Source organism: Macaca mulatta, chromosome 4, assembly GCF_049350105.2.
Source record: "Macaca mulatta isolate MMU2019108-1 chromosome 4, T2T-MMU8v2.0, whole genome shotgun sequence".
Classification (NCBI taxonomy): domain Eukaryota; kingdom Metazoa; phylum Chordata; class Mammalia; order Primates; family Cercopithecidae; genus Macaca; species Macaca mulatta.
The window spans coordinates 12114553-12402227 of NC_133409.1; the positions used below are offsets into that span (position 1 = coordinate 12114553).

At 43.7% G+C, this 287675-nt stretch overlaps 7 protein-coding genes, 2 long non-coding RNA genes, 3 other non-coding genes and 2 pseudogenes across 24 annotated transcripts; 9 read left to right on the forward strand and 5 right to left on the reverse strand.

The window, feature by feature from the left end:
* The first annotated feature begins 1550 nt into the window (after positions 1–1550).
* On the forward strand, positions 1551–42026 carry LOC144340600 (mas-related G-protein coupled receptor member H-like). The gene is given in 8 exon segments (XM_078001028.1): positions 1551–1555; positions 8259–8349; positions 20854–21151; positions 21521–21661; positions 40995–41445; positions 41447–41797; positions 41799–41911; positions 41914–42026. Coding segments are annotated over 8 exon segments (1563 nt in total).
* Positions 42027–74823: 32797 nt separating this feature from the next.
* Positions 74824–101462, reverse strand: PNLDC1 (PARN like ribonuclease domain containing exonuclease 1). Of its 4 annotated transcripts, XR_003728740.2 has the most exons (21): positions 101320–101462; positions 100859–100916; positions 100509–100582; positions 98294–98333; positions 97514–97637; positions 96964–97052; positions 95518–95618; positions 92801–92877; positions 92464–92607; positions 91514–91583; positions 89477–89562; positions 87486–87541; positions 85139–85203; positions 84620–84673; positions 84110–84152; positions 83279–83392; positions 82483–82582; positions 82016–82191; positions 81785–81883; positions 80588–80702; positions 74824–74957 (listed from the first exon to the last, which is right to left on the reverse strand). XR_003728740.2 is itself a non-coding variant. In XM_015137628.3 (20 exons), the coding sequence occupies exons 1-20, from the start codon at positions 101393–101395 to the stop codon at positions 80639–80641; spliced, it is 1710 nt and encodes a 569-aa protein (XP_014993114.1). In that variant the 5' UTR covers positions 101396–101462; the 3' UTR covers positions 80452–80638. The 4 variants fall into 4 exon arrangements, 3 of the variants coding, with proteins under 3 accessions (XP_014993114.1, XP_077855351.1, XP_014993115.1); XM_015137628.3 differs by lacking the exon at positions 74824–74957 and having other exon boundaries at positions 80452–80702; XM_077999225.1 differs by lacking the exon at positions 74824–74957 and having other exon boundaries at positions 80452–80702; positions 101315–101441.
* Positions 74887–77411, forward strand: LOC702859 (protein FAM136A pseudogene; annotated as a pseudogene). The gene has a single exon (XR_001444562.3). The product of XR_001444562.3 is annotated as a protein FAM136A pseudogene (transcript).
* Positions 101463–103267: 1805 nt separating the features above from the next.
* Positions 103268–108432, reverse strand: MRPL18 (mitochondrial ribosomal protein L18). Of its 2 annotated transcripts, none has more exons than XM_015137274.3 (4): positions 108289–108432; positions 107801–107987; positions 104160–104422; positions 103268–103653 (listed from the first exon to the last, which is right to left on the reverse strand). In XM_015137274.3, exons 1-3 carry the CDS (start codon positions 108335–108337, stop codon positions 104164–104166), a joined length of 495 nt encoding a protein of 164 aa, XP_014992760.1. In that variant the 5' UTR covers positions 108338–108432; the 3' UTR covers positions 103268–103653; positions 104160–104163. The 2 variants fall into 2 exon arrangements, with proteins under 2 accessions (XP_014992760.1, NP_001252787.1); NM_001265858.1 differs by having other exon boundaries at positions 103324–103653; positions 104191–104422; positions 108289–108340.
* Positions 108433–109267: 835 nt separating this feature from the next.
* On the forward strand, positions 109268–134037 carry TCP1 (t-complex 1). Of its 2 annotated transcripts, NM_001257728.1 has the most exon segments (20): positions 109268–109514; positions 110760–110845; positions 111033–111161; positions 112914–113011; positions 113413–113523; positions 114046–114227; positions 114815–114941; positions 117843–118018; positions 118391–118514; positions 118864–119056; positions 119159–119322; positions 119713–120311; positions 120679–120789; positions 121512–121667; positions 122732–122852; positions 123690–123836; positions 127964–128080; positions 129326–129507; positions 132960–133093; positions 133870–134037. In NM_001257728.1, coding segments are annotated over 12 exon segments (1671 nt in total). In that variant the 5' UTR covers positions 109268–109450; the 3' UTR covers positions 119930–120311; positions 120679–120789; positions 121512–121667; positions 122732–122852; positions 123690–123836; positions 127964–128080; positions 129326–129507; positions 132960–133093; positions 133870–134037.
* Positions 113179–113318, forward strand: LOC114677883 (small nucleolar RNA SNORA29). Its single transcript, XR_003729311.1, has one exon. It is a non-coding gene; the product is annotated as a small nucleolar RNA SNORA29 (small nucleolar RNA).
* LOC114677878 (small nucleolar RNA SNORA20) lies at positions 118576–118707 on the forward strand. Its single transcript, XR_003729306.1, has one exon. It is a non-coding gene; the product is annotated as a small nucleolar RNA SNORA20 (small nucleolar RNA).
* On the reverse strand, positions 119923–134028 carry ACAT2 (acetyl-CoA acetyltransferase 2). The gene is made up of 9 exons (XM_015137627.3): positions 133872–134028; positions 132961–133095; positions 129327–129508; positions 127964–128081; positions 123693–123836; positions 122733–122855; positions 121514–121668; positions 120681–120791; positions 119923–120313 (listed from the first exon to the last, which is right to left on the reverse strand). Exons 1-9 carry the CDS (start codon positions 133924–133926, stop codon positions 120143–120145), a joined length of 1194 nt encoding a protein of 397 aa, XP_014993113.2. The 5' UTR covers positions 133927–134028; the 3' UTR covers positions 119923–120142.
* A 5448-nt stretch (positions 134038–139485) lies between the features above and the next one.
* WTAP (WT1 associated protein) lies at positions 139486–169508 on the reverse strand. Of its 6 annotated transcripts, none has more exons than XM_015137269.3 (8): positions 168936–169133; positions 160418–160455; positions 157987–158042; positions 154932–154990; positions 153282–153409; positions 148041–148219; positions 142836–142990; positions 139486–140779 (listed from the first exon to the last, which is right to left on the reverse strand). In XM_015137269.3, the coding sequence occupies exons 2-8, from the start codon at positions 160445–160447 to the stop codon at positions 140196–140198; spliced, it is 1191 nt and encodes a 396-aa protein (XP_014992755.2). In that variant the 5' UTR covers positions 160448–160455; positions 168936–169133; the 3' UTR covers positions 139486–140195.
* Positions 169509–169675: 167 nt separating this feature from the next.
* Positions 169676–193837, forward strand: LOC144340253 (uncharacterized). 2 transcript variants are annotated; one of them, XR_013416148.1, is made up of 3 exons: positions 169676–169774; positions 180713–180896; positions 190316–193837. It is a non-coding gene; the product is annotated as an uncharacterized LOC144340253 (long non-coding RNA). The 2 variants fall into 2 exon arrangements; XR_013416149.1 differs by lacking the exon at positions 180713–180896.
* LOC114677893 (U4atac minor spliceosomal RNA) lies at positions 176493–176616 on the forward strand. The gene has a single exon (XR_003729319.1). It is a non-coding gene; the product is annotated as a U4atac minor spliceosomal RNA (small nuclear RNA).
* On the forward strand, positions 182943–185305 carry LOC144340252 (heterogeneous nuclear ribonucleoprotein H2-like; annotated as a pseudogene).
* LOC144340255 (uncharacterized) lies at positions 191400–198247 on the reverse strand. Its single transcript, XR_013416151.1, has 2 exons — positions 198109–198247; positions 191400–191449 (listed from the first exon to the last, which is right to left on the reverse strand). It is a non-coding gene; the product is annotated as an uncharacterized LOC144340255 (long non-coding RNA).
* A 1035-nt stretch (positions 198248–199282) lies between these two features.
* Positions 199283–212598, forward strand: SOD2 (superoxide dismutase 2). The gene is given in 6 exon segments (NM_001032805.2): positions 199283–199383; positions 199665–199867; positions 204299–204415; positions 207471–207650; positions 209084–209248; positions 212418–212598. Coding segments are annotated over 5 exon segments (669 nt in total). The 5' UTR covers positions 199283–199360; the 3' UTR covers positions 209230–209248; positions 212418–212598.
* The last annotated feature ends 75077 nt before the right edge of the window (positions 212599–287675 follow it).

Below are 287675 nucleotides of genomic sequence, written 5' to 3' on the forward strand. Positions count from 1 at the left end.
CTTATGGGAGCAGGGAAGAAGGAAGCTTATTTACCCACGGCCACGCAGTGGACCCATAAGTGGCAGTACACACAAGTGGCAGGTCCCTAAGTAGTAGAACCACTAAGTAGGATACAGTGGTAGAATCCCTAAGTAGACCATAAGTGGGAGAGCTCATAGACACACCAGTAGGTGGTAGAATTCCTTTCTTCCATCAGTGCTTTACCCTAAAGCTCCAAACCCTCTCCATGCCATGGGGTCTTCACTCAGCACTAAATCCAGGGAAGTCGAGAGAATTCAAGTCACATCCTAAGATGTGTTCCTCATCTGTACGGAACTCTTCTATGCCCTCAATGCCAAGCCTATATTCTGGGGAGATAACCATTAAGTGCCTCACAAAATCCCAGCACTCCCCTGCGTGTTAGAAAGATGGAGAGTCAGGAGGGCAGGGGGCTGGGCTGCACCAACAGAGGGAACGGTCAGTGCCTGAGTGCTCACTTTCACAGAAGAGGGCTCGAGTAAGAAGTGGAAACACATGGAAGGTCCACAGATGGCAGGCAACTAGCTTAGGACACATGGTCTCAGTTCACTATGCAGGAGCAGAACAACTTCAGGTAAGCTAGAAAGTTAGACTTGCAAACTTGACGGGAGGGACGAGTGATTATCCCATCCGTTTGATTGACAGAGTCTCAGCGTAGAACTGGTCTGCCCTCTGTCCCCTGGAGCTGCAAAAGAGGCTTCAGATCTCATTGGCCAGATGAAAGTCCAAGATAAAACCCTGACAACAGAACTCTCCCAGGCTGATCGGATCCCCATCAGTCTTAGGGAATCTTCTCCAGGCTTCTGCTAGCCAACTCTGACCTGAATTGGTTGGGTCTGTTCCCAGTAATATTCTTTACACTCAGCATACATTTCTTAAACATCAGATCTGAAAGAGAAAAGACATCTTCTCCCCCGTGTGCTTGGTTTCTTCCAACTAGTCAGGTCCACAACGGGGAGCACAGTGAGAGCACTACAAAGGGCAGAAACTATACAGGTATGAAGACGGGGAAGCAAACCCGCCGGACACAGTGCAAGTAGCCCTCCAAGACGCACCCTGGGAAGGGCCCAGAGCATGGCTGCAGACAAGAACTCATCATGTGGGAGGCTTTGCTTCCAGCCCCCAGCCGCCCCACCCCCAACCTCCCCTCAATCACAGGAATCTGCCCAAAAGGAGACTTCTCATCTGGCACAAGTGCCTTTGCAGAACGATGAGGAGGATGTGAAGTGGCCCAGAAAGAGTCGGGCATCCCTAATCCAGGACAGCCCTTCCACTGAGGGGCGGGGCGAGGCTCAGAGAGCTGCTTCCCTCCTGCAGGAGAGCATGGGATGGTGCCCGCCGCCCCAGTGATCATCACAGTGGACAAACTAGACCTCACTAGTTCCAAAAGGAGAACTCCCAACTAATATAGCTCATATAAATAAGAAAATAAATGAATGCCTCTCTAAGTCCCCCAGAATCACCAGATATCACATCTACAGGGCTGGCTAAAGTTTGCAGCAGGAGAAAATAATTAGAAAATAAACCGAGCATGGTGTGAGGCAGCCTGGGGCAACATAATAAAGATAGGGAGGAGGCAGGGGTGGCACCGGGTGCCTGGGCAGGGTGGGGAAGGAGGGAAGAGGAGAGGAGCACACTCCACCCCCAGGGGGAGATCCGGTCTGCCTGAAGAGGCTCACACGCTCTGACGGTTTGGGAAAATACCTTTACCCCAACTAATTTTCCTCCCTTCCTCTCCTCTATTTCCCTGGGAATCTTTGTAAAAAGGGCCCCTGAGGAAAACCAGTGCCAGAACCCTTTGCCCAGGACAGATGATCTTGCTCATAGGGACATCCCTAGAGAAAGTTCGCATTGAGTCACAGGTGAAAATGTACGAGCACTTTGTGGATGACTCGCTCGAAATGATCTGAGAGCTCATCTGCGCTTCGGGTGTGTGTATTCCCGTCTGTCCCTCCTCCCGTCCAGCACCATCTGGGTTAATATAGCTATAGAGGAAAGCCTCAAAATTCCTTTGTGTGTTTTTTTTTTTTTTTTGTCTCCGGGAGTCACAAGGACATTTCTTAAGTGCTCAATATTTTATCCCCATTTTACAGATAAGGAAAGTGAGGCTTGCAGAGTTTAAGTAACTTGCCCTAACTCTTGTCAGAGCAAGGAGAGACTGACTCCAGAGTGCGCAATCCCCACCTATACCTAGGGCGTAAAAACTGTAAAGTATAAACTCATTTTCATTCTCCTCTTCTTTTTTTAATCTCATTTTTCTCCTTTTTCTAAATCCAGAACACCATACTAGAAAGTTTTTTCTTGAAACAAGTTTGGAGATAATTGTGGAGTGGGAGATGTTCAAAAGTATGTGCTCGTACTAAATTCACAGCAAAAGGGACTTCATGACGTTCACGGCGCTCACAGCTCAATATGAGAATAAATGACTGGTGGTGCACACCCATAGATACTTTAATGGTATCTCTGATTTGGGAAGTAGGATAGATGTCTGAAGCTTTATAGTTTATTAAAGGAAGATTTCAAGTTAAAGTATGATACTCCACTTGACTTCAAGATGTATTACAAAGCTACAGTAATTAAGACAGTGTAGGCAGGGCGCAGTGGCTCATGCCTGTAATCCCAGCATTTTGGGAGGCCGAGGCAGGCTGGTGTTGGCAAAAGAATAGGCAAATAGATTAATGAAATAGAATAATGAGCACAGTTATGACACACACATTTGACAAGATGACTTTCAAAAAGGGTGACAAAAGAATTCAACGAGGAAAGGCAAGTCTTTATAGAGCAGAGGGATATTCACAGTGAAATAAGTGAACCTCAGCTGCTACCTCACACCGTACGCAAGAGTGACTTTGACAGGGATCACAGATGGGAGTGTAAAAGCTAAATTACAAAGTTTCTAGAGTGAGCAAGAGAATATCTTCCCAATACTGAGACAGACAAAGATTTCTTAGGACACAGAAAGCATTAACTGTTTAAAAAAAAAAAAAAATCTGATTAAATGGGCTTTATTAAAAGTAAAAATGCCTGTTCATCAAAGGCACAAAATTTCTAGGCAAGCCACAATCTTGGGGAAAATTCTTCCAAAACGTGTATCAGACAAAGGACTTGTATCGAGAATATATAAAGACTTCCTACAACTTAGAAAAGACAATACAGTTTTTTTTGTGTGTGTGTGTGAAATGGACAAAAGTCTTAAACAAATACTTTATAAGTGAAGATACGCAAATGGCCAAGAAGCTCATGAAGAAGTATTCAATATCGGCCAGGCGCAGTGGCTCACGCCTGTAATCCCAGCACTGTGGGAGGCCAAGGCAGGCAGATCACCAGGTCAGGAGATCAAGACCATCCTGGCTAACACGGTGAAACTCCCTCTCTACTAAAAATTACAAAAATTAGCTGGGTGTGGTGGCAGGCACCTGTAATCCCAGCTACTCGGGAGGCTGAGGCAGGAGAATCGCTTGAACCTGGGAGGCAGAGGTTGCAGAGAGCTGAGATAGCGCCACTGTACTCCAGCCTGGGTGACAGAGCAAGACTCCATCTCAAAAAAAAAAATAATAATAAGTATTCAATATCATTAATCATCAGAGGAAGGTCAATTAAAACTGTAATGAGATACCATTTCATACCTACCAAAATGTGGGTACGAAGGTTGTTCACACCAAATGTTGGTGAAAATATAGACTAATTAGAACTCTAACGTAGCTCTGGAGGGAGTATAAATAGCACAGCCACTTCGGGAAACCGTGGAAGTTTCCTCAACATTAAACGCATGTCTATCCTACAACCCAGAAATTTCACTCTTAGGTATTTATCCATCAGAAATTAAAGCCTATAGCCACAAAATGCCTTGTGTAAGAATGCTCCTGACCATTTTATTTACAAAAATAAAAATTAGGGCTGAGCGCAGTGGCTCACGCCCATAATTTCAGCACTTTAGGAGGCCAAGGTGGGTAGATCATCTGAGGTCAGGAGTTGGAGACTAGCCTGGCCAAAATGGCAAAACGTTGTCTCTACTAAAAATACAAAAGCTGGCCAGTCATGGTGGTGCGTGCCTGTAATCCCAGCTACTCAGGAGGCTGAGACATGAGAATCACTTGAACCAGGGAGGGAGAGGTTGCAGTGAGCTGAGATCGCACCACTGCACTCCAGCCTGGGCGACAGACCGAGACTCCATCTCAAAAAATAATAATAATAAAATAAAATAAAAAATAAAAAAAATAAAAATTAGACGCAGCTCAGATGTCCATCAGCTGGAAGCTGGATCAACAAAGTGAAGATCATTCATACAATGGAATGATGGATTATTATTTGCCAACAGAAGGGAACAACCCACAGATACGGTTGCATACAACAACATGGGTAAGTCTCAGAAGCATAAGGCTGAGTGACAGGAGCCAGACACTAAAGAGTACATATATATTATCTGAATCCATATGCGTATATGAAGTTCTGAAAGAGGCAAACTTGTCTATGGCGATGGAAATCTGATCATTTTTTACTAGAAGTGGAAGATTGACTAGGAAAGGGCACCAGGGAACTTTCTGAGGTGAAGATAACGTCCTATATCTTGGAGGTATAGCCAATGTAGATGTATGCATTTATCAAAACTCGCCAAACTCAATAACAAAGATTTGTGCATTTCACTATATGTAAATTTTATACCTCACTATTTCTTAATTTAAGAAAAGTATTATAGCTGAGCTTAGTCATTGAAATCTTCACACTTTTTTTTCCCCTAGTGGCTAAGGAAAGTGATTTGTTACAAAACTACAAAATACACATAGACACACGCATACAGAAGCATATACTTACATAATGTCAAACTGAAATGTCTTCTTTGCAAACTATGATAGGAAATGGAATTCTGAATTCATTTTTTCAACAATTTCAAATTATGTGCTAAAGTTACATGTTGTTTTGTGGCCCCCATTTCTTCTCCCCTACTGCCTCACACCAAAATTATTACTAAAGCAGCTTATATTGTCTGCTGCTAGTTTTTTGGGGAGTAAGGATAGGTTTAAAAATGAATTACAAGTAAAAGGTTTTGATACTAGCCTAAAGCATCATAGCATTATGGTACTTCTTACTTTTTTTTTTTTTTTTTTTTTTTTTTTTTAATACAGAATCTTGCTCTGTTGCCCAGGCTGGAGAGCAGTGGCATGACCTCAGCTCACTGCAACCTCCGCCTCCCGGGTTCAAGCGATTCTCCTGCCTCAGCCTCAGCCTCCTGAGTAGCTGGGACTACAAGCATGTACCACCAAACCCAGCTAATTTTTGTATTTTTAGTAGAGACAGGGTTTCACCATACTGGCCAAGCTGGTCTCGAACTCCTGGCCTCAGGTGATCTGCCAACCTCAGCCTTCCAAAGTGCTGGGATTACAGGTGTGAGCCACTGCGCCTGGCCACATTACGGTACTTTAAACCAACTAGACCCACCACACTTTCCAAAACTGGTCCTGGATACTGCTGGCTGCTTTATATTTCCACTAAGGAGTGATTCAAGATCCAGGTTAATAGGAATGAACAGGCTTAATATATAGAGAGCCCATGCAAATTGATAAGAAAAAAACAGTAAGACTCCAAATAGAAAAATGGTCAAAGCACATGGAAAATATCCAACCTTCTTATTAGCTAAAGAAACGCACACTTAAAAAACATATTTCCCTTTTTCACCCACTGGGATGGCAAACATTTAAAAATTAAAACACTCAGTGCTGGTAAAGGTGCTAAGAGGCAGGCATTCATATTGCTACTACAGATATTGCTAACACTAGCTGGTATGCAAGGTGGCAGAATTCCCTGGAGTCTTCCTGGGCCACAGTCAGGTGACCATCCAGGCAGACATGAGCACTGTGATGGTGATGCGATTTTTAAAATAAATGAAACGTTTTCTTGTCCCCCGAATCGGCACCTAATCTGCTCTACAGACACTTTGTCTTCTAATTCCTTACCTAGATTATAATCACGTGCTCTTTCTTACCCAAACATCTTGAAAAAAAAAAAAATCCAATTGTGAGAAAGAGAATTTTTGGAGTATTGCCTTGGGTCATGGAACCTATCCATTCCTCTAGCTGTTCTAAATATTACCCCGGGTTCAGCCCTGCATACCTGGCCCTTCATGGAACTGTACCGTCTTAATTCTCCTTTGGAGATACTCATCAGCCAGCATTTCAGGGCTCTACAGAAGAGACACAAAAAGATCAAAATTGTGTTCATAAAGGTTGGCTAACACCCTTCCCACAGTACCTACGAAGTTTCCTTTTTGAGATTTCTACATCTGGAGTAGCTGAGTTTCTTCTGAGTAGTAGCCAATCTGTTTGTATTGACAGAAAACTATAAATTGGGTAGGTGGAATGTTTGTTCTCTTTTCCTGCTAAGAAACCTGAAGATACATATTTGACCTGTCTTTGCAAATGTACCATATGGCTACCTAAAATAAAAATACTTGAAATTATCTAGTCAGAGGTCAAATCTGGGCACCGTAAATTTGTATCATCCTTTTTCTGTCAGTAACTATAGATTTTGGCAATGGTTTTTCACCTGTAATATACTTAAAGATGCTGAAAAAAAAATAAGTCACCTCCAAATGATAATAACTTGTATATTGGGAATACTACAAATAGCTGACAAAATAGCGGTGACTCTGAATTCCTGAAGAAAGGAGCCCTCCAAATTCTCAATAGTACTCGCTAAATTCTATTAGAGTTACTTCATTATGTGTCTGTTTACCTGATTAAAATTAGCTCTTTGAGGCAAGAGTCATGCCTAACTCATCTAGTATTGGCTGAGCCTAACAATAAGTTGAAAAAATCAATTATGTTTAGAGTTGTTACCACACTTTTAAATACTGGTTATCATTATTTCTTGAATGTTAGTCTAATTCCTTCAGTTAGACTGTATGTAAGTCATATGGGAAATGAACGACATCAGTCCTTCCTTGTGTGCCCGAGAACACAGTAGGGGCTGAACACTGTTCTGCATTGTTGCTGTTGTTTGGAGACAGGTCTAACTCTGTCGCCCAAGCTGGAGTGCAGTGGAATGAACATGGCTCACCAAAGCCTCGATTTCCTGGGTTCAAGTGATCCTCCCACCTCAGCCTCCTGAGTAGCTGGGACTACAAGCCTGCCACCATGCCCGGTTAATATACATATATATATAATATACATATACATATATATATATATATATAGAGAGAGAGAGAGAGAGAGAGAGAGAGAGATGGGGGTCTCACTATGTTGCTCAGGATGGTCTCAAGCAATCTTCCTGCCTCAACCTCCCAAAGTGGTGGGATTACACATGTGAGCCACCACGCCTGCCACTGCTAAGTGGTTTGACAAACATCTGTAACTGTCAGTAAACTGACTAGAGTCCTTCGCTGGTATTTTGCTGAACCGATCTGTCTCTGTTGATCATAACTAGCATTTAGCAAACCCTCTCCCTGAATATAGCATGGTATAATACTAATAACTTACATATGTTTAGGGGATGCTTGGGACATCTTTGTCATTACTGCTTGTCATATTTTAGAGGGTAAGAACTTGCTAATTCTTTTGTAAAGCCAGAATACCTTATTATGGTATTCTGTGCATCATAAAATGTACTTACTAAATGATTTTGGTGGCAGATTACAAAGGTAAAAATGTATCTAACTAGCCTTGCTTCATTTATCTGAAAACAACCTGCACATCACCCAAATTCCACACCATCTGCTGGACTCATTATTGGTAAGTCAGTGTCCATACATTGCTCTAATGAGGTGCACTCGGCATCTGCAATGAGGAAAATCATAGCTTAATGATTTCTGGCAACTGTTAGCTGCTTAAGAGCTATTCAGCTACCCAATGTTTATAATAAAAATTATAGGAGCCACGTATAGGGACTTATGCTTGTACTCCCGGGGACTCAGGAAGCTGAGATGGGAAGCTTTCTTAAGCCCAGGAGGTCAATGTCGCAGTGAGCCATGATTGTACCACTGCACTCTAGCCTGGGAGACAGAGGGAGATGCTGTTTCTAAAATAAAATAAAATTATAGTAGACAAAAATAAAAATGTGTCCAGCCCACACAATACAGCAAAATAAATAAAATAGACCTTCTTAATTTTGTCCCAACTTTAAACATTGTTCAGGGGAAAGAAGAAAATACAGTCACCTTCCCACGGCTCAGGCTCACCCACACAGTGTGCGGCTCTCCGCACGGAAGACCTGTTCCTCCCATGCTTCTCTTTCTTCATTTCCGCAGACCTACCGCCACGGAGAGGGAACGAGAGGACCAGCATGGGGCAAGCTCACCATACTCGTGTTCTTATGAGAATGTGCTGGAGAAGGAGCCTGTACCACTGGCCAAAATGAGACTAAGGGATTTTCAGTGTTCTCCACTGTGCTCTGCTGACAAGGAAAATTAACAGTTGACTATGGGCATCTGGTAGCCACTTCAGGCCACTAACCCTGAGCCAGAAGACACCAGCCCTTATATGGCCTTCTATGGTCTGGATCTGTGTCCCTGCCCTAATCTCCTGGCTAGTTATAATCCCCAATGTTGGAAGTGGGGCCTGGTGGGAGGCGATTAGCTCATAGGGATGGTTTCTCATGCTTTCACACCATCCCCCTTGGTTCTGTCGTCACAATAGTGAGTTCTTGTGAGATCCCGTTGTTTAAACATGTGTGGCACCTTCCCCGCCACTCTTTTCCTCCTGCTCTGGCTGTGTGAGACACCTGCTCCCCCTTTGCCTTCTGCCATGACTGTAAGTTTCCTGAGGCCTCCCCAGAAGCTGACGCTGCCAGCTTCCTGTACAGCCTGCAGAACCATGAGCCAATTAAACCTCTTTTCTTGTAAATTACCCATTCTCAGATATTTCTTTATAGCAGTGTGAGAACAGACTAATACATGGCATCTCTTCCATAGTGAAGTGGAGGTGAGGATTGGGTTCCTAAGTGCTGATGGGAAAGGAATGGATAATGGGGATAATGGGGAAAGCAGAAGGCTCCCATGCACAGGGCAAAAAATGAGTGGCTCCTGGGAAGTACACCTCCCCCATCAGGGAATCCCTGGGGAGAGATCAGGGTCAGAGGGCATAGACCTGTTGATATAGGTGAAGTCACGCTAACCAAGGTTCACAGCACAATTCATCCAAGTTACATTCAAATCCCTTAAATAGTTCTGATACCCTGAGATTGTAAAAGGCATAAGCTGAGCTGAATATTCTAGAAAACTCTAGAATAGGAAAGTTCTAAGATTGGAGACCTTTCCCAAGCGATTCTACAGGGATAAACCCTGCAACACAGTGTGCTTCTGCCTTGGGTGTGCAGTCTCAACACGATACCATGCCACCACACTCTCTGCTTCCCGGGGCAGGTGGGCCCTCCCTGGGAGCTGCTTTACCAGAGGCCAGACTTGAGGTTTTCTCTTCCTTGCCACAACAAGGAGCCTTGGAGCCAGAAGGACCTACTGCCTGCCTTTACCAGGAGGTAGGGCTTTAAGCACCACACTCAGGAAATGGACTTGCTCATTCTTGTTCTACCCCAAGATGCAGCAAGGTTGCCCGTTCCCCATATCCACCTCCGACAGGACCTTCACACCTTGAGTTGCTGTGAAGGAGGCTCATCCACACTTGCACAGTGATTCTTGGTGGAGCTGGGGGGAAATCAGCTCACCTCACACCACATGTGGCACTGTGTGTCCGTACGGCAAAACCACTTCACCGCCGTTGACCTTGAGCAAGTTACTTCACTTCCCAAAGCCTCAGCTTCTTTGTAAAATGGAGACGATGACGTATCCACCTAATAAAGGCTGTTGGGATCATTAAAGGGGATGATGCAAGAAGGACTCCTAGTAAGTGCTGATAAATCTTAGCCATCATTGCATTGTTGTTTCTACAGCTATCATGGGACATACCAGTGTGGCCCATAGGATATGTAATTTGAAATTCTATCTAAATATTTGATAAGTCAGTCAGTTGTTTTCATAATACAAACTTTAAAGAGTAGGACTCAATAAAGTCACCTTGGCGGCATGGGATGGAGAAAATGGAGTGTGAGACATTGTAGCTGTGTGGTGCTCAGTGCACAGCATGCTGCTGTACCAGATCACCTGGGGCTGCGGCAACAGGGCCCCACACCCTGGGTGGTTTAAACAACAGAAATGTATTCTCTCATTGTTGCAGAGGCTGGAAGTCCCAAATCCAGGTGTCACCAGAACCTAGGTCCTTCTGAGACTAGGTGGAGCCCTTCCTTGCTTCTTCCCAGTTTCTGGGGTGGCTGGCGGTCCATCCTTGGCACTCTTCAGTTTGCACAGTCTCTGCCTTTGTGGTCATGTCATTGTCCTCACATGACTGTCTTCTTATAAGGACATCAGTCACACTGGATTCATTCAATATGAGTTCATTCTACTCCAATATAACCTCATCTTAACTAATTACACCTGCAACAACTTCCAAATAAAGCCATATTCTGAGGTACAGGGGTTTGGGACTTCAGCGTACCTTTTTGGGAGGACACAGTTCAACCTGTAACAGGTACTTTATGAAGTTGAATTGTGTTGCCCTGCTGCACACTGGGATGGCATTGGAACCTGTTCTTCAGACCGTGCTCAGGCAGCTCTGGGGAATGAGCTCCAGGCAATAATGGGTGTCCTGTGAGCCCTGAGTGGTCTCCCTGACCACCAGTACCCTTCCAGACCCCAAACCAGCCCACTGCTGGCGTGTGTCCAAGGCAACCAGAAGCATTCCAACATTATTCAAAAATCTCTCATGTATGTTGAGGGATGGTGACTAGGGGGAAGAAACGATTTGCAAAGAAAGAAAAGAAACAGTTCTCTGTTGTCATCCTTTTAAAAATGTCTGCTCCTGTTATCTTGAGTAAGGTGGTAGTTATACAGGTATATACTTATATCAGCAGTCATTGACCTGTACACTTGAAGTTTGTTAATATTTCTGTATAAAAATTTTATGTCCATAAAAAAATGTCCAGAAAAGAGTATGAGAGTGGAAAACATAGGCATAACATTATTAGCCACTGGGTGTTTTTAGTGGATGGCTTTGCTAGATCAAAAACATGTAATCAGTATATAAATGGAGGGTGGGAGGGGATGAGCATTGGAAAATTACCTATTGGGTACAATGTTCACTGATTGGGCGATAGGTATACTACAAGCCCAAACCTCACCATTATGCAATATATGTATGTAACCAACCTGCACATGTATCCCCTGAATCTACGATTTTAAAAAATTAATAATTTTTAAAGCATATACATTGAGTAATAACAGAGTTGCTCTATTTTGTGCCCTTCCAGCAGGAATCAGGGTTTCCCTGTGTGCCTCATTAGTCCAAAGATGTGCAAGTTTCCTGCTGTATTCTAGAGGATCGTGCAGTAGAGAGTTGTCCACTCCACAAGGTGGGCGGTAGAGCTGGGTGGGGTCTGCGGCACAGAGGACTGCCTCACTGCACTGTGGACAACAAGCTGACCTTAGGGACAGTCAGAAGCATGAGGGACAGCTTGAGGCTGAGTCTTGCTGGGCAGCCTCTAATTCTTTGAAGGGTAGAAGGATGACCAGAGTACATGCCCCACCCAGTTCCCATCCACACGGTCTTCTCCTTCTCCCAGCCTGTGGTTATTTATCGAGTCACTGTCAGTGGAAAAAATTGCTCTGGGAATATGCGGCTGATCTTTCCATTCTGGGTGAATTGCAGCCTCATTTTCCCCTGTAACTGCAGTGGATGATTGTATTGAGCAATGCAGGCTGGGGCAGCGGGGAGCCTTCGGGGTCCAATGGTGAGAATATGGAAGAACTTGGAACATCTTTGCGTCCTCACAAAGACTTTCTTTCTTCCAGGTTTCCCTCAACTGGAGAGGTGCTAGGACTCTGTCCTCCATCTGTTCCTCCAGAACGGTTTGTTCCCCACTCCCCTTACCAGTCAGCAATGGGCTGTGTGTGTGACACTGTCCACTTGTCTCCCACTGTGACACACAGCAAAGCCACAGAGCAGAAGGGATTTCTTGCTTTGCCCAACGTGGAGTTGCTTCTCCTGCTCCTGTGCCTGCCCCTGTGCTGAAGGCCTCAGCCCTGCCACTCAGCCACGCATGCTCTGATGCAAGGGTTAGACCCACCTAGCCGAGCTTTCTCCGCCAAGACAGGCCACTGCCCCATCCCCAGCTTAGATCCTCTAAGGGGGTATTTTAGTTTATTTTGTGTTGCTATAAAAGAACACTTGAGACTGGGTGATGTATAAAGAAAATATGTTTAGCTCACAACTTTCAGGGTGGGAAGTTCAAGGGCATGGCCCTGGCTTCCAGAGAGGGTTATCACAACTGCATCATAACATGGTGGAGAATATCAAAGGGCAAGTGAACATATTGGAAGAGGAGAAAGTCCCAGAGGAATCCTGGCTCTATTAACAACCCTCTCTCAAAGGAGCTAATCTAGTCCCAAGAGAACTCATCGAGTCTCCCCAGGGCGAGCACTTACTGATTTCCTTGAGAATAGCACGAACCTATGCATGAAGGATCCGCACCAATAACCAAACACCTCTCACTAGGCCCCACCGCCCAACACTGCCATATAAGAGATCAAGTTTCAACACCAGTTTTGGTGGAAACAAATAAACCACATCCAATCAATAGCAGAGGGGCAGTGGTTCTGACCTTCCTAGAGAACTGGCAGGACCTTCTGTCTGGCCAACCCTGTGTACACAGGGAAAGCTCACCACTGGGCAGATGTTTCCTCTGGGTTACTCTATCTTGTCCTATCTCGTTCTCCTCCCCTACTTTATGCCTGGGTGTATTCACATGCTATAGGGCCGTCAGAACAAAGTGCCACAGATTGGGAGGCTGAAATAGTAGAAATGTATTTTCTGGTAATTCCAGAGGCTGGAAGTCCAAGATCAAGGTGCTGGGAGAGCAGCCTCTCTCCTTGGCTTGCAGATGGCCATTTTCTCCCTGCATCCTCACATGATCTTTTCTCCGTATGTGTATGACTCTGTCCTAATTTCCTCTTCTTATAAAGACCCTCAGCCATACTGGTTTAGGGCCCACCCTAATCACCTCATTTTAACTTAATGACCTCTTTAAAGGCTGTATCTCCAAATACAGTCACATTCTGAGGTGCCAGATGTTAGGACTTCGGCATAGGAATTGGGGTGCAGTCAGACACTATTCAGTCATAACAGTGGGTAAGGTCCTAAACAGTTGTAGCACAAGACACAGAGAGGCTTCAGCGGTTGATCATTTTGCTTCCTGTCCTGCAGCCCCTGGTTCCCAGCAACACTCTTGTCTGCCAAAAGCTCCCACATCCTTAGGCTGGCAACCAGCCACTGCTTGATCCAGTCTGAGTTGTTCCAAGATGTGTTGGTGGCTGCTTGTTACAGTTCCTGTGTTTTGTTCCTGAAATTAGTTGCACTCAACTCCTTCCAGAGGCGGATGGGCAGTCTAGGTCTCCTCTCAAGTTCCCCAGCAAAAGGAGGAAGTCTTCTGGCCTCACTCCTAGAGACATATGGACATCCTAAGGCCCAGCATCTTTAGACAGCTCAGTGACATCTCTCCAGCTCAGGCCTCCAGTTGAGAGAGTGACTGATAGACAGTTCTGGATTTCTGTCCTTCTCAGAGCTGAGGTATGTCCTGTGTATATGACTCAACATGGGACGGTTCTAGCAGGCAGCCCACATGCTGAAATTCCATGTTGGAATTCCAGAGGTGGGCTGTGCCTTCTGTTCCGGGGTGGACTCCACGTGTGTGCTGAGGGTGGTCTGGCAGGCACACCAGTGTGCTCCCAAGACTCACACTCTCAAGGTCCAAGGACATGCTGTTGAGAGACATTAACACCCATGGCTTGCTGCTTTTGAAGAGTCCATAGCTAAGCTGTCCCTGACATCAGTCACCTTCATCTGGATACAGCAGGCCCAAGGCTCTCAAATAGAATTGCCATATTCTGCCAACTGGGACCCTAAATGTGCCCTCCCCAGAAGTCCATTGTTCACTGGAATCATTGTTTAATGCCTTTAGAACCAGTGAACACGTCTCAAGAGGAAAGATCCGTTGTTTGCCACTAGTCTGGGACATGACTTTGAAATACTCAGGACAACACCTCATTTTATTTTAGTTCCACAGTAAAAGTATGAGGCCCTTGGGAACGAAAGATTTGTTCCTGTTTATAACTCACTCAGCTCAGGGCCACCCTACTGCCTCTTCCTCCATTCCCTCCCTCAACTGCAGTGGCACAGAGCTGCCTGCCTGGTGCCATGGAGTTTGACACTTTGGATAGTGGAGGCCGTGAATCTCTAGGCAGACCTCCACCAGGAATATCTCCTGACCTCCTTAAGTCCAGATTTCCTCAAGCCCTTCCTGGGGAAGACTTTCAGTGATCCATATATGGGATCTGCAGGAATGGGCATCCACATCTTCGCTGCTGCAGCTTGGTCCATGATGAACCCTGAGATCATAGTTATGGACACCCACCTGAGACCTCAGCACCTGTGTTGGCTCCAATGAGGGGTTACCTAAAGAGAACATTGTCAGACCTCACCACAAAGGTGACTCCATACCATATGCCTGAAGCCAGTTTATAAGGGCCAATCTGAGGGCTAGGAAATCTAATTTGATGTGGGGCTCAAGTCTCACTTGCAGACTCTGACACACAAAACCTTCTCTGTGGAGGATCTCTCTCTCTCTCTCTCTCTCTCTCTCTCTCTCTCTCTCTCTCTCTCTCTCATAATTGATTTAATTTTTTGAGACAGGGTCTCATTCTGTTGCCCAGGCTGGAGCACAGTGACACCATCTCCACTCACTGCGGGCTTGACCTCCCAGGCTCAAGTGACCTCCCACCTCAGCCTTCCAAGTAGCTGGGACTACAGGTGCACACCATGCCCGGCTAATTTTTGTATTTTTTATAGAGACAGGGTTTCACCATGTTGCCCAGGCTGGTCTTGAACTCCTAGGCTCAAGCGATCTACCCACCTCGGCCTCCCAAAGTGCTAGGACTACAGGTGTGAGCCACCATGCCCGGCCTGTAATTGATTTTACTGTGGTAAAATATACATAACATAAAATGTACCAGTTTAAGCACATTTAAATGTACAGTTCAGTGGCATTAAGTATGTTGTGCAGCCATTACCACCATCCATCTCCACAACTGTTTCATCCTCCTAAACTGAAACTCCGGACCCATTAAACAATACCTCCCTATTCCCCCTCCACCCAGCCCCTGGCAATCCCCATTCTGTATTCTCTTGAAGAATCTGACCACTCTAGGGACCTCATGTAAGTGGAATCACACAGTATGTGTCTTTTTGGGTCTGGCTTATTTTACTTAGCATGATTTATCATGGTTTATCCATGATATCAATGTTTATTCATGTCATAGCATGTGTCAGAATTTCCTTCCTTTTTAAAGTTGAATAATATTCTGCTGTATGCATAACTGTATTTTGTTTATCCATTCATGTGTAAATGGGCACTTGGGTTGCTAGAGGGCATCTTTTTAAAGAGTGTTGCATTGGAGGACATGCTTCTAGATCACTTCCCAAATACCCTTTGTTCTATCTAGCTCTCAGGAGCCCTCTTGCAATCAATAGGCTGGTATGCTTCACCTAAAGCTAAATGGAAGGTACTTTGCAGGTACTTCTGACCCCAAACTACACATGTGACAAGGAACCTGTATCAGTCAGGGCTCTTAAGTGCAAGCAACAGAAACAGACACCAACTAAGCTGAGTAGAAAGAGGATTTATTAAAAGGATATTATCTAGCTCACAGAATCTCCAGGAAGACAAAAAAAATCCAGGCTAAGTTAGAATTCCAAAAACAACTGCATGAGCTAAAATCATGCAGCATAATTAGCTCCATCAAGACACTGCTGCTACCTCCCGCAAGCCACGATGACTCAGATGCACCTCCTATTACCACTGATACCCTTCACCGACACGCTGTTAGTGCTGCTCCTGCTATCCTGCAGCCTATCTTCCTGCCATCATCACCCCCACCACGGAAAGCATTCTCTGTGGCCTGCCCCTTTTTGGCAGCAGCAGATAAGGCAAAGTCAGGACCAGAAACATCTGATTGGCTGCACCAAGGTCAAAGCCCATGGCCCACAGGAAGGGAAGCTGGGAAAGTAAGATTCCAAGAGGTGGAGAATTCCCCCAACATGGAAAGGATGTCAGACTCTGGGTGGCCAAAAGGATTCGCTTCAGGCGTTAATGACCTCTCCAGCCCCATTTCAGTCCATCCCAGGTAGTAAGCATCCCAAACTATTTAATCCTGCCTTAGGCCTGATGACGTGGGGCCCCTTCCTGAGCCCGCACTTTATGGGCCCACAGTGGCCTCCTCGATCATAGGGTCAAAGTCTGTGGGACCCAGGCCATGTGCCTGCCTGCAGCCTATGGCCCTCCCGTCTTGGTTGCACTCTACATATCCAGGACTCTGGTATTTGGGGCCAAACAGCTCTGAGCCTGCTTCCAGGGCCTTCGCAGGCCTTGTCCCTGGGTCTGTCCTCCTGAAGGCAATGCATGCTGCCAGTGGGTATTCTCCTGGGCCAAGGGATGGCCAAGTTGGGGCTGTTTTCAAAAGATGTGCCTGGAACTTGGATATGTTCCCAGGGGTAGCCACTCATTTGCAAGTAACGCTCCTCACAGTGAGGAACGGAGCCAAACTCAGGAAGAGAAGACGGCTGGGCTATAGGCCGGGGCATACTCTGTGGCTATGTTCTGTCAAGGAACTCCAAGGAGTCTAAGAATTCTAAACTTGAACCTGGCCTTCCAATTGTTTCAAATGCATATTTGTCAAAAAATGAAATACCTAGGAATAAATTTAACCAAGGGGGTGAAAGATTTCTAAAAGGAAAATTACGAAACACTGCTAAAAAAATAAAATTGAAGAGGACACAAAAAACAGATCATGTTCATGGATTGGATTTAATATTGTAAAAATGACCACACTACCGCAAATAATCAAAGATTTAATACAATTGCTATCAAAATACCAATGACATTCTTCACAGAAACAGAAAAAGTAATCCTAAAATTTGTATGGAATCACAAAAATCCTTGAGTAGCCAAAGCAATCCTGAGATCCTGGCTAACATGGTGAAACCCCATCTCTACTAAAAATTACAAAAAAAAAAATAAATAAATAACAAAGCTGGAGGTATCACACTACTGGACTTCAAAATATACTACAGTAACCAAAACAGCCTGGTATTGGCATAAAAACAGACACATGAACCAATAGAACAGAATAGAGAAACCGGAAATATGTCCACATGTTTACAGCCAACCAATATTCAAGAAGAACATCAAAAACATTCGTTGGAAAAAGAACAGTCTCTTCAACAGTTACTTCAATAAATAAGTGCAGAAAAATAAAACTAGAACTCTTATCTCTCACCATATCCAAAAACCAACTCAAAGTGGGTGGATTGAAGACTTAAATGTAAGACCCCAAAATATTTTCTTTACTAGAAGAAAATATATGGAAAACACTTCAGAACATTGGTCTGGAAAAGGACTTTATGGAGAATACCTCAGAAGCATAGGCAACAAAAGCAAAAATAGACAAATGAGATTACATCAAACGAAAAATCTTCTGCATAGCAAAGAAAATAGTCAACACAGTGAAGAGACAACGTGCAGAATGGGAGAAAACATTTGCAAACTATTCATCTGATAAGGGATTAATATCCAGAATATACAAGGAACTCAAAAACAACTCAACAGCAAAGCAAAACAAACAGAATGTATTTGTTTTGCTCATTAAAACAAATTAAAACATTAAAAATGAGCAAATGAGCTGAATTAATGTCTCTTAAAAGACATACAAATGATCAAAAAGTATCTGAAAAATTGCTCAATATCACTGATCATCAGGGAAATCCAAAGCAAAACCACAATGAACTATTCATCTTATTCCAGTTAGAATGGCTGGCATGAAAAGATTTTCAGAATAACAAATGTCGGTGAGGATGAAGAGAAAAAGGACCTCTTATACATTGTTGGTAGGAATGCAAATTAGTACAGTCATTATGGAAAACAGTATTGAGTGTTCTCAAGAAACTAAAACCAGAACCACCGTATGACCCAGCAATCCCACTGCTGGGCATATATCCGAAGGGAAGGAAGTAAGTTTGTTGAAGAGATGGCTTCATTCCCATGTGTATTGCAGCACTATTCATACTAGTGAATATGTGGCATCAATCTAAGTGTCCATCAATGGATGAATAGATTTTTTAATGTGATATGCTATGTACATATATTACGCATCCAAGAAAATTTGAAAAAAGAAAATGTGGTATATATATCTATATATACACAATGGAATACTATTTGGCCATAAAAAAGGACAAAAATCTGTGTCATTTGCAACAACATGAATGAGTTTGGAGGACATTATGTTAAGTGAAATAAGACAGGCACAGAAAGATAAAACATGTTCTCATATGTGAAAGCTAAAAAAGTTAATCTCACAGAAGTAGAGCATAGAAGAGTGGTTACTAGACACGGGGAAGGGTGAGGAGGCAAAGCCAGAGGTTAATGAAGGGACACAACCACACAGCTAGACAGGAGGAATAAGTGCTAGTGTTCTATAGGATTATGGGGCAACTATAATTAATAATTCATTGTCTATTTTCAAATAGCTAGAAGAGGAAATTTTGAATATTCCCAACACAAAGAAACAAAATATGTTTGGGGTAATAGATACGCTAACTACACAGATTTATTACATATTGTATATGTGTATGGAAAATCACAATGCACCCCATATATATCTACAATTATTATGTGTCAATTAAAAATAATAATAAACGGGGCCAGGTGCGGTGGCTCACATCTATAATCCCATCACTTTGGGAGGCTGAGGCAGGTGGATTACTTGAGGCCAGGAGTTTGAGACCAGCAAGAGCAACATGACGAAATCCCATTTCTATTGAAAATACAAAAAAATTAGTTGGGTATGGTGGCATATGCTTGCAATCTCAGCTACTTGGGTGGCTGAGGCACGAGAATTGCTTGAACTCGGGATTCAGAGGTTGCAGTGAGCAGAGATTGTGCCACTGCCCTCCAGCCTGGGCAACAATGCAAGGCTCTGTCTCAAAATAAGTAAATAAATAAATAAAAATAATTATAAAGGAAAAATGTATATTTGTCAAGGTAAAGAATAGAACATTTTATTTAACAGTTGAGTAGCTTGTTTTAATTTTTTTTATTGTGGTAAAATATACATAAAATGCAATATACCATTTTAACCATTTTTAAGAGTACAATTCAGGGGCATTAAGTACAATCACAATGTTGTACAACCATCACCACTATCCATTTCCAGAACTTTTCATCATTCCAAACAGAAACTCAGTGCCCATTAAACAATAACTCCCCATTCTTCTCTCCCCAGCCCCTGATAACCACCATTGTATTTTCTCTCTCTGTGAATTTGCCTATTCTAGGTACCTCATGTAAGTGGAATCATATTTATTTTTCCTTTTCTATCTGGCTTATTTCACTCAGCATAACGGTTTCAAGGTTCATCCATATTATAGCATGTATCAATTTGTCAGAATTTCCTTCCTTTCTATGGCTGAATAATGTCCCACTGTAGCTATACACCACGTTTTGTGTATCCATTCCTCCATCATGGGCAATTGGGTTATTTCCACCTATCAGCTAGTATGAATCAGGGCTGCTGTGATCCTTGGTGTACAAGTATCTGTTCAAGTTCCTGCCTTCAGTTCTTTTGGGTACATACCCAAAGTGTAACTAGGGAATCCAATGGTAATCTATGCTTAACTATTTGGGGAACTGTTTTCTACAGTGGTTGTACCATTTTACAATCCCACCAGCAATTCAGAAGATTTCCAGTTTCTCCACATACTCACCAACACCTGTTATTTTGTGTTTGTGGGGGTTCTTTTAAATAATAGCCCTCCTAATGGGTATGAAGAGCAGTGTGTTTTATAATTTTTAAATATTTAGACATGGGGGATGTGTACTCTTATACCAGACCCCACATTGTTAGGGTTGGGTCAATTCTTATAACCATAATTGTGTATTTGCTCTGTAGGGCTGCCATAAGAATTACCTCAAAATGGGTGGCTCAAAATAACATAAATTTATTTTCATAGTTCTGGAGGCCAGCAGCCCAACACTAAGCTATCAGCAGTGCCATGGTCCCACTGAAGTCTCTAGGGAAGGGTCCTTCCTCACCCTTCCCACTTCTGGTGGCTTCCAGCATTCCTTGGCTTGTGGCAGCATCACTCCAGTCTCTGCCTTATCTCCCTGGTCTCTTTCCTCTTGTCACTGTGTGTCCTTTTTTGGGCTCTCTCCTTGGATTTATTGTCTGCCCTCATCCAGGATAACCTCATTTGGAGCCTTAATCACATCTGCAAGGAACTTATTTCCAAACAAACTCACATTCTGAGGTTCTGGGTGGATGTGAATTTTGGAGGGACAGCGGATTCCTTTCCCACCTGCTCCACTGCACAGCAGCACAGAGCCCACCTGAGCAGTGCTGAAGGGTGAGAAGTCGCTCACGGGGCATCAGATTCATGAGGCAAGAGCAGCCCAGGGGGTCTTTAATGTGCAGTGAAGCCGGCAGAGGTTCCTTCGCTCTGGCACCAATATGCAGAAATATGCCCGTCTTTAATTTTCTAGAGTGTAGCTATTTGCGCTCAAATTCCCATACCCACTTTGTTGGGGAAACATACTTCATCTTGGCACCTCAATATCACTCCGTCTCTTCTGTTTGAGCAGCTCCTTTCTGGTAAGCCAGCAACTCTGGTTCTAAATTCAGTCATTCCAAGGTTCCGACTCCATGCAGGGCTGTTCTCTCTGAAGTCTTTCCTCTCCTTTTCCCTTTGCAGAGCAGAGGCCTGCATGCCGGCAGCTGGGGGGCTTGTGGCATCAGGGGCAGTGGGGACCTGGTCCTTGGGGTGCTTACACAGAGGCGGCTGAACGCACAGGACCCAGAGAGCCGGGGAGGCCGGCCAGGGGCAGGGGCAGGAAGCGTTAGGGTTGGTGATGGGGGCCTGGCTTGCCTGTGGGCCATGGAAGGCTCTGAGAGGCCACGGAAGGCTCCGAGAGGCCACAAGGTGTCCCTGAGCCCGGGCTGGCCGTCAGCGGCATCCCAGGAACCCTCCCCTGGAGGGAGCCCCCAGGAAGGTGGGCAGAGGTGGACCCCAGGCACCGCCAGGCCCTGGGCAGCGTGGCCCCTGCAGTTGAGGTAACAGGCAGGGCTAAGGCGCCCCCGTTTCCAGAGCTTGCTTTCCCTCTGCTGTCCTCCTGGCTTTGAGCCCACCCCTGCCCCACCCGACATCTCTCCAAGACAGTCATACAAGCACTTCAATCCCGGCCACCTCCGGAGCCCCTGCACAGTGACACAGGGGACCTCATGTGAATCTTCTCTGTGAACTGTGGCAGATCCAGCCTCCCAGGACACTGTTGCAGGCTCCTGCCAACACACACTCCAACAGCCTCACCCTGCGGCCCCCAGGGACTCAAGGCTCCTCAGGCCCTCCACTGGCCTTCCAGGCAGGAAGCAGAACACTGCTGCGTCACTTCCAGACTCTAGAAGTTTCCAGGCCGACTGCCTGGTATCTGAGCATGGGGAGGGTCTGCACCCAGTCCCCCTCGGCCACGGCCTCCTTTCTCCAGGGCCTACTGGCAGCACTGGTGATACTGTGGGATCATAACAAATACGAGATCAGGAGTTCAAGATCAGGCTGGCCAACATGGTGAAACCCCGTCTCTACTAAAAATACAAAAATTAGCCAGGCATGGTGTTGGGCACCTGTAATCCCAGCTATTCAGGAGGCTGAGGCAGGAGAATTGCTTGAACCCAGGAGACAGAGGTTGCAGTGAGCCAAGATCGCACCACTGCACTCCAGTCTGGGTGACAGAGCAAGACTCTGTCTTGAAAAAAAAAAAAAAAATTGCTGGTTCAAGCAATTCTCCTGCCTCAGCCTCCTGAGTAGCTGGGACTACAGGCGCGCACCACCATGCTCAGCTAATTTTTGTATTTTTAGTAGAAATGGGGTTTCACCATGTTGGCCAGGCACTGTGGTAATGTCCCTGGCTCCCAGTCACAGCTCCTAAAACTCTTGTACTTTTCTGAGTGATAAGAATGACAGGTGCAGCTTTTGTTACAATACTTGGGTTTTGTCTCCAGTTCCTGAACAGCTCTGGAGCTACAAAGGTGAAAAAGGAGCGTCTCTTGTTGCTCACAAGGAGCCCATTCCTGCTTCATGAGTTTGTGTGAGTGAAGTGACTTTTAGAAAGGCCTAAGGTTGAGGCTGATTACCTGAGAAGCCAACCAGGTGAGGAGGAGACTGGAACTTTCAGCCCCACTCCCCAGCCTCTGAGGGGGCAATGATGGAGTCAATCATGTTTATGTAATGAGGCCTCTGTAAAAACCCAAAAGGACGTAGTTCTCAGAGTTTCTGGGCTGATGAACACGTGGAGGTGCTGGGCCTTCGTGCCCCTTTCCTCCTCTTGCCCGGTGCAGTTTGGCTGTTCCTAAGTTGTATTCTCCATAATAAATGGGCAAACAAAAGTAAAGTGTTTCCCTGAGTTCTGTGAGCCATTCTAGCAAATGATCGAATTCAAGGAGAGGGCCATGGGAATCCACAGTTCATAGCCGGCCAGTCAGGAGTCAGAAGGGAGGCCCGGACCTGCGGTTGGCATCTGAAGCGGGGCAGCCTGGTGGGGCTGAGCCCTCCACCTGTGGGATCTGATGCTGACTCCAGGCAGATGGTGTCAGAACTGGATTAAATCGTAGGACATCCAGCTGGCATCCACAGAAAAATGGAGAATTGGTTGGTGTTGGAAAACCCTACCCATTTGGCGTCTGATGTGGCGTGTGTGACAGTAGAACGAAGCACAGATGGTTTTCCTTTTCTAGGACCTCGTCCCCTCCTCACCCCGCATCCCCACAGTCTGTCTGAAAATTAACACTCCATGCTTTAGTCCTTCAGGCCAGATAATCTGATATTTACAGCCCGGCCTCAGAAGTTCCCAGAACTCCTGTCCTTCAATGGTCTCTGCAACGACATTTTTTTTTTTTTTTTTTTGAGATGGTGTCTCACTCTGTTGCCAGGCTGGAGCGCAGTGGCATGACCTCACTGCAACCTTCTCCTCCCTGGTTCAAGCAATTCTCCTGCCTCAGCTTCCTGAGTAACTGGGACTACAGGCGCGCACCACCACGCTCAGCTAATTTTTGTGTTTTTAGTAGAGATGGGGTTTCCCCATGTTGGCCAGGATGGTCTTGATCTCTGTTTATTATTTTATTTATTTATTTATTTTTTGAGACGGAGTCTCGCTCTGTCACCCAGGCTGGAGTGCAGTGGCCGGATCTCAGCTCACTGCAAGCTCCGCCTTCCGGGTTCACGCCATTCTCCTGCCTCAGCCTCCCGGGTAGCTGGGACTACATTAGCTGGGACTACAGGCGCCCGCCACCTCGCCTGGCTAGTTTTTTGTGTTTTTTAGTAGAGATGGGGTTTCACCGTGTTAGCCAGGATGGTCTTGATCTCCTGACCTCGTGATCCGCCCTTCTCGGCCTCCCAAAGTGCTGGGATTACAGGCTTGAGCCACCGCGCCCGGCTATCTCTGTTTATTATTATTATTATTATACTTTAAGTTCTGGGCTAAATGTGCAGAATGTGCAGTTTTGTTACATAGGTATACATGTGCCATGGTGGTTTTCTGCACGCATCAACCCGTCACCTACATTAGGTATTTCTCCTAATGTCATCCCTCCCCAACCCCCCCCCCCAGCCCCCCCAGCCCCCAACAGGCCCCGGTGTGTGATGTTCCCCTCCCTGTGTCCATGTGTTCTCTTGTTCAGCTCCCACTTATGAGTGAGAACATGAGGTGTTTGGTTTTCTGTTCTTGTCATAGTTTGCTGAGAATGATGGTTTCCAGCTTCATCCATGTCCTGGTCTTCATCTCTTGACCTTGTGATCCACCTGCCTTGGCCTCCCAAAGTGCTGGAATTACAGGTGTGAGCCACTGCACCCAGCTGCAATGAACTTTTTAAAAACCCTGTGTGAGACTCCAGCCTGGCAATTATGTCTGTCCCAGGTGGTGAGATCTGCTTCTCAGGGGAGGGAGCCTCAGCCTCAGGGTAAAGAGCACAGTAACAAGCTCTTCTAACAGAAGCGCATCAACACATTATCTCAAGGAATAGCATCCACAGCCAGGGACCGTGCTCAGGCCTGTAATCCCAGCATTTTCGGAGGCTGAAATGGGAGGTTCACTTGAGCCCACGAGTTAGACACCAGCATTATAGTGAGGCTGTGTCTCTACAAAAAAATAGAAAAAATTAGGCAGACATGGTTGTGCGTGCCTATAGTCCCAACTACTCAGGAGGCTGACGTGGGAGGATTGCTTGAGCCCAGGAAGTTGAGGCTGCAGTGGGCTGTGATTGCACCACTGCACTCCAGCCAAGGCAACAGAGCCAGACCCTGTCTCTAAATAAATAAATAAATAAATAAATAAATAAATAAATAGCATTTCTCCCTCACATTTGGGAAAACAAAGTTCTATGTGACTCGCCAGCAGGCAGAGAAGCCCCTTTAAATTCCTTGTTTTTTGGTGCCATCAAGTGGTGACTTGAATTTTTTTTCCTCGGGTAGGTTTTTTTCTAAAAGTAGGCTGTTCAGCGATAAATTCTCAGACAAGAGTGTGTTGCATTGAAACACTCTGCATTACTCATTAAGAAAAAATCACACCTTTAAAAGTTTAACTGCTCAAGGACTTTGAGTTAAACATTGTAAACAGACCACATTCATGTCCCCTCCTCCCACCCCATGCAAAAAAAAAAAAAAAAAACAAAAACCCCACTAAGATGAAGTGAAAGACAGAAAGGATAGGAGAGATAAAGTTGGCAGACAAGAACTAGGAACAAAATTTGGGGAGTGATAACAAAAGTCTATAATCAGAGATGCATGAGAAGAGCACATGAGGGTGCTGTAGGCTGAAGGATCCTAAGGTAGCCTCCGATTCTCGCTCCCTGGTGTACACACCTTATAGCATTCCCTCCCCTGGAGTGTGGCCCCTCATCAGTTGACTTTGAGTTGATGAAAAGGGATGTTGTCCTGGTGTGTCTAGAGGTAAGACACAGGAAACACAGCAGATACTCTCCTTCTCCTGCTGGCCTTGAAGAAATAAATTACCCAGGTAGACAGGGCCACCTGCCAGGAAATGGGGGGCACCCCTTAGGAGGTGGGAATCTCAGCCCTATAACTGCAAAAACCCAAGTTCTGCCAACAACCTGAATGGATCCTGGGCCTCAGAGGAGACCCCAGCCTCAGCCAATGCCTTGACGTCAGCCTGGGGAGACTTGAGTAGACAGCCCAGAGACCCCGTAACTGGACTCCAACTGGTGGAAACTGAGATAATAAACATGTGCTGTTTTCAACTGTTGACTTTAGGGGGATTTATTAGGCCAACAACAGAAAACTCATACATGGGCCAGTTCATCCTGAGACCCCTCTAGGAAGAAAATAAGGAACCAGGATGAGGAGGGACAGAACAGAGGTGGAGGCGATGTCAGACACAGGAAAGAACAAAGTGGCAAAGATGGGAACCAGAAAACAGAAGATAAAGTCATCAGAGGAGCAATCCAGGGAGCTCAGCACCAAAACACGGTTCAAAGAAGAAATAGAGAAGACAGAGGGCAGGAAATTGTCAAATACATAATACCATAAATTTTCCAGGACCCCAAAGCCACAAGCCTCCAGACTCAGAATGTTCAGAGCAATGAATGAAAAAAGACCACATCAAGGGATGCCATTATTACATTTCAGAACATCAGGACTAAGGAGAAGATGCTGGAGGCTTCCACAGAGAAAAATCAGGTTACATTAAAAAGAGAAAAGGACTCACCATGGCATTGACTTTCCAACAATGATACTGAACATAAAGCATTGGAACCCACGTCACCTTCCTGGTATGATATTTAACTATAGTTATGTAGGATGTAACCACTGGGGGAAACTGGGGAGGGTACATGGAACCTCTCTGTACTAATTTTACAACTTACTGTTAATCTATTTTGAAATAGAAGTATTTTTTAAAGCAAGCATTGGACCAGTGGTACCAGAATTTTAAGGAAAAAAATATTTTCAACCTAAAATTCTATACCCACGTCTATCCATGAGGATGTTTCCACTGCAGATAACAGCAGCCACCATTTGAACAGGTTTTTTAAAATGACAGTTATATTGTCTTGCTACACCAATAAGCACAAAGACAGACCAGGTCTAGGAGTGGCTAAGCCAAGTTCTCTCCTTCTTTCTGCTTTGGCATCTTCAGGGTCAGGCTAACCCTGAGATGGGTCCTGAGGTGAGAGGTGCAGTTCCAGCGTCTCATCCAGACCTGATGATGCCCAGAAGAGAAACATCTCTGAGTGTCTCTCTTTTAGAATAAAGGACATTTTGGGCCGGGTGCAGTGGCTCACGCCTGTAATCCCAGGACTTTGGGAGGCTGAGGCGGGCAGATCACTTGAGGTCAAGAGTTCGAGACCAGCCTGGCCAACATGGTGAAACTCCATCTCTACTAAAAATACAAAAATTAGCCAGGCGTTTTGACTGACGCCTGTAATCCCAGCTACTTGGGAGGCTGAGGCAGGAGAATTGCTTGAACCCGGGAGGCAGAGGTTGCAGTGAGCCGTGATCACACCACTGCACTCCAGCGTGGGCGACAGAACGAGACTGTCTCAAAACAAAAAACTATATATATATATATATATATATATATATATATATATATATATCCCCTCAGGTTTTAGAGCCAAGAATCGCATGCTCATGGTTAAACCAATCTGTCCAGATGGGTGAAATACGCATATACTACCCATGCTCTCCTTGAGAATGAGCCTGTCTTGAGGCATGTGGCTGAAGAGGGAGGAGTGGACATCCAAGTAAGATCAGGATTTCATCAGGAAGGGGGAAGTTTAAATGAATCCTAGGGAGGCAGCCACAGTGTACACGATGAGTCAAATAAGAGGGTAGAAGAAAAATATTACAGACACATAAGTGCTTACACAGACACCTCCACTGCTTTAGGTTAGAAAGTTCTTAAGACAGAACCACCAAATGCAACATGTGGAATTTTTTGAATCCTAATTTTGAAAAATAAAATGAAAAGGGAAAATGCTGTGGTTCAGCATTCGTAAATTTGTACATTTGTAGTTCAGATCTACTGAGGTAAATTTGAATATGGATACCAAGATTATTGTTAATTTTGTTAGGTGTGATAAAAGCATTATGTCTATGTAAGAAAATGTCCATATTTTTTCGTATGTGTGGGATTAATAAGATGATGTATGGGATTTGCTTTTAAATGCTTCAACCACAACATAAAAGGGGGAGGGTATAGATGAAGTAAATGTGTCAAAATCCTAATATATGTTGGCCCTGTTCCAGCTAATAAGTAAAGAAGACATAATAGAAGCAGAACATATAGGCCGGGCGCGGTGGCTCAAGCCTGTAATCCCAGCACTTTGGGAGGCCGAGACGGGCGGATCACGAGGTCAGGAGATCGAGACCATCCTGGTTAACACGGTGAAACCCCGTCTCTACTAAAAAAATACAAAAAACTAGCCGGCCGAGGTGGCGGACGCCTGTAGTCCCAGCTACTCGGGAGGCGGAGGCAGGAGAATGGCGTGAACCCGGGAGGCGGAGCTTGCAGTGAGCTGAGATCCGGCCACTGCACTCCAGCCTGGGTGACAGCGCGAGACTCCGTCTCAAAAAAAAAAAAAAGAAGAAGCAGAACATAACCCCCTTTGAAACTCTAAGGAATAAACAGATCTTATAGAACTTTTTGAATCTCAGCACTATTGACAATTTAGATAATTACATTTATGCACTGCAAAATGACATGTCAGTGAATGATGGACTGCATATGTGACAGTGGTCCCATAATGTTTTAATATTGTATTTTTGCTGTGCCTTTTCTATGTCTAGATACACAAATACTTATCATTGTATTACAGTTGCATACAGTATTTAGTATAGTAACATGCTATACAGATTTGTAGCCTAGGAGATTTGTAGGCTATGCCATATAGCCTAGGTGTATACTAGGCTATGACACCTAGGTTTATCTAAATGCCTTCTATGGTGTTTGCACAATGATGAAGTCTCCTAATGACACATTTCTCTGAATGTATCCCTGTTGTTAATCAACACATGATTGTATTTATTGGGGGCTGGGGGACTGTCCTGACTGTTGTAGGATATATAGCAGCATCCCTGTCTTCTACCCACCAGATGCCAGTAGCATCCTTCCTCCCTAATCATGACAATCAAAAATGTCTTCAGACATTATCAAATGTCCCTAGGTGGGGTGGGGGTTGGGGTAAAACTGCTTTTGGTTGATTCAGGTAATCATCAATGGCTGATAGTGCCACAGAAAGAGAGGAGACAATCTGATGGCTGGAAGTACATCCCTGTGAAATAATCTTGCCAAAATAAAATCAGACCTGAAATAGATGGAGGCTCTAGAACACCAAGACAGAGGAACAGGTTAAATGCATGTAGAGACACAGCCAAAAATGACCAAGTTTCTTCAACAAAAATATTGCCAGAAAAAAGGAAGGCAGAAAAACCTATCAGTTAAAAGAGGCTTAGGAGACATAACTAATCACAATCAAACCTTATCTGAATGCTGATTCAAACAAACTAGTTGTAATTTTAAAAAGCCAACACATGTATGATACCAAGTGAATATCTGATGACTTTAGAGAATACTGCTAATTTTTTCAGGTGTGATAACGGCATTGTGGTTAGGTGTTTTTTAATAAGTTTTATTTATTTATTTTAATTTTTTGAGACAAGGTCTCGTTCTGTCACCCAGGCTAGAGTGTAATGGCGTGATCACAGCTCACTGCAGCCTCAACCTCCCAGGCTCAAGTGATCCTCCCACTTGAGCCTCTGGCTGGGACTACAGACACCCACCACCATATCTGGCTAAATTTTTAAGTTTTTGTAGAGGTGGGGGTCTCGTCATGCTGCCCAGGCTGGTCTTGAATTTCTCAGCTCAAGTGATCCACCTTGGCCTCCCAAAGTACTGGGATTATAGGCATGAGCCACCATGCCCAGAGGTCTTTAAATAGAAATGCATAATAAAATATTTACAGATGAAACATATAATATCTGGGATTTGCATTAAAATATCCGTGGGTTAAAGGTAGTGGGAAGGAGTTTAGCTGAAACAATATTGGCCTTATGTTGATGATTGCGGAAACTTGGAAAAGGACAGATAGGAGCTTCTGATGTTCTTTTCTCTACTCTGGTTTTGTTGAAAATTTATCATAATATAAAGTTTTAAAAAAGTCACCTCCCTCATACCTTTAAAGTCCTTCATAGATTGGCTACAGGAAAGAACCCATGGAATCCTCAACACGAAAAGCAGCCAAGAAAAGCCTGAGTAATGGAAGGGACGTGGGCCCACAGAGGGCTAGCTGAGAGGGAGGAAGTCTGACAAGGTTCTCCATGCCAGGAAAAGTCAAAACAGATTACTCTATATGTTTGAGTATTTAAAAAATATGTATTGCTAGGCGCATGACATACTAAATGGAAAAAATGAGCATAGTATAAGCAAAAATAAGAATAAATACATAGGAAACTGTGAAAGTGAAAAATACAAGGCAATATGTAACTAGGGAAAACAAGAATTTGCCCAAGAAAAAGTAAAATAATCACGATAAACCAATTGCCTCTTAGATGAAAATGTTTACATTGTTATCATAAAAATAAAAACCTAACTAACCACCAGCACCAGTGTGTGCCACCCAGGGCCCAAGGGCCAGCCTGCCATCACTACTGCGATTGCCAGTGCCACGAGCACTGTCCAGGCCCTGAGGCCCAGACCTGAGGGCCAGCTTGCCATTAGCACTGCCACCACAAGTGCTGCAAGCACTGCCTAGGGGCCCAATAACTAGTATACCCAGGCCCCCTCCTACTACCACTGATGGCTGCTTATGTTACCCAGGGGACCAAGGGTCAACCTACCTGATGTCCTTGTCCCCAGAAAAGTCTTGCCACAGCCTCCATTAATAACCACAGCCCAAGTCACTGAAGAACTCACAGACCCCACTGACATTGATTAAAGCTGAATAAATCATACAGAGACTACATTATTGTGCCCACCCAGAATCAAAGCCAAAGCACCCTACCCAACCAACACTGTAGATACATTTACAGGAAAGATTATTTCCCTATGAAATCCATTCCATAAAATTTAAAGAAGCAAGTATTACACCAGATGCACACGTATTAACATAAGGACAAAGGAAACAGAAAAAAAGCAAGGAAACATGACACTGACAAAGGAACAAAATAATTCTCCAGTAACAGATTCCAAAGAAAAGGAAATACATGAAATGCCTGAAAAGGAATTTAAAATAGTGTCCAGTTGTCACAAGAGAACACAGATAGACAATACAAGAAAATCAGAAAAATAATTCATAATTTGAATGAGCAATTGAACAAACAGATAGATATAAAAAAGAACCAAACAGAAATCCTGGATCTGAAGTGCTTCAACAATAAATTGAGCAGAAAAAAGAATTTTTGAACTTGAAGATAGGTCTTTTGAAATAATTCAGTCAAACAAAAGAAAGAAAAAAGAAAAAAAGGAAAAAAAAAGAATGAAGAAAGCCTATGTGACATTTGGGATACTGTAAACTAAACACATTTTCATAAAATTTGTTCCACAGGAAAAGAGATGGGAAACAGCATAGAAAACCTATTTAAGGAAATAATCACTAAAAAATTCACAAGTCTCAGAAGAGATAAAGATATCCAGACAGCCAACTCAAGGATTCCCAAATAGATTTAATCCAAAAAGGTTTACTGGAGGCACATTATAGTCAAACTGTCAAAAGTAAAAGACAGAACAGCATGAGAAAACAGTCAAGACATATTTAAGGGAATTTCCATCAGACTAGCAGCAGATTTCTTAGCAGAAACCTTACAGGCTAGCAGAAAGCTTACAGGAAAGAATGGGGTGATATATTCAAGGTGCTAAAAGGAGAAAAAAAAAGGAAAAAAGGAAAAACTTCTCCACACCCACTAAATCTATCCATTAGATATGAAGGAGAAACAGTCTTTCTTAGACAAACAAAAACAGGAAATTCATCACCACTAGACCAGCCCTATAAAAAATGCTTAAGGAATAACATCTAGAAGAGAAAAGACAATATCTACCATAATGAAAATACACAAAAGTATAAAACTCACTGGTGGGGATACACAAATGAGAAATATACAAAAATCAACTCAAAATGGATTAAAGATTTAAACATAAACCTAAAACTATAAAACTACTTGATGAAAGCAGGTGAAATGCTTCAGGGCATTAGTCTAGGCAAAGATTTTATGGCTGAGACTTTAAAAGCACAGATAACAAAAATAAAAATAGATAAATAAGACTATATTAAACTAAAAAGCTTCTGTACAGCAAAGGAACAATCAACAGGGTGAAGAGACTACTTATACAATGACAGAAAATATTTGCTAACTGTTCATCCAACAAGTAATTAATATCTAGAATATACAAGGAACTCAACAGCAAAACAAACAAAAAACCACAAATAATCCAATGAAAAATGGGCAAGTGAGCTGAACAGACATTTCTCAAACAAAAACATACAAATGGCCAACAGGTGTATGAAAAAATACACAATATCACTAATCATCAGGGAATTGCAAACTAATACCACAATGAGATATCATCTTACCCCAGTTAGAAAGGTTACATTGGCTGGGCACGGTGGCTCATGCCTGTAATCCCAGCACTTTGGGAGGCCGAGATGGGTGGATCACCTGAGGTCAGGAGTTCGAGGCCAGCCTGGCCAACATGATGAAATCCTGTATCTACTAAAAATACAAAAAATTAGCTGGGTGTGGTGGCACACACCTGTAATCCCAGCCACTTGGGAGGCTAAAGCAGGAGAATCGCTGGAACCCGAGACATAGAGGTTGCAGTGAGCCAAGATTGCACCACTGCACTCCAGCCTCGGTGATAGAGTGAGACTTGGTCTTGAGAAAAACAAACAAACAAACAAAAAATGAATGGCTACATCGAAAAGACAAAAAATAACAAATGCTGTCAAGGATGTGAAGAAAAGAGAACTTTTAGCAGACTATTAGTGGGAAGGCAAATTATTATAGACATTATAGAAAACAGTGTGGAATTTTTCAGAAAACCAAAAATAGAGCCACCATATGATCCAGCAATCCCACTACTGAGTATTTATCCAAAAGAAAGAATATTGGTATATTAAAGGAATAACTGCATTCCCACATTTACTGCAGCACTATTCCCAATACTAAGATATGGAATCAACATAAATGCATAAATGTCCATTAACAGATGAATGAGTTAAGAAAGATTATGTATCTAAGATAGATAAATAGGGTGTGTGTGTGTGTGTGTGTATGTGTGTGTGTGTGTTTGTGTGTGTAATGGGATACTATTCAGCCATAAAAAGAATGAAATCTTGTCATTCACAGAAACATGGATGAGCCTGGAAGACATTAAATTAGAGCACAACAAGAAGACATTATATTCAAGCAAAATTCTTGTGGCACAAGAATACCACAACACCACATGTCCTCACTCATATGTGGGAGCTCATAAAAGTAGAGGGTAGAATTGTGGGTACCATAGAGGCTAGGAAGGGTAGGGGGCGAGGAGGATAGGGAGAGGTTGGTTAAGGAATACAAAATTTCAGCTAGATGGGAGGAATGAGTTCTGGTGTTCTACAGCACTATAGGGTAAATATAGATAACCAATTTGTTCAATATTTTTAAAAAGCTAGAAGATAATATTTTGAATTTCACAACACAAATGACAAATGTTTGAGGTAATAGATATGTTAATTACCCTGTTTTGATCTCTCTACACATATACATGTATCAAAATATCACTCTGTATCCCATACATATGTATAATTATATTGTGTCAACTAAAAATACAAGGGAAAAATGAAGAAAAATGAACCTAATTAAAAATCAGGTCCATGTATATTGAGAAGATGGTAGCTGGATGGGACAGTGGGGTAGACAGCAAAATGCTCATCCAAACTGGAAGTAGATAATGTTGGACATTTATTGTAAAGAACAGAAATATCTACCAATTATTTTTAGATTGGGGGATGAGCCCGGAAGAAATCTCTAGAAGAATTTACAGTAGCTGTTATTAAGCAGTGGAACCGGAAAATGACAAGGGAAAGGGCTTTTTAATGAAGTGTTGTAAGTACTATTTAATTTCTAACTATATGCACACAGCATATTAGTTTTCTATTGTTATATAACAAGTTGCCACACAAATTTAGCAGCCTAAAGCAGCATGCATTTATTTATCTCACAGTTTCTTTGGGTCAGGAATCTGAGCATGGCGTAACTAGGCCCTCTGCTCCGGGTGTCACAAGGTGGGACAAGAAGTCAACTGCGGTTGGGGTCTCATTAAAGGCTGAGGGACGTCTTTTGAGCTCACATGGCTGCTGCCAGAATTCAGTTCCTGGCAACTGTAGGACTGAGGTCCTTGGTCCTAGAGGCCACATTGCAGATCCCCAGCCCTTGCCATGGACAGTTCCCAGTGAGCAGCTTGCTTCTCCAAGGCCAGCAGGAGCCTCTCGCTCCAGCCTGCCATGACAGTCTCACATAGCATAGTGGAGTCATGTGAGTGGCATCTGTATTAACCATGTCTTTATTTTCTGTCTTCTGATGCTTTGACATTTGAGATCTTGCTCACCATGAGTGACTGTCCTTCCCAGGGTGACCAAATTCAAGACAGAATAAACACACTCACCCCAGAGTGCACCTTTCCAATGCAAACTAACTCATCCAGAGCGCATACCTACGACCTCCTTCTTTATCAGGCTTTCACACCCTAGGCAACTATCCACCTTTCCAAGTCACGCTGGAGCCAGGTACTAGACAACCTGGGACAGCCCCTGTGCTCAAGGCCTGCTGAAATTATTTCAGCTAGCCAGTCCTCAGTCTGCTGTCCCTGCTGTTCCCACTTCTTCCCACAGAAACCACAATAAAGATTCTTGCCACAGTCCCCGCAGCTCTGCCTCCCAACCCACCCTAGTGCTTCCCCTTGTGGCCCTATATGGCATGCCCTGCCTTCTTCTTCCAGGTGACTGTGAGTATGAACTTCTTGCTTTATGACAGTCATGCCCATGTCTGTGTGTCTTACATACTTGATTAAAACAAACCCTTAAAACAGCATTCCATCGGCTTTGCCATAATGTAACCTAACTAAGGGAGTGACATCCCATCACCTAGAATAAACACATGCTATTCATTAGAAGCAAGTCACAGGTTCTCCCTCCACTCAAGGGGAGGGAATTACAAAGGCAGCAATTCTTGCGGCGGGGGGGGATGTCTTCTACATGTGCTTTTTGATTTTTTAAAAAATAATCCCCCATGGAATACTATGCAGCCATAAAAAGATGAGTTCATGTCCTTTGCAGGGACTTGGATGAAGTTGGAAACCATCATTCTCAGCAAACTAACACAAGAAAAGAAAACCAAACCCTGCCTGTTTTCACTCATAGGTGGGAGTTGAACAATGAGAACACATGGACACAGAGAGGGGAACATCACACGCTGGGGCCTGTCAGGGGGTGGGGGGCTAGGGGAGGGATAGCATTAGGAGAAATACCTAACGTAGATGACAGGTTGATGGGTGTAGCAAACCATCATGGCACATGTATGTAACAAAACTGCACAGTCTGCACATGTACCCCAGAACTTAAAGTATAATTTTTAAAAAATAATAAATAAATAAATAAATAAATCCCTCAAAATCAACTGCTATGTATGATTTCAGCAGGAAGTAATGGTTTGTCTGACTTCAGTGGCTTGAATGAGAGGAGTTTTCTTGCATTGCACCAACAGCATTGGAGGTGCCAGCATTGCTCAAGCTGTCCACCAACACCTGCAGGACTTAGTCTCCATCAATCTTCCCGTAATGCCTCTTCTCATCATTCTTATTGGCATCTCAGGACCACAAGACAGCTGGCGTGGCCCCAAAAGAAGACACATGGGAAAGGACAGTGCTGGGAACCCCTTTTCGCCAGTCTCCAGCAAAGATCTTTCCAGAAATACCACCTCCCATTCTGCAACCTGCCTCCCCGTGCTCCCTGTCACAGCCAAGTCCTTTGGCCGTTGCCAGCCATAGGGAGGTGGGGAAGTGAGTATCTGTCTGGAAGTGGCTGGGAAAGGGCCTGGAATGCGGTAGGTCTGGCCAACCCATGGCACCAACCACAGCTAAGTAGCCTCAGGCCTGAAGGTTGGCAAATCCATCTGTGTATAGATGCTAGGAAATGCAAAGTCTTCCAGAGGCAGCAGTATCAACACCAAATACTTGGAATGACCCACATTTGCTTTAGTCTAATAACAGTCTCAAATGATGAAATGTTGTAAGCTCACTGTTAGAGGCTGAACAAGGTGTTTTCTGATGAGCTGAAACTTGAAGCAGACTGCCCTGGGAGGTGAGTGATTCTTTATCCATTTGATCGACAGTCTCAGAGGGGAGCCAGTCCCACCCTCTGGCCTCCAGTGCTGCCAACAAGACTCAGATCTCACTGGCCAGATGAGGCCAAAATAAGACCCTGAGAACAGACTGTTGCCAGACTGACACGAGCTCTTTCAGCTTGCAAGAATCTTTTCCTGGCTCCCCTGATCTGCTAGATAAGAGGTCACGATCTGCAGAAACAACACACCTGAAGGGGAGCACTAAGAATCACTAAGAAGGCTCCACTCAACCAGGACCAAATCACTTGACAGTGAGTATTCCCAAGCACTCCTTCCTGGAAGACCACTGTGACTTGGGTTTGCAGCGAGCTCTCCTCTTCCCCATCCCTCTGCAAAGGGCTGCACTGGGTAGGAAGAAACAGCCTCCTTCAAGGGGATCCCGAATTCCAGAAGCCACCTTGGGGGACCTACACCTTCTGCCATCTGTGTGCTAGAGCAGAGGCATTCTGTTTCAATGGGGAGCATGGACCCTCTCCCAAGAACAGCTTTAAAAGCTGAAGGTTCCCCTTAATGCATTTCCCCTTCCATGTGTGTCCCCTCCTATTCTCGTGTATGTGTGTGTGCCCATGGTGTGTATGCCTGGTACTTGGGCTACACACACAGTGTCAGTGTGCTTCAGAGAAATGACACAGCATCAGTAATAAAATGTGGTATGACTTTATTTAATGTTATCTACTATAATATTGTCATAAAAAATATTAACACATTTAACCCCTGCTGAGCTCCTGTGATTGGATCTGTGGCCATGATGAGAAGCTAAAAGTAATCTTTGGAAAAGCCAATAATTAACATGTTTCACACAACATGATATAAAGCAGAAACAGAGGATACCTCTGGAAAAAGGGTGACTACCCCAACTCCAACAACAGGAACATACCGGAATCTCATCGAAGGTTTTGTAAACTCTACCCCACCTCTCCTTGGAAGTACCCTTCCCCACCACAGGTTCCTGCCTCTTCGCAAGGAGAATCTCTATGGACAGGAAAAGGCTATGTTTATGGGAGAATGGGGTACACGGGAACCATCTGGAGGGAGACATGAGGTTGGAAAACACCTGCATCCAGAAAGGGTGTGACAAGTTGTGGGACCAAGGCAGGTCCCCAAAGCCCCGAGTGGAATGGGGATGACCCCTACCTCACAGCCCTCCTCTGAGAATTATACGGAATGCCTAGCACACGTTGAGCCACATTTTACCTATCAGTTTATTTATACTCTCCAACCTGTGTTTCTTTTAAAACAAGGCTTCCCACAGCCAGGAGTAATAAGACATAAAATTCGAGCCAGCACACTTTTGTTCACAAATGCACTTGAATTCTGCAGAAAGGTCAGTTTGGGAAATACCATGGAAAGAGAGCACAGTTCCCTTATTTGTTCATTCTGCTTTGGAACTGCAGCTGTGAACATGAGCTGGCTTTCCACACCCATCTATAGGCTCCTGTGGTTGGATCTGTAGCCATGATGTAGACAGGCTGCTGTCAGACCCACCGTGGCACAGGGTGCTGCAGGGAGGCCCCCCATGGGTCTGGCCTGGCGGAAAAAAGACACCCCTGTGAGTGCTTTCTCACCATCCTGCTTCTCAGCTTACCCCAGGTCCCTGGGAAGGGCAGTGGAAGGTGACTTAGTGGAGGGGAAGAGGAAGGACAAGAAAGGGAAAGAGAATGGGAGTTTGAGTGAGAAAAGAATCTGCATTCATCTCCTTGCTGGCCCACCCTTCTGAGGCCAAATTGGCTGACCCAGGGGCCTGGGGCTTGCCCTGGAGAGGCAAGAAGAATGCAAACAAGATCAACGAAGTCTTTTACAAGTCAGCAAGGACATTGATTCCCACTAGAATAAGATGAGCAAAGAACACAGAACAATTTACACAACAAGGAATATAAAACGTTAATAGACTCATGAAAAATATACGACCTTACTAATGATTACACATGCAAACCAAAACTTTTAAATACCATGATTTCATCAACAAGGAGGCAAAGTTATCAAGCTGGCACACACACATGCTCAATACTGAAATAGGTTCAACTGTAAAAGCACTCTCCTATGCTGCTTCCAGAACAAACCTTTCTGAAGACAGTTGTACTAGTAATTGACGTTCATTAAACATTCACTCTGTGTCAGGCACTTATGGTTAAAGCCCTTCAAAGGATGAAGTCATTTTGATTTCTAATAATCATTGGAAGTACACTACCATGATCTCCATTTTACAGGCAGAGAAACTGAGGTTTAAAGATAAATAATGTGGGCCAGACACAGTGTCTCATGCCTGTAATCTCAGCACTTTGGGAGGCCAAGGTGGGAGGATGGCTAGGAGTTCAAGACCAGCCTGTACAACACAGCAAGTCACTGTCTGTATAAAAAAAATTAAAAATTATCTGGGTGTGGTGGTGCCTACCTATAGTCCTAGATATTTGGGAGGTTGAGGTAGGAGGATTGCTTGAGCCCAGGAGGTCGAGGGTGCAGGGAGCTATAATTGCACTATTGTACTCCAGCCTGGGTGACAGAGCGAGATCTTGTCTCAAAAGAAAGAAAAAGATAAATAACTTGCTCAAGGTCAGATACTTAGAAACCTGAAACCAAAATTCAAACCCACATCTCTGACCCCAAAGCTCATATTCTGGACCACAGTGTTTTTCTGTCTCAAAGCCTTAAAATCCTTGTAACTGTTCTTGAAATAATCTATCCTAAGGAAATAATCAGAGATACAGGAAAGTTATATACACAAGGATGTCCTCTATATTGCCATTTATGGAAAATTATTAACACCCTAGATATTTAGTAATAGAGAAATTGTAAAATAAAGAATGAACAAGGCCAGGTGCGGTGGCTCATGCCTGTAATCCCAGCACTTTGGGAGGCTGAGGTAGGTGGATCACCTGAGGTCAGGAGTTCAAAACCAGCCTGACCAACATGGATACCCCATCTCTACTAAAAATACAAAATTAGCTGGGCATCATGGCACATGCCTGTAATCTCAGCTACTTGGGAGACTGAAGAAGGAGAATCACTTCTGAAGGCAGAGGTTGCAGTGAGCCAAGATCATGTCATTGCGCTCCAGCCTGGACAACAAGAGCGAAACTCTGTCTCAAAAAAAAAAAAAAAAAAAAAGAATGAACAAAAGATAAAACAAAACATCATATTATGTAGTCATCAATCATATTTTTGAAAAAACTTAAAGACTGTAAAATATTAGTGGCATACTATTAAGTTTAAAGGGTAGGTATTGGGCTGGGCACGGTGGCTCACACCTGTAATCCCAGCACTTTGGGAGGCCAAGTGGGGCGGATCACTTGAGGTCAGCAGTTAGAGATGAGCCTCGCCAACATGATGAAACTCTGTCTCTACTAAAAATACAAAAATTAGCAGGGCATGGTGGTGCATGCCTGTAATCCCAGACACTTGGGAGGCTGAGGCAGGAGAATCACTGGAACCCGGGAGGCAGAGGTTGCAGTGAGCCAAGATTGTCCCACTATACTCCAGCCTGGATGACAGATCAAGACTCCGTCTCAAGAAAGAGAGAAAGAGAGAAAGAGAGAAAGAGAGAAAAGAGAGAAAAGAGAGAAAGAAAGAAGGAAGGAAGGAAAGAAAGAAAGAAGGAAAGAAGGAAAGAAAGAAAGAAAGAAAGAAAGAGAAAGAAAGAAAGAAAGAAAGAAAGAAAAAGAAAGAAAGAAAGAAAAAGAAAGAAAGAAAGAAAGAAAGAAAGAGAAAAAAGGATAGGTGTAAAACCATATACACTATCATTTCTAGGAAATATATCAACACATTAATAGAAATTATCTGGACGGTAAAATAGGAAAACAGGTGGACTTTTTCATCCTTCTGCATTTTCCAAAGTTTTTGAAATTAGTTTGTTACTTTTATCAGCAAGAAAAGCCATGTATTTTATTTTAAAAAACGCAAAAGAAGTCTGAGCAGAGGCCCCTGTACTACAGAGGATTTGGGCCGTCAGAGTGATGCTGGGAATGGGGCAAGGATGACTGAGAGAAGGGCCTGTGCCATGTACTGTGCCTGGGAGCCTGAGACTTCCAGAAACAGTGACTCTCTTGCTTGTTCTCATACCCCATGAAACTCTACAATGTAAACCAAAGGAATTGCCCCAAGGCTCCTGCACCTGCTCCAGAGAGGCGAGGAGCCCAGGGAGGGCTATCCCTCTTCGCAGGGGCTGGGGGTGAAGAGACAGTCCCATCAGCCTCTGGCCCGGTGGCTAAGGAGAGGGAAACCAGAGAGCTATGGCCTGGGCCCAAGTAAGGAGGACAAAAATGGGGCAAGAGCGGAGTCTGCCCAGGACGGGAAGGAGGAGAGAGCAAGGGAAAGAAAGGGCCTGGTTGAGGCTGTTTTTTAATTTCTCTAGCAGCCACTGCAACAGGAATGATTCCACTGTGCACACCAGTGACAACTAAGGTTATGTCAGAGTTCATCGGCCATCCTGGGAAACCTAGCCAATCCTCTAGAAAATGTGTTCTGAGCTCTAAGGGGGCCTGACAAGTGACTTTTAACACTGTGCTCATCTGTACATAGGAGAGGCCCGTCCTGTGCTGCCTAAGCATCCCCAAAGAAAACCCAGGAAGGTCTTGCTCTAGAAGCCCTTCCCGGAACCTAGCTCCCTCCCACCTCAGTTGGTTGGGGTCAGGCCATCACTAAGGCAGCAGAGAACATGGGATAAGGATGAAAAAGTGGTGGGACAATCAAGGCATCACAACACTAGGGTCACCTGGGGACCACGCACTGGCCTGGGCCTGGACATTACAATTCTGCCTGTCCCCAACTCTGAGTAGCCTTTTGCTCCTTGGACCCCAACTCCAAGAGACCCTCTTTGTCTTCCTCTCTCCTGTTCCTTTCCATCCTCCCATCAATGGCTGGATTCTCTTATCAACTAAGCCCAAGGGAATGACCTTCATCTAGGATGGATAAACTTCCGGGGGATGTTACAAAGGCAAAACGAGAATAGTGATGAGAGATAAGACAGACATGATTGGTGGATTTCTAAATGCACTATCTTTATTTTCTTTACTTCTTTTGTGTGTTGGTTTTTGCTCATTGGTGCCTTTTAAATAAGTGTCTCTTTGATCCTTTTCTTGAATCTGTCACCTAGTTCTGGTAAGAAAAGAAATCTCTTTCTGGAAGGCAGAGGACAAGCTGGGGACATAGTGGGCTTTCCTACAGGGCCAGGAGGAAGGGGACCCTGGTCTGAGACAGTAGCCGAGGCTGGAATTAGGAGCCAACCCTTGGGTTCAGGGGAGGAAACATGGAGATCATAATGGAATCTGCCCGTGCGGGAAAATGATGGAAGGAGAGAACAGAGGGAAGGAGATGAAATATAGCAAGAGCCTCTCTGGTCTTACATCCTCCCTCCTACGCCACTGTGTGGAGGAGCGTCCTTCATAAAACTGTGCTCATCTTGAGATGCAGAGCAAATGACACCCATAAACTCCACCTTCCGTTTCTGACAACAGGTCTACAGGAGAAAACCGGTGATTCCCCAAGAATGGCGCTATCGGCAGTGAGCGTGAGCCCTCTGGAATCTGCACTCTGTACCAGAAATGAATACCTGAATCACACAACCTGGTCCTCAGAGCAAGCGACTCAGCCCCCAGTAGAATCACGAGAACAGCACCGTTATATCTACATTTCCCTGCTCATTTGCATACTGGGAGTAATTGGGAATGGACTTTTGATGTTGTTTCTCATCTTCTATGTAAAGAGGAAGCCATTCACTGTCTACAACCTACACCTCGTCATCGCTGACTTCATGGTCCTCTGCACATCTGTCCTCCCGCTGATAATCCTGCTTTGTGATCGCCTCAACGATGACACCTTACTGAAATACATCATCTTCCTGATACTTTTTGGCTACAACACAGGTCTGCACCTTCTCACCATCATCAGTGTGGAGCGGTGTCTCTCTGCTTTACCCAATCTGGTACCAGTGCCAACTCCCAAAGCTCCAATCTGCTGTAGCCTGCACTCTGCTGTGGGCACTTTCTCTTCTTGTGTTTGGATTAGAAAACTTCTTCTGCATCCAGGTAGATGAGTTTAGATTCCCAAAACGTCCATACGTTTATAAATTTTTAGGTATCTTGGCATTCCTTGTCTTTGTTCCTCTCATGATCTTCACCAGTTTGAGGCTCTTCATCCAAGTCTGCTGTAACCTGAAGCCACGCCAACCTGCCAAGCTCTACATAATCATCATAGCTACTGTGGTCTTGTTTCTTGTCTTTGCCATGCCCATAAAGGTCCTGCGCATCATAGCCTTTTTTTAATCCTAGTAACAACTTGGTGTGGAAATTATATCCTTATTTGAATATTTTGTCCACTATCAATTGCAGTGTCAATCCAATTGTCTATTTTGTGGTAGGTCGTATCAGGAGAAAGAAAGTAGAAAGTCCCTAAGAGAAGCACTGCAAAAGGTCTTGGAAGAAAAACCAGTGGCAGACTTGGGTGAGAACGTTGCACAGCCTTCTTCACCCTCAACGGCCTTCAGCTAGGATGTCCTTGGGAGAAGACTATTCTATGTCATCTCAGTGTGGGAAAAGATAACACGGTTCTGATGTCACTTCTCTATTTTCCTTCCTGGTGGCTCATCTAAGATTAAAAAAGAAATTCCTCAGTTCCTCCTAGGAATTAATAATACTAACAATACCCTATGATGCTCATGTGTTCTACTTTGTCATTGCTGGTTTTGCAAGAGCTGACATTTTTGAACACTTACTCTACTGCAGGCACTGAGCTATGTGTTACCTATATTGTCTCGTTTAATCTTCTTGACAATCTTATGAGCCAATATTGTTGTTCTACCATGACATGAAGGAGTGAGGCTTAGAAAGCTTTAGTAAAGTTGCAGAGCATGGATGTGACAGACCCAAGCTGGGACCCAAGGAGTCCAACCCCCAAACCCATGCTTACAACCATAATGCCCAGGACAGTCCATGAGAGGTAGCATTGTAAACTATTTTTCATGCTGCCTTTGACACCACTCCCCACTTTCTTTCACTCATGTCTCTTTTTTAAATCTTGCACTATTCATCAGAGGGAAACCATTTTTTCCCCTTAGGAATAGGAACTATTGTTGGAGCACAAGAGTGCACATTAATACTTGTGGAAGGACTATAGGAACATCCTCCAGAGATGTCCTTATTGTGCACTTGTTAAGAACTCATCCTGGGATGGAGTGGGAAATAGATGAGATGTCCCAAAGTCCTTTAAGAATGTCATCCTTTGAGGTGGAAGGATCACTTGAGCCTGGGAGGTCGAGGCTGCATGAGCCATGATGGCGCTACTACACTTCAGCTTGGGTGACAGAGGAAGACCCCATCTTAAAAAAAAAAAAAAAAAATTCCTCCCATCAGAATGACAAGGAGCTTCAAAAAGAATTATTGTAGTTTGACTTGAACATGGAAATTTTCACTTCTTTTCTTTCTGTTTGGTGTTCTTAATATGGAATATGTATACATCCATGCATAAAATATACAGCACTAATAAACATTTTCTTTGCAAAGTGTATAAAAAACAAAGTCATGTATTTTTCTAGAGTATTTTGGCAAACAGCTATTACACAATCTCTCTAGCCCACCATCTATCATTCCTCAATTTATTACTGAGTAGCAGATTTTGAATGCTGCCAATTCTTTTTGGAATGAGCGCTTGATTTTTTTTTTTTTTTTTTTTTTTAATCACAAAGAAAACATTCTGCCACAGTCCCAAGGCACTACTGATGGACTTCACTATTTTAAGCCAGCTGAGTCCATGGCACTTTCCAGGACTATTTATAGATTTTGCTCATCCTTTCATTTTCCTACTGAGATAATCTTGTGGTCCAACCTGATTGTCACATAATAAAGCCTTCTTCAATTTAATTCTATTTGGCTGAGTGCAGTGGCTCATGCCTGTAATCCCAGAACTTTGGGAGGTCAAGGCAGGCGGATCACCTGAGATCAGGAGTTCAAGACCAGCCTGGCCAATATAGTGAAACCATGTCTGTACTGAAATCACAAAAATAAAAATTAAAAAATTAGCTGGGTGTGATGGTGTGCGCCTATAATCCCAGCTACTTGGGAGGCTGAGGCACGAGAATCGTTTGACCCAGGAGGCAGAGGTTGCAGTGAGCCAAGACTGTGCTACTGCACTCCAGCCTGGATGACACAGTGAGACTCCATCTCAAAAAAAAAAATTAATTCTACTCAACCAGGAATTTTACTGAATGTTCTATGATTTGGTGGTGTTTGGACAGTTCTAACATAAGATGAGAATGTGCATTGTAAGACATAAATTAGAAAATGTACTTTTAATAAATATGACAATAGGTTAATATCCCTTAAAATATAGAATGCTCAATTAAATTAAGAAGAAAAACATTGGGACACCAACAGATTAAATAGGTAAATGGCATGGTAGATTATTGATTGATTCATTGATTCATTGATTTTTTCTTTGAGTTGGAGTCTCACTCTGTCACCCAGGCTGGAGTGCAGTGGTGCAATCTTGGCTCACTGCAACTTCTGCCTCCCAGGTTCAAGTGTTTCTCCTGCCTCAGCATCCTGAGTAGGTGGGATTACAAGTGTGTGCCACCAAAACCAGCTAAGTTTTTAGATTTTTGGTAAAGACGGGGTTTCACCATGTTGACCAGGCTGGTCTGGAACTCCTGACCTTGTGATCCACCTGCCTTGGCCTCCCAAAGTGCTGGTATTACAGGCATGAGTCACCGCACCGGGCCTGGTAATTTATAACCCAAACGTACCACACAAACACACAAGCAAAACAAATGGTCTGTAAACACAAAAAAAAGTTGTAACTCACTAGTAATCAAAAATGTAAAATTAGAGTAACAGAACACAATTTTAACCTATACAAACAGCAAAGCCTAAAATAAACAAAATTGTGATTTTGTAGCTAGCCAGAGGGTGGCAAGAATGGCCTTGACAAAAACTGCTGATAGGAGAATAAACAGCTACTTGGGCTAGTTCCTCTGTGTTGAGAAGAGAACTTTAACCTGACTTTTGCCCATCTGACAGAGTGAAGAGGATGTCTTCACAGCCACACAGAGTATGTCCCCTCCAAACTCCCAACTGCGAATACTACCTTGCACTCTTGGAATCCCGTCCTCATCAGTAAGGCAACGGGAGAAATCATAAACATAAATCCCTGACAGAAGAACAAAGCCTTCATCTCTCTGTGTCTCCAGACACTGGAGATTTTACTCTGAAGGGAAACCAGGCCACTTCAGAGCTGAGTAGTCAGAAAGCACCGTTTCATTCTCTTGAAGTCTGCCTTCACAAAATGGCCCTTTGATGGGGTATATTTGGCTAGCCCTGAGAAACATGGTACGAAATTGCCCTAGTAACTTTCCTGCTCTATTTGTTAGTGAGATGGAGTTGAGAATGTCATTCATCACATCATGTGGCGTGTCCTCTCTAAGAGATCTCAGGATCGGCCGGGTGCGGTGGCTCACGCCTGTAATCCCAGCACTTTGGGAGGCCGAGGCGGGTGGATCACGAGGTCAAGAGATCGACACCATCCTGGCCAACATGGTGAAACTGTCTCTATTAAAAATATAAAAATTAGCTGGACGTGGTGGTGGGCGCCTATAGTCCCAGCTACTCAGGAGGCTGAGGCGGGAGAATTGCTTGAACCCGGGAGGTGGAAGTTGCAGTGAGCTGAGATCATGCCATTGCACTCCAGCCTGGGCAACAGAGCGAGACGCCATCTCAAAAAAAAAAAAAAAAAGAAACCTCAGGATCAGGAAAATTATGCTTCTTCTGAATACCTATGAACCGGTAAGTATGACCCTTAAAGCTAAGCATTTTTCCCTTTTTGCTTTGACTGCCAGGAAGCTCAGAAACAAATTTATGAATTACCTCAAGTGACTTTATGTGACCATATAGTAATTTTGTTGTTTGCTAATATGGGTTTTAATTCCTTGCTATAGTTAAGCTTGCAGTCTGCAGTTATTTATTTCAGCCTTCAGTATTCACCCTATTTTGGTGAACCACAGCAATGATGGAAGGGGTATAAGTAAATGTACGTTCATTAAAACTATCAAAAGAAACTCATAAGCTCCAATTGGATGTCAAAGGAGGCTTTTTGAAAGTTTGGAAATGAATTTTTTAAAAAGTTTGGAAATCCCAGATCATATCTGGAAGCTCTTAACTGAGACTGTTTTTTTCTGACATTCTGTGTCATTTTTAGGGCAAATACTTTATGTCATGTTCAGTACTTTTGGGGGATATAAAAAACTTAGGGCATCTGGCTGGGCGCAGTGGCTCACACCTGTAATCCCAGCACTTTGGGAGGCTGAGGGGGAGGATCACTTGAGGTCAGGAGTTCGACACCAGCCTGGTCAACATGGCGAAACTCTGTCTCTATTAAAAATACAAAAATATTAGCTGGGCATGGTGGCGTGGCCTGTGGTCCCAGCTACTCAGGAGGCTGAGGCAGGAGAATCACTTGAACCTGGGAGGCTGAGGTTGCGGTGAGCCAAGATCACACCACTGCACTACAGCTTGGGTCACAGAATGAGACTCCATCTGAAAAACCAAAAACAAAAACAAAAACAAAAAACAAAAACAAAAAAACCTAAGGCATCTCTAAATGTATATTTTAATTTCTGTTTAGTAATTGCTTATTTAAGTAGCAGCTTCCATCCATAAAATACCTCTATTCCTTCTAGAAAATAATGATAGCAAACACTATATTATTGTTACATTTATGTTTGTACTTATTCAACAAATTTATCTCAAGCACCTACTGTGACAGTGGCTCAAGACTCTGGGAAGATGTCTAATAGCTTTGCAGGAGTCTGGGTCCCTTTGGCCCTGCAGGCTAGTGACCCTTCAGGCTAAGGCTATGTCTTACTCACCTTTGTATTTCCGGCACCAAGCAGTTTTGGGCAGTTCAGAGGCCTTCAATAAATGTTATCTTATAACTCTTGCTTTCTTCTCTAAAATTTTTATTTTTAATTGACAAATAATAATTATAGGCTAGGTACAGTGGCCATGCCTGTAATCCCAAGTGCTTTGAGAGGCTGAGGCAGGTGGATCACTTGAGCCCAGGAGTTTGTGACCAGCCTGGGCTACATGGTAAAACCCTGTCTCTACTAAAAATACAAAAATTATCTGGGCGTGGTAGCACTGGCATGTAGTCCCAGCTACTTGGGAGGCTGAGGTGGAAGGTTGAGTGAGTCTGGGAGGTTCAGGCCGCAGTGAGCCATGATGGTGCCACTGAACTCTAGCCTGGGTGACAGAGTGAGACCCTGTCTCAAAAATAAGTAAATAAATAAACGATTAAAAAATCATATACATTTGTGGGGTATGATGTGATGTTTTCATACATGTATATGCTGTGAAATGATTATGTCAAGCTAATTAACATATCCATCACCTTACCTACTTATAATTTTTTATAGTGAGAATGTTTAAAATCTACTCTATTAACAATTTTGACGTACATAATACATTGTTATTAACTGGTCACCATGCTGTGCAACAGACTTTGAAAACTTATTCCTCCTGTCTAACTGAAACTTTGTACTGTTTGACCAACATCTCCCCAATCCCCCCAGCCCCTATCCAGCCCCTGGAAATGATCATTCTACTCTCAGCTTCTGTAAGTTTGGCATTATTAGATTCCACATATAATAATTTTGTGATTCCTGCCTTGCATTAGTCCGTTTTCACACTGCTGATAAAGACATACCCGAGACTAGGCAATTTACAAAAGAAAGAGGTTTAATTGGACTTACAGCTCCACGTGACTGGGAAAGCCTCACAATCATGGCAAGAAGTCAAGGAGGAGCAAGTTCTGTCTTACATGGATGGCAGCAGGCAAAGAGAGAATGAGGAAGATGAGAAAGTGGAAACCCCTGATAAAACCATCAGATCTCATGAGACTTATTCACTACCATGAGAACAGTTTGGCGGAAACTGCCCCCATGATTCAATTGTCTCCCACCAGGTCCCTCCCACAACACATGGGGATTATGAGAGTACAATTCAAGATGAGATTTGGGTGGGGACACAGAGCCAAACCATATCATTGCACCCCTGGCCTCTGCCAAATCTCATGTCCTCACATTTCAAAACCAACCATGCCTTCCCAACAGTCCCCCAAAGTCTTAACTCATTTCAACATTAACCAAAAAGTCCACAGTCCAAAGTCTCATCTGAGACAAGGCAAGTCCCTTCTGCCTATGGGCCTGTAAAATCAAAAGCAAGCTAGTTATTTCCTAGATACAACAGGGGTACAGACATTGGGTAAATACAACTGTTCCAAACGGGAGAAATTGGCCAAAATGAAGGGACCACAGGTCTCATGCAAGTTGGAAGTCCAACAGGGCAGTCAAATATTTTTTTTTTTTTTTTTTTTTTTTTTTTTTTTTTTTTTTTTTGAGATAGAGTCTCGCTCTGTTCCCCAGGCTGGAGTGCAGTGGTGCAATCTTGGCTCACTGCACGCTCCGCCTCCCAGGTTCACCCCATTCTCCTGCCTCAGCCTCCCGAGTAACTGGGACTACAGGCGCCTGCCACCACGCCCGGCTAAATTTTTTTGTATTTTTTTTTAGTAGAGACAGGGTTTCACCGTGTTAGTCAGGATGGTCTCGATCTCTTGACCTTGTGATCCGCCCACCTCAGCTTCCCAAAGTGCTGGGATTACAGGTGTGACCCACCGCACCCGGCCAGCAGTCAAATCTTAAAGCTCCAAAATGACCTCCTTTGACTCCATGTCTCATATCTAGGTCACACTGATGCAAAAGGTAGGTTACTATGGTCTTGGGCAGCTCTGCCCCTGTGTCTTTACAGGGTACAGCCTCCCTCTCAGCTGCTTTCACAGGCTGGTGTTGAGTGTCTATGGCTTTTCCAGGCACACAGTGCAATCTGTCAGCGGATCTACCATTCTGGGGTCTAGAGTACGGTAGCCCTCTTCTCACAGCTCCACTAAGCAGTGCCCCAGTAGGGACTCTGTGTGGGGACTCTGACCCCACATTTTCTTTGCACACTGCCCTAGCAGAGGTTTTCCCTGAGAGCCCCACCCCTGCAGCAAACTTCTGCCTGGGCATTCAGATGTTTCCATACATCTTCTGAAATCTAGGTGGAGATCCTCAAATTCCCAATTCTTGACCCCTGTGCACCCGCAGGCTCAACATCACATGGAAGTTGCCAAGGCTTGGGGCTTGCACCCTCTGAAGCCATGGCCCAAGCTCTACATTGACTTTTTTTTGTTGTTTTTTTGAAACAGAGTCTCACTCTGTCATCCAGGCTGGAGTGCAATGGTACAATCTTGGCTCACTGTAACCTCTGCCTCCTGGGTTCAAGTGATTCTACTGCCTCAGCCTCCTGAGTAGCTGGGATTACAGGCGCATGCCACTGCGCCCGGCTAATTTTTGTGTTTTTAGTAGAGATGAGGTTTCACCATGTTGGTCAGGCTGGTCTCAAACTCCTGACCTTGTGATCCACCCACCTCAGCCTCCCAAAGTGCTGGGATTACAGGCATGAGTCACCACACCCAGACTACACTGGCTTTTTAAAGCCACAGCTGGAGTGGCTGGGATGCGGGACACAAAGTCCCTAGGCTGCACATGGCTTCGGGACCCTGGGCCTGGCCCACAAAACCACTTTTTCCTCCTAGACCTCTGGGCCTGTGATGGGAGGGGCTGCTGTGAAGACCTCTGACACGCCCTCAAGACATTTTCCCCATTGTCTTGGGGATTAACGTTAAGCTCCTTGTTACTTATGCAAATTTCTGCAGCTGGCTTGAATTTCTCCTCAGAAAATAGGATTTGCTTTTCTATCACATAGTCAGGCTGTAAATTTTCCAAACTTTTATACTGTTTCCCTTTTAAAACTGAATGCCTTTAACAGCACCCGAGTCACCTCTTGAATGCTTAGCTGCTTAGAAGTTTTTTCTGCCAGATACCCTAAAGCATCTCTCTCAAGTTCAAAGTTCCACAAATCTCTAGGGCAGGGGCAAAATGCTGCAAGTCTCTTTGCTAAAACATAACACGAGTCACCTTTGCTCCAGTTCCCAACAAGTTCCACATTTCCATCTGAGACCACCTCAGCCTGGACCTTAATTGTTCATATCACCATCAGCATTTTTGTTAAAGCCATTTAACAATTCTCTAGGAAGTTCCAAACTTTCCCACATTTTCCTGTCTTCTTCTGAGCCCTCCAAACTGTTCCAAACTCTGCCTGTTACCCAGTTCCAAAGTCTCTTCCACGTTTTCAGGTATCTTTTCAGCAACACCCCACTCTACTGGTACCAGTTCACTGTATTAGTCCATTTTCATGCTGCTGATAAAGTCATACCCGAGACTCGGCAATTTAAAAAAGAAAGGGGTTTAATTGGACTTACAGTTCCATGTGACTGGGGAAGCCTCACAATCATGGTGGAAAGCAAGGAGGATCAAGTCCCGTCTTACATGGATGGCAGGAGGCAAAGAAAGAATGAGGAAGATACAAAAGCAGAAACCCCTGTTAAAACCACGAGATTTTGTGAGACTTATTCCCTACCATGAGAACAGTATGGGGGGAACCACCCCCATGATTCAATTATCTCCGATGGGGTCTCTCCCACAACACATGGGAATTATGGGAGTACAATTCAAGATGAGATTTGGGTGGGGACACAGAGCCAAACATATCATGCCTTCTGGCATCTCCCATTACATTGCTGATTGATTTAGTTAGTGCCATATATTCGTTTATTGTTTGCTTGTTGTTTTATGAGTGTTAGCACAGCCTCCTGGGTAGACAATAAGCTATTTGAGGACAGGAATCATATTACATCTACCTAGATACCTATGTTTCTATCCAGCTGTCCAGTGCTAGTATCTGTCTACCTACCTGTCTACCTATATATCTATCACTGTGCTAGCAGGGGCACCGCAAAATGTTACTGAGTGCTTTGTAAATATCTAACTCAGAATTATTAATAAACTTATTAGACTCCATGAATAAATTAATTTCTGCATCCAGTTTGTCACTACTGATGGTCATTAGCTCGTAACACTTCTCTGCTCACATATAATGAAGCAGTCGTAATGTTCTGCATTTTATTCCCTGGAAGTCTCTGTCATTATTGCTTGTCTTATGTAGTAGCTGCAGAGGGCCAGGACCATTTAACTTTCCTTTCTCCTCCCAGTGTGCACTTAATAAATGATTTTGGCAGCAGGTTACAAAGGTAAAGGTGTTTCTAACTAGCCTTGCTTCTGGTGTCTGAAAAATACCCAGCTATAGCACCCAAAAATCACACACCAACTGCAGAGCTCAGTAGAGACCAATGTTCACACAGCGCAGTTAGGAGCTACACTGAGAATCGATGGCCAAGAATTGGATACACGTTCTCAATTCCAAAATTTCTGGAAACTATAGCCATGTAAGAGCTCCCATACAGATAAGGATTAAAATAATTGCATAGCTGTGTGCGGTGGTACACACCTGTAGCCCCAGCTACTCAGGAAACTAAGGCAAGAGGATCCCTTGAGCCCAGGAGTTCAAGGCCAGCCTGGGCAACATAGAAGACCCTGTCTCTAAAAATGAATACATACATACATAAGTTTAACAAAATACCATAGGAGATAAAAATACTGTCAGATACCACAGTGCAAACAAAGCACAGCACGTTAAGTCAGCATTGTGATTTTGTACCAGCCTGAATCACTGCCTTTCTGGATAAACTCACTTATTCCAACTGCCCAACCAGTCCCTGCCCCTCCTCCCATCTTTTTCTTCACTTCCACAATCCTTTGCCCCAGTGGATACATGGTAGATTAGACAGAAAACGTGGCATCAACCCCACCTCTCTTGCTTTTCCCTTTATGAGAATATGCTGGCGGAGAGGTTGAACTACTGACCAACTGTTTAGAGTGTTCAGCACTTTTCAGATGTGCCCTCCTGCCCCCAACCGGCACAGGAAAGGGAAGAGCTGGCCTGGGCCTGTGTGGGTACTCCTCAGGTCCCAGTCCCTGAATCAGGAGACACTGGCTGTTCCGGGAGAGGGCTGCTTCTCCCAGCAGAGGCCCTAAAAACATAGAGTCCTGAGATCGAGGAGGTTTGGGACTAAGCTGCAAGGTGGGCTCCCGAGTGCCCAGAGGAAGCGGGAAGCCCCCATAAGCACCTCTCCCACAGCCATTCGTCCACTCAGCCACAGGTACGCACTGAGGACCGACTGATGACACATGCTGCCCTAAACGCTTGAGACACAACGATAGACAAAGCAGAAATCCCTGCTTGCAGAACGATTAAACTCCAGTGGAAAGACAATTAAACAAACAAAAAAAGGATGTTTCAGGGGACACCTGGGGAATCATGACCGATTCATTGTAGTGCCCCAACTGAAAGCCTAGGGAGTTCCTGTGGACACAGTCGGTGCTCAATAAATTTTTGTTGAATTGGGGGAAAAAAATCTATGGAGGAAGATATAACAAAAAAAAAAAAAAAAGAAATAATTAGATAATGTAGGCAGTGTTGGGCTATGGGGAAAAGCTAAAGAGAAAAAGCAAGGATGTGCATTAGGGGTGCGGGGGTGCAGAGACGGAGGTGCAGTCTCCGAGCAGCCAGAGCGCTCCTGAGCTTCCGGAGCGAGAAGGAGGTGGTGTGAGCTGGGAACACCAGGACACTTAAAACCTAACCTGCAAACTCACTGCCCAGACCAAGGGACCACCCTAGTGACCTCATCTTAACCAATTACATCTGCAAAGACCCTATTTCCAAGTAAGGTCACATTCACCGGGGGGGGTGGTGGCGATCAGGACTTGAACATATCTTTTAGGGGACACAGTTCAGCTCCTAAGAGGGAGCGCATCTGCCAGGAATGCAGGCCGCAATTTCCCTTCCCGAGTAGCCCAGGCAGGGGCACCCACCGGGGAGGGGGAGGAGGACTGAACCAAGTAGGGCACAGCACCCCCAGCTTGCTGTAAAGAATGCTGCCCTTCCTCTCACCCCAGCATAGAAGGGCGCCTCCAAGGGCAGCTGAGCTGGAGCCAGGAGGCTGCGGGCAGGGCCAGGCCATAAGCCCAGGGCTGAGAGTGGCGCCACTGCAGGCCTTGTGCCTCCCAGGAGAGTTGGCAATGGGCCTCTGCCCCTTGGATGGCACCAGAACAGCCTAGGGGACAGGATGGAGGGCTCAAGAGGAAGGTGGGGTGGGGAAAGGGTGAAGCAAACTCCTAAGGATCCCACGGCCTCATAAGAGGGAGAAGCCAAGAGCCCAACCATCCCCCTCCCTTAATCAGAGTGACACAGAGGACCAGTATGTCCCCATCCAAGGCCCTGGAGAGACAAAGCTACCAGAGTCAATGACTGCCTGACACAGAACAACTTTTGATGGCCAGCTCCGGGTAGGGCTGAGCAGGTGAGGGCAGGTAGATAGTGATTCTGAACTCATGAGGTGGCAGGTGTTGGAAATGGCTGTGCCACCCTTTATAGACTGACCGCAGGCTGAACTGGTAACACTGTGACACTTCAAATCTAGCCTGAAGCCTGCTGTCCCCGCGACCTAGTCACAAACAGCTGCACTGAAAATCTAGCCTGAAAGCTTGCTGTCCACATGATCCAGTCACATACAGCTGTGGGACTGAGACACCACGGACTGCCCGCTGGTGAGCCCAGTCTCAAATCTGTCCCATGGCCACACCCCACCTCTCAGCCTGGGGAGGGCAGGCAGAGGAAGCAAAGAGCCCCTCATGCCCTCAGTCTGCCCAAGACCCCTCAGGATCACCACGCAGAGAGGAAAATGCCACCACGCCCTGTCCCCATGCACCAGGGCAGCAGGTCCTGGGTTCAGATCCTTCCCAGCTCCAGACTCACTGGCTCTGTGGCCCTGAGAAACTCACGCGAGTGTGCAACATTTCAGTCCCTCTTCGGTAGAAGGGGACACCGACAGCCCCTGCCTTCCCCCTGCCCCCCAACCCCAGCACAGGGATCACATGTCAGTCCCAGGAAGGCCTTATCACAGCCACTGTCAGCAAAGAGAGCCACTGTTGTTAACAATTTTAAAAGTTTTAATCTAAGAGCCTTATAAGAATCACCAGTGGTGGTTGGTTTTTTTTGTTTTGTTTTGCTTTGTTTTGTTTTGAGATGGAGTCTCACTCTGTCACCCAGGCTGGAGTGCAGTGGCAAGAGTTGGGTGCCAGAGCATCACTCACTGTCCACCCAGGGCCCTTCTAGCACCACTCCAGGCCTTGGCTTTGTACTCAACAGAAAGCAAAACCATTTCAGTAGTAGCAGAAGCATTCTGCATGGGTAGTAATGAAGGAAGGGACAGTGTTAATGGAAATCAAATGTGCCAAGTGCAGTGGCTCACACCTGTAATCCCAGCACTTGGGGAGGCCAAGGTGGGAGGCTTGCTTGAGCTCAGGAGGACGAGATCAGCCTGGGCAACATAGAAAGACTGTGCATAAAAAAATTAAGGTTAGCCAGGCATGGTGGTACATACCTGAAGCCTCAGTTACGCTGGGGGGCCAAGGCAGGAGGATCACTTGAGCCTGGGGAGATCAAGGTTACAGTGAGCTATGGTTGCACCACTGCACTCTAGCCTGGGTGACAGAGTGAGATCCCATCTCAAAAAAAAGAAAAGAAAATAAAAAGAAAATAAAATGCAAAGAAAAGTCAAATGAAAATGATTGAGAAGAAGGAAAGAAAAGAATCCTGTTCTGTTATCTTTCTTGAAGATAATCTGGAAAGAAACCAGGCAGGAAAAATGAAACTTTGGGATATTAATATACTCACTGAATGTTTTTAAGAGGATACTACTACAGAAAAGGTCTATAGAGGCCAGGAGTGGTGGCTCACACCTGTAATCCCAGAACTTTTGGAGGCTGAGATGGGCGGATCACTTGAGGTCAGGAGTTTGAGACCAGCCTGGCCAACATGGCGAAACCCCATCTCTACTAAAAATACAAAAATTAGCCAGGCATGGTGGTGCACATCTGTAATTCCAGCTACTTGGGAGACTGAGGCACAAGAATTGCTTAAATCTGGGAGGTAGAGGCTGCAGTGAGCCAGGGTCATACAACCGCATTCCAGCCCGGGTGACAGAGCAAGACCCTATCTCAAAAAAAAGAAAAAAAAGAAAAAGAAAAAGGCTGGGCACTGTGGCTCACAGCCTGTAATCCCAGCACTTTGGGAGGCTCAGATGGGCGGATCACGAGGTCAGGATATTGAGACCAGCCTGGCCAACATGGTAAAACCCCATCTCTACTAAAAATGCAAAAATTAGCTGGGTGTGGTGGCATGTGCCAGTAATTCCAGCTACTTGGGAGGCTGAGGCAGGAGAATCACTTGAACCAGGGAGTCAGAGGTTGCAGTGAGCCGAGATTGCACCACTGCCCTCCAGCCTGGTGACAGAGTGAGGCTCCGCCTCAAAAAAAAAAAAAAAAAAGGCTGGGCGTGGTGGCTCACGCTTATAATCCCAGCACTTTGGGAGGCCAAGGTGGGCGGATCACAAAGTCAGGAGATCAAGACCAATCTGGCCAACACAGTGAAACCCCGTCTCTACTAAAAATACAAAAATTTAGCTGGGTGTGGTGGTGCGAGTCTGTAATCCCAGCTACTCGGGAGGCTGAGGCAGGAGAATGACACGAACCCGGGAGGCAGAGCTTGCCGTGAGTCAATATCACGCCACTGCACTCTAGCCTGGGCGACAAAGCGAGACTCCATCTCAAAAAAGAGAGAGAGAGACAAAGAAAAAAGTCCTATAGACACACAAAAGAGAAAATAATTGTGTTTACAGCAACTGCAACATTGATCAGTGGAAACTTGCTTTTAGTTCCTTATTTTTGGTGCTATTATGTGTCTTGTTTGTTTTTAATAAATGGTCCTAATGATTATATTCATTACTGTATTTATTGTTACCTTTCTACTCCTTCTGGAAGTTAATGAAATTACCCCTTCCTGAATTTTGATCTTCTTAAAAGTACAGAATTTTTCTAGGAGGTAGCTATTTATTTTAGGAGTAGAGTTGTCAGATGTTTAACGAAAATATTTGGTATACATTATACAACGTTGTCAACCTACTAGATTTTTTAAATGGCATTTCATTATTTGTTTCTTGGTCAAAAGTGCGAACCCCAGAGTGGTGATTCCAAGCCAGACCTACCTGACCATTCAATGTGGAGTGACATCTAATCTCCCTTTCTTTGTGTCCAGAAGGTTCTGGAAACTTCATGCAAATAGGCCACCTGGTGGCTAGTTAAAATAGGTCATCTAGTGGTCACTCCAAAACCAAATGGTGAGAGTGGTTCTTTTCTGTCCAACTGTTGAAGAGGAGTAAGTGTTTCACCTGCCAGGCACATTGTAAGATAATGGGGAAGGTTGAAGGAGGACATTGTCTGTAGGCATCTCTAAGGAATGTCCATAGGTGTGTGTTTGATTCTTTTACTTGCCTTTATTTGGCAAAGGATGTGAAGTGGCTAATACAAATAAATGAAAATGTGGATAGCTATAAAAGCGAAAAGGAGAAAAGCTTAGGTAGAACCGGAGATGAAGGCTGCGGGGGAAATATAGGAGTAAATACGCAGACCATTGCACCAGTCTCTGGGCTCTAAGCTTCCTAGAGTCAAAGCAAAGTGAAAACCACAGCAGTGCTGGTGACCTGCATCTCTATGAGCCCAGTCATTCCTGACCAGGGGACATAGTAGGAACAGGAAGGAGACACACACAACTTCAGTCAGAATAGAATTTCTACAATGGATCTGCCTAGGGATGTAGTGAATGAAGGCTTCAAAATCAACTTTACTGTAAGTGCGACTCTGGAGTCATCAGATAGTATTTCTTTTTCTTTTCTTTTCTTTCTTTTTTTTTTTTTTTTTTTTTTTTTTTTTTTTTTTTTTGAGCAGCAGCAAGATTTGTTGTGAAGAGCGAAAGAACAAAGCTTTCACAGCGTGGAAGAGGACCCAAGTGGGTTGCCTGAGATGGTGTTTCTTATGACTTTTTTTTTTTTTTTGGAGATGGAGTCTCACTCTGTTGCTGAGGCTGTAGTGCGGTGGCGCGATCCCAGCTCACTGCATCTTCCATCTCCTGGGTTCAAGCAATTCTACTGCATCAGCCTCCCAAGTAACTGGGATTACACACAGCACCATGCCCAGCTAATTTTGTATTTTTAGTAGAGACAGGGTTTCATGATGTTAGCCAAGCTGGTCTAGAACTCCCAACCTCAGAGGATCCACCAGCCTTGACCTCCCAAAGTGCTAGGATTTGGGATTACAGGCATGAGCCATTGTACCCAGACAGTTTTTTGTTTTTGTTTTTTTTGAGATGGAGTCTCACTCTGTCACCTAGGCTGGGGTGCATTGGTATGATCTCAGCTCACTGCAACCTCCGTGATTTTCCTGCCTCAAGTTCCCAGGTAGCTGGGATTACAGGTGTGTACCACCATGTCTGGCTAATTTTTGTATTTTCAGTAGAGACAGGGTTTCACTATGTTGACCAGGCTGGTCTCGAACTCCTGACCTCAGGTGATCCACCTGCCTCCACCTCCCAAAGTGCTGGGATTACAGGTGTGAGCCACCACGCCCAGCCTCTTATGACTCTTTTAAACAATTTTGATTGGAATATAATTCACATATCATGAAATTCACCCATTTAACATGTATAATTCAGTGGCTTTTAGCATATTCACAGAATTGTGTAACCATTACCACAACCTAACTTTAGAACATTTCATCACCACTAGGAAAAAGCACGTACCCATTAGCGGTCATTCCCTACTCCCTGACAACCACACACTTCTGTCTCTATAGATTTGTTCATTCTGGAAATTTCATATAAATGGAATCATACCATATGTGGTATTTTGTCACTGGCTTTCACTTAGCACAGTGTTTTCCATCCATGTTTTACCATGTGTATACTTCAATTCTTTTAATTGCCAAATAATATTCTACCATATGGATTGATCTTATGTCTCTTATAAAGTTACACAGAGAATGTAATTCTAGGGTGGTCGGGGTGGGTAGACTTTCTGGTAATCCAGCTGGGTCCCATGGAGTTAACAGAATATCTAAGAGATGAGATGTACAACAAATTCTTCAATTATGTTCCTAAACTTTTCCAGGGGAATAGTCAATCAAAATTGAATGGAGAACAGCCCAAGAGTATACTGACTAAAAAGGCGTGGACAAGCAAGACACATGCTTAGCTAGACTGAAGGTTGACTCACAAATGTCAAAAATTAACTGATCAGATGAGATGAAGAAAGAACCTTTTGTGAAAGTTAAGGACCCTAATGAAGATGTATACTTAGAAAGACAACCATTCCATCTGTGCATGAAGGTAGGTCATGGGAGCCCTGGCAGGTTGAGACAGGGATTTACTTAGAAAACTGTTCTGAGGACTGCGTGTGGTGGCTCACGCCTGTAATCCCAGCGCTTTGGGAGGTGGAGGCAGGCAGATCACGAGGTCAAGAGTTCAAGACCAGTCTTACCAACATGGTGATACCCTGTCTCTACTAAAAATACAAAAAATTAGCCAGGCATGGTGGTGCGCGCCTGTAGTCCCAGCTACTCGGGAGGTTGAAACAGGAGAATCGCTTGAACCCAGGAGGCAGAGGTTGCAGGGAGCAGAGATCATGCCACTGTGCTCCAGCCTGGGTGACAGAGTGAGACTCTGTCTCAAAAAAAAAAACAAAAACAAAAAAACAAAAAACAAAACAAAACCCCCCCCCACACACACACACATACACACAAACAAACTGTTCTGAGTCTTCCACGGCTTGTGAATGAAAAATAAATTTGCACGGCTTAAAGCCCCGCTCAGATGACTTTGATCTTGAAGACTTTCAGAGCAGCAGTTAGCAGTTGCCTACCATTATCATAGAAAAACATTAACGCACCCATGAAAAGCTGGAATTTGAGAATGTAACTTCCAGATCAACCCATTAATATGAATAGGTTGCAAATGAACCTCTCAGTGAATACATTAGTTTACTTACTGGATGTGGACTAATTAAATCTGGGAAATTACCTGCCACAATAAGCCAAGAAAGCTATTCAAAGCAAAATGGGGCCAGCTCACTCCTGTAATCCCATCACTTTGGGAGGCTGAGGCGGGTAGATCACGAGGTCAGGAGATCGAGACCATTCTGGCTAACACGTAACACGGTGAAACCCCGTCTCTACTAAAAATACAAAAAATTAGCTGGGCGTGGTGGCAAGCACCTGTAGTCCCAGTTACTGGGGAGGCTGAGTCAGGAGAATTGCTTGAACCCGGGAGGTGGAGGTTGCAGTGAGCTGAGTTTGTGCCACTGCACTCCAGCCTGGGCAAAAGAGCAAGACTCCATCTCAAAAGAAAAAAAAAAGCAAAATGGGAATTTGGGGACCTTGTCTAGATTATAATACACTTAGACCCTTTCTATGATCTTTCTTTAGAGGGGTACTCCAGACTTTAGAGACTGTTGTCTTATCACCTTAACTCTTATCACAGAAGTCCTAACTATGAGTCATCCCTACCGAAGAGTTGAACTGATGATATAGGGTGATTCAGAAGAATAAGATACTTCGAGGATATCCTAATTTCTTTTAAGAGCTTTATGTTATCCAAGGATCCTGAGAATTTTCATCTGAGCACACAACAGATCTAATAATCATGGCTACTATTAGTAAGTACTTGCGTGTGCTGTGTGGTGCCTTGTGGGATTGTTTCACTCCATCTTCACAGTACCCCTATTCTTCCACTCATTCATTTCTTCTATTCAGCAAATATTAGGCACCCACATTGTGTCAGGCCTGGGCTAGCACTGGGAATAACATGAACAACAAAATCAGCCAGTTTGCCACTCTCATGGGGCTTACAGTGGCAGGACAGGAGGATGGAAGGTAAACGTCAAACAGATTAACACACAAGTCATTTCCAACTGTGACAAACTCGGTGAAAGAAAAGCACAAGGTGCTGTCACACAGAGTAGGGTAATGAGAGTAATGCAGACCTGGGGAGGAGGGCAAGCCCTTCTGGGGAGACGACACTTAGGCTGAGACCTGGAGGTTGAATGGGGCTTTGCATGCACTGACTCTGCCTGGAGAGAAAAGCATCATAGGCTGTATTTGAAATTGAAACAGGTCCAATTTTCCAAACAATCTGGATGCCCATAGAACTGAAGTTTGAGAAACTTACATTTGCACAAGACACACCTGCTGCCTATTGACCAACTCCTCTTCCTTACTACTCCCTAGTTCCTGTTTTCCTACAAGTAGCTACAATGAGAGGCTAGACCCCCACCTCATTCAACCACCTCCTGCCTGTTAACCAACTTATCCTCCTCGCCCTGCCTGTTTTTCTTCCTGGCTGTATAAACCCCTGACGTTTGTTGGGAGGGAGGGATGGATTTGAGGTTTGGCTCTGGATTCTACAGCTGGTATCATCCATAATACATTAGAGCCTTCTTCCCTGGCAACACTTTTTGCCTCAGTATTAGCTTTCTGGGCAGTAAGCAGTGGGACGTAGACTGAACCCCTGGTGTTTAGTAACAAACTCACACATGAAATATATTTTTAGGTGATTAGAAAGGGATGATAACTACCACTCGATGCAACTGTGCTAAGCATGTTTGTTTTTTTAGAGACAGGATCGCGCTCTGTAGCCCAGGCTGGAGTGCAGTGGTACATAGTTCACTGCAGCCTGCTCCAACTCCTGGATTCAAGAGATCCTCCCACCTCAGCATTCCAAGTAGCTAGGACTACAGGCGTGCACCACCACACCCATCTAACTTTTAACATTTTCTGTGGAGATGGAGGTCTCATTGTGTTGTGCCGGCTGGTCTCAGACTCCCTGGCTCAAGCAATCCCCCTGCCTCGGCCTTCCAACGTGAGCCACTGCACCCGGCCACTATAAGCATCTTATCTACACCATCTCACCAAACACGAAAACGACAAGGTTCATATTAACACTACTGGCACTACTTATACAACCACAGACTGGGATGTGAAGAAATGTCCCTTCATAATTTCTCCAGAATTAAAAAGAACTCCATTTCCCAGGTGGTGAGGTGGAAAATATTCAGTCCTACCCATTCAGAACTCAGTTTCTCAGAAGTCCCTTCCTCCGACGCTTCCCCGTCTCCCTGGAGGTGATGGCAGTCCCCTGGGGAGGGCGGGTGGTTTCTACTCCTGCCACAGGGAAGGAGCACCCGGTCCTCTGGCTTCCTCTGCTGGCTTTTATTGAAATCTGTTTCTTGCTGGTCCTCACGGTCATGCATTGGCTCCTTGATGAGATCCTACGTCCTGGCGTGGGCTCCTGCTTGCGGGGCGTTCCCCTCCTGCATCGTTGGTTCCCCAGAGCTGATATGGTTCCCTTGGGGTGAGCTAGTTCTGCGCCCTGAGAGCCACACCTCACTTTTCCCATGCTCTGCCTCCAGGCCGCCCGCCCTGGGTGACTTGCCAGCTACCCTCAGCTGGGTTCAGTCAGTGGGACGCCCTGCGGGAAGGTGGGGGCAGGAGGAATGGGGGAGCCAGCTGATGTCATCCATTCTCACCCGGTCTCTTGGCTTCTCAGGCAACACCTGCAGGACCTCCACAGCCCCCGCAGCACCCTCCTCCCTCCCAGCCCTCCCAAGGGGGCCATCGGGATTTCGGGTATTACTAAGCTCTGGGGCCCATCTCGTTCCCTGTGCAGCCTTTTGGCTCTTCCATCATCTGTAGAACTGAAACAGCGCATCCAATTGCCTCATGTGGATTCGGTTTTCCTGATGCGAAGCTGCCTGATAGAAAGTCGCAGGACACTTGGCCGCTCCTGCCCTCGCACTCCCCCGGCCCCTGCCCCACGCCATGCCTCCCCCTTCCTGTTTGTTGTGGGGTCCCAATCACTCCCTGGGAAGCCCCCAGTAGCCTTTCTGCTCCGGGGTCCGTCCCTCCAGGCTTCTTTTCTACAGCTCCTCGGAGACCCTGGGCCTTCCAGCCCTGGCCTCCCACCAGCCTGGCTGCTTGAGCACGTCTCTCTTCTTGGATGGAAAATGGTTCCTTTATCATCGTGCATTTTTCTACCCATGATTTCCCTCACAAACTGGGCAGCATCCAGGAGGCTCTGCTGGGGATATGCCATTCCAAGTTTTCAGAATTGTGAAAAACATAAACTAAAACCTCTCTCAAGAGTCAGCTTTTGCAAATCAAAAGCACCTTGGCTTTCATACAGCTGCCTCTGCTCTGTCTTCCAAAATCCTGCATAGATTAGGCTCAGAAGCCAAGAATTTGACTTTCTGGTAGAGGCTACAGCCTACCATCCCCTGGGACAGTTAATATTCCTGATTACGGCGGATAAAGAGCTGTGGTAGGAGGAGCAGGAACCTCAGCTTTAAAATCTCTAAAATGTATCCTGTTACCTTATTATTGCCATTTTACAAATAAAGAAATAGAGAAAAGTTTTTCTTCTCTTGCCAACTTACTGGCAAATCAACAATTTTCTTTAATGTTTGAGCAAATTGTATCCCAATTCCTGTCTTGATAAAGACAGTTGGGCATTCAAGAAAATTCCTGGCCAATGGCAATGAAATTGAGAAGAAAACAGTTCGCCTGGGGCCTTCTCAGATACAAATCTCATGTATTAGCGTTATGTGAGGATCCACTGATATATTCCTTCTCTCATGTGCTGTTTACTGTAGGCTCCGCCTACCCCATCTGGGTAGCCAGGCAGGAGGGCAGCCACGGGATAATAAATAGGATTACTCCATATCAAAGGCCTTTTTGGACAATTGTATGGTGGCCTCGATGTGTACTTTCTCGTTTAGACGTGGTGGGCAATGGACGACTAGAGAAACAAAGAAATCAGTTATTGGCTTTTAAGTTAAAAACAAAACAGGAAAGATTTGCAAGGTTGTCCTGTTCAACAAAACTGCTTTCCCTCCTCCTCTCCTCCTGGCCTCTTGGCTTCTCAGGCAGCACCTGCAGCGCCTCCACTTCAGGTGGAGGAAAAAGGAGCCAGGAAAGAGTTCGGAAAACTTACGTTTTTGTCTGTTGCTGGATCCCTGGCATTGGGCAGGGAAGGAGTGAGAATGAAGATAGGCACCTCCAGGCCTCAGAATAATGATGGGAACCAGTTTAAAGGGGAGGTGAGAGACTGAAGTGTGGATTGGTAAGTGAACAAAAACAACAAAGAGAATGCTAGAAGGAAATTGCAAAGCTACATATAGGCTGGTTAGTGTCCTATAGGACAATAAAATCACAGGCTTTGGGGTTATCCTCTCCTACGAGCAAGAGCTATTTTCATTGTTATTGGACAACAATTATTTGCATCTTATCAGTTTTCAAAAAGTGAACATCTAACTTTACAGAATTGTAAAATGTTTGGCCTCTAATCGGTAGAAACTAATAAGCCAATCAAAGTTACATTGGCTTAAAATAAAATGATTCCAGGTGAGCTTGTTAGACAATGATACAGTATGACAATGAAAGTCGTGTGGGTTGGGCGCAGTGGCTCACACCTGCAATCCTAGCACTTTGGGAGGCTGAAGTGCGAGGATGGCTTGAGGCCAGGAGTTTGAGTCCAGGGGTTCAAGGACAGCCTGGGCAACATAGACCTCTTCTCTACAAACAAACAAACACCTAAAAAATTAGATGTGCATTGTAGTGCACACCTGTAGTCCCAGCTACTTGGGAGGCTGAGATGGGAGGATTGCTTGATCCCAAAAGTTTGATGCTGCAGTGAGCTACAATTGTGCCCCACTGCATTTCAGTCTGGGTAACAGAGCAAGAACCTGTCTCAAAAAAAAAAAAAAAAAGAAGTCATGTGGTTTGTTTTTGCCTGACATCCACATTTTGGATAATTTTTTCTTAATAGATCCTCATGCAGAGTGTACCTGTCACCTGGTTGGTCTTTCTAGAACTCAGGTAGTGGACATGGCAGCGTCACCAGGACCCTCATGTGACATTCACAGAGAGGCTGCAAGAGGTATCCAGAGTGAGCTGTAGGGGTGTGGAGGAAGCCAGCCAGGCCTTCCACCTGCCACAGGAAATGGTGGGGAGTGGGGGAGGCAGCAGTGGGAAGAAGGGGAAGAGAGAGAGAGAGAGATAATATGAGGGACCCGAAGCATCTTTGGGGGCCTTTCAGCTGAGATAAGGGCAGCCTATGGCAGAGATTGGGGGACCCATCCCCACAGAGATCACAGAGGAAGCCCCTGCCTCCCAGCCCACATACAGGTGGGAGCACATGAAGGCCACCCAGGTAAGTCACACCCCAAAGGCTGGCTTAGAATCAGGACAGAGAGAAGTCCAAACTGACCTCCCACGCCTCTCCCCCCATCTTATGCTCTTTGCATCTGCCTCTTAGAGCTTAGCCTCTGTCTTAGGGTAGGAAGGAGGGTGGAGACCAAAGGGAAACAGCCCTGAATACGTAGCATTTAGCTGGTATTGCCTATATTATGGGTTCTGCATTGGGCAGAATGGGAGCTTGCAGGAAAGAATTAAATTGAGTTAAAGGAACTTAAATGTGCACATCTGAGCTCATGGTTTGGCTTATTTTGACTGTATTTATAACCTTTTAAATCTCTAGAGTGAAGCTTTGTGGAAGTTCTCAGACTGGCCACTAGAATAAGCAGTGAGGCAAATTTCAGAATGTGCTTCCCATGGTAGAAATCTGGTGAGCAGCATCATGGAAGCTTGGATCCTGACTGGAGTTTGCAGCTTCAATTTTTATAGAACTGGATTTCCTAAGTCCCAGGGCCCTCTCCAATTAGGTCCTCAGATAGAACTGATTGAAATCTTACATTAAATATAAGTATTTTGGCTGGGCATGATGACTTGAGCCCATAATCCCAGCTCCTTGGCAGGCTGAGGCAGGAGGAGTGTTTGAGGCCAGGAGTTTGAGACTAGCCTGGGCAACATAGCAAGATCCCATCTCTAAATTTTTCTCAAAATTAACAGGGAGCAGTGGTGGGTGCCAATAGTCCCGACTACTAAGGAGGCTGAGGCAGGGAGATCACTTGAGCCCAGGAGTTGAGACTGCAGTGAGCTATGATCATGCCCCTGCACTCCAGCCTGGGCAACAGATTGAGACCCTGTCTCTAATAAAATAAATGAATAAATATTTTGAATGGTTTTTTCACGCTAGGACTGTCCAACTCCGCCTTCTGATAGGTTCCACTTGTTTCCCGCCTGCTTACGCTGATTCGGCATGATGAGCGTGCTTTATGCTGCAGAAGGCCTTCCTTCCCTTACTGCCAGCCAAAGAAGAGAGACAACACCTGTGAAGTATGTTTAATTTCACCCGCCAGACAGTTAAACCTCTTTTCTGCTCCACCCAAAAAATAGCTGAGGGGAAGATGACCAGGATTGAGGGTGCCTCTTTCAGGAGGCAGAGTCAGACTTCATCAGATCTTGAAGACATCGCGCCCGTAGGTCTGGGTGTGGCTAGCCATGGACCAGCCTCCAAGGCTTCTCATAACTCCCTGTCAAACTCCTCACATTGACGTTGAACCCAGGGAAATTACTAGAGCAAACAGTCTCCAAACTATTTCAATCCTGTTTGCTTATCACTGAAACAAAGCTGAGGACAAGCCATGCGTGTGCTCATGTAATAAGGTACATACATGTATTCCATGTACTAATATATTGCATATATGATAAAACACACAAAATAAGAAATGTATTATTACATTTTTAGAGATGGAGTCTCCTTATGTTGTCCAGGCTGATCTCGAAGTCCCGGGCTCAAGCAATCCTCCTGCCTTAGCCTCCCAAAGTGTTGGGATTACAGGTGTGAACCACTGTGCCCACAGAATAGGAAATTTAAAGGAGAATAAAAATACATATGGTTCTCATATTTTCTTTCCAAACCCCACTGTTTCCCTTTGGTCTCCACCCTCCTCCCTACCCTAAGACAGACGCTAAGCTCTAAGAGGCAGATACAAAGGACATGAGGTGGGGGAAGGGGGGGGATCAGTTTGGACTTCTCTCTGTCCTGATTCTAAGCCAGCAGCCTTTAGGGTGTGACTTACCTGGGTGGCCTTCATGTGCTCCCATCTGTATGTGGGCTGGGAGGCAGGGGCTTCCCCTGTGATCTCTGTGGGGATGGGTCCCCCAATCTCTGCTACAAGCTTTTGCACAAGCTTCATCTACAGGTTTTTGGCACAAGCTTCATCCACAGGTTAGTAAATCATCACCAATTTGGTGAATTTATAGGAAACACTTAGACGGCCCCATTTTTCCCCAGCTTACTTCCCAAATGTCTGAAATTCTACTAAAAACATCCAGGGTGTGATTAAAGGGTGATCTAGTGATGGCATTTAACCAAGGCTCCCAGGAACACTCAGACACTCCTTGCCTGTGACCCTTCTTCATAGGCTGCCGTGGGAGCCACACAGAGCAGGAAAGGAGCCCTGGATGAGCTGTGCAGAGCTGTCCTCTGCTGGGAAGGCCTTGGTCACAGCCTCCCACAAACTAGACAGTCCTTTGTGTGGATTAGGAAGCGGTTTCTCTTCCTCCAGAGGGATGCAGCCCCACATCGGGGTGCTGGATTCTGGGCCCACTCTTTCCTGCCAGGCAGTCCCGTGCAGAGCACAATATGCAGAGCCTTTCTTGCAAGGACCTGGCCTCAGGAACCTGGACCTAAGTGGCCAGGGAACCTGGCTTTATTTCCAAGCCCAGAGCCCAAGCTGATGTTGATGCTGTGACCAACAGCTATTCCCATGAGTGCCAGAAGAGAAGCAGAGACTGTTCATGTGAAATGGCCTCAGTGCTGTGTGGCTTTGCTGCTCATACCACTCTCCAAAGACATGAAGCCCAGCCAGTGGGCTGCAGTCACACCCATCCAGAGTCTCCTAGAGGCAGGCAGGGCATGAGACATTTCTTCCCCTAAGGACAACAGCCTTTTGCTTTTCTTCCCCTGAAACCCTCTTGAAGCTAAACCATTTCTTGGATGACATGCTAACCACATAATAACCTGTACATGGTGGGAGGAGTGTGCATTGTTAGGGAACCCAGGCACCCTGACCCTCAGCCTGGCCCTGCGGCTCTGGATGAGGCTCTCATCTCCTTCTTCCACCTTTCTGCTTTCCCTAATCCCCAATAAAGGAGAAACAACAGCATTGTGTCATTCACAGGCACAGAGATAAAACAATTTAGACACAACCAGATGGCAACTCTGATGTAGGACAGGTGAAGCCCAAAACTGGGGCTTAGCCCGGGAGGGTTCTTGGCTTCCCCCAGCAAAGAATTCAAGAGCTCCCCAGTGGTGTTCAACAGCAACTTGTATTGAAGCCACAGCGTCCAGGAGCAGCAGAGGCACTGCTCTGTGCGGTACAGGGCACTCTCCAGGAAGTGTGTCCAGAGGAGCAGCTCAGATTTAGGGCTGCACTCATATTTATACCCACTTTTAATTATATGTGAATTAAGGGGCAGTTTATGCAGAAATTTCTAGAATGAGGGTGGTAACTTCCTGATCACTGGGTCATTGCCATGGAAAGGGGCAATAATTTTTGGGTGTCACCATGGCAATGGTAAACTGACATGGCACACTGATGGGTGTGTCTTCTGGAAAACTGCTTCCCCTATAACCTATTTTAGCTAGTCCTCAGTTTGGCCCAGTGTCTGAGCCCTGCCTCCAGAGTTCAGTCCTACCTCCTACCTCAACTTCACACCTTGGTTCAGGCCAAAACTTTATCATTCTTGACCCCTCTTTCTCTTAACTCCACATTCACTCTGTTAGGACATCATAGCGGCTCCACTGTCAAAATACACCCAGATCTAGAGCCCCCGCATGCCTCCCTGCTAGGCCACAGCCACCTCCTCTGCCTTCCTCCTTCCCTAGTCAGCCAGACCCTGTCACTCCGAGCTGGCAGCCCCTCAGTGGCTCATACCTCTGTTGAGAAGTCAAAGCAATCACCAGTGCCTTCTGTGCCCCACCTGACCAGCCCTCCACTTCTTCCCTGGTCTTGGCTCCTGCCTCACCCACCTGAGTTCTCTCAGCCATCCTGGTGGCTGGAACATCTTTGCAGGGCCAGGTGCTCCCACTGGGCCCTGGGCCAGGCAGTGCCGGGAGCTCTGTCCACAGCTGCACAGGTGTCTCTGCCAGGTCTCTGCTCAGGCAGTCCCTTCTCTGTGTGCCCTGCCTGAGCACTGGAAGGCAGCACCCAACCTCTCCTCCAAGTTTCTCCGTAACCAGCACTTGATCACCTCACAGGCACTCTCATCTCATTTCTCGTCTAACGACTCCACACGAATGCAAATTCTTGAATCTTTGCTTTAATTGGCTGCAGCCGGGGCATCCGGAACAGTGCCTGGTGTAGAGCAGGTGCATTTGCATGGAATGAAAGCCTGCTCTCCAGGGTATTCCAGTGTAAAACATATGCAGATTTTAGAGACAGGAACAAGCCCAAATTGATCAATAAGGGAATGAGAGAATGAGTGCTTCCCTTCCTTTTCTGTTTTACACAATACAATATTCCTCTTTTAATCTTTAAAAAACTGTAACCTCTGGCTTCCAAGAGTTCAGAACATCCCATCTAACCACGAGCACAGGTCTCAGCAGGGTCATGCAGGCAGTGGCCACTGCTGCTGCTCCACTGGGCTGAGAACAGGGCGTCGGCAGCCAGGAGCGGTCAGGCAGCTCCCTGGGATAGGAAAGAAAGCATCTTTACAAGTTCACATGTCAAAACCTCCATGCCCTCCACAGGCCAGCCAGAGCCAACTTGAGAACAACTTTATTTGGCTTGTGCTGCCCAGAGAATACTTATTTTTGGATCTCCCCTTTCTCACAATCTTTGGCAGAGCCACAGCACACACTGGAGGAGCTCTTCTGAGGATTGGGACTAAGTCTACACCGGGGATTCTCTCCCAGGGGAGAGTAGGGACATAGTGGGCAGCTGTGTGAGAGAGCTCTCCTACCATCTTGTGCTCAGAGCACACATGGCCTGCGGTTCCCCTCGCAGTATCCTCCTCAGAAATGCTATTGCCAGCAGGCAAATGTTTTAATCTGGTTCTTCTTGTAGGGAAAAGGGATAAAGACAAACAACAGCAAGAGCTGGGGCAGGGATGGGGAAGAATGAGGGACCTCTGGGGGAGCTTCCAAGTGCTGAAATCGGGCTGAAGCCATCCAGCACCACGGCAGAGCTTCCAGAACAGTGTTGCAGGAGATTGTGTGGATGGTGGGTGCTGGGTCACTGCGGTGGCCGTGCAGTCTGCAAGGACTGTAACCAGCTCAGCCACATCAGACCTTGCTTCCTGGGCAGGGCTAACCCCACTCACTGGGGAGTATGAGGTAGGCATAGCACTTACCTGGGCAGGTGCTTCATCATGTGTCACTGGAGAACGTGGCAGGCAGAATAATGCCTCCCCAAAGACGCCCAATGCCCACAGCCTAACCCCAGAACCTGTGAATATGGCACCTGATGTGGCAAGAGGGACTCTGCAGACATAATTAAGGGCTTTGAGATGGGGAGATTATCCAGGGTCATCCCGGGAGGAGGATCCACTTAATCACATGGGTCCTAAAGCATGGCAAAGCATTCCCTGCTGTGGTCAGAGGAGATGAAGCTACAGAAAGATTGATCAGAGAGATTCCACATCGCTGCTGCTGAAGATGGAGGAATAGGGCCACAATCCTGGGAATGTAGGTGACTTCTAGGAGCCAGAAAAGGGGATGAAGCAGCTTCTCCCTGAGGCCTCTGGAAAGGCGCCAGCCCTTCACCCCAACATCTTGATTTTAGCCCTGAGACCTGTGTTGGACTTCTAACCTCCAGAAATGCAAAATGGTAATTTTGTGCTATTTTAAGCCACTACATTTGTGATGACTTGTTACAGCAGGAAATAGGAAACTAATGTAAAGAAGTAGGCATGACTAAAATGCACTTAAATAAAAACTAAAAATATTTCATAGGGCTGTCCCTGCAAGCAGGACAAGACAGCTCTCTTTTCTTCTTTTTTTGTTTGAGACGGAGTCTCGCTCTGTCCCCCAGGCTGGAGTGCAGTGGCTGGATCTCAGCTCACTGCAAGCTCTGCCTCCTGGGTTCACACCATTCTCCTGCCTCAGCCTCCCGAGTAGCTGGGACTACAGGAGCCCGCCACCTCGCCCAGCTAGTTTTTTGTATTTTTAGTAGAGATGGGGTTTCACCATGTTAGCCAGGATGGTCTTGATCTCCTGACCTCGTGATCCGCCCGTCTCGGCCTCCCAAAGTGCTGGGATTACAGGCTTGAGCCACCATGTCCGGCCGAGAATTCTATTTTCAACAAAAAAATTTTAATGCATTTTCATGATTAACATGATAGAAATACATGCTTATTGTAAAAAAATAAAAAAATAAATAAAAAATAAAAAGGTAAAAAGGTCCGTAAAACTACAGAAAATAAAACCATATGGTCCACCTGTTCTGGGGCAGCCCCCACCGAGACTTCTGTGCATTTTCTTTCAGTTTTAAGTTCACTTTTTTTTGAGATAGGGTCTCTGTCAGGTTAGAGTAGAGTTGTGCACGATCTCAGCTCACTGCAACCTCTACCTCCCAGGCTCAAGTAATCCTCCCATCTCATCCTCCCGAGTAGCTGGGACCACAGGTAGGAACCATGCCTGGCTAACTTTTTGTATTTTTGGTAGAGACGAGGTTTTGCCATGTTGCCCAGCCTGGGGTGGAACTCCTGAGCTCAGGCAATCCACCTGCCTCAGCCTCCCTAAGTGCTGGGATTACATGTGTGAGCCACTGCGCCCAGCCTTTAAGTTCACTTTCATTTTTTTTTTTTGAGATGGAGTTTTGCTCATCGCACAGGTTGGAGTGCAGTGGCGCGATCTCGGTTCACTACAGCCTCCACCTCCTGAATTCAGGTGATTCTCCTGCTTCAGCCTCCCGAGTAGCTGGGATGACAGGTACCCACCACCATACCCAGCTAATTTTTGTTTTTTTTGGTTTTTTTAGTAGAGATGGGGTTTCACCATGTTGGCCAAGCTGGTCTTGAACTCCTGACCTCAGGGGATCTACCCGCCACGGCCTCCCAAAGTGCTGAGATTACAGGCGAGAGCTACCATGCATGGCTGAGTTCACTTTTAAAATATAACTGTCATCACTCAGATGCTAAGTTATACGTACTAATTTTTTAAAAATAGCACATTTCTGGTTTTGAAGGGATGCACACTCATGAAAATTTTTAGAGTACAGAAAAATACATGCCAGAGAAATGAGAAACCACCAGGAGCCCCTCAAGAGATAACACTTTAACATATTTTATTAGTCTTTTTAAAGGATAACGGAGAATAGCTTATACAGTATACCTTTTCTTGCCTACACAGGAATAATCACAGGTGTTAGAAGAGGGAGGAGATGATTGATGATAGGTTATTAGTGTTTCCTGCCAACCACCACTATCCCCCCCAGATTCCATCACAAAACAACAGTCCAAGTTATTTAAAGGTCAGCGATCCAAAGATTCAGATCACTCAAGTTCTTTGGCCATAGAAACAGGCAGCAGATGACCGACCCTTGATATGGTTTGGCTCTGTGCCCCGCCCAAATCTCATGTGGAATTGGAATCCCCAGTGTTGGGGGAGGGGCCAGGTGGGAGGTGACTGGATCCTGGGGGTGAACGTCCCCCATGCTGTTCTCGTGATAGTGAGTTCTCTGGTTGTTTAAAAGCGTGTAGCGGCCGGGCGCAGTGGCTCACGCCTGTAATCCCAGCACTTTGGGAGGCTGAGACGGGCGGATCACGAGGTCAGGAGATCGAGACCATCCTGGCTAACACGGTGAAACCCCGTCTCTACTAAAAAATACAAAAAATTAGCCGGGCGAGGTGGCGGGCGCCTGTAGTCCCAGCTACTCGGGAGGCTGAGGCAGGAGAATGGCCTAAACCCGGGAGGCGGAGCTTGCAGTGAGCTGAGATCCGGCCACTGCACTCCAGCCTGGGGACAGAGCAAGACTCCGTCTCAAAAAAAAAAAAAAAAAAAAAAAAAAAAGAAATTACCCAATCTCAGATTTTTATTTTTTATTTTTTATTTTTTTTTGAGACAGAATCTTGCTCTGTTACCCAGACTGGAGTATAGTGGCGTGATCACAGCTCACTGCAACCTCTGCCTCCTGGGTTCAAGTGATTCTCCTGCCTCAGCCTCCCGAGTAGCTGGGATTACAGGCACATGCCACCATACCTGGATAATTTTTATATTTTTAGTAGAGACAGGGTTTCACCATGTTGGCCAGGCTGGTCTCGAACTCCTGACTTCAAGTGATCTGCATGCCTCAGCCTCCCAAAGTGCTGGGATTACAGGCGCGAGCCACTGCGCCCAGCAGGCATTTCTTGATAGCAGGACAAGAATGGACAAATACTCTATAGCTCTGTTCCTATGGAGAAGAGAAGCAGTCTTGAGAACCACTTCTCACTCCATACCTGGACTGAGTGCTGGAGCAGCTCAGCACCAACGGTGGTTTCAAGAGCTGGATTGAGTCTCAAGATGACAGGTGGGACACAAGAGCCATATGGCTGCAGCTGGAACAGAAGCTGCAGTCGAAGAGCAGCCCGGGAGAGCCCCAGGGCCACACTCTGCCAGGAGGCGCCGGGGCTGAGCTTGAGCCTGAGCCTGAGGCGTGAGCTGCAGTCCTGTGGATGCTGCCTGACTTGCCTTGTTTTTTTAAACCAGTTTGAAATTACACCATATATATTCACGATAGACAACTCCAATATAAAACAACAACAAAAAAAATAAGGAAATTGAAATAACTCACGACCCCGCAGGCAGTGTGGCACCAAGAGAAGCTGCCCACCTCCGGCCGGGGCATGCCGAGGCCAAGCACCCACCCTGTGGGTGTCAAGTGTCTCCGTCCTATGCGGGCACAGTGACAGTACTTACTTGGAAGGTCACTGGGCAGTTACCGTATTTACTTGGAAGGTTACTGTGAGGAACACATGAATTAATAACCACAGAGTACTTTATTCAGCATCTGGTGTGCAGTGATTGCTCAGCAATGTCATCCCCTAACGTTTTGGGGTGAACCTTCTCAGGTTTTTCCAGTGTACTCATGATCACACTGTATATGGTTAATACAGTTTGAATATTTGTCCCCCCTCAAATTTCACGTTGAACTGTAATCCCCAATGCTGAAGGAAGGTGGGGTCTAGTGGGAGGTGTCCGGCTCATGGGGCAGAGTTCTCATGAACGGCCTGGGCCATCCCCTGGATGATGAGTGAGCTCTGGCTCCGAGTTCACCCAAGATCTGGTTGTTTAGAAGTAATATGGCGCTTTCCCCTCCCCACCCTTTCTTGCTCCTGCATCCACCATGTGAAGCCTGTTCCTGCTTCCCCTTCCGTCATGAGTAAAAGCTTCCTGAGGCCTCCCCAGCAGCAGATGCTGGCACCACACTTCCTGTACAGCCTGCAGAACTGTGAGCCAATCAAATCTCTTTTCCTACAAATTACCCAGTCTTGGGTATTTCTTTATAGCAGTGGGAGAACAGACTAATACAGTGGTTTTCCTGCGCTAATGACAAAAACACCCTCCCTGTCACTCATCCTTAGGAACTGTTCTGGATTAGACCCTTGGCAGGGACGCCCCAGCCCCTCCCTAGCCAGGACGTGCTGACTTTTATAGCCATTGCTTGTGTACTGTCGCCCCACTAGACAGTAGGCAGGGACTGGACCAGCCCCAGGCCTTCAATGATGCTGCCAGCCCACATGAGCAGGAGGCGCCCTGCTCTGGAGCGAAGCTGCATTGTAGAGAAGACACACAGTGTGGAGTTAGGGACACAAACCTACCACTCTGTGTTATAAGCACTCGAAAGTACAAGAGGACAGAGGAGAGCCGATTGGCTCTAACCGACGTGAGGCGGCACAGGAGGGGACAAGAGTCTGCAGACTGCCCAGCCCTGGCGCGGGCTCCTGCTTCTCGTCCATCACCACCAGCATCGTCCCCGCAACCCCCTCCTCAGGGTAAACCGCCAAAAACTAGACTAAGAGTTGCAGTGGCAGCAGAAAGGACACCCCAGTTTTGCCAAAACTGTCCTGCAACTTAACCCACCGTGACAATGCTTGCTTCCCATGTTCAAGTAGTTTCGGGTGGTTTTTAGTTTTTTAGTTGTAAGTAAGCTTATTTTTCTGTATTTCACCCATTCCAAGACGTACTTTCCCTCCATTTCAACATCTTTGAGATCAGGGTGTATCTGAGGATCAGGCAAAAACCTCCCCAGCAGCATTTTTCCCTTAGTGGAACACAAAACAGTGGTCCCTCTCCAGATATCTCAGACAACATGAGATTCGGTTGCACCAAATCAATCAACTATTTCATTACCACTTGAGGCTTTTGTTTTCTGCTTAGAAAGTGTTTCTTCATCCCAAGATTAAATCGTTTCATTTCATTTTATATGATTTGCCTTTTTTAACCTTAAGTATATGACATGTCTAATTTATTCTGGTGTAAGGACTAAAGAATTGGCTTTTTTTCTAAATGCCTCTTTGTCCCAGATTTCATGTCACCTTTATCACAGCAAAATTCCCAGACACAGTCTATTTCTTACCTATATTCTATTACTATGCCAATCTCACAATGTATTAATTATAACTTTCTGCCAGTTTCATCAACATGTAATCACAGAGGCACCAGTTTGTGCACATTAAGAAAACACCAATTAAATTAACACACACCATTGACTAAGAAATAACCCAATCTCAGCGATGTGAAAATGGTAGAAAATGCACAGCTTTGATCAATGTACTGCCATACGGCAGGTGGGACAAGTCATCTTCATCACTTTGCTTTTTCAGAAGTTTCCCGATTGTTATGTTTATTTTTCCCAAATAATTTTTTTTTTTTTAAATGGAGTCTCACTCTGTTGCCCAGGCTGGAATGCAGTGGCATGATCTCAGCTCACTGCAACCTTTGCCTCCCGGGTTCAAGCGATTCTCTGGCCTCAGCCTCCCGAGTAGCTGGGACCACAGGCATGCACACGTCTGGGTAATTTTTATTTTTATATTTATTTTTGAGACGGAGTTTCCCTCTTGTTGCCCAGGCTGGAGTGGAATGGCGTGATCTCGGCTCACTGCAAGCCCTGCCTCTTGGGTTCACGTGATTCTCCTGCCTCGGCTCCCTGAGTAGTTGGGATTACAGGTGCCCGCCACCATGCCTGGCTAATTTTTTGTATTTTTGTAGAGATAGGGTTTTACCATGTTGCCCAGGCTGGTTTCAAACTCCTGACCTCAGGTGATCCACCCGCCTCAGCTTCCCAAAGTGCTGGGATTACAGGTGTGAGCCACTCTACCTTGCTTCCAGCTAATTTTTGTAGTTTTTGGCAGTGACAGGGGTTCAACATGTTGCCCAGGCTGGTCTCAAACTCCTGACCTCATGTGATCCACCTGCCTTGGCCTACCAGAGTGCTGGGATTACAAACGTGAGCCACCATGCCTGGCCCCAGATAATTTTTAATTTGGCAAGTCACCACCACACAAAAAAATGAGGTTTTAATTAGTATTACCGTGGAAGCGCAGGGTAGCCATGGCGGAGCTGCAGCAGCTGAGGGTGCAGGAGGCGGTGGACTCCATGGTGAAGAGTCTGGAAAGAGAGAACATCCGGAAGATGCAGGGTCTCATGTTCCGATGCAGCACCAGCTGTTGTGAGGACAGCCAGGCCTCCATGCAGCAGGTGCACCAGTGCATCGAGCGCTGCCATGTGCCTCTGGCTCAAGCCCAGGCTTTGGTCACCAGTGAGTTGGAGAAGTTCCAGGACCGCCTGGCCCGGTGCACCATGCATTGCAACGACCAAGCCAAAGATTCAATAGATGCTGGGAGTAAGGAGCTTCAGGTGAAGCAGCAGCTGGACAGTTGTGTGACCAAGTGTGTGGATGACCACATGCACCTCATCCCAACTATGACCAAGAAGATGAAGGAAGCTCTCTTATCCATTGGGAAATAAAAGTCTTTGCCAGTGGCCATAGGGGCTGAGGGCAAGAATATATTTTTTATAAGGAATTGGGAATTTTAGTCTTTTAAGCAAGGTTTACAAATGAAGAAATGAAGGATGGCCACAAGTGTAAGGCATATGTCACTTGCCTCTGGACACTGGTTATTTTATGTTTCAGTCCTAAAAAAAAATGAAATGGAAAAAAGTGGTGCTAAATCGGGTCAGAGAGATTACAGGAGAGTTTTAGAGCTTATTATTTCCTGTGGCCAGCGCTTATCCTGGCAATAAGGCTCTCCCCTGTAACAAGCCAGAGCCTTCCAAGGTACCAGACTCTTCTTACTGCACAGGTAGTAACAGGCTGGCAGGTTAGAGTTGGTGGAGTCTAAGAAGAAATATTTTCTCTTTGTTGCCAACATCCTGTTTACCAGAAGTGTCACCATACCATTTTCCATAAGCTGTGAAACAAAATCAATGAGGTCACTAACTTAGAAGGGAAAGAAAGTTTTCTGGGTCTTTGTTTTGTAGGTTTTGGGTAATTTATACAAGGACATACAAGTTGATCTTAAGATGTGGAATTGGGAGGGAGACTAGTTTGGATAAGAACTTTGAAAGGTTCCTTGTGGATCCCCATTTCTGGTCATCAAGATGTGGATGTATGTTTCTTAAAGTTATTACATGCTGCATCTTTCAGCCTGGAGACCATGCAGAAACATGAGAGGTGATGACACACTAATTATGGGAAGCAGAATTACTGGCTGATGGCCCCTGAGGCTGTGTATAGCAAAATGACAGGACAATCCTGCAGTAACACTTTTCCCTTGAAGAGAAGGGGGTTTTGATTGTGATATATACTAGTATCTAGGAATGAACAGTAAAAGAGGAGCAGTTGGCTACTTTATTATAACAGAGTAATGAAGTACTGGATTTGGAAAAACCTGGTTTTATTAGAACAGATGGAATGAAAGCCTAAACCTAACATTGCCTACTTAGCCCCCTGAATTAACAGAGCCCAATTGAGACAAACCCCTGACAATAGGAATTCAAGGGAGAAAAAGTAAGCAACTTGGGCTAGGATGAGCTGACTCCCTTAGAGCAAAGGAGAGGCAGCCCCCATTACCAAATACCATTTTTGTCTGGGGCTTGTGCAGCTGGCAGTGTTCCTGCCCTGGCGTGGCAACTTACTGTTTTGATAGCAACTTCGTTGTATTTTCACCAACTTATTACTTGAAATTATAGCCTGTCCATTTGCTGTTTCTAGGCTGTGACATATTTTCTTAGTGGTTTGGTTTTAAAAATAAATAAGGTTTAATTTTCTCCCCCCCCCCAAAAAAAAAAAAAGTATTACCGTGGATTTTCAGACAAACTTATAGAAAATTACACCAAGGATTTTCGTGGTTAGAAAGTAACAGCCTTTTTTCCCCCTTAGTCAGAAAGTATCTCAAGATTTACAACCTCTACCACATATTTCATGCCAAGAAAATTAGTATTGCTGTCTCATGAGCTAAAAAGACCACAGAGAAAGAGAAAAGGTTTCTGTAGTAACAATAAGTGGCATGAACCTCTGTATCTTTCAGAGAAAAGGAAAGATACTTGCTATGGACTGAATGTTTGTGTTTTCCCCAAATTCCTAGGTTGAAATCCTAACCGCTAAGGGGATGGCCTTAGGACGTGAGGCCTTTGGGAGGTGATGAGGGGATGAGGGTGGGGCCCTCTTATTGGATTAGTGCCCTTATAAGAAGAGACGTGAGACAGATGTTTGCTGTCTCTGCCACGTCAGGACGCAGCAAGAAGGCCACCCTCTGCAAGCCCAGGAAGAGAGCTCTCTCCAGGAGCCGGATCAGCTGGTGCCGGATCTCAGAGTTCCCAGCCTCCAGAACTGTGAGAAATAAGATTCTGTTTTTAAAGCCACCCTGTCTATGGTTATTTTTGTTACAGCAGCCCGAACTTAGTACTTGAAGGATGTAAAGAGAAAGATTAGCTAATTTTAAGATCATTTAAGGCTATTTCTGGTCACTTCTTTCTCATACCAAAACACCTCATGGAAATAATTTAAACCACAAACAAGAACTAAAATTATAAGAACAAGGACATGAAATCACATCACTTCTAAGTGATCAGGCTGTGTGGGTCAGTGAGAACACCGTGGGCTGGGGAGATTTGGAGGCTGTCATTTGTCTTTTCCCTCTGCCGCAGAAGCAGAAGCACATCAGTTACTCAATGCCATTTTCAAAGCACCTCACCTGAGCAGGAGCAACAAACTCAAATCCCTGTCGAAAAACGCAGCAGAGGCTCCAGCCACGGGGAGCACTGTTTTGCGAGGATACTGAGAGCCCCTGCAGGTTCCAGGACTCCAGTGCCCGCCTGTGCAGGGCCAGGCCAGGGGACATTGCCACACAGCACCAAGTGCTCCAGCAGGGACAGGCAAGAGGCGCTCAGAGGCAGGGTGAGCCCCCAACACCTGACAGGTACAGCAGGCGACAGTGGCCTAGAACCTAGAGGAGATGTCTGCTGAGCTGGGTCTTGAGCAGTGGGTGACTCAGGGAAGAGGAAGAGAAATAAACAGTGAGCCCAAGGACAGACACTCGTGGGGGACCAGAGAGACAGCAGGACCCCAAATGCAGACAGAAAGGGCTTGTGGACTTGGTGCAGAATCCACAGAAGGACCCTGGGCAGGAGAGATGACCAGATTTGCCTTCCAGAGCCCACTTATGTCCGTGAGGGCCACAGCAGGAAAGGGAGACGAGGAGGCAGGCAGGGCTCTCCCAGAGAGGAGAGCCCTGAAACTGTCTAGGTAATGTGAAGGGGGTCTGGACAGCCAGGAGGACTGCAGGAAGACAGAAGCTGCCAGTGAGTGGCTGCTTAGAGGAGGGGCGGGGATGGGGGGAGAGTCTAGGAGCTACAGGTGGGTGGCTGCTCAGAAGCGGGGCAGGGAGGTGGGGAGAACTTAGGAGCTGGAGGCTACAGCTGGGGAGATGCTCACAACCTCCATCAAGGCAGGTGACTTGGAAGGACAGTGATCCATCCTGCCTGTGTGGAGCTTGGCATGTCTGGGAAAATCCAGAGGCTCAGTAGGTGAACTGGGACCCAGGAGACAGACGTTAGCTGAGAACAAACTTCAGAGTCATGCTAGGGCCTGGCACTGTCACGGCAGACGGTGCCAGTTCCTTGAATACCAACATCTAAAGGGCCGGGGAAGAGCTGAGGGCAACCGAGAAGAGAGTGACCAGAGACTCGGGGAGAACGTCCAGAGCAGCTGCACCACCCAGGGCCGTAGAGGAGTGAGAAGGAAGCCAGGGGGTCCTAATGACTGGCATGGGCCACCGGGCACGCAGGGGCGGGAAAGATGGAAAGCACATGCTCGAAAGCCTGAACGGAAAGGGAAGAGCAGCTGGGCCACAGGGAGAGGGGACAGAGTTAGGGAAGGAGAGAAGAACGGCTGGCTTTTTGCCTTGTTTTGGTTTTATTCATTTAATGATGGGAGAGAGACCTGCAGGTAAAACACAGCCTTGAAGAGCTACGGGAGCGGGGAGAACACCTTGGGAGAGATTCAGAGCCTGCCTTGTCCCCCTACCACCACCTAGGCAAGGCAAGAGCTGCTAAGGGCAGGAGGCCCCAAACCACTCAGCAATTCTGAGCAGTGCCCTGGTCAGCAGTAAACTCAGAAAGTAAACTTGATCAACAAAGCCTGGCTGTGGCACAGCTTCCAGCTCTTCCAGCTCAGGGGTGTCCTAGGGAGGGGAGCAGCAGGTGCGATGCAGGGCTGTGGGGTCAGCCAGGTCACCACAGACATGAGGACCCTGCCCACAGTGTGGTGCACGGAAGGGCATGCAACAGGTGTCCAGTGAAGACACGCTGGACAGAGAAGAGGTGAATGAACAAGGCCTTACAAAAGTGCTGAGTGCCTCCAACTCCAGAGCTCAGTGGAAAAGCTTAACGTGCCCAACCCTGCTCCACTGCTGGGATGCCAAACAGCCCTCAAGCCAGGCCTCTGAGAGGGACTTGCAAGATTACTTAATGCAGGGCTTACCCAAACAGTCAAGCCCAAAGTCCATGAAAGAAAAGTGGAATTATCTTCAGCAAAGCTACATTCAATCAGCCTGGCGTGGTGGCTCGCGCCTGTAATCCCAGCACTTTGGGAGGCTGAGGCGGGAGGATGGCTTGAAGCCAGAAGTTCAAGATCAGCCCGGGCAACACAGGGAGACCCCATCACTATGAAAACAATTGTTTTAGATGAGTCATGTGTGGTGGCATGTACCTGTGGTCCCAGCTACTCTGGAGGCTGAGGTGGGAGGACTGCTTGAGCCCTGGAGGTAGAAGCTGCAGTGAGCCACAATCGTGCCACTGCACTGCAACCTGGGTGACAGAGACCCTGTCTCAAAACAAGCTACATTCAGTGAAAAAAAACCCAAAAAACAAAAACACCAACACCCTGACACTGCCCCGACGATTCGGGTTGAGCAGGTGAGGAAACAGCTGCTGTTTGGGGTGTGGCATGGCTGGTTGGACAATGAGCTGCAGAGGATCCTGTGGGGCCACTGGGCCCTTCATCCCTCAGGAAAGGGGTGTGAACTCTGGAAAAGCAGTTCCCACACCCTCCTGTGGACAGCTACTACCACTAATGCTTGTTTTTCTAGAGGAAAAATGTCTCCCAGGCTGAATTTAAATCAGCTTTGCAGAGCCCTCAAAAGTGAAGCTCCAGGTTGAGCAAAGAGCCCAGCCGAGTGTAGATCCCCACAGAGAAAAGTTACCGAGAAAGCTGAGTGTAGTGCAGACCGCTGCGGAGGAGACACAGCGTCCGACGGTGCCGGCATCGAAGGCGCACACTGGGGCTGCCTGCGGGTCACTGTTTCTAAATGCATGTGAACGTTTTACAGTTTATAACGCTTATCAAAAATGTCCCCACTGCACACGACTTTCCCTCTTCCAAGCTTCACCTCCTTCCTTTACTAAACTTAGGAAGGCCCATTTCTCAGAACTAAGTCAACAACAGCCAGTAATAAGCCATTAGTTTTTCTCCCAGAAATAATGTCGCCTTTTCTTCATCTCCTAGCACAATGACCTGCTTGTGAGACATGAGCTTAAATCCCAAGGTGCTGACCGCTCTGCCTGCATTTACAGAAAGAAAAGTTCTAGCCACACATACAGGTATGATACCCAACGGCTGATTTATCATTGAGAGTGCTGACAGAATTTCGTGTTCAGGACACAACAGAATTTCTAGAAACGACCAAACAGATCCATCTGCAAACAGAATCTGATTTACACAAACACACCCAGCACACCTTCCAGAGAGCACGGGGACCTGAGGGTGGCCGCAGGAGGCCTCGCTGCGCTCAGGGACCAGATCTTCCGAAGATGAACGCGAGAAGGGCCCAGGCAGTCACTATGCCACAGACTCTGCAAGACAATGACACGTATCAGTGGCTGGGGCACCCAGCAGGGCCAAGAGGCACCGACGCAGGCTCGCCCCTCTTCCTTCCCAGCCCTGTGCACTCAGATGTTCTTCCTCTTCGTCACTCTCCCGGTGCCAACGCTGAACTTCTGCCTCTCGAGGTTAGGCTGGCTCTGGGATGCAAACCGCAGGTTGAAAGAAAAAGGGTTTGCAGTGGAGCTCAGTGTGTTTCTTCAGCAATGTTGTTTTCTAACGGATGTGGCCCCTAACCCACGAGCCAGAACCTCACCAAGTTCAACTGACAGCAACTCTGCCTTTCCAGTTGTTCAGGACCCGAACCCTGGATTCCCACTTGATCCTTCTCTGGTCTGTCGCTGACTCCACCCCGCTGCCCCCGGCTGCACTGAGCTGTGACCCAGCTGAAGCATCTCCTTCCTGACCGCTCTCACGGCGTTGCCTCTACGGTCTACCCCACACGGAAGACAACCTGAGTCGGGTCATCGACCTTCTTGCCGTAACTTCCGCAATTCCCTCTCTCCTGAGAGAAGCCCAGTCCTCCCTGGGTGGCCCCCACCTGGGGGGCCCCGGTTCCTTCTCCCGTGTCCCCTCCTTGCTGTTCTGCTCACAGCGGCCTCTCCCTGTGACTCTCCTGGCGCCTCCTGACTGGAAGGCCCCGCCCTGCTGTCCCCTCTGTCTGGCTCACTCCAAGTCTCTAATGGGGACCCCCATCAGCTCCTCTGAACTGCAGCCTGCCACCCACCCCTGACCCTTCTCTCATTTTTAATAAACACTTGTCACCCAATACGTTACAGGGTACACTTGTTTATCCTGTTTATCTCCCCCAGCACGTAAACTCCATGAGAGCGGGGATCTTCTGTTTCACTGACGAGGCCCCAGAACTACGATGGTGCCCAGCACACCGGTGCTCCACAGACAAGCGGTGAGTATCACTGAATGACGCTCAGGGCACCACACTCGTCAACAACCCCCTTGGCAACACACACCAGTGAGCGAGCTGTGCTCGAGTCAGACCACGCTGGGATGCTGGGACCCCGGGACAGGCAGGCGGCCTCAGCCCAGCACTTACTGGAGCACGCAGTTGACGTCTGGGGAGTGCCTCCAGTAGCGGTACAGGGAGATGCACAGGGTCGGGTGGCCCCGGTACTCCTTCAGGACGTTCCGCGCGCTGCCAAAACAAGTTTGCCGTGGTCAGCCAGGCAACAGGATCACGCCGCCTGCTGTGATCAGGCGGGTGGAGTCAGAGACATACAGGGATGAATGCAGGAGGCATGGGGGACGCGGACTTAGAGGCACCTACTCCTTAAACTTATTGGTCAGGAGTAAGAACTGGCTTCTTGTGAGTCGCCTGACATCAAACTTGCAGAGATTCTGAAACTTATGGTAGACTTGCTGCTCGCTGACCCCGGGCCACCTTTTGATGCTGAGGATGAGGATGGGAGGTCGGATACTGGGATAATCTGGACCAGAAAAATTCTAGAAAACATGCAGAACACAAGAGATTTTCCACAGTGCTTCCTGACTTCTTATCCAGTCCGAAGATCTCAAGAGAAACTAGGAAAGGCTCTGCTTGGGGTGGGGAGGGGAAGAGAAGGGAGGATGAGTCCATGTTGGCCTTGGTGGAAAAACATGAGAGGAAAGGAAAAGCCAGCTCTTATTTCTTCAACCACTGAAATCCCTCTCACGAGTACCAGAGAGCACTGGCCGCTTCTCAGCGAAGGCTCTGAACTCTGAACAGGGCAAGGGGGCTAAATGAGACCAACTCACGATCTTTGGGACCCCCGCGCGGATGAGGTTCACTTGGTTCACGTAAGGAGCCAGCACGTCGAGGTACTGAGGAAAGGATGACTCGGGCACGGGGTCGATGCTGCAAGGACAGAAAACCCCAAAGCTGTTGGGCACATGGAAGTTCATCCATTTCCTCAGTCACAGCCAAGAATCCGGTGACAGAACAGGAGAAGGACACTGCCTCGGACGGCTCTCTGCCCCTCCCGCCCTCACAAGTCTTGGGGCTCTGGTTGGGTGCTTCCCCAGCTGGCCGACCTTAAAGCATTCTCAGTGGCCCACACGGAAACAGAGCTTCCGGACAGTCACCATCTGCTGGTGATGGCTTGGTGAGGGTCCCACTGCTGACAAACAGCAACAGGCTCAGAGAATCAGCGCGAGACCACGATTCAGAGAAAGCCCCATGCTGTCCCCACTTGGCATGACATCAACCTTGATTTCAAAAGGGCATCCCTCATCCCACAGCCTCCTCCCACTGCCAGCGCCCCCTCTGTCCAGGCAGCACACACCCCCGAGCCCAGGCCCCAGCAAAACCACAGGCCACGCAGTGTCCAGGGAGCACACATACCCAAGCCCAGGCCCCAGCAAAACCACAGGCCACACAGTGTCCAGGGAGCACACACACCTGAGCACAGGCCCCAAAAACCACGGGCCACACAGACAGGCAGGGAGGGCTTTTAGGCCACGGGGATTAAAAGAAATAGAAGATGTGTGACCCGGGGCACTGAGGTGCTCCACTACTGCCAGCGCCTTCCCTGTCCAGCACACACATACTCACCAGGGGCCCATAAACAGCCAAACCACAAGAAAGAGGGTGAGGCTGGCACATTTCTTATTTAAGAAATAAGCTTCCCATCCATGTGTCACAGAACGTTTGTATTTATAACATCCACTGCCAAAATGGACAAATATAGGCAAGACCCAAGTTAATAGATTATAATCCAAAAAGATGTTTCTACATCAATCCCAAAGCACACATTAGAATTCTGACTGGCTCCTTCACCTGGCCGGCTAAGTCCTACATAACAAATGTGCATGCCAAGGACGGTGCTGTAGCGTGTACACTGCAAATGTGTTTCTGGTGCCTATGTGCCCAGGGCTGCAGGCATCAAGGATGGTATTGCCATGGGGAAATGCACAGAAGATTCCAATGTGGGGTTCCATTCATCTCTCCCCAGCCTATGTGCCCCCCAACAATGGATATGTCATTCATTGACCTGAACACTTTCTCCTCGTACCTCATTGTTGCTTACGTGGCTATAAAAAAACAAGTCAGAAACAGATAAAGCACACACACCAGGCTGGGAAGGACTGAGACAGGTGTCAGAACCTAAGCCTAACCCCACTGCCTTGGCCTCCTGACATCTGTGGGGATGAGGGGCCACGACTCATACAGGCAGGTGCAGGGGTGGTAGGAAGGGCTACTCCTGTGGCACAGGGCCATTTGTGGGCTGTTGCCCAGTCAGGGACAAGATTTCTATACCAGCGACACTTCACATTCTCCATTCTTTGGCAGGACCCTGGGACTGGGGAGGTGCTGGCTTCCAGCAAAGGCTCAATAAATCCTGACCACTGATTGAATAGCAGGATGAAAAGAAAGAACACTTACCCATGTATCTTCTGTAGAAGCAAGTGTGCCACTTTCAAAAGAACTAGGACGGAAAAAAGAAGTGCAACAGAGCTTATCAAAATGTGCATGCTCATGCTTTCTCTCATTATGTGCAAGCCAATCTGAAATAAATGCAGAATCTAGGGACAGCAGGGGCATAGTGCCAACAAAAAGTAAGTTTCCAGCTGGGTGTAGTGGCTCATGCCTGTAACCCCAGGACATTGGGAGGCCGAGGCAGGCAGATTGCTCAAACCTGGGAGTCTGAGACCAGCCTGGGCAGCATGGTGAAACCATCTCTACAAAAAATACAAAAATTAGCCAGGTGTAGTGGCATGCACCTGTAGTCCCAGCTACTCGGGAGGATCGCTTGAGCCCAGGAGGTAGAGGCTGCAGTGAGCCGAGATCCTCATCACAGAACTCTAGCCTGGGCAACAAAGTGAGACCGCCTCACAAAAAAAAAAAAAAAAAAAAAGAAAGACAGTTTCCTTTTAAAGGAACCAGAATCCTTACCTGACCCACAGAGGAAGGCATCATACGCAGCTTCGTGGGGGCACTTTGTCTTAACTGAGGCATTTTCCACCAGGAGGAGAGAGAGTTGAGCAGTCATGAGAAACCCGCCCCATCCTAGCTCACTATCCACAGCAGCAGCAGCTCATACAACCTCCCCATGGTCCTGCACACCCTTCTGCGGGCCCACACACCAAATTCACCTTGGTCCTCCCCGTGGTGGAGAAAGCCCCAAGCTCAGAGTTGCCTTATAGACTAAAGACCATGTTAAGGAGGAAACGGACAACTCCCAGGGCTCTTGGATGCGTTCTGGGCTCGCTCATTTGGGGCAGGAGTTACGTGGAGTAAGCAAAGGAAAACCCCACACAAACCTCCCGCTCCATTGCTGTCCGGGCCGGGGATGGGGTGGGGGTGGGGGGCGAGGGGGTGGGTGGGGCGGGGGAACCAGGGTCAAGGACAAGCTCAGCTGAGCACCTCAGCACTCTGCCGACCGTGCAAGGAGTGTGGCTCATGGGAACGTACCGTATTTCTCACACCTGCTTGCGTGAACAATCTCTGGTCCAGAATTCTTGGTGGGATTCAAGTCACTATTAGAAAAGAAAAATAGAATAAAAAACAATTTGCTGAAAGTAATCCCTTGTTTTCTCCTCAGTCCCTTAAGTTAATATAAATTTTTTTAAATGTACTGGGGACATATCTTCAAGGTGCGCATCTAGGCATGGACAGGTAACGTCTTGGTAACTGGGCAACAGGACAGGGGAAAGAACAATGGTGCAGGAGGGGCATTTATCAAATGCTTCCCTTGAGCCCAGGCACCAAGACAGACAAGACACTGTCTCTGTCCTCCGGAGCTGTCCAGTGACAACTACAGAGACAATTACGCCTGCCTCTTGTAAACGCCAGGCCTGAGGTATGACAGCCATGCCAGGACCCTGCAGGCTTCTGGAAGCAGACAGCACTCATGGAGAGTCCCAAACCACAGGAACCAACGGGGTTCAAGGAATGGGAAGATGGCAGGCATTTCGAGCAGGCAAAGGCAGTGAGGAAAAGAAGGACGTCTGACCCCAGGAGCTATGAGGTGAGAAGTGGGGCTGAAGCTTGTGTGTGAAGGGAGGGCCAGAGGGTAGGGAAGAGCCCCTACCACAGACAGGGACTTCAGAAGCCACAGAAAGACTCTGACCAGAAAAAAACAGCTCATTCAAATTCACATTCTAGGTCATCATTCAAGAGTGGTGTGGGGTATGAAGAGGGCAGGCCACAAGGCTGGGACACCACTCCGGGGCTACTACCACAGTTCCATGGTTGGAATGAAAAGATAATAATCCTGAGAATGCAGAGAAATGAGAGGTTTGAGAGATTTACAGGGTCCAGTCCATAAAACTCGACTCAATAGACGTGAGCAACTCAGCTCTGTGACCCCTTCTAGGTCTTGGCTCTGGGACCTGGGTGAATGGAGACGGCGTATGACAAGCAAACCTTCATTTCACTGGTTTTCAATAAGATGTTCTGGAACCTCATGTGCTTAGCCTCCCTGAGCCCTAATGTCCCCATCTGTCAAACAGGCATTGTCGCCGTGGGTGTGGCCTGAGCTGTCCGTTAGGATCGGGATAGTTGTCAACAGCGGTAGCTAAGATTCAACAGACCTGGACTCCATGCCAGGGGCTAAGTCCTTCCACATCTACGAACTCATTTAATCCTCACGACAACCTTGGAGTGACACACGATTTTCTCATCTCACAGATGGTTAAACTGAGGCACAGAGAGATTGAGTAATTCTCTCAAGGTCACTCACAAAACCAGTGAGTGGCAAAGCTGTGATTTAAACCTAGGAAGTCTGGAATCAGAGCCTGTGCATTTACAACAAAACTCCCTCTGCCCTTCACCCTCTCATGCACACACAGCCCCCAGTATCACGCCTGGTACCATCAAGACTTCCAAGTTTCCAGGCACTGGAGTGTGCCTGAGGGACAGACAGGAGTGTCAGGTTGAAGATGCCTGTAAGTCATGCAGGGTGGGAACATCAACAAGACACTGTAAACGCAGCATCCTAGATGCTGAGGTCTGGACTGCAGCCACACACAGGTGCTGGGAGTTGAAGCCCAGCGGGTGGATGAGGCCACACGGGAGCCTGGGAATGAGCAGGAAGAGGGCTGAGGAGGGGCCCTTGAGGGAAAACTTAGGAGACAGGTAGAGAACACGAACCACAAGGAATGGGTTTTAAAAAATCGCACACGCACATCCAGAACAGGGTGCCACCCCTGTTCCAAACGCCTCTTTTGCCGCGTCCTGCTGAGTGGGGACAGACCCGTGGCTCTGGGTGCCCCTGCAGAGAGCAGAAGTGAAGGAGACAAGGCCCTGCCTGCCACAGGCTGTGGGGAAGAAGAGCACGAAGAGTTCAAGGCATTTTGTTGTTAAGTTAGGAGAACACTTGTTGATGTGGAAGGAAATGAGAGGGAGACAAAAAGAGGTGGAGACACCCCAGGAAGGGGCAGGTAGGGGTGGGGAGCCACCCAGCAAGGGTGAAGGTGACGAGTAGGTGGCAGCTCCTCCTGCCTGGCCTCAGACAGGGAAGGTGCCCCACTTGCTGGTGACAGGGGCGAGACAATGAAACAGGGGCGCGTACAACTGTTTGAGAGGCAGGGGTTGAGAGATTTCCTGTCTCTGGCTTCTCTCTCTTTGGAAACTGAGGCAAGAGGGTCATCGGAGGAAGAGGGCCACGAAGCAGGAGGAGCTGGAGGAGACCAAGTCCCAAGCAGGCATCACTGAAGGGTGAGCGTGCCTAGAGAGCCCAAAGCCCTGCGGGGCACAGGGAGGCCGCCACAGCTGCAGACCCTGCTCCAGCAGCAGCTCCAAGAATGGCCGTCCTCACCTGTTCAGGACTTCATAGACTTCGGAAAGATTCGACACCCTCGGGAAATTCATCTCCTACAATGATGGAAAACAAACCAGAGGAAAACATCTGCGCTTTTGTTATTCTCTATTTCAGGCAGGACCAAATGGTCATTAAAACAGCCTGGAAAATGCTCGCTCCTACAACCTCCTCTTTCTCTTCAAATAGTGCAACTATCCTTATTCCTTAGTTAAGAGGTCAGGGTACCCCAGTATCCCTGGGTTTCTTAGAAGGGCTCCCAAAAACTCAGGCTAGGAAAAAACTCTACACACACCATCTCCCTCAGAAGATGTGTTCAAGAGATTATCTATAAACAAAGGAAAGCAAGGCACTAGGACAAAGGCCAGGGACATACATGTAGAATACAGTCATTCTAAGGCCTCGAGGGCCTAGGGGCAATGCCTAGTTACTAAACCCTAAAAGTTCATAGTAGCTGGAAATATGCCAAGTACAAATAATAACAGCCTCTGGGCAGACACAGACCACAAACCCCACTCCCATCTGTGTGGCTCCCTTCCTGGATAATTCACTCTAAGGGATCACCCTAAGGCTTCACAACATTGATCTGATGCTCCCTTCTCTGTTCCTCAGTTGTTGTTTTTTTTTCCCCCTTGAAACAGGGTCTCCCTGTTGCCCAGGCTGGAGGACAGTGGTGCAATCTCAGCTCACTGCAACCTCCGCCTCCCGGGCTTTAAGCGATCCTCCCACTTACGCCTCCCAAGTAGCCAGGACTACAGGCGTGCACCGACATGCCCCGCTAATTTTTGTACTTTTTGTAGAGATGGAGTTTCATCCACATTGCTCAGACTGGTCTCAAAACTCCTGGGCTCAAGCCACTCACCCACCTCCGCCTCCCAAAATGCTGGGATTACAGGTGTGAGCCACTGTGCCTGGCTATTCTGTTTCATTTCTAAGCAGTATGTAAACCAGTTGGGTCTCTCTTCTCTACACATGGTGCATAGCCTCGACCCCACAACAGAATCACCGGGGGAGCTTTAGAAATATCACCTGGCCTCACTCTAGGTCAGACAAGAAGCTGCCAGTGCAGCCTGGCCATCAGCATTTTCAACTTCCCACGTGATTCTAACATGTCGTTGGGGCTGAGAACCCGTGGCTGGGGGGCTCAAGAAAGAAGAGGTTTTCTCAAGATTCTTCAGGAGGGAACCTCCTCCCGCTGTGCTCTGTACACATGTTGCAAATATTCCCAAGGCATGCATCAGGTTCTAAAATAAGTTGTTCTGTTGTCTGATCTAAACACAGAAACTCTATACAAATAAGTCAAAATGTTTCCACATTCCACAAAATGTTTCCACTGGAATGAGAGGAAGGGAATAAAAGTCATACATAAGCTAATACAATGACCCACAGGTGCCAAAATACAAAAGGCAACTGATACTGGTTTGAAGACAAAAAAGCATCAAGGAACAACTTTAAAAAACACAAGTGGCTGGCCGGGCGCGGTGGCTCACCCCTGTAATCCCAGCACTGTGAGAGGCCAGGCGCGGTGGCTCACCCCTGTAATCCCAGCACTGTGGGAGGCCGGGCGTGGTGGCTCACCCCTGTAATCCCTGCACTGTGGGAGGCCAAGGCGGGCAGATCATGAGGTCAGGAGATCGAGACCATCCTGGCTAACACGGTGAAACCCCGTCTTTACTAAAAATACAAAAAATTAGCAGGGCATGGTGGTGCGCACCTGTAATCCCAGCTACTCAGGAGGCTGAGGCAGGAGAATCGCTTGAACAAGGGAGGCGGAGGTTGCAGTGAGCCAAGATCGCACCATTGCACTCCAGCCTGGGTGACAGAGAAAGACTCCCTCTCAAAAAAAAAAAAAAAAAAAAAAAAAAAAAAAAAACCAAAAAAACCAGGAAACAAAATAAAACAAAAACAAGAAAAAAAAACCCAAAAGAGAAAGCCAAGTGTCACTGGTATGGAAAAAACAGTCCTTAACCCGAAGCAATTCTATTCATTACCTTCCATATATCCTTTGTTACATTCTTGGTGTCAATGAGAACAGGAAATAGGCTGTGGATATTCTGCTTAAATTGATCGTAGCTTTCTGAGGGGAAAAACCAGGTAGTCAACAGTGAATTTGTTTGTTGGCAAAAATGGGAAGGAACGTCTTGAACCTAGCTTGCCACCGGCACTGATTAATAAAGCAAACTGAAACAAAACAGGAATTGAAAACACCATTAATCCTAGCCACTAAGGATTTCTAAACTCAGATCAACCTGCCATCACCACTTTTATAGTAAAGACCGAATGGTTTTCTTTTAAATTCAGGATGCATTCTATTGCCAACCTTAGTTAACGTAGTTTGTGAAGTTCTAGCCGATGGGGTAAGACTTAAAAATAGAAGTATTATCAGAAAGACAGACATGAAATCCTTTATAAATAACTGCTCAGAGAAAAATCCAAGAAAAAAAATCAACTAAAAATTATAACTAGCAAAGTGTCCTGGTAAAAGAAAATTTATGTAAGAACTCAGTTGGTAAAATTATACCTGCATCTAAAGAGGGTTATTGCAAAACACACACTAAAAAACAAAACCCTGTGTTCTCTTCCCACTACTCTCCCATTTCCTACTCCCCAAAGGCAACCACTTGCCGTTCCTTTTTTTGGTATTTATTCTCATCTCTCTAGCACATGCGCGGTGCAGTGCTAGACACCTCACTCCTGACCTCCCACCAGCTGACAGGGTAATGACCCCTCTCATTCCACCTCCAACCACGTGCTCATCTCTGTCGCCCCCACGCACGTCATTCACAAAAGGCTCTGTGGTGGCTACAATGACTTCTCCTTTCTTGCACAGCTTTTGTTCTCCAGCGATTATTTTGTCGTACTTAGTTTTTTGGTGAATACATATTATTAATTTCACCACTAATTCTCCTCCAACTCTCTCAATATGCCTAAACTCAGGTGTTTTCTTGTTTCTTGGGGAAATGTCTCCTAAAACTTTCTTACCCCTTTTAATCTAGATTAGTGTTCTTTGTATATTAATCCATTTAATCTCACAACCACTCTGATATTGGCACTATTATCCCAATCTTACAATTAAGGTAATGTCAACTCACTGGTGACTACACACGTCGTGAGTGTGGGACGGAGGAGATTACCAAGGTTCGAGTCCCCACTTTTACCCACTAGGCTGCACCACTGCGTGTCCAATAATGGAATCAACCATGGAAGAGCAGGGGACAGCCAGAAGACAGTGTCACATGACACTGAAGCAGCACTTATTAGGTTTTTCTTTTTCTTTATTTTTTGAGACGGAGTCTCGCTCTGTCACCCAGGCTAGAGTGCAGTGGCCGGATCTCAGCTCACTGCAAGCTCCGCCTCCCGGGTTCACGCCATTCTCCTGCCTCAGCCTCCCGAGTAGCTGGGACTACAGGCGCCCGCGCCCGGCTAGTTTTTTGTATTTTTAGTAGAGACGGCGTTTCACCGTGTTAGCCAGGATGGTCTCGATCTCCTGACCTCGTGATCCGCCCGTCTCGGCCTCCCAAAGTGCTGGGATTACAGGCTTGAGCCACCGCGCCCGGCCTATTAGGTTTCTAACAACATAAAATAATGCTTTGGGTAAGTGAAAAAAAGTCAAACAAAAATCAAATCTTTACATACATATTTACATTTTTATATATATTTACATATTTACAGTGTAATCAGATATGTAAAAAATTCAGGCTACTAGCTGATTAAAGGTGACTTCTGACTTCACGCATTTCGGATTTTGTCAAGTTTTATACAGTAACTCTGAAGAGCTTCACTAATGGGGAGAGAGGTATCAATTCAAATTGAATTTTTTTTCCCCTTGACAAAGTCTCTTGGTTTTCCATTCTGTGGAGACAGTAACAGATCAGAGTACAGGCCTCTGCCCGAACTCTCCGGAAACCTGCAGACACTGGGGAGGAATGTGCATTTTAGGGGCTGCCTCAGGAGTACGATCCTGGACCCGTCCCTCTGCCAGATGGCAAACTAGCATGAAGGAAGAGAAATGACAGGTTTGCCCCTACCTGGGAGGGGTCTGAAGAACTTCTCATGGAGGTGCAGCAGGTCCATCATCATATTATGTCCCACTAAGGGCTACTTGGGAGTAAATCAACAAGTGAGAGAAAATAAAAAATGTAATACAGACACTACAGACTAACAGTTTCTTGCAAAAGATGTAGCATTAGAACCCACTGCAATTCTGATCACTTGACAGTTCCATCCTAACCTTCCTTTGCCTCCATGAAAGGTAGTTCAACCGCTTAAATGCCAACAAAAAGAAAAAAGAAAATAATTCGCAAGTAGGAGGCACGTAAGGCAGGGTCTGCGCTGGAAATCTATACTGTGAGGCAGGCGCTTGCAGTTTCCCCAAGTAGTTTTAGATCAGTTAGTACTGAAATTCCTGCGTTACGGAAAGGAGTAAAGAAGTAGTACTGTTTCTTATGGATACTCTTGCCCCAAATTAACCTATCATGATTTGGTGAAAGCAAGGTTAGATCCACGAAGCTAGTTATAAATGAGAAGGAAGGCCAGGTGCAGTGGCTCACGCCTGTAATCCCACCATTCTGGGAGGCCAACGCAGGTAGATTACTTGATCCCAGGGGTTCGAGACCACCCTGGGCAACACTGCAAGATTCCGTCTCTACAAAAAAAAACAAAAACAAAAACAGAACAAAAATTAGCCAGGTATAGTGGCATGTGCCTGTAGTCCCAGCTACTCGGGAAGCTGAGGTGTGAGTCTCACTTAAGCCTGGGAGCTCAAGGCTGCAGTGAGCCGTGTTCGTGCCACCGCACTCCGTCCTGCCTGGGTGACAGGTGAGACCCTGTCTGAAAGTAAAACGTGAAAAACATTAATGAGAAGGAATCACTTATCTTAAGGAATTTTATCTTGTTGTTGAAGGAGCTTTCAGTATCTCTGACCAGAAATACAAAAGATACTTGCCTTTAGGCCGAGAAGAGAGACATGTTTTCCTACCTTCTGGGCTTTCACCAGCATTTGGAAAAAGACAGAAAAACCCCTTGCAGAGAGAAGAATCTTTTCCTTCCAACAGCTCTCTCGGTCACAAGAGGTGTTCTGAAGATACCAGCGATGTTGTTTACTCACTTTCTTCACTACCACCTGAAAAGCAGGGACAAATGCCCTGAATCCTGGGTTACTGGGAATGAGGCCTAAAGAAATGGCTCTGCATCTCAAAACAAAAGGAAAGCGGGAAAAACAGCGTGCAAGAGAAAAGCTTTTCAGAGGCCAGATTTGGCCAAATGAGAGAGAAACGATGGAGCCACTGACGCCCTGGTCTCAGGTGAAAACTCACCCCCTCATCTTTCAGCACCGTCCAGATGTCGGGGAGGGCCTGCCTCAGCACCAGTTGGACCTCAAAGGCCTGGAAGCCTGCAGCAGGGAAACACAGGGGCACACAGTACCTGGAACCTTATGGCATGTTCCCAAGAGAAGCCCCGGAGGAGCAGAAGCTAAGAGATGGAGAGGTCAGGTGGAAAGGCAGCTTGAAGGGTGTCTAAGCCCACGAGCCATGTGGCAGGGCCTGGCCTGTCATGACGGGATCTGGAGCAGCATTCTAAGAGTTTTTTATCTCAGGGCCACTCTTAAGTAGGGGATGCCACAGAGTCTGTGTTTATGTGAGTCACAGCTATTGATATTAAGCCTGTTAGAAATTAAAACTCTTACATTTAAAAAATGTTTTTTAAATAACAAAAACCCAGTATACAAGAACAAAAGTAACACTTATGAAAAATAACTATTTTCTAAAACAAAAACTTTAGAGAGAAAAGTGACACTGTTTTACATTTTTGCAAATCTCTAACATTTGGCTGGAATGTGATCGTTGAAACAGAAGAAAATCCAGCCTCAAGGCTGGGCGTGGTGGCTCATGCCTGTAATCCCAGCACTTTCAGAGGCTAAGGAGGACAGATCACCTGAGGCAGGAGTTCGAGACCAACATGGCCAACGTGGTGAAACCCTGACTCTACTAAAAATACAAAAATTAGCCAGGCATGGTGGCAGGTGCCTGTAATCCCAGCACTCAGGAGGCTGAGGCAGGAGAATCCCTTGAACCTGGGAGGCGGAGGTTGCAGTGAGCCGAGATGGTGCCACTGCACTCCAGCTTGGGCAACAAGAGTGAGACTCCGTCTCAAAAAAAAAAAAAAAAAAGAAAAAGAAAAAGAAAATCCAGCCTCAAGCACATATGTAGGTGGAAAAGGGAACAGAATTACCAGCCTTATTAAATGACTTTGGATATTCTTTAAAACTGTACCAAATTCAACAAGTGGTAGTTTCTTAAAGATTAATTGCAATGTGGAATCTGAAACCATCATTAAAGAGTTTTCTTGTACTGCTACATTACAATCCACTGGCCTATCTCATACCTAGAATAGATCTCTTATCCATGAGAAAAGATAGTGCACAATAGTAACATCATGTGCTAGTAGTTTGGAAAATACTGGTTGGCAGGGTTATGTAGGTCTCTCGAATGTTTGCACATGTTATTGTGTAATAATAGCTGGAACAACAGAAGACGCTGGAAAATATGATCACTGATCTCATCAGAAAGGCTGTGGCACTGGGAAGCTATCAAGCTTATGGAGGCACATGTAAATTCTTCAAAATTCCAGTTTTGGATTGAAAGCTGTGATTTTATCACTAGGAAAGACTGCGAGTTATCTTCCTTGAAGTGACAGGCTTTTTTTTTTTTTTTTCTTTGAAACAGAGTCTTGTTGTGTTGCTCAGGCTGGAGTGCAGTGGCATCATCTCGGCTAACTGCCTCGGCCTCCCAGAATGCTGGGATTACAAGCATGATCCACTGTGCCCGGCCAACAAGCTTTTTTCATTGAGAAAATGATTGTGAAACCTTCAAGTCTGAGCAACCAATCAGTTCTTTCCAGTAAAAATGATATTTCATGGGGCTGGGTGCGGTGACTCATGCCTGTTATCCCAGCACTTTGGGAGGATCATCTGAGGTCAAGAGTTCGAGACCAACCTGGCCACCATGGTTAAACCCCGTCTCTACTAAAAATGCAAAAATTAGCCGGGCATGGTGGCGGGCACCTGTAATCCCAGCCACTCAGGAGGCTGAGGCAGGAGAATCACTTGAACCTGGGAGGCGGAGGTTGCAGTGAGCCAGGATCGTGCCATTGCACTCTATTCTGGGCAACAAGAGCAAAACTATATCAAAAAAAAAAAAAAAAAAAAAAGCAGCTAATTCAGCTCTCAACTCTCAACTCAAAAGACCGCATGCACAAGCACTTTTCCTTGACACAATCACTGTATTTTGGCACACAGCCAAGCAATGTTTTATGCATACTTATTTTTTACATACCTATATTGACATATAATATTTAAAAGATGAGTAATCAAAAGATTGAGATTTAATACAACCAAGAATATTACTTTTTCACTAAGGAGGCTGCTAGTAAGATTGGCTTTTCCGTTTTTAACTGAGAGTAAGTGGTAACGAAGAACATGGTATGATGCTCCTGCCTTAATTTGTGCTGAGGTGCCAACAGCTTTGTCCGACATTGCTTGGGCACCAAAATGGCACAATGACAATAGCAAGTACAGCTGAGGGATGCTTGGAAAACTGTTCTGACCTCATAGACCCATTGGAAAAGGTCCCAGAGACTCTAGGATCCACAGACCAGCCTCTGAGAGCTGCTAAGCTATGGCACATTCACTGTGGCTCCACACCACATGGTGGGGGAAAAGTTTAGAGATTAACAAAAGTCAAAATAATACAGGGTATGCAGGACTGAGATAAAAGGGATGGCTCAGGAATGGAACTTGACCTTCTCAGTCTTGAAACCCAAAGTACGTTGAAAGCCTTCAACATGTGAATGCAGGTCAGAGCTTTAACCACAAAGACTATGTATCTCCCGAACAAATGCTGGCTGGCATCAGACTCAGTCATGAGGCATTTGGGACCAGGATCCCAAGAAAGGGTGTGTTTCCCCCAACTCCTGGCAGGTGACAGTGACCTGTCCCAATGCTCCTGCGCTGGGAGGAACAGCCCCTGCCTACCAGCGATCCCAGGAAGAGTCATCCAGTCACCTTCCTTGGCCAGGTCCAGCCACCGTGTCACTTTGTCAATCACCGCCTTGATTTGGTCTTTATCTGGAGAGCTGAAAATGGGCGCATGAAAAGTGAAAATGTCAGAGAAAAACACATCAGAAACCCAAGACTATGTTAATATGAGAGCAGTTTCTGAGCCCTCTGGTTTTCATGTTGCAATCTACAAAGAAAATGAACCCAAAGAAGACGATTTCTTCTCTGATGCTCTTATGCAATAGGAAGCCAAACAATCAGAAGAATAGCCCACACCCTTCCATATGATCCAGGCATATATTCAATCCCCTCCTGCTTCACTAGGATGTGTGGAGGAAAAGCTATTGGGATCCAGCCAATACCAAGCATTGCTATCAGGACCGTCTTCTTTATTCAGCTTTCAGGGGTGATAAAGTCCCTATCTGGGTCAATCAGGAAAAGACAAGGACTTTGGTAAACACATCGTCTCTTGCATCAGACACAGAACCTAATGTCATTTTGAGATAAGGAAAAGGCTTTCTCTAACTCTTGACAATAAAAGAAGGTTAAAAATTCAACTTGTTTTTCTCTTACAAAAAGCTACATTTTTATATGAAAACCAGCAGGAAAAATACAAAGAGACAAAAATTCCTCCAACATAACAGAATTATCTGGAAGAGATCATCACTCATCTCATTTCAGTTGTTCATTTAATCTCCCCTTTCCTGATAAAGGCAAAGAGCTTCCATGCCTTGTTCAAACCCACACCTAGCTGACAGCACTTGGCTCCAGGTGAGGGTGCCAGCCCCAAGGCCCCTGGCCCGTCTACCCACAATGCTGTTGCTCTCACTGTGGTCACTCCTGACCCCAGCTCTACAGGAATACGAGGTTTCGGAGACTGGGCTGGCACAGATAGCCAAAGTAAAAAGGCAGAGTTCCCGGCCTCCGGCCTAGGGCAGCAGGGTCAGGCACGGTGGGGCAGACACAGCCTAACTAAGGCACACATCTGAAGTCAGTGCCCAGTATGACTGGTACAGTCAAGATTGCCCGTGAGATATCCTTGAAAAATCCCTCAGAAGATCACGTGGGGGATCAACATAACATCTCACAGCAAGTCCAACAGAGCCATTTCTTCCCCTCTAGCACTGGAATGGAATTCTTGTTCCTTTGAGTTCCAGATTAGGAGTCAGTTTCTTTTTCAACACGGAAACTCACACTCGACGCAGTAAGAGGTTCATGAGGGAGTGGCACATGATGGAGACAGGTGAAAGCCATTCTCAGCTCAGCCACACGGAGAGCAGCACCAGTCGCACTGGCGACTGAAGCCATCCCCGCCGGGTATGGATGGAGGTCGCCACGTTCCTGGAAACAGCATGCCCGCCCACGGGAAATGCAGACAACAGCAACAAGGAAACAAAAGGCACCTGGAGAAACAGGCCATACCTGCGGACTCTCCAGTTCCCAGTCAGGATATCGTGTCGAATTTTCTTCTCCTGTTCTTCATTCATATATGGGATTCCGTTTTTGAGAAACTTAAGACAGAAACAGAACAAGGAGACAAGTCAGAGGGATCCTCTGTGCCTGATCTCACGAGGACAGATAGAAAGGGGAAAGGAGACGGGCTGTATAGGCCAGTTGGTCTAGATCACTTTTAAGACATTCCCAAGCTGGGTGCGGTGGCTCATGCCTATAATCCCAGCACTTTGGGAGGCCGAGGCAGGTAGATTGCTTGATGTTAGGAGTTCAAGACCAGCCTGACCAACATGGGGAAACCCCGTCTCTACTAAAAATACAAAAAGAATTAGCTGGGCATGGTGGCGGATGCCTGTAATCCCAGCTACTCAGGAGGCTGAAGCAGGAAAATCACTTGAACCTGGGAGGTGAAGATTGTACCACTGCACTCCAGCCTGGACAACAGAGCAAGACTCTATCTCAAAAAACAAACAAACAAACAAACAAAAGACATTCCCGTTCCCCTCCTCCAATGCCATACCTTGTTATAGTTGAAGCCATACTGATTCAAAAACTGAACACTGGAAGCCTGGAAAGAGAATTCTGAGTCCAAAATCCCAAACGTTGTGGGGAAGAGAAAAAAGTTACACGAATGGGCTATATACCTATAATAAAAGAAACATACAGAAAAAAAGTCACAACCATCTAAAAAAACTCTGGTTCCCAGGGCAGGCTTCAGGGTGGGCGCTTTCTTTTAGGTAAGAAGAATCGGAGTGTGCCTGAGTGTCTGCTGTGTTTCAGGAGCTATGATTGGCACTGGGGGTGCTAAATGAAAAAGGCAGAGAGCCTGCCTTCAGGGCCAGGGCCTACCACAGAGACAGCCCCTCCACAAGTCGCCCAGGGATGCCAGGTTAGGGCATGCAGGCTGGCACCCTCAACTACTCATGGGGGGTGAGCAGACATCCTGATAGTTGGGGCATCCTTTCTGCCTACTGTGTCAGGCAGTTCAAACCTCCCTTTCATTATACAACACTGTGTCAGGTGCTTTTATTAATATAGGTGCATACTGGAAACGATAGAAATGGGGACAGGAGCACTTAAGGTACACAGCGAATCTGGCGCGAAAGGTACTACTTCCAGAGAGACGTCAAAGACAACATGGAATCCACAGAGGGCAGAGCGAGCGGAGAAACAGACCCAGGAGACAAGACAGAACATCCAGGGCAAAAGTGATCGGGGCACCTGAGGCCGAATTTGAAGGGGGCAGCTGTGGAATGTAAGTGGGCAAGCAACATCCTTTGCAGAAGCTCTTAATACATACTTGTTTGCTTCTCCTTCAATAGCGGAAAACACAGACAATCCTGAAAGAATGACCGTAGAGGGAATGAATGCCAAGGAAAAGCGCCCTGAATTTCACTACAAAGACAAAACAATTCAAACGGTACTTTGGGCCCACAGATACTAGGTGGGCTCTACAACAGGATAACATCTTTAATGACAAACAAACAAGAAAAGACAGACTAGAAGCATGAGAAATGTCAAATTGTAATTCACACTGAATTTGCTAAAATCTAATCGTGGCCTGTTCTTCAAATACAGAAGTAAATATTAAAGTGACATTCTCATAGTTTTAAAACTAACCACAGAAAATACCAAAAACCATTAAGATGTATATATTTAACTCATTTAAAATGTCTATTCCTCCCCTCTCAAAGAAAACCATACGCAAAGTAAAAAAAGACTTCAGGCTGGGCACGGTGGTTCACGCCTGTAATCCTGACACTTTGGGAGACTAGGCAGTTGGATCACTTGAGGTCAGGAGTTCGAGACCAGCCTGACCAACATGGTGAAACCCTGTCTCTACTAAAAACACAAAAGTTAGCTAGGTGTGTTGGTGCACGCCTGTAATCCCAGCTACTCAGGAGGCTGAGGCAGGAGAATCGCTTGGGCCTGGGGGGTGGGGGTACTGCAGTGAGCCCAGATTGAGCTATTGCACTCCAGCCTGGGCAACAGAGCAAGACTCTGTCTTCTCCCACCACCCTCCAAAAAAGGACCTGAAATTTGGGTACAACAATGGAAACATAACTACAACTGTTTCCCATACTTCTCAAAGAGGTCTTATAATTAAAAACAAACGAACAACAACAACAAAAAACTATAACAGAATACTAGTAAAGGATCAGGATAGAGAAGAACACACACACACGTTCAGCATCGTTCATAGTAAAAGCAGGGGTTGGGCATGGCAGCTCTCCCAGCTACTTGAGAAACTGAGACTGGAGGATATCCAGAGCCCAAAAGTTTGAGCCCAGCCTGGGCAACATAGCAAAATCCCATGGTGCCAGGGGAGGGCACAGACAAACCCAGAAAAGTAAAATCTGACCCAGGGTCTGTTTCTGTAAATATAACAACATTTTACTGGAATGGAGCCATGCTCACTTGTTCATGTATTATCTACAGCTAATTTCACATTACAAAAGCAGGATTGAATAGTTGTAAAAGAAACCACAATATGCAACTGTTAACAGCTCTGTCTTGACCAGCCTGGCCAACAATGGTGAAACCCCACGGCTACTAAAAATACAAGAATTAGCTGGGCCTGGTGGCTGATGCCTGTAATCCCAGCTGCTCGGGAGGCTGAGCGGGAGAATTGCCTGAACCTGGGAGGTGGAGGTTGCAGTGAGCCCACATCACGCTACTGCACTCCAGCCTGGGCAACAGAGCGAGACTCCATCTCAGAAAATAAATAAATAAATCAACAAACAGACCTGTATGAGCTGATATAGAAAGATCTCCAAACCCCATCAAGGAAAAAAAAAAAAGTTTCTGAAGCTGGGATGACCTTAAAAAAATTATTTTTGTGTGTAAATTTTCTTAAAAGAAAAAAATCACAGGCTACGTGTGGTTGCTCATGCTTATAATTCCACCACTTTGAGAGGCAGAGGCAGAAAGACTGCTTGAGCCCAGGAAGTCAAGACCAGCCTGGGCAACATGGCAAAAACCTACCTGAAAAATTTTAAAAATTAGCTGGGGGTGGTGGTGAGCCTGTAGTCTCAGTTTACTCAGGAGGCTGACATGCTAGGATCACTTGAGCCCAGGAGGTCTAGGCTGCAGTGAGCTGAGACCATGCTACTGCACTCCAGCCTTGGTGACAGAGCAAGACCCTGTCTCAAAAAAATAAAATAAAATAAAAATCGCACACACACAGTTTTACTTGAAAGAGTAACAGTGATTGTTCCTTAACACTGACTTATTTAAGCATGGAAACAATGCCGCTAAAGTTTGTTTGCTCCGAAGTGTTGATTCCATATGTATAAAATGGCCCAAAACATTCCATATGTATAAAATGGCCCAAAACAAAACAAGCATACAAAATGATACTCAATATCCTTGAAAAATCTCAGAGCTGTTTTTACAGTAGGAAACGCAAAGTCAATATATTCTTGAAAAATCTCAGAGCTGTTTTTACAGTAGGAAACACAAAGACAATAAAAATACCTTCTTGAAAAACTCTAACAGCTGGATATTAAACTCACCAATCTGACAGATTGTAAATTGCTGAACGCTCTGACGGGTCTTTAGGTACCACTCCGATGGCAAATCAAAAAGACTGTGAACAAACAGGCATCTCATTCCACGAGCAATGACATCCCATCCCGGCACTATGGCCTCCGCGGCAGGATCACCACTCAACCGGGGAGGATTTTTTCCTTGTTACAACAACTAGGGAACACTACTATCATTGAGTGGAAAAAGCAAGGTTCCCCAACACGTAGGAGCAAGCCACACAAAACGTCCTGCCCCCCAAATGCCAACAGGCTGCTGGCCAGAAACAATGCTGGTCTGGCCAGGATCTTATACAGAGGGGACACAGTTTTAGTTTTACCTGATCTGCTGGGGTCCAGACAGGTTGGATCGAAGGCCCGTGAACTCTATGTCCAGACCTGCCGGGAAGGCAAAAAATACCAGCCCTCGGGTGCAGAACATGGCCAGCACTCCACACACTGTAGATCTGCAGGCGGCCGAGGCACCTGGGCTCACCCCTGTGCTCAAGAAGCCAGGGGAGGTCAGGAAGGGAAAATGGAGGAACCGAGGCAAGGAGCAGCCAGGCACCCCCGCCCCGGGTTGCACTTGGGCGCACCGGGCTCTGGCCAAAAGACACGTGGGGCTCGGAGTGTACTTGCTGCTCAAAGTCCCACCGCCCCGGGGCTGGAGAAGGAAGCCCCCGTCCTTCCTGAGGCCCTCTCTGAGCCCCTGTGGCCTGGCAACCGTCCCGCCACCCCCTCCCCAAGCTCGCCCGGAGCAAGGGGCTCTGTCCGGCACAGCCGCGAATCCCAGGCACCTCACCCACGAAGTCCGCCTCCTGGACGAGCTCCTGCAGCAGAGGAAGGCTCTCCTCGAACTCGTCGGCGCCCAAGTCCATGGCCGCGCAGCTCTGCCGAGTCGCTCAGGGCTATCACGTGCTGCCCACGCGCTGCCGTCGCGCAGCCGGGTCTTAAAGGGCGCGCGCGTGGAAACCAGGCAGGCGCCTCCGCCCCACGTGCATAGCTTCCCGGTTTGCGGCTGGCGTCGCGCACACCTGCTTGCGGGTGTTTTAATTGTACGGTTTGCTACAGAGGTTTGATTGCAATTGCAATCAATGCCTGTTTACCTGGCTCCTCAGCAATTTCTTTGCAGCCCTTAACGTGAAAATGTCATTTACATGGACTTAGAATGTTAAGAGGCGTGCCAGGAGAGGAAGACAGAGTCCCCAGAAAGGGTGAAAGCAGAAAAGCGGAGCAGGAACAACCCCGAACGCAACTGCAACAAGCAGATTCTTTGCTGCAGCTCACGGTCTTCTAAATCACCTCTTCCCAACTTCTCCATCACTTCCAATATTAGTCTGTCCCCATTCCCTCTCCCACGCCCCTGGACATCTTTTTCCTCATTCTGCTGTCCACCTTACCACTGTCTTAACACCTACAATCAAACTTTGCCAAGCCTCAAGAACTGCCCATTAAATTGAAGGAATCCTTGGTCCCCAGGGATTATCTCGTGCACTCACTCCTTGCAGAAATCCCTACCTACACCTTCACTTACATGTGAACTTAATTTTTACTTTTGTTACTGTTTCCAGTGCAACTAGTCTATGGTCTTCCTTACAGTGTCCTGCCTTGAATTCTAGGCTTCTATTATTTTGGAACTATGGTCCTCAAAGTGAGGTGCTCAAATCAATCTTTAAGGTTAGGGGAGAAAACATTACCATTATACTTTTTTATTTTTTCCTTTTGAGACAGTCTCCCTCTGTCACCCAGGCCGGAGTCCAGTGGTGCCATCTTGTCTCACTGCAACCTCCACCTCCTGAGTTCAAGCGATTCTTTCAGCTAAGCCTCCGGAACATCTGAGATTATAGGCATGCACCACCACGCCCAACTCATTTTTGTTTTTAGTAGAGATACGGTTAAACCATATTGGCCAGGCTGGTCTCGAACTCCTGGCCTCAAGTGATTCAACTGCCTCAGCCTCCTAAAGTGCTGGGATTACAGGTGTGAGGCACTGCATCCGATCTTCAGTTATACTTTTAAATGCCTCCCCGGGACATTAAGTAAGCAAAAGGGGAGTATTAAGCCATATGATTCTGAGGCCTCTCAGAACCAATCCTACTTCATAGAGATTTGTATTCTATTTAAAATAACACAATGAATACTCAAATTGGCAGAAGTAACATATTTCACTTCTAAACAAACGTGTAATTGGGGTATACATTTAAAAAATTGGAAAATAATGCTCTAGAAGCCACCTTAACTGCCTACAGGTTTTTTCCTCACATTTATCAAATAGCCAAAAATTAACACCTTCATCAGCTCCTTTCAGAGAACTGCCATGATTCCCATCGACCCAAGCTCAAAGTTTAGATTAACTTGCATGCATTTCAAGTTTCATCTCCTAATAAAATGTTCACTTCATGGCAAATTGAGCGCCCACTAACCCCATCCATTCCACCTCTGCTTTCAGTTCCTCATGCCACCTCCTTCCACTTTCAAATTTGTTTCTCTTACTGTTGGGAACCAAGAGTCCAAGTGAGGTTGGCATTTGGTCCTTTCATCTTCACATACTGCCTGTTCTATAATAAGCTTAGACTGATGTTGACATTTCCTATTTTAAAAAACACCCCACACTCTGAGCAGCAAACAACTATCATTCACTGAGATCACTCGCCATGAACTAGACACGGTAATAAGTACTTTACATAAAACCTCGTATATGCTCCACTGCCACAGTGAGCTCAGACACAAAATGTCATATAACCAGAAAATAAGAGTTCATAAGATGCCTTTATTTTGTAATTTATAAACAACTTCTGACTTGCCCTTTGAAAGTTAATTATAATTGATGACTGCTTTTCTTAGATGCTTCTGAAGCCCAAGACAGGGGCAGAATGTAGTTCTTGATTTAAAAAAACAGAAAGGGGAGGAGGATGACCTTAACTACAAATAATATTCCACTGCAACATTATTGCTGTAAAACTTCCAAGCTGGCTGTTCTTCCAGATGCTCTCTTTTGATGGCTGTAGTGGCTGACAGTTTTATATTTACATGTTCAAAACAATTAATGCTTCCATTTATTCATTTATTCATAGATTCTCTGAGGTTCCCGTAGAACCACACCACCTTCTGTCATGGCACTTTGTAGTCGTTTCATCTGGTTTTGAAGATCAGAAAAAAAAAGAAAAGATTAAGTCAGCAGCACCAGTAGCCTGAAAATACTTTCACTTTCCAAAAGACAGAAATAAATTGATTTGTTCTTGCTAACTTCCCAGCCTACAATGGTTTTTCAGAAAGTAATCTTAATAATGACATAATTAAGTAAAAAGGAAATGTAGAGATGTCAAGGTTCAGTAGCATTTCAAAATATCGTATGGACAAGATGTCAATATATGAACAGGAAATATAGTGGCTGACATCATGGACTACAGATTCAGTCACCCTGGGTTTGAAATCCACCATACATTGACTCTGGGCAAGTAAGCCTCAGTTTATTTCTGTATAGAATGAGAATACTAGTCCCTACCCCATGGACTGATGTGAGGATTAAATTAAGTAGCACTGTTGAGTACTCACCAAAGGGTCTGACACATGGAAAGTATTTGCTAAGTAAAAACTGTTATTATTATGTAAGTTATCTAATGCCAAGAATTAACACAATACCTTTTCAATAAGTACATGAAAACAAAAATACCGAGTCTGAGGCTGCCTCCCATGGGGTTGGTTGGTAGACCATGAAGTTGATTCCCGCCTCTAAGCATCTCTGTGCCAGTACTCGTCCTATACTCTCACAAGCCACCACATTTCTGGTACTATAAAGGTGCTTTTTAATAGCCCATTCACGAGTGGATGCCGAAACCACAACCTTGCCATTTTGATGCTCCACAAGTGCTTCTACATGACGCTGAGTCCTTATAACTCGCAACCTAAATGGGGTGAGAAGATAAAAAAATCACAGAAGAATCTGTATCCTAAAGTTACATTAATTCAGGTGAATAAATGACTAAATATTTTTCAACAATCCAGCGTTTGGTTAATTTACTTCAACATATTTAACTTGGATTTTGCTTGGGAAGTGTTTTTCCTCTGCCTTTATGAGAATATACTCAATAATAACAAACTAAATAGTTCAATTATCATGAAGAAATTTGTTTCTGAAGAGCTGAGTTTTTACTTACAGATATACTTCAAAAAGAGATTTGAAGAGGCAGACCTAAGTTACTGAACCTACGCATGATGTGGATATACTTACTCCTTGCTTTTATTTTACAGCTAGTACCAAAATAAATATAAGACAGAGCAAAAATTTAAATGTAAAAACTGAAATCATAACAGTACTAGCAGAAAACATTAGATTTTTTTAAATAATCTCAGGTATGCATATTTAAATATGACATCAAACCATGTCATATGGCTTTATTTTTCAGAGACAGGGTCTCTGTCACCCAGTTTGGAGTACAGTAGTGCAACCACAGCTCACTGTAGCCTCAAACTCCTAGGCTCAAGCAACTCTCCTTCCTTAGTCTCCCAAGTAGTTGGCATTACAGGTGCATGCCACTGCACCAAGCTAATTTTTATTTTGAAGAGACAAGGTCTCACTATGTTACCCAGGCTGGTATCAAACTCCTGGCCTCAAGCAACCCACCCTTCTCAACTTCCCAAAGCACCGGGATTACAGGCATGAGCCACTGTGTCCAGCTTCATATGGTCTTTTTTTTTTTTTTTTTTTTTTTGAGACAGGGTCTGTCTGTGTCTTAGGGTAGAGAAAAATCACAATCTCTTAAACCAGGAGTCAATGATCTTTTTCCACAAAGTGCCAAATAGTAAATATTTTAGGCTTTCTAGGCCACACAGCTTCTGTTGAAACTGTTCAACTCAGCCACTGTAGTGCTAGAACAGCCAAGTGATGTGTAAACAAATGAGAATGGGTACAGCTATGTCCTAACTGTGTTCTAAGAACTTGTGGGCAATGAAATTTGGTTTTCATTTAATTTTCACAAGTCAAAAAACATTATTTTGATTTTTTTTTAACTTAAAAAAGTAAAAACTATTTTTTAGCTCACAAGCTATCTTTGGCCCATGGGCCATAGTCTGCTGACCCATCTTAAACCATTTGTTCAATGAAGGGCCTGATTCATTATGTCAAAGGTCATTTCCTACTATAACATTCTGAAATTCTCTGCTTTTAATATTGCGAGTAGGGCAGACAGAGAAAAAAAAGAAAATATATCTCTAGTTATTTAAATGATCCAAATATTAAGTGAAAGTAATACGTTGGGCCTGGGCGCAGTGGTTCATGCCTGTAATCACAGCACTTTGGGAGGCTGAGCCACGCAGATCTCTTGAGCTCACAAGTTCGAGACCAGCCTGGGCAGTGGTGAAACCCCATCTCTACAAAAAATAGCAAAATAATAATAAATAAATAAATAAATGAATTAGCCGGCCATGGTGGTGCGTGCCTGCAGTTCCAGATGCTCAGGAGGCTGAGATGGGAGAATTGCTTGAGCCTGGGACGCGGAGGTCACAGTGAGCTGATACTGCACCACTGCACTCCAGCCTGGGTGACACAGCCAGACCTTGTCTCAAACAAAATAAAACAAATTAGCATGCGCCTGTAGTCCCAGTCACTCAGGAGGCTGAGGTGGGAGGATTGCTTGAGCCCAGGGAAGTCAAGGATGCAGTAAGCAGGTTATCATACCACTGCATTCTAGCCTGGGCAACAGACCCAGACCCTGTCTCAAAAACAAACAAAAAAGAAAGTAATAGGTTGGGTGTTTCAAAAGATCTTTAGCCTTAAGATCCAGATTATTTAAAAATTGAACTGCCTATCCCTTTCTTGAAAGACTCCCTCCTCTATGAGTAAAAATGTATCACAGCAACTGTAACACATCATTATCCCCATTCCACTTTCCACTATGAAACTTAAGACTTTTGGTGACAGGGATAACTTCTACTTTATCTTTGTGCCTCCTGAATCTAACACAATGCCCAGCAAGTGATATAGGTACAATGTTTGGTCAATAAATAAATAATACATCACATAGTTATGATTTCCAACTTACTCTTATACCTTTATATAGCCCTTAAAGTCCTTAAGAAATTCTAACAAATCCTCACCAAGGAGATCAGCAGCAGAGAAACCTGATAAACACCTACATGCTGTAGTATAGTCGTAATAACTTAACGTCCTGGCTCTGAGGTCAGTCAGAACATACATGAATCTTAGCTCTGGCACTTATTAATCATGTCTCCCTAAACCTCAATTTCTTTGCTCCTGTAAAATGGGGGAAATAACTGCTTCATGATGTAATTTTAAGGATTAAATGAGAAAATATAAAGCAAGTAGCATAATTCCTGGCAAATATAAGTGTTCATTAAACAACCACCTTTATAACAAAGTATCTCATGTCATGCTAGATTCCTAGCTGGTCTTTCTTCTATTCCTGTTCCCTTAAAAATTTAGTCTTCCAAAAACCAGCCAGAATGATTTTTATTTATTTATTTATTTTTTAAAGACAGAATCTTGCCGTGTCGCCCAGGCTGGAGTGCACTGGTGCGATCTCAGATCTCTGCAACCTCCACCTCCTGGGTTCAAGTGATTCTCGTGCCTCAGCCACTGGAGTAGCTGGGATTACAGCGTGCACCACTATGCCCGTCTAATTTTTGTATTTTTAGTAGAGACGGGGTTTCACCATGTTGGCCAGGCTGGTCTCAAACTCCTGACCTCAGATGATTCGCCTTCCCTGGCTGGCTTCCTAAAGTGCTGGGATTACAGGCATGAGACACCGCGCCCAGTCAGAAAGATCTTGCAAAACTAGTTCGGGGTCAAGCTTTAAATCCTCTCGTCGTTTCCCACTACAATGAAAATAAAGTCTAAAGTGCTCATCCTGACTTACAAAGTTAATGATCTGTCGCCTCCTTACCCCTCCATGTTCATCTCAGGCCATTCACCCTCTGCCCATTGAGCTTCACATCCACAAGTCCTTCAGTTCCTCAAACACCCCAGCAGTTTCCTCTGCTAGGAATGCTCTTTCTGGCAGATGACTCGGCTTCTTCCTTTCAGATCTCAGCTTCTTAAATGTCACCTCCTCAGACAGGCCTTAGTAGGTATCCTGTCCGCTACTCTAACATCCTCTTTAAATATCCGCCATCACACCTATTTGCTGTTTGTTCCAGCCCCTCCGCGAACCCTGCCTCTACCCGCCGCATGGCAGCTACCTGGGAGACAGCCTGGCGTTGAACGAATTAAAATAGTCCGTAGGGTGCAGTGTCCTTCTCTGTCAATCACAAGCAGATTTAATTACCTGTGCCAGAACTCACGGGAGGGCCACACCGTCCGCCAGCCCCGCTCTTTCCTGGCTACAGATAGAAGCTCCAGGTTCCGGGGGTTCCGATTGGTGAACTCTGGGGCGACAGCTTCATTTTCCACAGGGTGCACTTCAGGCTTCGCCGCCGGCTTGGAGCTGGTTGAGAGGGCTGCGAACCTGCACCCTGGGCAACGGAAACAACCGCACGGGGCTTAAAAATGACGGATACGGACAGCGCACGAACTCGCTCTAACGTCTATCCCCTTTCACACCCCCAGTCTTCAGGCCCAGGGGACGAAAAATACGTGTGCCCACAGGGTGGAATCAGCACTGACCCCGTCCTTAACTTCCTACTGAGGTGTTCGCAGTGCTGCGAACTCTTATTTCGACCTGGCACGTCGAATATACCAATAGAATCCGCACGTTCCAAAGTACTGTGCAGACCCTGGCCAATCAGCTGGGCGAAGGGGGCCAAGACTAATTACCAGGGTTCCTGCAAACGGAGAACCCCCAGAACCGCGACCGAAGCGCCATCGCTGAGACGATCTCGGAAAAGCCTTGCCTCTTTTTCCTCACGCACGACTCACTCGCTCGCCTGCCGCAATCATACGAAGTCAGAGCCTTTGGTTGCTGTAGATCCCCAAACTCTCCACGCCAGACGCCCCCGACCCGGAAGTAGAAAGTCCTCCGCCACTGAGTGGCCAGGAGGAGGCTCTGTTATCCGACAACGCCAATCACCGCTCACGTGGAGGGGCACGCAGGCCCTGGAACCCACCAATCACCTCGTGGCTACGCCCACGACCACGCTTTTTGCTGAAGTCCAGGGTCAAAAGCACCCACAACTTCACCTAACCGTATTTGAGTTGTCTACTAAGAGATCTTGGGCGGTCATTGACTGGTCCATACACACCCCTACTGGGCACCGCGTAGAAATGAGGCAGGGCACGGTGCAGTTTTCGCTTTAAAAAGGGTAGTTGTCTTCCTCGAACCAAAAATTTTCCCGTATGGCCCGCTGGAAAAACTGCCCCGTCCCACCCAGGTTCGCGCCCCTAAACTTATACTCCTGAGGCCTGGAGCAAAGCCGGCCGATTTGCCTTACGCTCCCCGAGCAGGGACGAGGAAAAGACATTAAAGCTAAAACGCAAGACTCGCTCAGAACCTCAATTCTACCTTGGAGAAGGGCCCGCCCCTCCAGTTACACCCCAGCTCCAAGCTCCACCCGCCTACAACCTTTCTAGAAGGCACTAGAATGGCCCACTGCGTCTGCGCAAGGTTGTTTGCACCGAAGGTTCCGCCTCTTTCCAGCAGTCCAAGATCCGACTTCCGTTCTCCGCTTTCGCGCCCTTCCCATCGGCTATCTAATTGGATAAAAATGCTGATCCCGCCCCTTCCCTAGAGCCTCACTTCCGGCACGCTCCCGTTTCTCTTCCTGTTGCCCCCGCCTCTTTTTCCTTCCCGCCGTGCCCCGCGGCCGGGCCGGGGCAGCCGGGAAGCGGGTAGGGCGGTGTTACCCAGCAGCTCCTGGGGCATCGCTCGGGTACCCTCCACGCCGTCGCAGCCACTGCTGTGGTCGCCGGTCAGCCGAGGGACCGCGATACTGGTTGCCCGCGTTGTGAGCAGAATTCAACGTGTATCGCTGCCGCGAAGATGGAGGGGCCTTTGTCCGTGTTCGGTGACCGCAGCACTGGGGAAGCGATCCGCTCCCAGAACGGTAAGGGAGGGCCGGGCCTGGGTCGGGCTGGCGGGCTGGGAGGGCCGAGTCCCATCGCGACCGGACCCCGGCTGACCGCTTCGTGCCTCTTCTCCTTTACCTCTGCAGAAAGGGCCTCGAGGCCCCGCAGCCGGACCCGGCCCACCCGCCGTTCTCTGGGGCAGGGCGCTGTCGACCCCTCTCCCCACAGCGGGGAGGAGCCCCGGAGCGCGCAGCAGGGTTTTGAGACCGGCACCGCGTGGATGTGGTGTCCGGGGCGGCGCTGGAAACGCGCCCCTCCGCGGGAAAGCGGGCCTCCCGGACTTGCACGTGCGGGCCACGCCTCGCATCCTCTTTTGTTTCAGGGCGGCCCCCTGTGCGTCCATGTTAAACGCCGGGTTTCGTTTCAGGACCATTTACCAGAAAAAGTAGGTTCATCCGCGCCCCTGCGGATGAGCCCGGTGCCCTTTCCGCCCGTAGCTGCAGTCGGGGTCGGGCGCCCGGCCTCCGGCTCTCTCTCGGTTGATAGCATCTTAAAGTAGAGTTAGCACAGGAAACGCCACTGGAGTGCAGTTGACCCCAGGAGACGGCAGCGCCAACTTAGCAGAGCGTTTGCTGTCGGGCCTTTGTATACCTACAGAGCGCACTGTTTTTTGATAGATTCGTAATTTTTTTTCGTAAACAAATCAAAGTACCTTCCCCGTTGGCTACCGATTTCTCTCCTCACAGATAAAAAGAGTTCTAATGAGCAAAAAACTTGCAGGATCTGAAGGAAAAGGCATAGCTGTACGAAGTGGCAGAACATGAAATTGTGGTTATTACTTTTTTTCTCCCGCCATCAGATTCCACCCCCTCATCAAAGCTGTGCCAAATAGGCTCGCTTTATTTAGGGACAGGGTCCCACTTGTCGCCCAGACGGGAGTGCCAGCATAGCTCACTGCAGTCTCCAAGCACAGGCCCGCGCCACCACATCGGCTTTGTTTTTATTTTTTGTAGAAATGGGTTTCGCTGTGTTGCCCAAGGGGGTCTCGAACTCCTGGCATCAAGCTGTCCTCCTGCCTCAGCATCTCAGTGTTGGGATTACAGTTGTGAGCCACAGTGTCCGCCCCATTTAGGTTCCTAGTAGGTGGTTTTTAAATAACGCAGATTTGTACATTTGGGAAATACAGGGGCTGTTGGATGTCATTTACCTTTAGGCTGAAATTACTGTCTTTCAGAGTTGTGGATTCTTATTTCTTTTTTATTTGTGTTTTTAATTGTCTACAGTTATGGCTGCAGCTTCGATTGCCAATATTGTAAAAAGTTCTCTTGGTCCTGTTGGCTTGGATAAAATGCTGGTGGATGATATCGGTGTAAGTACACGTTAACTGTTGTGTTAGTTGCCTTAAAGTAAAACTATTTTCAGTGTTTTGCTGTGTTCATTCTTTGATTTTATCAGAATCCAGGTACTGGAAGGTGATATTAAAGGTGAATGTGTATTATAATGGGGCTGTGTTGATTTCTATGAGTGGTTCATATTTTTTCCTGCTAATTTCTTAGGATGTGACCATTACTAACGATGGTGCAACCATCCTCAAGTTACTGGAAGTTGAACATCCTGCAGCTAAAGTTCTTTGTGAGCTGGCTGATCTGCAAGACAAAGAAGTTGGAGATGGAACTACATCAGTGGTAGGTAGACTGGCTAAAGAATGATCATTTTTCTAAAAACAACCGACTTTCAGAAAGTTGAAGCCATAAGTGGGTCATTTGTGCTGGGTCAGAAATAAGTTACATATTCTGAATGCCCAGATGATTGAGCAAAGAGAAAAAACAAAAGAAGTTACACATTTAAGAGGGAAAATAAGCTTCTTAGGTACAGATTCAGAAACACAATTTGTAAGTTGGTAGTTATAGCTTGTTTGTACAGTTTAAGTAGGAAAGAATTTGAGTTCATTTAACATAGCCCCATTGTTTTAAATGTTGGTATTCACAAGTTTTGAGGGCTTATTTTTCCCTTTATGGCAGTGTTCAGACATCACACAGATTTTTTTATGGTCTCTCAAAAAATCTTGTTTCCTCCCGCATCACCCCTTGAGACTTGGAAAGCTCTAAAGTATAATTATTTAGAGAACAAAATGTTACCAGTTTGGGGGAGAAACAATGTTTTTGTGTTATTTTTTTAAGAGACCATGTGTAGCACAGGCTGAAGTGCTGCAGTGCTGTCATATCTCACTGCAGCCTGGAACACCTGGGCTCAAGTAATCCTCCCGCCTTAGCCTCCCAGAGTGCTTGGGATTGCCGGCATATGCCACCACAACCAAATAATTAAAAATCTTTTTTTTTTCTTTTCTTTTTTTTCGGTAGAGACAGGGTCTCACTATGTTGCCCAGGCTGGTCTTGAGCTCCTGGCCTCACGTGATCCTCCCGGCCTCATGTGATCCTCCCTTCTCAGCCTCTGTAGTGCTGGGATTACAAGCATGAGCTGCTGCACTAAGCCTGTTTTATTTTTTAAATCCTGACAGGTAATCTCAGGAATTCAAAATAGGAGTGTGAGAAATTAATAAATACATCATGATAGGACAGTGTGATCTTTTCGAGTCAGTAAACGTGATATACAGTATAAACTTCATAGATCATCCAGCATGCTGGTATAGTAGAAACACTTGTTTGGTGAGAAAGATGTTAATTCTGGAGAAACGAGAAAGTTTGTGGGGAATATGTATTTCTAGATTAAAGTTCAGCCATGAAAGAATGGAATGTACTCCTAAAATATGAATATGATCTTTGTCTAACTTATGATAATGTGACTTAACAAGTGTAGTTTTCTTCCCATAAGAAGCTGACAAGATTTTAAGTCTTCTTAGTTTAAAAGTATTTGTTACTGTTTCATATCAACTTATAAGAACTGTTTTTAATAATATAATAGCCTAATATAGGTCGTATGAATAGTCACACGGTTTAGCTTCTATTGAGCACTCCCTCTAAAGGTAATAGGTGTGTTGTCTTTCACGATTGTATTGGGTGTACTAGTTTCTTAGAATGTTTTTCTGGCTCCTACCCAGTTTTGGCCATTTGCATTTATAATACAGTAAGACCTCACTCCACAATGGATTCGTGGAAACTGACTTTAAGAGGAAAAACGATGTATAAAAAAATAAATTTTCCTCCCCCCATCAGCGTTAACAATAAACAACTGTATTTGAGAAATTGCTGTCCGTTGTTTTGCTTAAAGTGGCAGTTTCCAAGAATTTATGAGTAACATTGAGGACTTCAAGTGTTTTGTAGCGTTCTTCTCCCTTCACCCCCCAGGTTTCTAATAACCAGTTAATTCATTTCACCACCACCATTTTGGCTAATAGATGGCCATTTTAGTGTCATTTCATGTGTATTGCGCATGTTGAATATCTGGCATACTCAGATCAGTGAATGTTTTCTCAACAGGTTATTATTGCCGCAGAACTCCTAAAAAATGCAGATGAATTAGTCAAACAGAAAATTCATCCCACATCAGTTATTAGTGGCTATCGACTTGCTTGCAAGTAAGATTGTTTGCATAGAGAGAAAATTTTTTTTGATGTAATAGTTGTAAAGTGTGTTGTCTTAATGTTTTGATTAATAACTAAATTTTAATTTGAAAACATTCTATTTAAATGTTTTAGCATTTAAGTAGTAATATTTGAAGTTAAAAACTTGGACCGGTATCTTTTTTCCCATTTGACTACCACATTTTCTCCTAATCATAGATTTTAGTGGTTATGCTTATGGGATAGATTAAACTTGCCATGATCTGAAGAGGGAGGGTTTTTTCATGTCCTCCTCCTATATGAAATGGCTGAACAGATATTACTTACGACATTTTGGCTCTGTGTTAAGCATGATGATTGCAAAGAGTTTGAGTAGTGACTTTGTAAACGTTTTTCTCCCCCATACTTTTAAACAGGGAAGCAGTGCGTTATATCAATGAAAACCTAATTGTTAACACAGATGAACTGGGAAGAGATTGCCTGATTAATGCTGCTAAGACATCCATGTCTTCCAAAATCATTGGAATGTATCCTTGTGGTTGTCAGATAAAATTTAGGCTTTTTAAAACATAAGACTTTGAGATGGGCATGGTGGTGTGTGCCTGTAGTCCCAGCTACTATGGAGGCTGAGGCAGGAGGATTAATTGAACCCAGGAGTTTCAGTCCAATGTGGGCAACATAGCAAGACCCTGTCTCGGGAGTGGGGGTGTGTGCATAAGCGTGCGCCTGTAGTAGCAGCAGCAATCAATTTTGTGCAGTAAAATTTTAAATACCAATTTTATGCAAATTGATATCAATAGGGAGGAGTAATGCTGTATTGAAATTGCCTGTTGCTTTCCCTGCTTTTTTAGGGTGAAAAGGTAATGAAAAGCATGTCTAAAAGTGATAAGAATTGCAGATAGTGATAATGTAATATTTTGGTGACGTAATGCTTGCTTCTTTAATAGGTTAGGTTACTAAAAGGAAGTCCTTTCAAATTATCCTTGATTTTTCACTTGTGTACCCTTTGTCCATTCCAAGCCTGTTACCGTCCTTAACTTTTGGCTTAGAAATGGTGATTTCTTTGCTAACATGGTAGTAGATGCTGTACTTGCTATTAAATACACAGACACAAGAGGCCAGCCACGCTATCCAGTCAATTCTGTTAATATTTTGAAAGCCCATGGGAGAAGTCAAATGGAGAGTATGCTCATCAGTGGCTATGCACTCAACTGTGTGGTGGGATCCCAGGGTAAGGTTTGGGATTTGGTTTATACAATGAGATTGCTACAGATTAAAACTAGCTTTTTTTTTTCTTCAGCGGGACGCAGTGCTTCGTGCCTGTAATCCCAGCACTTTGGGAGGCCGAGGCAGGTGGATCATGAGGTCGGGAGTTTGAGACCAGCCTGTCCGATGCGGTGAAACCCCATCTCTAGTAAAAAATACAAAAATCAGCTAGGCATAGTGGCGCGTGTCTGTAGTCCCAGCTACTCCAGAGACTGAGGCAGGAAAATCACTTGAACCTGGGAGGCAGAGATTGCAGTGAGCCAAGATCACACCACTGCACTCTAGCCTGGGCCACAGAGTGAGACTCCGTCTCAAAAAAAAAAACTAACTTGTGGATTATGTGCAGTACATCTTTTTGTAATTTAAAGCACATACAACATGTTAGAAGGAATGTGAATTAAAAGAAATTACGTGCATGTAATGCCATAAAGTTTTTCTAAGAGAAAATGTAATGAATTACAGTCTAAATTTGTGTATTTACATACAATCAATTATGGGTACTCTTTATTATGCTTTTAAGGATAGACGTATTAATCTTATGTTCTATTGTAGGCATGCCCAAGAGAATCGTAAATGCAAAAATTGCTTGCCTTGACTTTAGCCTGCAAAAAACAAAAATGAAGCTTGGTGTACAGGTGGTCATTACAGACCCTGAAAAACTGGACCAAATTAGACAGAGGTATGTTGAGAGATTATTTTTGGGCTTTTAAGTGTGAGTGTCTTGGAGGACTTTAACATTTTTAGCCAAGTCAAACTATTTAACTTAAACTTCCAGAAAAATTAGCCTGGTGGTGTTTTTAGAGGGATTTGGGGTTATACAACCTATATGAAAATTGTCTTTTTGTGAAATTCTGATTGTATGAGTCTGTTAATATTAAAGATATAAAAGACAGGAATCTAATTTCCTCAGCAGTACAGAACTCAGCAGTGTGGTATTGACTGTAGCCTACTGTTTGCTAGATACTGGAGGTACAGGTGATACTAGTGGTTGAAGAGCTAATGGTGGAGGTAGTGTGACCACTGCTATAGATTTGACTGCCTAATAGTCACTTAAAACAATAAATGGTTTAGGCTGGGCACAGTGGCTCATGCCTGTAATCGCAACACTTTGAGAGGCTGAGGTGGTAAGAATCTGAAGCCCAGGAGGTCGAGGCTGCAGTGAGCTGTGATTGGACCACTGCACTCCATCCTGGGTGACAGCGAGAACCTGTCTAAAAAAACAAACAAAACCACAATGAATAGTTTAAACAGTAGTTAAACCAAACCTACAAGAAAGCTTTGCCGAGGGTAAGAAATGTGCTCTCATCTTTTAAATCAATCTGCATGCGTATTCTTTTTTCCTTCCTTCCTGATACAACAAAGTGTCCTTTCTTCCATCAAAGCCAGTCGCTCTACAGTAAGTGTTCCAGAATCTGTTTCCTTCTGCTCTAGAGCCTTGTCTTTGATTCTTCTTTCATACCTACTAATTATGCTCTTTCCTGGAATCTTCATGTGGCTCTTTTGTCCCTTCAGGCTTCTTTGTACATCCTCCTGCTGTAGGTACTCCCTATCCTACATCCTTACAGCCAGATGTCATGAGTGATTTACTACACAAAACTTTTCTGGTGCTTTTCTTCTCATCCCTTTTCAGCCCTGTTCTCCATTTGAGGGACTGCATGTTAAGGTCTCTAGTGTGAAATTCGGAAGACATTTTCAGCCTTCCTCTTACTTGACCTTTAGCAACCCTTTGATTACGTCCTTCTTGAAATGCTTTGTGATACTGCTTTGTCTGGGCCACCATCTCACAATATTCTCCAGAATAGCCCCTTGTTCCCATGACTTCATGTATTATCTCTCTATGCCAGAGACTGTTTAAGCTGTTTCTCTGAGCTCCAAAGTCACACACCTCTATCTAATAGAATGCTTTTCAAGCATCTCAAAGTAAACATGTCTCTGAACTTGTGATAATACCGCAAATCTGCTCTTGACCATTTTAGTGATGGGGACTTCTCCACACAGGCAGAAAACTAGGAAATGTCCTTAACTCCTCCTTTTTACCAACACCTTTTCTCCTAATCTGTCACCAACACCACTTGATTTCTACCTCCAAATTAAATTTGCCTACATTTCATTTTCTTGCCTAGACTGTTGTAGAAACACACCCAAGCTAGTCTCTTAGAGAAACTTTTCTTTCTTCTGCAATCTAAATTATATTCTTTTGTAACTTCCTGTATTTTATCTTCCTGGGGCTTACTACAGTTTTTACTGTGAGTTTATACAACTCATGAATTGTAAGCTCTAATGGTAGAGACAGAATGATTCCATTGGCATCGTAGCCCCATCCTTAGTACAGTGTATAGCACACAGTACTTGTTCAGTAGATAAGCTGCCTTTGAGGTTGATCTGTAATTCATTTTACTTTAAAAATTATTCGAATGATCTATTCACATGGCTTCACTCATATTGTCTCTTCAAATCTGTATCTCCCATAGTTTGTGGTTTCCATGATGTTAAGTGACTACCTTCTGGGAGCTTCATCTGAGTAACAACAGAGACTTCAAACTTAATCTTGTCCCAAACTGAACTCTGATTTCCCATCCTGCCCCCCAAACTGTTGCTATTTATTTTACTCCAGGAGTCACCCAAGCCATTAAATTTGACTTCTGTTTAGGTTGTCTGTCAGCTTATATCTGATGTTACTATCTCCTTGTCTTAAGCCATTCAGTGCAATTTCCACATTGATACCAGGGAATCCTTTTGAAAACGCAGATAACATTATACTAGTCTTGCTTAAAAATGTTAACCTTCTTAGTATCTAGACTGTTTGGTGTAACCTACAAGGTTTTTCACTTTTCTGGTTCTGTCTTCTTTTGCGCTTCCAACTCTGGACTCCTGGTGTTTTTTTTTGTTTGTTTTTGTTTTTTTGAGAAGGAGTTTTGCGCTTGTTGCCCAGGCTGGAGTATAGTGGCACGATCTCAGCTCACTGCGACCTCCGCCTCCTGGGTTTAAGTGATTATCCTGCCTCAGTCTCCTGAGTATCTGGGATTACAGGGGCCCACCACCAGGCCCAACTAATTTTTTGTATTTTTAGTAGAGTGTTGAATCGTGTTGGCCAGGCTAGTCTCGAACTCCTGACCTCAGGTGATCTGCCCACTTCAGCCTCCCAAAGTGCTGGGATTACAGGTGTGAGCCACTGCACTAGGCCTGGACTCCTCTTGACTTCATTATCTGCCTCCTAGGCTAAATTTATGTCTTTTATGTGCTTGTAGTCTCTGCATACCACTTTAGTGACGCTTGCCCTGGAGTGTGATTGGTAATCCCTCTCCCCACTGGATCCTTGAAGGCAGGCAGGACCTATGTTCCCTGTTTTACCATAGTTCTCGATTAGTAATTCAAATTCAGGTTGGGGAGAGCTAAGTGGTAATTTTTAATTCCTTCTAATATTCCATGAATTGGACTAATGTAAATTCTGGTCAGAGATAACAAAGGTTAATACAATTTAGTCTATGATTATCTTGTGATAAATACTTAATGGAAGTTAAAGCTGAATTATTTTTAAAAATCACAGAAGGTAACTCTGGGTTACAAAAATACTTTGCAGAGAATCAGATATCACCAAGGAGAGAATTCAGAAGATCCTGGCGACTGGTGCCAATGTTATTCTAACCACTGGTGGAATTGATGATATGTGTCTGAAGTATTTTGTGGAGGCTGGTGCTATGGCAGTTAGAAGAGTTTTAAAAAGGGACCTTAAACGCATTGCGAAAGCTTCTGGAGGTATGTCTTGTGCTGGCTGTCACGTAAAAGACTTTCATTATACCTGACCCCATCAAAGGTCTTTTTACATTGGAATATTGGTAAGAAACAGCTTCAAAAACGTTTATATCCTCTTAATGCTTTGTGCTGCCAACACATTTATAGAGCCATTTTTCATGTAACTGGAGAAATTCATTAAGTTTGTTGGAAATTCTGAATTTGTTCACTTCAAAAATGATGTAGTTCTATCTTAGGATAAAAGGAGTTAGTGTGTACTGCCTAACTAAATTCTAAACTTGTAACATAGCACTTCTATCACAAATGCTACTGAGTCTAAAGGATATTAAAATCACGAAAGAGCGATACTTACAGATCCCTTGTAACTCTTAATAGCAACTATTCTGTCAACCCTGGCCAATTTGGAAGGTGAAGAAACTTTTGAAGCTGCAATGTTGGGACAGGCAGAAGAAGTGGTACAGGAGAGAATTTGTGATGATGAGCTGATCTTAATCAAAAAGTAAGAGCTACTTTCTAAAATTGTAAAGTTATACAGATTTTGTTAAGTAAAAGTAGGTTTTCTTCCCATTTATTTGCTGCTTATAGTCTCACAGTGATATGAGCAGTTATACGCGTGGGATAAAATAACATTGGGTCACTGTGAATTGAGATGAAGTAACCATTTTCATCTCTTCTGCATAGACTAGACATTGTTTCTGTATAGTGTATCTAAATATCCTGTGTAGGCAGGACTTAAGGGCACTTTATGTAGACTTATTAAAATGCCATTTTTTGGAGAAATTGATGGTGTTGGAAAAAAACATTTAAAAAATGCTATTACAAGAATTTCACTTTTTTTTTTTGAACAGCACTAAGGCTCGTACATCTGCATCGATTATCTTACGTGGGGCAAATGATTTCATGTGTGATGAGATGGAGCGCTCGTTACATGATGCACTTTGTGTAGTGAAGAGAGTTTTGGAGTCAAAATCCGTGGTTCCCGGTGGAGGTGCTGTAGAAGCAGCCCTTTCCATATACCTTGAAAACTATGCAACCAGCATGGTAAGAACAGTTATTCCTTGTCTTAGAGGCCCGAGAGCAGTAGCTGTGGGCTTTAATTTTTTTTCCCTTTTGTGAAGTCACCTAACTGTCCTTTTTTCCTAGGGGTCTCGGGAACAGCTTGCTATTGCAGAGTTTGCAAGATCACTTCTTGTTATTCCCAATACACTAGCAGTTAATGCTGCCCAGGACTCCACAGATCTGGTTGCAAAATTAAGAGCTTTTCATAATGAGGCTCAGGTTAACCCAGAACGTAAAAATCTAAAATGGTAAGCATACAATTTCCCTCTTTTTAGACATCTTCTTAGCCCTTTGTTAACCTCTGCAAAACAGTTTCCATTAAAAAGGATAGTAGTCAGTTACATGTCAGCAAACATAAATAACAGACTTGTCAACTACTTAACATGAAAAACTTCACAGCAAGCATTTGTTGTTAGTCACTGTAATTCAAGGGATAATGACTAATTATTAGCACTGGTATGCCTTAGTTAACAACTCTGATTGCTAATCTCTCCCTGCTGCTTTGGGTAGAAAGACAACCTACAAGATCTCTAGTCTGACTTAAAAATCAAGCTTAATACTTGAATGAAATGCTGGAGTTAATGGGTCACCTAATTAAGTTGTAAGCGGCCATTTTAATAGTTCTTTCTTAATTGCAGGATTGGTCTTGATTTGAGCAATGGTAAACCTCGAGACAACAAACAAGCAGGGGTGTTTGAACCAACCATAGTTAAAGTTAAGAGTTTGAAATTTGCAACAGAAGCTGCAATTACCATTCTTCGAATTGATGATCTTATTAAATTACATCCAGAAAGTAAAGATGATAAACATGGAAGTTATGAAGATGCTGTTCACTCTGGAGCCCTTAATGATTGATCTGATGTCTCTTTTATTTATAACAATGTTAAATGGAATTGTCTTGTACCTTGACTTAAGTATTACACATTAAAGTACAACAAGCTGTAAACTTGGGTTTTTGTGATACAGGAAATGGTTTCCATCTGTGTTTTGGTCCTCTGATTTCACATATAACAACCTAGTACTTTATTAGTTTAAAAAGAAATTGAGGTTGTTCAAAGTTTAAGCAATTCATCCTCTCTGAACACACATTGCTATTCCCATCCCACCCCCAATGCACAGGGCCGCAACACCACGAATTCCGCCCGTTCTCTCCAGTGTGTGTAACAGGGTCACAAGAATTCGACAGCCAGATGCTCCAAGAGGGTGGCCCAAGGCTATAGCCCCTCCTTCAATGTTGACCTAAGGGGAAGAAAAGATTTAGATTGTTTATTCTTCTGTGGGCACAGTTTAAAATCCTAAACTTGTCTTTTTTCTCTTAATGTATCAGCATGCTACCCTTTCAAACTCAAATTTTCATTTTAACTGTTTAGGAATAAATTTACACCTTTGTGAAAATTCATCCCTGCCTATGTTACCTTATTCTTTTTATGCCAAGTAAGCTTTTTTTTTTTTTTTTTAAACCATGGGAAGTAACAAAATACGTGAACTCAGTCCTAGTAACTAGTATTTCTTTATTACCCACGTGGCCAACACCTGGAAGATAGTATCTTAAAATAGCATTGTGAAATTCACTGGTAAGCACTCAGGGTTACTTGTGCATCTTTACCTTCTGTGGGTTTAATCCAAGTTCTTTAACTATTGCAACAGAGAGGGCTGCAAAGGCTTCATTGATTTCAAATACATCAACATCCTCCAGTGACCAACCTGCTTTTGTAACCTAGAAGACAGATTCATAGAAAAGATGTCTAAACTTGGGTGGAAAGGCCAAAACATCCTTTGTCAACATAAACATGAAATATGCTGCATGATACTGATCTCTTAATTGCTACTTTCGTTTGTTCTTAGGTTAATACAGTGACATTCTCACACATTTTTGCCTTAGTGACACCCATTCCATCCAAAAGGTTAAGGATGTGATCTAAAAGATCCCTTAGAAATTCTAAATTGTCTTACATTTTGAACCAGTAGCATCTGTTACATGTATTTAAGGGTAATGTAACAGAATCAGTTCCCCTAAAAAGCATATGATCTAAATGCTTTCAGTGGCTGGGGGTAGTGGCTCACACCTGAAATCTCAACACTTGGGGAGCCTAAGGCCAGAGGATCACTTGAACTGAGAAGTTCAAAACTAGCCTGGGCAACATAGTGAGACCTTGTCTCTACAAAATTAAGAAGTTAGGCATGGTGGTGCACCTGTAGTTCAAGGTAACTTGGGGAGCTGAGGCAGGAGGAATATTTGAGCCCAGGAGTTTTGAGTCTGCAGTGAGCTGTGGTGATGCCACTGCACTCCAGCCTGGACAACAGAGCAAGACCTTGTGTCAAAAATAGAAATAAATGCTCTTGGTTACTGTTCTGGTAGGGAAAGGTAACTACATGAATAAGCTCATTTAAGGCTAACAGGAAGACAAATTTCATAAAGGGGAACAGGGTTATACTCACAGCTTGCTTTATGGCTGGAATTGGTCCTATTCCCATAATGGAAGGCTCCACACCCACCTGGGACCAGGAAACTATTTGTGCTAAAGGTGTAAGCCCACGTTTATCAGCTTCTGACTTCTTCATAAGAACCACAGCTGCAGCACCATCATTTATTCCTGTAAAATATGAGTGACTTGATTTCTACAGTGCTTATTAACTTCAGTTACATATCTGTGTCTTTACCACCTGAAGACATGAGCTAAATGGTTTTACCTGTTGGCTAAGGCATTTACTGTAACTGAACAGACTTTATACACAGAAATCATGTTTGGCAATTAGAGTGACCACAAAACTTTCCAACTAGAGAAAGTGATAGGATTATAGTAGTCAGGGCTGGGCGTGGTGGCTCACGCCTGTTATCCCAGCACTTTGGGAGGTGGAGAAGAATGGATCACCCAAGGTCAGGAGTTTGAGACCAGCCTGGCCAATATGGTGAAACCTGTCTCTACTGAAAATAGAAAAATTAGCCAGCGTGGTGGCGTGCGCCTGTAGTCCCAGCCACTCAGGAGGCTGAGACAGGAGAATTGCTTGATGCTGGGAGGCTGATGTTGCAGTGAGCCAAGATTGCGCAACTGCACTCCAGCCTGGGCGACAGAGCAAGACTCCGTCTCCAAAAAAAAAAAAGAAAAAAAAATTATATATATAAAAAAAAAAAATTACAGCAGTTGGGGAGGAGAGATCTCTGACAGGAAATGGAAGAATAAGCCCGGGCCTCACAAGGAAGTATTGGGAGTTTCTGGTATTGGAAAAATACAAAGGTAGATAAACAAGTTCCCTAATTTACTTCTTCATTTGCAAGTCTAGTTGGGATGTCAAGAAACCAAATTAATTCTTTCAGTATAGGTTAAGTCAATGATCAAATACAGAGAAATGATATGTTTCCTTAAACTGTTTTAAGAATAATTTTGTATATAAATATGAGTTGGGTGTGGTGGCTCATGCCTGTAGTCCCCCAGCTACTTGGGAGGTTAAGGCAGGGGCTCACTTGAGCCCAGCCAGGAGTTTGAGACTGCAAGTGAGCAAAGATCATATTGCTGCACTCCAGCCTGGCTGGCAGAGTGAGTCCCTGTCTCAAAAAAACAGTACTTTTGTATATAAATAAAGAGAAAAATATTCACTTGGTAGACCTTATAGAACGTAGTATTCCCCCAGATGAAGTATTTCCTTCAGAAAATCTAACCTGAAGCATTGGCTGGGGTGACGGTTCCCGTTCCATCGGTAAGAAAGTAAGGCTTTAGCTTGGACATGTCTTCTATGTTGCTCCCGTGGCGAGGAAACTCATCTGTTTTAACTTCAATAACACCTAAACAAAGGAAAACCAATTACTCAAGATTAGTCCAGGGACAGAAGTGTGCTGGGAATGGTGGGTTTCTCTGACATGAAACATGAGGATTCATATTTAGCAGAAAAGTTTTAATATATAACCACTTTGATTACAACAGGAGGAAAGTACACACAAGAATTATTGTACATGAAAACAATGTATGAGTATGTCCTTATAAGACACCTGTGTTTTTCAAATCCATAGGCCTTCCTGAGGAAAGTAGCTACCAGGGACCTGTTTGTGCCAAATTCTGCTATGGTTTGGGTCATAGTACTTGACTGGTTACAAGTGAGTGGATCAGGGAGTCTCAAAGTCAATCCTGCACTGCTGGCTGGCCATAAGAGATGTCAGTTATCAATAAGGGAGCTTGATGGAAGCACTCTGTATTAGAAAATAGCAAGTGACCCCAAAAGATCCACCCTTTAGAAATGGGAAAGGGAGATCACACAGAAGCAGCGAGAAGTAATGGGTGTCCACTTCTGAGGAGGTTGAGCCTATACAGGAAACAGGTCAGCTGGTGCCTCCTAACAACCATGAGCCAGTGCTCCAGTGTCTCATGAAACCTGCTGTATGTGCACAGCAGTCATGGACACTCTGGAACCAAGGGTGCCTGAGCGCTGACACAGTTCCCATGTTACCGTGTCCTGTAAACCCAGCATACCCCCTCCCTACCTTCATGTATCCAGGACATATCTTTGCAACCTGAAAAATATAACTAAGATATAATTTCTAAAGATTCCTACGTATTACTCTTTTAGATGTTACTCTTACCTATAAATAGGTTGATGTTTAATTAAACCATTATAATATACTCACCTTTTCTAGATGACACCAAAACTGGTACAATCTCTTTGTCAAAATGGCCAGCTTTCTGTGCATTCTCTGTCCTATTCTGAGACAGAACTGCAACCTTGTCCTGATCTTCTCTACTCACTTGCCATTTTTTGGCTACATTTTCAGCTGGGAAAGGAGAAAAAGAGCAAAAAACCAACATTTTCATGAACTGGCATTTGATAGATCAAGTTGCCCATATTTGACCAAGCGCTGACTGACCACACATGCTAGCAGGCTCATGGTGGCCTGTGCAATGCTCTGTGTGGGGTGGCCCTGCCTGCCACCGACAGTGGGTCTAGAAGTGTTGCAGAGACTCTCAGGAGTCATACTTCTCTCCTTCCCTTTCTATATAATTGTAAACTTAACAGACATTTCCTTCACCTAGAGTCACCAGGTATATTTCCCCTCCATTTGCTTTAACATTTTCTTTCTGAACCATTTGAGAGAAAGTTGGAGATACAATGCCTTTTTACTCTTAAATTTTAATTTCAGTGTATACTTCCCCAAAACAAGGCCACTTTTTTACATAAGCACAGTTATAAAACTCAGGAAATTGGGCGAAGTGTGGTGGGTCACACCTGTAATCCCAGCACTTTGGGAGGCTGAGGCAGTAGGATCACTTGAGCCCAGGAGTTTGAGACCAGCCTGGGCACGGTGAGACTCTGTCTCCATTAAAAATAAACTTATCTGGGCACGGTGTGTGTGCCATGTAGCTAGCCGTCCTAGCTGCTTGGGAGGCTAAGGCAGGAGGATCACTTGGGCCTAGGAGTTCAAAGCTGCAGCAAGCCATGATCGCACCTCTGTACTCCAGCCTGGGTGACCCCGTCTCACAAAACAAAACAAAAATCAGGAAATTTAACATGAATCAAACACTATTATCTAATCTTTGGTCCACATTCAAATTTCACCTATTATCCCAGTAATGTCCTTCTAGCTCCTTTATTTGTTCAGTCCAGGAGCCAATAAAGAAGCATGCATTGTACTCAACTACCAATCTCTCTAGTTTGCTTTTATCTGTAACAGTTCTTCAGACTATGCTTCCTAAGATTGATATTTTTGAAGAACATGGACCAGTTCTTTTGTTAAGGATATCAATTTTGATTTGTCTGATGTTTCCTCAGGATTAGATTAAGATTCTGCCAAAAGGGAGGTATACCACTGAATGATAGTATGCTTTTTCTCAGTGAATCTTTTTTTTTTTTTTTTTTTTTGAGACAGAGTCTGGCTCTGTCACCCAGGCTGGAGTGCAGTGGCGCGATCTCCACTCACTGCAAGCTCCACCTCCCGGGTTCACACCATTCTCCTGCCTCAGCCTCCTGAGTAGCTGGGACTACAGGCGCCCGCCACCAGGCCTGGCTAATTTTTTTATTTTTAGTCGAGACAGGGTTTCACCGCGTTAGCCAGGATGGTCTCGATCTCCTGACCTCGTGATCTGCCCGTCTCGGCCTCCCAAAGTGCTGGGATTACAGGCTTAAGCCACCGCGCCTGGCCTTCTCAGTGAATCTTATTAGGACATAAATGACAATCAGTTTATCCCAGGTGATGTCATCTTTGATCACTTGGTTAAAACAGTTTGGTATTCACCAGGTTTCTAGCTTTTAAAGGTACCATTTTTTCATTTATAAGTAATCAATAATTTATGGGAGGCTCTTTTTAGATTATCAAAATATATTCTTCCCCATCATATTTTCACCCACTAGTTTTAGCATTCATTCATGATTTTCTAACTCCAACATTCCTTCTATTGGTAAGGTATTAATTGCATTTTACCATAAAAAAAAGCTGTTCCTTTTCTCCCATTTATTCAGTTATTTATATCAGGATGGACTCATACATTTTCATTTTATTGAACAAGTTATAACTCATTACTATCATTACTTACTTTGATGCTGAAATTGTTCAAAACTTGGGCAGTTATAACCCATTAGTATCATTACTTACTTGCATGCTCAAATTGTTCAAAATTTGGGCAGTTATAACCCATTACTATCATTACTGACTTTGATGCTCACATTGTTCAAAATTCCACTACAGGAAAGTGGAAGCCCTGTAGGCCACCTCCTGTGTACTTTCGACATGTCCCCGAGCATGTCCTTAATTTTTTAGCATTTTTTCCCCAGCCTTGGAAAATTTGGTCATTTCTCCAAACAACCTTAGTTCCTTTTAGTGGAGAAATGTTTTTAGAAGATCTGGGTATCAGGACCACTTGTTGTGAATGGTTTGTCATTGTTTCTAGGTCTCTTCAGTAGAAACTTCCATATGTGTAATTTATAATTTTACATATGCACACACACTCACCTTGAGTTCATACTGCATTTTGAGTTCTCCAAAATGCAACCTCACACCACAAGCTACATTCTTCTCTCTTTCCATATTTGTAACTCTCTTCTACAAATGTGAGAATTGGTCAGGTGTGGTGGGTCACACCTGTAATCCTAGCACTTTGGGAGCCTGAGGCAGGAGGATCCCTTGAGCTCAGGAGTTTGAGGCCAGCCTGGGCAGCATGGTGAAACCCTATTTCTACAAAAAGTACCAAAAATTAGCCAGGCATGGTGGTGTGCACCTGTGGTCCCAGCTACTCAGGAGGCTGAGGTGGCTCAGGGGGTTGCAGTGAGCCAACATTGAGCAACTGCACTTCAATCTGGGTGACAGAGTGAGACCCCTGTCTCCACCAAAAAATAAAAAAGTTATTGCTTTGCGTTCCATGTCTTGTCTTTACTTACCAAGCTATTCTTCCTCTTTTTTTTTTTTTTTTGGATGAGGACTCACTATGTTGACCAGGCTGGAGTGTAGCAGCTACTAACAGGCAAAATCATAGTATACTACACAACCTCAAACTGCTGGCCTCAAGTGATCCTCCCACCACAGCCTCCCTAGTAGCTGGGACTATAGGCACCTGCCACTGCACCCTATAAAAGCTATCATCTATAAAATCTCCAGTTCACCTCTCCCTTGTAGCTCTTTTCTACTAGGCCTTATAAGCTGTTATCTACAAGTTTAGTATTTGATCAAAGACTTAAGGGGACCCTTCTGCAGATTTCTGGGGTTCTTTTTTTCTTCTCCCCCTTATTCTGCCCCACAAACTCCAGCCATCTCAGAAGCCTCAAATTCTCTGCCTCTTCAGATCACGGAGACCACTGTTCCCAGCTCAGGCTCTGCCTCTCCATGAGTTTGGGAAGTGTCCCAGCTAGAGACAGTGACCGTGGGGTTTTCCTTTCTCTCAAGATCTCAGTCTTACATGAGTATTAGTCAACACCTGAAAGCAGTGGCTTCATATATTTTCACAAATTTTATGCTTGTTTATAGTAGGAAGTCTAATCTTTGTCAATTACTCCATCATGACCTGAGCTTTTTTTTTTTTTTTTTTCTCTAAACGAGCAATTTATTTTCTCACAGTTCTGGAGGCTGGAAGAGTACAATTCAATCCACAGTACACCTTGGAAAGGGCTCGGGATCAGCATTTTTAATGACCACCTCTAGTTATGGTTGAGGCAGTTGGTCACACAGTATCTTCCATGGTCTGCTTGTGTTCTTATAGCCTTCTCTGTTGTGGCTCTAAACTGAGAAGTGGCCAAGATGCCTTGAGCTTCTCACTGCTTCCCATATCTCTAAGCCCTTCCTTCCTTCCTTGCATTCATGCACACAGTTCCCTCTTCTTGGAATCTTGTACTTTTCCCCATTACCTTTTTCACGTATTTATATGTTACATGGAACCAGAACCACTGCTGCAAGCATTGGAGCAAGGTGCTTAAGTTCTCAGGGTTTGATTCTTTAACTCTAAAATGTCTATTCTGTTTCCTAACTTTTACATGTATACTAAAGAAATGAGTTCCTTTGATTTCCCAGTTGCTTTGCCTTAAACCTAGACCACAGGACCCTTCAACATGAATGACCAATAACCCAACTGTATAGTACAAAAAATACAGTTAGGTATCAAAAAAACAAAAACAAAAACAAAAACTGGTTTATCTCTGTTACTACCTCTCACTATTTGTGGGCCCTGTTCCTTCATTTGGTAAAATGACGGGGTGATCCAGAAGAACTCTGAGGTACTTCCCACTTCTAACATTCTCTGATAATCAAGGGTTCACAAAGAAGAGAATACTCACTTCACTTCAGTTAATCAAAGAAGAGATACAAAAATCCTTAAGACAGTCTCTGGCGATAAGGATGAAAGCACCTAAGAAGCAGATTATTATATGGTCTTTTTAACCTTTTCAAAGTGAATAAAGTTTCAGCTATGTCTGCCTTACCTGTAATACCCATATGATAGTTGTGAAATGCATCTGTAAGACCATCACAGAGTATACTGTCAGTCAGCGGCATCTCACCTATCTTTACTCCTGTTCTCAAGTGAGCCAAGTGAGGAGCCTAGAAGTCAGAAATAAAAATGGATTTAGGCTTAGTTGTAATTAGTCTTTTCCCCAGAACACAACTCAAAACTAATATTTCCTAAGTCTTCATCTAGGCCCCTTTGCAGCGCTTCTCCCCAGTTCCAGGTTCTCAGCCAGGCCAGGGTCTAAAGACCCCTGGAATTAGCAGACTTCATCTTTCCTGTTGTTGGGAACCATTAGTCTCCTACCTACCCATTTCCAATTCTCCCTCAAAACTACCCATTCTGTGTCCTGTTTCCTTAAGAGTCCCATTTATTCTTTCCATCGAGGCAATTAATTATCTGTTAAATGAAGAAACCTTCTAAGGGCTTAAGTAAAGCCAGCAATGTGTTACCCATTTTAATGGATGATATGATATCTACAGTGAGAATAATCAGGCTGCCTAACTAAATGATGGGGAGGGATTTCTGAGTAGTGGCCAGTCTTAACTCTCACCAACTCAATCTCAGGTATATTAGAATGGAAAGAGTTACTGATGGGACTTACAGTTAGAAGAGTTGTATTTGAATGCTGGCTCTGGGCCTCAGTTTCCTAACCTGTAAACTGGGAATGATATCATCTACCCTATGTGGGGCTGTTGTGAATACATGTACAAGAGCACCTGGTAAAGTGCTACACAGATGTCAGTGTCATCCCATCAAAATCATTCCGATGATTTTTGCTACCATTAGCCTGCCTCCTCCTGAACCTCAGCAATGGCTGGGCTGAATCAGCTTCTATCTAGGGAATGTGCTGCTCAGCCCCTGAGCTGCCTCAGTAGGACGGAGGGAATATACTTTTTCTTTCAACCGCTATGCCAGTTTGAGGTATGGAACTTGGTGAAACAAATCGTGCCTGACAAACCTACTGGAGAAGGGCACCAAGAAGGTAAGTGGCAACATTTGTGTTTTGCCTTTTACTCACAATGGGAAAGAAATTTAAAACCAAGGACATCAAGCAACTAATATTATGAATTTAATTCAGAAAATATTATATGCTTCATTAATAGTTTAGAAAAAGTATATTGGGTTCCAATCACACTGGTTGATAAACTTTTTCATTAACCTAGACTTCCCACCCAAACTGAAGAATAATTCACATTCAAGTAGGGATCAAGGGTGTCATTTCTGTGCATTTGTTCACTGGTTCCAGCTTTGATATGCATCAGTTTACTCTGTTCTGGCACAGACATGAGTTTCTTGGTGTGAGGTCAGTGAAAGCCATCTCATCAGAGAGGCCTTACCTTGCTCATATTTTCCATGCCTCCGGCAACCACAATGCTGGAGTCTCCTATCCCTATTGACTGGGCTGCAAGGCACACAGCTTTTAGGCCTGACCCACAGATCATCTGGCAGCTCCATGCTGGCACAGAGTAGGGAATTCCTGCACCCACACTGGCTTGTCTAACAGGATTCTGCCCACAGCCTAGAAAGAGGAACACAGAGGAACACAGAGAACTCTTAGCAATCAGGGAGAAAGACAAAATGTCACAGTGAAAGTGTGTGTAAAATTACCAGTTGGGTTACCTGCCACTTCTGAAAGCCTACAGGTCAGGTAAGTGCCCACTGGAGGCAAAAAGGCCTGTCTACAATCTCCACCTGTCATACTCTAGCCCTTGAATATATACTGTCTTGTGCTGCTCTGTAGGTATTTCATAGATATAGGCTTTCTCCTCCATAAAGAAGTCATTAATACCTTAAGAAAGAGGTATCATCCTCATCTTTTGATAGGGTTTAAATAGCCAGGCGCGGTGGCTCACACCTGTAATCCCAGCACTTTGGGAGGCCAAGGAGGGCAGATCACCTGAGGTCGGGAGTTTGAGACCAGCCTGACCAACATGGAGAAACTCTGTTTCTACTAAAAATACAAAATTAGCCAGGCGTGGTGGCGCATGCCTGTAATCTCAGTTACTTGGGAGGCTGAGGCAGGAGAATTGCTTGAACCCGGTAGGCGGAGGTTGTGGTGAGCCGAGATTGCGCCACTGCACTCCAACCTGGGCAACAAGAGTGAAACTCCGTCTTAAAAAAAGGAAAAAAAAAAAAAGATAGGGCTTAAATAAGCATTATCAAACCTATGTCTAATAAACACAGGATATAACCTAGGCATTATCAGTGTTTCTAACTAGCGCCATTTGCTCCCAGGATCATGGCTTAAGACACTTGAGAAGAAAAGAGGTTACTTAAAAAGGAAAACCTTTGACAATAAGCAGTTCTGTTCTTGCTTAGTATCCATCACACTATGCTTAAATGGTTATATAACAAGATATATACAAACTCAGAATTCACAAATACCTTTTTTTTCTTATTCTGAGTACTGAAACACAAATACCTTTTTATAATTCAACTACGGGACTTCATTTAGTTGGGAAAAAATACATAATTTACTTAAAGTAGCACAGAATAGAATGGAGTTAAAAGTTTCAAATATTCTCAATCACCATTGTCTGTTATCAGAGTCAACGGTAAATGTCTACACAGTGATTACTCTATTCCAAGTTTCAGATATATTCATACCTACCACCCTTCCTTAGTGAGTTTGTGGGGAAGAACTAGCAAATAAGTTACTGACAAAAACTTAGAGATTATATTCATCACAATGTTATCAATCTGGGATTAGGCTGGAAACTAAAAACAGGTAAGGTTACTTGAGACTGAAAATATATGCGGGATCACATACATATTAAAAAGACAGGCCGGGCGCAGCGCCTTAGGCTGGGAGCAGTGGCTCACACCTGTAATCCCGGCACGTTGGGTGGCCAACCGGGGCAGATTACTTGAGGTCAGGAGTTCAAGACCAGCCTGGCCAACGTGGTGAAACCCGTCTCTACTACAAATACAAAAATTAGCTGGGCATGGTGGTAAGTGCCTGTAATCCCAGCTACTCAGGAGGCTGAAGCAGGAGAATTGTTTGAACCTGAGAGACGGAGGTTGCAGTGAGCTAAGATCGTACGGCTACACTCCACCAGCTTAGGCGACAGAGCGTGACTCCATCTCAAAAAAAAAAAAAATGAGGTGCTAACATAATTAATAATGCTAACATTTAGCATACTATGAGCTTCATGAGAATGAGAATTTCTGTCTGATATGAGCACTGCTTATCTCCAGCTGCTAAAATAGTGCCTGGCACAAAGTAGGTGCTCAATAAACATTTGTTACATGATTGTAGAAGGTATCTGGCTTAAGGAATAAGACTGATCTAAGTTCAAGTGCTAGCTCCACTTCAAACTGCAACCCTGGTAAGTCATTTAACCTCTCAAACTCTCATTTATTCATTTGTAAAATGAAGATAATAGGATATAACAGACTTGTGGGGAAGATTAAATGAGGAAATGAAAGGAAAGCACTCAGCACAGTGCTTTAAAAGCCTTAAACTTAGTAGACATGCACCGGTAGTCCCAGTTAGCTCAGAAGTTCAAGGCCATGGTGCACCATGATTGTGCCTGTGAACAGCCACTGCACACGTGCCTTGGCAACAGACAGAGACTCCACTTCTACAAAATAATTTTAAAAATTAACCAGGTGTGGTGGCCTGCTCTTGTAATCCCAGCTATTCCAGAGGCTCAGGTGGGAGGATACCTTGAGTCCAGGAGTTTGAGGTTATAGTGGGCTCTGATTTATTACACCACTGCATTCCAGCCTGAATGACAGAGTAAGACCCTGTCTCTTTAAATAATAATAATAATTAATTAATTAGGAGTGTTGAAACCCAAAGAATCAGAAGATGGGGGCACTCTCAGGACTCAGTTATATTCCTCTAGGGAGTATTATGCCCCATTTGCAAGGGGCATGATGTGGCACCTATTTTCCAAGCTCAGAACTGAGTCCTAAGAGGGGCAGGGAACTTACCTGTATTGTTGGAGCCATACTCCCAGCACTAAGCACAATATGGGGCACACAGGAGGAACTGAATAAGTTTTTGGTGAATGACTGACACTCTGAGGTAATAAGGAGGAGCAGGCATACTTTCCAATGCATCAGGCTGGCCCTGCTTTTTTTTTTTTTTTTTTTTTTTTTTTTGAGACGGAGTCTCACTGTGTCGCCCAGACTGGAGTGCAGGGGCACAATCTCAGCTCAGTGCAAGCTCTGCCTCCCGGGTTCACGCCATTCTCCTGTCTCAGCCTCCCGAGTAGCTGAGACTACAGGCACCCGCCACCACGCCCGGCCAATTTTTTGTATTTTTAGTAGACACAGGGTTTCACCGTGTTAGCCAGGATGGTCTTGATCTCCTGACCTCATGGTCCACCCGCCTTGGCCTCCCAAAGTGCTGGGATTACAGGCATGAGCCACCATGCCTGGCTGGCCCTGCGTCTTAAGAATGAAAAGGCAGTATAGGTCAGTGGTCTAAGTTCATTCACAAAAAGCATATTAATGAAGCGAAGACTTTTTGTTTGTTTAGAGAAAGGGTCTCAGTCTGTCACCCAGGATGGAATGCAGTGAGTGACACAATCACTGCAGATTCAAACTCCTGGGCTCAAGTGATCCTCCCACCTCAGCCTCTCCAGTAGTTGGGAGGCACAGACCATCATGCCTGGCTAATTATTTTATTTTTTGTAGAGACAGGGTCTTGCTTTGTTGCCCAGGCTGATCTCAAACTTCTGGCCTCAAGTGATCCTTCCTCCTCGGCCTCCCAAAGTGCTGGGATTACAGGTGGGAGCCACCCTGCCTGGCCAAGAAGCTGAGTCTCAAACTGGATAGAAGCTACTGACAGGGCTGGAAGAAGGGGCCACAAGAGGAATCTTAACAGAGGGAACTCTGAGCAAAAGCATGGAGGCAAGAACTTGAGTGAGAGTGTGTGTGTGTGTGTGTGTGTGTGTGCGTGTGCGCGTTTATGGGCTGTTTCTAATAAGCTTGACTTCTCCTGGAATCACTGAGAGTTACCTGCTGCCAAAACATGTCCAAAGATGACCTCAGACACATCTTCTGGAACCACAGTGGCCCTCTTCAAGACTTCTTTGATGACAGTTGCGCCCAGGTCCTGGACAGGAACAGTAGCTAAGGCACCATTGAAGGAACCTGCAGTAGAAAGGCGGAGAGCGCGGACATCACAAACCTGTGGGTAATGTAGAAACCACCGAGGAGCAGCGGGGCCTCATGACGCTGTTTGGCAAGGCCACCGCGAGGAGGCAGTGCCCCTCCTCCCACACGTTCCCACACCTGCTGGTCTGAGCAAAGGTCAAGGTGGGTGCCAGGACTCGCAGTGGCCGAGGGCCAGACAAGCGACCTTCGGAACGGCCTAGGGACGCCGCTGTACCCCTTCTATTTCCCCAAATCCGAACGACTGGATGCGGCCCCATGGTTCCCAAACAAAAGGAACTGGCGGATCAAGGGCTTTGAAAACCATGTGGCACGAAGGAGACGAAGTCGCGACTTCCAGCCATTGTGTGACAGCCGGACCCCAGCCCAAAGCCCTGCTCAGACCACCTAGCAGTTACGCCCCTGCCACAGGCATTACCGATGGCGCCTCCCGGAGTCGGCCAATCAGGGGACCCGCAGAAGAACGCCTTCCTACGCCAACCAATGGGAGACGCAGGCCACGCGATGGCTCTACCCTGGGAGCCAATCAGAGCACGAGGGACGGAGTGCGCACATCGGGAGAGGAGAAGGTGGGGCTGTCGCGCCAGGTCAGGGAACGCGGGAGGCCCGGGGTTCCAAGGATCCCGCAGGTCCTCCAGGCTTGGCCTGAGCGGCTTCCTCCACATACGCTCCTCTCCTACACAAGTCCGGCCCTCGGCGCTCCTGCCGAAGCAGCAGGCGCCTTGGACTCTGCGCGAGGCCCGCCGGCCGCTCACCTATGATGGTCCGCGCCGCCGAGACGATGACCACGGGATCTGAGCCTGCATTCATCCTGCCCACGACCGCTTCTCCTGCCGCCGTCTGCCCTGCGCTGCCTGCAAGTTAGGCAAGGCTCCTCCTCGCAGCCCACAGGCCGCGCCACGGGCGGGACCTGAGGTAGCCCCGCCCCCTGCCCCCCGCCTCCTCGCGCATCCCACTGTGCGCAGGCGCAAGGCCAGAGCCAGGGCGGGCCGAGGCTCGAGGGGCGCAGGGCGGAAGTGAGGTTGGGGTCTGGGGCTGCGGGCAGAACCGGGGACCTCGGACGCATGTGCAGAGCTTCTGAAGACCCCAGTGTTTCTAGACACCCCAGTGTTGGAGTCCCCCGTCTTGACGTTTTGGGCTTTTTTGTTTTAACCTTAGAGTTTTTCGAAACAGTAAAGAGTGGGGTGTGACAAAAGACTCACTCTCGTTCAGCCCGGGACTGGAATCCCACGGGCGAGAATCTCGAGTGAGAGCCCGGCCCGTACGGGGCTTGCTGGGAGCGTCTCGGTGCGAGCCCCCGTGGGTCTGGCGCCCTCTGGCCTTCGAAGATCAGCTCTGGTGGTGAAGGGGTGAGGACGCCGGCAGCGTCTTAACGTCCCACAGTGAAAAGTTACCTTGGTTGACGTTTGGACAGTGAAAGCATATAACAAGTGGGGTCAGTTTTGTTTAAAACCCTTGCTGACTTCCCAGCCTCTTACTGGGCAAAGTTCATAATTTTTCTGAGCTTTCTAGGGTTCTAGGCAAGCTTATCAGGGCCACCGTTACAGCAACTTGTTGGGAACACCTGGATAGTGGAACAAGAAAACTTGGTCACAAAGTCATGAAGGGGAAAACTGTTGACGGACCTGGAGAATCTTCCTGAAGAACTTTAAAGTAGATTGAAAGAATCATTAAATCCTGGAAACCTACATTAAGACTTTGCAGAGATATGTGGATGAGTCAGATAAATCAGAGAAGATAAACTAGAGTGTACGCCCCAGAGGTGGGGCAATAGAGAAGGAAAAAAGTTGCATAACAGTGCAATTTCAGGAGAAATCTTTAGGGTCTGGAATAGTGGTGAAATCAGCTGCCTCCCCTGCTAAGAACTCAGCAGCATAGTTAAGTCTCTTCAGTTATCTTGAATGTGTTTCCTGTCCCCTAACATATCTGAGTCCAAGGAATTCAAGGAATGCCTCCCGTGGCTTTTGCTCTATTCTATCCCATTTTCCCCTTACTCTCTGGCCACTTCTGAGGCTTTGTGGGGTTACTCTGACATCCCCTTAACATGTTCCCCAAGGCTCCTACTTTGCACCAGCTCCCTGGGTAATACCAGTCCTTCCCACAGCATCAGTCACCACCTGTATACTGACAAGTCTGAAATCTTTACATCTAACCTAGTCTCCTAAACTGACCCTCTTCATTTAAATTCTTACAAGCGCAGCAGGTCGGGCACCCTGGCTCACACCTGTAATCCCAGCACTTTGGGAGGCCGAGGAGGGCGGATCATTTGAGATCAGCAGTTTGAGACCAGCCTGGCGAACATGGTGATATCCCATTTCTACCATAAAATGCAAAAATTAGCCGGGCATGGTGGCGTGCGCCTGTAATCCCAGCTACTGGGGAGGCTGATATAGGAGAATCGCTTGAACCTGGGAGGCAGAGGTTTCAGTGAGCCGAGATCACACCACTGCACTCCAGCCTGGGCGACAGAGAGAAACTGTGTCTCATAAATAAATAAACAAATAAAATTTCCTATAAGCACCTCAAATTTGACATTGAAACCAAACTCTTCCAGCCTGTTTCTTCTCTAATCTCAGTGAGCAGTGTAACTATTCTCTGTTAACCAAGCCAGAAATTTACCTCTGAAACTCCTCTTAAACATTACTTCTTCTAGAAAAACCTTCCAATCTCCTGGATTTGGTGCAGCATCTTACCCCTAACTTCCTCTTTCAACTTACCATATAATTCCTCGTTTATCTGTCTCCTCTACCAGACTATATAAGCTTTGCAAGATGATCCTGTTACACTGCTTTATTATGAATGAACACCAATACATTCTTTATGGCCAGTGCCTAGCACATTTGAATGAGTATGAATATATTCTTCTGGAGACAAGAAATATATTGTTTCCTGCCTGAAGGCTCTATGTAGAGTAAGTTTAGGAGCAAATCTTGAGAAGGTAATTGCATGCTTCTGTTGAGTGGCCAAACAGCATCTGTTCCCTGAGGGGTCCTCATTATAGCTACTCATATTATTACCTACTTATATGGGCTAGATGGGGGCTAAGAATAACGAATAAAGGAAAGAAGAGGAATTTTTTTTTTTCTTTTGAGATGGAGTCTCACTCTGTCGCCCAAGCTGGAGTACAGTGGCACGATCTTGGTTCACCGCAACCTCCACCTCCCAGGTTCAAGCGATTCTTCTGCCTCAGCCTCCCGAGTAGCTGGGATTACAGGCCTGTGCCACTATGACCAGCTAATTTTTGTATTTTTAGTAAAGACGGGGTTTCACCATGTTGGTCAGGCTGGTCTCAAACTCTTGACCTTGTGGTCTGCCCACCTCCCAAAGTGCTGGGATTACAGGTGTGAACCACCGCGCCCAGCCAGCTGGAAGGTAATTTTAAAAATTACGTCTTGGCTGGGTGCGGTGGCCCACGCCTGTAATCCCAGCACTTTGGGAGGCCGAGGCAGGCAGATCACCTGAGGTTGTGAGTTCGAGACCAGCCTGACCAATATGGAGAAACCTCGTCTCTACTAAAAATACAAAATTAGCTGGGCGTGGTGGCACATGCCTGTAATCCCAGCTACTCAGGAAGCTGAGGCAGGAGAATCACTTGAACCCAGGAGGTAGAGGTTGCAGTGAGCCGAGATTGCGCCATTGCACTCCAGCCTGGGCAACAGGAGTGAAACTCCGTCTCAAAAAAAAAAAAAAATTATGTCTAGATCTCGAATCATAAATACCTGGACTGGTGAGCAGGGTGAGTGGGCAGGAAGCCACACAAATCTCCAAGTGCTTACTCATGAGGAGCCACCATTATAGCAGAGCTATGGAGCCAGTTTATCCTGAGGGGGCCTTCTCAGCATCTTCCCCCTCCGCCCCGTGTAAAGATGCAGTCATTCTTGGTTAAGTTTCATAAAGAGTTGCAGGAGTCCAGGCCAGGTCTTAGCCAGAGGCTGGATTCACCAACCTACCATGTAGCAAATTCCTCCTTGGTCTCCATGAAGGAAACAGTGAATCACCAAATTGGATTTGCCATAGGATGGAGGTCAGCAATGTGCTCCTTACCACTAGGGGTGGCTCAACACTGCCTCAGCACAGCCACCCCATGGTGGGTCCAGATCAGAGTTAATGACATTACCTGGGGCTATGAAAGGTTCACTGTAACTACAGGGATAGGTGAACTCCCAAGACAGTGTTGTAGAGCAGCAGGCAATGATTGAGTACAGCGCATAACTACTCATGAAAAGAGGGAACATCCGAGAGACAAAGTTGTCAGAAGGAATGGCTTTACATCGTTTTGCAAAAGTGTCTCAAAAACTGGAGTAGTTAGTTGAATCCAATACAGCTGAGGAGCCAAGGAAACTGACATCTATTGCACTCTCTGAATGAAGACTCCTACCAGGAACCAAACTGGGGCACCAATCCGGGCACTGTGATCTTAGACTTCCCAGGCTCCAAAAATAGTGAGGAATGAGTGTGTAAAAGCCACCCAGTCTTTTTTTTTTTCCCAATAGCCGCCCGAGCTAAGACAGTAGTAAGTGCTCTTACAGGGGAGAAGAACAAAACATCGAGCCACAAATCAGTGTAATGCCAGGATTCAAACCAATTAGATGCAGAAGCCACTCTATCACCTCTCTTATCATAGTCATACCAGAAAATAAAGCATCCAGTTCCAGAAATGAGAAATACTATGTACCACAGCATAAGTGCTCTGAGTTATTCATCAAGGCAGACTCAACAGAAACATGAAAATGTCACATTAACAGGTCAATATTAAATTCAGTCATAAAATTATATCACTGTTGAAAAATTTAATTTCCTGTCACAACTCATGATTACACCAACAGGGCAGAGAAATTCCATTTTTGTTTAAATTGGTCAAGTTGAAGGATGTACATAACAAAAGCCACAATATTTGATATATCAAACACCAAAATGTTTAATCATATGCAAATACAGGATTTTTTATGCACTCGAGCACATTGTAGAAAAGGTTAATCAAGGCAGGGCACGGTGGCTCACGAGGTCAGGAGTTTGAGACCAGCCTGGCCAACATGGTGAAACCCCGTCTCTACTAAAAATACAAAAATAAGCCAAGCATGGTGGCATGTGCCTGTAATCCCAGCTACTCAGGAGTCTGAGGCAGAATTGCTTGAATCCGAGAGGCGGAGGTTGCAGTGAGCCGCGATGGTGCCACTGCACTCTAGCCTGGGTGGCAGAGCAAGACTCTGTTGCAAAAAACAAAAAACAGAAAAGAAAAGGTTAATCAAGAGACAGTACAGTATTTAATATACTTCTGAAGACTGGACATACCTCTATCAGCTAAACAAGCAAAAGCAGCAGTTACTTTCAAATAAGTTGTACCTCAATTTTCAAGTATTATAATTCCACTTCCAGGGTTCCTGGATTGTATTACAAGTTATGTCTAAAACAATACTTTTTATGTTTTAGACATAACAATACTTTTTATGTCTAAAACAATACTTTTTTCTTTTAGCAGAAATGGAATTTTATTTCAACCATGTATGAAAGCTACACATTTTTAAGGCCATTCAATATCATAGACTTTATACTTAATTACCTCTGAGAAAATGGAGCAAACTTTGAGATTCTTCCACCTTAAAAACATTCTCTCCTACCTACATTCTAACACCCCTTACTCATGTAATGTTACCAGGTATGTTATTAGTAAAAATCAGTAGTACTGGCAAGTGTTTTAAAACAAACATCACTGACTACAAAGATACTCTACTTAAAATCAGGTCACAAAAAACAAATCCTGCTTTTCAATTAAAACTCAAAAAGGGCCAGGAGCTGTGGCTCACTCCTGCAATCCCAACACGTTGGGAGGCCAAGGCAGAAGGATCCCTTGAGGCCAGCATGTGCAACACAGCAAGACTTTGTCTCTACTAAAAATAAAATAAATGTAGCTGGGTGTGGTAGTGTATGCCTATAGTCCCATGTACTCAGAAGGCTGAGGTGGGAGGATCACTTGAGCCTAGGACTTGGAGGCTGCAGTGAGCCATGACTGCACCACTGCACTTGAGTCTGGGTGACAAAGTGAGACCCTGTCTCAATTTAAAATAAATAAATAAAAATTAAAAAACCCCTAAGAAATATTTGGATGACTATTTTCTTTATACTTCTCTGTATTTTCAAATATTTTGTAACAATTATAAGTCAAGAAAAAATTTTAAGTGTAGACCTAAACTCCAGCTCCATTTTGCAAAATAAGGCATAAATTAAAAATTAAGTGCAAAATCAAAATCGATGCTTAGTCTTAAGTTTCACTGTTGTAGTACTTGAAAGATAATGAGTAGAAATTCAGTGACTCAGTGAAAATCAATGACAAATGCTAAACAGACACCCAAAACAAAACAAAAACGCTAATTAAGGAGTTACAATAAAAATCTTTATTTAGGTTTGGTCAGTACAGGTAAGATATACTGGAGTCACAGAGCAATATGCATTAACAGGATACAACAGTTCATAAAAACTGAGTAACTATGCACACAAATTTCTTAAACATTCAGTCACCTAAAGAGAAAATGCACAGATGTATGGTGGAAAAAACTGTATCTAACACTGAAACTACTACAGGACTCCATCAATGAGTCCAACTTTTAGTGATAAAAAACTACTGTACTGGGCAAACTTGGCAGTCATAAACCCACATCTACTCTAACAAGTCTGAATGGTGCATAAGTACAGTAACAGCATGAGGAAGAATGCCCTTACACAGCACAGGTTCTAAACAGACATAGATTTATACAGACGTCATTGTGTTATATTTTAAGGAAAAATTTCCATTTACAATTTCACATTAACTCATATAAAAATAACTTGACCCTACACAAAATGTTCTTTTAGCAACATTCAAAGTAATTAACTGTTACAATTTCCAAAGTGGCAGAGGTATTGAAGCAAAAAAAAGAAAAAAAAAAAGAAAAAAAAAAGAAAAAACAAAGAGAAAACAACAACAAAAAACCAAAACGTACACCCACAAAAAGGCAAATTGTGACAAAAGTTTGCATTAATTTTCTGGACAGTATCCTCTCCCAAATTAAATGACACTGTATAAAAATTTGCTGAAAAAAATATTACAAAACTGAACCCTGTACATTTACACTTGAGTCCAAGCCATTCTGAACGTGGCGGGAACCCACAGTTCGGTTACCTTTCCCACTCACTGCTTTCTCCTCTTGAGGGTCATGATTGGAGTCTGTGTCATTTGATTGGTGTGTGAGAGAGTTTTCACTGCCCGTGGGAGAGTCTACACTTTCATACCCCGCACTGAGTTGATTTACGTAACCACTACCTCCTCTGCCAGTTCTCTCCTCTGAGCTGTTGGAGGACTTATTACCATTCCCTGGAGAAGAAGGAAAGTCATCTTCGGTTGTGTTGCCCTCCCTGTGAAATCCAGACCCAGACGTCCTCTGGCGGGAGGAGCTACCATTACTTGGTCCGTTTGTCAGACGACTGCAGTCTTTACTTGTGGCCTCCAACTGTTCTACAGGTTCAGAAGCTGTAGTCCTGCTGGTACTTGGGGCAGAGGCCTGAGACTGCTGCTGCTGGTACTGAGCCAACTGCTGGCGTGTCTCCTTCAGCTGCTGCTGCAGAACGAGAATGGTACTCTGCATACCCTCTACTTCTTCATCAAGCTGGATGATGAAGTCATTCAGTTCTGTGCAAAGGAGAGTCAAACCAAGTTTAATATCGCTTATAACATTGAAAAATGTTTCTTTAGTGCCTGCCACAAAGCAAGGCAGTCAATAAATGCCTAAGTAAACAAATACAATTCTTTTTTTTTTTTTTCTTTGAGACGGAGTCTCGCTCTGTCGCCCAGGCTAGAGTGCAGTGGCCGGATCTCAGCTGGGTTTATGCCATTCTCGTGCCTCAGCCTCCTGAGTAGCTGGGACTACAGGCGCCCGCCACCTCGCCCGGCTAGTTTTTTGTATTTTTTAGTAGAGACGGGGTTTCACCATGTTAGCCAGGATGGTCTCGATCTCCTGACTTCGTGATCCGCCCATCTCGGCCTCCCCAAGTGCTGGGATTACAGGCTTGAGCCACTGCGCCTGGCCAACAAATACAATTCTAAAATCGCACTACATTTAACAATTTTGCTTGGAATCTTAAAATATGACTGAGTTTGTTTTGAGGGAAGTCAGATACTTAAAATAATACACAGTTGGCCCTCCACATGCACCCATGGATTCAACCAACTGTAGAAGGAAAATATTCAAGGAAGAAAAAACTGGGTCTATACTGAACATGTACAGATTTTTTTTTTCTTGTCATTATCCCCAAAACAATACAGTAAAACAACTATTTTCATAGCATTTAGATTGCATTAGGTACTGTTAAGTAATTTAGAGATGGCTCAAATGGGAAGATGTACATCGGTTTGTATGTAAATACATCATTTTATATGAGGGGCTTATCTGTGGGAGGTCCTGATACCAATCCACCATGGATACCGAGGGCAACTGTATTAAGCAACCAAGTTAGAATTGTTTTAGTCCATCTTGCCATACGCCTGATTACAGCCCCAAAGTTTGACTCACGTTTACCTATGGACCCACTATGGCCATATTCCTGACCCAGTGCCTTAGTTCCATGCAGCTCTGGCCCTTAAGGACAGCGTGGTCCTCTATAACACTCCAAAGAGGCCCATGTTCTCAACCAAGGACTGTTATACATATAAGGACAAAAGTCACAGGAAATAATTCCTGAAGATTTTGAAAAGGTAGGTGGTTTAGAAGAAATTACTTGGCTACTGATCATCTTTGCAATTAACCTGAGACACTAATTTTCAATTTAAAATTTCAAAGAATCTGGATATTTTCCTTACTAATAATGCACCTTACAGAGAGGAGAGGCTGGGTGCGGTGGCTCACGCCTGTAATCCCAGAACTTTGGGAGACCGAGGCGGGCAGACCACCTGAGGTCAGGAGTTCGAGACCATCCTGGCCAACATAGTGAAACCCCATCTCTACTAAAAATACAAAAATTAGCCGGGAGCAGTGGCGGGCGCCTGTAATCCCAGCTACTTGGGAGGCTGAGGCAGGAGAATCGCTTGAACCCGGGAGGTGGAGGTAGCAGTGAGCTGAGGTCACGCCACTGCACTCCAGCCTGGGTAACACAGAGTGAGACCCTGTCTTAAAAAAAAAAACAAAAAACAAACAAAAAAAAAAACAGAGAGGAGAAACAGGAGAGATGCAGCTACACTTGCACTAAAAAGGATGGAGGCTGACAAGTTTTGTTTATCTCAGCAAATTTAAAGATTAAATCTCTTATTCACTAATAAAATCTTCACAGATACAATCAACGATATTACTTTCAGATCGCTGAAAACTGCCCATGTTTCTAAGATTCACAATTAATGAGAAATGGTTAAAGATATATCTTCCTTTCAAACACTGAATACAAATTTATCCATCTTGTTAAATAATACAACACCCTTTTATCTTTTACCAACTCCTACCCCCGACTAAAAACAAAAACTTAAGAAATTTTGAACAATAAAGAATTAGGAGGGTGGGGATAAACACAATAAAATTATATGGCTTTTTTTGCTGACTCAACTAAAAATGTTTCATTCACAATAATATACAATCACAGGCAGAGGTTAACAATGTAGAGAATCTAACCTATAATATTCACGACTGGCAGTTTTAAAAAGCCAATGCAAAGAGAACTTTTCAACAAAACAAAACACAACACAACAAAAAAACCCTTACCATCCTGACTGCTTTTAAGCTCCTCACTATATTTCTTCTGTAAAGCCAACTCTGCTTCAAGTTGTGCAATACGTCCCTGGGACAGCTGCCTTCCAAGCTCTTGATTCTCCTGGATAAGCATTCGACACTTCGCCATTAACTTTTTCCCTGTTTGGCTACAAAGGAAAGAGCCATCCATCACAAAATGAAGACAAAACTCTGTCTTTGCTTACAATTATTACAGTGATAGATGTCACACATACAAACATAACTATATCACAGCAGATGCTTCCCCATAATTACCATCTTCTTTTCTGGGACACATCCATCTTCTGCATTTCAGTATTTTGCCAACACAGCAGCAAAAATAAACCCTAAACAAAAAGTGCCCAAACAGCTACACCTTGTTTCTATTATATCAATAATCAATTCTGAAATCCATCTGTTTTCATCTCAAATTATCATCTGAAATGGAAACAGAGCCAGTTTTAACACACACCTTGGCTATACCAATATTATTACACTAAGGAATCTAGTGCTTTATCAGAAAAGTTCTTGAAAAGGTACATGCAACATCAATCACAAATGCTTCTCTATGAAAATCAGTACCTACAAATAAAAATGCATGAGAGTATATTTATTCTTGCTAGAAAAAAAATTTAATAAGGATTTTCCTTAACAGGAAGTCCTCCAGCATGGGCAACATAGTGAGACCCCAACTCTACAAAAATTTTTTTTTAAAAATTAGCCAGGCACACATGCTTGTAGTGCCAGCCTCTGGAAAGGCTGAGGTGAGAGGATTGCTTAAGCCCAAGTGGTTGATGCTGTGACCATGCCACTGCATTCCAGCCTGGGAAACAGGGACCCTGTCTCAAAAAAAAGGAGGAAAGAGAGAAGTTTATGGTACATCCATCTTCCATAACTCTCAAGAATATATCTATTATATTAATTGAGGCACATTCAACAATTAAGTTTTTTTTTTTTTAAGACTTTATTAACAGAAAACATCATCCTTTTGACACAAAAATAAGACCAGTGGTCACGTACCACAATTCAAACATGCAAATATCTGCCAATCTAGGAGTGTCACACTTTCCACAAATTAGTTCCAAATGCTAGTGGAACCTATGTGCACATACAGAGCAATTGCAAATATGTAATGAAAAGCTCAAATGTTTCCCAATAAAATTTTACTGCTTTTCTTTAGCCTCAGCAATAAAAGGAGAAATTATTTGCTTGTTCTTGTAATTATTTATGAAGACAAGAAGAAAAAAATGATCACTTTTAAAGGGATCTAATAATCGTGATATTTACCTTTGAGACTTGGATAAAGACAGTGTGACATTCTTGTCCTTGGGGTAAGTTCAGAATGACCTTATTGGTTAAAATGTTTTTTAAATTCTAGTCTTTCCTTCTCCTAGTGAGGCTTTCACTTGCCTGACACACTACTTCAGTATGCCTTAGAACTTTAAAAATGAGAGCATTTTGTAAATAATTGTCAGTCTTTGAAGAAGTGTTGCACGGTTCTTTCACCTACAGCATAATTTTTTTTTTTTGAGATGGGGGTCTCACTGTGTTGCCCAGACTGGAGTGCAGTGGCGTGATCTCAGCTCACTGGAGCCTTGATGTCCCCAGGCTCAGATGATCCTCCCACCTCAGCCTCAAGAGTAGCTGGGACGATAGGTGTGCACCAGCACCCCCAGCTAATTTTTGGAGTTTTAGTAGAGATGGGGTTTCACCACGTTGCCTAGGCTGGTCTCAAACTCCTAACTAAGCTCAAGTGATCTGCCTACCTCAGCCTTCCAAAGTGTTGGGATTACAGGTATGAGCCACCGTGCCTGGCCTCATGTTTTCTAACCTAATGTAATTCAAGGAAGTTTGTAATTAAGCTTTCTTCCAGAAAATATGTGAAGAGTTAAACCTGGGTTACTACTGCTCAGAGGAGCCGAAGGGTGAAAGGTCACCAGTGAGCATGTGGTAAAGGCTTTATTCTTTCATAACATTATTAGCTGGTGTTCTTGTTCGTTGCTACTGTAGCTCCAGATTTCCACCATTTCCCATAAGCACTCTCAGGCGTTAGCCTCCACTGAACATCCACTTAGAAATTAAACAGTGGGAAAATGAGAGATATGCAAGATTGTCAAAAGCGATGGAATTCCTGCCTATGCGCTCAAAACTATCTTCTTGCAAAGTATATCTATTTCATTGGTGTTTACAACTAACCTTGTTATTATATGAATTTTAAAGAGTGGAAAAAGACAACTATAAGAGACATTAATTTGTGACCTGACTTAACCCCATATAAAAATGTCACAAATTCTAATGCAAAAAAGGGGTTCGTTTAAAAAGTCATACCTTTTAATAAATAAATGTCTAAGCTAAGATAATCGTATCACATTTAAAACTAGTGATTACTGAAATAAATTTTAACAAAACCACAGTTTTGAAAAAATAATTTAATTACAAGTAATTGTTTCTGAAATAATTTTTTAAAATTACAAACAAAAAAACCCATTCCTAAAATCAATTAACCCACAAACATAATAGAAAGCACGTTGAAAGATATACCTCTAAACACTCTAAAATGTGTGCATTCTCACATGAATGAAATATTTTAACTGAACTGGACAGGTTATTTCTGAGAATCTTTCTTCCTCAAAATTAAAACAAAAAAACAGTAAAGCGAAGACACACGTGCGCACGCACACACCCCAAAGCAAAACCCATTCCACTACTGGAAATATTCCAGACAGGGGATTGCCTGAGCCATTATTTGTTTCAAATTAGTGATGTATTTATAGTACCTGATATACTCTGGCTTACAGCCAATTTTACAGAAAAAAATCAATTTATAAGTGATTTAAATAAATTATGATTCCTTAATATAATGGAAATACACTATGCAACCATTAAAAATGTAGTAGTCTAGATACACTAAAAAATGGAAAAATGCCGAAGAGACCAACTAAAAAAAAAGGTGCAACTCATCTGTGTTTATGGTATGATCACATTTGTTTAAAATAATATACATAAAATGACTGTATATGCATAGAAATTATCTTGATGATACCCAAGAAAAAGTAATAGCAGTTACTGCTCCTGGAGAACAGAATGAGGATGTCCAGGTAACATCAGAGAGTGACACTCACTTTTCATCTCCCCCTTTCTCTATAGTATTTCAATTTTATATACAAGCATGTATTATCTTATTATTAAAAGAGAAAATTTTAACAATGACAAGAAAAAAACCCATAGAACTCATGACTGTTATCTAAGTGGCAAAGAAAGATGCCTGCTAAATTTGAGTACATGTTAATAATACATTTTATGAATTACTTTTCTACTAAATTCTACTAAAAAGATACTTAGGCCATTTCTACTGTGAACTTAAAATGGCATAAAATATATACAAAAGCGTTAATGCAATCACATAAGCTAATTTCAAACAGATCCGGTTACTTACCCTCCAACCCTCACAAATAGTGAGAATTTTAGAAGCAGGTTTCTTGCTGAAAAGTCACACAAACCACTTCTTCAACCCACCCTCTGCCCCACAATCAGTTCCCTAAAGCACAAACATATATAAGATACTTACAATTGATTTGAATGATTAAGAGAGAACTTAAGTCACCCTTGTTAAAACTGCACTTAAACGTTGGGACAAGCTGGAACATTTATCTTCCACTCATCTTAGACTCCATTATCACCAAGCGAAAATTTGAATTGGTGACTTATAGAATGATCTGACGGAAAAAATTCACCTCCAGGATTGGATGGAAGCATGAAGAAAATAATGCCTCATTTATCTAAATGATTAAATGAATTTACTAGAAATGATCACTATACCTTTTTTCAATTCACAAAATGTCTTACTTAGGCCAGCCCACAGTTCCAACACATTATCTTCTGGCAGGCACCCTGTGAAGCTGTCCCGCAATTACTTTCTACTGCAGTACCCTGGGACAAAGTGTCATAAAAGTAACCAGTGTCAAGTCTCCTTGTCTTTTATGTAGGTCTTTTAAAAATGAGGCACAGCGCCTTTTCCTTCACTTTGAAGAGCACAGCAACAGTATTTCCAAAATGAATCTGCTCTCCACAGGCCCCCCCCCAAATTAAAATGTTAGAGTACAACAAAATCATCATAATATTCTTTGAACTTAAAAAAAAAAAAACCAACTATTTCAAGGCACATTTAATTTAATATCAAGAGTGCAATACAAAAGGCCCAAATACAATGAAGGAACACATTCCCCCATTAACACCAACGACAATGCTCTTTTAAACATGTGCCTGTTGAATGGAATGGGGATTTCATAAAATTCACTAAAAAAATAATGCAGTGAGTCTCATCACAGCTAATATCCTTATACAATCTAGTTGTGAAATGAATGTTTATAATGCTTCAAACAGTTTCAACCTGAAGTTTGATACCACACCTTCACGTTTGTACAGTCCTCAGTAAGATAATCTACAGTTTTGCAACCATTCAAAGAACAAACCATTGAATAAAACCACATTGATTAAGGCTCAAGCAAGTAATATAGAGCCCCAAACTAAATGGTTAAATATATGCGCTACTTGTACGGACATCTATTATTTGATTCTCTCGTGACTATTAAAAGTTGGTTCTCAGCAAATAAACCCTTTAAAGGCAAAATTCACCTCATTTGAGTTTTGACCCAGAAGTTCAACAACAATCATGAAGTCCACAGTCTTATTGGCAAAACTGATACACAGTGTCTCTAAGTCACTATGCTCAAGGTTAAGAGCGATGCATATTCCATTTTTACATTTTACTGGAATTTTACATGTTCAATTCATGATTTAAAATCTCTAGGTTTTCATTCCTTCAAACTGTCTGAAGACACAGTGTGCCACAGACTTAAGACTTCTGTTTCTCCCTCTATTTTCTTCAAACAGAAACATTTCTCAAGTGTCTACATGTTCTAGAAGGGGAATTTTTCGGAGGTGGCCACTTCTTCGGAATAGTCCGACGCCATCAGGCCTCTGAAGCAAGGGGAAGGGGAAAAGAAAAAAGCTGAAACACAAGGTTCATCTGGTAAGTTTTACATTAACCATTACAAGCTGGACAGTGTAAGAATGTGGCTTTTTTTGGCTCAAAAAGTCTGAGTCTTGGTGTGGAAACGAGTACTTGGCTGTCCCACCACAGCTTTCTCGTAGTGGGACTGTCAGGGAAGTCTTGACTGGGGAGTATGATTTGTTTACCTATCAGGCGTAAACTTCCAGGCACTCAGTTCATTTTGGGCTTGTTCCAGTTTGTCTTTAGTCTGTTCCAGTTCACCTTTCATTTTTAGGAAAAACAAGTTGATCGCTGGGTCTACCATTGTTGATCTCAGTTGGGCAACGCTCGGCTGCTGGACTTGCTTGAGGTACTGGATTTGAGTCTGTGCAAAGCAAAAGAAACAATTACAACCAAATCAAAGGAAACATACATAAGAAGGTGGGGGAAAACTCCCTCCATTCACTTGATTTACCAACTCTTTCATTAAGTCCTCCCCTCTTTCATCCTGAAATTCTCTAGAAAAATCTTAAAACTTTCTCGAAAAAGTACAGATTAAAAACTATTTGATGAATATGCTAATTACCCCAATCTGATCACTACACATTATATGTATTGAAACATCACTAGTAGTCCTTGAATATGTACAAAAATTATTTGTCAATTAAAAAATAACTAAGGTTATTCATTTAGGAATTGAGGCCATTTGATTACGTCTCCAAATCTGGATCTTAAAGGGGCTACATACATTTTACTTTACAATCCAAAATTACCAAAAAAACAAACAAAAATCAACATTATATTTACTAAAAATGCTGACAACCCACTGGAAAAAAGCAAAGTTTAAAATATTAATTACCGCCGGGCGCGGTGGCTCAAGCCTGTAATCCCAGCACTTTGGGAGGCCGAGACGGGCGGATCACGAGGTCAGGAGATCGAGACCATCCTGGCTAACACAGTGAAACCCCGTCTCTACTAAAAAAAAATACAAAAAACTAGCCGGGCGAGGTGGCGGGCGCCTGTAGTCCCAGCTACTCAGGAGGCTGAGGCAGGAGAATGGCGTAAATCCGGGAGGCGGAGCTTGCAGTGAGCCGAGATCCGGCCACTGCACTCCAGCCTGGGCGACAGAGCGAGACTCCGCCTCAAAAAAAAAAAAAAAAAAAAAAAAAAAAAAAAAAAAAAAAAAAATTAATTACCTAAGAGTTAATGAAGTCTTTTGGTTTGCTTATTTTAATTTTTTGCCTATGGAAATTATTCTATGTAAAGTCCCCTAAAAATACATCAGGTGAAAGATTATAACTTAAAATACACATTTGCATTTCTAAAGGAAAAAATATACAGTACACATAGCTACAAGAGTTGCCGTTACAACTTTATAAAAGCAAAACTATAGGACCTTAAGCCAAAATAAAGTATAATTCATATTTTTTCTCCCTCTGAATAGATTTGAATCATAGAATTGTAAAGCTGGAAAGTAACCTAACCCAAACTGCTTATTTTGAGATTAAATAACCCAACTGTTTAGTTCAGTGCCATAGCTGGGACAAGAACTCTAGTTCTCCAGCCTTCTGATTCCCAGTCTAGAGCTTTTTCCATCACACCGGAACCCTTCTACTTACATATGAAACCTTCAATTTCGACTTCAGTTGTACTATTTACTAGAACACTAAAAATACATTTCTAAAATATGAAATATAGTTATTAGCATTAAATTCATCATTTTCTTCATACTCAAAGTAGATCCGGCCCAAGATCTAACTCCATACTAAGGCTTAAACAGAATTACAGTTGAAATTTTCTAATATAAATTTAGTAAAGGAACAAATATACTAAGTAGTTTGGGAATATATTTGTTCCATTGAGCAAAAATCTACTACAACTGCATAGTCAATGTGAAACCAGCCGCTAAGATAACTTAAGAGAGCAAGAATAAACCATGACTTACAGTGCACTCCACGTACTGACAGGACTGATTAAAACAGTCTACAACACTGACTGAGACTCAGTTACTATTTAGCTTTACAAAGACCCAATAGTCAACACTTTCAATCATGAAAAGAGAGGTGAATCTGACTAGAATAAATTCCATGTTCTACAGAAGAGAACACTGAGTAAAGTGTTTTCAAAGTTAGTTTTATTCCTAAATCTATTTTGCGTTGGTTGGCAAAAGACTAAATGAAAAATAGAAATACCACTGAGGTGAACAAAAATGATAGATTTTACTTACCAACAAAATAGAATATAGTTAAGAACACAGTATATAGTTAAGACTATAGTAACTATGTGGCTAACTTATGCCTTACACTGAAAACTGACTACTGATGTACTTGGCAAAGACTGCACATAGACAATCAAATAGATGATTTAGTATGCTGGACAAACAAAAGATCTACAAAAACAAATTGACTCCTGAGGATGTATTTTATTTTTTCTAAGCTTAGCTTAATTTGAAACACCAAGAGTAAAAGCAGCAGCTCTGTTTTAAAGGATAAGTACCTAATACAAACCTTTCCACTATTTTTCACTCGCAAGAGGGTAAGAAACCCTCCTTCTCAGGGCCAATCCTTTCAACCATTTGCTTAACCTATTCCCTCCTACCTCCTATAGTACACAACTCCCATTCTTTCTACTCTTTAAATTCAGTTTCTCTCACTTCCCACTTGACAGTTCCTCTAGAGCAGGGGTATCCAATCTTTTGGCATCCTTGGCCAACAACCTCTTAACTGCCAAATCTAACGAACAATTTTAAATTCGTATTGTACAGAACTTTATGTACGCCTTTGTTTTAATCACTTTATATTTTGGGGAAGGAGGAGGGAATGCTGGATTTCCTCAGTTTTCCTAACACCACACACTACTCTTCTTTTAAAATTTGATCTTTGTAGGCTCTATCCTAGTGCACTGTTACTCAAACGAGACAAGCCTGAAGCTGTGATTCCTCCCTAGATTTTTTTCATTCCTTCCACAACAGCATCCAAACTAAACAATTCCTATTGACTGTGCCTCCAAAACACCTACTCTGTCCTGTCTGCTATTACCAGTGGCTTAATTTATTTCATCTGGACTATTTTAATAGCCTCACAATTGGTTTTCTTGCTTAAAGTCCTGTTCCACTCAAATCCATCTTTCATACTCAAGCCAGAGTGATCTACCTAAAATGTGAATCTAAATCTGACCCTCACATACATCTCTTGCTCAAAAATTCTTCAGTGGCCCCCTCTCTTCTAGAATACCCAAGATTCCAGGCCTGATCTCATGTTTTTTCACTCTCACCTGAAACTTCATCCTCATCTGCCATATATAATCTTGCCCTTTCCTTGTGATTTTGCTCCTGCTGCCCTGCCCTGTCTGCAAAACCTCACTTGTATTATAACTGGAAGAATAGGAAGTTGTTCAGCTGGCCTGTGCAGGTGACAGCTGTTTAAAGAAAAAGAAAAAAAAAAAAAAAACCTGGAAAAGGTTAGGTTCCATTATAGTTGAAATAACCTTAAAATCCAGGTCGGTCGGGCGCGGTGGCTCAAGCCTGTAATCCCAGCACTTTGGGAGGCCGAGACGGGCGGATCACGAGGTCAGGAGATCGAGACCATCCTGGCTAACACAGTGAAACCCTGTCTCTACTAAAAAATACAAAAAACTAGCCGGGCGAGGTGGCGGGCGCCTGTAGTCCCAGCTGCTCGGGAGGCTGAGGCAAGAGAATGGCGTGAACCCGGGAGGCGGACTTGCAGTGAGCTGAGATCCGGCCACTGCACTCCAGCCTGGGCGACAGAGCAAGACTCTGTCTCAAAAAAAAAAAAAAAAAAAAAAAAAAAAAATTCCAGGTCAAGCAGACAAGAGTGATGAGGTATCACCAAAGGCCCTGACCAGGCATAATATGATCAAAACCGCCAGTGTATATAGGACAGATGGAGAATCAGAGGTGCATGAATAGCACACACATTGTGATGTGCACACATCAACTATGATGTCAAGAGTAGGAATCTGGAACAGAAAAGGAAAAAGACATTCCGATCCTATGAGATATTACCATCAACACCATCTATTCACAATCTATCTCCCAAGTACTAGCAGTCTAAAGGTAAGATCCATTTTTCGTGAAAAGGGAAATTTGTTAAAAAACATTCATAAGTAACTGGAGAAAAAAGTATCAGTGGTGTGAGAATTACAACAAAACTGACAGAAACAAAAGAACAAAATGTGGTGAGAAGGTAGAAAAAATGATAATGGGCCAGGTGTGATGGCTCACACCTATAATCCCAACAGTTTTGGGAGGCCAAGGAGTAAGGATTGCCAAAGGCCAGGAGTTCAACCTGGGCAACATAGAGAAGACCCCATCTCTACAAAAATTAAAAAATTAGCTAGGCTTGGTGGCACGTGACTATAGTCCCAGTTACTCAGGAAGCTGAAGTGAGCTAGGATTATACCACTGCACTTCAGCATGGATAAGAGGCCCTGTCTCAAGAAAAGGGGGAAATAACAACAAACTAAAACAACAACAACAAAAACAAAAACAAACAAAAAAAAAAAAAAAGGAAAGAAAATGATAAAAGCCAGCCTTTAGCAAAGCAAAATGTAAAGAAGTCATTTAGTAAAAAGTGAAAGAGTAAATAGGTACTTTTGTGGAAATTTAAACAATCTCTGTACAGGAAGTAAAAGGACTGTGACTGAGCCTTAAGGAACACTCTATTGGTAAAACAAACAGGAAAAGGACTGTGCCCATAGATTTTTGGTGTCTCCAGTGATCAGAATACTACCTTAGAAGATTTTAATAACACATTAGAAGACTTCAATATGTATCAAATGAATGGAGAGTACCCAAAGAATTGAAGAAACATTCAGATTTTAAAATCAGAAACAAGGATACAGCTGCCTCTAATTATTTTGTATAATTACACTGTAAGATTGAGTCTAAACTACCAGAGCTGGATGATCAATTATGTCACTAGATTTCAGATCTACATAGACATAGTAAATACTACACAGTACACATCAAAGTTCTAACAATTAAAAAGGACACGTTGAAGAAGTTGCTGGCACTAGGAAAAACAGTTCTATACATAGAGGGGACAAGAGAGCAGAGGTAAAGTCATCAGATGGCTTTCCTAACCAGTGAAAGTAAAGCAAGAAGGAGCAAATGCTCTTTTATTGATTATACCCTCAGACACCAAGATATCTGAAAAAAGTCTGGAATTGATGAACTAATATTCACAATGCATGAAAATTTCAAAACACAACTTAAAACTACTGCCTTCTTGGCCAAAAAAAAAATTTGTTTAAATGAAGAGACATTATCAAAATTTTTCACCTGGTATACTTAAAGCTCTAAGTGTACATACCTATAAAAAAAAACCTCTTATATTTAGTATTAGGTGTTTAAAATTAACAAGCAATAAGGCAGACTAAAAACCAATTCCTCAACTAAAGACATTTATATAACTTGAAATACTTACAGTACACTCTTGCATCTCTTGTTCCTTGGTTGCTAGTCGCATTACAAGGATGTTTTCCCTGCGTGCAGACTCCTGCTGTTGTTGCTTTAGTTTTTCTTCAGACTCTCTTAGGCCAGTTACATCATTAGCTGATGATTTAAAAAATAATTATAAATATAATTTTAAGATCAAGTTCAAATACTTCTGTCAAGAACAATTAAAAACTAGGGTCAAAAAATTAATCATGTCTTTAATTTCCATCCTAACTACTTTTATAACAAGCAAATTATTTCCTGGTCATGACAGCTCATTTAGAAGGCAAGGTGTCATAGTGCTCCATGACTACCAACTGAATTATGTTTTCATAGTTTCGTCTATTCCCAACAGAAGACAGGAAACATTTGTGTTTTACAGTATGCACAAAATCCTGATGAGTATGTTTTAACCTATTTAATATAAAAATGCTGTCTGGGCACAGTGGCTCACGCCCGTAATCCCAGCACTTTGGGAGGCGAGGCGGGTGGATCACCTGAGGCCAGGAGTTTGAGACCAGCCTGACCAACATGGTGAAACACCATCTCTACTAAAAATACAAAATTAGCCGGTCGTGGTGGTGCATGTCTGTAATCCCAGCCACTTGGGAGGCTGGGGCAGGCGAATGACTTGAATCTGGGAGGTGGAGGTTGCACTAAGTCCAAATTGTGCCACTGCATTCCAGTCTGGGCGACGGTGCGAGATTGTCTCAAATAAACAAACAAATAAATAATATGATAGTAACTGCTGGACAATTTGTATTTTAAACTTTGAGGCAGGATCTTATTCTGTTACCCAGACAGGAGTCCAGTGGCACAATCAGGGCTCACTGTAGCCTTGACCTCTCAGGCTCAAGTGATCCTCCTGACTCATTTTTTTTTTTTGGTAGAGACAAGGTCTCCCTATGCTGCCTATGCTGGTCTCAAACTCCTGGGCTCAAGTATCTTCCCACCTTGGCCTCTCAAAGCGCTGGGATTATAGGTGTGAGCCACTGTGCCCAGCCTTAATCGTTCATAATGTTCATGATTTCTTTGGATAACACAGTCACGTAAAATTAGAATTTCAGGGTATTAACCCTTCTGAAGTTAGAAAACAATATATATTGGTTTTTATACTCAACAAATAGTATGTGGTTCAAACAGTAAAAACTGAGACTAAAATGGCTTAAAATGATAAACTTTGTTATTTTCAGCAGATTTAAAAAATCTGTAATTATATATTACATACAATTAAGTTATACATATTAATTTAACCTGTCATAAATCTGTTACTAGTTGCTTCTATTTATTTCTCTTCTAGACTAGTAACTCACGCTTCAAGTCAAATTCCTATGTAGAAGGGGTTAGGGACAGGTAAGAAAAGTTTCAAGTAGTTCTGAGTTACTGTATCTATACTCAGAACCTTGCATATAATTTTGCTAAGTCACGCCATTACATGAGTATTACATGTCTGTTTTCTCCAATGACTATGTCTCATTCACCTTTATATTTTCTTGCACCCAAAAGTGCCTCTGTATAGTTCTTATAATAAAACACCAGAAAAATTACATTTGCTTTAATAAAACCAATTACCCTTTTGATTGTAATAACGATCAAAAGGAGATTATTCAGTCTTTAAGAAGCTAAAACTCAAACTTACAGTTAAGATCTGTGTACTTGCCCTCCAAAGCTTGTACATATGCTTCATATTGTTTCCATCTAATAAAAAAAATCCATACATTAGTTGTTATAATAAAATAGCTTTTATTAAATAAACTAGAAGATATCTATAAACTCACAGATTTTAGTAATACTGAGCATTCTGCTGGATGATTTTTCATTTTAAATCCTTTTCTTAGACAGAGTCTCGCTCTGTCCCCCAGGCTGGAGTGCAGTGGCACAAACAGGGTCTGGGCTCAAGCGATATCCCTGCCTCAGCTTCCTGTAGAGCTGGGACCAAAGGCACATGGCTAATTTTTTGTAGAGAGGGGGTCTCACTGTTGCCCAGGCTGGTCTTGAACTCCTGGGCTCAAATGATCCTCACACCTTGGCCTCCCAAACTGCTGAAATTACAGGCCTTAGTCACCACATCCTGGCCCAAATCTAGTTTAACTGATAATAAAGTAGTCCACTCATTATTCCTTCCCATTTTACAGGAAACAGGTAAAAGGAGATATATGGAGAAGGTGTTTTCTGCTGAGAACATGCCAAGCGTGCTCTGGGTGAGATCAAACTCCAGATTTGGTTTGATACTTTGGTATCACTGGTGATGTTCAGGATAATCCTGGATTATAGAAAAAAAAATCCTACTGCTACTTTCATATGTTGTCCCCTTAGAACAAAAGGCATATTAGAAATGTGCCTAATTATGTAGAATTGAAGGTTTTTTGGCTCTTTTGTGAAAATACCATGTGACTCTTCTCAAGGTAATATCCATTTCTGCCTGTAAACACAGGGGGAGAATACAACATTTTTCAAGACTGTAATTTAACAATCACATCTAACTGGCAGAAACCTGCATGCCACACGCTATCGGAATACAAGGGCACCGTTTTTCTTCATTATACTTCTCTACCCTGAATATATACACTGCTAAGTCCTCTTAGCAATAAAGATTTTTCCTAATTAGGCAGTTCCTAATGGAAAGTACCCTGCCCTGAATGTCTGTTCTCCTGCATACTTAAGAGCCATGTTTTCAAGCTGCTCTTCAGGTACAGTTAATTAAAATTTGGCTTTAGAAAACCATTTTATAATCTTAAAAACAGGCTTGCCATGAGTTAATAATGTTACAACATAATGAACAAAAAGGCTCACGCCTGTAATCCCAACAGGGGATTTTTTGGGAGGCCAAGGCGGGCGGATCATGAGGTCAAGAAATCGAGACCATCCTGGCCAACACAGTGAAATTCCGTCTCTACTGAAAATACAAAAAAATTAGCAGGGCATGGTGGCGCATGCCTGGAGTCCCAGCTACTTGGGAGGCTGAGGCAGGAGAATCTCTTGACTGGAGGCGGCAGTTGCAGTGAACTGTGATTGCACCATTGCATTCCAGCCTGGCGACAGAGCGAGACTCTGTCTCAAAAAAAGAAAAACCTTCTTAATACCAAACTAATCCACTTTCTATATAAACACTACTGTTAAGCTAAGGTCATGCTTTGTTTTTATGGCACTTACAACCTAGGACACGTACAGTTTACCAAATATTTGGGGATGTATAAGAGAAAGGTCTCAGTGGAGACTGTAAAAGAACAATTTATTTTAGAAGAACAGAAAAATATAAAAACTGAAGCAAGAACATGTATATCACAAGGACAGAAGGTATAGACTAGTTAAATAAGTAGCAGCTGGTTTAAAATCACCAAGGAAATTAAAGAGAAAAAAATCCACCTAAAAGTCTTACATGAGAATTCCCTAAGGAAAGATGTTAAACTGACTGCAAGGTAATAACACTGCATATAATTTAGAAACCTTAAAGGTATCTTAAAATACAACATTTCTATGATTCTTTATTAAGATTACTGACTTTTCCCCTCCTACAGTTAAATCAAGAAAATGACTGCAAAGACTAACCAGAGCAATTATGTAAGAAGGCATAAAAAGAAGTGTACAATGCCAGAGGTAGGGGAAAAAAAAATCATGGCCGGGCATGGTGGCCCATGCCTGTAATTCCAGCACTTCAGGAGGCCAAGGTGAGAAAATCACTTCAGGCCAGGCGTTCAAGACTAGCCTGAGCAACACCTCACCTCTATTATAATTTATATGTACATTATATATATGTATATATGTTGTTTTAACATATGTGTTGTTGTTTTAATAGTTAAACAAAAAACCCAGCATTGAGTAGTAGTGTATCTTAAGTATCTACTTCAGCGTAAGACAGAGTGTTTTAGAATACCAACAATTTAAATTTTATGTGCAAGAAGACAAAGGTATGCAATGGAAACTGTCCTATGTATGAGATTATGGCCAAAAAAAAAAAAAAAAAAAAAAAAGATAAAGTGTTCATAATACAGTAGCTGTGCAAAGGTCAAAGTAGGAAATTGTCACACTGTAGGAAACAACAAAATCTGTTACTCTATCTCACAAAACATCTTTTCTCTCCCCGGCTTTCAGCTTGTTAAAATACTCATTTTATTTTTATCTAAAAGTTATCAAAGCTATAAAACATAGAACATCCTACTTCCTGATTTCTTACACAATCTATAAAGATTATATGCTGTACCTGACAATCTGCTTTTGTAAGACATTTATAAGATAACCACAGAAATTCAGAACTGGAAGTCACCTTTAAAAATAACTTAACCCAACCCCTTCAACTTACAGATGAGAAAATGAAGAGTATGAAGTTAAATGAGCTGGTCACACTAATAAGAAAAAGTAACCTCACTTCATTAGTAAATTATGTATTTCTTCCACAAATATAAGTTTATCTTTTAGGATTACTTTTTTTTTCAAACGTTAAACACGAAAAGAAAAACTACACAAAAGAAGCCATATATTTGTTAAACTTATAGCTTCCTAGTAGTTCTCTAAAGTGTTACATTTTCCTCAGTGTTAATATAAGAAATAGGTCATAGTATGTTCAAAAAGTACATTAAATTATTTGAGGATGTAACAACATTAAAAACAGTATCTGGCACAAAGACAATTACAGTGTAGAGGCATAATACAATGTTCTATACAAAGATTTTATTTTTGAACAAATAACATTTTACCTTAGAATTAACTCATCTCTTGCCATAACTTTGAAGTCTGTTTCACTCAGTCGAACCTATAAAGAGAATTACAATATGAATTGAGTGATCTTCCTGGAGACATAAAGCTCTATGAGACCTATGAAACATCTCCTGAGTGTGAGATTTAAACAGCTCAGTACATACTTATCACTAAAAAAAGATTATTTGATTACAAAAGTTTTTTTTTTTTTTAAGGTAAACTATTTGTTATCTTAACAATGGGCATCATCATTAGGAATATGCACATTAAAATCCTAGGTATCACCACACACTGATTAGAATGGCTAAAATAAAAATTAGCGGCAACACCAAATGCTGGTGAGGATTCAGAGAAATTGAAGTTTCCTACATTGCAGGTGAGAATGTAAAATGGTCTCAAAAAGATATACACTACATGATGTCGTTTATATAAACACTCTGAAATAACAATTATAGAAATAGAGATAAACTAGTGGTTGCCAGGGGTCAGGCATGGGGAGGGAGGGGGTAGATGTGGCTACAAAAGAATAACTCAATGAAGTTTTATGCTAATAGTTCAGATATGTATCTCGATTAATGATGGTTACACAAAGCTAGACATGATAAAATTGCATATAGCTCTTCCCTACTCCCCCCACAAACAGTACAAGTATAACGTGAAATGTGCATAAGCTCTGTGGATTGTACCAATGTCAATTCCCTGATTTTCAGTTATTAGAGATGTCTGCTAGTCATGCAAGATGTTAACAATGAAGGAGGCTCAGTGAAAGCTGCACAGAACCTCTCTGGACATTTATTTGCAACTTCCTGTGAATCTATAATTATTTGGAAATAAAAAGTTGAAACAAGGGCATAAGCTGACATGCTTCAAAAATTAAGAAACAGTATATTCACTATACCAAATAAAGGCTGTAAAGGTGAGATACCTCTCCTACTTCAGTATAAAATTAAGGCTTTGGTGGGCATTGTGGCTCACGCCTCCTGCACTTTGGGAGACTGAGGCAGGAGGATATCTTGAAACTCAGGAGTTCAAGATCACCCTGGGTAACATGGCAAAACTCCATCTCTACCAAAAAATACAAAAATTAGTCAGGCGTAGCAGCACACCTGTAGTCTGAGCTACTTTGGGGGGGCAGAGGTGGGAGGATTGCATAAGCTGGGGTATGAGACCACAATGAGCCAAGATTGTACGACTGTACTCCAGCATGTGCAACAGAGTGAGACCCTGTCTCAGAAAATAAAAAATAAAAAGAAAATAAAGGCTTTATTAGTATTTCCTTATTTTATTAGTATTTTCCTTATTTCACTTAATTTTTTTTCCTTAAAAATGTTTCAAATTGTAATACTAACCAGTAAAATAGTATTACCATAAAATAGAATGGGGGAGACTATCGTAGTGTAATATATTAAAAGGCTGCCAAAGGCAGCTCACGCTTATTATTCCAGCACTTTGGAAAGCAGAGGCAGGTGGCTATCTCTTGAACCCAGGAGTTCGAGACCAGCCTGGGCAACATGGCAAAACCCCATCTCTACAAGAAACACAAAAATTAGCTGGGTGTGGTGGCACGTACTTGTAGTCCCCAGATACTCAGGAGGCTGAGGTGGGATGATCACTTGAGCCCAGGAGGCGGAGACTGCAGTGAGCTGAGACTGCACCACTGCACTCCAGCCTGGGCAACAGAGCAAGACCCTGTTCCAAGGGAGGAAAATCAAAGGCTACCAGAGGGAACACGTAGTAATTCTCAGATTATGAAAGTATAGTACAATCCTTTACTCATTTTATGAGTAATTTCACTCCACAACAGGAAACTTCTGTAGTATCTATTCACTTAAATATTCAGTTTAGTTAAGCACATGCCCTGCTTTCCCAATTGAATCACAAATTCCTCCTAGAGACTATGTTGCTCTTTTATAACGTCCACTGTGTGTGTATGTAAGAGTAAACTCGAGGTAGGAATGCACAGCAGGGAGAGATTGAGACTAGACAACAAAATTTCAGAGAAAAAAGTAGAATTTGAAAACTAGCTATAACCATTTTTTAAAAATAAAGTAGTTTTTAATTTTAATCAAAGGGATTTACACTAGGAAAAGAATAATATACTCATGATTTCCATTTTTGACGTTATTTGTATATATGTAGCTGGAAATATTCACATAATGAACGTTAAGAGTAGACCATGGGAATATTATTATAACTAAAGTTTTCCAAAATCTGAAAATATTCTAAAAATATACTGGATATTAGATACAATATCTAGCACATTGTACAACTCCAATGCTATTATTGTTACAAAGGCAAAGAAATGAGAAATAAGCAAACAATGATAATCCTTCAAGTCTATTTTTTTAAAAAAGTGCTTACAACTGCTTAAAAAAACAAAACAGAACCCAAAACAAAACAAAACAAAAAACCCAAAACCAAAACCCATACCTTCTTGGGAAGAGGTTCTTCGTTGGTCATCTTGAATCCTAAAAAAAAAGTTGAGGAAAACAAGTTCAATTGATTTTCTTCCAGTGAAAGTAGGAACAAAAAATACTGACTCTTTCAAATCAATTAGTGAACTAAATTACTGTCGAGTAATTACAATTTAAATAATTTAAAAATAGTTTTAGATTTATAAAAAGTGGCAAAGATATTACAGAGTTCCTATATACTCTACACCCAGATCTTCCTCTGTTAACATCTTCCATTATTATAGTTATTGGGTAGTTTTTACAAATTCCCTCATAAAAAAGCTGATCAGCCATTCAAATCATTTGATGTCGCCATAAAGGGTCAAGAGAAATATAATTTCTCATCACACTATTACAATCCCCCTATGAAAGTCTCGTCACAGACGTGATACTGACCTCAAGTAGTATCCTAGCCATGTTGCTAAAGGGCTATTAAAGGGTAATACCAGCTTAAGTCTTCCTTTTATAGCATTAGGTTGTTAAAGCAAGGCAGTACCTACCACAGTCATAATTTACTACTGCCCAATAGTTTTTTTTTAGATATATTATATATTTTTATTTTTTTGAGACACAGTCTCACTGTGTCGCCCAGGATGAAGTGCAGTGGTGCTATCTCGGCTCACTGCAACCTCCGCCTCCTGGGTTCAAGCAATTCTCTTGCCTCAGCCCCGCAAGTAGCTGGGACTACAGGTGCGAGCCACCATACCTGGCTAGTTTTCGTATTTTTAGTAGAGATGGGGTTTCACCCTGTTGGTTAGGCTGGTCTCGAACTTCTGACCTTGCGATCTGCCGGCCTTGGCCTCCCAAAGTGCTAGGATTACAGGCATGAGCCACCACGCCTGGCCTATATTTTGAAATATATGTATATGCTGGGTGTGATGGCTCACGTCTGTAATCCCAGCATTTTGGGAGGCTGGTGGGTGGATCACTTGAGGTCAGAGGTTCAAGACAAGCCTGGCCAACATGGTGAAACCCGGTCTCTACTAAAAACAAAAAAATTAGCTGGGAGTAGTGGCACACGCCTATAATCCCAGCTACTAGGGAGACTGAGGCAGGAGAATTGCCCGAACCCAGGAGGTGGAGGTTGCAGTGAGCTGAGATGGCATGCCACTGCATTCCAGCCTGGGCAACAGAGACTCCATCTCAAACAAACAAACAACAAAAATTCACATACACAGGTATGTCACACCTTAATAAAAATATTCCTACAGTATTTAATTTTATGCCAAATATTTTGCATCTCAAAATTAGCTTCTTTATTATACAAAATTCACTTAACCCCATTTCAAAGATAGGTTAATGAATTCAAGTAGAGAACACTTTATTATGCTATTTTTTAGAATGAATGCTAATAGCAGCTATTATTCATTAAACTCTACAAATCCACACAATAAAAAAAGACAAAGAAAAGATGTGTAATAAACGTACCTTAAGCATCACATTAAAATACAAGGTCGGAAAAAAGAAGCATACAACATGAAGCGCTAACCTGACAAACATAAAATCTTTATATAAAAATTCTATGAGGATTAAAAAATTGAATCAGGTTCTGAGTACCAGTGATCTTTTGAAAAAGCATCTAAATTGCAACTGGCATATTAATAATTTACACAAATTAAGAAATTAGTTCTTACACTAGTTATTCTCATTCTTTCTTTCTTAAGAGATAGGGACCCACCAGAGTGCCCAGGATAGTCTTGAACTCTTAAGTCATCTTCTCACCTCAGGCTCCCAAGTAGCTAAGACTATACATGCAAGGATCATGCCCAGCCCTAGTTATTATTTCTAATAGCACAGTCACGAATGTTCCTTTACTTTACAGTATTTATGGTTTATTTTACTTACCCATACTTACTATAAATTCTAAACTACTAGAACTTTGACCAAAAGCTTGGTATGTTAAACTGAATTTTTTTTTTTTTTCCTGAGATGGAGTCTCACTCTGTTGCCAGGCTGGAGTGCTGTGGCGCCATCTCGAAAGCTACTTGAGGCTGGTGTGGTGGCTAACACCTGTAATCCCAACATTTTGGGAGGCTGGGGCAGGAGAGCTGCTTGAGCCTAGGAGTTTGAAACGAGCCTGGGCAATGTGGTAAGACCCTGTCTCTCATTAAAACAAACAAAACACACACACACCAAAACTACTTGATTTCTCCCACTTGATTTTGAGATTCCTCAAAAGGAGATAACCTTCCAACAGCATTTTTTATACTATGTACAATCTCAACTCTACTTTATAAATGAAACATTCTAAACATACTGTTATTAAATCCTGGTTTTCAGATTAAGTAAATTGTGTTGAAGAAAGCAGAATTCAGAGGAAAAAATCATAAATTGATCTAGGTTACTGGCTTGCTTCTTTCTCTCTTTTAATCTTTTTTTTTTGGAGATGGAGTTTCACTCTTGTTGCCCAGGCTGGAGTGCAATGGCACAATCTTGGCTCACTGCAACCTCCACCTCCTGGGTTCAAGTGATTCTCCTGCCTCAGCCTCCCGAGTAGCTGGGATCACAGGCATGCGCCACCACGCGCGGCTAATTTTTTGTATTTTTAGTAGAGACAGGGTTTCTCCATGTTGGTCCTGAAATCCCGACCTCAGGTGATCTGCCCACCTCGGCCTCCCAAAGTGCTGGGACTACAGGCGTGAGCCACTGTGCCAGGCTTTTTTTTTTTAAAAGACAGTCTTGCTCTGTCACCCAGACCAGAGTTCAGTGGTGCGATCATGGCTCACTGCAATCTTGACCTCCCAGGCTCAAGTGATCCTCCCAGCCTCAGTCTCCTGAGTACCTGGGACTACAGGCATGTGCCACCACACTCAGCTAATTTTTGTACTTTTTGGTAGAGACGGGATTTCACCATGCTGCCCAGGCTGGTATCAAACTCCTGGGCTCAAGCAATCCAACTGCCTCTGCCTTCCAAAGTGCTGGCATTACAGGTGTGAGCCACTGCACCCTGCCTTCCCTCTTTAATCTTTCTCAAGGGATATAGTAAACCGATAAAAACCTCAGTATATTATTTGTTTCTGAGCTAAATGTATACAGTCTGTTTCACTGAGCAAGTCACTCTGTCCTATGAAAACATAAACCGTACTATGAATAAAATGTATATTTTTTTCTTTAAATTGGTTCCTGCCTACTTTATGACCCTTGTTGCCCAGTTTTTAATCTCTGCTGCTATTATAGAAAGCTGCTTTGTAACTACTTTAACCTGGTGGCAGTCATTTTAATCATTTGAGAAACCATCACCATATTTAACTCCACATGTCTAACTACTTCTATTTTAGCATGACACGTGCATCCACTCCATTAGACTGAGAAGTCTTAGAACTCAGATATCAAAAATGGCATTTCCTTGTAATTTTTCTAGAGCGAAATATTAATTTTACACACACACACACACACCCACCCACCCACCCCAGAGTCTTTGTTGCCCAGGCTGGAGTGCAATGGTGCGATCTCGGCTCACTGCAACCTCCGCAGTCTGGGTTCAAGCGATTTTCCTGCCTCAGCCTCCTGAGTAGCTGAGATTACAGGGGCCCACCACCACTTTCAGCTAATTTTTGTATTTTTAGTTTCACCATGTTGACCAGACTGGTCTCGAACTCCTGACCTCAGGTGATCGCCTGCCTTGGCCTCCCAAAGTGTTGGGATTACAGGCGTGAGCCACCATGCCCGGCCAATATTTTTAATTTAAAAAATCTTAAAAGACAATTTTAGCTATTTTAGCTGTACATATTTAACCAGTATATCAGTATCTGTATCTATGTATATGCAAACACAAAATTTTGAGAACCAACCAGGAACTTCATATAACAGGTACTGTGGTAAGAGAGTGACAGTTTGAAAACAGCTGTATTTATCACTAAGGCTAGGTGGTATACCTTTTATCTAGTTACTTGGTATCCTACCTACTCAGTATGTACAATTTTAGTTGTAATACTAAAGTATCATTGATGTTATTCAATATAAATTCCAGTTTATGAAAGTTATTATAGTTGGCCCTTGAACAACCCAGGTTTTAGCTGTATGGGTCCACTTATATGTGGATCTTTTTCAATCAAACTCAGATAAAAAATACAGTACGCGGATCAAAAATACAGCATTCATGGCATGCGAAACCTGAGTATGCAAAGGGCAGACTTTTCATACACCAGGGTTCAAATTCCTTTGCCAGGATTTTGGCAAGGATTGTCTGCGTATGTTTCTACAACCTGATACTTCCCGGATCCCACTACCTTCCGGCTCCCAGCATCATGAAGTTACTTGCTTACTCTCTTCTTAAAGTTTACTTGCTTCTTCATAAAGTTTACTTGCTTACCCTCTTCTTAAAGACAGGTATCCATATTCTTATTCCATTAAAATAAAATTAACTGTAAGCTTAGTTAGCAACGAGATGATAATCTGTTTTTAAATGGCATTAAAAGGACTGAGAAACATATGAAGACAGTTCTGATAACCTTGGTATTCTAAAACAGGGTGTCAACTTTGCAAATACAAAAGTAGCAAAATCTCTGCACCTCAGTTTCCCCACCTCAAAGAGAATTACTGCAACCAGGGTCCAAATACTGTGCTATTTCTGAAGACAGACATTAATCTTTAGCATGGTAACTGGAACAAAATGGGCATTTAATTATTAGTTTCCTTCTCCCCATCAAAAACACAGACTCAGTGTTTCTTGAAACACCTGAAAAGATAATTCACAGGTTGCAGATAATAGTCATACTGTCATCCTGACTGTTTCTAACACTTACTGCAGAATTCTTGGCATCTCCAATATTTAGAATTCTAAACAGAAGTTACTTAAATTTTCTTTTTCTCTCTCTTTCTTTGAGACAGTGTCTCACTCTGTCGCCCAGGCTGGAGTGCAGTGTGACTCGATTATGGGTCATGCAGCCTCTATCTCTTGGGCTCAACTGATTCTCTTGCCTCAGCCTCCTGTGTAGCTGGGATCACAGGTGTGCACCACCATGCCCAGTTAATTTTTTTTTCTTGTTAGTAGAGATGAGGTCTTGCTATGTTGCCCAGGCTGGTCTTGAACTCCTGGGCTCAAGTGATCCTCCTGTTTGGACCTCCAAAAGTGCTGGAATTACAGTTGTGAGCCACCATGCCCAGCCTACAGTTATTGAAATTTCTTTTCTTTTTTTTTTTTGAGACGGAGTCTCTCTCTGTTGCCCAGGATGGAGTGCAGGGGTATGACCTTGGCTCACTGCAACCTCCGCCTCCTGGGTTCAAGCGACTCTACTGCCTCAGCCTCCTGTGGAGCTGGGACTACAGGCACGCGCCGCCACGCCCAGCTAATTTTTTTTTTTTTTTTTAAGTAGAGACATTATTTCACTATGTTGGCCAGGCTGGTCTCGAACTTGACATTGGGTTATATTCTTTTTAAAAAGTTTGATGTTGAGTAGATTTTAATTAAATGGAGATTTTTACTGAAATTTTCTCTAAAAATAAAATTCTGTATTTGTAATGTAAGTCAGGAGTAAATACAGGTTTTGGATAAATGTGTATGCTTCCTAAGTCAATTCTCAGAGTCACTTTTAAGATCACTCCAGCTGTTTGGGGTATCCAACTTGGGAAATTCAGAGCCTCGGCATTTAGAAAGAAAATCCTTTCTCAACTTTAATCTGATGAAAAGTAAATCGTTCCTTGAAAGTCCATGATATGTCACAAAGTTAAATGCACCATCTGGCAAAATCAAATTAGAACAGGTTCAAAATTTACAACTATCTAACAACATTCAACTATTTGGTCAAAACAGAACCTAATTGGCAATTTTGACTTTCACACCACAAGAATGTACTGAGAAGTTTGGTATTCCCCAGGGCAATTTTTTTTTTTTTTTTTTTTTAGCGCAAATGACAAAAACAATTACCATTTAAAGTCAATTCTAGATTCATAAAGACAATGAATATTCCAGGTTTTCAGAACAATCTACTGTCACATCAGAAAAACAGAATGACCATAACATCATTTGGAGTCAATTAAAATTGAATCCTGAAGGAAAATAATAAAATATGCTCAGTTCTTATGAGTCACACATTGAATAACAGCACTTTTCAAAGTCAAAGTTAGTTCCCATTTTCCAGGATGAAAATGACTGTGAGTCATTAGGTGATTAGCTATTAGGTGATGAAAACAACTATTAATAAATTGGGGTAAGGGTCTCAAATTTGGTGCCACCCAAAAAGGTGGTAACATGATTGACTAGTTTTATAACACGAAAAGGTTTCAGTTATTTATGTAGATAATTCAGAGATAATATATCTCAGAATATCAGGACAACCATCTACTCTTGATGTCTTAACATAGAAAAACAGCTTAGTATGGAGTTCAGTCTTGACTGGTTAGGTGCCTAAGATCCCAGATCCCAGTACCTTCCTGGCTCTCAGCATCATAAAGTCAGGTAACTCAGTTCCCTCTGAACAGAGGCAAGCGCCAACCAACACAACTTCAGTAAGAAGACACAGTACCTTGGTGAAACAAATCATAGCTGAATGTAAGAAATCAATCTTCAGACACTGTAGGAGCAAGGTACTGATGAGGAACTGAAAGGCCATCTTTTCCTTACCCTCTATCTGCCATATGTGATTCCAAGCAAGTCTTTTAACTCTTGCAGTTTCAAGTCAGCAAAAAGATAATTTTGCCTGCCTCACAAAGTGCTGCAAATATTAATGCTTTCAGCACAATAAAAATGCTACAAATAGATTTTTCAAACAAAATATGAACATAATATGAACATAAAAGGCAACTTCAACGTGCACTTAGAAAAGATTAAATTCTACTAACTGTATCTTCAAAGGCAGAAAATATTTATAGCACTATATTCTAGTTAGATGGAATACCGTTATACACAATGAAGTATACTATGGTGGAGATACTGAGAAGTTTTTCTGTGTTAAGCTTAGTAACTACAAGAAACAAAATATTTAGAGGCAGAAAGTTGGAGACAACTAAAAAAATTAACACTATCTTAGTCTTGTTTTGCTGAAGGACCTACTAACATACAATTTTGACGAGCAAGAAACAAATATATAATGATCTAAACTGCTAAACAATATATTCAAAGGGATTCAATACTACATACAAGACCACAGGGGACCTTGAACGCTTTACTGTACTGTACAAATTGTGACAATGCTCATCTCCACATCATAGGGCTTTTACATATTTTCTGTTTCATCTCTACCAGCTTATTTCTGACAAACAATACACAAAAATATTTTCAGCAAACATGACTCAACGTTGAATTGGAAAAGCTACACATAAAAGAGCCATGTAAAAATAAGCTGTGCCTGGGACACCCTATTATTATTACTTTTATCCTTTAGGAGTTAGACATTCTGGTAGCTTGTACAAATTCTGCCACTGAAAAAGTACGAAAAATACTGAACTTTTAGACTATGTGTCTGCTTAAGATACCTTAAGATCTAAAAGCACTGTAAGAAACACACCTATCCAAACCTGTAAAATGTAACCTCAACCTTATCACAAGCCAACCTGCGGACTTGCCTAATCAGATGCTACTTGAATGAATTAAAATGTATCCACCTTGAAAAGATTTTTCGCTCATAATTTTAAATTACGGTTTTAAATGACCACAACATGTTTATCGTAGAAAACTTAATGGTCAAAATTTTAAAATCCAAAAAACGAGACCGTGTGATGGATCTATGACGTCCACTTATCTTCCGAAGCAACAGAATTAACTAAAACTAGATAAAATAGGCACAAATACAACTTCTAACTGTAACATACTAATCGAAGTATTTCCCTACCAAACTAAACAGTTTTTTTTTTTTTTTTTTTTTTTACATAATCAGCTATGCTAGTCCTTGATAATGTTAAGCTAGTCCTTTGGGATCAACCAACCAAGTGACTTCCTTATCAAAACAAGAACTTGGCCTTTTCCACTACGTGTACACTGACTTATGAAAAAAGGTTAAAAAAATAATGTAGTAACTGTCTCACAGGGATCCAACGTAAGACTTGGATTTCACAAAAATCTGCAAATAATTCAGTTTCTTTCCTCAGAATGCATGCACTCATTTAAAAATGGAAGTCTACAAGAGAACGTAGCTGCAGTAACATCCTACTGCGTGACATGAAATGTAGGGAACGAACGTTTCTTTTTTTCCTTGCTGAACTCGGGAGAGGCCCAAGGGAGGTGGAGGGAGCAACACCGAGGTGAGGAAAAAACGAGCGCCGCCGCTCAGCCCGCGGAGGGCATCCTCCGACCTCCGTGAGTGGCCGGTCTCTCTGGCCGCCGGAGCACCCCTCTCACCCCGGGCCCTGGGGACGGAGGACGGAGATAAAATGGCCTCGACGCGGCGGAAGTGTTCCCCGCTGGCGGGAAGGTAGAGCGGATAACGAGACTGGTGCCGCGCCGGGCCCGAGTGGCCTTTCGGGCCCTGCCAGCCTCTTACCGGCCGGGGGCGGCTGCGCCCCAACCCTCAGCCCCGGAGGTCCCCCGCGGCCGCTCCCGCCAGCCGGCCCGCACCTACCTCTTCAGGCAGAAGCCGCGCCGGCGCCGCCAGTCGCATAGGCCGAGGCCGCGCTGCTTGCCCTGCCGCCCGGGCCCCCCGGGCCCCCGCGCAGCCGGACAGCTCTGGCGCCTGCCCCGCCGCACTCCTAGTCCCGCCGCAACCCCAGCGCTCCCCTTTATTTGTGGGTCTCGCTGCCACAAAATGGCGCTGAGGGAGGAAACCAGGACCCGCCGCCCGGCCCCGCCCCGCCACCGGGCTCCGCTCCGCCCCGCCCCGCCCCACAGCCGGCCCAAACTCGCCGCAGGCCAGCGCCACTGCCTCCCGCCTCCCGCCAGCCTCCCCGCTCCGCCATGTTCGCGTTCTGGCCCACTCACAGAAGAGTCGCCTTTCAGGCGTGGCCGCAGTCACTCGCCCGCCGCCGGGCCCTGCCAGGAGAGGAAAGGTGAAGGGAGGGAGGCCGCCAGCCTAGCCCGATCGGGGCCTCGAGGCGCAATGGAGCAGCTGCTCCCCGGTAATACGCCCCGTCCTTTCCCAGGAGCCTGGCGCGAGCTCCGCGGGCGCCGGAGCTCAGCTAGCGCGGTAAGGGAAGCGGCCGAAGGGAGGGGCGGGCCAGCGAGGTCGGAGGTCAGCCCCGGGGCATCACGGGAAGGGAAGGTGGACGTACTCGCCGGGGCCACCTGCGGCTGCGGGGGCGGCCTCGTGCGGAGGGATCTGGGCGAAGGCGGCCCGTGATTGGCCGCTTTGTGTTCGCGACGCTCATCCGTGATGCTTCCGCGTGCCGGAGAACCAGGTGCCACCTCAGAAGAGAAGCGGTGGGCGGCGAGCCGCGGGCCTTTGCTCTTAGCAGAAGCTCACCTGTAAGTTTTGGGAACTTAGAATCCGATGTCCTCCCTCTCTTCAGTCGTGAGGCGCAGCCTTCTGGCCGCTGGGTTCGTTCCTCCTTGACATCTCTGGAGACGCATCAAGGAGCTATTGTTCTCCGGCGTCGGAGGTTGCGCTGTGTCCGCGGCGCTGAGGGCTCCTTGCTAACTCGAACGTGGGGAAGGCGGCCCTGTGAGGTTTAGTGAACCCAACCAAAGAGGTCCTGCAAGTGGAGTAGACTCCCTGAAGCAAGACTGCCATCTGGACCGCCGAGTAAGGGCGGTGTTACCTGGAGAAGCAGTCTCTAAACACTTACTAGAGGAGCACGTAGTTCTTTTGATTGGTCTGTCCTTAGCCGGCTTTCTCGAACCTGTTCATCCCCAAAGGAGTGTCTTGTAGTAGGGTGATCTATTAGGATTAAAGTACATTCCAGATGGCCATAGTGTGTTCCCAGTGAATCAGATCAGTCTGGAGAAAATCTTTGCAACTTGTATCACAAGAGCGCTAAAAAATTGAAAACAAAAAGTCCAAAAGCCAAAGGGGAAAATGGGGAAGCACATGAACAGATGATTCTCAGAAAAAATAGTCATTTTTTATGTTCTATGTAATTCTGTGTTCCTCATGAACATAGAAAGTCGCTCCACCTCACTTACAATGGAAATACACATTGAAATTGCCTTTCCTGGTGGGAATGGAAAAATGGTTCAAGTTCTGTCGAGTTCAAAATTACTTGTTTTTTCTTATACCTTGAAGTTATACTTCTAACCCTAACCTTATTCTGAAGGTACAGCTCCACACGTGGAAACAATAGGTACACAAGGTTATTGCAGTGCTGTCATAGCAAAAGTTAGGGATAACCCAAATATCCATTAATAGAGAACTGATTGGGAATGGTGCATCCATACAGTAGAATACAGTGCAGCCATTAAAAAGATTCATAAAATAATCGTGTTGCTTTGAAATGAGTCTCAGGTTATATCAAGTATTCACTTAAATACTTAAGTATATTAAGTATTCACGTTATTCAAAAGCAAAAATAAGCATATATGCTTTTATTTACTTAAATATATAAAAATATATTTAATATGAATATTTATATATATATACTTATTTTGGGGGAGGAATTGGAAGGATATCCTTGAAACTTAAAATAGTTACCTATAAAGAGTGGTGGGAAAGAGTGGAGGGGAGACAAGACTTCTCTACTTTGAATTTTTCGTTTTACATAGCCAAAAAGTAAATAAAAAAGAAAACAAAATAAATCCTAAGGTTGAAAGCAAATAGAAACAAATGAACTTAACTAATACAACTAGCGATACACAGAAAAAATAATTTGGGGCTTTTTTTTTTTTTTTTTTTTTGAGACAGTCTCACTGTGTTGCCCAGGCTGGAGTGCAGTGGTGTAATCTCAGCTCACTGCAACCTCTGCCTCCTTGGTTCAAGCGATTCTTCCACCTCAGCCTCCTGAGTAGCTGGGATTATAGGCATGTGCCATCATCCCCTGCTGATTTTTGTATTTTTAGTAGAGATGGGGTTTCACCACGTTGGTCAGACTGGTCTCAAACTCCTGACCTCAGGTGATCTGCCTGCCTTGGTCTCCCAAAGTGCTGGGATTACAGGCATGAGCCACCACCACTGGCGCCTCCGAGCTTTTGAACACAGTACTCTAGTAGTGTATCTGTGTTGAGATAGTGTAGTCTTTCCTTATATGCAGGAGATTGCGAGCCACCACCACTGGTGCCTCCGAGCTTTTGAACGCAGTACTCTAGTAGTGTATCTGTGTTGAGATAGTGTAGTCTTTCCTTATATGCAGGAGATTGGATCTAGGACCTTCTGGGAGCCTATACAGAAATCTGCATACTAAAGTCCCAGACCTGAGCATAGGGAAAGTTGGTTCTTTGTATAGGCGTGTTTTGCATCCTGCTGTACTTCTGCTTTGTTTTCTTCCTTCCTTCTCTTTCATTTCTTTTCTTTTTTCTTTCTCTCCCTCTCTTCTTCCCGCCCTCCTTCCCTCCCTCCCTCTCTCCCTCCCTCCTTCCCTTTCTTCCTTTCCTTCCCTTGCTTTTCTTTTTTTTTCTTTTTTGAGAACAGGGTCTGACTGTCATCCAGGCTGGAGTGCAGTGGTACGATCACGGCTCACTACAGCTTTGACTTCCTGGGCTCAAGCAGTCCTCCCATCTCAGCCTCCCGAGTAGCTGGGACCACAGGCATGTGCCACCACATCTAGGTAATTTTTTTCTGTTTTTTTGTAGAGCGCTATGTTGCCTAGGCTGGTCTTGAACTCCTGGGCTCAAGTGATCCTCCCACCTAGCCTCCTAAAATGCCAGGATTGTAGGTGTGAGTCACCGTCCCTGGCCCCACTGTGTTTGGGTAAAAAGAAATCCACATATAAGTGGACCCTGGCAGTTCAAACTAGTGTTATTCAAGGGTCAACTGTGTATCCTAAGGATGAAAAAAGTGCAAAGGAGCTTTCAGCTTCACTGATTTATGATTAATGGTAACATTGTTACTGTGGTTTTGAAACTGTACTGCATATGGTAGGATAACATAAGTATTTTAATGTTACTGTGTACAAAGACTTGCAGTGTATGAGAAAATGAGATACAAATGCAAGATCAAAGAAGTTCAGAAAAGGGCCGGGTGTCTGATGCCTGTAATCCCAGCACTTTGGTAGGCCAAGGTGGGAAGATCGTAAGAGTCCAGGAGTTTAAGACCAGCCTGGGCAACGTAGCGAGATCTGTCTCCATTTTTTAAAAAATTTAAAACAATTTTTAAGAAGTTCATTGATCCTCGGGGGGAAGAAAACTAATATAAAGAATTTTAGGCCGGGTGCGGTGGCTCAAGCCTGTAATCCCAGCACTTTGGGAGGCCAAGATGGGCGGATCACGAGGTCAGGAGATCGAGACCATCCTGGCTAACACGGTGAAACCCCGTCTCTACTAAAAAAATACAAAAAACTAGCCGGGCGAGGTGGCGGGCGCCTGTAGTCCCAGCTACTCGGGAGGCTGAGGCAGGAGAATAGCGTAAACCCTGGAGGCGGAGCTTGCAGCGAGCTGAGATCCGGCCACTGTGCTCCAGCCTGGGCGACAGAGCGAGACTCCGTCTCAAAAAAAAAAAAAAAAAGAATTTTAAGAAGTTCAGAAAAAAATAGTCTGTAATATCGAGTTTAAACTGGAGGGCTGGGTGCAGTGGCACATACCTTGAATCCCAGTGCTTTGGGAAGCCAAAGTGGCCTAGGAGTTCAAGACCAGCCTGGGCAACACAGTGAGATCTTGTCTCTACAAAATACAAAATAATAAAATAGCCAGGGGTGGTAGCCTGTGCCTATAGGCCTAGCTACTTGGGAGGCTAAGGCGAGGGGCCCAATTGAGCCCAGGAGTTTAAAGTTACAGTGAGCTGTGATATCACCATTGCACTCCAGCTTGGGCAATAGACCCTATCAAAAAGAAAAAAAAAAAAAAGAAAAGAAAAAGGAAAAAAAAGTTAAACTGCAAAAAAAAAAAAAAAAATAATGTCCTAGTTCTGTGGACTGAAAGGGCCTAGAAGCACTAGGGTGACCAGTTGTTCCAGTTTGCCACAGACAGAGGGGTTTTCTCTGGATGCTGGACTTTCGGTTAAAACTGGAAGAGTCCCAGGTGAACCAGGATGTACAGGCATGGTCACCCTACAGTAACAGTGAGCACATCTAACACCCAGATCTTGGTTTCTAAATTCCATTTCCCACTAAAAAGATCCAGAGCTCCTTTGGAGAATTGGCTGATTCCAGCTCTGGGATGGGAAAAGTACAAGATGAGCCAGGTATTTCATTGTGCCTGAATGCAAAGGAAGTGCTTAGACCAATGAGGCTATGCCAGCTGTATTTAGGAGAACAAACAAAACTAATCCATAGCGAAAGACAGCAGATCAGTGGTTGACTAGGAGGGGAAGAGAGAAGGAATTCACTGGAAAGGAAAATGGGAGAACTTTTGGGGGTGATGGAAATGTTCTGTGTCATGGTTAACGGGGATGTATACATCTGTCAAAATTCATCAAATTGTGTCACTATATAGGATGCATTTTATTGCAAACCAAATGAGAAAAGCAAAGTCTGTTGAGAACTTGCCATAGCAAGGGAGTCAGCCACCATCCCTTATGTTTTGGCAGAGGTTCAAAGGCATGCAGAGGAGTGGGAAAGCTTTACAGTGGACAAAAGGAAAGGTTTCACAGGTATGCCTGATCGGAAGCTGTTGGCATGGGGAAGCTGGAAGCTAACTACAAGTTGGCATCCTATGGGCTTGGTTAAAGGAGGATATTTGGTTTTCTGTGAATGGTCATAAGCTAGAAATTGGGACAAAAATTAGGGAAGCTGTCCATTTTTAATCAAGTCCTGGCCATTTTGAGCTGATTGTCATAGAAGTTATTATTTAGCTTCCTGAATTGCTACCAGAGATAGCAATCCAGAGATACTAGAGATAGAGTCTGATTTCCTACAAGTCTGGTTGATAGCAGGTTTGGCTTTCAGGCTGGGAGGACAGCGCTTATGGTAGATAGGTGGTTGGTTTACTGGGCTAGTTGTTGCAGGTAATGGGTCAGAATTCTGCTTTTATGTATATTCTGGCCATTTTCCATTTGTATTTTCAGTCTCTCAAAAATAAATTTTAGAGACATGGGAGCCAGCTTGAAGGATCTCCCACAGGCCAAATTTAGGGCAGTTTTAGCGTCAAAAAGAAAATAAATACAATTGATTGCAAATACTAAATAAATAAAAATCTGCTATCTAGTACAGAGAAGAGAGAATAAGAAGAGGGAAACTATTTTTCCCTCATTAGTAGTGTCCATTACATCAATTCGATACTCTGAAAATTAGTTATTAAAGGGAGATAGCATTTACCCTGTTTGTTTTTTGTTTCATTTGTTTTTGTTTTTAAGACAGAGTCTTGCTCTGTCATCCAGACTGGAGTGCAGTGGCACGAACATGGCTCACTGTAGCCTTGACCTCCTGGTCTCAAGTGATCCTCCTTCCTCCTCAGAAGCTGGGACTACAGGTGCTCACCACCATACCTGGCTAAGTGTTTTTGCTTTTTTTTGGTTTTTTTTAAGAGATGGAGTCTTGCTATGTTGCCCAGGCTGGTATTGAACTCCTGGGCTCAAGTGTTGCTCCCACCTCAACCTCCCAAAGCATTGGGAGTACAGACATGAGCCACTGCTCCCAACCTACCCTGTTTTTTTTGTTTTTTTGTTTTTAATAAAGAATGTGGTTTATCCCCAGTTGATGAGGAAAAACTCTACTATAGGATGCCAGCTAATAAGTATAGAATAAAATATAGAATTAGAAAATAACCATGATGCAAACCTTAATGAAATAATTGACTCAGACAAGGACTATCAATGGACTTTAAAACCTTTAGATGAAAGACTGCTGGGAAATGCCATCAAAGTATCATTCTACAGGCTACTTACCTAATTGTAAAAGAAATTACAGGCTGGGTGTGCTGGCTTACGCCTGTAATCCCAGCACTTTGGGAGGCCGAGGCAGGCAGATCACGAGGTCAGGAGTTCAAGACCAACCTGGCCAACGTAGTGAAACCCCCATCTCTACTAAAAATACAAAAAAAAAAAAAAAAGGCCACAGTGGCTCATCTTTGTAATCCCAGCACTTTGGGAGGCCAAGGCAGGCGGCTCACCTGAGGTTGGGAGTTTGAGACCAGCCTGACCAACATGGAGAAACCCCATCTCTACTAAAAATACAAAATTAGCCGGGCGTGGTGGCACATGCCTATACTCCCAGCTACTACTCGGGAGGCTGAGGCAGGAGAATCGCTTGAACTCGGGAGGCGGAGGTTGTGGTGAGCCAAGATCGCGCCATTGCACTCCAGCCTGGGCAACGAGAGCAAAACTCCACCTCAAAAATAAATAAATAAATAAATAAATAAATAAATAAATAAAAGGCTAGGTGCAGTGGCTCATGCCTGTAATCCCAGCACTTTGGGAGGCGGAGGTGGGCAGATCACGAGGTCAGGAGATTGAGACCATCCTGGCTAACACGGTGAAACCCCGTCTCTACTAAAAATACAAAAAATCAGCTGGGCGTGATGGCGGGCGCCTGTGGTCCCAGCTACTTGGAAGGCTGAGGCGGGAGAATGGCATGAACCCGGGAAGCAGAGCTTGCAGCGAGCCGAGCTTGTGCCACTGCACTCCAGCCTAGGTGACAGAGTGAGACTCCGTCTCAAAAAAAATAAATAAAAATAAATAAAAAGTAAATTCAAATAAAAATACAAAAAAAATTAGTTGGGCGCAGGGGCATGCGCCTGTAGTTCTAGCTCCTCGGGAGGCTGAAGTAGGAGAATCACTTGAACTCAGGAGCGGAGGTTGCACTGAGCCAAGATCGCGCCATTGCACTACAGCCTGGGCGACAGGGCAAGACTCTCAAAAAAAAAAAGATAAAATACACCTGTATAGTGGAGCCATCTGGTGGTCACCATTTGAACCAACCCATCAAATTTAGTATCAGTAATAGTGGGACAACCTCCAGTTTACAGAAAATACAAGAGAAAGGGTTGTCATGCAAATCTAATAGTACTAGCAAAGATAATTATTCAAAAAAAAGTCATAAGACTATAAGCAATAAATATTGAGCAGCTGAGTTAGGCATACTATAGTCTCAGTTTCAATATCTAACCAGCTTCAAGTCACCATTTCGAATGAAATATCAGTACATGATGAAAGTTACTTACAACCATCCATTTCTTGGGTTTGTGCTACTGTTCAATGAGTGCCTAGTGAGGGCAGTACCACTAACTCCTGCACAACATTGAAATCAACTAGAGCTTTGCTTTACCTTAGTGCAATTTTTGGGAAAATGAGAAACCGCTTTCCCATACACACACAAAGTTATTTACATATTAGTGTATTAAAAAGTACATACAGGCTGGGCACGGTGGCTCACGTCTGTAATCCCAACACTCTAGGAGGCTGAGGTAGGTGGATCATTTGAGGTCAAGAGTTCATGACCAGCCTGGCCAACATGGTGAAACTCGGTCTCTACTAAATATATATATACATATATTTACATTTTTTAAAAATAAAAAATGTGGTTTATCCCCAGTTGATGAAGAAAAACTCTAGTATAGGATGCCAGCTAATAAGTATAGAATAAAATATAGAATTAGAAAATAACCATGATGCAAACCTTAATGAAATAATTGACTCAGACAAGGACTGTCAATGGACTTTAAAACCTTTAGATGAAAGACTGCTGGGAAATGCCATCAAAGTATCATTCTACAGGCTACATATATATATGTATACACACACACACACACACACACACACACACACACACACACACACAAAATTAGCCGGACGTGGTGGTGGGCGCCTGTAATCCCAGCTACTCAGGAGACTGAGACAGGAGATTCACTTGAACCCGGGAGGTAGAGGTTGCAGTGAGCTGAGATCGTGCCACTGCTCTCCAGCCTGGGAGAGGGAGCGAGACTCTGTCCCCCCGCCACCACCCCAAAAAAGAAAAGAAAAAACAAGGCTGGGCATCGTGTCTCACGCCTGTAATCCCAGTACTTTGGGAGGCCAAGGTGGGTGGATCACTTGAGGTCAGGAGTTCGAGACCAGCCTGGCTAACATGGTGAAACCCTGTCTCTATTAAAAATACAAAAATTAGCCGGGTGTGGTGGCGCACGCCTGTAATCCCAACTACTTGGGATGCCGAGGCAGGAGAATCTCTAGAACCCAGGAAATGGAGGTTTCAGTGAGCTGAGATCACGTGACTGCACTCCAACCTGGGGGACAGAACAAGACTCTGTCTCAAAAAACAAAACAAAACATAGTACTGAGTTAGATTGAGATTAAGTGAATTGGCCACTTCTTTGCCATAAGCCTAATACTTAGCCTATAACTTTTTTTTTTTTTTTGAGAAAGGATCTTGCTCTGTTGCCCAGGCCGAAGTGAGGGAGCACGATCTTGGCTCACTGCAGACTCCGCCTCCTTTGCTCAGGTGATCCTCCTGTCTCAGCCTCTCCAGTAGCTTGGACCACAGGCGCAAGCCACCTCTCCGGATCTGGGCTCACTCCAACCTCTGCCTGCTTGGTTCAAACGATTTTCCCACCTCAGCCTCCTGAGTAGCTGGGATTACAGGCACGTGCCACCATGCCCGGCTAGAGACATGGGTAGAGACAGTAGAGGCAGAGTTTCACCATGTTGGCCAGGCCGGTCTTGAGCTCCTGACCTCGTGATCCACCTGCCTCGGCCTCCCAAAGTGCTGGGATTGCAGGCATGGGCCACCGCGCCAGCTGACTTCTCTTATCTCTTATGTGGTGAAAACAGAAAAAGAGAGCTCTATGAGATCCCTTTTATAAAGGCACTGATCTCATTCCTGAAGGCCCTACCTTCATGACCTAATCACCTTCCAAGGGCCTCACCACCTACCTCCACATTAGGGATTAAGATTTCAACATGAATTTTGGGTGGATGCAAACATTCCATCTATTGCAGAAGTACAGAGGAAAAAAAAAAATTTGCAGTAAGTCTAGCTTTTGGTATTGGCACCCAGAAATCCAGGGATTCTGGAGAGATCAGAGTTGTTGGTTAAAAACATTAATGTTAATCCACAGTGCTCTCAAGAACTCACATCTGGTATGACTATGACCATGTCATGCTGTTTCACCAGTTAGTACCTCTGCTGGGTCCATTCTTTCTGTCTGGAATGCTCTTTCTACTCTTCTATGCCAGGTTATCTCCTATTCACCATTAGCAATTAGCCTAAGAAACATTATTTATTTACCTTAGTTTGTGTCAAGCATAGAGATTTGTGGTTTTACAGATAGGGAAGGCAAACCAAACTTCCTAGTCTTCTTTTTCTAATCTAGCGGATTTTACACTGACTTATGTGATTTTACTGTGAGCAGCAATGCAGCATATCAACCCAATGTATCTAATCTTTCAGATTTAGTGAACATTTAGATCTTTTAAATTATAATTAAAGCTAATAATGTTTAGTCTTCATTTTCTCTGCAGACGACAAAGACTTCTGACATTCTAAGTTTTTTTTTTAAAAAATTAAGTAGGTTTTTATAATTTTTACTAGGCTATTATTAAAATACTATTTCAGAAATTCATATGTTGATGAGATATCTGCGTTCTCGTGTATGTTGCAGCACCATTCACAATAGTCAAGATAAAGACTCAGTCTAAGTGTCCATCAACAGATGAATGGATAAGGAAAATGTGGTATATATGGCCAGGCATGGTGGCTCATTTCTGTAATCCCAGCACTTTAGGAGGCTGAAGTGGGAGAATTGCTCGAGGAGGGTTTGAGACCAGCCTGGGCAACAAAGTAAGACCCCATCTCTAAAAAAAAAATAAAAATTAGCCAGGCATGGTGGTGTGTGCCTGTAGTCCCAGCTACTTGGGATGCTGAGGTGAGAAGATTTCATGAGCCCAGGAGTTCAAGGCTGTAGTGAGCTATGAATGCACCTCTGCATTCCAGCCTGGGTGACAGAGGGGAGAGACCCTATCCCAGAAAGAAAGAGAAAAGGAGAGAAAAAGAAAAAGAAAATGTGGTGTGTATATATATACATGTACATATCCATGTATATATGTAAGAATACTATTTAGCCACAGGAAGACATTATATTAAGTGAAATAAGCCAAACACAGAAATACTGCATGTTCTCACTGATATTTGAAAGCTAAAAAAGTTGATCTCATAGAAGTAGAAAGTAGAATAGTGGTTACTAGAGGCTGGAAAGGGTGGGGGTAGGGAGGGGACAGCCAGAGGTTATTAACAGATACAAGAGTACAGCTAGATGGGAGGAATAAGTGCTAGTGTTCTACAGCACTATAGGGTAACTATAATAACCAGCAATTTATTGTATATTTTCAAATAGAAGAGCAGATTTTGAATGTTTTCAAACAAAGAAATAATAGGTATTTGAAGTGATAGATGTGCCAATTACCCTGATTTCATCACTACACATTGTATACATGTATGGAAACATCACAGTATACTCCAGAATATGTACAGTTATTATGTGTCCATTAAAAATAATATTATGACTATAAATTATTTTATAAATTTATACTCTGTCTCTAATTCTAAAATAATAATAGTAAAAAAATAAATATAGAATTAGGTTTTAAACATTCTGAACTCCTTGGTGGGAATGAGGAGCATCCGTTAGTCAACAGAGGTAACAGAGGTATGGGTAACTCAGAGTCAATTATTCTTGGAAACAGGCTTGTCCAGCTACTGGAAAAAAATCCCTTTACTGGGAAAAATAAAGGCACACTTTGCATGGAATTTCCCTGTCCTGATCCCTGTAATTCTTTCCTGGTTGCCCATTCGGTACAAATAACAGCAGCTTTCTGAAAAGGATTTAGCATGCCAGAATGACTAGGCGTTGCTGTACTCCTTCCAACATCCCAGTACACACTACTGGGAGCCATGTTCCTCCTCTTGCACAATCTAGGAACTTCTAAATTGTGTTTGAGTCATAGTGTCTTCAGGCCAGGAGATGAATTACGGCCGTTGTAAGCCAGTGTTTCTCAACAAGTGTGCTGTTGTTTTTGGACAAGACAATTTGTGTGTGTGTGAAAAGAATTTTGTGGACGTTTAGCATCCCTAGACCAACCCACTAGATACCAATAGCACCTCTCTGTTTATGTGACAACTGAAAGTGTCCCTTTCTATATTTTCAATACTGCCCCCTCCCATCATACCCTTGATGAGAACCCGTGGTCTAAGGTAAGCATGGCTATCATGGTCTTTACCAAATAGTGGTGGTGCTCAGTCTTCTTGCAGGCAGAGTTGGACAGTTGAGCAGTTCTGACTGGGATCAGAGGAAATCTCTCGGGGTTTCTGAGAAAAATTTTCCTTCCTGAGAAGAGAGTGGCACACAAGATGAAATGTTTTCCCCCTCCCTCCCTTCCTTGTCTCTTACTAGGCTGTGAGAGGCTGTGATGCTTGCACCTATAGAAACCATCTTATGATGATGAGGCAACAAGTTGGAAAATGAAAGCAGGCTGCTGGGAATTCAGAGTCAAGAATGGAAAGTCCCTGGATCCTCGATGACCCTGTTAATCTTCCAATCTCACCAAGGGACTGCCAGTTCTTGGGCTTTTTATTAGGTAAAACAGATATGTCCTTATATTTAAAACCCTGTTCATCAGGATTCCTGTTACCCATAGCCAAACACATTCTAACTTACTTAGGAAGGGCATTTATATGATAAACAGGTGAAATAAAATGGAGAGGTGCCAGCAAAACTAGGTTTTTCTGTGACACTTTGCTTTATTGTTGTTGTTTTTACATTATGATGTACATAGCCCTTGTTTTATAATTTAATAAAGCAAAAATTTAGAAGTCATTATTCATTTCCAGAAAACCAAACTTTTATAAGACAAAAAGCTAGCTACAATAAAAATATAAGGGTCTTGAAGCATTTTATTTTCAGAACTTTTTTTTTTTTTCTTGAGACAGGGTCTAACTCTGTTACCCAGACTGCAGTCCGGTGGTGTGATCTCGGTTCACTGCAGCCTTCACCTCCTGGGCTCAAGCAACACTCCCACCTCAGCCTCCCAAGTAGCTGGGACTACAGGTGTGACCTACCACACCCAGCTCATTTTTGCATTTTTTGTGGAAACAGGAGTCTCACTATGTTGCCCAGGCTGGTCTCAAATTCCTGGGCTCACCTCCCAAAGTGTTAAGATTACAGGCGTGAGCCACCATGCCTGGTCTATTTTCAGAACTTTTCAAAATGCTATTCTGTTTGCCTCTGATGCTTGCTAATTATGTTTAACCTTATGGATGCAACAGTAAGATCTTGTTTGGTCGAACACTCAGTCAAATCTCTTCAGTTTTTAAAAGGACAGTTTTTTGTTCCCCACAAATTAAAGACCCACTAGAACAGGAGACAGTCCATTCAAAAACTCCGTGCCTGTTGACAAACTGCAAATCCGTATTTCTGCCAGAGGAATTCTGCCTTAAGCAGTGGTTCTACTGTGGACCACATTGACTGCCTGTTAGGCTTGTTTTTGTTGCTCTTCCCTGTCTTTGTTAACCTCTAAATAGTTTTCTCCCAGTGCTACTGGCCAATCCAGGTCTTCAGCTTTTCTTGTTGACTAACAGTCGCCCCCTAGTTGGTCCTCTGCCACCCATCTTTGCTTCCCATCAAAACTGTCTCCTACACAACAAGCCTTTTCTAAGCACAGTTCTGGGAGATTTCCACTCCTGGGAAAATGAAGTAGACATACTTTGCCATGTTCCTCTCACCAAGTACGGCTGAAAATCCTGAGTATTATATGTAAAACAAGCAGAAGAAGACTAAAAGGCAAACTGGCTATGGATTTCAGGATCCAAGGACTGACACAGGAGTGACTCCCTGTGTTTCGTTTTTGCTTCATATATCCCAGAAGCCAGCAATCTGTAAACGTCAACAAGCATAGACCAAAAACAGCCCCCAGCAAAAGCCTCTTATGTATAACTAAAGGTCCAGGAAAGGAGGCAGTCTACCAAGACAGAAAACCTTTAGACAGTAACTGCTCTACTCCAGGCAGACAACAGAGAAGAATCTGTAGCCTACTCCCATCCACTCAAGCAAAGGCTCCTGATGAAAATGCCAGTGGGCTGTGATGTGATTAATTAGGCAGGACACCAGGGTAGGCTTATCATAATCTGGGCACACAGAATTGCAGTCATTTGGCACACCTTTTCAGCAAAGTGAAAAATAGGAATTGCTTTATAGTACTGTGGGAAAGAGCACCGCCTGGTGATGAAACAAGAACAAAACATCTAGAGGCTGTGCTGCTGAGCCTGGGAGTGAAGTAGGGAATGTACAGTCAGGAGAAGGGACTGATGGAATGTGCTGGTCTGTTCCCGATGGAAGCTAGGCTCATCTTCCCTAAGAGGGAAGAATCAGTATGTAATGTGTCAACCAGTGCGGGACTCAGGGAAGTCCAAGGTCATTGGGTTTCTGGAGGGGAAAAAGAATAGAGGAAAAGGTATAGACAGAGAAAGAGATGGGGAATGATGTTTCTTTGGTCCTCACAACCCAACATCTAGGGAAGTGAGGGCCTGCATTAGTCTCGTGTGACAGATGGGACAGCAGAGGCACAGAGAAGTTAGATGGCAGCACAGATAAGAGGTAAAGCTGGTGTGCTCATGTGATCACTTGCTTATGTGAGCATAAGTAGTTCTGGTTGTCATCTCACTATAGCCCATTTGAAGGCAGAAGGAGGAAAATTGCCCACTACACCAAAATTGCACTCAGCCAAACTTGCCACCAAGAGCTGAACAGTCGCCACGATGCTGAGCATGGAAGGCAGGGAGGGGTTCGTGGTAAAGGTCAGGGGCCCTGGTCCTGCTCAGCCGATGAAGTGATGCACTTCCCTGATTGCAAAATACAAAATGGCACATCAGATATTTGTTTCATCTACATCAGAGAAGGCAGACCAAGTGGTGAGGCATTTGTTGAACTTGAATCTGCAGATGAAGCGAAATTGGCTTTGAAGACAGAGAAACTATGGGACACAGATACGCTGAAGTATTCAAGTCTAACAGTGTTGAAATGGATTGAGTATTGAAGCACACAGGTCTGAATAGCCCTGATACTGCCAGTGATGGCTTCGTCTGGCTTAGGGGACTTCCGTTTGGCTGTAGCAAGGAAGAGATTGTTCATTTCTTTTCAGGGTTGGAAATTGTGCCAAATGGATTAACACTGCGAGTGGACTTTCAGGGGAAGCCTTTTTGCAGTTTGCTTTGCAGGAGGTAGCTGAGAAGGCCTTGAAGAAACACAGGCAAAGAACAGGGCACAGGTACATTGAAATCGTCTAGAATAGCCAAGCTGAAGTTCAGACCTACTATGATCCCCCTCACAAGCTCATGGCTGTGCAGTGGCCGTGTCCCAATGATAGGCCAGGGGCTGGCCGAGGATATAATAGCATTGGCAGAGGAGCTGGGTTTGAAAGGATGAGGCAGGGTCCCTATGGTGGAGGGTATAGAGGCTATGATGACTATCGTGGCTGTAATGATAGATGTGGATGTAGGTCTGATAGATTTGGAAAAGACTGCATTTACTGTTTTTCAGGAATGTCTGATCATGGATGTGGAGATGGTGGGTCCAGTTTCCAGAGCACCACAGGGCACTGTGTACACACTAGGGGGTTACCTTACAGAGCCACTGAGAATGATATAATTTCTGTTCACCTCTTAACCCCGTGAGAGTACATATTGAAATTGGACTCAATGACAGAGTTTACTGGTAGGGCAGATGTTGAGTTTGCTGCTCACGAGAATGCTGTCGCAGCTATGGCAAAAGACAAAGCTAATAGGCAGCACAGATATGTGGAGATCTTTTTAAATGCTGCAGGAAGGAGTAGGGGGGTTTATGGTCACAGCTATGTAGGACCTTTTTTTTTTTTTTTTTTTTTTTGAGATGGAGTCTTGCTCTGTCACCCAGGCTGGAGTGCAGTGGCGCGATCTTGGCTCACTGCAAGCTCCGCCTCCTGGATTCATGCCATTCTCCTGCCTCAGCCTCCCGAGTAGCTGGGACTACAGGTGCCTGCCACCACGCCTGGCTACTTTTTTGTATTTTTAGTAGAGACAGGGTTTCACCATGTTAGCCAGGATGGTCTTGATCTCCTGACCTCGTGATCCGCCCACCTCGGCCTCCCAAAGTGCTGGGATTACAGGTGTGAGCCACCCCACCCAGCCTGTAGAACTTTTTTTGAATTCTACAGCGGGGGCAAGTGGTCGTGCTTATGGTAGCTAAATGACGGGAGGGAAGGGCTTATCCAACCAGTCTAGTTATACAGCTAAGTGGTGGTTATGCGGGTGGTTATGGTGGTCAGAGCAGTATGAGTGGTGGTTATGGTGGTCAGAGCAGTGTGAGTGGTGGTTATGAAGGTGGTTATGGTGGTCAGAGCAGTGTGAGTGGTGGTTATGAAGGTGGTTATGGTGGTCAGAGCAGTGTGAGTGGTGGTTATGAAGGTGGTTATGGTGGTCAGAGCAGTGTGAGTGGTGGTTATGAAGGTGGTTATGGTGGTCAGAGCAGTGTGAGTGGTGGTTATGAAGGTGGTTATGGTGGTCAGAGCAGTGTGAGTGGTGGTTATGAAGGTGGTTATGGTGGTCAGAGCAGCTGAGTGGTGGTTATGGTGATCAGAGCAGTATGAGTGGTGGTGATTGTGGTCAGAGCAGTGCGATTCGTGGTGATGGAGGTGGTCATGGTGGTCAGAGCAGCTGAGTGGTGGTGATGGAGGTGGTTATGGTGATCAGAGCAATGTGAGTGGTGGTTATAGAGGCGGTTATGGTGGTCAGAGCAGTGTGAGTGGTGGTTATGGTGGTCAGAGCAATATGAGTGGATATGACCATGTTCTGGAGGAAAACCCCAGTGACTGTCAGTCAAACCTTGCTCAGATAGAGAAGGAGCACTAAAGAGCTACTCCAGATATAAAAGATGTGCATTTATGGGAGTTGAATAGAATGGGAGGGACATCTAGTATATCCAGTATGATGGATAAATGGGAAATATAATTTATTCTTAGTCAGCTTCTCTTTGTCTTCTTTCTTTCTCTTTTTTTTTTGAGATGGAGCCTCTCTGTGTCGCCAGGCTGGAATGCAGTGGCACAATCTTGGCTCACTGCAGCCTCTGCCTCCCAGGTTTAAGCGATTCTCCTGCCTCAGCTTCCCGAGTAGCTGGGAATACAGGCACTCGCCACCACGCCCAGCCAATTTTTGTATTTTTAGTAGAGACGGGGTTTCACCATGTTGGCCAGGATGATCTCGATCTCTTGACCTCGTGATCCGCCCGCCTCGGCCTTCCAAAGTGGTGGGATTACAGGCGTGAGCCACTGCGCCCAGCCTCTCCTTTTAAAGAAAACAAGCAAAATTTACCAGTTTTGCATTACAGGCTTGTGACACTACATGCTTACTGTAAAAGTGGAAGATTATTTTAAAACTTTGAGCTCAGTAGTTTTGAACACTGAACACTGAAACATTCATCTATGACATAACAATAAGTTCAGTATTGACCATAACTATTGAAATAATTTTCAGCTTTCCTCAAGTTAGTTACGTTGTAGGAGTGTACCTAAGCAGTAGGCATATTTAGGTTGATGCAGTTTCACTTATATTAAATGTTGCTCTTATACCACAAATACATTGAAAATTTTGGAGACACGTTGAGAAACATGCTTTTCTGTAAAACTCAAATATAGAGGCTGTGTATACGATTCAAAATGAAAACATTCGGCATGTTTGTTAATTTTAGCTTTTTGGTTTAATATCCTCTAAGGCATGTGAGTGTACACTTGAGTGTATACTTTTACTTTTTTTTTAAGATATGGGACAATTTTAAGATGTAATACTAATACTTTAGGAGTTTTGTCATGTCATTTGTATGGAATTCTGAGGCTTTCGTTTAAATCTTTCCTTGTGATTTCCATTTAGAAGTAATGTACTAAGTGAAACTTGTTAAATCTTCCTTTTAAAAAAAAAAAAGGTAAAGCCTCAACTTGGATGAAGTAAGCTGCTTTCAAGTCCACTCCTTGAAACACACACAACAGAATTTCCATATGTACATACAAAAACAGAAGCCCTTTGCACTTGTTGCCCAGGCTGGAGTGCAGTGGTGCAATCTCGGCCCACTGCAACCTCCACCTCCCAGGTTCAAGCTATTCTTCTGCCTCAGCCTCCCAGGTAGCTGGGATTACAGGCATGTACCACCACGCCTGGCTATATTGTATTTTTTGTAGAGACAGGGTTTCTCCATGTTGGTCAGGCTGGTCCTGAACTCCCAACTTCAGGTGATCCACCCGCCTTGGCCTCCCAAAGTGCTGGGATTACAGGTGTGAGCCACTACGCCCGGCCAGAAGCCCTTTTTTTCAAAGATGAGGTCTCACTGTTCGCCAGACTGGAGTGCAGTGGTGCAGTCAGAGCTCACTGCAGCCTTGAACCCCAGGGCTTGAGCAATCCTACCTTAGCTTCCTGAGTAGCTGGGACTATAGGCAAATACCACAACACCTGGATTTTTTTTTTTTTTTTTGAGATAGGATCTCACTCTGTTGCCCAGGCTGGAGTGCAGTGGTACCATCACAACACACTGCAGCCTCTATCTCCTGGGCTCAAGTGATCCTCCCACCTCAACCTCAGTAACTGGGACTACAGGCGCACACCACGAGACCTGGCTATTTTCTTTTTTGGAGGGATGGGGTCTCCCTGTATTGCTGCTGGCTGATTTAAAAAAAAATTTTTTTTATAAACAATAAACAAAATACACACACACACATGTGTGTGTGTGTGTGTATATATATATATATATATATATTTTTTTTTTTTAACAGGTGTGGCGGGGTGGCTTACACCTGTAATCCCAGCACTTTGGGAGGCTGAGGAGGTGGGCAGATCATCTGAGGTTGGGAGGTTGAGACCAGCCTGGCCAACATGGTGAAACCCCATCTACTTAAAACACAGAAATTAGCCAGCTGTGGTGGTGCACACCTGTAGTCCCAGCTCCTTGGGAGGCTGAGGCACAAGAATTGCTTGAACCCGGGAGGCAGAGGTTGCAGTGAACCGAGATTGCACCACTGCACTCCAGCCTGGGCGACAAGAGTTAAGACTCAGTCTCAAAAAAATAAAAAAAAATTGTTTATACAGACAGGGTCTCGCTTTGCTGCCCAGGCTGGTATTGAACTCCTGGCTTCAAGGGATCCTCCCACCTCAGCCTCCCAAAGCACCGGGATTACAGGTGTTAGCCACTACAAATGCTTAGCAGCATAAAGGCACAACTTAGCTTCAGAGAATGTAATCTAAAGTATGTGTAAGCTTATCAGACTGATATGATAAAAGTAAGGTCCCTTATTTGGGACATCCTTATTTTATGCCCATAAACCTTTGAACTGAACAACAAGTCTCCCTCTCAGTAGAAAAAACCTTAGATACAGGGCAAGGACATTTTGTTCTTGTTCTCTAGGAAAAAGTGAGAGAAAAAAAAATGCTTCATTAGCCAAATGATCCAGTAAGTTTGAGTAGTACCACTGCCCCTGACGGGAATGAGCACATGGTAATGAGGGCAGATTTGGGTAGGAGGCGGCTAAAAGAAGCTGCTGTGGAGATGATCAGGGCCCCAGAGGCTTCCTTAATAAGGAAAACTGGGCTGTCTAAGGCTATGGCCAGAAGGCAGGGAAAACTTAGGCATGTTTCAGGCAAACAAATGTTTCCAGAGGTCCATTCTCCGAGCAGGGCTCAGCAGTGAGAGTGCAGGAGGTGGAACTGTGTGGCACACCAGCTGGTTATATTCCATCTAGGACTGTAAGTGAAAGCCAGGACACAGACACGAATCTGGCCCCAAAAGAAGGGATTGGCAAGGGCCAGGGAATGTTCGGGGGCCTCAAACACTGAACTTAGGGAGTGAGCAAGATACACAGGATAAATGTCAGCAGATAGGTGTGCCTACTCTATACAGGAATCTTACTAGAAGGCACAGAAAAGATAATATATATTTAATAAGTGTTTTAAGGATAAACCATGGCATAGCTTTGACCTAGGTAGTTTTCTAAAATCTATGTAACTTCAGCCTTGACTTTTGGAAAGCTGGAGTCAAGTGATAATTTTAATGTCATTTGGGCTGTCCCTGACCTTGTGCTAGATGAGCGATTATGTAACAGCATAGGTTACCATCATATTCAACCAGGCTAACATCATCAGTCATATGAACATGCCATGCCATTTGTATTATTATCAATGTCTAGATAGTCAATAGATATAGTGTAGGGTGAAAATATTCTTAAGTTCTATATTCAGTGAAATTCTGTCAGTTAAAATATAAATGTGTATATACTATGCAATAACTTTAAATGAGCTAAATACATCTCATTCTGATTAATATCATTTATCTTCGTATACACATTTGTTGATTCAAAAGGACATAATGGTCTTTCTAAAGTTATCTGGCTAATAACGTACTCTTTTAATGGCCTTTATTAACTTTCCACTGCACTTAGCTTTTTTATTTTTTTTAAAGAGAGCAGAGTCTCACTCCATCACCCAGGCTGGAGGGCAGTGGAATGGTCATAGCTTACTGCAGCCTCTAACTCCTGGCTGAAGGGATCCTTCCATCCCAGCCTCCCGAGTAGCTAGGAATACAGGAGAGTACCACCATGTCTGACTAATTTTTATTTCTTGTAGAAATGGAGTCTTGCTGTGTTGCCCAGGCTAGTTTTGAACTCCTGGCCTCAGGCGGTCCTCCCACCTCAGCCACCAAAAGCACTTGAAATACAGGCATGAGCCATCATGCCCAGCCTATTTAGGTTTTTTTGTTTTTTTTTTTTTGAGACCAAGTCTTGTTCTGTTGCTCAGTCTAGAGTGCAGTAGTGTGATGTTGGCTCACTGCAACCTCTGCCTCCCAGCCTCAAGCAATTCTCCTGCCTCAGCCTCCCGAGTAGCTGGGACTACAGGCGTGCACCACCACTCCTGGCTAATTGTTTTGTATTTTTTGTTTTTTTTGTTTTTTGTTTTTTGTTTTGAGATGGAGTGTAACTCTTGTTGCCCAGGCTGGAGAGCAGTGGCGCAATCTTGGCTCACTGCAACCTCCACCTCCCGGGTTCAAGCAATTCTCCTGCCTCAGCCTCCCGAGTAGCTGGGGTTACAGGCGCCTACCACCATGCCCGGCTAATTTTTATATTTTTAGTAGAGATGGGGTTTCACCATGTTGGTCAGGCTGGTCTTGAACTCCCGACCTCAGGTGATCCGCCCGCCTCAGCCTCCCAAATTGCTGGGATTACAGTCGTGAGCCAGCACGCCCAGACATTTTTTTGTATTTTTAATAGAGATGGGGTTTCACCATGTTGGCTAGGCTGGTCTTGAACTCCATACCTCAAGTGATCCACCCGCCTTAGCCTTCCAAAGTGCTGGGATCACAGCCATGAGCCACCATGCCTGGCCCTATTTGGGTTTTTTAAAAGTTCATAATAATTATCTTTGTACATAAAACCTAATTATTAAAATTAACTTTCAGCCATGATTGTATAATGGTTAATATTTAAAAATAGAAAAAATAAAAGTTTCACAATCACTATAAATATTATGGGATTGTGCCCTTGCAATAATACATACAACACTTACACTTCATCTAATAGTTCTGCAATGACCTCTGCAGTAATCTAGCAGCTGACATGCTGAGAAATTATGTCAGGTATTTAAAATTAATTAATTTTAAACTACTATTAAATGTTTTAATAATTTATTTTGAATAAAACTTCAGATTCATTCTTGAATTTCAGAAGTTCATTCTCTGATGGTAATATTTGCATTTGATCAGATATTGATCCTAACAGCTGGTCACTAGGCATTCAGCTAAAGCATGCATTTCTTGCATGTCTAAATTCTTTAGAAAGTGACTAGAATTGTGGCATAACATTTCTTGATAGTCTGTGGATATTAATTGATATCTTAACATTTACTAATTACCAGTTACAGAAACCTTAATCAACTTTTTGTGACAAAGACTTGTCAAATAGTCACCAAATCCATTTCCTCTTCTTCCTGGTCACAGAGGTATGGCCAGAATGTGGCCACGTAGCTGAGCTCCGGATAATCCAGAGGGGATATATGATGTTTCCACTCCACAACAACCTTTCTCACTCTCTTTGCCTTCTTCCAACTGGATGGAGAGGAAGCCAAGGACCTAGAGGAGGATGAAGCCATGAAGTGGAAGCCAAGGAACCTCTGCACGAGACTGTGATGAGAATGTAAACCGTGGAGAAGCAGGAATATATCTGTCAAAGCAGCGAGTGTTACTCTTCTAAAGGAATTTCAAAAAATGTTTGAAGACAACTCAGGAAGTCTTTAAGATCCAAAGCTGCAGCTATGCATAGCACTTTCTAACTGTAAAGGTCACGCTTGGGCTGACTGGGGGTGGGTGATCCTCCGGCAAGAAGGGGAATTTAGGTTCTCTCCTAAAATCCCCACTGAAATGACTCATAGAATATATAGACTGGAGGGGAAAAGTCCACATTCAAGCTGGAAATGTTGGGTACTGTTCAAATACCAAAAATATGGGAGATTTTGAGATTCCACCATAGCACTGATGTGTGACTATTACACAATGAATAACAGTGACTCATGGATGAGATCATGAAGTGATATTCCTTTATTGCCCAATAGGTCATTAAATTTGCTTCATGGGCTTGTTTTTTCTTTGTCCCTGGAGCAAATGCTGGTCCCATGACTTTTTTTTTTCTTTTTTTGAAACAGGGTCTTACTCTGTCACCAGGCTGGAGTGCAGTGGCATGATCATGGCTCACTGCAGCCTCAAACTCCTGGGCTCAGGTGATCTGCCTCAGCCTCCCAAGTAGCTGGAACTATAGGCATGTGCTATCACGCCCAGCTTGGTCCCATGACCTTTTAAAAAATATGTTCTTTAGTAATAAAAAGTCTTATAATCACTTTAAGTCAGAACACAGGCTCAATTCACTATCCAAAATGCTCATTGCCATGTGAGAACCAAAACTCCGAAAGTGATTTACAGTCAAGACTTCTTCAACACAGGCCTCTAGTAGACCAGCAGCCTACTGAGGGAGAAAGATGTTGGCAGCTGGCAGGTGTCTTCTCTAGCGTCTTGCCTTCTGCTGCTGCTCTTCATCTTTGAGCATGCTAACCATGGTTCCTCACATGTCCAGGGATTGGCCTGGAGAGGAAGCAGGTGTGGGGTTATATTTATATTGCTCACGGTGGTGGCATGTGGGTGGAATACAGGGAAATCTTACATTCTGTCTTGCCTGACAGTTGCTTTAAGTGGACTCTTATATAAGATTTTGGAGAACACCCCATCGCTGAGAATGTCTCTTAGAGTTCAATCTAAAAGTCGGGAACCTACATTGTGTTCCAGGGAAGCTTAAGAAAATTAGGTCTCTGCTTGATTTGGAAAGCTTAAGATTGAACCTAAATGAAAATCAGGTCAATAAAAAGTCAGAGTTTAACAAAGATAGATGTTATGTCCCAGAGACCAGACACATTTTTTCTTTTTTTTCTTGAGACGGAGTATCGCTCTGTCACCCAGGCTGGAGTGCTGTGGTGCGATCTCAGCTCACTGCAAGCTGTGCCTCCTGGGTTCGCGCCATTCTCCTGCCTCAACCTCCCGAGTAGCTAGGACTACAGGCGCCCGCCACCATGCCCGGCTAATTTTTTGTATTTTTCGTAGAGACGTGGTTTCACCATGTTAGCCAGGATGGTCTCGATCTCCTGATCTCGTGATCTGCCCACCTCGGCCTCCCAAAGTGCTGGGATTACAGGTGTGAGCCACTGCGCCTGGCTGAGACCAGACACATTTAAGCATTACTTTCAAAATGGACTCAGAGAGATACCTGTTCTTCATTTAGTACTTGGAGACTAAGTCTTCTTATCCATGCCATCAAAAAAAATGGGAGTTGGAAAACATGCCACACATGTTAACAATGCATTTTAACTTAAAACATGTAAATACAATCAGATGAAGAACCAGAAAATTATTGGAGCTACTGCATCACCATACTAGTAATGTGTTGTCTCTAATTTCCATCAGTTCTCTGAAGTGGAGTGGAACTTAGACACCTGCAAACCAATCTGATCCCTTAAATGTTTAATAATTGACCCACTCTTAAATATTTGTTTTGTTCACATCTAACTGAACAGTGATCGTTTTTAGTGGCTCGCCTCTAGTGTACCATCATATAGCTGTCTAGTTCCCTCAAACTAAATATCTTTAGCATGAAAATGAAGTCTTATGCGATTTTATCTAATTTCTCACCAAAGGGTAAATGCAGACGTAAGCTGGCACTAGAGGAGGGTGATGCGGCCCGGATGGATAGAGTCCTGGGAGTTGCCTGGATGGGACACTGGTTCCCAGAAATACTCTGATATCAATACTGTTCTCAGTGGACCACGATCTGGCATGGGTGGTATGCGAGGCCATTCCTCCTGTGTACCTATTTTGGCTCCTCCGAGTAGATGTACAGTGTGGGGTGGTTGTGCTGGCCCAGAGATTCAGCCAGCCAAGATCCTATGCTTTGTCACGGCCCTCAGTGGTCTGGGCCACTCTTTAGTAGCTTGAGTAGCTCTTGAGAGTCATTCTTGGAACTGTGCACCTGAAATCAGTCTTACTCTATGACAAATCCTGGGATATGAACTAGAAGTTGGCAGTTTAATAATGACAGATCCCACCCCTTACATAGAATGCAGTGACCATGGTTTTTCTTTTTTTTTTTTTTTTTTTTTTTTTTTCCGTGGAGTAGTAATGGGGAAGAGGTGGTGTTCATTTCCATAAAGGAAGCAGGATGTTGCAGGAAGTCCTCATGAAGGGATCTTATGGAGGGCTCTGCCAGACTCTCAATATGGGATAACCCTTCTCTTTTGGCCTTCTGGGTCCCCAGCAAGTCTGAGTCTTTCACTAGACTAGGTTGGGAAGACTCAGCTGGGCCACTGTGAAGGGAAACTCCAGGAAACTGGGTCTTCACTGAGGCTACCAAGCAAATGTGATCTAAGGGGCAGATGGACCAAGGTCAGGGCAGAGAAGCAGTATCAAGCTTCAGGTCCAAGAGTGATGACCAGAGTCATGTGTAAGAGATGGGACAACAGGCCAGTCGGGAGTTGGGGAGACGGGGATAAGTTGGGAAGTTGCGTAGGGACAGAAGGAGGAGGAAAGTTTCAAACCTTGGGCTCCAATTAGATAAGGCTGGGCCCAATTATTTTGGGTTTGAGGAATGTGGGAGAGGGAGTGGCAGCTGTTTAAAGGCACAGAGTTACACAGGTTTAACAGCAATACACTTGACCCTTGAACAACATGGGTTTGAACTGCATGGGTCCACTTCTATGTAGATTTTCTTCTGCCTTGGCCCCCGCCCCGCCGAGACAGCAAGATCATCCTCTCCTCTTCCTCAGCCTACTCACCATAAAGATGAGGAGGATGAAGACCTTTATGATGATCCACTTGCACTTAATGAATAGTAAATATAACTTCCTTGATTTTCTTATTAACATTTTTCTTTTCTCTAGCTTACTTTACTGTAAGAACACAATATACATACAAAATATGTGCTAATCAACTTTGTTATTGTCCTCTCTGTGATGTATAATCTTTATGTTATTGCCAGTTAACAGCAGGCTATTAGTGGTTAAGTTTTTGGGGAGTCAAAAGTTATAGTCAGATTTCTTTTCTTGTTTTTCTTCTAAATTTTTTATTGGATTCTTTTTTTTTCTTTTCTGAGACAAAGTCTCACTCTGTTGCCCAGGCGGGAGTGCAGTGGGTGCAGTGGCGTGATCTCAGCTCACTGCAACCTTTGCCTCCCAGGCTCAAGCGGTTCTCTTGCCTCAGTCTCCTGAGTAACTGGGACTGCAGGTGCTTGCCACCATGCCCAGCTAATTTTTGTTTGTTTGTTTTGAGAAGGAGTCTCACTCTGTTGCCCAGACTGGTGTGCAGAGTGCAGTGGCGGGATCTCGGCTCACTGCAATCTCCACCTCCTGGGTTCAAGTGTTTGTTTGTTTGTTTGTTTTTGTTTGTTTTTGAGACTGAGTCTCACTCTGTCTCCCAGGCTGGAGTGCGGTGGTGAGATCTCAGCTCACTGCAACCTCCACCCCCCGAGTTCAAGCGATTCTACTGTCTCAGTCTCCCAAGTAGCTGGGACTACAGGTGCGTGCCACCACGCCTGGCTAATTTTTGTATTTTTAGTAAAGACAGAGTTTCACCATATTGGCCAGGCTGGTCTCCAATTCCTGACCTCATGATCCACCTGCCCCAGCCTCCCAAAGTGCTGGAATTACAGGCGTGAGCCACTGGGCCCTGCCAATTTTTGTATTTTTAGTAGAGATGGGGTTTCATCACATTGGCCAGGCTGATCTTGATTTCCTGACCTCAGGTGATCCGCCCACCTCGGCCTTCCAAAGTGCTAGGATTACAGGCATGAGCCACAGTGCTGGGCCTATACGCAGATTTCTGACTGAAGGGGTCAGCACCCCTGACACTGCATTGTTCAGGGGTCAACCGTACATTCATATCCCCCTTACTACCTACTAGCTCTATGAGTGACCTTGGTCAAGTCACTATCTTTGCTTACAGAAGGAATAAAGCATTTGACTTAGTAGCTAGCAACATGGAGGATCTGCTCAATGATGCTGATTCCCTCTTCCCTTTATGGATAGAATCAACTCGTGATTACCTGCCACACGTGTCCACTTTATCCCTTTGTTTAACAGAACACTTTTGTTCTGAACCAAGCTACTCCTTTCCTTTCTAATAGTTAATGTGTTCTTTGAGGATGCAATCTAATCGTAATTTTGCCTGAAGTGGGGAAAAAAATTAAGCTCACGTTGAAACCTTAATATATCTCTATAACCATTTTCTCTTTTAGCCTAGATCATTTCATTTTAGCAATTTAAGTACTACTTTTGGTCCTATTAACAATACCAATCTTGCAAAGGACAGGTTGGTACAACCAATTCTCAGATAAGAGAATTGCCTGGATAAGATTTGTGATCCCAAATTTTAAAAAAGCAGAAAAAACCCCCACAAACCACAGGCAGGAGGAAAGAAAAACAAGAGAATGTAGCTAAGATAATTCCGTTAATGATCAGTTTATGTCAAAGCATGTGGAAATAATGCCTCATAGGAGGATACGTAGCAATGACGATTTTTTAAAACTCATTTTCCCTTGTAGGTACAGAATTGCAAGTTTTTTCTGACTTCAGATGTGCAAAGCTGACTACGTCTGTGTGTGTGTGTCTACCTCTCTTGCCCAGACTGGAGTAAGGTGGCACAATCATAACTCATTGCAGCCTCAAAGTCCTGGTCTCAAGTGATCCTCCTACCCTCAGCCTCCTGCATAGCTAGGACTGCAGGCACGTGCTACCACACCCGGCTACCTTTTTTTGGTAGAGACAGAGACTTGCTATGTTGCCCAAGCTGGTCTCAAACTCCTGGCCTCAAGCAGTCTTCCCACCTCAGCCTCTCAAAGAGCTGGGATTACAAGCATGAACCACTGCACCTGGCCCCATACCTGACTACATTTCTCAGCTTCCTTTGTAGCTAGGCTGTGCTAGGTAGCCTTGTACCTAATTTTGACGAGTGAGCAGTGAGTGGAATTTGTTGGGTGAATCTACTACAAAGGATCCTTAAAATGGAGATAGTGGGGCCAGGCGCGGTGGCTCAGGCCTGTAATCCCAGCACTTTCGGAGGCTGATGCAGGCAGATCACTTTAGGTTAGGATTCGAGACCAGGTTGGCCAACACAGTGAAACCCCAGCTCCACTAAAAATACAAAAATTAGCCAGGCATGGTGGCACACACCTGTAATCCCAGCTACTCAGGAGGCTAAGGCAGGAGAATCACTTGAACTCGGGAGGTGGAGGTTGCAGTGAGCTGAGATCGCACCACTGCACTCCAGCGTGGCAACAAAGCAAGACTCTGATTCAAAAAGAAAGAAAGAAAAAAAAAGGTTGGGGGAGATAGTGGGAGGCCAGTCTTTTGTGCTTCCCCTTTCCTAGAAAGGAGATGAGGTTGCTGGTGCTGTGGAAGCTATTATGGGCCATGAGGCAGCTTTGAAGACAGAAAGCCTGCATCCTTGATGACTGGAATTTCATCCCAACCCAGGACTGACTGCCCCAGATCTTTGTTACATGAGGGAATACACTCTTCTGTGTTTAAGAAACTGTGGCTGGATCTGTTACTGGAATATGAATGCAGTTAATACCTGGCTCAAAATGACTTCATCTCAACCCACATTGGTTGCCTCTTCCAAACAATATATAGGTCTGCACTGTGGTGGGTCTCAGGATGGCTGGCTGCGATGTAGCCTTAGGAAGTTTATGAGAAATCCATATTCATGGTGTCCTGATGTTGCAGAGGACGTCCTGAGCTGGCTGGAGAAATGGGACACAGCTCAATCGACTGTAATCTAACTTCTGAGGCCATTCAGTAACCCCTACAGTGGCCACCTAAAAAAAAGGCAGCCAGGTGCGGTGGCTCAAGCTTATATAAATCCCAGCACTTTGGGAGGCCGAGGTGGGAGGATCACTTGAGCCGAGGAGTTTGAGACCAGCCTGGGCAACATGGCAAAACTCTGTTTCTACAAAAAATACAAAAAATTAGCCAGGCATGGTGGTATGCACCTGTAGTTCCAGCTTGGGAGGCTGAGGTGGGAGAATCACATGAGTCCAGCAAGTTGCTGCAATGAGCCATGATCACGCCACTGCACTCCAGCCTGGGCGACAAAAAGAAAAAGAAAACGGAGCCTATTCACTGGGTGTGGTAGACAAAGTGATAAACTTTTCTTTTACCTCCCATATCCCACAACCTTGGATGCGCTCACAGTCATGGTAGTGTTTTGTAATGATGTAGCTGATGACAGGTGTGATGTTGAAGATCCTTCTACCTGACTGCTGCTGTCAGTCCTACCAGCCCCCAACGTTTGGTGCTTGTTCTAAAGGGCATGTCCTAGGAGTTACTTTAATCTCAAAGTATCACTCTCTGTACAAACAAGTAGTGCAAGTAGCCTGAGCTCAGTCTCCCTATAGGAATATTTTATTACCACTAGATCAAGTCTTTCTATTACAATGACTGATCTGTCTCTGAATCCTGTTGGTTCATCCATCAAAATGCCCTTTTCTTCCAGTTCTCATAGCTAGTGCCCTAAAAGTGACCTGCAGTACCTCCTGCTGAGACGAATGTACCAGCTTCCTAACTAGCCTGCACTCCCTTCATCCACCCAAGTCAGTACCAGACCACCTTGCCTGAAAAACCACCTTCAGTGTGTCTCACTTCAGCAGAAATGTTTCTCAGCTTCCCATTAACCACCACATGAAATCTCTGCTCGTCTGCGTTTTAAGGGTATCTATAGGCTGGGTGCGGTGGCTCCTACCTGTAATCTAAGCACTTTGGGAGGCTGAGGCAGGCGGATCACTTGAGGTCAGGTGTTTGAGACCATCCTGGCCAACATAGTGAAGCCCTATCTCTACCAAAAGTACAAAAAAAAAAAAAAAAAAATGCGGGGCGTGAAAGCGCACGCCTGTAATTCCAGCGACTCCGGAGGCTGAGGCAGGAGAATCAGTTGAACCTGGGAGGCAGAGGTTGCAGTGAGCCAACATCGCGACACTGCACTCCAGCCTGAGCGACAGAGCGAGACCGTGTCTCAAAAATATATAAATAATAACTTTTAAAAAGCGTATCTATAACCTGGTCCCAGCCTGAATTTCCTTCTTCACCCCAACACGTAGCCCTAGTTACATTCTTCTGATGTCTGTAAACAAGCCCAGCCCTTCCTGTTGTGAAGCCAAATTCAGGTGGTTCCTCTTTGCCTGAATGTTTTCCCATTCCACTTACCAGAAGCCTAGTCATCCTTGGGAGGGCTGTACCGGGGTTGCAAGAAGCAACGGAAACGGTTCAGCACCTGCTACCTTCCATCATATTCTCTTCAATAAAGGGGTAACTCCCGCCAATGGCAGTGTAGATTTCCTAACCTCTACACATGGAAGATTCACACCATTCGGGATTGTTGTTTAACTGTTGAGAGAGCACTTGATACTTAACAGCTTACTAGACAGCGCAGGAAAGAATCCTCTGTTGTCCTTTTATGTTATCCTGAACAGTTGGTTGACAGAGTTACTGTAAACACACAAAACATGACTGCCAGGGCTTAGTAGTCAGGAAAGTAGGAACTAGTCCTGACTCACTTAGTAACTATACCCAGGCGAAGCTGCTTAACCTCAGGATTTCGTTGTCAACTGGAATCAACAATACCAACCCTAGGGGTAAAATAAAGATAAATGTGTGCAAATCCTGCCTGCAGTCTCGGGCAAGTCGTAGGTGTCCAAGAACTGTTCTTAGGTAGCCAGCCGGTGGGGACAAAGTCGTGTGCCTGCTGTCCTGGAGGAGGTCCCAAGGTCAGCTTACTTGCAAAGCAAGGGCACGGCGCAGGAGTGCTGAATACGGGTTGGAAGGGCGCTGGCTCTACCCTCCGCTCATAGGCCAGCTGGGCGGCGCTGACCAGCAGCTAGGCCCGGTCTTCCCTAGGAACGGCCCCGGGGGCCCTGGGAGGGTACGAACGTCTTCTTGCAGTCAGGCCTCTGGACCCCGCGGCCGCCCCAGCGTAACCAAAGCTCAGGGGCAGGTGCCGCAGCCGCCTCGTGCAGCGCGATCCCCGCCGGCACCCGGATCTGGGGGAGCCGGAGGCAGGGCCTTCGGGCCGTACCAACTCCACGGGGACAGGGGCCGCCTTCCCTCGGCCGCGCGCCGCCCAAGTAAGGCAGACAGGCAGCGAGGTTGCCGAGGCCGAGGCTAGCCTGCAGTCCTCTTTCTCCCCTGCCCTGGGCGCGGGGTGTACGGCAAGCGCGGGCGGGCGGGACAGGCCCGGGGGCGCCCTGCGTGCCCCCCCGGTTGGGCGCGGCGGGCGCGGGGCGGGGCCCGCGGGGGGGCGGGGCGGCGGTGCCCTTGCGGCGCAGCTGGGGTCGCGGCGCTGTTCCCCGCGCTCTCTTAAGGCCGGCGGGCGGCGCAGGAGCCGCAGTTGTGGCTGTGGCGGCCTCTATAGCGGCTTCAGCAGATTGGCGGCATCAGCACCAACACCAGCACTAGCAGCATGTTGAGCCGGGCAGTTTGCGGGTGAGACGAAAGGGGACCCGGTCAAGGCCCCAAGGGCGAAGGGGCGCGCGGCGGGCAGGGCCTCCGCGGCGATGGCGACAGTGGCCGCACCGGGCCTGGCGGGGCCGGGGCACCTGCGGGCGGTTCTCCCGGGAGTGCGCGGCGCGGCGGCTGGAGCGGGGATCCGCAGGGAGGGGACGCGGGGTCTCGGGGGACGCCGCGCGCTGCCGTTCCTCGGCAACCCAGCCTGCGTAGACTGTCCCGCGGCGCGGACTGACCGGGCTGTGCTTTCGCGTCTTCAGCACCGGCAGGCAGTTGGCGCCGGCTTTGGGGTATCTGGGCTCCAGGCAGAAACACAGCCTCCCCGACCTGCCCTACGACTACGGCGCCCTGGAGCCTCACATCAACGCGCAGATCATGCAGCTGCACCACAGCAAGCACCACGCGGCCTACGTGAACAACCTGAACGTTACCGAGGAGAAGTACCAGGAGGCGTTGGCCAAGGGTAGGTTCCAGGCTGAGCGGCGGGAGGCAGTCCCCGACAGAGGCGACCCCAGGGGACCCGGGCCCCACACGAATGGGCCTCTCCGTGGGGGAGAACCCGCTTCGCGTTTGTACCGGTTCCGAGTTTTCCAGGCACAGTAGTCTCTCTTAAACACATGGTCTACCTCGTTGTAGAAGGAGTGCCTCGATGGGTTTGAACACACTTCTGTCATCTCAGGGAACTTGGGGTCCTGCGAAGGAGTTTGTCTTAGTGTTGTAAGCCACATTCCGTTACCCATATTGCCAGCACTAGTGAATTGTAGGGCCTGAAAAGAAAGCTCTACTGTGTCACTCGTTTTTTTTGCAAACTAAAATTGTTCTTGTTGTATAATGTGTTTTGGCGAAATGTTTGGTCTCTCAGGTAGGTGTGCCAGCCGTTTGCAGGAGGGCTGAGAGCGCCTGTCCACTGGCGGCCCAGACATCATCAGGTCCGCAAGTGTCTCTGAGTGTCTCTGAGTGTCAGGGTCACCTCCTGATAGAAGTGGGAGTGGCGCCTTGCTGCCAGGTCACACTGAAGGTGGGAGACAGGAGGACACTACTCCGTGCTAGGAACCGTGGTCCTGGTCATCTTCCTGAGAGCAAACAGGGTCGGGAGTCCAGCCTAGGACTTGGAGACTCCCTGCGTCCCCAGCAACCCTGCAGGGGAAACTTCACTGAGCCCACTTGTTGACTTCAGGTGGGAGAAGAGGAGGCACACCACTGTGGTGTGCGTTACCAAAAAAGCAGTAACCTAACTGGTAAAGCAGTAACCTAACTGTGGAACAGTTCAGGATCTTTAGACTGGATACTTTTCTTGATTTCAGTTAGGGGTCAAAGTTCACAAGGAAAATAGCCCTTCAGTGGGAAACTGAAATAGGCTTGTTTTTATTTACTATTTACTCATATTTGTAATGCAATTAAAAAATATGGCGTTAACTTTTTTTTTTCCCCTCAAGAACTTGGTTGGTAAAACCAGGGGTATGTGGACTTTTTGAGTCTGGGCCGTTTGTGGGTGTGTATGGGAATGTTATGTTTTAACGTTTTTTTTACAAAATAGTAGTGTCCTCTTAATCTATTCGTTAGTAGTATGCGCAAGGAAGATAATCAATAGTCATGTTTTCAGACTCTGTATTGCTTGGTAAGCTAGGTAGTACAAAGTGTTTACTTTTCCTTAAATGTTTTGAATTTCGGGGTTATGAAATTTGTTGAGTAATTTTTTACGCAGTGACATCTTGTTGACTGGAGGCATCTAGTGGAAAAGTGCGGTATTTCAGCCTGATTGTGTTTGAAGTAAATGACTAAACTAAAAGAGGAGGAAGTTACCACATTCTGGAAGATTTGCTTGAGACAGATGAACCTTGAATTACGGGAAAAGGCCCCGTGATTTAGGAAATAACAAATTTGGGAAACATGTAATGGGGAGAGACTGGGGAATACCCCAGTTGTGAAAGTAATTCCTGTAAGGCAACATCTGACACCCGGAAAGCTTTCTCTTCGGTATTTTAAAAACAACTTAATTTCAGTCCTTTACTTCTGGAATCAGAGCTTTACTTATGTAATACAACCCACTGGAAAAAAGCTTTATATTTTACTATATTGTTTATAAGTGAGTATCTGCAGAGCTTTCTTTTACTTAAACATATTTTTAAAATTATTAAAAAGTTAGATTTTCTTGTTTGAAATCTTGGGGAAAAAAGGTAAAACAATGTCATAATCTCATCACATGTAACTGATTAATGAATATTTTTCAACCCAAAGCATTTGACTTTTATTATTATTTGAGGCAAAAACTAAACTGAAGCCAAATAAAATGTTGAATTTCAGAAAAGTGTTCTTAAAAGCAGATATGAAGCCCTCAATTTTTATTAATTTTAAAATGAGTAAGCAAACTGTAAGATGTTAAGATTATTAAATTATCTCTCATTAAGCATGTATCTTTCCCATTTGAAAAATTGAGTTACTATTGATTTATTAAAAAATAATAGAAAACTTACATTTATTTTTAGGGTGACTCTCAATCAACTTTAATAAGGGAAACACAGTTCTATAAGAAAATTATTTGTAAACCTAGCAAAGGAAAAAAAAAGTTGGTGTCTTTAAATAACCCTTCGAGATTAGCCATGTATTCAGATATCACTTGGTCCTCTCCTCCTTTCTGAATTGCTGAACAACTGGAGCTTGTTTCAGAAAGCAGCATTGCCTATGTATGTTCCTTTTTTAAAAAATGTTTTTTTAAATTTTATCTAAAAAATAGACGGGGTCACACTATGTTGCCCAGGCTGTTCTTGAATTCCTGGGCTCCCCCACCTCAGCCTTCCGCAGTGCTGGGATTACAGGCGTGAGCCACCGTGCCTAGCTAGACATATGTTTTTTTTGTTTGTTTGTTTGTTTGTTTTGACGACGGAATCTCGATCTGTCCCCCAGGTTGGAGTGCAGTGATGTGATCTCGGCTTACTACAACCTCCGCCTCCTGGGTTCAGGCAATTCTTCTGCCTCAGCCTCCTGAGTAGCTGGGATTACAGGTGCACACCACCACGGCTGGCTACTTTTTGTGGTTTTTTAAGTAGAGATGGGGTTTTTCCATGTTGGCCAAGCTGGTCTGGAACTCCTGACCTCAGGTGATCCACCCACCTTGGCCTCCCAAAGTGCTGGGATTACAGGTGTGAGCCACGTCACCTGGCCTTGTATGTACCTTTTTTTCTTTTTCTTTTTTTTTTTTTTTTGAGACAGAGTATTGCCCTGTCGCCCAGGCTGGAGTGCAGTGGCGCAGTCTCGGCTCACTGCAACCTCTGCTCCTGGGTTCAAGCTATTCTCCTGCCTCATGCTCTTGAGTAGCTGGGATTACAGGGACGCGCCACCATGCCTGGCTAATTTCTGTATTTTAGGGTTTCACCATGTTGACCAGGCTGGTCTTGAAATCCTGACCTCAAGAGATGTGCCCGCCTCGGCCTCCCAAAGTGCTGGGATTACAGGCTTGAGCCACCGCGCCCGACCCAGACATGTGTTCTTAATGTACACTTTCAGAACAGCAGTTGAGAACTTTTTCCAAAATGTAAGCTCCTTGAGAGCAGAGCTCTCAGTGGGTCTCTCTGTCCTTTACTTTGCTTCTCTGGTATCTTGTGGATAATATGCATGAAATATTTATTAAACAAGGGGATTTCCATTTTTTTCTAATATTAATAGTTCAGTTAATCTGTAGCATCTTGAAGACATAGAAAAGAATATTTTATTTTGCCTACTTGTTTGACAAGGTACCCATGCAGTATGCCAGGAGTTACAGGGCCTATCGGGACGGAGTAAAGGGTCTGGGAGGGTGGCAGGGAATTGCTAATTCATGTATGGTGTTTAGAGAAGGCTTCACTGATGGGGTTGATGCTTCAGTGGAGACTTGGAGGAGGAACAGGAATGCAGCATGAGGCTGTCATGGGGAAGACTGTTTAGCAGAGGCAGCAGTGCTCAGCTAGCCTTGAAGGGAACATCTGAGTTGGTCATGTGAGTGCAAAAATGCGTGTGGATGCAGCTGGGTAAGCACGTGCTCAATGACGGGGTCAAGTGCAGCGCCTCTTGGTGGTGAGAGTAGCTGAGTGTAAGCACCTAGGGTTCACTGCAGTGAGAAGGAGAGCTTTTGGAGAGGGCAAAGCCCATTCCCCTCCCAAAACTGAGGGAATAGTGGCACCAGTGCGGTGGGAGATACTGGTCCTCTGTACCAATGAGGTGGCAGTAGAGTTAGGAAGAAGGGATTGGGTTCTGCTTGTGCTGTATTTTGTCTTTCATTTTTCCCTGTGTGCTTTTATATAGATTGGATGTATTTTAAAGGTAGAGCTGGCTTTGCTAATGGATATGCTGGTGGATTGGATGTGGGGTGAAGGGAGAGGAGTCAAAAATGACATCAGGTTCCCAAGGATGTCCTGAGGGACAGAGCTGGCATTTACTGAGATCGGAGGGGACAATAGGAGGACTTAAGTTTGGGGTTGAACATCAGGAGTTCAGTTTTGAGTATGTTGAGTTTCTTGTTAATGGGACTTGGAGATATTTCCCAATGAATGGTTGTCTGTCTTGAAAATGAGAGTTGAAAGTTTTCTGTACAGTCTGTGTGTTGAGCCATACATTTTGGCATTCTATTATTTTATTTGATTGTCCTCTTTGGTGTTTCATTTCCTGAAATCTCTTCTATCTAAAAGACCCTGAGCCTAGCAGCCAGGAGTGAATTTTCTAGCTTTTCCACCTCTGCTAGGCCCTTCATCATGTCTGGGACAAATAATTTTGGAGGGAGGTAAATTTTAGGACAAACAGGGATGTTATGGATAAGCTGGTCCCATTATCTAATAGCTTACAAAGAAAAAAATATAATGTATAAAGTGGTTGAAAAAGTAAGAGTTATAAAAAAAAATGTGTTTGCATTTTAACTTTTCAGGAGATGTTACAGCCCAGATAGCTCTTCAGCCTGCACTGAAGTTCAATGGTGGTGGTCATATCAATCATAGCATTTTCTGGACAAACCTCAGCCCTAATGGTGGTGGAGAACCCAAAGGTTAGTATATATTGGTGCACCCTTATCTTCATCTTGTGCACAGTAGGAGTCAATGGTTGATTTACTTACGTTACCTTATAGTTGTTTTTTTTTTTTTTTTGAGATGGAGTTTTATTCTTGTTGCCCAGGCTGGAGTACAGTGGTGCAGTCTTGGCTCACTGCAACCTCCACTTCCCGGATTCAAGTGATTCTCCTGCCTCAGGCTCCCGAGTAGCTGGGATTACAGGCGCCTGCCAGCATGCCTGGCTAATTTTTGCATTTTTAGTAGAGATGAGGTTTCACCATGTTGGCCAGGCTGGTCTTGAACTCCTGACCTCATGATCTGCCTGCCTTGGCCTCCCAAAGTGCTGGGATTACAGGTGTGAGCCACTGTGCCCAGCCTAAGTTACCTTATTCTTACCAGAGGTATCATAGTGGCATATTTTTCATAACAACGAGTACGATAAAAGTTGTAACTTTCAAAAGGACACAAGTAGGAATGGAGAATGCATTCATGGAGTTAGGTCATAAGATTTTATGTTCACACACACATAGAATATCACATCAACTCCACCTTCTGGTTTCTGGACTGTACTACATATTAGGGAAAGACTGAGAAACTTTGTTTTATGAAGTTTCTTTTTGTTTTGAGACGGAGTCTTACTGTCGCCCATGCTGGAGTGCAGTGGTGTGATCTCGGCTCACTGCAACCTCCGCCTTTCAGGTTCATGCAATTCTCGTGCCTCAGCCACCCAAGTAGCTGGGATTACAGGCATGTGGCATCACTCCTGGCTAATTTTTGTATTTTTAGTAGAGACAGGGTTTCACCATGTTGGCCAGGCTGGTCTTGAACTCTTGGCCTCAAGTGATCCACCCACCTCGGCCTCCCAAAGTACTGTGGTATGGATATGAGCCACCGCGCCCAGCCTAAAAAAGATGAACTTTCTGTTTACTAGTTTCTAGGGCCTGGATTAGATAGTTAACCTTCTGTACCTTTTTTCATCTATGTGATACAGGGATAACAATGGTGGTGTTTTGAGAATTAAATTACAGTGTCATTTGCTATTTTTCACTCTTCCTAACTGATAAAAAGTCAGTTGTTCCAGGAAATTAGGTTTTCTGGATATTTTTTAAAAGTGTTCAGGGAATGAGGAGAGGACAGGGCTAGATGATCTTGTTCGCTATCACTGTTTCCTTGACTTCCTGTGTAGCTTGTGGAGGCCCAGATGACTTCAATTATCTTCCTCACCCAGGGAAGGCATGAGGCCTAAATGTAGTTCTTCTCTCTTGTTTCTGGGCTCCGGATATGCACGCTAAGTTTCTGTGGTTTTATTGTTCGTTTTTAATCAGTGTTATGGAAGGCAACCTATCTTACGCACTTGAAATAAGCAATTTCATTTTAAGGTAATGATGACTGAGGGGAGTAAGCATGGGAAACTGGGCAACTTTTTATTTTTGTTTTTGTTTATTATTATTTTTGAGATGGAGTTTAGCTCTTTCGCCCAGGCTACAGTCAAGTGGCTTGATCTTGGCTCACTGCAACCTCCGCCCACCCCGGGTTCAAGCGATTCTCTGCCTCAGCCTCCCGAGTAGCTAGGATTATAGGTGCCCGCCACCGTGCCCGGCTAATTTTTTTGTATTTTTAGTAGAGAAGGATTTCTCCATGTTGGCCAGGCTGGTTTGAAACTCCTGACCTCAGATGATCCACCCGCCTCAGCTTCCCAAAGTACTAGGATTACAGGTGTGAGCCACTGTGCCCAGCCAACTTATTTTTCTTCTGAGTTCAGTCTTCTAGACTATCAGTTAATACTTATGAAGTTTTGTCAGTTATCAGAATATCAGATATATTCATATGCAACCAATGGTTTTGGTACACTGCCATTTTTTTTTAAATCTGTACCATTTCATTCCATCATTTGTGCTTACAAAGATGATTACTTTTAAACCCGTAGAATAAGAGAAGTGCGATTTTGACCCAGTTGATTTAGTTGATGTGACTAATCTAGAATTATATTCTGTATTGCTACAGAATAAAAGGGTTGTAGCTCTTAAAGTATACCCTTAGTTCAGTCATAGAGAAAATCGCCCATTTTAAAACAATGTTATCAAGACAGAAGGATCTGGGCTGCCTTGGATAAGAACAATAGCTTTATTCCCAAATAGAGACATAGAAGAAGCAGGGTAGAAGTCAAGGGAAAATTTTCTATTCAGGGAAAAGAAAAAGCTAACAGAAGTAGTATTTCTTTCCTAACAAAAATAGCACAGTGAGTGGGGAAATCCCTCTAACATGATTCATTAAAAAATGTAAACTATGCAGCTGAAGGCCATTATCCTAAGCAAGTTAACCCAGGAACAGAAAACCAAATGCCACAAGTGGAAGCTAAACATGGGGTACTTATGGACGTAAAGATGGCAACAATAGACACTGGGGACAGAGCAGGGAGGGAGAGAGAAGGGGAGGGGGTGAAAAACTGTTGTGTACTAAACTCACTACCTGGATGATGGGATCAATTGCACCCCAGACCTCAGCATCACATGATAACCCACGTAACAAGCCTGAGCATGTACCCTCTGAATTTAAAATAAAATTTGAACCGGGTGCGGTGGCTCATGCCTGTATTCCCAGCACTTTGGGAGGCCAAGGCAGGTGGATCTCCTGAGGTCGGGAGTTTGAGACCAGCCTGACCAACATGGAGAAACCCTGACTCTACTAAAAACACAAAATTAGCCAGGCGTGGTGGTGCATACCTGTAATCCCAGCTACTCGGGAGGCTGAGGCAGGAGAATCGCTTGAACCTGGGAGGCGGAGGTTGCAGTGAGCCGAGATTATGCCATTGCACTCTAGCCTGGGCAACAAGAGTGAAACTCCGTCTCAAAAAGTAAAAAATTTAAAAAAAAATGTTTAAAAAACGAAAACATGTGAATTAAAATTGTGCAACTTAGATCCAGGTGTCGCTTTCTAATGTCTAGTTTCTTGGGCCCTATGACAAAAATATTTTAATACATGTAATACAACATTTTTTGTAATTGTTGAAATCTGTTCATTTGTGGGTGTTTTTGGATTTTTTTAAAATAGGGGAGTTGCTGGAAGCCATCAAACGTGACTTTGGTTCCTTTGAAAAGTTTAAGGAGAAGCTGACGGCTGCATCTGTTGGTGTCCAAGGCTCAGGTTGGGGTTGGCTTGGTTTTAATAAGGAACGGGGACAGTTACAAATTGCTGCTTGTCCGAATCAGGATCCACTGCAAGGAACAACAGGTTAGATTTAAAAATTGTCATTTCATTTGGGAGAGATGCTCTGCTGTAAAGCATTCAACTAGAAATAAGGAAACCCAGCAGTGTTTTCACTTACGATCATGTAATACCTTGTGCGAATCTTAACAGATAACACTCAGAATCTTGTGTAAGTAAAAATGTTTTACAAGTCCTGATATTTCATAAAATAAGTACATGTAATTTTATAGGTACGTTAACAAAAATGTTTTGCATTTATTTATTTATTTATTTATTTTTTAATTTTTTCTTTTTTTTTTTTTTTGAGATGGAGTTTTGCTCTTGTTGCCCAGGCTGGAGTACAATGGTGCGATCTCAGCTCACTGCAATCTCCGCCTTCTGGGTTCAAGCAATTCTCCTGCCTCAGCCTCCTGAGTAGCTAGGATTACAGGCATGCACCACCATGCCCGTCTAATTTCGTATTTTTAGTAGAGATGGGGTTTCTCCACGTTGGTCAGGCTGGTCTCGAATTCCCTACCTCAGATGATCTGCCCGCCTCGGCCTCCCAAAGTGCTGCGATTATAGGCGTGAGCCACCATGCCCAGCCTATTTATTTATTTATTTTTTTGAGACAGATCTCACTCTGTTGCCCAGGCTGGAGTGCAGTGGTGCAATCTCGGCTCACTGCAACCTCCGCCTCCCGGGTTCAAGCGATTCTTCTGCCTCAGCCTCCCAAATAGCTGGGATTACAGGCATATACCACCATACCTGGATACTTTTTGTACTTTTAGTAGAGATGGGGTTTCATCATGTTGGCCAGGCTGGTCTCGAACTCCTGACCTCAAGAGATCTACCTGCCTCAGCCTCCCAAAGTGCTGGGATTATAGGCATGAGCCACTGCGCCTGGCCTAAGAGTTTTTTTAAATGAATGTTTTACAGTTAGAACCAAATTCTTTATTTACCTCACTTAATTTCTGAAAACACTGTGTCCTCCAACTGCTCTGTGTTCCCAAAGATTAAAATTAGCCTTGCGGAGCAGAGCTGTTTCCTCATAAACCCCTGTGAGTGCCCAGACCCTTTGGAGGAGATTCTCAGGGGGCCTCTGCCCACTCCCACGGATGTAATACCCACTTCCTGCTGCTCCTAAGACCACCATGAGGAAGGCTGAGAATTGGCTCTTGAATGAATTTGTTGGTATTTTTAAGAATAGCTATTAAAATACTGTTATTAATTTTCCTAAGTCTATTTTATTTATTGTTAGTATTTGTCACATTTTGTTTGTAAACAATAAATTTAAAATATTCTATAGGAATATTCATTCTTATCTAGATTTCCTATTTCTATTAAAAAAACAAGTGAATGAGATTGTTACAAAGGGTAATTTTGTATGGGTGGAATAATAAAAGTTGAACGTGAGAAGATGCAGTGTTTTAGACTGAAACTGATGGCTCGTTCTTTTTTCCCCTTCTTTCTAACAGGCCTTATTCCACTGCTGGGGATTGATGTGTGGGAGCACGCTTATTACCTTCAGTATAAAAATGTCAGGCCTGATTACCTAAAAGCTATTTGGAATGTAATCAACTGGGAGAATGTAACTGAAAGATACATGGCTTGCAAAAAGTAAACCACGATCATTATACTGAGTATGTTAAGCTCTTTATGACTATTTTTGTAGTGGTATAGAGTACTGCAGAATACAGTAAGCTGCTCTATTGTAGCGTTTCTTGATGTTGCTTAGTCACATGTTTCATAAGCAACTTAATGTTCTGAATAATTTCTTACTAAACATTTTGTTATTGGGCAAGTGATTGAAAATAGTAAATGCTTTGTGTGATTGAGTCTGATTGGACATTTTCTTCAGAGAGCTAAATTATAATTGTCATTATAAAACCATCAAAAATATTCCATCCTTATGCTTTGGGGACTTGCAGGGATGCCTTTCCAATCCTATTTCATTGCAGTTATAGAAAATCTAGTCTTTTTGCCCCAGTTACTTAACAATAAAATATTAACACTTTCCCAAGGGAAACCCTCGGCTTTCTATAGAAAACTGCACTTTTTGTTGAGTAATCCTCTGCAGTGATACTTCCGGTAGAAGTCACCCAGTGGTTTTGTTATGGTCAAATGTTCCTGAATAGTTTTTGCAAATAGAGCTGTATACTGTTTAAATGTAGCAGGTGTAACTGAACTGGGGTTTGCTCACCTGCGCAGTAAAGGCAAACTTCAACAGCAAAACTGCAAAGAGGTGGTTTTTGCAGCAGGAGAAAGGAGGATGTTTCTTTGCAGGGCACCAAGCAAGGAGAATTGGGCAGCTCATACTTAAGACCCGATCTCCATGATGACTTCCAAGCTAGAGTTTTTAAAGGCAGTGGTAAATTTCAGGAAAGCAGAAGCTAAAGGCAAAATTATAAATCAGTTGAGATCGGGTGCATTCAGGGTGGAATGGCTGTATACCAAAATTGTAAATCAATACATGAAGCTTATGTATTGGTTTGGCCTGAAAAGTGAAGTGGGCGGGCTTACAGGTTATGGTGGATTCAAAGACTCCCTGATTTGTGATTGGTTAAGGAAGCAAAGCTTTGTCTAAAAACTTGGGGTCCACAGAAAGGAACAAAAAGGTCGGGCCAGGCCCCTCAGCAAGAAACTTAGAACAAAGAACGGAGGTCAGAGTTTAGTCCCTGGTGTTCCCTCTTATCTGATGTCTGTGTGAATCCATTTGGTGGGGGTCTGGGTTTCTGAAAAGTAGCTCAGGGACACACGTTAAGGATGTTTCTAGGAGACTAACTTCCCTGGCTATTGTTTGAAACTGTATTACCTTCTTGCTTATCAGGTTGCTCGTTTACTTCTCAGGGCTAGCTAGGTGCCTGGAATTTTCAGTGAAGGAACTCAAGATTTTCCTTTATTTCTGTGCTTGTGGGAATCCCCCTGGCACACCCCAAAGAGGGGTCCCTGCTCCATCTCACAGGGATCTTTTTTTATATTTGGCTTATCATGCATTTCCCATGTTGTTTCATCATCTCCCTAATTTCCTGTTTTTGAGTATTTCATTTGTTTCTAATTGTTATTACAGATCATGCTGGGGTGGGGTGAGTAACTCTGTGCACATAGGTTTATCTCCTATTGGAATATTTTCTTTATATAGGCTTTTTTTTTTTTTTTTTCTGGAGACGGAGTCTTGCTCTGTTGTCCAGGCTGGAGTGCAGTGGCGTGATCTCGGCTCACTGCAACCTCCACTTCCCGGGTTCAAGTGATTCTCCCACCTCAGCCTCCTGAGTAGCTGGGATTACAGGTACATGCTACCACGCGCGGCTAATTTTTGTATTTTTAGTAGAGACAGGGTTTCACCATGTTGGCCAGGGTGGTCTCGAACTCCTGACCTCAAGTGATCCATCTGGCTCGGCCTCCCAAAGTGCTGGGATTACAGGCATGAGCCACGGCACCTGGCCTATATAGACTTTTCTCTTAAACCTATTTAGTAATGTTTTCCCAAGTTTATTTTTAATTTTTAATTTTTTCCCCAACCTTATTTTTCTATTTTTTTTTTTTTAAGGAAAAATGGGGTAACTTAGCAGTTTCAATATTGAAGACTGAAGTTAAAAAAAAATTTAAATTCAAGGTACTTTTAAAATTCAATTAGAAAAGTAGTCTTTAAAAATTACTAGAGACGGGAGTACCGAAACTGTGTGTGTGTGTATGTGTGCGTACGCATGCTCGTGGATTGGAAAAACTTTGGAGACTGATGGCTTTTCATTATATATGTATCACAGTGAAACGGCTTTTATGTATCATGTAAGATTACTACTTGCCTCTCTAAACAAGGTGGTGACTCTGTGTAAGTAGATGGGCAAGTGGAACCTTTTGGAAGATGAGCTTTTGAATATAAGTCGTCTGCTAGATCATGGTTTGTATTGAACTAACAAGGTTTGCAGATCTGCTGACTTACATAAAGCTTTTTGATTCCTACTAAGCTTTAAGATTTAAAAAATAATCAATGTTGAAATTTCTATGGGGCTCTATTTTTGCTTTGGCTTTCTGGTGAGAGAGTGAGGAAGCGTTCTTTCCTTCACTAAGTTTGTCTTCTCTTCTGGATAGACTGATTTTAAGAGACTGAGGGAATTTACAAACTAAAGAATTTAATCATCTGGTGGAAAAGGAGACTTTAAGATTGTAAAACAGGCTGGGTGGGGTGACTCACATCTGTAATCCCAGCACTTTGGGAGGCCAAGGCAGGTGGATCACTTGAAGGAGTTCAAGACCAGCCTGGCCAACATGGTGAAACCGTCTCTACTAAAATTACAAAAAAATTTTAAAAAGATCGTTTAGCTCTGTTTTTCATAATAGAAATAGAAAAAGTAAAGTTGCCTTTTCTTCTGAAAAGAGCAAGTATTGTTCAGACCAAGAAGGGTTTTTGTGATTGAATCACCAGTGCCTGTCCTAGTCATAGCTGTGCTTCAAAAATCTTAGCATGATTAGTGTTGGAGCAAAACAAGGAAGTAAAGCAAATTCTGTTTTTGAAATTCTGTTGCTTGAACTATTTTGTAATAATTAAACTTTGATGTTGAGAAATTACAACTTTATTGTACACTTCATTGCAGCTTGAAATTCATGCTCTTAAAGTGAGATTTGAGTTTCTATTGAGCACCTTTAAAAAAGTAATACCAAACCATAAAGTTAAAATTGATGTATATTGAGTCATATCTAAAACCAGGTATAAACGTAAATTGTATTTCCTGTTTTAATTTCAGGGGAACTACTGTTTGGGAAAGCTATTATTAGGCAAATGTTTTAAAAATTACTGTTTCTCATTTTCAGTCATACCCTAATGATCTCAGCAAGATAATGTCCTGTCTGCTAAGATGTGCATCAAGCCTGGTACATACTGAAAATCCTGTAAGGTCCTGGATAATTTTTGTTTGATTATTCATTGAAGAAACATTTATTTTCCAATTGTATGAAGTTTTTGACTTAATAAAGGAATCTGTCAACCATCAAAGAGGTCTGCATTATGCTTGCATGTCAAAAACATTAAAAGTCCTATAATGTTCTATCATTTTCACTGAGTTTCCGTGGGAAAGGAATTGTAAATAATAGGTAGTTGAAATACTACTTTTAAGACCAAGAACTCTATCTCCAGTCATATCTGTAATAACATCATCTGATAACATGAAAGCATAGTATTAGGGATATAGGACAAAACCAAAGTGTTTTTGCTGTTGTCACATACCACTCAATACTTTTATACCAGATTGTCTAGTGGACACCAGCTGGATGTCCTATAATTCAATTCTGATACTATCTACCTGGAATTGAAGTCAGATCCTACAAGTGGAGGGCTCAGACCACAAGACTGCCCCCACTTCAGATACCAATCACAAGTCCCTGTACTTCTGACTGGCTATAAAATGGGGTTCCCGTGACCCCTTCCTTGGTTTTGATTTATTTGCTAGAGCAGCTCCCAGAACACAGGGAAACACTCTACTTATGTTTACCCATTTTTAATTTTATTACTTTATTAAAACTACATATTGGGTACAATACTAATTTACTGTAAAGGATATTTCATTTATTTATTTATTTAGAGATGGAGTCTCACTGCGTCATCCAGGCTGGAGTGCGGTGGTGCAGTCTTAGCTCACTGCAACCTCCTCCTCCTAAGTTCAAGCGATTCTCGTGCCTCAGCCTCCCAAGTAGCTGGGATTACAAGTGTGCACCACCACACCCAGCTAATTTTTGTATTTTTAGTAGAAATGGGGTTTCACTCCGTTGGCCAGGCTGGTCTCAAATTCCTGACCTCAAGTCATCCACCCACCTCAGCCTCCCAAAGTGCTGAGATTACAGGTGTGAGTCACCGCCTCTGGCCTGTAGAGGATATTTTAAAGGATACAGATGAACAGCCAGATGGGAGAGATGCACAGGGCAAAACATGTGGGAAGGGGTATGGAGCTTTCATGCCTTCTCCACACCATCAGCTACCCAGAAGCTCATCTGGACCCTGACTCTTTGGGGTTTTATGGAGGCTTCATTATGTCAGCATGATTACCATTGGCCATTGGCAATTAACTCAACCTGCAGCCCCTCTCCCCTTTATGGAGGTTGTGGGCTGAGGCTGGGAGTCCAAACCCTCCAATCTTGCCCTGGTCTTTCTGGTGAGCATCCCCCCATCCTGAAGCTACCTAGGGGCTCCCAGTCGCCAATCATTTCATTAGCAAACAAAAGATACTTCAAGGGGTTTAGAGCCAAGAGACCAAGCAAGGATTAAGACAATATATATATTTCTTATAAATAACATGATCACAAATAGTATTTTATATATTTCTCATAATAACTGGGTGTGGTCGCTCACACCTATCATCCCAGCTACTAACAGGCTAAGGCAAGAGGATCACAGGCCCAGGAGTGTGAGGCTGTAGTGAGCTATGATTGTGCTACTGCACTCCAGCCTGGGTAACAGTGTGAAACCCTGTCTCAAAGTTCTTGTAGCATCTTAGAACATTAACCAACCACAGAATATTGCCTTCACTCTGAAAAAGTAATCATACTTTTACAAGATGTATTTTACATAAAGTTCTGGTGATATTTTACTCTGGTCATTGGAATATAGGAGCTTACCACCTGGTACCACTCTTCTTAGAGTGGTATACTATTTGGTATAGTACCGGCATACTATTTGGAAAGGGATGTTAAGTTGGCATGACCTGTCTAGGGTGAATTCATGCCGTCTGCTTTCATCGTGGGCTTTATAGTAATGAGAGTGCTTCTGTTGTCAAGATGATTCTGGGACATGTTAAAAAAATGAAGGTGTCTCAGTGTGTGAAAAGGAAGGAGCATGAATGCTTTCAAGTTCCTGTGACATGCTCGTCATCTTTCAGTGTGTCCCATTGTTGCACCCAGTAGTCTCGATGCGCAGTGTCACGGGTGATTCCAAGTTTGTCTCTCTGCCCACTATAACATGTGCTCCATGAAGTCCCAGAACATGAGGTTCTTGTTCATTTGTGTGTCTGGGTCCATATCCAAATATTAAACACTGTGACTAACTGTATTTATCATTTTGTAAATATGGGTATCTCCAAGGCTCAGAAGTTAACACAGCATATCCACAGAGAGGATTGACAGCATGGCTGTGGTGACTGGGAAGGCCTTATGCTTGCTTCTCCTTCTGCTGCTTGCCTTTGTGTGGGCATGGAAAGAACATTGAATTAGGTACTGGAAGGCCTGGGTCCTGGTCTTGGAGATTTTACCAAAGCACCTGTGGGATATTGGTCAAGATGCCTGGTTTTAGTCCTGCTCCTTTGCTGTGAAAGAGAATCTTAAGGTGCCAACTCTGGCATTTTATGGCTTTCTCTGTGTATTGACTATGATTATATGGATAAATGGATATTATTAAATCATCATGTCCTTTACAGAAGACATACAACTTATATCCTTTAAACAAAGTTCTCCAACCAGTAGGGTACGCTTGCTGGTAGTGCTCGCAGCCGGCACCATTCTTCACTGGGGCTCAGAGTGGATGCCCGGAGGAAAAAAAAATGAATCTTTTAGCTCCTAGTTACTATTAGCATTTTCACCAGAAAACAATTTTTAAAAATGACACAAATAAGTCTTCACCTATCAAGGCTGAGTGTGGTGGTCTATACTTGTAATCCCTGTACTTTGGAAGGCCAAGGCAGGAGGATCTCTTGAGTCCAGGAGTTTGAGACCAGCCTGGGCAACAAAGCAAGACCCCATCTCTACAAAAAGTTAAAATTTAGCTGGGCATGATGGCACACCCATGTAGTCCCAGCTACTTGAAAGGCTGAGGTGGGAGGATCCCTTGAGGTCATGAGTTGGAGTCTACAGTGAGCTGTGATTACAGTGTGAGTCTACACTGCACTCCAGTCTGGGCGAAAGAAACCCTGTCTCTAAAACAACAGGCGATTCTCCAAGGAAGATTTTTTTTTTTTTTTAAAGTCCACACCTCTATTGATGATAACCTTGAATGTAAATGGATTAAATTCTCCCACTTAAAAGATATAGATGGACTGAATGGATTAAAAACCACCCCCATGACTCAACTATATGCTGCCTATAGGAAACTTCACCTGTAAAGATGGATAGACCAAAAGTGAAGGGATGGAGAAAGATAGTGCGTAAAAATGGAAGCCAAAAAAGAGCAGGAATAACTATACTTACGTGAGATAAAATAGACTTTAAGTCAAAAACTGTAAAAAGAGAGAAAGAAGGTCATTATGTAATGATACAAGGGTCAATTCATGCAAGATATAATTGTATTTTTTTAATTAAGAAAATTTTTTTGTAGAGATGGGGTTATGCTCTGTTGCCTGGCTAGTCTCAAACTCTGGGTATCAAAGTAGTCCTCCTGCTTTGGCCTCCCAAGGTGCTGGGATTATAGGCATGAGCTACTGTGCCAGGTCTGAGGATATAATAATGGTAAATATATATATGCCCAACACTGGACCACCCAGATATAAAGCAAATGTTATTAGATTTAAAGTTAGAAATAGACTCTAATACAATAGTAGTTGAGGACTTCACTTTACATCGGACAGATTTCCTAGACATAAAACCAATGAACATTGGATTTAAATTGCACTTTACACCAAATGGACCTGACAGACATTTACAGAACATTCTAATAGCTGCGGATCACACGTTCTTTTCATCAGCACATGGAACATTCACCAGGCTAGTTCTGGAACCCACTTCCTGCCTTAGTGTTCCTTCCACAACAGTGCATGATAATTCCGACAGAATGCCTTTCATTTGTACCTTATTAGCTGTGGGGGAAAGCTTTTTCATGTACAAAAATGCTGTAATTTTCTGATTTAATAAATTAACTCCACTAATGTTTTTATTTGCTTCTTGGTATACATGTTTTAAATGTATCCTTTCATTTCTTCATGAGTCCCAAAGTATATCATTGTTTACAAAACAGTTTTTTACCCCCTAAAAAGCTTATTTTTATTTGATTAAGCTTTTCTGTAAGAATGCCTGGGATGTGGCCGGGTGCAGTGGCTCACGCCTGTAATCCCAGCACTTTGGGAGGCTGAGGTAGGCAGATCACCTGAGGTCGGGAGTTCAAGACCAGCCTCACCAACATGGAGAAACCCCATCTCTACTAAAAAAAAATACAAAATTAGCCGGGCATGGTGGCCCATACCTGTAATCCCAGCTACTCGGGAGGCTGAGGCAGGAGAATCGCTTGAACCTGGGAGGCGGAGGTTGTGGTGAGCCGAGATCACACCACTGCACTCCAGCCTGGGCAACAAGAGTGAAACTCTTTACAAAAAAAAAAAAATAAAAAGAATGCCTGGGATGAGCCCAAAGTGAACATACCCCTGCAAAGAGGGCAGATGAAAAACGGTGTGTGGTTTTAATTTCTATTTTGGGGGGACTCAACCATCAAATGGTTAAGGAGTAAGAATCCTTACATGGTTCTTGTAAACAAATCAAGATTTTGGTTTGGGGGGGTGTTGAAAGTGACATTTTCATTTTTTCAGACAAAATGAGATATTTTGGGCCAGGTTCGGCCTGTGCATGATGTATGCCAAGTGATCAATTTTCTCACTTTGAGTGTGTCAAACCTTCTGTCCCAAGAGTCACTCCTTCTCCAGGGCTTTCCCTTTTTTTTTTTTTTTTTTTTTTTTTGAGTTGGAGTTTCATTCTTGTTGCCCAGGCTGGAGTGCAAGTGCGCGATCTTGGCTCACCGCAACCTCCGCCTCTCAGGTTCCAGCGATTCTCCTGCCTCAGCCTCCGGAGTAGCTAGCATTACAGGTATGCGCCACCACGCCCGACTAATTTTGTATTTTCAGTAGAGATGGGGTTTCTCCATGTTGGTCAGGCTGGTCTCGAATTCCTGACCTCAGGTGATCTGCCTGCCTCGGCCTCCCAAAGTGCTGGGATTACAGTCGTGAACCAGCGCGCCCGGCCTTCCGGGCTTTCTCTATCCCTTTCAGCATCAATGTCAACATGTCAGGGATGGTCTTTATTTCACAGTTTCCTTCTGAGACAAACTCCTTGAACGTGTAGCCTTCAGTCCCGCTTCTTTCTCACCTCGCATCCGCTGATCTTGCCGCTGCAGGTTCTGTCCCATGCCACGCCCAGTGTGTGTTTGAACACCGTGCTGAACATTTGTAGTTTTGTGTGACACATTTTTCATGAGTCATCCCTACAGCAATGGTCCCTAATCTAGTGATGGCCGCCTGTCCCAAGATGGGATTCCCTGGGTTTCCTCCCTCAAATTTTTAAGACGACAATTTTAAAAGACAGTTGGTTCCTCTCTTTATTACTGAGAACTATTAAATGTCTTTTTTTTTCTTTTTCTCTTTCTTTCTTTCCCTTTCTCTCTTTTCTTTCTTTCTTTCTTTCCCTCCCTCCCTCCTCCCACCCTCCCTCCCTCCCTCCCTCCCTCCCTCCCTCCCTCCTTCCTTCCTTCCTTCCTTCCTTCCTTCCTTCCTTCCTTCCTTCCTTCCTTCCTTCCTTCCTTCCTTCCTTCCTTCTTTTCTTTCTGCTTTCCTTTCCTTTTCTTTTCGTAGACAGAGTTTCGCTCTTGTTACCTGGCCTGGAGTGCAATGGTATGATCTCTGCTCACCACAATTTCTGTCTCCTGGGTTCAAGCAATTCTCCTGCCTCAGCCTTTGAGTAGCTGGGATTACAGGCATGCGCCACCACGCCTGGCTAATTTTGTATTTTTAGTAGAGACAGGTTTTCTCCATGTTGGTTAGGCTGGTCTTGAACTCCCGACCTTAGGTGATCTGCCCGCCTCGTCCTCCCGAAGTGCTGGGATTACAGGCATGAGCCCCTGCCCCCGGCCAAATGTCTTTCTTTTATTTAAGCCAAATGGTTCTCATTCCTGGGTACACATTAGAGCCACTTCAAAGGAGTTTTACCCAAATAATGATGCCAGACTCCACCCATGAAACACTGATTCAATCAGTCTGAACATGGATATGGGCCTTGCTCTGTCACCCAGGCTGGAGTGCAATGGCACACTCAGGGCTCACTGCAGCCTTAACCTCTTGGGCTCAAGTTATCCTCCTGTCTCAGCCCACCCCTCCCAAGTAGCTGGGACTACAGGCATGTGCTAGCACACCTGGCTGATTTTTTTTTTTTTTTTTTAATGTAAGTAGAGATGAGGTTTCACTGTGTTGCCCAGGCTGGTCTTGAACTCAGCTCAAGTGATCCTCCCACCTCGGCCTCCCAAGTGTTGGGATTATAAGCATGAGCCACCATACCCAGCAACAAGTGATTCTAATATACATCTAGGGCCAAAAATCACAAACGTGGAGCTTCATTGTGAGAGAGACCAGCCCAGAAAAGCATGAAGTAAGCCCAGGCCGATCACTCTCCACCCTGTGCAGGACTGCTGGATGGGCGCTAGAGGTGGACATCTGCTCTTTGGCTGCTCAGCACCTGTGGGAGACATGGCTGCTGTCCACCAGAGGCTTAGGTTTCCCTCCCATTGTGCAGAGTGGCTGCTGGGAGCGGTTGCCCAGCCAGGTCTGACTTTTGCAAGACTTCCCTACACACAGTGGGGCCCCATGGCTAGTTCTGTATGTGACTAGAGGTGGTGGAGAAATGGGTGTGTCTTCTTAATCTTCTTCACCCACTTCTGCTGGCTTGAGTGCTACTATTTTATTTTTTTGTTGGTTTTAAAATTTTTTAAAATTTTTTTTTTCTTATTTTTTACATACAGATGGGGTTTTGCCAAGTTTCCCAGGCTGGTCTCGAACTCCTGAGCTCAAGCAATCTGCCCGCCTTAGCCTCCCAAAGCACTGAGATTACAGGCATAAGCCACCACGCCTGGCTTAGTGTTAGAAATTTAGAAGCCACTTGTTGAAGCTGGCACAGATACAGAAGAGAAGAAACCCGTTTCCTCAAATCACTGCTTCAAAGAAAGCTGCCCGATCAAGAACACACAGATTATGTGAGTGACTGGGCATGGTGGCTCAGGCCTGTGGTCCCAACTACTCGGGAGGCTAAGGTGGGAGGACGGCTTGAGCCAGGAAGATCCAAGCTGCAGTGAGTTGAGATCATGCCACTGCCGTGCAGCCTGGGTGGCAAAGCAAGACCCTGTCTCAAAAACGAAAAAGTATGTGAGCAGGAAATAGCACTTTAATGTGTTCAGATATAGAAATGTTGAGATTTGCTTGTTACAATAACTAACGTTACTCATCATCTAGCAGCCATCCCCTCTGTCTGATAAAGCACCCTGCTTATTCTTTGGGGAAGCAACTTCTTTGCGCTTCATCAGGGGTTGGTAAGATTGTTTATCTCTGTGCTCTGTGGCTTCCTCTCCCCAGTTTGACCCATTACTTTGGCTCACAACCCAGACTAGTCATGTTCTCCTTTTATTTTTTGGATGCATGATAAGTTCAGAGATGGGCTCATGACTCAAATTGTGCCAATGAGAATTGTCCTGAAGCCTCAGCATATGGGCAGTGGGAAAGATTCCCCTTTCTCTGGACTCCTGTGTAGAGGATCTGTGAGATGGTGCCACCTCGTCCAGTATATTGAGGAAGGAAGAACCAAGCAATGGAGAGACGCATCATCCATGGCATTATATGAGTCTCTGCGTCTAGCCGGGCCTGAAGCCCATCCTTGGGTTTACCGGTTATGTGAGCTGAAAGTTCACTAATATTATTGTGTTCAATTTTTGTTTAGTTCCTTATTTTGCTTAAGCTACTCGAGTTGAATTTTTGTCTCTTGCAGTCAAAAGAGTACTGACTTACACTCTTCCCCACTACAGTTCCAGCTCCAGCCTCCACTCTCTGGACTTGGTAGTTGATACACCCTATCTCACCGCTGCACTGGAGTGGTTAAGAGGCGTTCAAAACTCACTTGCTCCAAAGTGAACTCTGGATTCTGCCAGTTTCCAAATCTGTTCATCTCCGAGTCTTTCCCCTCAGTGAATGGTAACACTTAATTGCTTGAACTCAGAGTTTAGGTTACTCTTTTTTTTTTTTTTTTTTGAGATGGAGTTTCACTTTTTGCCCAGGCTGGAGTGCAGTGGCTCAATCTTGGCTCACTGCAGCCTCTGCCGAGTCCCAAGTTCAAACGATTCTCCTGCCTCTGCCTCCCAAGTAGTTACAGGCATGTGCCACCATGCCGGGCTAATTTTGTATTTTTAGTAGGGACAGGCTTTCTCCATGTTGGTCAGACTGGTCTCGAACTCCTGACCTCAGGTGATCCACCCGCCTCGGCCTCCCAAAGTGCTGGAATTACAGGCATGAGCCACCGTGCCTGGCCTAGGTTACTCTTAGGTCTTCTCTCTCTCTCCCTTCCTTTATCCAGTTTAGCAGCAAGTCTACCTTCAAAATATAACCTTCTCCTCCCTATGCTGTCTCACCTGCATTTCTCCAAAGGCCCTGTAAATGGTCTTCCAGCTTCCATTCCTGCCTCCCCTTAATTCATTCCTTATATAGCAACCAGGAGAATCCTACAGTTGGGCATTCTTCTGCCTGAAACTGTCCAGTGTCATTCTTTTGCTCTTACAGCCTAAAATCCTCTACCAAGATGTTCACGGTCTTGCACGGTCTGGCTCTTGCCTGCTTCTGCACTCTCATCTCACACCTTCCCCCCTTTGCTCAGTACGTGCCAGGTATTCTGGATTCCGTCTTTCCCAGGCCACCTGCAGCCCTTTTGCACATTTGGGCCTTCGAACCTGTTGTTCTCTCCATCTAAGAAGTTATTCCTCTTTCTTTTCATGGCCCCACTTCCCCAAGAGGCCTCCCCTGACCATGCTATTTAGTCTATTATTTCCCTCATAGGAGATTATGTCATTATCTTAGCTATTTACTCTTTTATTGGTCTATTATCTGTCTCTCCCCATTAGAATGTAAGCTTCAAGATGACAGGAACCTTGTACCATAGCTGACTCTCCTGGCACTGTGTCTAGTACATAGTCGATGCTCAGATATAAACTCTCCTCTGCCTGTGGCAGGCCCTGAGAGGTTCTAACAATGCAGTTTGAAACCCCCAGACTAGAAATTGTCTATGGGCCCTAATGATTCCAGGGTTAATGATTCTCCTGAACTAAAGCATATCAAATATGATATCTCAATTAATATCACGTAGGTTGGAGTGACAGAGAGATATATAGCCATGTATTGTGGAATTGTAGCTGTCTCCATGGAATAAGTTTTCCAATAGGAAGTCAACAGTGTTTGTCTTAGTTAGCTTAGGCTGCAATAACAAAATATCATAGACTGAGCGGCTTAAACAAGAGACAATTATTTTCTCATAGTTCTTGATGCTGGACTTCCAAGAACCTGGCAAGGACTCTCTTCCTGGTGTGCAAACAGCTGGCTAAATTTTTGCTGTGTTCTTCACACGACAGAGAGAGCAAGAGAGAGAGAGAGAGAGAGAGAGAGAGAGCGCTACAGTCCTATCAGAATCAAGCTGTTCTCTTATAACTTCATTTAATCTTTTTTTAAAAAAATTTTCCATAGGTTATTGGGGTACAGGTGGTATTTGGTTACATAAGTTCTTTAGTGGTGATTTGTGAGATTTTGGTGCACCCCATCACCCAAGCAGTATACACGGCACCCTATTTGTAGTCCTTTATTCCTCGGTCCCCTCCCACCCTTCCCCCCAAGTCCCCAAAGTCCATTGCATCATTCTTATGCCTTTGCATCCTCATAGCTTAGCTCTAACATATCAGTGAGAACACACAATGTTTGGTTTTCCATTCCTGAGTTACTTCACTTAGAGTAATAGTCTCCAATCTCAGCCAGGTAGCTGCAAATGCCATTAATTTATTCCTTTTTATAGTTGAGTAGTATTCCATCATACACATGTGTGTGTATATATGTATGATGGATGTATGATGGAACATATATATCACAGTTTCTTTAGCCACTCATTTATTGATGGGCATTTGGGTTGGTTCCACAATCAAATTGTGTTGCTATAAACATGAGTGTGCTTGGGCCAGATGTGGTGGCTCACGTCTGTAATCCCAGTATATACATATTAGTTTCTTTATCTACTTGTTGATTAATGGGCATTTGGGTTGGCTCCACAATTTTGCAATTGCATATTGTGCTGCTATAAACATGTGTGTGCTTGGGCCGGTTGCGGTAGCTCACGCCTGTAATCACAGCACATTGGGAGGCCTAGGGGGGTGGATCACCTGAGGTCAGGAGTACAAAGTCAGCCTGGCCAACATGGTGAAGCCGCGTCTCTGCTAAAACTACAAAAATTAGCTGGGTGTGGTGGTGCATGCCTGTAATCCCAGCTATCTGGGAGACTGAGGCAGGAGAATTGGTTGAACCTGGGGGTGGAGGTTGTGGTGAGCTGAGATCACGCCACTGCACTCCAGCCTCGGAAACAAGAGTGAAACTCCATCTAAAAAACCAAAAAACCAGGAGAAAAAAAACAAAAACAAAACAAAACACGTGCAAGTATAATAACTTCTTTTCCTCTGGGTAGATACCCAGTAGTGGGATTGCTAGATCAAATGGTAGTTTTACTTTCAGTTTTTTAAGGAATCTCCACACTATTTTTCATAGTGGCTGTGTGTCTGGAATTGGTTCCTTCTGGTGGGTTCTTGGTCTCACTGACTTCAAGAATGAAGCCATGGATGCTTGTGGTGAGTGTTACAGCTCTTAAAGATGGTGCATCTGGAGTTGTTCGTTCCTCCCGGTGGGTTCATGGTCTCACTCTCTTCAGGAGGGAAGCTGCAGACCTTTGCAGTGAGTGTTACAGCTCTTAAAGGTGGTGCATCTGGAGTTGTTTGTGTCTCCTGGTGGGTTTGTGGTCTCGCTGACTTCAGGAATGAAGCCTCAGACCCTCGTGGTGAGTGTTACAGCTCATAAAGGTAGTGCGGACCCAAAGAATGAGCAGCAGCAAGATTTATTGTGAAGAGCAAAAGAACAAAACTTCCACAGCCAGGAAGGGGAGCCAAGTGGGTTGCCCCTACTGGTGTGGGTGGCCAGCTTTTATTCCTTTATTTGGCCCTGCCCACATCCTGCTGATTGGTCCATTTTACAGAATGCTGATTGGTCCATTTTACAGAGTGCTGATTGGTGCGTTTACAATCTTTTAGCCAGACACAGAGCGCTGATTGGTGCATTTGCAATCCTTTGGCTAGACACAAAAGTTCTCCAAGTCCCCATCCAAGGCAGAAGCTCAACTGTCTTCACCTCTCAATCCCCCCTCTAAACAGGACACCCCAACTGCTGTTGGGAATTGGCAGATGACTGTTCTAGCTATTTCCTGCTGGATAGGGACAAAGAAGAGACCCTGTAGTTGTAGTGTCCTCCAGAGGGGAACTCTTTAGGCCAGTGAAAGGACCAGCAGGTTGGTCCAGGGGTCCTCAGTAGCAGTTGTTAGTTGAGCTCTTTTGGGGTTCCATTTGTAAGACCATCTGTAGCTCGATGGCCTCGATCCTAGAGGAAACAAATTTGACAAGAAGGTTAAAAATACTGGGCCCGAAGGCGAGTTAATAGCAAGATGGCTGCCACGGGACCTAGAAAGGGGAGAAGCCATGTTGCCCAACTCCAGAGGTTGGTATAAGAGTTTGAAAGGCGTTGTCTGATTTCAGACTTTTCCTGTAAATGCCAGGTGGCATCTCGTACTTTCCCTGACTGGTTAGTGTAAAAACAACACTCTTCCCCTAAGAAGATGCAGAGTCCTCCTTTCTCAGCAGTGAGGAGGTCTAGGCCTCCTTGGTTTTGGAGAGTCACTGCTGCAGAGTCTATTTGGGATTGTAGAGTAAGGATAGATTTTGTTATTTCTTGCAAACTGAGGAATCCTTTAAGAGTGTGTGGTAGTAGGATAATGAAGTAGATAAACTGGCTATTCCGGTTCCTGTAGCAGTAGCCATTCGTAACCCTATAAGTAGGGGTATTAGTTGTATGGCTCTGCACTGACGGACTTGAGCTTTGAGGGGTACTGATAGAGTCTGATTTCCTGGGGCAATGTTAATGTTGGCACTTAGAAAGACTTAGGTGCAGGTGCCTGTCCAGTTAGTTGGGAGGCAGATATAGGCTGACATTCCATATAAGAAGAATACACCTGGATGGGTAGACAGAACTGGTTGTGTATGTTAAAAAGGTGTGTGAGTTTGTTGTTTTCATTTCCCATACTCCTAGAGTACTTGCCAAGGTAGCTTTGGTGAGCAGCTGGAAAGGGCTGTTGGGAGCAAACTGAGTGGCTCCCTGCGTTCTATTTTCAAATTGGAGAAAAAACCATTTTGTATCTACTAGGAACCATTCAAGAGAGTGATTGAAAGAGGTGATGAGAAGGCATTCACTAGTGGTGGTGGTGCTGCTGTAGGGGGTCCAGGGGTGAATGGTCATGCAGGGAGTATGTTTGCCATTAGAAAACCTGGACTGTTTGTTAAGCAGGGGGGAGGTGATGATTTTTGGAGGCCTTGAGAAGTGGACAAGCCATCTGAATGGAGCTGTTTGGGTGACTCGGAAGTTACTATGATCAGTTGGGACTTGAAGTTGTAGGGTGTAATTACACTGATAGGGTAGTAGGTGCCCCAGGGGCAGGTCTGATAACAGATTGTGTTGGATGCATAAAGGGGCTTGGAAAGTTAAGATGGTATTCGTAGTTACAGGACCATGCATGGGCTTTTCATTGCTTGTGTAATAGGTGAGGTTGGAAATGTAAGAACGTAAAAGTTGGATTGCAAGTCGTGTTAGGGTATTCTTGGTCCTTTCAGAGATGGGGAAGTCGGCTAATGATTGCGTATTTAGAAGTTGGAAACGATATTTTCCTTCATAACGAGGGTGGTAGGTTAAGTTAGTAAAGACCCAATTTTTTTGCGGGAATGGAAGTGGCAACGTAAGCAGAGGTTGATAGAGAAATACTAAGCCAACAGTTGTTTGCCAGGGAAGGATTATACTGGTTTAACAGGGAGAGGGTTAAGTTGAGAGTTTTGCAGAGGTAATTAGGAGCTAGTGGAAGGGGAGGGGTGATTGTATGAGGTATCCAAGGAAGCAGGAGAGATAGATAGGCAAAGTGTAAATAGGAAGGTAAAGAGGGTGCTCTGCAAGACGAGATCATTTTATCCAGTCTGAGTTAAAAGTAGGAGTAAATTGCTGTCAGAAGGAAGGAAGATAGAAAGAAGGTTGATGTGATTAGGATTTTCATCCCAGCAGGAGCTACAGTATATAGTCCTATTGCAAAGAGTATGGTTAGTATGCTGTTTAATAATACGATGAAATAGTAAAAGTATTCCATTAAAGGGGCAAGGAGAGGTGTCAAATATAAAGATTATGTAGGTTTTCACTTATTTTGTTTTAAGGAGGAAGGGGTTTTTCTTCAGGATCAGTGGTAGGAGCCTTTTTAGTCTGGGATGTTTCCTTCTGAAATAGGAGATGCAAGTCCTCCAATGGTTCGCAGGTGTATCGAGGCTGGTCTGGCTGATCTTGGGACTCCTGAGCGGACGGTTGTGCAAGTTCCTCGGGGGTGTCCAAAATTTAACTCGGGTGTGGTGAATCCAAGATTCCACTCCTGCCACCTTAACTGCAGTGGAGGTGGAGAGGATTACAGAGTATGGTCCTTCCCACAGAGAATCCATAGATGGGGAGGTAGAGGGGAGATATTTGACCAACACTAGATCTCCTGGATCTCCTGGTTGAAACAACTCTGTTCCCTTTTCTCTGTGAAGGGATCTCTGTGAATTTTGCCAAGGAAGTTATATCTTTGACCAAGTTGGCCATTTTCTGATCAAGTAGGAGGTAATTTGTGAGAAAAGGTCACCCATACAGCACTTTATATGAACTGAGCCCATTTTGTGAGGAGGATTTCGGATTCTCAACAAGACCATGGGCAAAAGAGTAGGCCATGGGAGATGAGTTTCTTGTGTAAGTTTCCTTAAGTGCCTCTTGAGGGTCTCATTTGCCTTTTCAACCTTCCCTGAGGATCGTGGCCTCCAGGTGCAGTGAAGGTGATATTGTATCCCTAGGGCCCTGGAAATTCCCTGAGTTATTGTGGCTTTAAAAGCCAGACCACTGCCACTCTGTAAGCTTTGGGGAAGCCTAAATCTAGAAATTAGTTCATGAATTAGGACTTTAATCACTTCCTGAGCCTTCTCTGTCTTGCAGGGGAAAGCTTCTATCCAATTTGTAAAGGTATCAACACAGACCAACAAGTATTGAAATCCCGTTGACTTAGGCATATAGGTGAAGTCTAACTGCCAGTCCTTTCTGGGATAGTGACCTATTCTTTGTTCTCCCAAAGGGGCCTTACGGTGGACCAAGGGATTGTTCCTTTGACACATCTCATAGATTTTGACTTCCTGTCGGATGGTCCAGAGGAGATTTGGCCCTGTAAATAGGGATTTGGCCATTTGATGAATGTTTTCAACACCCATATGAAAAGTTTGGTGGAGGGTTTTAAGTATTTTCCACTGGCTGGCTTTGGGTATAAGTATCTTTTCTTCTTCTGTCGTAAACGACCCTGAGGGGAGAGAACTATGCCCCCGTGAAAGTCCCCATTCTGTTTCAGTTGGGGAATACTGGGGCTTAATCTCTTGGAGGGGGTTTTCCATACCAAGGGTCCTTCCATAGGTATTTCTAATGAGAGGTTCCATCTGGCAGCAATTTTGGCCTCAGCATCTGCCTGACCGTTTCCTTCTGTCTTTTCTCCTTCACCTTTCTGATGGCTTTGTCAGTGTAAACCTGCTACCTCCTTGGGTTTTTGCACTGCATACAATAACTCCATAATTTCCTTGTGGTATTTAGTAGGTGTTCCCCCAGAGGTTAGGAACTCCCTTTCTTTCCATATTGCAGCATGGGCATGTAGGATTAGATAAGCATACTTGCTATCTGTATACACATTTATTCTTTTTCCCTTTCCCAGTTCTAAGGCTTGGGTAAGGGCCACTAGTTCTGCTAACTGGGCGCTGGTCTCTGGGGGAAGACGCTCACTTTCAAGTACGGTTACTTGCCAAGTATGGTAACCTGCCCTTCATATCCTATTCTCCACAAATGAACTTCCATTGGTATATAGGTTAAGGTCAGGATTAGCTAAGGTGACTTCTAAGAGATCATCTCAGGTGGCATAAGTCTGAACTATAATTTATTGGCAGACATACTTAATTGGTTCCCCATCCTCTGGGAGAAAAGTGGCAGGTTGAGGGCTATGCATGTATGTATTTGAAGCACCGGTCCCTCAAGGAGTAGCACCTGGTATCTAAGGAGGCAGTTGTTTGATAGCCATAAACTTCCTTTGGTACCTAGTATGCCATTTACATCATGAGTAGTCCAGACAGCGAATTCCTTTCCTTGTATTATTTTGATAGCCTCTGACACTAAGATGGCCACCACTGCAACTACCCATAAACAGTGAGGCCAGCCTTTTGCTACTACATCAATTTCGTTACTTAGGTGTGCCACTGGTTGTGGGGTTGTCCCATGAGTCTGAGTAAGGACTCCAAGAGCTATCCCTGCTCTCTCTGTGATGTATAAAGAGAAGTTTTGTCCTGTGGGAAGGCTTAAAGCTGGAACTTGTACTAGGGCCTACTTTAAGGTTTTAAAGGCTGTTTCTGCCTGTGGTTCCCATTCTACTAGGTGAGTATTTGCCCTCTGGGTCTCCTCGATTAGAGTATAGAGTGGCCTGGCCATCTCTCTGTATGTGAGGATTCATAGTCGGGGAAAGCTGGTGATTCCAAGAACCCCTGCAGGCAAAGCTGGGCCTTTGACCTAGACGCCTTTTACCCTTGATTAGCTAGAAAGTTCAAGAGATCTGGAGTAGCCTGCTGGCATGAGGCTTCTGAACTTGTAGCCAAAAGTAAATCATTCATGTACTGAAGGACCAGAGTGCCTGGACTTGAGAAGCGGCCTAGATCTTGGGCCAGTGCCTGACCAAACAGATGAGGGCTATCCCTAAACCCTTGGAGTAAGACTGTCCATATAAGTTGGGATGTGCAATCTGTGGGATCCTCAAAGGCAAAAAGAACCTGGAGTCAGAGTGCAGGGGAATACAGAAGAAGGCATCCTTGAGGTCCAGAACAGTGAACCATTCTGCTTCCTCTGGTATTTGAGAGAGCAGGGTATAGGGGTTGGGTACAACTGGATATAGAGGAATTACTGCCTCATTGATGAGTCTAAGATCTTGCATTAGTCTCCACTGACCGGTTTTTGTACTCCTAGAATTGGGGTGTTGCAGGGACTGCTGCATTTCCTTACTAAGCCTTGAGATTTTAAATGTTTAACAGCATCCTGTAATCCTTTATGAGCTTCAGGCCTTAAGGGATATTGCCTTTGATAAGGAAAAGTGGTGGGGGTCTTTCAGCCTGATTTGGACTGGGCGGGCATTTTTACTCTTCCAAATTGTCCTTCTAATGCCCAGACTTCAGGGTTGATTCCCTCCTCAAGTAGGGGACAACAAATGGGTAACTTGTTCCCCATATTCATGTAGATAATAACTCCAGCTTTGGCTAATATATCCCTCCCTAATAAGGGTGTGGGACTTTCAGGTATAACAAGAAAGGCGTGTGAAAAGAGCAAAGTCTCCCAATTACAGCTGAGGAGGTGGGAGAAATACCTGGTTATAGGCTGTCCCAGGATTCCTCGGATGGTAACGGACCTTGAGGACAGTCATCCGGAACAGGGGATTAACACTGAGAAGGCCGTGCCAGTGTCCAGGAGGAAGTCAATTTCCTGGACCTCAATGGTTAAACGTACCTAGGGCTCAGTAAGGGTGATGACATGAGCTGGCACTTGCCCTGGGCACCCTCAGTCCTGTTGTTGGATCAACTGGTTGGGGGCTTCTGGCCCAGAGAACCTTTGCCCTCTGGCACAGTGTGCCTTTCAGTGATTGCCTTGGCATAGTGGACATGGACGAGGGGGCGGCTTGTTTCTCATTGGACAATCTTCTTTAAAGTGTCCTAGTAAACCATACTGATAACAAAGCCTACTGGGTGATTGGTCTGTTCCATTTTCTGTCCTCTCTGAACCACCAAGGTTTGTTTGTCTGAGGGCCATGACTAAGGCTGTGGCCTTTCTCTGATCTCGCTTTTCCTTTTGGGCCTGTTCCTCTTGGTCCCTATTATAGAACACTGAGGTTGCCAGGTTTAATACTGCCTCTAGATTTTGTTCAGGGCCCAGGACTCGCTTTTGGAGCTTTCTCCTGATATCTGCGGCTGACTGGGTAATAAACTTATCTTTTAGAATCAATTGATTCTCGAGTGAGTCGGGTGACAGGGGAGTGTATTTTCTTAAGGCCTCCCATAGCCACTTGAGGAAGGTAGAAGGATTTTCTTCCTTTCCCTGAGTTATGGTGGACATCATTGAATAATTCATGGGCTTTTTCCCTAATTCTCCTTAGTCCTTCTAGAACACAGATGTTTGCAACTCCAGTCCCCATGATCTGAGTCGAGGTCCCAGTGGGGATCCATACTGGGAACAGCTTGCTGACCAGTAGGGAATTTGTCCCTTTCTTTGGCTGTCATTCTATCATTTACTTGACTAAGATACCAGGTATCTCCAAACTCTCGGGCTGCAGCTAAAGCCACATTATTTTCATTAAAGGCCAGGGTTTGATCTAACAATAGCATGACATTTCTCCAAGTGAGATCGAAGGTTTGCCCTAGACCCTGTAGGACATCTGTGTATCTATCAGGATCATCTGAAAACTTCCCCAGGTCTGCCTTGATCTGCTTTAAATTAGGGAAGGAGAAGGGGACATTTACCTGGGTTGGGCCAAATTCCCCTCCCCCTACAGCTTGAAGGTGACATAACCAATAGCCCGGGGATTTTTGTGGTCCTTTGGAGATTTATTTGCTTATTTCCTTCTGGGTGGGGGAAATTAGAGAGACTTATCATTAATAGGAAGGGGAGCTATAGGGAGGCTAGGATATGGGGGTAAGCTGAGAGGTCCTCCTGTGGGATGTAAACTGCAAGCTTGGCATAGTTGTGTATTCTCCTTCAATGAAAAGAAAGCTTACACATAAGGTATTTCACTCCATTTGCATTCCCTCTTACAGAAAAGGTCAAGCTGCAGGATAGTATTGTAATTTATACTTCCCTGAGGTGACCATTTTTTTCCCATCAGAGAGAGAATATTGGGGCCAAGCCGTAGCGCAGATAAAAATGAGCCACCTCTTTTTCAGGGTTTGTGGGTCAAACTGGTCCCAATGGCTTAGGATGCATTTCAAGGGTGAGCCTGTTGATACCCGTGTTTCCCATCTGAAAGACAAAACTGCCCGTGGTTTTGGTTTGTTTATTTCTCCCCCTGCCCAAGAATCCACAGTGGTCCCTGGACCCTGCTGATCAGAATAGTTGCGCTCACCAATGCAGCGGCAGAAACACCCCCTGCCCAAAAACCCGCTACAGTCTCTGGACCCTGCTGATTGGAATAGTTGTGCTTACCTACACAGCAACAGAAACACTAGTTTTCCTCCTAGACTACAAAGAGGAAGGTTGGATATAGTGGCCCTTGCCAACACATTCTTGAAAACCTGCACCCTTGCCTGTCCTCCTAGACTACAAAGGGGACCGAGAAAAATCGGATTTGGTGGCCCTTACTGATGCATTCTCGAAAACCTGTTAGAGTCCTAAGCATTCTCCTGTTAGTACTGTGACTTTACTCACATCCTATAAAGATGTTATACCCCAAAAATGAAGTGGAGGGCCAGACCCTGAGGGAGGGAAGGGATCTCCAGAGTTGGAAGAGTGATGCCTTTTGTACTCACTTATATGAATAGGAAGGATACAATTTCTGACGCTCCCCAGATCCTAGCTTCAGGAATAGCTTTTGTTAGGCCTGCTTGTCTGAGGAGGGATCCTAAAATTCCAGCTCGTACTCCCTACAGTGGGGCTTTGGGCAAAAATTATGTCTTTCTGATTGGTGAGCCCAGGTGCCTAAAGAAGGGAATAGGGTCCTGGAGTTTATTCTAGAAATCATTCTTATAGGAGAAACTAGAAAACCACCAGAGACAGGAAGTGGTTTTTAGAAGCAGGACTGGCCTCAGAGAAGAAAGGCAGGAGGAAGTTTGTCTGACAGGTATTAGGACTCAGGAGGCAAGGATCAGGATAGATAGGATAGATGGGTGAGTCTCGCTTGGGCAACGTGACTTTGAGAGTTCTGCTCATGGCCACAGGGTCAATCAACTTGTTGTTGGGACCCCGGAATTGAGTGCCTTTCTTCTCTGTCGACCCTCAGCTCAGCCCAGAAGTACAGGAAAAGCAGAAGCTGGTTCCAGGCAAACCAACACTCCCAACTCCGAAGAGTCGGGGGTTGTCAGAGAACCTTTTCCCAGAAAGGCTGACACCCATGTCTTTAGTCCAGTGGCTGCTCTAGTCACTTTTAACTGGCTGACAGGTGCCTGATATTTAACCCCTGTATTCTAAGGAAAAAAAGGACAGAATAGCAAGTGAAAGGGGTCCACTGGTACTCACCAATTGGTGATTGTCCTGGCGGAGTTGCCAAAATGTGTCCGGAATTGGTTCCTTCCAGTGGGTTCTTGGTCTTGCTGACTTCAAGAATGGAGCTGTGGACCCTCGCGGGGAGCGTTACAGCTTTCAAAGATAGTGTGTCCAGAGTTGTTTGTTCCTCCCGGTGGGTTTGTGGTCTCACTGACTTCAGGAGTGAGGCTGCACACCTACACAGTGAGGTTACAGCTCTTAAAGTTCATGCGTCTGGAGTTGTTTGTTCCTCCCAGTGAGTTCGTGGTCTCACTGACTTCAGAAATGAAGCCACAGACCCTTGTGGTGAGTGTTACAGCTCATAAAGGTAGTGTGGACCCAAAGAGTGAACAGCAGCAATATTTACTGTGAAGAGTGAAAGAACAAAGCTTCCACAGTGTGGAAGGGGACCCAAGTGGGTTGTTGCTGCTGGCTAGGGTGGTCGGATTTTATTCCCTTATTTGGCCCCACCCACATCCTGCTGATTGGTCCATTTTACAGAGTGCTGATTGGTCCATTTTACAGCGTGTTGATTGGTGTGTTTACAATCCTTTAGCTAGACACAGAGCACTGATTGGTGCATTTATAATCCTTTAGCTAGACACAAAAGTTCTCCAAGTCCCCATCCGACCCAGAAGCTCAGTTGGCTTCACCTCTCAGCTGTACTAATTTACATTCCCACCAGCAGTTTAGAAGTATTCCCTGACCACCACATCCAGGCCAACATCTATTGTTTTTGAATTTTTTATTATGAGCATTCTTCAGGAGTAAGGTGATATCACACTGTGGTTTTGATTTGCATTTCCCTGATCATTAGTGATGTTAAGCATTGTTTCATATGTTTGTTGGCCATTTGCAAATCTTTTGAGAATTTTCTGTTCATGTCCTTAGCCCAGTTTTTGATGGGATTGTTTGTTTTTATCTTACTGATTTGTTTGAGTTCGTTGTAGATTGTGGATATTAGTCCTTTGCCAGTTGTATAGATTGTGAACATTTTCTCCCACTCTGTGGGTTGTCTATTTACTGACTGTTCCTTTTGCTGTGCAAAAGCTCTTTAGTTTAATTAAGTCCCAACTATTTATCTTTGTTTTCATTGCATTTGCTTTTGGGTTCTCGGCCATGAAATCCTTGCCTAAGCCAATGCTTAGAAGGGGTTTTCCAATGTTATCTTCTAGAATTTTTATAGTTTCAGGTCTTAGATTTAAGTCTTTAATCCATCTTGAGTGGATTTTTGTGTAATATGAGAGATGAGGATCCAGTTTCATTCTCCTACATGTGGCTTGCCAATTATCCCAGTACCATTTTTTGAAAAGGGTGTCCTTTCCCCACTTTATGTTTTTGTTTGCTTTGTCAAATATCAGTTGGCTTTAAGTATTTGGGTTTATTTCTGGGTTCTCTATTCTGTTCCTTTGCTCTGTGTGCCTATTTTCATACCAATACTACACTGCTTTGGTGACTATGACCTTATAGTACAGTTTGAAATCAGGTAGTGTGATGCCTCCAGATTTGTTCTATTTGCTTAGTCTTTCTTTGGCTATGCAGGCTCTTTTTTGGTTCCATATGAATTATGGAATTGTTTCTTTTAATTCTGTGACAAATGATGGTGGTATTTTGATGGCAGTTGTGTTGAATTTGTAGATTGCTTTTGGCAGTATGTTCATCTTCACAATATTGATTCTACCTATCCCTGAGCATGGGATGTGCTTCCATTTGTTTGTGTTGTCTGTGATTTCTTTCAGCAGTGTTTTGTAGTTTTCCTTGTAGAGGTCTCTCACCTCCTTGGTTAGGTATATTCCTATTTTATTTTATTTTATTTTTGCAACTATTGTAAAAGGGGTTGAGTTCTTGATTTGATTCTCTGCCCTGTTGCTGTTGATGTATACAAGAGCTACTGATTTGTGTACATTATCTTGTATCCAGAAACTTTGCTGAATTTTTTATAAGTTCTAGGAGTTTTCTGGAGGAGTCTTCAGCGTTTCTGAGGTAAATAATCATATCATCAGCAAACAGGGACAGTTTGACTTCCTCTTTACCGATTTGGATGCCCTTTATTTCTTTCTCTTGTTCAATTGCTCTGACTAGGGCTTCTAGAACTATGTTGAAGAGGAGTGGTGAGAGTGGGCATCCTTGCCCCGTTTCAGTTCTCAGAGGGAATGCTTTCAACTTTTCCCCATTCAGTATTATGTTGGCTGTGGGTTTGTCATAGATGGCTTTTATTACATTAAGATATATCCGTTGTATGCTGATTTTACTGAGAGTTTTAATCATAAAGGGATGCTGGACTGGGTGCGGTGGCTCACGCCTGTAATCCCAGCACTTTGGGAGGCTGGGGCAGGTAGATTACGAGGTCAGGAGTTTGAGACCAGCCTGGCCAACATAGTGAAACCCCGTCTCTACTAAAAAATACCAAAAATTAGCCAGGTGTAGTGGTAAGCGCCTGTAAGCCCAGCTACTCAGGAGGCTGAGGCAGGAGAATTGCTTGAACCCAGGAGGTGGAGAGGTGGAGGTTACAGTGAGCCAGGATCATGCCATTGCACTCTAGCCTGGACAACAGTGTGAGACTCCGTCTCAAAAAAAAAAAAAAAAAAAAAAAGGATGCTGGATTTTATTGAATGCTTTTTCTGCATCTATTGAGATAATCATGTGATTTTTTGTTTTTAATTCTATTGACTTGCATATATTAAACCATCTCTGCATCCCTGGTGTGAAACCCACTTGATCATGGTGGATTATCTTTTTGATATGTTGGTGGATTCAGTTAGCTATTATTTTGTTAAGGATTTTAGCATCTATGTTCATCAGCAATATCGGTCTGTAGTTTTCTTTTTTGGTTATGTTCTTTACTGGTTTTGGTATTTGGGTGATGCTGGCTTCACAGAATAAGTTAGGGAGGGTTCCCTCTTTCTCTATCTTGTGAAATAGAGTCAAAAGGATTGGTACCAATTTTTATTTGAATGTCTGGTAGAATTCTGCTTTGAACCTGTCTGGTCCTGGACTTTTTTTGTTGTTGTTGGTAAGTTTTTAATTATCATTTCAGTCTCACTCCTTGTTATTGGTCAGTTCAGGGTATCTAATTATTCCTGGTTTAAGCTAGGAGGGTTGTATTTTTCCAGGAATTTATCCATCTCTTCTAGGTTTTCTAGTTTATGTGCATACAGGTGTTCACAGTAGGACTGAATGTTCTTTTGGATTTCAGTGGTGTCAGTTGTAACATCTCCCATTTTGTTTCTTAATGAGGTTACTTGGATTTTCTCTCTTCTTTTCTTGGTTAATCTTGCTAATGGTCTATCAATTTTATTTATCTTTTCAAAGAACCAGTTTTTTTGTTTTATTTATCTTTTGTATTTTTGGGGGGGTTTCTTTCCATTTCATTTAGTTCTGCTCTGGTTTGGTTATTTCCTTTCTTCTGCTGGGGTTGGGTTTGGTTTGTTCTTATTTCTCTAGTTCCTTGAGGTGTGACCTTAGAATGTCAGTTTGTGCTCTTTCAGTCTTTTGATGTAGGTGTTTAGAGCTATGAACTTTCCTCTTAGCACCACCTTAGCTGTATCACAGAGATTTTGATAACTTGTGTCATTATTATCGTTTAGTTTGAAGAATTTTTAAATTTTCATCTTGATTTCATTTTTGACTCAATGCTCATTCAGGAGCAGGTTATTTAATTTCCATGTATTTGCATGGTTTTGCATGGTTCCTTTTGGAGTAGATTTCCAGTTTTATTCCACTGTGGTCTGAAAGGGTGCTTGATATAATTTCAATTTTCTTAAACTTATTGAGGCTCATTTTATGGCCTATCATATTGTCTATCTTTTGGGGAAAGTTCCATGTGCTGTTGAATAGAATGTATATTCTGCAGTTGTTGGATGAAATGTTTTGTATGTATCTGTTAAGTCCATTTGTTCCAAGGTATAGTTTAAATCCATTGTTTCTTTGTTGACTTTCTGTCTTGATGACCTGTCTAGTGCTGTCAGTGGAGTGTTGAAGTCACCCACTATTATTGTGTTGCTGTCTATCTCATTTCTTAGGTCTACTAAGTTTTATAAATTTGGGAGCTCCAGTGTTAGGTGCATATATGTTTAGGATTGTGATAGTTTCCGGTTGGACACGACCTTTTACCATTATATAATGTCTCTCTTTGTCTGTTTTAACTGCTGTTGCCTTAAAGTTTGTTTTGTTTGATATAAGAATAGCTACCCCTGCTCACTTTTGGTGTCCATTTGCATGACATGCCTTTTTCCATCCCTTTACTTTATGTGAGTCCTTAAGTGTTAGGTGAGTCTCCTGAAGGCAGCAGATACTTGGTGAGTTCTTATCTATTCTGCAGTTCTGTATCTTTTAAGTGGAGCATTTAGACCATTTACAATGTTGGTAGTGAGATGTTGAGGTACCATTGCATTCGTCATGCTGTTGCCTGTATACCTTGTTTTTTTGTTTGTTTATTTTTTGTTTTTGCTTTTTAACTTGTATTTTTGTTTTATAGGTCCTGTGTGATTTATGCTTTAAAGAGGTTCTGTTTTGATGTGTTTCCAGGATATGTTTCAAGATTTAGAGTTCCTTTAAGCAGTTCTTGTAGTGGTGGCTTGGTAGTGGCGAATTCTCTCAGCATTTGTTTGTCTGCAAAACACTGTATCTTTCCTTCATACATGATGCTTAGTTTCACTGGATGTTCTTGACTGATAACTTTTTGTTTGTTTGTTTGTTTGTTTGTTTTTGTTTTTTTGAGACAGAGTCTTGCTCTGTCGCCCAGGCTGGAGTGCAGTGGCACAATCTTGGCTCCCTGCAAGCTCCACCTCCTGGGTTTGCCCCATTCTCCTGCCTCAGCCTCCTGAGTAGCTGGGACTACAGGTGCCCGCCACTGCGCCCGGCTAATTTTTTGTATTTTTAGTAGAGACGGGGTTTCACCATGTTAGCCAGGACGGTCTCGATCTCCTGACCTTGTGATCTGCCTGCCTCGGCCTCCGAAAGTTCTGGAATTACAGCTGTGAGCCACCGCACCCGGCCTAACTGGTTTTATTGAGAAGGCTGAAGATAGGGCCCCAATCCCTTCTAGTTTGTAGGGTTTCTACTGAGAAATATGCTGTTAATCTGATACGTTTGGCCAGGCGCAGTGGCTCAAGCCTGTAATCCCAGCACTTTGGGAGGCCGAGACAGGCGGATCACGAGGTCAGCAGATCGAGACCATCCTGGCTAACCCGGTGAAACCCCGTCTCTACTAAAAAATACAAAAAACTAGCTGGGCAAGGTGGCGGGCGCCTGTAGTCCCAGCTACTCGGGAGGCTGAGGCAGGAGAATGGCGTAAACCCGGGAGGCGGAGCTTGCAGTGAGCTGAGATCCGGCCACTGCACTCCAGCCTGGGCGACGGAGCCAGACTCCGTCTCAAAAAAAAAAAAAAAAAAAATCTGATACGTTTTCCTTTATAGGTTACCTGGTGCCTTTGTCTCACAGCTCTTAAGATTCTTTCCTTCATTTTAACTTTAGATAACCTGATGACAAAGTGCCTAGGTGATGATCTTTTTATGATGAAAATTTCCCAGGTGTTCTTTATGCTTCTTGTATTTGAATGTCTAGGTCTCTAGCAAGGTCGGGGAAGTTTTCCTTGATTACTCCCCCAAATATATTTTCCAAACTTTCAGATTTCTCTTCTTCCTCAGGAACACCAAGTAATCTTAGGTTTGGTTGTTTATCTTAATCCCAGACTTTGTGGAAGCTTTGTTCATATTTTCTTATTCTTTTTTGTTTATCTTTGTTGAATTGGGTTAATTCAACAACCTTGTCTTTGAGATCTGATTTTCTTTCTTCGACTTGTTCAATTCTATTGCTAAGACTTTCCAGAGCGTTTTGCATTTCTATAAATGTGTCCACTGTTACCTGAATTTTTGATTGTTTTTTATTTAAGCTATCTATTTCCTTAAATATTTTTCCCTTCACTTCTTGTATTGTTTTTTTTTTGGTGGGGGGGCTTCCTTGCATTGGGCTTTACCTTTTTCTGGTGCCTCCCTGATTAGCTCAGTAAGTAACCTCCTGAATTCTTTTTCAGGTAAATCATGGATTTCTTCTTGGTTTGGATCCGTTGCTGGTGAGCTAGAGTGACTTTTTGGGGGTGTTAAAGAGCCTTGTTTTGTCATATTACCAGAGTTGGTTTTCTGATTCCTTCTCATTTGGGTAGGCTCTGTCAGAGGGAAGGTCTAGGGCTGAAGGCTGTTCAGATTCTTTTGTCTCATGGGATATTCCCTTAATGTAGTACTTCTCCCTCTTTTCCTATGGATGTGGCTTCCTGTGAACCGAGCTACAGTAATTGTTATCTCTCTTCCGAGTCTAGCCACCCAGCAGGTCTACCTGGATTCTGGCTGGTAATGGGGGTTGTCTGCACAGAGTCCTGTGATGTGAACTGCCCATGGGTCTCTCAGCTGTGGATACCAGCATCTGTTCCAGTGGAGGTGATGGGGGCGGGGGTGAAATGGACTCTGTGAGGGTTCTTAGCTTTGGTTTAATGTTCTATTTTTGTGCTGGTTGGTCTCCTGCTGGGAGGTGGTGCTTTCTAGAGAGCATCAGCGGTGGTAGTATGGAGAGGAACTGGCTGTGGGCGGGACCCTAGAACTCCCCAGAGCATATGCCCTGTGTCTTCAGTTACCAGGGTGGGTAGGGAAGGCCCATCAGGTGGGGGCAGGGCTAGGCATGTCTGAGCTGACTCTCCTTGGGCTGGTCTTGCTGTGGCCGCTGCAGGGGTTGGGGGTTAGGTTCCCAGGTCAATGGAGTTGTGTTCTTAGGAGGAGTATGGCTGCCTCTGCAGAGTCATGCAGGTTTTCAGGGAAGTCGGGGAAAGCCAGGAGTCATAGGCCTCACCCAGCTCCCATGCAATCCTAAGGGCTGGTTTCACTCCCACCAACAGCCCCAGCAGGGCTTCAGAACTTGCCCCAGGCTACCCACCACCCAACTGTGAAAGAAAAGGGCTTTGGTTCTTCCCCTGCCTGTGGAGTCTGAACGGCAGATTCACACCCTCCCCCAAGTTCTGGCCAGGAGGTTTCTCACCCGGTTCAAATTGTTACAAAGTTCAGCTGGAGACTTCCTTCTCCCTGTGGCATCCTCCCCACCACCACCCGCATGCCTCCAGCCACCTTCCTGAAGGGTGCCTGGTGGTGCCAGGCAGGAATGGCCTGCTTGGGGGCCAGTGAGCTCCCAGCGCCTTTCCGCTGCTTCTTCTACCCCTGTAATTCACTCGGCTCTCTAAATTGACTCAGCTCCAGGTAAGGCCGGAAACTTCTCCCATGGAGCTGCACCTGCTCAGAGGAAGAGGATGTTCTTTTCCTCTTCAGGGTCTTACAAAGTTGCTCCATGAGTTAGCTTAGGCCTTGTTAGCAGTCTTCTCCCTCCTTGAGTCCTGGCCTGGTACGCTACTCCCATTTCTTCTCTTTTCTAGGGAATTCATCTTCACCAAGGCTGCTGCGGTTGGGGTGGGGAATGAAAAATTATTTTGTCTTTATTAAACCCTCTAGATGAACCCCTTCTCTTAAACTCCCCCTATGCCCTGGGGCTCATCTGAAAATCAAAAAGTCATTTGCCATCTGCTCTGACAGAATTAATTCCTAGGCATGTCTCAAGGTTAAAAGACCTCTGTTTCCTTTGCTCTCCAACAACTTCTAAAAGTCAATGTCCCTAAAAAGTTCTATTTTCCATTGTCCGAGTAAATCTCAAAGAGTTCTTATTTTCCTATTAACTTAAACATATTTGTTCCATTACCGGTAGGTGGCAGTATTTCTACACTTTTCTCCCTTTCATGTACTAGGATTTACCTAAAAGCAGAGTGGGTTCAGGGTGTTGGAACAGTCTTAACGGAGTTCTCCTAAGATGCATATTTCCCAGAACTTTTTTTTTTTTTAATATAAAACGGAGCCTTACTATGTTGCCCAGGCTGGTCTTGAACTGTTGGGCTCAAGAGATCCCCCTGCTTTAGTTTCCTGAGTAGCTGGGATTGCAGGTGTGTGCCACGAAGCAGAGCTCTACCCAGAATTTTTTTGTTGTTGTTCACTGAGAACTGATAATCTTTTACTTTATTTTCATTATTAAACTTTTAAATTCTTTTTATTCTGAGACATAAAAGTTGCAATTATAGTACAAGAACCTTAGTTTTTCCAGTCATTGGGGTGTAAGTTGCTGATGTGATGTACCATCACCGCTGAATACTTTATGTGCATTTCCAACAAACAAGGCCGTTCGCCTACATAGCCACCGTAGGCCATGAAAATCAGGAAATTTACATTCATGCATTACCATCTTGTAATCCTCAGATAGCATTCAGATACCATTCACCAATTGTTCCAATAGTGCTCTTTATAGCAAAACCCAGTCCACAATCACCTGTGTATTTACTTACCATATCTCCTACCATCCTTCAAACTGGACTGGCTCCACAGTCTTTCCTTGTCTCCCATTACCTTGACACTTTTGAGATCACATGCTTTATTTTGTAGCATGTCCCTCAATTTAGGATTGTCTAAATTTTGTAATATTAGATTCAAGTTATGCGTATTTGGCAGAAATATCATTGCATACTATCAGATGGCACACCGTGTTGATTTGTTTCATTATCAGTGATGTTAACTTTGATCACTTGATTCTCTTTTGTGTCTGCCAGATTTCTCCACTGGAAACACATTCTCTTTCCCTTTGTAACTAATAGGACTTTTGTGAGGAGTTACTTTGAGACTATGTATCATGTTTATTATCAAACTTTCAAATTATTCATTTATTTATTTATGTAAGTATAGACTGATGAATTTCTATTTCTTTTAGTAGCTTATTTTGATGCTCAAATTGTTTCAGATTTAGTCAGTGGAAAGTACTTCAAGATGTCTTTTATGACCTTTTGATATGCTCATCAATAATTTCTGGCACAACACGTTCAAAGTTCAAATTGTATTTCCTCTGATCCCAAATCAGCCATTTCTCCTCAGATCCCTGGGTCTTTTTGTGTAGAGTGGTTTCAGGTAAGCTCATTGCTACTGGAGTATCATTGCTTGTGGGTCTTTTTGATGGGCAGAGCGAAATACCTATATATAGATATAGATATAATATATATGTATAGATATATACATATACACACAGATATTTTTATTTTTATATGTACATATACATATACAAAAATATATACACATATGTATATCTATATAGATATACATATGTGTATATATATATAGATATACATATATCAAATACAGCTGTATTTATTTCTATATTTTTATATATTGAAAACCATGAATTCACACCATAGCTGTGTACATAATTTGCAAGGCACAGTGCAAAATGAAAATGTAGTGTCCCTTGTTCAAAAAGCAGAAAAAAGTGCTATTAAAGTTACTGAAATATAGACCTTTGCCGTATTTTCACAGCCTCTCTTAGCTTTTCACAGTATTTTTGTTTGCTATTTAATGCCATTCTAAGAAAGAATAATTTAAAATGTAAATTACTAGCATTAATTTTAATACTCATCTTTATGTTGTGCACTGCTAGTTTTCTTTTCTTTTCTTTTTTTATTTTTTTCGAGACAGAGTCTTGTTCTGTTACCCAGGCTGGAGCGCAGTGGCATGATCTCGGCTCACTGCAACCTCTGCCTCCTGAGTTCAAAGGATTCTCCTGCCTCAGCCTCCCGAATAGCTGGGACTACAGGCGCATTCCACCACATCCAGCTAACTTTTGTATTTTTAGTAGAGATGGGGTTTCACCATGTTGGCCAGGTTGGTCTCAAACTCCAGACCTCGGGTGATCCGCCTGCCCCGGCCTTCCAAAGTGCTGGGATTACAGGCGTGAGCCATTGCGCCTTGCTGTAATGCTAGTTTTCAATGCAAATATAAGAGCATTTAACTCATATGGGGACTCACTGATAATGACACAACGCATAATTTGTAGATTGTACAGGCGAATTTTGTTCCTACCAGAAGGGTGGAAACACTGTACAGTACTAACTCACTTGTTTTTATTTCCTCCTGATACATGCACATTCTATGACACTCTCTGCCTTTGGCTTACTGATGAATAAGGGAGGACGGAAAGGAGAAGGAATGACATGGAGCCCTCTCTTTGCTTTTCCTTCTACATCACTGTTTTCTGCACAGCTGGCTGGTTAAAACAAAATAACACGTGTCATAATGAACATGATAGGGTTCCTTGGTCTTTTGTGTTCCTTTCATTACTTTGGAAAAAGGTTCTAGTTGAAACGCAGAGTGTGGCGTTTCAACGCAGAGTTGTCAATGCCCTGTTACTCTGTCACAGATGTGACATGTACTTGCTGAGTACTTGGTTTGGGTGTCACCGAACGCCACTCATCATGGGCCACAGGAATTCTGTGCTCCTGGGCATCGCCAGTGTTACGAATGTGACATCTGTGAACTGCAGACATGGGCATTGTGCCTGTCTCCTCTGCTGATTCACATGTTCTGTGTCCCGTTGGACTTCACATCCAAAACACAAGTTCAAAGATAAAATTATTAAGGATTTCCAGATGGTGCCAGTAGAGCATTAAACAAAGCAAGGATTTTCTGGGTATGGTCCCCGTGCATCTGCACAGGTCCCACCGTCTAGGAAGCGGGCCTTGGCTCTGGCCTCCGACAATCTGCACTAGAAACTGCTTGAAACCTGCCTTGGACACTGACATGACCCTGTGCAAGTGGGGACCACGGAAAAACACTCTTTCCGTTTGTCTTGTACGATACATTTGAGTAGAGTATTTAGCCTACATACACAATCCCGCAAGGCTGCCTCAATCTGCCGGGGATGACTTATTATCACATGCCAATTTGAACGCACTAGTATCGTTCTCCTTTTTCTTACCCATCTAGAAAACATTTCCTAAGGCAATAACTCATGCTTCAAGTTCTTTTTTTCTGAATCCTTTGTTCTGACTTACTTAGGTTACCAGGATGCCATAGTCAGTTTTCAGACAGGTGAAGGGGCAGTAGGGTAACCGCCAGTGCGAATGCCAGTCACGACGGCGTGTATTTATTTTATTCCCTTCACTTCCTGCCGAGGAGTTTCTTCCCACAAGAGGGTAATCCGATTTGTGTAGGTTATAATCCTCAGTTCCTGTTTCCTCAAATGTTTCACTTGTGCCTTCTGTCTGGGAAAATCCCCTTATTCTCCATGATTCCGTGTAACGGTGCCTCTTTTTGAGGCCCCAGGCCAAATCGATCACTGGCTCTGCTCCTCCCTCTTTTCTGGTACTTGCTGGTTTAATCTGCTTCTAGGTCTGCTTTCTCCACAAGCTTCAAGTTTCTCAGGATGGGAATGGGGCTGTTACTCACTTTTGTGTCCTGAAAGCTTATCGCAGGGCTTGACGCCTAGCGCGTGTTAATTTAAAATGGGGAATACTAAGAATTCTTAGAACCTAAGAACTCTTTCTTTGAGTGTTTCCTTCTCACGTTTTATTTTAGTCCATTGTTTTTCTCAGTTGAGATGGCGTGTATTTTTTTGTTGAGGAAAACAGACTAGAAAGCATTACCCCAATGCTGATGGCTTTATTATGAATAATGAGGGGTTGTCTAAATAGACATGTCATGATCATCAGGGAATGTAACATAAGGTAGCCCTTTCCAAAGCCTGATTGTCATTCTAAAGGCTCATTGCTAAGCACGCTGCATGACTGGGTCAGTTTATTTAAGCTTCTGAAATGTGAAAATGTTTAAAGACATTTCTGGCTCTTTACTAAGATTAAAAAAAAAAAACCCAGCTACAAATAGCGTTTGGTAAAATTCATTTAAAAACACTCGCCTGGTAGGAATTTTTGTGGGTATCCTTAATGGCCTACAGCTTGGACTTCAAGGATCCATTTGTATGTTGAGGGGTCCTGGAACTGTCCCCTGGGAAACGAGGGCCCTGCCTCCGGCTGCCATCCCGGGCCACCTCCTGTGGAGTGAATGGCACATTGTAGTTTATTCTAGAGACCCTGCCTCAACCCTATTGGTTCTCGAGGAGGGTGGACCTGTCCGTAATTTGCAACATATACTGTAATTTTACTTTGGATAATTGTCAGAGCAAAACCCCAAACTCTGCTGACCAATATTTATACAAATTAGGAAATAATAATTATAAGAATTTGTCTGAAGCATGACTGCCTAGCACATTACACAGTAATCCATAAATAATAGATTTTGCTCTCTCCCCACCCCCAGCATGGACTTCCTCTTCCTTGATACGATGATGATGAAGTCTATCTGTTCTCTGGACTTTGCTAGATGCTTTAGAAATTATCCTTGAACTGGGCAGACCATTGGCTGCTGCCCATGTGCACTGAGGTATTGTGGCCTTTTGTAGACCTGCATTCGCTGAACAGGTAGGGAGAAGAAAGCAGCTGAGTGCTTGGACTGTGGAGACCAACGGCCCTGATCTAAACCCTGCTCTGATCCTGGCTCTATCCTCTTGCCAGCCGTGTACCGCTGGCAGGTTACCTGACCTCTCTGCCTCAGTTTCCTCATCTGTCACATGGGTTAAAGATACCCTTGACAGGGTTGTAGCAATGATTAAACAAATAATTCATGGACAGCACTTAACACAGTGCCTGGCCCACAGTAAGTACTCTGTCTCTCTCCATATATATATATATATATATATATATATATATATATATATATATGGTGAGATGGGGTCTTGTCATGTTGCCCAGGCTGATCTCAAACTCCTGGGCTCAAGCAATCCTCCCAAAGTGTTGGGATTGCAGGCATAAGCCACTTCACCCAGCTGAGATATATTTTAATATATTTTTTAAAACTATTTTAACATAGTTATTAACCGCACATTCCTGTACTGTCCTTGGCCTGCATGGGGGTAACATTGTAAGACAGAAGTCCCTTATGGTATTATGCTAAGGCATCATTGTAAGACAGAGGTCCCTTGTGGTATTATGCTAAAGCTGTTGCCAAAATGTTCATTAATTCATGTATTCAATAAGTATTTGTTGATTGACTATTACATGCCAGGCATAATTTAACTTGCTGGTGATAGAGCAATGAACAAAACATTAAATAACCCCTGCCCTCAAGAAGCTTATATTCTAGTTGACATTGGGTGAGCAGGCAAGAAACATAATAAATAAGGAAATGACTGAATACAAGAGACAGCGAGGGTGCTATGGAGCAGAGTAGAGTAAGACAGTGGGGAAGAGGGGGCACTGTAAGAAGGGTGCATGGTAGGCCTCCCTGAGGCATCATTTGAGTGAACACTTGAAGAAAGTTGGGGTGAGACACACAGATATCTAGGGAGATCATCCCCACTCAGGCCTTGAGGTGGAGAGATTGTCTAGGGAAGTGGTTCTCTGAGGCCTTGTTGGCCTCTGGAGGGCCACTGGCTTTTGCTCTGAATGAGATGGGGCCATTGGAGGGGTGTGAGTTGAGAGTACATTGCTCAGCTTGTATATCATAGCTTTCTTCTTTCCTCTCTGCCCTTGCTTTCCTCCATCCTTCTTCCTTCTCTCTCTCTGCTCTCTTTCTCCCTTTTGCTCCTCTTGCCCACCCTCTCCCTTTGTTTTTTCCTTCCTTGCTTCCTTTTAACCTCCCTCAATTCCTTTCTTTCCTTTTTCCTTCTTTCTTTTCTTTCATCTCTCTCTCTCTTTTTTTTTTTTTTTTTTTTTTTTGAGACAGGGTCTCACTCTGTTGCCCAGGCTGGAGTGCAATGGTGTGATATTAGCTCACTGTAGCCTCTGCCTCCTGGGTTCCAGCAATTCCCGTGACTCACCCTCCAGGGTAGCTGGGACTACAGGTGTGTGCCACCACAGCCCAGCTAGTTTTTTGTAATTTTAGTAGAGATGGAGTTTTGTTATGTTGGCCAGGCTTCATCTCTATCTCTTTTTTTCTTCCTCTTCCCCTTCATTTTCCTCTTCCTCTCTTTCTCCTTCTCCTTCTGGTGGATCAACATGAAATTTTTTTCCTTAAATTGCAATGTAAGGGTCAGCTGTGTTTCTGAGAGTTGAGAGGTAAGATTATGAAAGATTATTTAAAGTATGACTTGTGTGATTTCTAGAGCTGTGTTCATTGTGTTGCCAGCCAGAAAGCTAGTCTAAATCAACTCCTAGATCAAAGCGAGGGCTCCTTTTTGGCAATAGACTGTTAGATTGACAAAGCCTGACTTAGTTGTCTGTATAACTTTCTCAAAGCACCAAGTGACCTTGGAGCACTTACCACAGTTAGTTGTTACCTTCTTGATTATGTGATTGTGTGGTTCATAGCTATTTCCTCCACTTGGTCATAAGCTCCATGAAGGCACAAGCCTTGCTGTTGTTTCGAAAATTAGCATTGTGGCTGAGTGCGGGGACTCATGCGTATAATCTCAGCACTTTGGAAGGCCAAAGTGAGAGAATTACCTGAGCCCAGGAGTTTGAGACCAGCTTGAGCAAGATAGTGAGACATCACCTCTAAAAAAAAAAAAAAAAAAAAAAAAAATTACCTGGGTATGGTGGTTCCCCTGTAATAGTAGCTACTCAGGAGGCTGAGGTGAGCAAATCATTTGAGTCCAGGAGTTCGAGGCTGCAGTGAGCCGTAATTGTGCCACTGTACTCCAGCCTGGGAGACAGAGTGAGATCTTGTCTAAAAAAAAAAAAAGAAAAGAAAAGAAAATCAGCATTGTATCCCCAGAACCTGCTACAGCGTACTGTACACTTAATAAATATTGTTGAATGAATGAACTGAATCAGAGTGACTATTTTTATTTTTTTATTCCCTTAATGCCAGAACCTATGTTATGAAACCTCTGTTTGGAGAGCCATAAGCAGACATATTGTTGGATGAAAATCTGTGTATTTAAGAATATGTTGTAAGACTACATGTTATGATAGCAAGATGCGGGCCATGGAGCCTGGCGTAGGCCATGATTTAGCAGTTGTCTGGAATTTCCCACTCTGCTAATTTGTTGTGAAATATCAGAGGAATGGTAAATTTTAATAAGAAACCCATTGTGTGTGTGTGTGTGTGTGTGTGTGTGTGTAAATGAAAGAATTCAGGAGACTCTATTAGCTGTTTGTTTTTTTAACCTTAAATTATTTTTTATTATATTTAATATGAATACGTAAAAATACAAACCTATATATCTCTATTTATACAGATCTTGTTCAACTGTAAAATAAGATTAATGTATCATTTAATCCAAACAAAGTTATGAAACCAATCTAATTCACATTAACAGCATCAGTGAAACAAATTTGCACCTAACATTGACAATCTTCCTCTCTGCCCCTCCCCTCCTCTGTGGTCTTTGGCAGGCTCCGTTCTTGAGGCGATACAATTCTGTTAACACTTTATTCAGAATATTGCAAAATATGTATTTCTTCTGTGGTCTGCAAGGAAATTTACCTTCACTGAGTTAAAAATAATCCTTAGGCTGGGCACGGTGGCTCATACCTATAATCACAGCACTTTGGGAGGCCGAGGTGGGTGGATCACTTGAGGTCAGGAGTTCAAGGCCAGCCTGGTCAACATAGTGAAACCCCGTCTTTACTAAAAATACAAAAAAATTAGCCGGGTGTGGTGGCACATGCCTGTAGTCTTAGATACTTGAGAGGCTGATGTGGGAGAATCGCTTGACCTGGGAGGGGGAGGTTGCAGTGAGCAGAGATGGTACCACTGTACTCCAGCCTGAGTGACAGAGCTAGACTCTGTCTCAAAACAAAACAAAACAAAACAAAAACCCTTCATCTATTAAGTACAGAGCTAGACTCTGTCTCAAAACAAAGCAAAACCAAAAAAACCCCCTTGATCTATTAAGTCTAACTCTGCATAGCCCACCAAACTTAAAGTGTTATTACCTGATGACCATGTAATCAAGAAGCACAACCACAAATGAAATCAGACACCCAAATAACCCAGAGCATGCTTGCATTCACAACATCAGATTGTCACTGAAATGAAGAAGTGAAAATTAGTAATCTAGGCAGAAAACTTGGGAGTCTCCAAAAATATATCAGAGGACAGTAGCTTAAAAAGATTAGGCTAAATTGTTACTGCCTATTTATTCAGATCCAAATAATCAATTTGGTATTTTTTTTCTTTATGTACGTGTTCATGTGTGTGTGGGGTGTGTGTGTGTGAGAGAGAGAAAGAAAGAGGAAGAGACAGAGAAGGAGGGAGAGAGAGGAGTCTTTTTTTTTTTTTTTTTGAGACAGGGTCTCACTGTGTTACCCAGACTGGAGTGCAGTGGCACAATCACGGCTCACTGCAGCCTTGACCTCCCAGGCTCAGGTGATCCTCCCACATCAGCCTCCTGAGTAGCTGGGACTACAGGCACCCACCACCACACCCGGCCAATTTTCTGTATTTTTTGTAGAGACAGAATTTTGCCATGTTGCCCAGGCCGATCTCGATCTCCTGGGCTCAGGCAGTTCACCTGTCTCGGCTTCCCAAAGTGCTGGGATTACAGGCATGAGCCACCGTGCCTGGCCTCCAAGAGTTATTCTTTAAATATAATTGTTTAAGCTGATTCTTACATGTTGGTGGATATATAATCTCTTAGGGAGTTTTTTGAGGAGAACAACGCAGTGTGTTAGCCCATGGTTATTTTCAAGATTTTTAATATTAAATTGGAATTCTTGAGATGAAAGGTACTATGTAGATCTAGAAAATAAATACAAGAACTTGCAAGTGAGTGTCTTGGGCAAATGCCAATACCATTGCTTTTTATTTTCCACTTAAGTCAAATATTTAAAAATGTGTTTGGAGATGATGTTTACCATATTGTTATATTCTAGACCATTCATTAGACAGTTTACCTAAAACTTACTGGTGTTTATATTACAATAAACAGGTTAATTATCTGCTTTTGTTCTTTCATAATTGTTATGAGGCAGATTTCAGTTAAAATGTCATTACCTTTTTTCCTTGACTTCATGCAAACATTTTTTGAAGTGTTCTGTGAATTCTTCAAAAGTACAGTATATATTTACTACTGCCAGAGAATGTATGTGTCTTAAATTTGAGTATTTGAATTCTAACATCTGTGAACATTTGAAATAAATTTATGTTTCAAAATTAAATTGTGAAATTAATGTGGAATCTACATCTGGAAAATGTATAGGAGTCTCAAAATTTAGATGACTTTATTAAGGAAAAATACAGAGACTTCAAATTCAATGTTATGTTTTATTTTCTAGTTCTGGTCTATGGAGTAGTTGAGGAATACAATATGTTAGCTCTTAATTCGAAACGTACACAAATGTTAAAATTTAGTTTTTAATTTAATTCCAACAAGCTGTATTATAGGTAGATCATGGGATGAAAACTTTAATGTGTAAAATTCTATTTCATATTTGAAAGCCATGACTATTTGGAAACCCTCATTATTACTTGATTATTTTTAGTTTTCAACCAGATGTTTAGCGTTCCATGGACCTGGCCACAGAGTAGCACAGCAAACAGATGTATTTACTCATGTAGAATGTGGGCCATTGTGGTATCCTTGGTGTCATGCCTATTACCATAGTTTTTGCTCACTGTTTTTACTAGAGCCCTACTGTCTACTTGGCGTAATCTTAACAAGAGGGAAAAAAATCAACATTTTAGAGGGAATAATGTGTTTGTGTGTGTGTGTGTACTTGCAATTACACAGTCTTTATGGTGTACAACACTAATTTGTTGAAACCTTGTAGAGTATAAAAGAACAAACTCAACAAAAATCATGTTAGAAATTTCAATTCAAAATTTGCATTTTTCAAGGTGCTAATAGACAAGCACCCACACTTAGGTGAACATTGAGTGAGAAGCATGCTGAACCATGAGACTGAGGGTTGCTCCAAATTGAGGGGGGGACCATTAGGGTGTTTTAATTGCAAAGAAAAAGAAACTCCACTCAAGACAGCTTTAAGAGAAAATGAAATGACTCACATGCAGAAATCCAAGGCTATGATACACTCCGGGGCTGTTTGATCCAGCGGCTCAGTGTGGTTGGTCTTCAAGCATCCAGGTATCTTCTATCTGTTTGTTCTGACATCTGCAATATCAGTTTCATCCACAAACTAGCTTTCTGAGGAGTCGTGGTTTGGCTGCAGCTCAGTCAGGGCTTCATGCTTCTCTGTTCACATCTAGTGGGAGACAGTTTTATGTCTTGTGGTTCTCTGAATAGCAGAAACCCAGAAACCCAAACTTCTTGCATTGCGTTGGTTTGAATTGAGCCACATGCCCGTTTCTGAATCAATCCATTCCCTAACAGGCTTAGACCTAGGTTCCTGAACCAATCTCTACTTAGAGGACCAAATTACAATTGTTTAGTGTAGACCAGTCAGAGTACATCCATGGAGCTGGTATCAACCCCTCAAATCATGCTATTGCAACCCAGTGGGGGAGTCAACCCTCTCTCCATGTATTTGCTGCAGCATGGGGAGGGAAAGAAGAAAAGATAGAATACTACTCTTTAGCAAAAGGCACAAATCCAACTGAAGACCCAGACTTTCTTTTTCACTTCATTTCTTTTCATTCCTTTCCTTTCCTTATTGAGGAGGATGCAGAAAGCTGTTGTTTGGAAGCTCATGTGCTCATTCTGGCTGCTGGTTATTCCCACTGCTCCTCCGTTCTGGTCTGAAGATGGATTGTCCATTTGAACTCTGATGATTTCCTGCACAGTCGCTGCTTAATTACCAGACATATTCGAATCAGCTTAGGCCTTTGGCCAGTGGTTTCTATGTCTTTTCTTCCTAAATCTTGATGGGCTGAAATCTACTTTCAAGTGCATATGCCTATCTGACTTCCTGAAATTATTAAAATCAGACAGTGCATTAGGCTTAGACCCTCGGGCTTCAACCGCCCCATGAGTCTGGATGGATTCTGGTCTAGTTCTCTCCCTGTCAGCCTGTCCTGTCTCATCTGAGCCTGACAGGCTATCTCTGTCTCTGCAGCCTCTAGCAGAGCCCTGCTTAGCTCTTGCTGCCCCAGGAGTCCTGCCCCTCTCTGTGGGCACAGCCTGAGACATCACTTGTCAAGAGCCACCACATCTTTTCTTATCCATTTAATAACACAAACCAACTGGGCACAGCCTGCATCTTCCAGCCCCTTATCCACCATCCTCAGTCCCTCGGTTTCTGTGCCTTTACTCCACACCACGGCCATTGCATTATGATGCAGTTTCCCAAGCCCATCTGCTTTCCTGGTCTGTGCACAAAGGTCCCCAGTTATTCACTAAACCAAGTTGTGCTCATTCCTCAAGACTGTGCTCAAGCATCAGCTCTTTCTGGAATTGACACTGCATCCCTCACACCCCAATGTCCTGTGTTTTGGGACCACTTCCCGTTGCCCCTCCACACAGCCTCGAGCCTAGCACAGGGTCCTCTCCTTCTGCTGTCATTGGTTGAATGAGCTAGTTAGCACATGAATGAATTTGTTGCTTTATCAGCTGGCCAGTTTAGAGACTATGAGGTTTTGTTGGTCAAGCATTCAAAAATCATGAGATTCCCTTGTGAGCTGAATCTCTCCCTCTCTCTCCTGCAAACCAGGAAGTGGGAATAGAAGAAAACCAGGTGAGAGTGGAGGTTAGTGAGGTGGAGGGAGCATGAAGAGTGGGCACAGCAGGTGGTGGGGTCTATGCCAGGTTCCTGCTGCCTGCAGGTGGTACTGGAGGACCGTCACAGGGTGCCTGGTCCTGGAGTGGACCAGCTGGTTGTCTTAGTGCCATCAATGTGAAGGCTGTGTTTGACCTCACTGCAGGTGGGTGGATTCCTCTGGTGATGGAGGACAGGCTCCACAGCTAACAGCTAAAATGTGAACTCTCAACAGGGTAGTATCACCCCATGGGGGCAAAAGTTTATTCAAAAGTTGGGGCAAAAAATCTTAGAAATACCAGTGGTTTATGGCCCTCTAAAGTCCTTCAGTGCATGACCAATATGCAGTATATCTGTGTATTACTGAAGCAGCCTCATTGTCTGGGCAGCACCCGAGGTTTGTTTTCTCATGGCCGTGGAGATCAAGGACGCGGACACACAAAGTGTGAGGTTAAAAGCGGAACTTTAATAGGTGAAAGAAAGAGACTAGCTCTCTGCTACAGAGAGGGGTCCGGGAAAAAATGGGTTGCCGATCCTCAGTGAAATGCAGGGGTTTTTGTAGATGAGCTAGTGGGGAGGTGGTTAGAACCAGATGTGCCATCTACATAGGGTGTGAATCTCTGGCAGTCCCCACCCCAATCTTTTATTATGCAGGTGGGTTCTCTGCCTGAGCTTCTCTATGTTGCCCATTTCTTCCTTACTGTACACATGCTAACAAAAAAGGGAAGGTGGAGCTTCCACAGTGGACAGGCTTTTCTGCCCCAGGTAGCTTTTTTCTATTGGCACAACTACTGGCATTCCCTCGTGCAAGCTTCCAGCTTCCTTATCTATATTTGAAGCTTGATCTTTCTGGCTGCTCTTTGTAAGAAGAAAATGCTTTTTGGGGCTGCTTTTTGTTAGAAGGGAAATTTTGCTGAGGACTATTTTGCCCTCACTATCTGCCTAAGTAATTTCTTTCTATCTCTTGTATCATTACCACTTTATGGGAGGGAGTGATTAGGAAAAAAATGTCTAAAAGGCTTCTTGAGAGAAGGGTGGCAAATGAGAAAAACCGGGCTAATGAATGGTCTGTAAGCTGAGGAAGAGGGATTCTGATCAGGGATACAATGGAAAATGATGAAGTTTCTGCATGGCCAAAAGGCACCTGGCACCTGGAAGACAGGGTGAGTGGGGCTGAGCTCAGCTGCTGTAGAGTCCAGCCCTTAACCTTATCCACCCAGAGGAGGCCTCTCCTTTAGTTTGCACGTGGCAACTGACGTGCTTTGGGATGCCTTGGTCTGGCTGTCCTGCTGCTTGCACTTGGCTGTGTTGGGAGGTTCTGGCTAAAAGAAAATCAAGAATTCGCCCATTCATTGCCTGGCATATTTTTTATTGGGCAGTTTTTCTTTGTATTATTGATGTGTACGTTTTTAACATAAGAGTTGAATTATGGGCAGGCCAGCCCAGCAGGGGTCTGATTCATAGAGGGCACTGCACCAAATCAGAAATGTGACCTCGGGACATGTGAGTCCTTCTATTACTGGAGACTTAGTGGTCCTACTCCCCCAGGTGCAGAAAAGTGCTTCTATAGGAAAGAAGGAGGTGGTGTGGGAGTAAGAAGACACCAACTCGTCCCTGTGCTTTTGTCACCTGCAGGTGCTCAAGAGGCTCTCAGCTGAAAGTCAAGGTCGGCTGAAACTCCGATGCATGTCTCTGTCCTATTTCCTGGCAATCAGTTATATTATCTTCAATCGAAATCCTTTTGTTTGCCCTCTGGATCAACTAATCCTGAAAGTCCCGAAGGAAAACTAAAGAGAGAACAAAAACTGCAGAAAACTGAGAAACTTGCCAACTTAGTTTTTTTCCCCCTAAACATTCACTCCGCATTGGCCTGGGAAAAAGGATTAGTCATGAACATGTTTATTTTTTATTTTTAAAGACAGGGTCTTGCTCTATTGCCCAGGCTGGAGTGCAGTGGTGTGATCACAGTTCACTGCAACCTTGAACTCCTTGGATCAAGGGATCCTCCCTCCTCAGCCTCCTGAGTAACTTGGGACTATAGGTATGCACCACCACACCCAGCTAATTTTGTTTGTTTGGTTTATGTAGAGACAGAGTCTTGCTACATTTCCCAGTCTGGTCTTGAACTCATGGCCTCAAGTGATACTCCTGCCTTGACCTCCCAAAATGCTGGGATTACAGGCATGAGTCATTGCTCCTTGTCTTTACTGATAATTTTAACCTCTTTTATTCTTTCCACATTTGAGTCTTTGATCAACCTGGTATTTATTTTGGAAGTATGCATCTACTTTAACTTTTCAATAAGAAAAGTCAGCTGCCTCAGTACCACTAATTGAATGTCATCAGTTCTCCACTGTTGGTAATACCATCTTTATACTATACCAAGTTTCTAAATATATATGTATATTTATATATAATGTATACATTATATGTTATTTTTATACATATACAGGTCAATTTATGGACTCACTGTTCAGATCCACTGATTTTTTTTTTTTTAATCAACGCTTGCACAGACACCAAACTGTTTTTTCAAACGAGTTTCATTGAGGTATGATTTGTCAATTATACATTGCACATATTGTATAATTGTTAATTATACAATATGTTGCACATATTTGGTTTACAGTTACCTAAATTTTGACTTATATACCCATGAAACGATCCCCACAATCACAACTGCATCGTCACCCCTGAAAGTTTCCTTCTGCCGCTGGCAATCCCTTCCTTCTGCCTCTCCCAACTTCAGATTCCCGGCAACTCATGATTTGCTTTCATAGGGGTGTTGGGACCTTTCCTTTCATCCTCTAAAGGTTCAATAATTTAAGTCTCTGGAATCAACTGACAGTAGACAAATAGGAGAAAGGGCATACAAGTTTATTACATGCACATGTGCACAGGAACCACACAAAATATTAGACTCAGAAATGGGCCAGACTGTTGAAGCTTAAATATCATTTTGAGATACAGAAAGAAATGGGGCTTGGAGGCTCCTGGAGAGCAATGGTGACAAGCTATGGGAGAATGGGGGAGGAACTGCACTGCAAACAAAGGCTGGCTTATAATGCAGGCATACTCTCAGTTAGCTACCTTCAGAAGAATAGGTGAAGAGTCTGGGCATGGTGACCTGGATGGAGACCTTTTGCCTCCTCTCCTGCAATACAAGTTCAATTTCTCTGGTTAATGTAGATTTCAGGGAAGGGGTTCATGACAATGGCCCTCCTTCTGGAGGAACTTCCCTTAGATACAGAAAACTTCAGAGAAAGTCCCTTCTCATGCTTTGAGAGAGAAAGAGAATAGATAGCAGGGTGGCGAAAGGTCAGAGAGACCTTGATTCTGAGGCTGCTTCTTTAGTTCAAAGCACTCAGCATGTCAAAGTGTCATACTTTGGATATCATTCTCTGAGTTCCAGCATTTTCCATCATGGCGCAGGTTGTATTTTCTAGAGTTGTATCAGTGGAATCATACAGTAGGCACTTCTTTTTGTATAGCTTATTTTGCTTGGCATAATTATTTTGAAATTTCTCTATGCTGTTGTGTGCATCAGGAAGTCACACTGCTGTTCACTGCATAGCAGTATTCCATTGTACGGATGTACCACAGTCTGTTGATCCATTTACTGATGGACATTAGGGTTGTTTATGGTGTGAGAGACCAGAAAATACCTCTCCAAAATATAAAAGATGGTTGAGCTAAAGACAATTAAGACGCAGGAGAGTCCTCTGCTTTCTCTCTGTTTGATTAAAAGCAGGATGGAGGTTGGGTGGGGTGGCTCACACCTGTAATCCCAGCACTTTGGGAGGCTGACGGGGTTGGATCACCTGAGGTCAGGAGTTCGAGACCAGCCTGATCAACATGGTGAAACCTTGTCTGTAGTAAAAATAAAAAAGTTAGCTGGGTATGGTGGTAGGCACCTGTAATTCCAGCTACATGGGAGGCTGAGGCAGGAGAATCTCTTGAACCTGGGAGGCAGAGATTGCAGTGAGCTGAGATTGCACCACTGCACTCCATCCTGGGTGACAGAGTGAGACTCCATCTCAAAAAAAAAAAAAAAAAAAAAAAAAAGAAAAAAAAGAAAAAGAAAGAAAGAAAAAAAGGCAGGACAGAAATTTACATACAAAAGGTCTTTCTATTTCCCTCCCCAACTTTTCTTCCTGAAGACAGGATGTACATTCTCCTTTATTAAATAAATCCTTATTAGCTCAGAGATGGCACTAGAGAAACCTGTGAACAGACTTTACTCCATTATTTTCTTCTCCTTTCCCACAGTTTCCTGCCTTTGGAGGCCTGGGACTGTTTTATTTTGTCTTGTCACTTTTCTAAAATGTATTTTTTTTTTGTTAGATATACTATATAAGCCACACACCTAAACTGCTGTCTGAGTCACTTTCCACTGAGGCACTGCACACATTAGTAATTTTTTTTCTCTTGTTAATCTGTCTTTTGTTACAAAAGTCTGTCCCAACTACAAACTTTTTTTTTTTTTTTTGAAACAGAGTCTTGCTCTGTGGCCCAGGCTGGAGTGCAGTGGCACAATCTTGGCTCCCGGGTTCAAGCTATTCTTGTGCCTTGGCTTCCTGAGTAGCTGGGATTACAGGCATGTGCCATCATATCTGGCTAATTTTTGTATTTTTAGTAGAGATGGGGTTTCACTATGTTGGCCAAGCTGGTCTCAAACTCCTGGTCTCAAGTGTTCTGTCCGCCTTGGCCTCTCAAAGTGTGGGGATCACAGGCGTGAGTCACTGTGCCCAGTCTAACTACAATCTTTTGTGGGCTGAAAATATTTTTTTCTCATTCACTAGATTTTTAGTTATTATAAAGAAAGGTGGTATGAACATTTGTGTACAAGTTTTGTTTGGACATATGTTTTAATTTCTCTTGGATAAATAAATATCTAGTCATGGAATGACTCCTAAAGAAACCTCCTGCCAACACTCGTTCACATATCACCAACACTATGAATGATCAATTCTTTTAATTTAGTATGTAGTGAAATCTCATTACAGACTTTTTGTTTTTTGTTTTTTGAGATAGGGGTCTCACTCTGTCTCCTAGGCCAGAGTGCAGTGCCACAATCTCCGCTCACTGCAGCCTTGACCTCCTAGGCTCAAACAATCCTCCTACCTCAGCCTCCTGAGTAGCTAGGACTACAGCGTGTGCCACCATGCCCAGCTAATTTTTGTATTTTTTTGTAGAGATGGGGTTTTGCCAATTGCCCAGGGTCTCCTGGGCATTATCCATATCCTGGGCATTATCCTGGGATCCATTATCCTGGGCATATCCATTTAATTAGGATACCTAATTAAAACTAGCATCAAAGATATTCAGCATCTTTTCACATGCTAATTTGTTGTCTGTGTGTCTTCTTTGGTAAGGCATCTGTTCAAAACTTTGCCCAAGTGTTTTTATTGGGTTGTTTGTTTTCTTTTTTCTTTTTTTTTTTTTTTTGAGATGGAGTCTCGCTCTGTGGCCCAGGCTGGAGTGCAGTGGCATGATCTCGGCTCACAGCAAGCTCCGCCTCCCGGGTTCACACCATTCTCCTGCCTCAGCCTCCCAAGTAGCTGGGACTACAGGCGCCCGCCACCACACCCAGCTAAATTTTTTGTATTTTTAGTAGAGACGGGGTTTCAACGTGTTAGCCAGGATGGTCTCGATCTCCTGACCTCGTGATCCGCCTGCCTTGGCCTCCCAAAGTGCTGGGATGACAGGCATAAGCCACCGCGCCTGGCCTTGTTTTCTTATTATTGAGCGTTGAGAGTCCTTTATATTTTCTAGATGTAAATACTTGATCATGTATGTGATTTTCTTTCTTTTTTTTTTGAGACAGAGTCTCACTCTGTTGCCCAGGTTGGAGTGCAGTGGCACAATCTTGGTCTACTGCAACCTCCACCTCCCAGGTTCAAGCGATTCTCTTGCCTCAGCCTCCGGAGTAGCTGGGATTACAGGTGCCTGCCTCTGCACCTGGCTAATTTTTGTAGTTTTAGTAGAGATGGGATTTTACCATCTTGGCCAGGCTGGTCTTGAACTCCTGAACTCGTGATCTGCCAGCTTTGGCCTCCCAAAGTGCTGGGATTACGGGCATGAGCCACTGTGCCTGGCCATATATGTGATTTTCAAATTTTTTTTCAGTTTGTGGCTTCTCTAGCTTTTTGATTGAAGATTTCTACCTCATTGTTTTGGGTTTTTTTGTTTCCTAAAATATGCTTCCTGGTTTAATGGCATCCAATAAATGTTGATAGCTTATGTTTTTGTTGTTAGTACTAAATATTTGTAACTTTCATGTGAGCTTTTCCTTAAACCATAAATTATTTTAGAAATCTGCCTCTTAATTTCTAAAGGTATTTTTATTCTTTCAATTAAAAAACTACTGTTGTTTGTAATGTTATTGCAATTACAGAACCTGGTTTATGTGATATAATTTTTTTTGAACCGTGTTGAGAATTGCTTTCATAAAAGACTGTATATTGTATCTATTGGGATGTATATCAAGCTATTGATTGTATTGCTTGAATCATTTGTGCTCTTATCGTGCTTAATGGAACAGTTTCTGATGGAGATGTGTTAAAAAAAAAAACCACTATGATTGTGTATTTGTCAATTTGTACTTTTACATTCTAGTAATTTTTGGCATATGTATTTCAAGGGTATTTTGTTAGATGAAGCAAATTTATGATTTCTATATCTTATTAGCTATGTTTTCCTTTTATTATTAGCTCCCTTTTTACCTTTTTATCTTTATTAGTATTGTTGGCCTTAATTATATTTGACTAAATTAATACTATTAAATTGGCCTTATTTTCAAATTTTTATGCCCAGTTTTTGAATAAAAAGCCTAGATATTCTATAAAAAAACCTCTGGGAGTTTCTGTCTTTTAACTAGTGAGTCAAAATATATTTACATTTACTATAATTACTGTGCATTTGGACTTCTATCATTTTATTTTGTGTCGACTATGTTTTTCTTTGGTTCTTTTTCTTTTTTCTTGAGATTGTGCTGAAAGGCAGTGCTGCGAACACAGCTCACTGCAGCCTCAACCTTCTGGGCTCAAGTGATCCTCCTGCCTTAGCCTCCTGAGTAGTTGGGACCACAGGCAAGCATCACCACGCCCAGCTAATTTTTTTTATCTTTTGTATAGACAGAGTTTCGCCATGTTGCCCAGGCTGGTCTTGAACTCCTGGGCTCAAGCAGTCCTCCTGCCTTAGCCTCTCAAAGTACTGAGATTCATGAGCCACCATGCTGGCCAAGGTCTTATTTTTTCTTTACTGCATTCTATTGAACTAAAAGAGCTTTTTCTTTTTTTTTCTCTTTCTCTTTTCTTTCTTTTTATAAAAAGTTTCTCTTGTTCTTCTGTAGATTTGGAAATTATTAATGTAAGTTCTATTTCTATTCACATATATAATTTTTATTTTTCTAATGAAGTCTAAGGTTAATAAATATCTTTATTGTATTATTAATATAAGTTATATTTCTATTCACATATACATAATTTTTATTTTTCTAACGAAGTCTAAGGTTAATAAATATCCTTATCCTACTCATGAACAGTGACCTTAGAATGCTGTAATTTCCCTTTGAATCCACTTATCATCTTCCATGTTATTGTTGTCTATTATTTTAGTTCCAAATGTTGTCTATTATTTTAGTTCCAAATTGTAATCTCAAAAGTTGTTATTTTTATTTTTGAGATAGGTGTTATTTAGAGTTTCCAAGTTTTCTGTTGTTTTGTTTTAAGCTCATTGCTTCATGCACTCTTCTCGCTTCTGGGCTAAATTTTCTTCTTGCTGAGGTGGTAACAGTAATTCCCCACCCTGGGCCGGGCCCACTGCAGGAGCTGGCACTCCTTGGCTCCTGGGTTTAAGTGATTCACCTGCCTCAGCTTCCCAAGTAGCTGGGATTACAGGTGTGCACCACCATGCTTGGCTAATTTTTGTATTTTTTTTAGTAGAGATGGGGTTCACCATGTTGGCCAGGCTGGTCTCAAACTCCTGACCTCAGGTGATCTGCCTGTCTCAGCCTCTCAAAGTGCTGGGATTACAGCACTATTCACCATACCAAAGACAAGGAATCAACTTAGGTGCCCATCAAGAGTGGATTGGATAAAGAAAATCTGGTACATATACACCATGGAATATTGTGCAGCCATAAAAAGAATGAAATCATGTTCTTTGCAGCAATATGGATACAGCTGGAGGCCATTATCCTAAGTGAATTAATGCAGGAACAGAAAACCAAATATAGCATGTTGTAATTTATAAGTAGGACCTAAACCTTGGGTACTCATGGACATAAAGATGGCAACAGTAGACACTGGGGGCCACTAGAGTGGGGAGATGGAGCAGAGGGCAAGAGCTGAAAAACTATTTAGTACTATGCTCATGACTTGGGTAACAGGATCAATTGTACCCCAAACCTCAGCATCACACAATATACCCAGGTAACAAACATGCACATGCACCCCCTGAATCTAAAATAAAAGCTGAAATTATTTTTTTAAAAAAACAAAAGGAGAGAAGGAAGCTGGAGGCAGGTCATGAAAAGTTCACTTTGCCAAACTGTAGAATTTGGACAGAAAAAAAATCCTAAATGTTAATGAGTTAGCCCAGTAGCCTGGAAAAGCTAATCACAGTCATTTCCCTGCAAGGGAGCTACCCATCCATTCTCCTGGAAGAGCAGAGCTACAACCAATCCAATTCAACCAGCCAATCAGAAAAAGATGTCTGGTTCCATTTTGACTGTTAATGATTATTTTGAACTGACCTATTTCTCCTGTTTCAGAAAAGAGATAAATAGGAATTTGATAGATTAACATGGACAAAAACATTATGCACTTTTACTAAGTTGGAGTGCCAAGGACCAAACACAATAGACTTGTATGGGATTTATACTGGGCAACGTACTTGACTTCTCTGTGCTTCAGACTCTTCATCTGTAAATTGTTATAACACCACCTATTTCACAAGGCTGTTTGGGGATCTGATGAGCTAATAAATGCAAAGTGCTTGAAACAGTGCCTGGAAGACAGTAAATACTATTTAGGAGTTTACTATTATTATTGGACATTGCCTGGATATCAAGTAGTAGTAAATATACCTGAAAAAAAATCTATTGATGATCCAAATAATATGGCAAATGACAATATTTTACTGTGTAGATGAGGATTGGAAAACATATTACCTATCTGGACAAATAGGAGACAACATCTGAAAGCAATTAAAGGACAATTAATAAAGAAAAATTGGGTAAATTATCTGTGAACAATAGCCTCATAAATGTGCCATTATGAAAACCTGGCTTGGAGCAGAAGGTTCACAAAGAGAAAGGGGGAAAGAGTGAGCGAGAAAGTGGGGAGTAGAATAGGCTATTATGGATAAATCTTTTGGAGCAAATATTATGGATAAGTCTTATGGATAAATCTTATGGTCTTATGGAGCATGGGTGAATGGTATGATCTGCATCCTATAAAAAGTAAAAGCCTCATTTGGACACAGTCACAGACCCGTGCTCAATAGCAGAACATGCTTCATTATTCCATTTCCTTTGGTTCTTGCTTGTCCCCAGTTGAAAAGTCTATTCAGTCTTTCTTCTTGTTACATTTCCAAAATTCACATGTTGGAAAAAGTTGAGAGGAGTGTAGCAATCTTGACCTGGTGTGTGGAAGAAAAGAGGAACATGGAAAGTTTATGATAAGCACAAAAACTAGCTTGATGCTGACTTGACCCCATGTGGCTAATGTTTGGAAGAGAGAGACATTGATTATTCTAATTAGCCATGAACAATGGGATAAGAAACTGAAATGTAATATTCCTGCAGGAGGAATCGTATTGACCACCAGGAATATCCTACCACAAGAATGTATCTTTCAGTGGGACTTGCAGCCAACAGAGGCTAGGAATAGTCCTAGGAGTCTTATGGGGTCAGAGACACACTGGCTTCAGTGTAAACATGAACTCAAACTTGAGAGAATACTGTGATCACTTAAGTCCAGCTCAGGACGGTCTGTCCTCCCTCTTTCTCTGAGTGTAAATTTCCTTTACTGATCTCGAAGCCAAGGACTCCTAGAAGATCATGATAATTTTGTAGATGATTAAAAGCAAACTCGGGTGCATCTCATTCCAGGCACCCCTACGGCTGCTCAATGCTGATTGATGGTGATAATTCTATTCCCCTTGGTTTTCCTAAGCCTGCAACGGAAAGCTCTTTTGTTTTTGTCTGTATTTACTCCATTTCATGAGGAAACCATTGAGGGGTCACTTCTACTACCATTACTACATGAGATCTAAGCAAACAGGGAGGAAACAGGAACAAGTGGTGTAGGACTGGAAACAAAACTAACGTAGGCCTGTGGAAGGGGTTTGTCAGACTGGTCAGTACTGTCCTGCAGTCAGGTCAAATGTCACATTCTCAAATGTCACCTTCTCAGAAATGTCTTTCCTGACCTTCCTTTTTAAAAGTAGGCTCTTCCAGCCAGGTGTGGTGGCTCACGCCTGTAATCCCAGCACTTTGGGAGGCTGAGGCAGGTGGATCACCTGAGGTCAGAAGTTCGAGACTGGCCTGGCCAGCATGGCAAACCTGTCTCCACTAAAAATACACAAATTTGCCGGGTGTGGTGGCAGGCATCTGTAATCCCAGCTACTCAGGAGGCTGAGGCAGGAGAATGGCTTGAACCCGGGAGGTGGAAGTTGCAGTGAGCCAAGATCATACCATTGCAGCCTGGGAAACAGAGCGACTCCATCTCAAAAAAAATTAAATAAAAATAAATAGGCCAGGCCCGGTGGCTCATGCCTGTAATCTCGCATTTTGGGAGGCCGAGGCGGGTGGATCACGAGGTCAGGAAATCGAGACCATCCTGGCTAATATGGTGAAACCCATCTCTACTAAAACTACAAAAAATTAGCCAGGTGTCGTGGCGGGCGCCTGTAGTCCCAGCTACTTGGGAGACTGAGGCAGGAGAATGGCGTGAACCCGGGAGGTGGAGCTTGCAGTGAGCCAAGATGGCACCACTGCATTCCAGCCTGGGAGACAGAGTAAGACTCCGTCTCAAAAATAAAATAAAATAAAATAAATAAATAAATAAATAAATAAATAAATAAATAGACTCTTTCTAGAGGTAATACCTTGATCAGTCACCTCTTCAATGATTTATTTGCCACCTAGTCATCATCTGCCTCCCTGAGTGCAAGCTCCAAGAGCCAAGTGACATGTTACTCAACATCTAGGATAGTGCCTTGCATTTAAGAACTGTTTTTTTTTTTTTTTGGCTGGGCATAGTGGCTTATGCCTGTAACCTCAGCACTTTGGGAGGCTGAGGCAGGTGGACTGCTTGAGTCCAGGAGTTTGAGACCAGCCCGGGTAACATGGCGAAACCTTGTCTGTACAACTAGCCGGGCATGGTGGCGTGAGCCTGTAGTCTCAGCTACTTGGAGGTGCTGCGGCAGGAGGATGGCTTGAGCCTGGAGGTCAAAGCTGTAATGAGCAGAGATTGTGTCATTGCACTCCAAACTGGGTGACAGAGCAAAGCCTTATCTCAAAAAATAAGGGTAAAAATTTTTTTTAAACAAAAATAATGTGTGTATATAGGACAAAAATAATGTATGTATATTATTTAGGGATTTTCTAGTTTGGCAGGTTAAGATGTCTAGGAAAGCCTGCTTTTTTCTTTTCTTTTCTTTTCTTCTTTTATGAGATAGAGTATCATTTTGTCACCCAGGCTGGAGTGCAGTGGCATGATCTTGGCTCACTGCAACCTCTGTCTCCCGGGTTCAAATGATTCTCCTGCCTCAACCTCCCAAGTAGCTGGGATTACAGGCATGTGCCACCACACCCAGCTAATTTTTGTATTTTTAGTAGAGATGAGGTTTCGCCATGTTGGCCGGGATTGTCTCCATCTCTTGACCTCATGATCCATCTGCCTTGGCCTCCCAAAGTGCTGGGATTACAGGCGTGAGCCACCACGCCTGGCCAGCCTGCATATTTTCTTTGACTAAAGATGTGCACACAAGAGTAAGAGCTGAGACAGGATTCAAAACAAAACAAAACAAAACAAAACAAAACTGATGAGAACAAAAGGCTGAAGTTAGAGATTAAAGCTTTCTCTCTGCAGCCTGTAGATTCATGGGGTGATGATGTATACTGGCTTCCCTTCGTCAGTCCTGGCTTACACCTGCTGTCCTGATGTCATTCTTGATAGCATCTTTTTCACAGCTTCAGAAGTTTCCTGGCTTGGGTGATAAGTTATATGCTCATGATATCTGTAAGCACCTGTCCCCTGCCTTTCACTCCCCAGTCATAGTCACAGTGTTTGTTGAGATGACGATGAAATAGGGTGTAAGATGGTGGAGGACGTCATTGTAATTTTGGAGTTCACAAACGATGTAAGAAACCCTCAAGTATTTCTTGACTCTCATAATATGCTTCTCCAAAGATTCCGCCAGCCAGATGGTCTCTGTGATTCTTCTTGTTCATTACCCAAGGACGTTTGGAGCCATCGTTTCAGAGGGACAATGGATCTGCCCCATTTACACATTTACATGATCTGAAGACATCTGTGTCTCAGTACCTTCCCAGGATTTTCATAAAGATGTCAATTTTATTCAAGGCCTTGTTCTCTTTAGGTCTCAGAAAAGTCTGTTCTTGAGAGCTCTTCCGAGGACAATTAGAGAGAGGGGCTGTATTCATAACTGCACCTTCCTTTAAAGCTAAGGAGTTTTTCTTTGGCCAAGATCTGAACACTGATTTCCTTCTCCTTGAGGACAAGTCTTTCCCCAGGAGGCTTTGAGTCCCTGAAGAGTGCTGAAGCCACACTGAGATATGTCAGAATCCTTGGTTCAATAGATAGCCCCATAAAGTCTGATAACACAGGCAACCAGCCAATGTATTTGATCCCCTTAAAGTGGCCAATTAATGCCAATTTTTTAAAATTTTTGGACAGAATCTTGTTCTGTCATTCAGGCTGGAGTGCAATGGCACCGTATTGACTCACTGCAACCTCTGCCTCCTGGGTTCAAGCAATTCTTGTGCCTCAGCTTCCCTAGTAGCTGAGTTTACAGTAATGCGCCACCACACCTGGTTGATTTTGTATTTTTTTTTTTTTTTAGTAGAGATGAAGTTTCCCCATGTTGGCCAGGCTGTTCTCAAACTCTTGGCCCCAAGTGATCCTAATGCCTGTTTTTAAATGAGTGGAGAAAGTCATTTGAAGTGATTTTAATAGAAATGTACATCACCCGTTATACCAGAGTGGTGAGATGATTAATTTCCCAAACTGGTGAATGATGTGGCCAACTGGAGAGGGTGCCATGCTTGCTAGATCTGAAGGCCCTTGATTACTTCTGGAACGTGCTAAAAGCACAGGTTTTTAAAATTTTAGTTAATTTAATTTTACTTTGATTTTTTGGTTTGAGGCAGGGTCTCACTTTATTATCTGGGCAGGAGTGCAGTGGCACAATCGTGGCTCACTGCATCCTTAACCTCCTGGGCTCACGTGATCCTCTCACCTTAGCCTCCTGAGTAGTTCAGACTATAGGCACGTGCCACCATGCCTGGCTAATTAAAAATATGTATATTTTGTAGACACAGAATTTCACCATGTTTCTCAGGCTGATCTCAAACTCCCGGGCTCAAGTGATTCTCCTGCCTTGGCCTCCCAAAGTGCTGGGATTACAGACATGAGCCACTGTGCCCAGGACAGGTTTCATCATAAAAATCAGACAGAAATCATCTGAGGCAGTGCATCACTGATGCAGGGACAGGTGGAAATGCAGCCTTAGCACTGTGTCCACTGTGATCAATTGCATATCATGGTGACAGGAAACAAAGTGAACATAAAATGTGAGGTTATTTCATACCTTATGTATGATAATGAAATATCAATGCATCATTTCTTATGTTAATTTGTCTATGTTTCCAGACTATGGCCATCACACATCCCAAGTGTAAGGTGCTCTGACTTACCCACTTTCCATAGTCTTTATCACTGTATTAGTCTATTTTGCTTTGCTATAAAGGAACACCCGTGACTGGGTAATTTATAAAGAAAAGAGGTTTATTTGGCTCATGGTTCTGCAGGATGCACACGAAGCACAGCTCCAGCATCTGCTTCTGGTGAGGGCTCAAGAAGCTCACAATCATGGTGGAAGGCAAAGGGGGAAGCTGGGCATATCCACGGTGAGAGAAGGAGCAAGAGAGAGGGGAGGAGGTGCTAGGCTCTTTTAAACTACCAGCTCTCGTGTGAACAAATAGAGTGAGAACCCATCACCAAGGGGATGACGCCATGCCATTCATGAGGAATCTGCCCCCATGACCCACACACTTCCCACCAGGCCCCACCTCTAACATTGGGGATTATGTTTCAACATGATATTTGGAGGAGGCAAATATTCAAACTGCATCAATCACCATCATTTTAAATACCTTCCTAGTACTCAACTGGGGTGGTGAACTGTAATTTAACGACTCTTCAATTTTTGTGTATTCAAGCTCTTTCATTTTTTTTATATTTTAAATATTGTAAAAAACTGTAATATTTCTTTCATATTTTAAATCAGTTAAGAAAAATACCACAAAGAGGAAGAAGATTTGGGAGCATCTGAAGAGCTGGAGGAGGAAGAGGCTCTGAAGCATGGTGACGTGATGTCTAAGGTGTTTTTTTGTGCATCCCCCTGGTTGGCTTAAATCTAAGCTCTCTCTTTGCTCGTATGATCATAGTCTCCTGTCATAGGTTTATAAGATTCTCCAAATTCAGAATGTGCAGTTGCAAATTCCTCATGGTAGGCTGGTGAAGGACTTGACAATCTGATGATAAATTACTTTGTGAACATTGAATGAAAAATATTGCATCACATATTGGTGAGGAGAAAGTGGAGTAAAGAAAAATCTCCATCTATACACAATACAGCTTTTTAAATGCAGCAGACTTTCAAATATTTGCATTTCTACATTATACATTTTGTTTCAACTTATGCATTTATTGTTTTCTTTCCTTTTTCTTCCTCATATGTTAATGGCCCATGTGAGAGAAACATTCCCCTGGGTAAATAGATAGAAGAGATTTGTGCAAATGCAAGAGAAATTTCAGTGTATCTGCTATGATTTGAACGTGTGCCCCAAAGTTCAGGTGTTGCAAATTTGATTCCATATGCAGTGGTTTTGGGAAGTGAGGCCTAATGGAAGGTGTTTGGGTCATGCAGGCACCGCCTTCATAAATGGATTAATGCCATTATTGTGGGAATGGGTTCCTTATAAAAAGATGAGTTCAGTCCCCTCTTGCTCTCCTCTCACCCTTTCTTTTCCCTTTTACCATAGGCTGACACAGCAAGAAGGCTCTTGCCAGATGCTGGTACCTTGATATTGGATTTCCCAGTTTCCAGAACTAAAAAAATGAATTCCTTTTCTTTTGAAATTACACAGTCTGTGGTATTCTGTTATAGTAGCACAAAACATGTTAAGACAATATGTCTTTCAGATGTCTTAGCTTATTTCATTGGATAACTGTAAGAAGAGTTTACTGCTTTTCTTTTTTTTTAAATTAAGAATTTAGCTGGACACTGTGGCTCACACTTGTCATCCCAGCACGTTGGGAGGCAGAGGCGGGTAAATCACCTGAGGTCAGGAGTTTGAGACCAGCCTGGCCAACGTGGTGAAATCCCGCCTCTACTAAAAATAGGAGACTTTTGTTGGAAGGTTTATTTTCAAAAAAGCTATTTTCCTTTAGAAAAAAATAATTTTCCTTTTTGATGCTTGAGATAAATGTGATGGAGTTTAGGAACAGTTTATTAGACAGTTGCTTGATATTTTCTTCTGGATGATTTGCTTACAGATACTTGTGCATGTACATTGCTTAAAGCTCTCCTTTATGGTAGACTTTTCACTTTTCTATGCGATATGTGACATTTTAGGATGATGGCCAGATGCAGTGGCTCATGCCTGTAATCCCAGCACTTTGGGAGGCCAAGGCAGGAGGATCATTTGAGGTCAGGAGTTTGAGACTAGCCTGGGCAAAGTAGCGAGACCTCCTTTTTTTTTTTTTTTTTTTTTACCAAAAAACAAACAAACAAAAGCCTGGCATGGTGGCACATGCCTGAAGTCCCAGCTACTTAGGGGGCTGAGGTGGGACACTGTCTCAAAAAAAAGTTAAAAAAAATTATTAAAAAAGAGATTTTGTAACTTCTGATTGCTGAGATTTTCTGCTTTTGTAGGAAGCGTTGGAAAATGCTGTGAATGGTCTTGAAGAATTTTGAAATAGAGTAGCCAGACAGGAGAAGTGAGGTTAGAGCTAGTGTTTATTGGGTGCCTATTATGTGTGGGACACAGAGGCATTTGCTGCACAGCTGATAACCCATTTCATCCTCACAACAACCTTAAGAGGTAGTACTATTATTTTTCCACTTTACTCAGCTTCAGTAGAAGGATTATAGACAAAGAAACTTGCTTTTCTAGTTAAATGCTTGATACACTGTGTTGTACTGGAGCCGGTGAGGTTATGATCAACTTTCAGGAGCCGACTGCGTTGCTGAGAACTTCTCTGTGAGCAAAAGCTGCCTGTGTTTTAACAAAAGAACAAAATCGTTGTCAAGCAGAACGGTAATTAATCCTGGGGTTTGCAATTTATAAAGTACAGTGAAAAGTAAACCGCAAAGCAGTAATGTGTTTCAAATATGAATATGTAACAGCTGTGTTCTAATTTCTTTGCTGAGTATAATTCTATTATTCTAAACATTTTCTGTGTGTTTAGAACAAACCCTACTTTTATTTTAATGTTCTGGCCATGCCACCCAGCTGCCTATTCTGAATTTAGATCCAATTCTCTCTCTCTCTCTCTCTCTCTCTCTCTCTCTCTCTCTCTCTCTGTCTCTCTCTCTCCCTCCCAGAAACCTTGTATAGACAGGATTAAAGTTTCAAAATAGTAAACTGCTAAATTCTTAATCTTCCTCCAACATCTGTTTATGCTTTTGGAATATATGCATATTTTAATGATTTTTAAAAGAAGTCTCCCCACTCCTATCTAAAAAAAATCCCTCACAAACCAATACTCTCATTCTCTCTGTCTTCCTTTACTTTATTTTCCTTTCTCTCTTCTCTCTCTCCTTTTTTCCCTCCCTCTCTCTCTCCCTCCATCCATCCCTTCTTTTCTTTTTTGTTTTTTAGGATGTTTCAAGAGAAAATAGTCCCTTAATGTCTGTGCTAGAAGTTTGAGAGGTGGGTGGATATATTTATGTTCCCTTCTGATCCCTGAGTCCTGAGTCACTGGTTTTTTTGTTGTTGTTGTTTGTTTGTTTTGTAAAACTAGCACCCATGAGCATGGTTGTTCTGTCAAAACTAAACTAGCCTCCACGATTTAAAATACCAGCTAACTGGCCGGGCGCGGTGGCTCAAGCCTGTAATCCCAGCACTTTGGGAGGCCGAGGCGGGCGGATCACGAGGTCAGGAGATCGAGACCATCCTGGCTAACACGGTGAAACCCCGTCTCTACTAAAAAAAAAATACAAAAAACTAGCCGGGCGAGGTGGCGGGCGCCTGTAGTCCCAGCTACTCGGGAGGCTGAGGCAGGAGAATGGCGGGAACCCGGGAGGCGGAGCTTGCAGTGAGCTGAGATCCGGCCACTGCACTCCAGCCTGGGCAGCAGAGCGAGACTCCATCTCAAATAAATAAATAAATAAATAAATAAAAATAAAATACCAGCTAACTAACCAACCGACCAACCAACCAACTCATCCCCTTGAAATGAAAAATGATCCGAAAAGCTTGAATCTAACGAAAAACCTGTCCAAGTAACCCAGGTCCTCACTTTGGATCAAATCCAGATGACCTATTGCCTAATTCCTCCTGCTGTAAATAGAGGGTACCTCTCTGAAAAAAAGGTCAAATGAAAATTTACATATGAGTAATTCTTGAGGTATTCTTATCCTTTAAATATTCATTATCTTTTCCAGCTCTTTATGATTATAAAATTCTTTTTCTTCTAAGGTTCGCCTTAGAAATAGCATTAGAAAGGGAGCAAGAGTTTGGGAGGTGGTTGCTTTCCTGCCTACCTGCTCTTTCAGAAAGTATCTGGTAGTGGCTGGTGGGGCATTATGCTGTAGGTGCTCGGGGTCCTGGCTGGAATCTTTGAAAGCTGGAGATGTGTTCCTACAAATTTATCACCAAACAGGATGGGCCCCATAGAAGCCTTTATGGTGGGGGTCGAGATGGGGATCCTGGGAGGCAGAGATGCCAGAATTTTATGTAGGAGGGGCCTAAGGATGGCCACCAAGCTAGAAGGGGGTAGCTGGAGGGGTGTCTGACAGTTGCGTGTGTGTAAGGCTTCTTACAAGATTCAGATTGTACTTCTTTTACTGATCAAAGAATGCAGAAGAGGGCAGTCGCTGACGGCTGTGGGTGGGGTTGGGGGAGAGAAGTCAATCCTTTCAGTCTTTCACGGAGTCCCCCACCAAAGAGGTGCCTCCTGGGATAGAATCTGAACCTTGACCCCACTGGAGCCTGGGTATGTTGGCAAACTGACGACGGGAGATGCGAGGCCAGCATGTTTGCCTGAGTCTGGGAGAACGCTCACCTTCTGCAGGAGGGGAAGCAGGACTGCGCATCTCCATCACTGAAGGAGAGAGCTGCTTCCGGGCATCAACCAACGTGCAGGGGAGGGGTGGGCGTTTCATGGCACATGTGAGAGACCCCGAGGGGACCCCAGGAAATATGAAGCCTGGGGGTGAGGGGGACATCTGTGTGGGTGGGCAGGGCTGGGGGCCAGTTGAGGGGGTTGGTGGGACTTGGAGATGGGGAGTGGGGGCCAGTCTTGTGTCAGGAAGTGTAGGCCAGCCCTGGCGCGACTTGGAATTCTTACATTCAATGTGGTCTTGTTTGCACCCATAGACTGGCGAAGCTTTGAGGAGCCTCGGGTTTTACCCACGCTCTGGACAAGCCTGCCCACTGCACACCGTGTCAGTGCATCTAGATGCTCTTCTCAGTCCTAACAGGTGAGTGGCCCTGCCTCTTGTGCTGCTGAAGACACAAGCGCACAGCTTCTCATTCGAGGGGCTTTCCGTCAGCTTCCACAATGCCCCCCAAGCCTGATTTCCTTCCTAGCTTTATAAAGATTCCTGCACACCCTCCCCACATCCCAACTCATATACTCAGCCCAGGCAATTGCCCTGGCCTTTTTGGGCTGTGAGGTGGCATTCCACTCAACATTGCACATGTGCTATTTCAGTCACATGCCACACATAGTTCTCCTTTATCAAAGGGAGCCAGCCCCTAACAACATTGTCAAGCATAGATCCTCATGGACAAAACTTTGCAGATGCCATATTTACTAAAGGTTAGCTCTGCTTATCCTTTTTTTTTTTTTTTTTGAGATAGAGTCTCGCTCTGTCACCCAGGCTGGAGTGCAGTGGTGTGATCTCAGCTCACTGTAACCTCTGCCTCCCGGATTCAAGCAATTCTCCTGCCTCAGCCTCCCGAGTAGCTGGGACTACAGGCACCCGCCACCACGCCTGGCTAATTTTTGTGTTTTTAGTAGAGACGAAGCTCTACCATGTTGGCCAGGCTAGTCTTGAACTCCTGACCTCGTGATCCACCCTCCTTGGCCTCCCAAAGTGCTGGGATTACCAGCATGAGCCACAACGCCCAGCCAACTCTGCTTATCTTTAAAGATGATTGGGTAAATCAAAGTCGGTTTGCCAAAATGTCTTAAGTTTTCAATTTCAGTCAATGCAGGAAACGTTTTGGTGAGTCTGCTGTGTTTCAGGCACTGGTTCAAGCCCTGTCGTCTTACCAATGCCCTTTGGGTGCTAGTTATTCTTGCAAAAGTTATAGAGTTCTTTTTAAGTATTTACCATTACTGATACTTTAATAATATAATGTCTTTTTTCATTACATCTTAATTTTTTTTGCTGATATATGGGAAAATAGTTTAAATGTTTTTCTTGCCACTTCTTTGAAAAATTTTGTTAATTCTGACTTTAAAGTCTCACTTTCTGCCCTTTGTGGCATAGGACTGTATCATTTGTGAATTTTTCTCTTTATTTGCAATATTTATATCTCTGAATAAAATTTCTAAGCATTTTGTAATTCCATGGAGACATTTAATTCAAATTATAAAATGTGCCAAAAATTTACTTTATTTCCATTAGAACTAATATGATACATTTGGGTATGTGGATGCATAATATGTAATGATGAAGTACGTTCTTTGTAGATGGCTGCAATGGTTTAACATAATTCAATTTTATGTCTTGCCAGAGAAACGTACATCCTAGCATGTAAGTTACTTTTGGAAATTATATTTATAGAGTAACTGTACCAGAAAGGGGGTATAATAAATATTTCACTGAAAGTTTGATTAAGTGTCATGTATTAACTTTTTTGTCTTTGCCTTTTAATCCTCAAGTTGCATATTTGTTAAATATGTTGGGTTCTTGGGCATCTGGTCCATGTAACAGGCTAGTCTCTGGGAGAAGAGTGGGACGAGGACTGGGTCCTGGAAAAGAAAATAGGAGTCTGCGGTGTAGGTCTTTCTGAGACGAGATGGTGGTTCACAGAGATTCTGTCCACCGGAGCTGGGGCCCTGACCTCAGACATAGACAATAGGATGGAAAGTCTACGATGAATACTTTGAACATGAGGATTTGTTTGCAACACAAGACATTTTTAGATCTCTTTATAAGTGTGCCAGTTACCTATTTATGGCCTCTCAGCTCTAACCCCACCCTTCATTGCCTGCTCTATGGTAATAGAGCTGGTCCTTGTGAGTATCTTCCCTTTGCAGTTGGCATGGTGTTAAACTTTGTCAGCAGAGGGCACTAGATGGACAGTAAAGAAGAAGGGGCATCACTTCCAGGTTCCAGTGTTCTGGTTTTGTCTGTTTGTTTCTTTTAAATCCTACTGTGGCAGCCTGTGGCATGAATGGAGAACATCCAGTGGTGCCCACCTTCACTGAGTTTCAGGGGCATCCCTACAGGCAGATTCTTAGTAAGTCTAGCAGGCACCTCAGTGCTGCTAGAGCTGCTCAGCCTTGAGCCTCCTTCACCCTAGCAGGGTGTTTCCTGCTTCTTGCCCATAGCTTGGACCACCAGCAGCCAGTGGGAGGCTTCTAGCCTGCCAATCCCAGCTCATGTTGCTCTGTCTGCCACCCTCTGCCTAGCCCTGGTGGACTGGTTCTGGCTCAGGAAAACCCAGGGAGTTTCTCCACCATCCTATGGGCTGCAAGCACACCACTTCCAGTGAGATCTGAATCTCAGCCTTGGAGAGGTGGGTCCTCTCCTTTTTACCTTTGTTTTTTCATTGAGGACTCTCCTTCATCCCTTGGGGATTCTTTAAAGTTCTCGTTACCTCTATGAATGACAAAAACTATATATGACACTCAACCAAATTTGCAGTGAAATATTTATTAAACCCCTTCTTTGTCCCTATGTTCTATTTATCTCTAGGATGTAGTTAATCCTCTGTTATAATTAACATTTCTTTATATTAAACTTTCCCTGTTAAAACTCTTGTGTGGTTTCTTTTGTCTCCTAATTAGATCCTAACTGATAAAAGATGATAGTACATAATCGATAGACATGTTGAGTTTCTTCCCATATGTAGTTTATTTCCTTCTTATTTGAAGCCTACAGTAGGGAGAGTTCAGGAGACTGGCAGGAGCTCGGAGCTCTGTGGTGCTGGCCCTAACAGGTGCATGCCCTTAGAAGCTGCCAGCTGCATCCAGTGGGGCTGGACCCCAGCCATCTGCTACCCAGACTCACTGAAGAGTTCTGCATCTGATGAAACCTCTGGGGAGAATGAGTGAGAACTGATGAGGGAACACTGGCACTGCATCTGAGTGAGGGGAACTTGGGAAAAAACAATTTGAATTTCCCGCCTGTGCAGAGGGATGGGAACTCAGAACTGGAATTAAGCTGAGTGAAAGAAAGTAAATATGACATTTCCAGTGCATCTGCTTTGTAGTTATACTTTTTATGTCGAATCACTCAGAAAAAAATGTAAAGATAAAAACAGATTAATTTTAGTAATGCCTTACATAACCTTATATTTTATTATTTACAAAGTGTTTACATATATTTGAAAACAGTGGTACATATAGCACTTTATTTGCTTGTTTTGTCTATAGGCATGTGGATTTTCTGCTGGAAGGTAGTAACTCCGCAGCCCCACTGGGATCAGAGGTTCACAGCTCTGATAGCTTGAAGAGATTGCTGTAATTATAAGAATGGAAATAGTACTGATAGTCAAGAGCTTGTTAGTACATAGCATGGTGATGATATCATCCTTTGAAAACTTAAGAGGCTGCAATCTGGCTTTCATTTGCAAATTTCTGTTCCCACCCTTAGTTTTTCTTTGTTCATATTTTGAGAGATAAACAATCACTTTTTTTTTTTTGCATTGAAATATGAACTATTCCCAAGAGAAGATGATCCTCTAGGGGAAATGCACCGGCCCTGTCTGGGCTGATAGAGAATGACATTGAATGAGAAGTTGGCTGCTGCCATCAGCTGAGATGATGCCAGGAGAACAAAACGACTTGGAGCTTGCTTCTTTCCACCCCACTACCCACCCTCCTTCTTCCTTATTTCTATTTCCTCAATTTTTTTCCTCTTTGGAAATAGGGGAAGCCTCTGATGTGCCCTCAGTCATATTTTTCTATTTCTCTACTCCTCTTATTTTAAAATTAGTATGCTAATATTTATAAAGACGTCATGAATACTTAAAATTAATATCGAATTATTAATCAATAAACATGATATAATTAATTATAACATTAATTTATAAATAATAACTTATAAACATGCTAATATTTATAATGACATAATGAATGTATGGTTTTTATTTGTATAAATTTAAGGGGTATAAGTGTAGCTTTGTTTCATGGATATATGGTGTAGTGGTGAAGTCTGGGCTTTTAGTAAAACCATCACCTGTATTATGTACATTGTATGCATTAAGAAATTTCTCATCCTTCACTTCTTCCTACCCTTCTGAGTCGCCAGTGTCAATTATTTCACACTCTACGCTCGTGTATTCACAGTATTTAGCTCCCACTTATAAGTGAGAACATTTGACTTTCTGTTTGAGTTATTTCACTAAACATAATGGCCTCTAGTTCCATCTATGTTGCTGCAAAAGACACAATTTTATTCCTTTTTATGGCTGACTAGTATTTCATGGTGTGTATATACCACATTTTCCTCATCCAATCATCTGTTGACGGATACTTAGGTTGATGCTACATCTTTGCTACTGTGAATAGTGCTGTGATAAACATATTAGTGCAGGTATCTTTTTGATACAATGATTTAGTTTCCTTTCGATAGTGACATGGTTTGGCTGTGTCCCCACCCAAATCTCATCTTGAAATGTAGCTCCCATTATTCCCACCTGTTGTGGAAGGGACCTGGTGGGAGGTAATTGAATCATGGGGGTGAGTCTTTGCTGTGCTGTTCTCGTGATAGTGAATAAGTCTCACAAGATCAGATGGTTTTATAAAGGGGAGTTTCCCTGCACAAGTTCTCTTTTGTCTGCCACCATGTAAGACATGCCTTTCACCTTCCACCCATAGTTCCGTGTGACTGGGATTGTGAGGCCTCCCCATTCACATGGAACTATGGGTCCATTAAACCTCTTTTTCTTTATAAATTATCCAGTCTTGGGTATGTCTTTATCAGCAGTGTGAGAACGGATTAGTACAGAGAGATACCAAGTAGTAGGGTTGCTGGATCCAATGGTAGTTTTATTTTTAGTTCTATATTTAATTATATTTATAAATTATGATAGATATTTATAAAGATATGTGAAGAAATATTTAACATTTTCTGACATTCAACATACATGCTTATTTGCTTTCATAGCTCTATTCTAGCACTAATCCACAGAATGGAAATATCAATAGGAAAAAAAGCAATTAACAACATTAGCTATAGAAGCACTTCATTTAGCAAAATCAAGAAATAAAATATATTTTCCTAACTCTGATGTGATAAAATGGTAATCCTTTTATTTCTTTAATTTTATTTCCTGTGCTCTATTTTCTCTTCGACCACCCACAACACTTTGTGAAATAGTGTCTGCGTGCTGGGGGCCCGGGGTCCCTGAGGAATGCCTGTCTTGCTACTTTTCCATTTCCATTTCCTTTTCACCTCATGAGCCAACTACTAGGCTGAACAGTTGGAGAAGGAACTTCATTATGGTATTGGAAAGATTTTCTTGACAAAATTCACTTTCAGACCCAGGAAAAAGGGATCTAGGGCTTCCTTTCTGTGACTTATAAGGCAATGAGGCCTCTTGACAGCTCTTCTAGGTCCAGTGGAACAAGTGAGTGCATGGATGTCTGGAAATTCTACATCAGCTCCCATCCTCATTCTAGAGTCTCTGGCTTCCCCACTGGGGCATGATGATTAAATATATGATCACTGAGTGAAAGAAAAAAGGAAGGAAAACAAATGATTTCATAAAATGGGAGAATAAAAACAAAATGGAATATTTACACTTTGATAATTTTTCCCCTTGAACTTTCACCAAAACCAGTTTCCTTGGTGCCTATGTGTTGATAATTCTATGTAATGACTTAAGAAAGCACATGACTAGCCTCTAGCTAAATGCAGACATCTGCGCTGTGCTCCCTGAAGTAGGAGCTGGGATATTTGTGCCTGCTCCTGCATGGGTAAACTATACTCGCAGCGGGTGGATTTAGCAGGACTCAAGGATATCATCTTTCTACACTCATCCTTTATGATAAGAAGAACACGAACAATCTTAAACTCAAGTAGAAACTGGTGATTGGCTGTGGTTTGGGAAAGGGGCCTCCAGGGGTCTTCCCTTTGCCCATAGCCTCTGCCTTCCAGCCGCTGTTACCCAGGCGGGGAGCGCCCTTGGAGCCTCCATCCTTTGGTTTGTCCCGTGCTCTTCTGTATCAGTGCCTCTCTCAGCCCACCTTGTGTGCCTGTTATTGTTGCTTTGTGTGTGGTGAGTGTCTGCTAAAGTCAAACAGAAATGTTTATAGAATTAAGTGGGGTTGGGTCATATAGAAAATATTGAAAAGAAATCCATACCTTGGCAAGAAGGAAAATAAAGTGAGGAATATTGATTCTGTTTGAAAGAAATCATATAGGATCTTCTGCGTTGTGGCATAGTTTTAGAAACTGACTCCTAAGCCCAAGTCCTGGTGGTGTTTCTAAGCAGCTCAGGGCATTTTCCCAACTTAGTGGATACAGTTTGGCTCCATGTCCCCACCCAAATCTCACGTTGAGTTGTGACCCTCAGTGTTGGAGGTGGGGCCTAGTGGGAGGTGATTGGATCATGGGGATGGTTTCTAATGGTTTAGCACCATCCTCCTAGACCTGCTTGTTTAGAAGTGTATGGCACCTACCCCCCATCTGCTGGCCATGTGAAGGCCATGCCTGCTTTCTCGTCACCTTCAGCCATAATTGTAAGTTTCCTGAAGCCTCCCCATCCATGCTTCCTGTATAGCCTGTGGAACTGTGAGTCAATTAAACCTCTTTTCTTTATAAACTACCCAGTGTCAGGTAGTTCTTTATAACAATGCGAGAAGGGACTAATACATTATCCAATACCTGTCCCCAGTTCTGCTACCTGTGGGAAGAAGCAGTGGTGAAGCTCAGGGCTCAGGGTGAGTGAGTGGTGAGGCATGCGATGTATATGTCTGCCCTGCTGCTGGGGCCCTCCGGTCCATCCTTTTTTGTCTTCTGGCTTTCCGTATTACCCACTGGGACACTGGGCTTTTGGTGGGAGTATAATCAAAACTTTCCAAACAGTCCAGATTTTAAATATTCAGCATAAATATCCCCCAAAGCACATGAAAATGTGTTAGACCAAGGGTTCTAGTTTTGGACTTGAGAAACAGTTATAGAACATGTAGGGCTGGGCACGGTGGCTCACGCCTATAATCCCAGCACTTTGGGAGGCTGAGGTGGGCGGATCACGAGATCAGGAGATCGAGACCATCCTGGCTAACATGGTGAAACCCCATCTCTACTAAAAATACAAAAATTAGCTGGACGTGGTGGTGCGTGCCTGTAGTCCCAGCTACTCAGGAGGCTGAGGCAGGAGAATTGCTTGAACCTGGGAGGCAGAGGTTGCAGTGAGCCGAGATTGTGCCACTGCACTCCAGCCTGGGTGACAGAGCAAGACTCCATCTCAAAACAAAACAAAACAAAACAAACAAATAAACCATATAGTGGCATCCCATTGGCCCAAAACGACACATTCCCTTGGGATTCTGAGCTCAGCTTTCTGCTTCACCTTATTAAGGAGCTAGAGCTGAGGAATGGCTTGTTGGGGCAACTTACAGGAGGATTCACATTTTTAACAGATTAGTCAGGTTCTCAACTCAGAGGTAACCAAGTGTTTTCATGTTTTCAATGGTGGGCCAGGTGATCAGAAATCCAAATGTGTGTGCATTTTGTTGCCATTTCCTTTGTTAGAATGATGAATTGAGGGACTTTGAGTATTAGATGTGACTTAAACATGAGTCAGATATATAGAATCTTTGTTCATGTTATTTTCTGTACGTCAGTAATCTTTCCTGAATTTCATGGTTGTAGCTTAGTGTTAAACATGACAAGCTCAAAAATATATAATTCATTGAAGCTTTAGTGGAAATATGACACTGTGAGCCTGGTAGCAGTCGCTCAATAGAGGCCACCTGACACATCAATCTGGGCTTCCTTGACTAAATTCAGGGAAGAAATAGCTCGAAGAGTGACGGATAATTATATTAGGTCATGCGTGGTGTTTAAAAACAACAAGGGTCAGGCACGGTGGCTCATGCCTGTAATCCCAGCACTTTGGGAGGCCGAGGCAGGTGGATCACAAGGTCAGGAGATCAAGACCATCCTGGTCTACATGGTGAAACCCTGTCTCTACTAAAAAATACAAAAAATTAGCCAGGAGTGGTGGCACATGGCTGTAATCCCAGCTACTCAGGAGGCTGAGGCAAGAGAATTGGTTGAACCCAGGACGTAGAGGTTGCAGTGAGCTGAGACTGCGCCAGTGCACTCCGGACTGGGTGACAGAGTCAGACTCTGTCTCAAAAACAGCAACAACAACAACACTTTTTGTGGGAGTGTATTTAGGTGGCGAAATATTATCTATACTTAAGCAGTGGTTTTCGAATGTTTCATTCATTGCTTTTTTTCTTTTTCTTTTTCTTTTTTTTTGAGACAGAGTGTTGCTGTGTTGCCCAGGCTGGAGTGCAATGGCGCGATCTGGGCTCACTGCAAGCTCCGCCTCCCGGATTCACGCCATTCTCCTGCCTCAGCCTCCCGAGTAGCTGGGACTACAGGCACCCGCCACCATGCCCAGCTAACTTTTCGTATTATTTTTAGTAGAGACGGGGTTTCACTGTGTTAGCCAGGATGGTCTCAATCTCCTGACCTTGTGATCTGCCCATCTCGGCCTCCCAAAGTGCTAGGATTACAGGCGTGAGCCACCACGCCTGGCCTGATTTTTTCTTTAAATGAAACATTACTCTAAAGGCTAATATTAAATCAGATGAAGACAGAGCTGCTCTAGTTGAGGCCTGGGTTGGGGGCTGAGCCTTCATTCTTGGCTTTTCCTCCTTGAGGCAGCCCAACGAACACTTCTGCAGAACTGCCGGGGCTCTTGAGGAGTGGCTGGAATACCATCCGTTTGTGGGAGACTGGAACATGCAGCCCAGAACATGAAGGTTTGTTGAGCTGAAGACAAGAGAAAGCAGATGCGGGAGAGCTCTCTGCGCGCCTCTATTTGCCTAAAGCAGGACATAGGTTTGCAAAGACAAAAGGTGTCCTGCTGTGCTTCTACCAGAGAGAGTGGAGGTTAACCACTGAACACAACTTTAGACCTTTGTTGTTTGGAGATGCTACCAGAAGAATCTATAGGAGCAAGCTTTGCTAACCAGCCTTTATCTGCCAGTTATTTGCCTTTTACTAGTTGCTGCCCCTAGAGACTTTTCCTTTGTTTTGTCCTTTTCTTGTGTGTGTTGTCACGTCCGTAAAAATTAACTGTTCTTTGTTGAAGACTCTATATAAGCTGAACTCAAGGCTACCTCTTGGAGAATTACTCATTCTCTGGGTGTTTTATATGCCAAGTATGTATAAGACATACATGTTCATAAGCTTCTGTTTGTTTTTCTCTTATTAATCTGTCTTTTGTTATAAGGAGTCCATTCCAACTAAGAACCTATGGGGGTTGAAAAAAAAATATTCTTCCCCTACACATCTAAAGGAGTGACTCTTTGAGATCTTCTGGCACACACTAAATTGATGGCTACTGGACCATTCGAGTGTCCCTTGAATGTAGTGTTGGTTCATGGAATCTCTCTGCTATAATTCATCCAAAGAAACTTTGTACTTGGCCATAAATAATGCTGTGCCATTTTTGAGTTGAATGAGAAGACTCTCATTCAGCCTAGGTGGGTGTTCAAAGTAAACCATCTCTCAAAGCCAACACATGTAGAAAAATAAAGTTTTACCCTAATAGGCTTTTCTGTTTCCAATGGAGAATGAAACCTGGAAGATGGTGGGAAGGCAGCTGGCACCTCTGAGAGTCAATGTGCAGAACAAATGAAGCATCTGAATCTCACATCCTGGTTTATTCACTGGGGCATGAGCTTGAGGGTAGATAATACATATTTTCCTCTCTTTGTAAAAGGCCTGGACTGGGCCAGATGACACTTGGAAGCTGACCTCGGAAGGCTCTGTTTGGAAGGCTGGTGTGTGTCATATGATGAAAGCTGTGGGGATGGTGACCAGGCCAGTGGTTCCCAGTGCCAAGCTTGGTCTCCACAGCTTCAACTTCATTCCAAAATAATTGAAAACATGTGGTAAAATATGCATTTTCTTAAGGTTCAGAATTTCCTTGGGAGGTACTTTCCATACTATTTTAGTTTAAAATGCTGTGGCCAAAAAAAGTTTGTATGTCAGTATTTAAGTGTTTTGAAACAAATCTTTTAAACATAAAAATTCTGAAGGATGAACACAGGGCTGAATCATAGTTCTGAGAATTGAGGCAGGTGAGCAGCCTAAAGGAAATGGCTTAAAGTAATATTTCTCAAAGCAAGATGATGAGTTTTGTCATTGCACTTTATAATTTAGTCCAAATGTCTTATATGCCTGCTCCCTTAAGAATAATTCTTACATCTGGACATTATGTTTGTGACATCCAACAAAGAGGAAAAAAAGCATCTGCCCATATTTATCCTGCACAAGTTTCCATCTGCAGCAGAAGTAACAGTGCCAAATGTTCATGGGGACCAAGCAGATAAAGTATGTGAGGGAAGCCAGCTGGTGGTGACTGTGACCACCAGGAGAGCAAGTGCCCATTTGAAGAGAGCTGCCACTTAGAAAGACCAATCCTGTGTTGCCAGAGGTTCTGATTTTTCAAGATATGCTGGAAATTAACATTTTAATGTAAAATCTCCTGACTTTTCAAGTTTTGGAAATTAATGAGAGAAGTACAATGCGTCATCCAATATATACCCTTGAAAGACAGACTTGGCCTGGGGCTATGAGTTTGCAATCTCTGGTCTGCAAGGTGTGCTGCTGGTCCGAAAAGTTAGGTGGCAGCAGAGCCCCACTGGCCTTGCAAAAGGATGGGACAAGTACTCATCAAGATACATTGGGGTTTCAGCGTTGGGGAGTAAGGTTTGTACTATCTCTGTTTGCAGCAGTTTAAGTGGGAAGAATGAGAGACAACTTTAAGATGAAGTCAGAAAATGCAGCAATGCACATGTGGGTAGAAGTAGGTGAGGCGAAAAGTGAGTTCCAATGAGAAGAGAAGATCTGGAGCCATGGCTACCAGAGAGCTTGCATCACATTGATGAATGGCCGAAGAGGAGCTTAGAAGAAGAGTTGGCTAATGCCAACATCTGACAAATATCTACTCCTGGGTAGTGCTTTTAGCTCTCTCAAGACAGAAAGATAAATGTCTGTAGTTATTAACTAATTGTCTTCAGGGCACCTTGCTACCTTTCTCTTCCTCACCAGCCTCACTACCTCATTAAACTCCACTTTATTTTTTATGTTATATCTCAACCAGCTGATCATTTAGAGTTGATTGCATTCACAGCTGAATTTCTTGCATGATTGTAAGCCCACTTCAAATAAGGGGGCCTCCACCCTGTTCCCTGTACTACCTTTGGGTACTGTCTAATTAGGTACACCATGATTACACTTAGAAAAGTGAGACCAATCAGGAAAATGAGAGAGTTTTCTTGGGCTGAATACGAAGATTCAGAAGCAAATAGGATAAAAGGTGGAATGGGGTTCATAGGTCAAATGTTCTAACTCCAGTAGGGAACTAACTGTATGGGAACTTATGGAGCTATCCTAGCCTCACCAGGCCCACTGATATGAAGTGTCGCAGGCTAGGAAGAACCTGAAAAGTCCTCCCGCTTCCACTGTATCCCATGTAGCTGAGACCAAGGAAAGGCAATGTCAATTGTCTTTTAGAATCAGAGTCTGAAAAAGAGAAAAAAATGTCCAGAAGACTGAATTCTCACCAAATTGGAGTAAAAGTATTGTAAAAAGGATGCTAACACTATGCTAATGGGGACATTAATCAAAAGAAAACTGGGATGGCTATAATGATATCTGACAAAGTAGATTTCAGAACAAAATAATTAACAGAAATAAAGAAGATCATTTCATAAAGATATTGGGGTCAATTCAAGAGGTTATAACAATTATAAACACTTACGTGCCTAATAACAGAGCTTCAAAATACATAATGCAAAAACCGATAGAACTACAAGGAGAAATAGCCAGACCACAAGCATGTTAGAGATTTCAATGCCTCTTTATTAATAATGAAAAGAACAAGTTGACAGAAAAATTGTCAAAGATATAGAGGAGGACCCGAACAACACTGTTAATGAACCTGACCTAATTGACATTTATAGAACACTCCACTTAACAATAGCAGTATACACATTTTTTTTCAAGTGCACACAGAGCATTGACTAAGATAGATCATATAATTAACCATAAAATAAGTCTCAATACATTGAAAATAAGTATACTTATACAGTAAATGTTTTTTGATCCAATGAAATTAAATTCGATATCAATAACAGAAAAATATCTAGAAAATTCAGATCTTTGAAAATCAAACAGCACACTTCTAAAAAACCTCATAGATCAAAGATGAATTCAAAGGAGAAATTAAAAGTGTTTTTAGTGGAATCAAATGAAAATGCAGCATATAACAATGTATGACATGCCGCTAAAGTAGCACTTGGGAAAGTTAGGGCACTAAATTACATCAGAAAAGAAGAAAAGTCTTAAATCAGTGACTTCATTTTCCAACTCAGGAAACAAACAATTTCTTATAAAGCAAATTAATTTCAAAGTAAGTAGAAGAGAGGAAAAATAAAGAAATTAATAAAATATATACTTGAAAAACAATAGAGAATATTTATCTTTGAGAAAAATTAATACAATTGATAAATCTTAGCCATACTGACCAGGAAAAAAAGACAGAAGACACAAATTGCCAATATAAAAAATGAGAGATGTGATATCATTACGGATTCCACAGATATTAAAAGATAATAAAGGATTATTGTGAACAATTTTATGCCAATAAATTTGACAACTTAGATGTAATGGACACATTGCTTGAGAGATATAAATTACCAAAGTTCACTCAAAAAGAGATAGATGACTTAAATATTCTTGTACGTATTAAAGACATTGAATTCATAGTTATAAACTTTCCCACATAGAAAACTTCAAGCACGGATGGTTTCACTGGTGAGTCATACCAATTGTTTACAAAAAAAAAAAAAAAAATTTCAGTTCTACCCAAACTCTTCCATACAATTAGAGAGTACTTTGTATGTCACACTATGAGGCTAACATTACCCTATAATAAATGATAAAGGATAATAAAACCAGACAAAGACATTATAAGAAAACTACAGACTAATATCATCATGAGCATAGTTGCAGAAATTCTTAACAAATTTTTAGCAAATTGTATCCAACAATATATAACAAGAATGACATGTTACAGCCAACTGGAGTTTATCCCAGGAATGCAAAATTAGCTTAAAATGTAAAAATAAAACTATATAATTCACCACATTAACAAACTAAAACAAAAACAACAAAATACAATAGCAAAAACAAAAAAACAAACCCAAAGTCAAATCATATTTTTATTGCAATAGACCAAGAGAAAGCACTGTAAGAGTCAGTATTCATTTATGATAACATCTCTCAGTTAACTGGAAATAGAAGGAAACTCCAACCTGATTAAAGGTGTCTGTACAAAAAATATTTTCTATTCTCATTTGCCTCGTAAACAAGTACCGCACAGAGCAGTGGATATAGTGGAATTAGTTTAACCTTCTAGGTCAGAAATAAACTTGAGTTCAAATTATGGCTTTTTTAATGCGGTGATCATAAACAAATTACATAGCCTTTTTGGCTGGTCACGGAGGTTCATGTCTATAATCCCAACACTTAGGAGGTCAAGGCAGGAGGATCACTTGAATCCAGGAGTTCAGGACCAGCCTGGGCAACATAGTGAGATCCCATCTCTAAAAATAATAATAATAAGTAAATTAATAGCCTTTCTGAGCTTGAGTTTTCTTTTTTGTAAAACAGATAATAAAGCCTATGTTTTGAAATTGTTTGTGGTACAAACAAGTTATCTTATGTCGCTGCCTAGCACTGCTTACACACATTGAAGAAGTACCCTTCCCCCTTTTTTGTTCACCTGGTTCTGATGAGGGTGAGTTGGCAGTTTTTAGCATCTTTATTAGCCACAAATGCTCACTGCAGATATGCTTTGGGTGAGGCTGCTGTGGGCTTCCTCTAATGGATTATAAAAGGATTCATCTCCTCCATTTTGGAATGAGCTGGTGGAGTGGAATGGGGAAGAGGTTAGGAGGCAATTAGAAGAAGATAGGACATCCCTAGTCTTCAGATGGGCTCTTTCTGGAAAACTCAGCTAGGGTTTTGGCAATAGGTCTTGTCCTGGACTTGCAGAACAATGGTTGTTCAAGTTTAGATTTCTATCTAAGGTTACATTTCAGGGCAGAACATGTAGGATGCTAATCCATTGAGACAAGTATCTTTACAACTCAACAGTGAGGACAACTTTTAAGTTGCAAAATGCTCTGATAGAAAGCACTTTGGGAGGCTGAGGCAGGCAGATCACCTGAGGTCAGGAATTCTAGACCAGCCTTATCAACATGGTGAAACCCTGTCTCTACTAAAAATATAAATTTAGTCAAGCGTGGTGGCGTATGCCTGTAATCCCAGATACTCAGGAGGCTGAGACAGGAGAATCACTTGAGCCCAGGAGGCGAAGGCTGCAATGAGCCGAGATTGTGCCATTGCACTCTAACCTGGGTGAGACAGCTGGTTATTTATATGCAGGTAGTCCCATCCCTTGCCTGTGGGGCAACTATACTGTACCTAGTAATGGGGATATATTTGGATTTAGTGTTGCCATAGGCCGGTACTTAATTTTTGCTTACTAACTGCATGTTCCTTGGTGATTCTGAGGGCAACGTAGGGCTTCCAAAAGCAGTGTATTAATCATGTTAAAGAAGAAGAGATAACTCGATGACCAGGACCAGCAGGACCCCTGCCCGCCAATAAGCACCTGTGTCAAGTACTACATTCCATGATGAACACTGGCATATTAAAAACTCTGAGAAACCTGGCAGTGGAGACAGAAGCAGACTTCCAAGACAGAGCTTTGTGTCAACAAGACATTGGCATGGCAGCTGTGAGAATCAGAGGAACATCCCCTACACACACATCCACCCACCCACAAACACACACACACCACACCATGTACACACCACCCCTACAATCCACTCACACACCACACACACACATTCACACCACACACAGCACACTCACCATCCATTTGCACACACACAACAGACACCACACACACATTCACACCTCATACACCACACCCACCATCCACTCACACTTACACCACACACTACACTCACTATCCATTCACAACATATACCCCACACACCACACACACTCACACTACACACACCACACACACTCACACCACACACACCACAGCCACCCATGCACTCACACACTACTACACACACAGACACATATACCACACACTCCACACCCACCATCCACTCACATACACATTCACACCACACACATCACACACATACACACTATACACACCATACATATATTCACACCACAAACACACATCACACACACATTCACACCACACACACACCACACACATTCACACCACATACCACATACATGTATATACTATACACACCACACATGACACATGCATCACATATAAATTCACACCACACACATATTCACACCACACACCACATACACATACATACTATACACACCACACACAACACATGCACCACATACATATTCACACCACACACACATTCACACCACACACCACATACACACACATACTATACACACCACACACGACACATGCACCACATATTCACACCACACACACATTCACACCACACACCACATACACATACATACTATACACACCACACATAACACATGCACCACATATACATTCATACCACACATTCACACCACACACCACATACACATACACACTATACACACCACACATGACACATGCACCACATACATATTCACACCACACACACATTCACACTACACATACACTACACACATTTACACCCCACACACAGCCATGACATCAGGCCTGAGATGCCAGTAGGGAGAAGGCAAGGAGGGTGAAGAATGGTCTGGAAAGAAATGAAGGTAACATGAAACAGATGAAGTTTTAAACCAGGAAGGGCTTCTCCTCCGAAGTGGCCTGCTAACCATGGGCTCCCCTGAAGCCAGAGGGCCATCGCTCACTCTTCTGGGCCCTCAAGGTGGAGTAATCTTTCCATGTTTCATTATTTCGTAGGACTGTGTAAATAGCATGAGGGAAATACTGACCAAGGGGTATATTTTTCAGTTTGTAGTGAAAGTGTTATTTCTCTGTCAGAATGCATGATGTCCTTCAGCCTCCTAGCCTGTCATCCCTTCTATGGGATGAAGAACTTCATAGACAAGAGGGGGTAAAGAGATTTAAACATTTTTGTAAAGACCTTTAAGTGTGCAGAGAAGAAGGGGGAAGCAAATTCCATAACATGATTCCCATGCTGAGGGAGAAGAGAGAGCTGGTGTTTGAAATGATCACACATTTCAAAGATCCAAATATTAAACACACAAAATAAAAGATTATGAAAAAACTCATAATGTCAAGGAGGCAAAGCAGAACTCTATCTTATTTCTATTTTTATTTGTTTAATGATTATTTTAGGTTTGGAGGTGCATGTGAAGGTTTGTTCCATAGGTAAACATGTGTCCTGGGGGTTTGCTATACACATCATTTCATCACCCAGGTACTAAGCCCAGTACCCAATAGTTATCTTTTCTTCTCCTCTCCTCCCTCACCCTCCCCATGCAAGTAGACCCCAGTGTCTGTTGCTTTCTTCTTTGTGTTCATAAGATCTTCTCATTTAGCTCCTGGGAACTCCATTTTATTTCCTGGTATAACACATTGCACTTTAGACATATGAATTAGTGGTAACTCTTGCAGGGTCTTCAAGTCTAGTAGATAGACTTTATCTCAGTTAATATTCAACATGAGGACAGCCATTGCCATGGTTTGAACGTGTCCACAAAGTTCATGTGTTGGAAGCTCAGTCCACAACACCATTGTGTTGAGAGGCAGGACTTTTAAGAGAGGTGATTAGGAGATGAGGGCTCTGGTCTAGTGAGTGGATGAATGCTGCTCCTGAGGGAGTGGGTCCATTATCAAGGACGGGATCCTGACATGAGGATAAATTCACCTCCTTCTTCTCTGGCTCTCTTGCCCTTCTACCTTCCACCATGGGGTAACACCACAAGAAGGCCCTCACTAGATGCAGGCCTTTGATCTCGGACTTCCCAGTCTCCAGAATTGTAAGAAATAAATCTCTGTTCCTTTGTAAATTACCCAGTCTCAGGCATTCCGTCAGAGCAGCACAAATCGGAATAAGACAGCCACCTCTCCCTGTTTCTTGTATCTTTCACTGAGAAGTTTCCGGAACTGGCAGTGGAGGACAGGGGCTCCTGGAATCACACAGCCGCTGGAGATGGAGGCAGTCAGAATAGCAGCTGGAGACCTGGTACATCGACCTGGGGGTGAGGCCTGTTGTTATCCTCTTTCTGCCACAGAGGGAC

Bases quoted from the DNA above. Each gene is read 5' to 3' on its own strand.
- MRPL18 (NM_001265858.1), bottom strand. From the start codon at position 108,337: ATGGCGCTTCGGTCGCGGTTCTGGGGGTTCTCCGTTTGCAGGAACCCT. The intron at 107,988-108,288 runs GTAATTAGTCTT...TCCGTTGCCCAG, and splicing joins CTCCGTTTGCAGGAACCCTG to GGTGCAGGTTCGCAGCCCTC. The intron at 104,423-107,800 runs GTAATTAAATCT...CACCCCATTTAG, and splicing joins TCCCGTGAGTTCTGGCACAG to GTTGCGAGTTATAAGGACTC.
- TCP1 (XM_015137273.3), top strand. From the start codon at position 109,451: ATGGAGGGGCCTTTGTCCGTGTTCGGTGACCGCAGCACTGGGGAAGCG. The intron at 110,846-111,032 runs GTAAGTACACGT...CTAATTTCTTAG, and splicing joins TGCTGGTGGATGATATCGGT to GATGTGACCATTACTAACGA. The intron at 119,323-119,712 runs GTAAGCATACAA...TCTTAATTGCAG, and splicing joins GAACGTAAAAATCTAAAATG to GATTGGTCTTGATTTGAGCA.
- ACAT2 (XM_015137627.3), bottom strand. From the start codon at position 133,926: ATGAATGCAGGCTCAGATCCCGTGGTCATCGTCTCGGCGGCGCGGACC. The intron at 128,082-129,326 runs GTAAGGCCTCTC...TCTGACTTCTAG, and splicing joins GCATGGAAAATATGAGCAAG to GCTCCTCACTTGGCTCACTT. The intron at 120,314-120,680 runs GTAAAGATGCAC...TCTTCCCCTTAG, and splicing joins TTGGATTAAACCCACAGAAG to GTCAACATTGAAGGAGGGGC.
- PNLDC1 (XM_015137628.3), bottom strand. From the start codon at position 101,395: ATGGACTTGGGCGCCGACGAGTTCGAGGAGAGCCTTCCTCTGCTGCAG. The intron at 97,638-98,293 runs GTATGTATTAAG...CTTTTATTATAG, and splicing joins ATTGAAGGAGAAGCAAACAA to GTATATAGCCCATTCGTGTA. The intron at 92,878-95,517 runs GTAGGCAGGGGC...TCCCTGCTGCAG, and splicing joins GACTCTTCCTGGGATCGCTG to GCTTCCAGGCCTTTGAGGTC.
- WTAP (XM_015137269.3), bottom strand. From the start codon at position 160,447: ATGACCAACGAAGAACCTCTTCCCAAGAAG. The intron at 148,220-153,281 runs GTAAGTATTTCA...TGCTTTGCACAG, and splicing joins AAGAGATGCAAGAGTGTACT to ACTCAAATCCAGTACCTCAA. The intron at 142,991-148,040 runs GTAAACAAATCA...TTTCCTTTGTAG, and splicing joins TGGAAGTTTACGCCTGATAG to CCAAACAGGGAAAAAGTTAA.